Consider the following 236616-nt stretch of genomic DNA (forward strand, 5'->3'; position numbering starts at 1 on the left):
CGTTATCTATTAAGAATGAAAATAGTTTGGAAAAATAACATATTTTTATAGTATTTTTAGTTCAAAGAAGTACTATTAGCTAATGTATACCATAAAATTATATATAATTTCATGAAAATCAAATATAAATATTTAACTCATACTTCATAACTTTTTGGTGATCCACTATAATTGTTTTTAGTTCATTGTAAATTAATTCGTGTTTGTTAGATAACCTTTTTTTTTCAACCACGGTATAATCTGCAAGTAAATAAAGCAATTATTAAGTGTGTGAGTAGAATCGAATTAAAAACTTTGTCAGTTGGTTAAAAAGCACAAGTAACGTACAGTATAGAATATACTGATATATCGAAATCGGTGTTTCTATTTAAAATTGTAAAAATATTTTTCTCAGGAAATATCTTGAACATTAAGTTAGAAAACATTTCTTTTGAAATGTTAATTTCAACATTTAATGTGATAGTCAACTATAAATATTATAAGGAATGTTCATAATTTTACCGTACAGTATAATACTTTTTTTTTAAACAAAGCAATATCCAAACATCAGGGATGAATTTTAATTGTCTTAATTTTTGTTAATCTGACCATAAGTAACGTTATTTTGCGATATTTCAACATGTACTACATCAAAAGATTGTACTCACCAATTGGGGATCGAGGTCCGCGAATCGATTTATGTCCAACTGATTCAAAATCAGATTTAATCATTTCCATCTGACCGCAAATAGCAAAACACAGTGTAACCAAAAGAATATCGAATAAGAGGAAGAACGTTGCTAGAGAGACGGTCAACAACGCTTCGGCAAAGAAAAACGTATTATAATATGTATTGTACGTTTCGTCAGATACAATTATGTAAAAATTCATAATATTCTGTCGGTAATATCCGACCGAACCGTCGCGATTTTTCACCGGTGTTGTATCATTACGGAATATCTGTGTGAGTCCTACGAAAATGGTCAAGCCAAAAAAATACGTGAAGGCAAACAAAGTCGAGAAACTCATCGAACGTTTTCGCCAACGATCCAGTATATGTCTCTTCTGGAAGCTAAATGATGATGTGAAACCGTACCAAGTGATCGACAGACAGTTCCATATGTCGTTCGAGTGATATATAACGATCCACATCTTGTATATTATGAACAACGTGTTTTCCGCTTTCCAAAAATAGTCTATGCTTATGGTCATGTTGTTCGTCCAATAGTGCACGCTACTAACACTGAACACAATCAAAATAACACACCAATATAGTGCAATGAATGCAATAAAAATGTGGTAGACATTTTTTCCGCGATATTTAATAGTTTTAGAATCCAAAATTTGATATAAACCTATACGTCTAGCCAACCGAATGTTGAAAACATAGTTATTTTCGTCTCGAACGTCCATCATAATATCAAGAACAGTTATGTATAATAAATGTCAATATGTATCTTTCGGTCATCTGTTGACAATAAGTAATTATTTTTTCGCATGTGATATCCAAGAAAAACTTAAAAAAATACGGATACTACAGAGCAAAAGACCACTGGAGTCCACGGGTCATGTGAAATAGACTAGGAAAACATATTTATTTATTTTACTAAAAAACTCCTCGATTGAGAAGTTTATTAATTATTATATATTATAATAGTTATAAGTATAAAATAATAATTAGTGTCACGCAAATAAATACCCACCGACTACCATATAATATTTCAGTGCCCTGTACCCTTCTATTTTCAGTGTAATATCATCCATATACAAATCCATATTATTATAACAATTATAAAACTACTATAATTATATACATTAAAAAAAAACTATGGAATTTTAAAATGTTTACTTGTTTTGCATTTCTATTCCTTATATCTAAAATATCATTTAGGTTGAGTAAAATATAATATAATCCATTCAACAGAATTATTTTAAGATTTGACAGATATATACGATTTTTTATCGATTTTGTCAATAAAAGTATTTACCAAAAAGTTCTGGTTTTTCCTCAATTTTTTTAATTTCTTGCCTAAATTATAAAAATAAGTATTTGTAATTTTTAATTTTGACTTCTCCAATGTACAAACTAGATCCAATTTTATATCCAAATCCACTTCCCTTTTTAAAATTGAAGAATGTGATCTTAAATATGGCATGCACTCTTCTGTAGGTACATAAAAAAAAAAAAAAAAAACAAAATTAATTTTGTATAAATTAATATTTTTAATAAAATCAACATATTCAGTGCTGCGTTCAAATTTTAAATTTAGAAACTTATTAATTATCCAGCCATCTCATTGGTAATGTGGATAGTTAATATAATTCAATGTTTTTGTAATTTTCATAAATATTTTTATTTCTATATTTTTTAGAACAACAAGTAATATAATTAATTTATAAATACTTTCTGGTTGTTCTTTGTAAATAAATACTGTACAAATACTTATTTGTTAACAACCATTGGTTGTATTTAAATAAATTATATTTAAATAATAATTATAAAATAGATTTATTAAATTTTTACAAAATAACACAACTAGATACGTACGTTCACAACATCAAAGCGAGTGATGTTATCCACTGAATGCTGTTCACGAGAATTGTTAACTGCAGGAGTGAAAAGTATTACGGAAACATGTAATTTACTTTTATAAGTAAGTACTCGTTTGACTTACCATTTAATGACTATTATAGGTTTAAAATAAAAATCGACAATGAATTAAATATCACTTTTTTAGTACCTAGTTACTTTTTTCTTTTGATGTGATAACTTTATACGTGTATAATTCTATATTTATAAAGCATACGATTTTCTGAGAATATTGATGCCTACGAAGTACGAATCAAATATAAAATAATTTATATCTTTTATCTAGGTAGTAAAATGATTTTGTTTTATTATAAATGAAAATATTGTAATCTTTTTTTATATTTATTTTCATATTTGTAAATTATATCGATAAAAAATTTGACAAGTACAAGATAAATAAACCTAACATCTTCTTACATTGAGGCAAAAAATTTTGATGTGTATATACATTTTTATTCAAAACTAGCTATCCCCCGTGCTGCATGATTCGTGCACTTTGTAGTTCATTAAAAAATGAATAACGTCAACTCTATATTATGTATAATATGTTTTATTTTATACTAACTGAACAACAATTAAATAAAAATAAACACTTATCAAAGACGTTTTTCTGTTCTTTCAGGGGTATCAAACCATAATCATAATTTTTTTCGCACTAATTTTTATTATAACTAATTATTATTATTATTATTATTATTATTATTATTACTATTCAATTTATAAACAAAAATACTATCGTAAATATCAAATTAATGTTTAAGCACCTCTCAAGGCTGAACCAAATTTACCAAATTTAATCGCAATTGTTTGAACAGTTTAAGAATGCATAAAGGACAGACAGACATTTATATTTATTTTTTTGAAATAAATTATGAAAAAATGTTAATAGGGCAGAATTTTAGAGTGAAAGGATAGAATAATATTTTAAAAAAATGTTATGGTAGTGTAATCTTTAAACCGTGGATGATGACACAATTTCTATTTCATTTGTATTAAATAGTTTTTATATTTTTATTTATATTCAACTGTCATAGTTTTGTTATTTCATTTACCTGTTTTGAATGTACTATAAAATATTAAAATGTACACAATTACAATATATGACAATTTATACTAAAATATTCGTCATACTAATCTTTATGTCTAAGCTAAGTTGCATAACTGCTTTAATAGATAAATTATTAAACTAAATGTGTGACAGTTACAAACAATGTATCTTTATAATACACTATAATATATTATATTATATCCTATCCTTAATATGAACTAAACACAGTATCTAATTAAAAAAAAAAATACATAAAGATATCTGAATAACTTATGAGAAATTTAATTTAACATAATATTTTATAAATTTTAGTTTTAAAAAGAAAATGTTTTATGAATATTCTTTTTATCATTTTATTAACTACTTTTGTTGCAACAAAATATATTTATTGTACATAATGTCACCATAATAAAAAAAAATAAATTAAAATACACTTCAATGAAAAATTAATACATTCATCGCTTTGCTCAGGATCTAAAATCATTCATATCTACTTTTCATATAATTAACCAAGACTGATAAAATTGTATAGCAATCACCCATTGTCTGTAAAAAACAAACAATGCAAATTAAGAACTATTTGTGACACAACATTTTAATTCGTAAATGACCGTAAGTACATGATTTTGTACCAAATGTGTATATAATTATTTTTAACATAAATTAGTAATTTTTTTCATAACTTAGGTTTTCAAATGTAATCCTACATTTCCCACCAAATTTTCATATGACAATATTAAATAAACACACTTCCAACATTTATTTTATCAGCATTTGATTTTGGACTGACTTTAAATGCTATAGACATTTAATTATCATACATATTACTATGATGATTTTCTATAGTCGAATTTAATTATCATGTTTTATTCAAAATATATTAATATTATATTATACAATATCATCTGAAACGCCGTACTATATATTACATTTAAATTTTTAAACATAATAAAATTGTTCTATACTTTTCTTGTATTTTTTTTTTTTTTTAAATAATCAAATAATTCATAATTATTTTAATTGCAAAATACTAATTTCATAAATTAATTTTTATATATTTTCAGGAGATTAATCAAGGAAGGGTTTTATGGATACAACCCTCCCTCCTCAATTACGGAGATTCAGGAAAATTATTAAAGATAATTAAAACTCTTTTCAATTATAAAAAGAACAACATTATGTGGTCACCAAAATATAAATTTGAGGGGTCATTGCGATATAGGTTACATTATAAACTACAACACTTCTGTAGTAAATAATAAAGGTAATTTTAAAACTAACAGATGCAAACAAATTTTACATTGAAAAACCATCTATAACATTTGCTACAAGGTATCAAATTATTTTTCGATTGTAGTGGATACAACCCAAAATATTTCCCGATTGAAGCAAATATCGATTTGTATGTGTTATTTGATATATCAACAAATTGTATTAAAAAATTTCTTGAATTTGTGGCAATGGAAAATTTAACTCGTGAGGGTTAATCTAAACTAATAATGCTGTAAATTTAAAAATTTGTTTTAGAAAAACAATAACTTGTTTAACAATGATATGATAGAGCTTCGGCAAGAGTTGTCAGTACAAAAGTGTTCAAAAATATATCTTAGGTGAGATTTAACTTAAAATACTACATAATTAAATGAATTTAAAGAATGTATACTGTTTCAAAAACCATTATTTCCTTATTTTAATACGTTTGGCGATGATGTATAAAATTATGAAGATTTTAATGATAAATAAATAACCCCGTGATTAAATTTCTTTAACTATTTACAACGTTATATGTTAAGTTAGATTATAAAAGTATAGAAATGTATAACTAATCATGCACCCCTTCACAAAAAAAACTTATATATTTTTTTATACTTGACTGATATTAAACAAAATTAATTTTATGATTTATATATAATAATAACAATATTTTCACTTACTTTAAAAAACATTTCCAAGTCTACAATTTTTGTTCTAGTGAATCTTAACTTTTTATAGTGGGCATTATTTACTTTCATTGTTAATAATATCAGTTGTTTACACTTCTTATCCATTTCAGTCCAATTGCTGGTGTACAATGCAAATATTATTGAATCTTTCTTTAACCAATAAAAAGTACAAACACAAATAAAATATTTATTAAGAACCATTAAACTACTGATTAAATAATTTGTCAATGCTAATTATCTTTCTACGTTATGTATAGTGTATACTGTATACTGTATAGGTATTTACAGTTGTTAGTTGTTGTTAAATGTGTAATTACAAAAATTAAATATATTGTTATAATAATTAATACTTAATTTTTTGTACATTAAATAAATGTTTATTAAATATATATTTCAACTAGGCTGTATTCAAAAAAAAAAATTATTTTTATTATGTTAAATTCATTAAATGTACAAATCAGATAGATCAACGAATATATAATCTTAAAACTATTTATGAATTTTAAATTACTTGATTATGTAAATTTCCAAATAAATAACACACCATAAATATCTGAAAGGAGAATGAAAATATTAGGGATAACATTTTTAATGTTGTAACCTCCGAAGCCACAACTATATCCACGCCATATAAAATCTAAAACAAATGTATGTACATATTTAAAATAATTATATCATATTCACACAATCACACTTATGTATAGAGTCATAGCAGGACGGAATCGTTTATATTTTTTAAATGCATTTATCGTTTTAAGTTAAAAAGCAGGTACATGAAATATAACATTTTGAATTTAAGAACAACAAGAATTAAAAAAAGATGAATGACTATACTACTATACAATATTTTGTTTGATATCTTATAAACACATATTAAAGCAGGAATAAATAAATAAAATGTTAAATTTAAAAACAACATTTCAAATTACAATAGATTTATAATAAATTATAAATCTAAGTATAATGAGATTTTCTTACCATTATGAAAATAAACCAAATTAAAATGAGTGATAACGACGAAACAAAAATTTGTAACAACATTACTTTTTCAAATAGAGCTAAAAAATCTTCATACTTCCTAAAAAACAAAAACAGATTTTGTGAATAGTTGTATTATAATTGATATAAAAATATAAATCATTCTTATACACTTCAATTAAAAATGAAAAAAGTTTATAAAAATAACATATTTTTATTTCAAAGAATACTGTTAGCTAATGCATATATTAAAATTATATATTATTTCATAAAAATCAAATATAAAAAATTAACTCATACTTCATAACTTTTTGGTGGTCAATTATAATTGTTTTTAATTCATTGTAAATTAATTCGTGTTCGTTAGATAACCTTTTTTTTTCAACCACGGTATAATCTGCAAGTAAACAAAGCAATTGTTAAGCATGTGAGTAGAATCAAATTAAAAACCTTATCAGTTGGTCAAAAAAACACAAGTAACATACAGTACCTATATTATTATTTTCAAATGGTAAAAACAAGTTTCTCAGGAAATGTCTTAAACATTAAGTTAGAAAGCATTTATTTTAAAATGTAATTTTCAACATTTAATGCGATTATCGACTATAAAATAAATATTATAAGGAATGTTTATAATTGTACCGCATTGTATAATATTTTTTTTTAACCAACGCAATTCCAAAACGTCAAAGATGAGTTTTAATTGTCTTTATTTTTATACAATATAATATGATATATTATTTTGTAATAATTTGACGTGTTTTTCTTTGTACTCACCAATCGGGGAACGAGAATCGCAAATCGATTTATGTCCGACTGATTCGAATGTAGAACAAATCATTTCCATCTGACCGCAAATAGCAAAACACAGTGTAACCAAAAGAATATCGAATACGAGGAATAACATTGCTAGAGAGCTGGTGAACAATGCTTCGGCAAAGCAAAACGTATTATAATATGTATTGTACGTTTCGTCAGATACAATTATGTAAAAATTCATAATATTCTGTCGATAATATCCGACCGAACCGTCGCGATTTTTTACCGGTGTTATATCATTACGGAATGTCTGTGTGAGTCCTGCGAAAATGGCCAGGCAAAACAAATACGTGAAAGCGAACAAAGTCGAGAACCTCATCGAACGTTTTCGCCAACGATCCAGTATATGTCTCTTCTGGAAGCTGAATGATGATGTGAAACCGTACCAAGTGATCGACAGACAGTTCCATATGTCGTTCGAGTGATGGATAACGATCCACATCTTATAGATTATGAACAACGCAGTTTCTAGTTTCCAGAGATCTTCTAGACATATAGACATATTTTCCTTACAATAGTACGAACAGCTAACAGTCAGCATAACCGAAATGGTACATATATACATCAGAATGAATGTTAATGCAGTATGGTAGACGTTTCTACCTAGACATTTAGTGGTTCTGGGATCCAACAGCTGATATAAACCTGCACATTTTGCTAATCTAATATTGAAAACATGATTCTTCTCGTCCTTAATATCCATCATAAATATTTTTATTTCTATAATTTTTAGAACAACAAGTAAGGTAATTACATTTATAAATATCTCCCGATTGTCCTTTGCCAAACATTAAATACTTATTTGTTGACAACCATTAAATGTCTTTAAATACAGGTATTGTATTTAAATAATAATTATATAAAAAAATATATATATTAAATTTTTATAAACTAACACAACTAGGTTCGTACATTCACAACGTGAAAGCTAGTAATGTTGTCAACTGAACGCTGTTCACTTGAATTGTTAACCGCAGGAGTGAAAACTATTACGGAAACATGTAATTTACTTTTATAGGTAACTCCTCGTTTGACTTACTCCTTAATATTAATTATGTGGGACTGATATAGGTTTAGAATAAAAATTGACTATTAATTAAATATCCATCATAAATTTCGTGATCATTTACATTTTTATTTCATAAAATGCATTCAAAGTCCTTCATAATATTCGAAAAAAAATCCTGAAATGTTCAACTGAAACTTTTTTAATTATAGGCATAGTAGTAATAGTTATGTTGCAGTTAACAAATTATGAATTAGATCTACTTTTAAACTTTAGTCATAGTTTCAAAACTCAAAAATTTTAATTGTAGGTAGATACATAAATAAACAGATGAAGTTGATGCATATATATGACGTTCAGTGACGTCGTAAACTTGTATAAAAAAAACGGAAATCAAATTAAAATCTTGTTGAAATTTGGGTAAGTTTGTACTAGATGTCTAGTGTAAGGTTAGCCGTCTTGTGTATTGAGTGAGGTTATTATTCCATTCGATTCAAACAATATTATTAAACGTTCTTTATCTTATGTTACTGACTTATCAGCTATTAACATCGTATATTGCTTCTTATACATAAGTAGAGAATGGCTATTTGCTGAGTGTGAGAAATTGCGATCGGGGCCGTTTGTTGACTTAAGGCAGGGGTCGCCAAGCAGTTGATCTTCCTATTAGTCACTAAGAAAATTAATTTTAACAATATCGGTCGATTGCGTAATAAATGATCAGATAATGTAGAACTTGCAGAAATCCAATGCCACTTATCACATTAATGAATAAAAAAAAAATGTCACTTATTCTCATGTACTATTACTATATTAATGTTTAAATTGTTGTTATTATTATATTATATTATTTTTTATTATTATGAAAACAATAAATGATTATTCTTTACCCGACCTTTTTTTTTTTTTTTTGCTCGTAGTCAATCTGGATGTCGATTACCAGGGACTTAAAATTTCAAATGTAGCTCACTTGCTTGAAACATTTTGCGGCCTCTGACCTAAGGTTTTCCAACAGGCGTCATGGTAAATAGTATATTATTATGATCGATTCATACTTAGCGGGAGTATGCGATATGATTATAATATGAACGAAAATTCAACAATGAAAAAGACTCTGCTACGATCGTCATGGCCTGACGCTGATGCGTCAGTGAACACCCACCTTCACGACACGTCGGCACACCATACTCAGATTGGTAACCCTTGTATTGTGTTCCCTCTTGGCTTAGTCCAATTAAGATTAAAGTCCTTTTGCATAATAAAAACAAATACATTTTGAAATAGTATTCAAAATTTCAAAATGATGCTACATTATAAATATTCATAATATTTTTGAGTTCCAAAAGTATGTAACAAACGATGAGTAAAATGTAAATGAATGTTTAGGTAATATTATAAGTAATAAAAATATAACAAAATATATTTTTTTTTTATTAAAAATAATGAATTATTAATCAAGTGTATATTCAAGTGATATAATACTACATTGCTAGTACAAGAAACCCATACACACATTGTATTGCATTTTATTTTATAATTAAAGTTTTGAAATCCTCTTTATTGAACGATTATACTATAAAAGCCAATTATATATATTAAATTATTTTTTTGGGGGGAAGGGCAGTTTTTAAATAGATTAACTTCAGTATTATATTAACAGAGAGTACTCATATTCTTTGGAATTATCAAATTTTTTATTTTTAAATAATGCGAAGTAATGATAAGACTACATAAATGAAAAATAATACATAATGTTTTAATTATGATCTTCATGATCACTTTTTTAGTCGTTACTTATTTCTTTTGATGTGATAACTTCATACAAAATAATTGTATATTCTAAAGTAAAAGACATTCTGAGAATATTAATGCATAAGAATCAAATATATAATAAGTAATTATGTTTAGCTAAGTCGTAAAATGATGTTGATGAATTATGAATCAAAATATTGCAATCATCCTTTTATTTATATTTATATAAGTAAAATAAACTGATAACGATTTTGACGTATACAAGTTATTAACCTCTTCCCACGTAGAGGCAAAAAATAATGACGTATATATATTTTTATTATAAAGAAGTTAAAACTATAAAAAAAATTTCATAGGGATGTTACAGAATGACTAGAAAGGATAGAATAGTATTTTAAAAAATGGTTTGGAGGTCTTATCTTTAAAACGTGGATGATGACACAATTTCTAGTTCATTGGTGTTAAATAGTTTTCATATTTTTATTCACATTTAACTGTCATAGTTTTGTTGTTTCAATTATCTGGTTTTGAATATACTGTAAAATTAATACAACTAAAATATTACCTAACTAATTTATTTGTCATACTTTTCTTTATATCTAAGCTAAGTTGCATAACTGATTTAATAAATAAATTATTTAACTAAACGTGTAAGAATAAAAAACAATGTATCTATATAATATAAATATATGTATGTATTATATCCAATCCCTCATCCTTAATATGAATCAAACATACTATCTATTTAAAAAAAAAATTACATAAAGATATCAGAACAACTTACGAGAGATTTAATTTAATATAATATTTTATTAATCATTATATCTACTACTCTTCATGTAGTCGTATACATAATAATACAAAAAAAAAAAGAAAATTAAAATTAAATTACACTTCAATGTAAAATTAATACATTCATCCCTCCGCTCAGGAATTAAAATCATTAATATTTTCTTTTCATATAATTTACTAAGACTGATAAAATTGTATAACAATCACCCATTGTCTGTAAAAAAACAAATAACGCAAATTAATAAATATTTTTGACAAACCATTTTTATTTTTAGTTCTTAAAGGACCGTAAGCATGTAAAGCACTTGACATTTAAGCACATGATTTTGTACCAAATGTGTATATTATTATTTTAAACACGCTAAAATAGTATATTGTAAAAATTAAACAAATTAGTATTTTTTTTTTTTTCATATTACAACTTAGGTTTTCAAATTTAATTCTAGGTTTCTCATCAAAGTTTTATACACCAATATTAAATAAAACCAAAAATATAGTACCAACATTTAAAAATAATTAAGCATTTGAAGTTAAAGTGCTAATTTTTTTTAAATGAAATAAACATAAAATTCAAAATTGTTTTAGACGCAGACTAGTTTCATAAATAATTTGACAAGATTTTTCTAATCTTAATTGAATAATAGTTATAATATTAATTGTATTCACTTTAAAAAACATTTCCAAGTTCACAACTTTTGTTCTTGTGAATTTTAACTTCTTATAGTTGGCATTATTCATCCGCATTGTCAACAATATCAATTTTTTACACTTCATATCCATTTTGGTCCAATTACTGCTGTACAACGCAAATATTACTGAATCTTTCTTCAAATAAAAAAATAAAAATATAAAGAATATTAAAAACCTAAAGACATACGACTACGTATATAATTTGTTTGTTTCCATAAATCTCCTAAAGCGTGTATTTAATGTAAAGAATTAACTGAATTTTTTACTTCACAATGTATGCAAACAACATACGTTGTGATAAAAAATAATTTAATATTTAATGTTAAACCTCACTTAAATTCATTTAAATTAAATAATTGTATATTAAATATTATAGAAGCTCCTAAGAATTCAAACTTAAATAACACCTAATACATAATTCTAAAAAAATAACGCAATTTAAATTACTTGCTTGTGTAATTTATCAAATAAATAGCACACCATAAATATTTGAAACATTAATGCTGGAAGTGAGCACATCATTTTTTTTAACACAATATCCGAAGCCTCAAATCTGTCATTATTGTCAAAACTCTGAAATCATTTTTCTCTAGATAAGACCATTATTTCACAAAAACAACGTGAACTTAAATTTCAATGAATTTAATATTATACTTATTTTGTTTGCAAATAGACAACAGACAATTTTTAATGATTATATATAACTATACAAAGTACAACTCAATTTTTTACCATTATGAAAATAGACCAAACTACTATGAGAGAAAATGACGAAAAAAAAATTTGTAACAACATTGCTTTTCCAAATAGAGCTAAAAAGTCTTCATATTTCCTGAAAAATAGATAATAATATAGAGCCTTATTAGGTATGTAATATTCCATTAAGTAAATGTATAAACACATAATATGTTATAAGAGATAAAAATGTAGAAGCGCAACTCAATCCTCCCCATCCCTCTTATTTATTTTATAATATAAATACACCATTAATGCTGAGTATAATCATTTTTCAGCTGAAATGTAATAATGGTTTATGATAATTGATAATTATTTAAAAAAACTATATTTCTTACTTCATAACTGCTTGATGATCAAATATATTTGTTTTTAATTCATCATATATTAAATCGTGTTCATCAGATGTCTTTTTTTTTTCGTCTGAAAAATCTACAAGCAAACAAAAAAAAACATGTGTGCACATTCAAAAATGTCGTGATAACTTTCAATGAGTATGTGTGGTTTGAATCAGTTATCAAATAAGTAATAAATGATGACGGTTATTCACACATATATATCTATTACGGTAAACTTAAAATAATATGTATGCCCATAATTAGAGTATAGATTGTTGTTCAAAAATTCAAAAATAATGTCACCGGTTTTCAAAGGTCAGTACAATCGATAGGTGTTCATCCAAATATAAATCTTTTATACAGCTACTTATTACAACTGGTCTTATTTATTTTTTTATTATACAACAAATTACGTATCAAACTTATTTTCTTTTTCTTTTGAATATCACTTGTGATAAAGCCGAAGTTAAAAATTAAATCATTTTTAACTAAGTTACATTACGCTTTGTTGTTTTAATGTGACTTATAATATGACGAGTTAATTTTTATCATTAAAATATGCATTAATTAAATAACATAAAATAATGTATGTAATAATATATAATATATATACATTTCAATACAAGATTAAAAATAAAATAACTTTTATCTTTAAACTACGCCTAAGACTTTGAAATTTATATGATCGTCTATATTATTATTATTATAATTAATATTATTGCACGTTTATTATTTTCATAATTGCAGACAATAAAAATAAAGAAAAGCTAAAAAAACTTAAGGAATATTGTTAAAAATAAATTTTACGTGTACCTATTATTTTTTTGTTATAATTATAATCATTAACATTATTATTGTTTACAATTTTGAAGTTCCAAGGATTATTATTATTATTTTCACTGTTGGAATTTTTCACGATTTTTAGATAGTATTAATTTGACGATATCCAGAAATAAAAAAATCTAAAATTATAACGAAAAATGTACGTATCATTTTGTACAATACATACTATTCGTGAACCTCAAGTCATAGATATACTCACCAATTGATAAACCTACAGGATCACAAATTGATTCATAACCAACTGATTTGAACGCAGAGAAAATCATTTGCATTTGACCGCAAATCGCAAAGCACAGAGTAATCAGAAGAATATCGAATATCGGGAATAATATTACCAGAAATATTAGAAACACAGATTCGACCAGGTAAAACGTATAATAGTATCTGTTGTACGTTTCGTCAGATACGATTAAATATAAATTCATAACGTTCTGTCGGTAATTGCCGATCGAACCATCGTAATTTTTCATGGAAATTATATCTTCACGAAATACTAGGGTACTGATAGTGTAAATGACCACCGATGACCAATATATTAAGGTTAACACATTCGTGAACCACACCGTACGTTCTCGCCAACGGTCCAGTACACGTTTATTCCGAATGTTGAATGTTGTATAACCATACCATGTAACAGATAAACAGTTCCATAAATCTTTCGAGTGGTGGATTAAAATCCATATCTTGTAAATTACGAACATCGAAGTTTCAGCTTTCCAAAAATAGTCAACACTTATAGGCATGTTGTTCGTCCAATAGTACACACCACTAACGTTCAAAATGATCGAAAAGACAAACAAATACAGTGCGATTGATGCAGCGACAATATGGTAGACGTTTTTTCCGTGATATTTTATAGTTTCAGGATCCAACATTTGATATAAACCTATACGTTTAGCCAACCGAATGTTGAAAACATAGTTATTTTCATCTCGAACGTCCATCATAATATCAAGTACACTTATGTATAATAAATATCAATATGTATCCTTCGGTCGTCTGTTGATAGTTAGCAATTATTTTTTCGCATGTGATACCAAGAAAAACTTAAAAAATATGGGTACTATGAAGCACAAGACCACTGAAATGGGTCATGTGAAATATACTAGGAAAACATATTTAATTATTTTACTAAAAAACTCCTCGATTGAGAAGTTTATTAATTATTATATATTATAATAATTATAAGTATAAAATAATAATTAGTGTCACGCAAATAAATACCCACCGACTACCATATAATATTTCAGTGCCCTTTACCCTTCTATTTTCAGTGTAATATAATCCATATACAAATCCATATTATTATAAAAATTATGAAACTACTATAATTATATACATTAGAAAAAACTATGGAATGTTAAAATGTTTACTTATTTTGCATTTCTATACATTATATCTAAAATATCATTTAGGTTGAATAAAATATAATATAATCCATTCAACAGAACTATTTTAAGATTTGACAGATATATACGTTTTTTTATTGATTTTGTCAATAAAAGTATTTACGAAAAAGCTCCGGTTTTCGCTAATTTTTTTTTATTTCTTGCCTAAATTATGAAAATTAGTATTTGAAATTTTTAATTTTGACTTCTCCAATGTACTAACTAGACCCAATTTTATATCCAAATTCACATCCCTTTTTAAACTTGAAGAATGTTATCGTCATTATAGCATGTACTCTTACGTACATAAAAAAAAAAACAAATTAATTTTGTATAAATTAATGTTTTTAATAAAATTAACACATTCATTGATCCGTCCAAAATTTAAAATGAGAAATTTATTATAATTATCCAGCCAACATTATATCTCATTGGTAAAGTGGATAGTGGATATAATTAAATATTTTTATTATTTATTTGATTATTTGATAGTAGTTTTTATTATTTATTCAACGACGAAAACTAAATTAACTTAACCCTAATAAAGAGGTTACAAATCAAATAAAATATAAAGTCATAATATTTGGTTTACCAGCGTATGAGGACGTATCTTTAATTACTAGTAGTCGAATTTTAAAGCATAATAAGCAACTAAAAAAAAAAAGTGGGCAAGTGGATACCGTTCTTCTGTACATTAGGGGATGGGGTTGACCTCGGACTAGGGTAGGTTAAATTTGAATGCAATGATAGGTATCATTGTATACGAAAAACGATTCTGAACGAAGATGATTTGTCAGCCTAGGATATAATTTCCAGTGGTTGGTGAAAAAGGTGGTTTATGTTTTAATGGCCTGAATACACCAAAATTTAAGTTCTTTTATAATAATTATTGTAAGCTAAACTTATGAAAAATCTTGTATTAAATTTTCAACTCTTAGCTACCAATACAAACATTTTTATGAATTATACCTACAAAATTATTTGTAAATATTCATAATTTTGACAAATTTTCGTCAAAATTTGAACTTCAAATGCTAAAAAAAAAATTGTGCCTATGTATTCTTATAATTTTTTAATCACTATATAAGAATAACATATGAGGAACTTTGTATAAAATTGTCAAGTATTTTGATAGGGCCAAAAAAATTTTATCGACACTTCAAAAATATTTTTTCAGAAAAATTGAAAATTTCAGTTGTCTATAAATAGCTCAAAAAAAGTCAAAATATTTTGAAATTTAGATCACGTAAAGAAAACGCGAATCTTAATAACTGGTAAAATTTTCAAGTATCTACGACTTATACTTTTTGAATAATAACAAATATTTAAAATCGTTATCGTTACGCAATTTCATAAAAATTTAAAACTAAAACGCTCAAAACTTTTTTCCTATAATGACGCTTCAAATTTTATCTATAGCTTTTTGAAGCAAAACATATGGAAAACTTAGTGTTGAATTTTTTAACGTTAGATATAAATACGAACAATTTTATGAATTTTGAACTACAAAATAATTTGCAAATATTCATGATTTTGACGAATTTTTGTCAAAATTTGAACTTCAAATGCTAATAAAAAAAAAAATTGTGCCTATGTATTCTTATAATTTTTTAATCACTATAAGAATAAGAACTTTATATGAAATTTTCAAGTATTTTGATAGGGCCAAAAAAATTTTATCGACACTTCAAAAAAAAATTTTCAGAAAAATTGAAAATTTCAGTTGTCTATAAATAGCTCAAAAAAAGTCAAAATATTTTGAAAATTAAATCATGTAAAGAAAATGCCAATCTAAATTACTGGTAAAATTTTCAAGTATCTACGACTTATACTTTTTGAATAATAATAAATATCAAAAATCGTTTGAGGCTAAACCGTTATTTAACGCGGTTTTGTAAAAATTTAAATTTCAAACACTCATAAAATTGTTTTGTCTAAATCCGGTAGAGTTTTTTTTACAGATATTTGAAGCAACATTTATGGAGAACCTTGTACCAAATTTTCAAAACTCAGTTATAAAAGAAAAAAATTTTACGATTTTCCAACCACAAAATTACTTGCAACTTTTCGCAATTTTGACATATTTCGTATAAATTCGGAAAATGTTTATTTTCTATCTCTATAATGCACCAAGGATATTCACTTTTCCATCGGAAACCACCCCCGAAGTTTGAAATTGAAGCATTATTTCGACTAGTTATGCTGTACACAGATACAAAAACAAAACAAAAAAAAAAAAAACATACATCATTGTAAAATCAATACATTCATCACTCCGTTCAGAATCTAAAAGCACCCGATTGTTTTAAAACATCAAAAAGAAGCGTATTTATTTTTAAAAAAACCAAAACCAAAAATTAACATGAACTAATAGAGAAGTAGTATAAATAAGGAGAAAATAAACTAAACTAAAATCCTATTAAAGTTTGAGAGTAAAAATGTTAAACTAAAATCTTAATAATAATAATATTTATAATATATACCTTATACCTACCATTAATTATTTTATAACTTATTAGTATTTATAATGAATGCTAATACCTAGTGGTGTTTAATACATACAAACGCTCAAATCCCTCAGCCTAATACCTCAAAAGTGAAATTTTGTAATTTTATTTTTAATAACTTTCAACCATAAATTAAAATTTGTAACTTCTAAGTCTTAAGCCCCAAATAAATATTTTTCTATAATACGTACTCAAAGAAGTCATAATTAAATTTTGCAAAACCTTATTATTTAGTCACTTCCAAGCTTTTGATAATGCAAATTATTATGAGTAATTTTTAAGCACAAATTTAAATTTTGTAAGTTACCCCCTTTTAAAAATTATAGAATTTTTGTTTGATACTCGAGAATAGAATATAAAATTGAATTTTGTATTTAATATATTTTTATATTATATTAAGATCTGTAATTCACTAAATACCAAGATTAGGTACTTTATTAATAGTAACAGTATACTTAATACAATGCTCTGTGGACTGAGATCTATCAGTAATTAAGTCAGTAATAAGACCCTGACGGTCAGTGGTGTATTTACTGGTAATTATCTTGGGAGTTAACCCTCTCGTAGTTCTTTTTCTAGTTCTATTTATAACTAAAGTATTGCAAAATATTATTGACAAAAAACTTAGTATTATAAAATTGCTTTAAAAATTAAATAATGTATTATTTTCTTTAGAAAAATGTAATCTAATGAATTAGCCATGTCAACTATTAATCGCAAGGATCACAATTAAAATAATTGTCAAGTATTGGACGATTTGGCAGTAAAAAACATCATTTGCTTTTGATATTACGAGATTAAGGTTTTTAAATGTAAATGCTTTTTTTAATAAATCTATAATAATATACGAGGATATACAATTAATTAAACTGATATGAGAAATTACTCAGTACCCCTAAGTTTTAAATTATTAAATTTAATAAATTATTATTATTAAAATATTTTTTATACGAATAAAAGTGATTAGAGAACAATAGAATATTCTAATGCTCGTAAGTAATAATTATACAATTTTGATAATTTATAAAATCTACGAAGGTAACTTCGTAGACTATATTGTTCTAATATTTTAACATAAATAACTATTTTAATGAAAACCATATTACCTAGTTAAAATATCATAAGTAATGACTAATGACTTATGTCTTCATAAAAAGGACCTTGGTTGAATTAGAGTAATTTCTTTAGATTCCTTTATATGACTATCAAATAACTATAATTTTATCAAACAAGGTAAAACTTAACTTACTTGAAAAACAATATTCACGAACAACATTTATTCGAAATTTGGTTTTAAATAATTTACAACTGATACAACTGTGTATCAATTTCCCATTGTTTGTAACAAAAAAGATTTTTTAATATTTACAAATATATCTCTGTATTATAGACTTTGAGCAAAGTGATTTTTTTCTGTTACTATTTTTGAAACGATTAAAATTTTTTACAGGTAATATAATATCTTTACTGAATGCCAGGGACATACACAAAAAAATACTAGCGATGTAACTGACAATATATTCGTAAACCACACCGAACGTTCTCGCCAACGACCCAGTATAGTATACTCGTACGTCTGTCCCGGTTGCTAAATGATGAAAAATCGTACCGGATGATCGACAGTTCCAAATGGCACTCGAGCAGTAGATGGTGATCCACGTCTTGTATAAAACCAGCAACCAGGTTTCCGCCATCCAAAAATGATTTAATCTTATAGACACGTTGTCCGTCCAATAGAACACACCACTGAAGTTCAACGCCACCGAAATGATTCACAAGTACACATAGGCACCCGAAGAAATTTTTCTAGGAAGGGGCAATAATAGGATTTGTTATATAATAAATAGTAATTTATGTTTAAACATTAAATGCAAAACATATTCTTGAAAAGCCAGGGGGGCAAATTCCCCAGCTTGCCCCCTTTCCGGGCGCCTATGCAAGTACAGCATAATTATTGACATGAAAATGCGGTAGATGTTATGACCGTCACATTGTATGCTTCCGGGATCTAACATTTGATATAGGCCCGTAAGTTTTGCTAAAATATCCATCACAATATAATATTATATTGTTATATTATTGATGATAGAACATGTAATAGTAATATATTTATATATCTTTCAGTAATCTAATTTGTTCACAAATATACCCGTGACGTGGCTTTACTTTTATTGATTGAGCTATCCTAAATACTATATTATAGTGTGTAATTAAATTTTTTTAAATTTTTTAAATTTTATTTTTTAAAACTATATCATGGAATACGTACTCAAAATACTCAAAATCGGTGTGTGTAATAGTGTCCAATGTTCACCCATTACTGTTCATTTGAGAAGTAAATACATAGGTACCCATTTTGTGTGAAAAGGACTAGGGTATCCATTTTTATTGGTAGCTATAATATCATATTAATGTAGTGGAACCTCGATAACTCAAATCTGTTGGGGGTGAAAAAAAAACCGAGTTATCGAAAATTCGACTTATAGAAGTTCCACTGTATTATATACACAAAACGATTAAAAGTTTAAAATATTTATTGTCGTGTAATTAAACATGTATAATATTCTCTGTCTTCCTTAAACACTTTAATTTTCATTAATAGCAATATCATTATTGAGTACTTATATTATATGCATATATACGAAACCATCATTATAAATACAATGTTAAATTTTATATATTTTGTACAGTATGCATTTATTCAAGGCTGAACAAATGTACTAAATTTTAAACTGTTAAGATGTTGTGGATGAATTCCATTAAACTTAAGGTTAAAAGTACATTTTTTTGATTTTAAAATCGTTAAAGTTACAAGTTAAAATTGAAAAAATTATGTAATCGCTCTGTACTTTGCTCTATAGTAGGTCTTGAGTGTAAAACTTTATTAAGTAAGTCATTGTAACCAAATTTATATTTTATTATTTTCTATAAACCAATCTATATTACCACACTACCACATACATTTGTATTGCCAGGTACTAATTAAACTAATCAATCACTATACCTAATCTAACTATGGATTTATAACAAAAATAAATAAATAAATCTTTTAACTACTAGAACTATTATATCACTTATAATGCTATAGGGGGACGATAAACAGTGACCCCAAAATTGAAATTCGACCTATCTGAATTTAGTATTAAAAATACCTTTTGTTGTTTAAAAAATATAAGTTGTGATGCGCGTGTGTATAATAAAAACTAAAAATTTTAAAATCATAAAAAATGTGTATTTCTTAACTTTCCATCTATTTCTGAAAGCATCATATCAATCAAAAATCAAATCCCCCAAATAATTACATTATTGAAGGCCTCGCTACATTTTTTTCTTCTGTGTCCTATTGACCTATTTATGTTTAATAATTCAAGGTTTAAAATAATTATTGTCAATAAACTATACAATTATCAACTATTTTATTATCCTTTTGTCTTGAATTCCCAGTATAATACCTATATCATGTTCGGAACTAGCATAACTATTATTAATATGCAACTGCAACTTAAATAATTATACACAATACCTATGTATTGTGTATTATTAACGACGAAAAACTTTACCTTTTAAACTGTGGACGTAGTTTTTTTTTTTTAAAAAAAAAGGTGCACTTGGACAGGTAAGGAACATATAATATTAATATGCGTCCCGGTCACCAGCTAGTATATTTTTGTGTGTGTGCGGAAGAAACTCGGTTAGTAGTGGTTGAATAACGAGCCACGCAACTTAAGGTATGTTAAATGTGTATATATGTGAAGTCTGTGCTTATAATCTATATAAAAAAAGATGGCAGCAAAGATTGCTTGTTAAAAATGAGTTTATATTTTTGAATTCAATCCAAATAAATAATAATTAATAACCTATAGCGTTGACAATAATTATATGAATAAAATTTAATAATATTACATCCCTTCTGGCCCAACTTCAATATAAAATAAATAATATTAAAGAAAAATATAATGTAGCTATTTGAGTTTGTTTAACGTTAATAACAAAATAATAATAATAATAAATGGCAAATGAATGGTTAAGCATATGCAATAAATTTAATGAAATAAAAAGAAAAGAAAAATAGAATAAACCATAGATCCTCAACCGTATATTTGAAATTTTACTAAACTGCCTTACAAGTGATCATACGTATTATACTCACGGCCGCGGGCCGTCTTATGAAAAAAGCCACCATAAAAATGTCAAGTAGGTATGCGGATATCTTACATCTATCAGACTATCAAATATATATTCAAGAAATGCAGAAATACATAAAAAGCCTGACAAATACACGACATTTTATTCAAACACCTGAATGACTCTAATCTTCATGATGAAAATACTATAAAAAAGTGATATTTTTTACAAAAAATGTTAACACGTACGTAAATTTAATTAGTTATTAACAAAATACATTACAAGTAAAAATTGAAAAAAATTATATTTTTGAAAAACACAAACCAATTGTCCTAATGCTTTACATTAGGTTTCGAGTAGGTCAATTTGAATTTAATATTTTACTTTTGGTATTACATTAGGTAAGTAGATAATATAATTGGTTCCATTGTTTCCAAAAATATTGTATTTTCCCATCAATAACTACTTATTAGGAGCATTGCATTACATTTTCATATTAAAGCTATACGTAAATATTGAATATTTTATACAATTTTTACTAAAAAATATTTGTCATTTATATATTTTCACATGATTGAAGTTGAAGCCGTGAAGTTGGCCCTTACACTTTTTTTAAATAAGTTTTGTAAAATACTATAATTTTGCAAGTAACTAACAAGAATTTGCAACTCAAAACTTTAGTCCTTATGATTTTTCAGTTTTAACCCAATCCTTACTTGTTGTCCATTTTAATTTAGATGAATCATAGTGATAAAAAGTACGTGCAAAATAATTTTAAACCAAACAATTATACATTGTATAATAATTAGGAAATTATTATTGATAAACAGCTATGCTATACTCTATACATAATAAAATAATAAAAAGTATATTTTTACAGTAATACTTTACACTCTTTAGCTTATTTCTGAAATAATTTAATATATTAGATGAAATTACTTATAAGTTTTGGATTATTTAAAGTAAATTTAACAATATTTTGGAAATTGAGTAAATAAATTAAACTTTAATTCTACTAAATATTACACAAAAAAGTGAACAGATATATACATTGTTTTTTAATTATCATATAATTTAATAAAATTAAAGTTGGTTTGGGTTAAAACTTTGAAAAATCATAAGGTTGTGGGTTTTGACTTGAAAATATTGGGATTGGACTTGAAAATTCTTCCTAATTACTATTGGCTTCTTGATATTATTATAAATTACTGGTGACATGCAAATTATTATTATTATGTGGCACAAACAATACCTAACTTCGTGTCAACGTTCACGCGTATAATAATAAAAACCATAAATAATCATATTTTTATCAAGGTTACCAATAACCAAACTTTGAAAATCAGCAGACGTTGTTTAGTAACATGTTAGTAAAACTTTCATTATGTTTTAAGAGAAGTTCATAAATTATTAATGGATTTTATGTAGGTTATTATAATGAAAATAAAAAACCACTCCTAATGTTTGAGTTTCATTTAAATGCACATAATATACAACACCCCCAGACATCTTTGGTACAATATATTTTTTGCTTTACCATAATAATATAGTCATGCATATCTCACTTTAAATAAAAAATAAATTACTAAAATATAATATTATACAGTATTATTATGTATTTTACTATTGTGTAATATACGAGAATAATGAAAATATCATTGTGGATGATACCTATAATTTAAAAATAAAGAGTTTCATCAACTCATAAATGGTGTTCTCGTCATTATACGATATTATTACTATTATTTTGATCAGTACGAGAGCAAAAAAAAAACGTTACGCGCACCTAGTTAACAAACGCTTCGTGCACATGCCCAATACTTGTTTATAAACACATTTATAAATATCCAATGAACTACTGACCACTCTTTATTGTGTAATGGTGTATAAAAGATGTATACTAGAATATGTAATTGAAATACTGGTGACCTTTGAAGTGAATACTCGTCGCTAAAAAGAATGATAATGCAATATGATGGAACAAAGAGTTGTAATTTATAAAATTATAGCTTACTAATATTATAATATTAATATAAATTCAAATATTTCCCAGCAATACAAAAAACGGTAACATTCACGTTTTACAATAATAGCAGTGAAGCACCGCATATGACTAGCCAGCTGTGATATACCAATATTAAAATTAAAATAATTGTATTCACACTACACACAATAAAAAAAGTGCATGCATTTTACATTAAAAAGACAGCAATTATTATCACACACATAACTAAGGCTATCGAAACGAATTAAATTTAAGAAATTTATAGTTACTTTAAGCGGGCTTTCGAAAAAATACAAAAAAATAAAACCAAACAATTTTTACGATTAAAAATTATTTAACAGGAAAATAATCATGTCTGTAGTTTTGTCAGATTTTGATCATTTTTTATGATTATTCAAAAAGAAAACTCAACAACGTCTTTCTATGTTATCATAATATGCTATATTATAATAAAATTGGATCGGTAAAAATACGTCAATAAAGCAATTCATGCACTTAATAAAAATTAAAAATCGCTGCTATTCACCCACAGTCAACACAGTATCCACACGATACTATGTTGTTAATAGTAGCTTAACCATTATGATGTCGAAACAATACATAAAAACGTTGACTACAAAACCTAACGAACGTGCTCACAATTTATTGAAAACTAAACTAGATAATAATAATTAATTACGTTTTTCAAGTGCAATATCGGTGGTAATGATGGCTGCTGCGTTAATAACATTTGACAATACAATCTAATTTAAGTGTTCATAATAATTAATAATTTCAACATTGATTTAATATTACTATACTTACCAAACAATACTAAACAGCACTTTTTAAATGGGAAAATCTATACCCACTGTTACCCACTGTGGTTTACGAATCGTTTAATTCGTTTTTTTTTAAATTTCTGAAATCATAAAATACTTTGTAACTAGAAATTTTAATTTTCATATCAAGAAATTATGCCAGTAATGCTTTTACAAAATTAATATTATTATTTATATTTTTATACGTTAAAAATGTTATGGATTTTAATCGCAGTATATTTTGTGTTCAGATATTAGTAAGGATAGCCCTATGAAGAAATAGTTTTTAGATTTTATCTTAATATACCAACGACTATTAAAATTATTTCATAAAATTTAAACTATAACAGTCGTAAATAAATATCTACAAAAGTGGTTTATACCAGCTACTCTTAAATGATTTTATTGATTGCAGTAGATAACCATAGGTTTTAAATTTTAATATTGAGAAAACACTATTAACTTGTTGAAGTAAAGCGAAAAAATTCTCATTTTTATTTTAAGAAGTCTTTGTTTTGTTTCTTCGTTATTATTTCAATGATTGATTCTCATTTATGATTTATTATACTTTATTATTTTGTTAATGTTATACAACTGTATTTTACAATTTATCGATATTAAAACAATGCAATAAATATAGATTAATATATATTTAAATGTAGATAAAACTTAGTCTACTGTTTAATTGACAATAAGCAATCATACAATATATCAAATGTCAGTTGCTATTAATTTATTATTGTTATAAGAACCTACTTTAAGACTCAACTTAAGCCAAATAATAAGAGAAAATAAAGGGTTAAAATCCATATTTAAAATGTAACTAGGAAACGTAAATATGTTTTAACAATGTCTATCAAAAATATAGATCAAGAGTAGGAATTAGGTATCTGTAGTAAAAGTGATCTTTTAGGAGTTGTAATATGAAGTTTGTGGTTTTTTTTTTTTTAATTTAAGTTTGAGATATGGTCATTACAGGTTGGACGTTTGTCTAAGATGAGTCCAAGATATTTTACTTAATTTATTTTCTTTTTAACTTCTACAAACATTTTTAATTACCTATTATATAAATATAATGCATTGGTATAATTAACATTAAATAGACATAAAGTGCTGTGTAGAATTAAGTAAAATGTTTTTTATTTTTTTTTTTTTTAAATATTAAATTTTAAAATAGATTTGAAATTGGTATTGCAAATAGTGAATATTAAATATAAAATACAATATAAATTTAGGTATAATAAATTATTTATTATTAACTATTGGCAATAAAACTTAGCTCATATAATATAATATGACCATTGATGTAGATACAAAACACATGAAACATGAAACATCATAATAATAAAAAATAAAAATTGTGCTATTCATTATAAAATTGAAACCTTTATAGGTTGTTAAGAAATTAGGGAAATTATTTTCAATAAATATAGACTACTATAAGATTTTTATTTATAACTAAATTATTAAATTTAAAGATTATTATAATAATATTGGTAAGCAGGAAGTTACTTTGTAGCTATAATCAATACCTAAATTGTATACTTAGAAATATTTTAATTAGTAATTATGGTCAATAATAAATGTAATATGATATAATATAATAGTCTTTCGAATAAAAAAAGGGGTATAAAATCATTATGCTAGTTGGTTGATAAGAATAATGAACGTACCTACTCGTTGGCTACTCGTAATAAATGATTTTCTTTCTTCTTTTTTTGTGACTAAGAGCTGACTGTAGATGCTTGATGAAATTACAGCTGACTGCCGTCAGGAATGGGTATTATCTTCGATACAGTTATCTTAAATACATATTATAGATACAACTGTATCTTTCATCTCGATACAGTCATAGAATGTATCAAGTATTTTTATCACGATATGCATTTAATATTTTTCTAAAAATGATCATCTTGTACTCATAATAATAGTAACATTTATGTAATTTATACATACATTTTTGTCTTCATAATTGTAATATAATTAATAATTATATTAATGATATGTTAAGCAGGCTTGCCCGAATACAGAATTAGTATTTTACATTGATATTTGGAAAACATTCGTCAATCGTCATTTCTTATAAGTCTTTAATAGTTCCATTTCGACAGTATGAAAATCAAAACGTAAAAATTGAATGGTAATTTATTATATGTTACTATTCATATATCTATATTATATATTTCATGTATATATTATACATATTACATATACGATATACCATATTATCACTCTTATATGTACCTACAGTTTAATAGTTAATTTTTAAAGCATAATAAGCAACTAAAAAAGCACACGATTGTTTGAAAAAAAAAAACAAAAAAAACATGACCAACAATTAATATGAACTAGTAATAAAAAATAAAAATAAAATATTTTTTTAAATATTAATTTAAATTAAAAAAATAATTAATCACCATGTATTTTCCTAGATTTTCAGTAGTGAAACTAACTATTATCCGATGAAATATTAATTGTACCTATACGTAGAAAACGAACTTTCTACATCTATTGAAGTGATCGGTGTATACTTCATACAAGAGGTTTCAAATTACAACATTAAATTTTAAATTTTGAAATGGTCGATATCGATGTTATAAGCATACTGGTCGTATAGGTACTGCAGGCTATATTATGTAGATAGATAATCTATATGTTTAATATATATTTAACAAACAAGCCGATAATGAAAACAATAATAATACAATATTCGCATTTTGGGTTTTTACACTTCTTCTTCTTCTTATCTTTTTTTTTATTAAAATAGCGTAATAAACATATAAAAAAATACAGTTGGAATGATTGAAAATAAAATTATTTAAATAAAAAAAAGCAAAAATAAATTGGTTTATATTTTGGAATTAGCATGACGTGAAACGAATTTATATATAAAAATTAGATTTCTATCTCCTATATAAAAAAAGAAGCATATATGCTTTAAAATCCGATTTCTAATAATTACCTATCTTATATATAATTAAATAATTTGTTTAATTGTGTTTTGAACATAAAAATATATACATTAATTATAAACTAATGCTTACATTTTTTTTTTGGCCATACAAATATTTTTTCAAATTATTTAGATCACCAAAAAAATTGATTACCGACCCCTGATCTTCGGAGTACGATATTGACTTATAAGTTAATAATAGGTAGTGAGTTATAATACAATATTACTATATTATAATTGATGTAACTGATTACTAATATTATAGTACTATACACCAAACAACAGTATTACACTTATATTCAGGACAGAACATATCTCATGAGTGCTAAAAAAAATTGCAATATTGTCCTGTCCTTGCGTATACTTAAAAATGAGTAAATGATTAATCATGGTTATTATCATGCTTATTTTGCAATGAAGAAAGTAGGTATAAACAATTTTACGGCTTAATGAAAAATAAGCAACTTTGAATTTTGATGATCGTGATTTTTTGATACATTGAAGACAGAATAATAGTTGTATATATAAAAACATTGTTATTGTCATGATAAACATATTCCAAGTCAAATCCTCGGTGAACAATAAAATGAAATAATAAATTCAAAAACGATTTGGTTGTGTTAAATTCTCAAGAGTTTTTGCAGTATAAATTTAAATGCGCTAGTTTTATTTGCTTTCCTTTAACGAGTGGCTATGTAAATGATGATTTAAAAATCACATATATTATGAGGACAGTAGAACAAACAACAGGGTTTTTTTAAACAAAAAATGATCAGGTTTGATGCTATATATTATGTATTATTGTCAAATCAGACTATGCTATTATATTATAGTGTGTTCATTAAGAACACGCCTATATCTTGTACTTTAAGCAATCTATAACTTAACAAAAAAATCAATCAGTTAAAGATAAATATTATTAAAAAACAAATTGTTTGAATGTATCAAAACGTAATATAAATTAGTAAAGTGGAGTATATTAAATTTTCAACTTTTAGCTACTTATACAACATTTTTTTTATACATTTTTAGCTACAAAATAATTTGCAAATATTCATGATTTTGACAAATTTTGTCAATATTTGAACTTCAAACAGTAATAAAAAAATAATAAATAAATATAAGACTAACTTGTGATGAACTTTGTATAAAATTTTCAAGTATTTTGGCTTAGCTAGAAAAATTTTATCAACGTTTATAAAAGAAAACTAAACAAATTAAATGTTTCAAATGGCTGTGTTGCTCCAATGTTAAAAGTTAAATCATGTAAAGAAAATGACAATAATCTAAATAACTAGTGAAATTTTCAAGTATCTACGACTTATACTTTTTGAATAATAACAAGTATTTAAAATCATTTGAGGATAAATAATTATAGTTACGCAATTTCAAAAAATTTAAAATTCAAACGCTCACAATATTTTTCCTTTACCTAATGAAGCTTCGAGTTTTCTCTATAACTATTTTGAAGGAAAACTTATGAAAAACTTAGTGTTGAATTTTTTAACCTTAGATATAAATACAAAACATTTATGAATTTTCAACTATAAAATAATTAGTAAATTTCACGATTATGATATATATTGTAAAAATTTGAACTTTAAACGCTTATAAAATTTTTTTTTTTTTAACTACAATAAGAAATACTTATAAGAAACCTTATAGGTACTAAATTTTCAAGTTTTTTTTGGCTACCAACATTTTTTTATCGACACTTTATTTTTCAAAAAAAAAAAAAAAATACTTGGAAAATTTCAGCTGTCTATAAAAAAACTCAAAATATTTATTAAATTTAACCGTGTAGGTATAGATAACGCTAGCATAAACATTTAGTGAACATTTCAAGTATCTACAGTGATTTTTTTTTAGGTTACGACCATATAAAAAGTTTTTTTGAAAACTGTTGGAAAATTCTTACTTTTGATATTCACTTTGCCATCGGAAACTACCCCCGAAGTTTGAAATTTAAGCATATTTTCAACAAGTTATGCTAGCTGTACACAGACAAAATAAACACATCATTGTAAAATCAATATATTCATTACTTCGTTCAGATTTTAAAACTGTTAAATAATTAAATTAATTTAAATTATAGCTGTGCAAAATGTAAAAAGAAAAAGTAAACACTGAAATTAAAAGTTAAAATAATTACTTATAAATCTAATTGTATAAAAAAATCACTCATATTTTACAATAATATAATATATTACAACTAGGGAATTATACACTATACTATATAGAATCACAAAGATACCTATTATGAATCAAAAATAATTAGTTACAAATATAATATGTGTTCAATTTCCATTAGATAGTTAGGTATAGCCGTATAGGTACCTATATAATTTAATTATGTATGTATAATACATACATTTAATGAAATAAATAGATACAAATAGAGATTTATACAATCAATGGAGTATTTAGCTAGGTCTTTCTATAAGTACAAGACTATAAATTATACATAAAAAATATGTACCTACCTTTATTAAATAATAAATATTAAAAATATCACATTTCATTCTGCATTATCTACAACCAATAAATTTCTGTAATCACCCAGAATTTAATACAGAAAGTTGTTATTTATAGCAGCAAAAGAGGGGAAATATAATAAATTGAAAAAGTACAACCTTTAGTTAAAAATAGTTTAAAAATCCACAAAAGTTTAGTTCTAAATGTTAAATTGTATGACGTTTCATTGAACAAAGCTAACGATATAACTGCAATAGCTAGTATAGTGATATATATTTTGTAATATAGAAAGTAGTCTATCTTACTTTTTGGAGAGTGAAAAATACTACAAACTGATGTCCGGTCAATTATAAATAATTTGCAACTGATAGAATATTGCCAAGCACAGTAACATCGAAAAACTATTCATAAATATTCATACAAAATTTAAAACTATAATCAAGTAGGTACGAAAATAGTTAATATATTATTATTTATTATTATTTGAAATAAGAGTTTATGCGTTTTATATTTCTCCAGACACGAATAAATACAGATAAACAACGATCGGGAAGTGCTAATTGCAGTAGAATGCTGAATGACGTCTAATAGTGATTTTTCATCGGAAACCAATGTGGCAATGTCAACACCTAAACTCGATTCTAACGTGGTGTTTTCTATTCCAGTTACAGAAAATAACGATTTAGTTGTAATTAAAAATAATAAATTTTACATAAATACATTCTATGCTCTATTGTGTATATGAATTATAAATAGGTAGTAAAGTGTGTTTACATTATACCTATATTATATTTTACACAATAACAATTTTTTTGGAAGTCAATGAAGCATTCCTATTATTCATCCGACTATCCGAGAACAAATTAGAATATTTTTTCTTTGTTAAAACTGTAATACTATAAATATATTATTAAGTTCCAATAGAGTACTTAAATATTAATTATCAAATCGTTAGGCGAATTTTTCGTCTATTATATGTGTATAGTATACCTAAAATTAAATTTTTATAAAATTGATGTAAATGTATGTGTAGGTACCGTATAAGTTATAATAATTTATAATAGTATAATAATTATACTTTAATTTAGAATATAGATGGTTATTATACTATAATTATTGATTACTCGTCTTAGAAAACAGTGATTTATCAATGTTGATAATTCTATAATGATGTGAAACACTATTACAGTATTTAAATTTTACTACTTGTATTTATTAAATACAAATATGTACATATAATGTAAATATATCCTAAATGGCTAGACGCATGAGTCATAGTCATTTATTTTGTATTATTACGGAGTCCCGCCCGCGCCATACGGTTTAATATTATATTTTGTTTACTTATTGAAATGTATAGGTAATAATTATAATAAGAACTATGTGCAGAATTATTCCCGTCGACCACGACGTGTTCTTTCGCTGAATAATGTAAAATATTCAAACTTATTGTATTATAAAATTATGTTAACGGTTCGAGTACCTACATTGTTTATTAAATAATTTATACTTCAATTATTTTCTATATAATTATTAATTTAGGCTTTATTGGGGGAAAAAATAACATAGGTATAATATCTCATGTTAATAATTAAAAGTGGGAAATTTGGAATTTTACCTCGCTCGTTTCCGAACTTCTGGATTCGTAGGTATATTATGATGTAATTATTATAATAAAGGAACCAATAGTTTCTAATATTTTACAGGATTTTTCACGATATCTAAGAAGCTGAAGTGTAATTACCAGGTAAGATATTGCGCAACACTTAAATGATAAGGCGAAATATTTTAAATATATAGCTTCATATAGCAATTTTCATACCTACTAGGTACCATTTTTTTTAAGAAAATTATGAATTATTTTGAAAAAATAGAAAAAATAATATTATATATTGGTACCTCACGTAGCCCGTCATCAAAACTCATGAATACGGACAATTTAAAAATATATATAATATGAATAAATACCAATAACATTTTTATTTTTAAAGAAGTTGAAAACTGCTGTTGACAATGTCTTTAACAGGCGCGTGACACGGTTCGAATGGTATTCGTGGATTTAATTTAGAAAAATAAAATAATAATATATTTTGGATAACATTATATTGCATAATAGATACATCCCAAACACACGTCATGTCACTAGGAAATTGGTATTGTAATACGATAATAATCATACAAATGCATAAGTTTTTGACAGATTTATCTCAACAGGACGTACCTACCTGTAAAAACGTGAATTGAAGGTCAAACAATGAGTAGTGCTAAGATATTAGTAGTTTTAGGTTAAGATTTGTACTTTGTTCATCAATAATCATGGTTATAAAAAACACTTTTTAGAAGCATGAATTTTATTATAATTTTGGTTAACTTTAAAAAATGCGCTGAAGGTACAACTTATACTAAATCAGGAGCGGATCCAGAAATATTTTATGGAGGGGTCGTAAAATGACTAAGCTGCCAAATTAATTAATTGTAATTAAATACGTAAAAGCAACAATAAGATGTTTGCCCTTGGCCTCCAGGAATAAATAAAGGAAAAAATTGAAACACGGTAACACACTTACACACTATTGTTACTATACCTATACAATAAATATAAAATTATATTATTTTATTTTTCATAATTTTATAATTCTCTAGTCCAGCGGTTCTAAAACATTTTTTTTTGCGTATACCACTAATGAAAATAGAACGATCCAAATTGCACAATTAAATACTTTATCTACTCTTTAGTTGAATACCTACATTTATTTTAAATGATAAGGCAGTAAAATACTACAATATAATTGTTTTTATTTATTAGTTTTATAAAATAACATATGAATTAAATAACAAATTTTCAATGAGATTAGAATCGAATATTTATTTTTAATTTTCCGTTCTACCACATGCGGCCTTCCGCGGACCACCATGTAGTATTGTAGTGTTTCGCGTACCACAGTTTGAGAACTGTCAGTAGTTGTAATGAACTTCGAAAATAATCCAAAAACTCAATATATTATTATGTATACAGTATACATAACACAACCCTATTTTTAGGATTTTTTTCTGGGGAGGGGGCGTGAACCCCATTGGATTAGCGCATCCTGATTGATTCCTGAGTAGTAAGGGACGACACACGATTCCGCATATTTTAGTAAAACAAAAGATTTTTTTTATCTGACTAGAATGTAACATAATAAATTCCGCATAAAAATGATTGCCAGTTTTGATAAAATATATATATATAATAGTGATATTAATTTTTATATAATAAAAAAAGTCAGTACAAATTACCTAGTTAAATGACCTAATAATGATAAAACAAATAATTAAAAATTAGGGCAAATACGTGTTTGCCTTATAATTACTTAGGTATGTCTTATAAGTTCAGCGAATGTCAAATTTAATTCGTACGATTCATGTAAGGAGAGGTAAAGCGAACAACTGCTTCAACCACTAACCAAGTTTATAATTTACATCCATGTATGCTTCTCTTGAACTAGATTTCAAACCTTTCGATGTCTCAAATTATTCGGCAACTTCACAAATTAATTTAGTGCGGAATCGCGCGAATTAAAATGTATAATATGCAGAATCGTGAATCAGTGGTTGAAAGGATACAACTAGTCTGAAAAATAATATAGTAGTGCTAAATATAGCGTTCTACCTAATATATGTTTTTAACACTTTCAAATTGAATATCTATCTATATTACAATATACTTTTTTTAAAGAGTTAATATATGTAGGTACTTCAACATTACTTTTTGTACCTAGGCATTTTATGTTATTAAAATGTGTATTAATATTTTAGAAGATATCTACACTTTAAACTTTAATTAATACAATATGGATAGGTATCTAGGTCAGATAAGACTATAACTTAATAATATAATATATTTTCATTTATTTTAAAATCCTACAAATACACTATTTACTGTTTAGATGATGTAGGCATAGATTTATTATTGGTAGATTATTTGAGAGATAGAAGGATGTCACTTACAGGTCTACTATATTTTTACATTCAATAGGTAAAATGTTTTATTATATATCACCCATCATCCCGTTTAAAAAAAAAAAACTCCACTGTCAGTTATTGTAGTAGATAATAATATAGGTAGCTGTTGAGCTGCAGCTATGTATTATGCAATGATTTCGTATTTTATTTTTATTTATTCTTTAAAAAGATATAGATATACAGACATGAACATGCTCATGATGACCGTGTAGCACGGAGAATTATACAAAGTACAAACTTACCTTTTTAATATTTATCTGTAATTCTAATGGTGATTTGTGAATATTGTGATGTGAGTTCATTACTGTCACATTAATTTGTAGATGTAACCACTTACCTGCATAGGGCATAACATTAAAGACAATTTTTAGATTTAATTGTGTTCAGTAATAGATATTTTATTTTTAACTTAATTTATGTATCATACTAATTTTAAATAGCTAAACATTAAAAGATAATTATTTAACAAAGAAAAATATTGACGAATGTTTCACAAGCAACACATTACGATAGAAGTAGAGAAAAAATGGCAAAACACCACCACCATCACTCGCCAAATGATGCCACTAACAAGACTAGTAACATCAATGATCAACCTAGGTATGTAGTGGTAGTATAGTACCAACATTATCATTAATTTACCATTGAAAAAAAAAAAAAAAAACTAATTATTTATCTACAAAATAATTATGAATAATGCATTATAGTAAAATTCAGTTAAAAACATACTACGGAGCGTTTGAAAAAATTGGCCCTAGACAATAATAATTGTCTAATTCAAACTATAATACAGATATTGTACACAGTCCAGTTTTTAAATGTTGTAACTTATAACCAATAGCACCCCTCTCACAATGATCTAGAATAAAAACGACAAAACCACATAATTTTTAAGATTTTTTTTAAAAATTCAAAAATATAAATTTTTTAGAGTACTTAATTTATTTGAAATATGGAGAATAAAGCACATTTGAAGTCTATTAAATTTTGAAACAACACAAAAGAAACTTCTGTTTCAAAAAAAAAAAAAAACATAATAATATTATTGTAATAAAATTGTATGGTTTTAACATTTTGATAATTTACCAATTCTATAAATTATAAGTTATAACGAACACACAACTCGTTGATATTTTATGCAAGATTTATAATTTTTCAAAATGTCTAAAATTTACTCCTATGCACAAATCAATTTTAAAGCCCAATGAATTTAGTATTTAGTTACGAAATCAACGTATCACCGAAAATATTTCACACATTGTTTTACCTCACCGTAGTAAAAGCGAGACTTATACAGTCATATTATGTATAGTGTGAGACACTGAAACGGCCGATTTTAAAAATAGACTTTCTCAGTAGTAATTAAGATAAGAATTATTCTCATATAATATAATTAGTTCAAAGACAACATTTCATCGCCCATTTACTATTTAGTAAACTAGTAAACACTAAACATGGAACAGTAGAGTGGTGAGCATTGAGACATTGAGCAACGTGCTGATATCTAACTGCCGATGCGATAAAATTTTTTTTTTTTCAAAAATAACGAGTTACGTAATCGCAATGCCCTAGTGTTCAATACGTTTTAATTTTAAACGTCACGATTCGGTACCAAAGTAAAGGCTATCAAAATATGGACAACCAACTTTGAAAAACGAATTCTGTACTAAAAAAGAAGCCTGTACCAAAAAAAAAACATTCGTACACCTGAAAATGTCGCTGCTGTCGGTGTCGAGTCCAAGACGTTCTACACGAAAAAATGTGTTATCTACCTATCGTTAAATTTATCCATCATCTCGAAAATATAATTTTTAAAAAAATAATTGGCTAGTTTTAAGTTATGTACTTACTTCATTGTAATTCATTTCTATTCGTTTTTAATTATTTTATAATTTATCTTTGAAAATCGGCCGTTTTAGTGCCCCACCTTGTATTATATTAAAAAAAACTGCATTACATTTCGAATTACAACTAGTGACTTTCAAATTAATTTATAAACCGTATATGAATATAACATGACCATTGGTTTTAAGAGTCTTCAAGTGTACCATATAAATTATATTTACACTTGGATTAAGACTTAATATATTCTGATCTGCTCCCACAATATTGATGATCATTAAAAGTCAAATACCTGGTTACTGAGCCTAATGGTTTCATATGATCACTTTTATTCTATGGCAATGCACAATGGATAAATGTCTATTAATAAAATATACATTGTGAATCGTCTGTTGTTATTTAATGCACTGTTGAATTTTTCAATTACAATTTTTTACAAACACTTTTTATATAAGTCCATAGGTAATATTCTAATCATAAAAAATACAAAACCAATAACACAACCTTTTCGTTTATTAGAGTAAAAATGTGATGTTAAGTCTGTTAAGCACAAAAAACAAAATAAAGTTTTATTTTCATTAAAAATCTTGTAAAAAAAAAAAAAAACAATTAGGTAGATAGGTACAATATTCTTTGGATTGAAATGTACTTGTAAATATCCATAATTAAAAATCAAAATTAGTTTGGCTGATTTAAAATAAAGAAGAATAAAAATAAAACAGTAAAATTATTTTTAAGGAGGCATTCAAAATAATAAATTGAACACATTTTTTTATCAGACTCCAATTTGTATAAATTCGAATTGTAACAAATTATAAAATTAAAGTTAATTAATTGTTACAAGATAAAATGGTGTTTAATAATGAATATACATGCTAAATAGGGCAGAAAACCCTGCTAACAATGGCAGTCAGTTATCAATGGCCACATAAGTACCTCATCAAGAAAATATAATTCTTTTTTTTATTTCTTTTCTTTTTTTTTTTAACAATATTAATTGGATTTTGTACAACCACTTGGTAACATAATTTTTAGGCTAATTTTATATAATATTATAACACCTAAAGTTACTAGTCTTTTTGCATTCGTGCGTTATTCAACGAGTATTTAGAGTATTTGCTAAAAATTAAACTTTGTAAATTGATGGCATTATCAGCTTAAATTAAAATACTTAAATAAAAAAAATAATTATGTTATATTAGCATTAAATTAAAACTGTAAATAATGAAATGTATTTCACTTTATAGTAATATAGTAGGTATATTGTTGTATTGTATGGCCGAAGTGCAAGCACAACGACTAATATAGTGTGGCACATAATAATTCAAATACTATGTATACATTTATTGTCATGAGTCAATACGCTTCTTGATTTGTGAATCATTTCTATGCAATTGATGGTCTGGAGTAGCTTTTAATATGTCAGGCTGCATATTACGACTCAGTGTACCGCTAAGTGATGCACTGTTCTGAGATAATGCATTCATGTAGTCAGCAATCAACAATGTTATTTCAAGGATCTATCAATTATTTATAAAGCAATTATTAAACAGAAATTTACATTTAAAGACTTTAAATTTACCTTTGGTTTGCTCAGAGAAAACAAAAGTTTATGGGATTCTATGATAGCAGAGTCAGATGCTATAACTAACATAAAATCATCCTGACAACCACCAAATGTCAGAACTTGTCCAAACATATATGTTTCAATGAGTTGCATTGAACGTAATTCCAACAGACTGATACTGTCTTCAGAAACAGCTAACCATACAATAGTACCTGGCAGTACAGTATTTTCTCCATGTTTCATCTGTTAGAAAAAATTTTAAACATGAATAATAATAAAACAATAAAAATGTATTCTGTAATAATATATCATTCAACACTCACTTTGGCTTGGAAAAGAGTGCATCCAAAATATGGCCACTTTCTAGTACAAGTCAAGTATATCCTAACGCAATCAACTAAATTCCGTCCTTTTAAAGACATCCATTTCTCTTGAAGACCAGTTTGAAGATGTCTAAAATGTATAACAATAATAATCACAATTTATTTGAGTACAAAAAATTATTATTCAACTATTTCAACATGTATAGTTGTAAAGTAATAGCTATTTTGCATACTTTATTGCTTCTTGAGAAGCCCCGTCACGGTATCGGAATGGATAAAATTTATCAAGTGCTTGAAGTACTTGTAATTCTTTAGTAGTACCACCACTACCACGATTTTTATCACAATAAAATTCACCAAAATCGATCTACATTGAAAGTAATAAATTACATTATTGTTTAAGAAAAACCATATATAATTAAAATATGTACTAAGCTATTGTGCCATACCTGTGCCATTAAAGCAGCTAATTCCAGTGCAAGCTCTTTGGTAAGAGGGAATCGGCCTTGAACCACTTGTTGATTTACTTGATAACAAAGTAACAACCTCTCGCGATCAGACTCCTTCTTCACAAATGATTTGAAATACAGCCTATTTTTGAAAATCAGTCGTATGACCCTAGTATTCTCAAATTTTCCAGAACCCTTTTCACGTAGTGCTGTTTCCCATTTAGATATTACATCACACAACTATAAAATTATAATTAATTGTATATTTATTACTTCACCAAACTAATTTTATCTAACCTTTGCTTGCGATTCAATATAATGTTCCAAATCTTTTTCAATGGGATCGTCGCTAAACAAAGTGAAACCTGATTGATGACTATCTCGGCATCCAGTTTCTTGATTAAGCGTGCATAAAAACTCTTCAATAGTTGTTGATCCATCAAAACCAACAACCTTCAAAATCAAAATAATAATAAACAATAATGTCATATTGAGGCAATAAAAATTGCATCATTGTTTTATCATAACCAATTTTTCTGTACCTGGTAGGTTCCATTAAGCATATGGACGGGTATAGAGTGTGGCAATGAATGGTGATAGGGATTTTTTAATAAAATTGACAGTACTTCCATTCTGGACGGTTTCACTTCTCGTGTTCCATTCAATATTGTTCGTTCAAGCGCGCGTTCACAGTATGCAGCATACTTTCCACACTCAGTCCTAAAAAAAAAATAGTCATAACCATTCCACCTCACTATTATCAAATTATTACGTACTTGTTATCAATATTGCGTTTTAAATGCAGTTTGAGGAACCAAAGGAGTTTGGTGTTTTTTGGTATATAGAGTGATACAGCGAGTGCCAACAACTGCCAACCCTGGACAAATACGTAAGTGGGAGGATTGGCTTTGCAGTGGTCTAGTAATGATGATGTAGCTGGGCTTGATGGTGCTGTCATGCTGTGGTTTGGTGATCCTGGTACCACTGACTGGGTCGTGCTGATGGTTGGTGATGAAGCCAGGGCGGCATCACAGGTGAACAGCGACTGTGTGGCGCACAATAAAAGTTGCTGAAAAAACAGTGGACACGCGGTGCCTAAATGCCTAAACCTCTTAACTAATGTATGTTTGCCATAATAATATAGCCCCCCTCCACAATTTAAGAAATAACCCACAAACTGCAGCTTTCGTTTGAGTTAGTTATTTTTGGTCACATTACATATTAAACAATATTTATTTTGAAATCATGCTATTACATGCACAATATTAATACCAAAAAAAAAAAAAAAAAAATTGGATATTGCAAAAAAACTGTTAAATCGAGCAAAATAAAAATGCAAAATACAAATTACATTTTAAGATTTAAATTAATATTCAAATGCTTTATTTTCAGAGAAAAAATAATAAGGGTTTGAAACGGGTTAAGAATCGTATGACAAGAGGTATAAATTAACTGTATTAATATATTCTGTCATTAAATAATAAATTTGTTAAAATAAAATATGATATATACAACTATTGTTTCAAGTTAATCTTGCTATAACTACTCAAACTGGATAATCGTGAATTGTGATATAAACTATATAGGATAATAACAGTTTAAATAAATTTGCAACATCACATTAAAAATAAAATATTGATTAATTGCATGGCACATAGCTAATTCATACAATAGTTTTTATTATTAAATACCTACCAACTAATTTAATGTTAATGTTTCCCCTTTATGTTTAAAAAACATCTTATAATCATGGGTAGAGAAATAGTAACTTTATAAGTTATAATCAAACCAGTTTCAAAACCTTATGATAGGAATATCAGAACAAGTATAGGCATTTTATGAGTGGACACCACGTATGCAATGTTTTTTGTTTAATTATAATGATGGCAACTAAAATTGTAAATATTTAATTTAAAAATTGTGTAATTAATTATTAGATCATGATTCATGATATTTTAAAATTATAGAAAATAATGTTATTACATTATTAGAAATTATTATAAGTTAGGTCTTATTTTTAGTCTTGGGGTAAGACTGTGATCTATAGTAGCCACCATTAAAAAATACATAGCAAATAAACATACACATAATAGTTAATAATAAGTAAATAATAATCACAATAAAAGCTAGAAAAAAAACAGCCAATGAATATAATGTATTTAATGTTTATTGTATATATTTCTGTAAGTAAAGAGGACATACCATCCACATGTGTTGTCTCTATCTATTATCTAACAAGCATATAACAAGGTAAATTTTACATTCACAAAAAGCTATTTTATTTTGTTGTTTTTAAAAATAGAATTAACCTATTATCAAATGTAAAGGCAAGATTATTATCTAGGGTTTCTTAGAAAATTACAAAGCAAATAATGAGCATTTTAAAACAATACATCCATCTTTTGAACATTTTATAATTATTATAACTTACTTTAAAATTAAATTATCAATACAATTCTTTGGAGTACACTAGATAATTTTGGTTTTGAATTTTAAAAGTAAAATAGTAAAATAGATAACTGTGATAATAAAATGTTATAATATATTGAACTTTTGCAAAAAGGAGAAAATACATGTGGTTATGGCTACAGCTACAATAAATTTGCTTAATATTTTAATTAAAATAATTGTCTACTTGAAATGTTTAAATAATAATATGTGATCATAAGGCTGTTTTTTTTTTAAATTAAAAAAAAGCAATGGGAAGGGGAACTTACACGATGCCGCAGTTTGGAGAATACCTGGACTCCATGTTTGTGGGACGCATGTCTAGATGTCTGTTTAACTAGAGCACATAATAACTCAGCCTGCAGTTCCCAGTTGTCCAAGCACAATTGTAATGCATTCTGTGCTAATACTACATGATAATCAATACCAGCATTTTCGATGGCTACTGACATGAATAACTGACAACTCTAAAAAAAAAAAAAAAAAAAAACGAAAATTATAAAATAATGTTAAAACAATGGCATGGATATGATATTAGATTATTTGTTTGAACTAACTTTGAATAATTTAATGGCTTCATATTGTAAAGATTCAATTGATAGAGTAGTCAATGGTGAACTAATTGCTTCCTTGGAATGCAAAAGAGTCGGATGTTTCCATAACACACAATCTAAAAGAAATGATATATTATAAATGATAAATGATAAACTTTTGTTCTAGACAAAGTTAATAACAATTCATTTACTTGGATCTCCCGATGCTTCCATTAGTTTTTGAATAAGCTGTTCAAACTGTGATCCAGATTGTGATCCACTTCCCGAAACTACAGTAAGATGGTATAACCAAGAATCCTGTAATCAGAACATTCATAGATACATATTAATAATTAATAACTCAATTACTGGACACATAAAAATTAAATACAACATATTATACATGATTATTTTTAATCAAACCTTTTCTTGCTTAGAAGACATTAGTAAATAAGTTGGAGGACCTTGATGCGATGGGTGTAAAGCTATTGTAGGCGGCTGATTGGAATCTCGTTCTTCACTATCAGAGTCTGAAACATGATCAACAGTTTCTACACGGCAATCACGCATGTTTATTTGTCCAAATGCACTCTAAAATATTTTAAAAACAGTGTAAAATAATTAAACAATGAAACAAAACTATTAATAGTATTGAGTAAATACTATTTACCGTATCTGTTGACGATTTGAAATATAAAAATGTTTTTCCTACGAGTACACACCAGCACCGTTTGGCATGTCCATTTCTCACTTTAGTTAACCACCCTTGAATAGTCGGTTTATTATTTTCGTTGTTCAGTAGCAACTTGGTAGCGTTGTGTCTTTGAACGTTCTACATAAAATGCAACAAACACAGATTAATAATCATTATGAGAACTGGGGTAAAAACAAAAAATAAAATTACTTGTAAGACTTTAACCCAATCTTCCATGGCAGCGATTGAATCTGCTGTTAGGTAAAATGTCTTTTTGGTCGTTGATATTTCGAATGTAGCAGCACCATCAGCTCGGGTTATTCGACATAGATCGTCGATTGTGATTTCACGTTGTGGTTTGCGCGCTATATCATTCTGTAACGGCAAATTTAATTCACAAGCTTTAAATCAAATTCCACTTAAGGTTATACGGATAAAAATAATTTAAACAACAAGATGGATCAAATACACAACTTAAAGCAATACTACACTGCGATTTAATCGAAACACACGGAATAGACATATAATTGAGTTGTATAAATGACATAGTCATTGGGTATCATTATTTACCTGTGTTTTCCAATAACGCAGTTTCCCGTTGCTCAACACGAAGAATCGTCGTCTCCAAGTTTTCAACTTCCCACCAAGCTTGGCTAAATGTCCTGATTTGTCGAGTACACCAGTCTTAGCACATCTGCTCGGACTATCTGCGACAACTGCAGCACCGTTCAAGTTCAACCTAAGCACCAACGACGACCATTCCGTTGAATCTTCGCCACATGACATCGCATCAGGTGGGATCGCATAATCGTCCGATATGCCTGACTCCATCGAAGTATCTGTGGAAAACATGAAATCATTATTAATTATTAACCATAAGTACCCTTCTCTAAGATTTTATATCTAGGCATTAAACATAGAACCAAATTCGTACTTTTCGATGGTGACCCAGAGGAGTTGTGTTTAACCGGCGAGAACGTTGACGCAGTCTTGTGACTCTTGCTGGGACTGGAACTGGACAGAGAGGTGTCAGTATTGTCGGTGCTACTGCTGTTTGTGATTCTAGTAGCCATACTGTGTGTGTTCGCCGTGTTAGTGTGCTCTCCTTCGCCGTCACTCGAATCGTCCGACGAGTCACCAGTGAATGGACTGGACCTGATCTGACTGGCTCTCTGCACACGTATCGGAAAACCATAAAATAAAGTAAACGATTTAAAAGAAAGCTTACATAATATTCGTAAATAAATATGAATTTTACTTATATATATGTTACGATTGTTACCCCGTCCACACTCCACTAACCCATACAAAAATTGGCATAAAAAAATACTTGGTCTGAGTCAATAATAATTTCAGATTGTGAAAAAGTTATGATATTAATAAAAATTGTAGATCTTTCACATATTTTCAAGTTAATCACAAATACATTTTTATTGACCATAGACTAGTTATCACAAACAGACCGTCGAGGAGTTGTGGAAGTCAGCGAAAATGAGAAACGAAAGACACTCCAGAGCTCATAGGTGAATACTCATCACCTATCTTTTCCAATTTATATGGATGCATCAAGATCCAAAAAAACAACTTGTATATTTGATAAAATATTAAAAGATCTCACAATTCGCTATTAGCTGGTAACACCATATCGTTGAAGAGCAATATGTTTATTAATTTTGGCTACCTATATTTATTTTAAATTTAAATTTTACGTTGTTTATATAAATATAAAAATAACGATGAATCATTTAAACACGATACTTCCTAATTTTTTTTTTTTTGTGTAGTGATTACGATAACATTAATTCTCTATGGATTTATACTCACGCCTTTGACAGTAGCATACACCGGAACACTTATATCACAATACCCTTGCGACGTTACTACTCGGGTTGGAGGCACAACAGCAGCAGTGGTCAAGGTAGGTTCCGTTGGCGCTGCTGAAAGGCCTTCGTTAGCCACTTGGTAGATTCGAGATTCCCAGGATGGGAACCTATGCAAAGGTGGGGTTGGGGGCTTGTTACATGTCTTATCCCATGGTAGTTTTTCTCGGCTTGGCGTATAAATCTCCGCGTAGTCGTGGGCGATATCTGACTCGATACATACGGATTTTGCTGTAAACATTAATTTTTCAAAACTGTCATTACTTGCTACTTTGATTAAAGTGATGCATCGTCATTTAGTATTACATATAATTATGGTCGCAGAGACGCCAATAGTGGCGCAAAACGAGTCTAATTCATAAAAACAAAAGTATCCATACATCAACTATACATCAAAACAATTTTAACATATAACGTTGATCGTTAATGGAGCTCACATACAATCAACTTAAGTTACACCTACGAAAATTAACTGACTCCAGTGTCATGGTTTATATGAAAAATTCATGATCCACTACTACACCAAATAGATACTTAGGTATAAGCATTTTAAATAACTTGGAAATTGATCATATTTAAAATTTTGACAGTTATTTAGTAATTACTATTATCTACCAATTAAAGCATAATGTGTTTAAATATTATCCTATTGTATTTTTGTTTCATTAGTATAATGCATAATAACGGAAATTAATTTAAAACATTTGAACATCACCGTCGTCGGTAATAATATGTACATATTTACCGCCGACAGTGACAAATATGACAATATTCGTTGTGTGAACGTAAAATATATCAATCAAATCGTATTTTGTGGACTCACGTCTGATTGCGGCGTTGAGGTTTAGTGAGTCAGCGGCGGTGGTTAGATCGTTGACCAACTGTTCGTGAATAGGCATGTCCGGTTCATCAGCAGACTCGGTAGTCGGCACTTGGACGCAAGCGGACATATGTCGCCGGTGCGTTCGCTGCGACCGTTCGGGAGTCCGATTTTTATGGTGCCGGTCCACTTGGGCGTAAACCGGTTCGTTGTCGGACAGTGCGCTATATATGTGGAAAACAGTTAGTATTATAACATTATTGTACAACAACAATATATAGCACAGGGATCATCAATTAATATTTTTGAAGGGTCACTTAAGAAATTCGAGAAGTTTTTTGAGGGTTATTAAAATGTAATGGACATATCATCCAAAGAAAAAGTATAGGCAAAATATAAAAACAAAAATAAAAATGAATAAAAACCTTGTTCTTGTATAAAACCTTTTTAAAAGAAATAAATTAAAAATACATTTTTTCTCTGCCGGCTAAATAAAATTCGTCCATAGGCCGTTATTTGGTGAACTCTGATATGGCAATATGGCATATTATATTATGTTTCTATTTAGTAGCAGACGTTTTTCACTCACTGCGTGGAACCTGTGCTGTTTGCCCTGTGTAAAGATGATGTACTGGTGCGCGGCGACGATGACCCGGCGCAAGCACTCACAGCCATTTTGTCGGCGCTCAGCTGAGCCATATGACGCCTGAGCAATTCCAGTTGCTGGTTGCACTTGTGGTTCTGCTCTCTGAGGTGCTGGTTCTGAGCCTCTAAGTCTCTTAGTTTGTTGGTCACCCATTCCTTGATGCGCGCTGCTTTTGCTTCAACCATTTTAGCATCTTGAAGCCTCAGCTGACGCTATATAAACATACATCATCATCAGCATACGTCATTAATCATAATAATATTATTTATTTTTGGTCTAGTCATACCTGTTCCTCAACCTGGGTCGCCAGCTTGCTAATTGCTTGTTCTTTCTCCGCTTGATCAGGTTGATGAGTACTCCATTCGGCTTGTAGCCGTTCCTCCATAACACGCACCTGCAAGTAAAAAAACAAAAAAATCGAATAGTAATAATTATTATACATATATATATATATATGAGAAATATTATCACGAAATTAAACGTCATCCCTTCCATTGAAAACTTTGATAACAGAATGTAGTGTATAATATGTATTAATATTAGGTACCTGCACCAGTAGTAGAGTTCATTGGCTATATGACGATGGTGACTACATTATAAACATATGCGGCGAGAGGTCAGACCGAAATGACGAATATTGTGTATAATAAAAATATTAGGTATTAAAAACGATGACGAAGCTGACTCATGTATTCGTAGCGGCGGCGACACAATGCACTGTACAGACTAGCCGTCTGGCGTGCGTTTAACCCTCCTCACCGTAGCCGCAGTTCCCATGCACACTTCACACACCCTAACCAGGTCAATACAAATAGGGGGGTACACTGCACACACACACATACAATGTCACAATAGATCAGGGTCATACACCCCTCGCGTCCACTAAACACGATATCTAGTATATATTATACGAGTATCGATTTGTTGAATAATGAAATGATAATGTATACAATATACTTGTATATACGAATATAGTATAGTATAGTATGTATATATATGTTCACCCAAGGTTTACGATTTCGTTGTTTTTTATGAACTTTCCCATCAAAAATCACAAGATTTCATACCTACAATAATATGCATAGTGACGTCTAAAGTAAATAATACAATAGTAATATACCTAACCTTGCAGCAGTAAACCTTTGGAGACAGAAGAATAATACTACAAGATACTTTAAACGTTTCATGACTAATAAGATGGAAAAGTATTACAACAACTAATAACTACTAATATATGCAGTATATGTCGTACGTAGTAGGTATGAATATACATATAAAGTCGTATCGTGTACGCGTTTATTCGTTGAAGATTAGCCACATGCATGATGACTTAGCGACTGTTATTTGTTCAAAGTATTCACTCGTTTATGTACATAAAATATACATACAATAGATAGTAAAACCCGATATTGCATAACATAATCGATTTTACCATATATATTTATATATATTATACAAACACATATTAAAATATAGAACGTTTTGATGCCGTAATATGATCCGTGTAAAAAATATAAGCACCGACTCCGCTGTTGCAGCTGCAGCTGTAGAGTGCATAAAACGGACACTGGTGAAGCGGAAGACTCGTGTAAAAGTGTATAATATATACCTGCTACAATACTACGCCGAATGCGTCCAACTCGCAGAAGATCCGTTCGCAATGAAAATATATAATATTGTGTACGGTAGCTGAGTGTACAAAAAAACTTATAAACACCACCACCCATATTTGGACGTATGCCAGTGCATTTTTTTTTTTCATTACGACGACGCCGAACTATACGGACCACGCGTTCGCAGTTCGTATTACATTTTCCGTTGAGGATGTAAAATCGTATCGTTGTTCGATAGAAACGAGTGTTTTACGCGAGTATACACAGTGCATTAGTAACTATATATAATATTATGGTATTTTCTGTTATACTTGACGATTTTTCACGCGTTTCCCGGTCTTAATGTGTTTAACAATATTTCATAAAGACCGCAGTCGTATCGTGCTATCATATTATAAAAATAAAATAAAAAATAAAAAAATGATATGATAACGACGAAAATCGATGATGGACCACCACTATTATAACGATCGATTGCCGAGTTCCCCAAACGGACGGACGGCCCCACGAATCGCGGGTATTTTGAATTACAATGCGTTGTGTACACTAAACACTACGAATAGGTCACATAATATAGCACACGAGGTAAATAATTATGTTATCGCAATTACGATTACGTTTCGAAACGTAAATATTATACTTTATATCTAGGTAGAGCAGTGTGTGCAGTATATTATTATAGTGTATACCCGCTGCTAAAGTCGTACCTGTCGTCATCGCGGCGCGTGTAGGTAAGTCACAAAAAATTCGCCTACCTTATCCTTTCGTGCGGTGGTGGTGGCAGCGGCGATGACGTATTGTTGTCGGTAACCGGACGACGTCGGAGCGGGACGAGGCTGACGACCGCGGCCGGCGAACGGACATGGGAAAAAATCGAGCGCTGTCGTCGGGGGCGGCACACACGACGCGAAAAAAATAGGAAAAATGTCGAAAAAAAAATTACACAAACAGTACGCGCGCGATAAGAGAGACACCGACGGAGATATCACATGGACGTGTACGCCGTATCAATATATATATATAATACGTTTTCGGGGGAGGTGTTCGGTGCGCAGGCGCGAGCGACGGAGCGGCACATATCGCGTGCTGTGCGGAAGTGGGGCGGCGGTGCGGCGGTCGTACGAAAAACATGTGACCGGACGCGGAAAGGGGTGGCCGCCCCTCGTGCGTACGGCGCGCTAGCACGCGGGGCGATGGACGAGAGGTGAGCGAGAGGAATTAAAAAATCAATGCCCCCCTCGAAAACCCGCAACGTTGCCAACGGCAACACGCGCGCCGTCTGTGCCAAAACCATACGTAACATCATATATTGGGCTATTATTACTATTACTATTGTTATTAATTATTATTATTATTGTTGTTATTATCGTTTTACAATTTATAAGAGATAATAATAAAAAAAATAATATAGCATTGCACTTACAAAATTTAAAACGTATAACGCACACGCACGCCTTACTTGTGCATATTATATAGGTCTTCGCGTTCGTACCTATATATCAACACTTCCGCACGTGTTTGCATTATTGGGTAATATAATACGACATAATATCCGTTTAGCAACAATAAAACTACTAGTTGTGTCCGGTAATTTTTTTGGGTGTATGCGAGTTGCGCCGTGTATTCATTTCTAGGATTAGGCACACGATGAGACTCGTGTCCAGAAGTATTTTTTGGACGTGTCTTTTTTTCGTCGAAACCCTCTATAATATTGTGATAATATTTTTTATTTATATTATTATAAAATATACAGATGTAAGTCAGCGGGGAATGAATAAAATAAAATTGTAAGTAATAATATTATGATGTTATAATTGACAACACGAATTTTAACATTGACGATTAAACAATAGAAAAAAAAATATTTTATCTATCATAAAAAATCAGGCATTTTGTTTCGAGAGCCAAGGTTTTTTCGGGGAAATCGGTTCGTAGAATACAAGAATCGGTCTTCCGAAATGAAAAACTGCAATTGCATTGTGCAAGGTACATCCACTTTTGGTATGCTAATTTTCAAACCAAGTGTTGCGAATACATTTAATTATGAATATTTCGTGATGTATAAATAATACAGAAATCTTAAAATTTGCAGTTTATTTGATGGTTAATTCATGTTAAATAGAAACTATATGTGTTTTCGTCAGGACACAATTCGTGACTTCATATTTTTTCACTAGGATATCACAACTCGTGAACTGTGGTAAATACGAAAAGCTATAATGTTCGCACCCTCTGCTCATCTAATTTTCGGCATCGTTACCATTATCGCACATAATCGCTACCCCTTCATGCAGATGTGCTATAAATTATAATAAGCAACAGTATTACTTTAAATACCAAATAGTGGTTTAAAATCGTCTCCTCGACTTATAATGTCATGTATTGTAAATAATTTATAATTTACGGGACAAAATACATATACCTAATGTCGTCGCGTAAAACAACCGATCGTATAGGCAAACCGGCTACAGGGGCCTATAAACAATATACGGTCTATTTATCTTCACGTATTATACATTTCTACAACGACGTGGACATCGAGTTTCTGAGTAGAAATCAGAATAGTCACGACATCCCAGTTATATATGGGAAAACAGGAATATTACATTGTTATTTTGTTCATAATATCGTTATATAATCAGACATTTATACAAAAACACGGATAAGGAATAGCCTATTTTTCATCCGATTCGGTTACACAAGAAAAGTCGCGAATCACGACCCCTGTAACGATGATCGACGGGGTGCAATTGCGGTGGAATAATACTGTATAATATACAATTACACGCAGCGAATCAGTGCTTTTCTCTTCCTTTACAACAATCAAAAGTCGATAAACCACCATAAATCATTTTATCGTCGGAACAGATTTCTGTAGATATATGTATACTGCGAACAACCAACGCGCGACTAGGCGTCTACGAGTTTCATACAATCGGGGTGAAAGCACTGAAGTTTGCGTGTAGAGGTCGCTGCAGTGTTGGTTAAAAGTCGGTCTTCGTATATCCGCAGTAGGTATACGTTATATTGCATACAAAAGATCTTCTAATAGTGATAGGTCGTGATCGTGATATTATTGTCGAAAACCTGTGCACACGGCGTGTGAGTGTGTATATATGGCTTGAGAAGGAGTGTGATGGGGTTTAATACGTTTATCGAGATAATGACAAATCGCAGTTGTATGTGTAGTGTTATGTCTATTTTTTAACAAAATTTTTTTTTTTTTAACTTGTCAATTAGTTTATTCGACAGGAATATCTCGAGAGACATCGGATTACCAGTAAACCGATAACGAAGAGATGATGACCCATATAAATTACACAGGTGGCCATATATATATATATATACATACTATATTTGTGTACAATACACCTAATACACGCAGCTACATGTAATTCGTTTTTCATCGGGTGACAGCCGCTGTCGTCAAAACTGCGCGAATCGATTAATGATGGAAGAACAAAATGTAAATGCGATTTTATTACATAAAAAAAAACCCAGTAAACCCCTTTTCATCCCAACCGCTGTCAAGTATATATATATTTGCATATAATTATTTATGGATTTCACACAATAAAGTGTTAAGACTCTTTTTAATACTATACGTAGATATAGGTATACAACAGTGTTTACGTTTTTTTTTTTGAATTTCAACAAACAAAAGGATCCGATGCAATGCATCCCATTTCAGAAAATCAAAAGGTTGAGTGAATAGTACACCGCGGCATATATAACCGGCGCTAATTGCCAATTATATCACTAAATAACTTATAATCGTGATTACGCATTCATATCAGAAACATTTTTAGAAAGGCTAGGTGTTTGCCCCGTTTAGTACTGTCTTATATATACAAAATAATTGAGTTTATATATTTTATTAGAAATATAAAATGTTAATATAATAGGTATACTTAGGTGACAATTACTTAATCGTTGATTTGATTTGAGAATATTTTCTAATAATTTAAAATTAATATTTAATACAATTAGGTACATCAACATATTATTGAAAGTATATTTTAAATTTAAAATAATATTTTGTTTATAAACTTCTAAATTACGTATTAGTCATTGAAATTTGGCAAATAAACAGTTATAACTCTTTGTTGTCGAGTCTGTATTTAATATTAAATTATTTAGCACGAAATAAAATTTATATTTATTTATATTGCCAGCACAAACGTTCATTTATTACACGGATATATTAAACATTAACACGCGTGGAAAAATGCATAGAATAAGCACCGGGTTTCGAAAATTCGCAATAACGCGAAGTCAATAACGGTCGTAGAATTGCACGTTTAATATTTCATATTTCTAAAAAAATCTACATATTATATTTTTGTAAATAACATATACGCGCATAACACGAGATATTTATTTTATTTTGTGCGTTTTATACTTGCTAGTTGCTTAACTTGCCACTATCGGGGCTTCCACGGTACCGTAATTGTCAGAAAACGGGCGATGCAAAAACGTCAGACCGAAAATTCTGAACCTTATATCGTGCAAAATAAATATATACATCGCATATGGACACGATAAAATTGCACAGCACTGAACATCATTAGATGTAATATATCAAATACGCACTCGCGGGTAATGAATTATGACGTGAAAACGCGGTTTGGTCATCGAAACGCAAATTGGCCGATGACAGGAAACATTACGGCCGTCCTATTGCGGCGGGAGTATTACCCCCGTTTATAATGTGGACGGGCACGTGGTCATCGAATTCATACCACGGTCGAGGTTAAAACCGAACCATGTGATTTACGATATTCGCGAACGGGAAACCACGACATTTTCCGTTTGTCAGTTTGAATGAAAAACGTTCGGCCGCCGACCGTTAACTCCACGTCGGACGTATCGATCAATCTGTTTTAGCGACGACATTCCGGCGAGTCTCGTTTATACTGCTATTTGCGAGCCTCATTACATCCGGTCCAAAGAAACACGTCGCACGTTTCCTAATGATTACGAACCACAGAGCTGTGCGTCGAGATAAGACGCGTAGCTACTTAGTACATCACTCATCTAAATATATATATATTGTTCACAGGTTTCTCGTCGTGACGATAGGACGATGCCTCAACGGTCGTTGTTTTAAATTTATTAACAGTTACGTATAATGCGATATTGCAATGTATAATGTATTATTATGCGAAGATTCGTAAAATCTAAACGAAACTGTGATTGAAATTTGAAATATTTGTGTACAGTTGCAACATTTTTGAATAAGTGTCTGTAATTCGTATGCTACCAATAACGTTGAGATTAAAAACACATTTATACGTCATACATAGGTTACCTTTAATAATAATTTAAATAGATTTATTCGTTTAGTTTAAAAACGACGTTAATGTATAAACACCGTAGCAAAATTATTGTTTTATATTGATTTGAATTTTCAGTACACGGTATTTGTTAATATATAATATTATAGTGTCATCTATATACTGTAATATGCATATCCTTCGACATTCCACTAGGTATATAAAATGTCAAATACTCGACATTTCCGTACAATGCAAATTCATCCACACAAATATACAATACATTGATAATGTATGAATAATGTCATCCATATTATGTATGTTTGGATAACTACTTCTGTGTAATTGTGTGAATGCAAATGTCGATTGAAATTGTAGTGACATTTAGATTGAGAATTTATACGTAACTAACATAAACGGTGACTATGTATTGCATAACAATATTATATAGGTACAAGAAGTACTTAATTATGAAATAATTTTAAAAGCTAGCATGTTCGTATTCTCAACTATCATGAGTTAGTAGTTATTTATTTTATATTTATATATCAAAAAAAGTAAGACAAATTATAGAACTCGTGACTACAAGAAATTAATATGTTTCATTAATATCTGCAGGATTTTGTTGTAATTATATAATATTTTAGATGCTACAGTTGAAAAAAAATGGTATTATGTTATCATTATACTTGAATAGCAATTAGAAACGAACATCAAAGATTGTTCACACTACAAACGCCGACAAATAGCTTTGAACTGAGAAATTAAAATGTTTTAGAATACCGACTTAATACTTTATCTTACAACATTATTTGTAGTCTGTACAAAACAAAATGAACCATATAAATTTTATATTTTCATCGTAGCCCAAATTATTGATAATTATTATAAACTATAATATATTATATTCCTATTAAGTCCATATAGTTTAAAATATATAACTACAGATAACAATATACAAATAAACAATAGTTTTTAAAAATATAGTATAATATTATCATTATGAAATATCCCTAAAGAGTTTGTTTTAGTATTTGCATTTTCCTATAAGGGAAAAAAAGACTCAGATTTAGAAAGGGGTTATTTTCAGGTCAACAGTCTGTAATCGAAATAACTTAAATTTAATACCCTTCGTTATTTTCAGCTAATTTACAATTCCCTCTATACATTTAGAATCCCACTCAGTGTTCAGTGTATAATTTAACAACCTTTCACAACTGTAATAAAAGCTTTAGCCAATTTAATTAACAATTAAATCTTTAAAGAATGAATTTCAGTTTGTATGCTATAGTGAAACAAGAATCAAATGTAAAATGTAATTAATTTATTATACTTTGCACAATTAATAATTTTTTTTTCAAAAATATTCTATTTAATATTGTAGAGAAGCTCAGTGGTAGAACACTATGATTTATGAAATATAACATTTTAAAAATTCATAAAGAAATAAAATACCATATTTACTTACACTTATTGTACAATAAGGAGGAACCACGGAAATATGACACCATAGTGTTTCTTCAATTGTATAAAAAAAAAAACTAATTCAACCCTTATTTGGTTTTAGGTTTCGATAAAATAGTAATAGTACACGATATTTTATTTATAACAACATATTATCTAATAATGCACGAGGAACTATTAATACAACATAAACATATAATTTAATACAAATACAAAAAGGTTTTAGGTTTTAGGATCAAACGATAAAAAAAAAATATATATATATTGAATTTTTATAAGTTATCAGATCATAAATACAATTATATCAATATATATATATATAAAACCGAATAAATCAATACATTAATAAGAATTAGGTAAAAGAACCGAGAGATAATTTCACACGATACTGCAAAAAATAATCAGCGTATACAATTTGTGCCAAAATAATGAGTATAATATTACTCGTAGGTGAACCATGTAAAACGTAAATTATAAGTGTTGTAACTGACTATAAATAAATTCATACAAAATACATTATGTACATTATATATAATAATATGAAAATAAAATAACGTTTACAATTCCCCGTTACAATTTTTCCCCATTTTTGCAACATTTTTCACTGATGCTTCGCTCCTATTGGTCGCATCGTAATGTTATATAGCTTAAAGCCTTCCTCGACAAATGGACTATCCAACACAAATATAGTTTTTCAATTCGAAAAATAGTTCTTGTGATTAGTGTGTTCAAACAAACAAACAAACTCTTCAGCTTTATAATATTATATGTGTATATTTTTAAATCAACCACGAATATAAATCAAAATTTACGATTTAATTATAGTTGAAAAAATACGTTTTAATTATTCGTTGTAAAAAATTATTAAATTATAACAACACGTGATCCAGTAACAGAATGTTGTATGAGGTACATATAGCGATGTTTTACTGTATAGATTATAGATACTATATTCTATATGTATATAGTATCTATAAGAATTGACAACTTATATGTCACTTTTCTCATTTCAATGGCAGTCAGTGTTACATTATATAATATAATACGAATAAAATACAATACACTGATTGATATTACTCCATTCTCTATAATTTTTTTTTATATAATATGTTAAATAATACAATTTAATTAATAACCAGTGAAAACTTCTAATTTAGAATCGTTGTTAATGAAATGGTTGCTTTTTATATCCCAATAAGTGTTTAAATTGATTGAGTTTACTGTTAAGGCGTTTGTTTTTGAACTACCTTTTTTAGAAAATTACAAACAAAATATCGTAATATTTAATATAAAAGATTGTTGATTCAAATAAAAAATCAATTGTTTGATTTTATTTGAGAATTTAATATGGTAAATTTTCACTTGATAAAAATCTTTACGAACGATTAAAGCTTTTATGCCATCAACACCGAATAGAATCCAAAAACTATAATTTATACTAATGTATTCTTAGTGAATTGGTTTTAATAAAATATTTAAGTAAATATCGCTAAAGAGTAGGCATGTGCACCTATACACAATCTATCTATCTGTCTGTATAATATAAAAACATATTGTGTTCAGAGTAGGTCAAGGTATCATATATGCATGTAATATAAGTGCTAATCCAGCTAATATATAGGGAAAATAAGAAAATAACGCGACAGTCTCTCTACGTATATAGTATGGGAGTCGTTTTAATCAAGAGTGTCCCAATTTAACAAGTAAGTTCCGTAGTTACTCAAACTCTATTATTTAATTATTAAAAAAGTTAAGAAACTATTATGAAACTAAGCGTATACTTTACATATACTTATTACATAATATGGTGCTATAAAGTTTAATAGCTGTTTTTTTTTTAATTTAACTATAATGACAAATTGATTAAGCTGAAAAATAATTACAAGTATAGCACAATTAGCACATAGTTTATAACTGAACATATAAAATAAACATTAATATAACATATACGCATATACTTGTATCCGTTCGTTTTGCAATAATAATAATAATGAATAAATGATGGACAGAAAATGATTTATTTATATGGCCAATTACTGAAACATGAAGATAAAATGGTATTTTAAAATCCGATTAGGTACTATATGTTAGTACGGAATTTGTTATAGTATTGCGTTCAGACTGTCTTATAATGAGCCAATCAATGAAATGTCATCAAACTGTAATTACAGCAGAATATGGTCAGACTTCAGGGTTTATTACCCGAGGGGATCGAGGGTAGGAGCAGAGCTTTATATAGAATTTATAGAATTATGCACAGGATAGAGCTTATATTTATATTAAATACAAAAACGGTAAAATGCAACATATATAAAAGTTTATACAGAGGCATTATTATTACAAGTATGAACGAGAGAAGCGAAATAGAATATGATAACAAATTGTTTGACAAAAGTTTTTTTTTTTTTTTGTAAAGCATTCAAATGTCTTTTCCCCTTAAACTAAGTATTGTTTACTTAAGTTCGTATATTTCATATTCTCGGGTAACAAGCACAATATTTTTTATCCCCACTATGAATGCAATTTTAAAATGCGTACGGTGGCAAGTATATGGTATATAATTATAATTTTATATAATACCAGCAAACTATAAACAGAAAAAGAAGAATAATATTATTACAATATAGTAAAAGAAAAATATTTAATAATATTCAGACATTTTTTTCTTCGTGGATAATTTCCAACGGACATCCGAGATAAATAAATATGTCTTAACCGTCAACACAATGAGAAACCGTATAATATTATAATCGCCGTATGACCTAGATCGAAAAATATTATTTATTTTTAATAATGTAGGTATAATCTTATGGTCGATATGCTGTGAGTGGCACGTGACAAGCATCTCACACTATTATGGTATCCTACCAATTAATGACGACATCGTACTATTATGTTAAGCTGTCACACGTCGAGGTATTGCGATTATATTGAATGCAGTAAATATTATAAGTTGAAAATTACCAATTAAGGGTAGGTAACTATGCAACACTGATAGATGTAAGTTTTATAATATTGTTCTACCAGCAGTCCACGCGAAAATTTTGTTTATACCTACTATTGCACGATACATAAAAATCCTTAATGAAAACCCATACCTCTGGCTCTCTCTAAATAATGGACAAAATTCCTAAAACCGACAATGCTCAGTATTTAGTGGTTTCACTGTATCATATATACATTAAAATATTTCACACATACCTGTAAGTTTAAATATATGTGTAATATATATATATACTGCTATTAAATATTAAATATTAAGTGTTTGCATTCATTATTTAAAAAAATTATTAACTTTTTTAAACAAATATACTACATTCTGTAACTTTTTTTAGCTTAATAACTATTTATTTAATTTTTACTTTTTCGATATTAAAACATATACATTTTCAATTTCATACTTCGAAATAAATTATATTTCCGAGAATTTCGATGTCATCAATACAATTTTGAACCATTCGTTAATTACAGTTATATATTATAAATTTAAATAATAAGTAACATATAACTAATACATTTAATTATCTGCAAATATTTCAATAAGGAAAATAATATCAAAATATCATATTATATTATAATAATATATAAGAGGTCATATATCAGAATAAATAATATTTATCAATAGTCTTAATAATAATTTTGAGTTACACATAATATCTTTCACTATCTACCAAATCATTAATTTTTAAAAATCCATTAAATTAAATTACTGATGGAAATTATTTTGATAGGTATCTGGATGTTGATTTGAAGCGTTTTATTTTTAGATTATTTAATAAAAATCTTTATAATTTTTATATTTTAACAAACTAAACATCATATTATATTTACGAGTCTTATTATGATGTTACTAAGTGTAACAAAGTAATTTGATTATATCGATTTAAAAAAAAAAAAGGAAGTAATCTTATATAATAAAGCGTGAACAATAGTTCGTTTCACTATGAAAAGAGTGCGCCTCGGTCGTCGTTTTTTCTTCCATGGCCCGCCGCCGTCGTTATCGCGAAAACAGGCGGTTCTCCAACGCCGCCGTCTCGATAACGCGTTTTTCTTAGGTTAGGTTCGATTATTACGCGGGTTTTCGACGATTTTATTATTTTTTCGATTTTTTTTTTTTATTTTTTTTTTTTATCGGCTGTTTGTTATATTAAAATATGTTGTTGTATTTTCAAGTGTACGTTGCTTTGGGAAACGTTATATTAAATAGACAATTAATATTAATATAAGCTTTATTACACACGAACTATATGGAATTATTATACAGGTATATATGATGGCATACTCTTCATTTACATATAAAATTGATATGTCTCATAATATAAAAGCCCCTGAAAGAGTTGAGTACAGGTATAGTTAGGTAAGTCAAAGTTGTAATTGCAAATATTCTTAATCATACCTAAGAGTTTCTGTAGGAAATGTTTATGACACTTTTGTTATAGTATTTTATACGTATTTAACGCGTTTTCGATTTTCGCTCGATTATTATGCGGTTTTTCGAAAAATGTTCGCTTTTTTTACGATTTTCATACTTTTCCGAACGTTTTCCGTTCCGTTCCGTGCGTTTTGGGTTCTTCCGAGTACGACGACGTTTTCCTTCGATTTTTTGTTTTTATTCGACTGTTTTTTCCGATCTGTCTGATAATTTGTATATTATAATACAAAATGATGTTGTTTTATATTCAACCGTTGGTTGTTTTTTTTGCTGTGTGTTTCTAGACGACATTTCACCAAACAATACAATGTTCGTGTAGGTACATGATTATAATATGTTATAAAAATACCTATAGATATGAGTATTTCAACTGTACGTTGCTTTGAGAAACGTTAACGGCTTATTTTGTAGATTTATTATTAATACTTTAAATAGATGTATGATTAAGGTATTTAAGTAGGTAGTGTTACAGATATACATAAATAGATAATTAATAAGAATAATTAAGCTTTATTACACACGAATTATACGAATTAAAACTGAGCTGAACGAAAAATTCGTCGCAACACAGAAGAAACGGTTTAAGTGCTCGAGATTCGGCATCAGTATCCAGCTTAAACTGTAGTCGATAGGATAAGGCGTAAGTTCCCCGTGGTAGGTAATAGGAGGTAGAGCGGGTTCGATTCCCTCTCTGGCTGTGCCTTTGGCGCATTTTTACGGCGACGCTCTAATTAACGTCTCTTCCGCCCGTATCCAACAATTTTGCATTTTTTTTCGAGTTAGTTTTTGATTTTTTAATTTGAATTTTGAAAATTAAAGCTATTGCTTTCTCTATACGATAAATACATACGTCTACGATTTTTTTCAATACCATATTATTACGATTATTATAAGTATATATACATATAAAGTGTAGACGTGTAGTACGCTACAACGCGTTTAAGGAGTACGTAATTTTGAATTGATATGTTTTATAAATTAAAAATATTTATCTTTTACTTAATACTTAAAAAAATAATATATGTTTTATAGTTTCTTACACTTACATATCAAAAACAATATCTGAACTTTGACATTAGGAGGTATGAAAATTATGGATTTAACTTTCGGACATTGATTTACATCATATTATGATGACTGATAGCTAGACATTCAATTACCATTTTCACTAAATAAATTTTATAATATAAAAAAAAAGAACCAGGCATGCGACGGGACACGGTATGAGATTGTTCATATTATACTATATTGGTATCATAACCTACTATTTACACATTGTCCGCGATCCGGCGCAGTCGGATTGCCTACGTGGTGGGTTTAATGCCGTTTAATTCGATTTTTCCCAATGATAACTGACAACTCGACTTGAATGCTCGCATGTAATTCGACTTTATACTTATTATCCTACAATACAACATTAGACTTTCGACGTCGGAAGCGCAGGCGGATTGCATTGTCAGACATAGATTTAGGTACGTGATGACGTGATGATTGATAGTTAGACACTCGACTATCATTTTCGCTAAATACATTTTTTTATATACAAAAAGAACAGGGCATGCAATGGGAAACGGTATTACACCAGTTTAGGACTGATAACTAGACACTCAATTACCATTTTTCGTATTTATTTACTCCACTTCAGTACTTTTCTTACTTTTTTAGTGTATGATTTCTTTCTAGACACCCGATTACAATTTTCCATCAAATTCCTGATAACACGATGTTTACACAACCCCCTCGAAGGCGCCGAAGGCGGCTTCCACCAGCCCAGAAATCGAGGCACACCGACCCCCTCGAAGGTTAAGTTAGGACCCCCTCGGCTTCTTCCAAACCACCGGAGGTTAGATTAACTAAAATTGTGACTACTATACTTTTTACGATATTTTCTTTACAGTCCCGACTCCGACCTAGGGTATTCACTTAGACCGAATTTCACAGCAGAGCGAGGCACACCGGCCGCTATTATTATAAGTATATATATATACATATTATTAAGTGTATTACTATAACGCGTTAAGGGAGTACATTTTGAATTGTTATGTTTTCAATTTTTATGACATCTGATATGTTTTATAGTTTCTTTTATATCAAAAATAACATCTGAACTTTGACATTAGGAAGTATAACAATTATGGATTTAACTTTCGGACATCGATTTACATCATATTATGATGACTGATAGCTAGACATTCAATTACCATTTTCACTAAATACATTTTATAATATAAAAAAAAAGAACCAGGCATGCGACGGGACACGGTATGAGATTGTTCATATACATATATATTAATATATTGGTATCATAACCTACTATTCACACATTGTCCGCGATCCGACGCAGTAGGATTGCCTACGTGGTGGGTGGGTTTAATGGCGTTTAATTCGATTTTTCCCAATGATAACTGACAACTCGACTCGAATGCTCAAAATATGTTATTCGACTTTATACTTTTTATCCTATAATACAACATTAGACTTTCGACGTCGGAGGCGCAGGTGGATTGTATTGTCAGATATAGATTTAGTTACGTGATGTGATGATTAATAATAGCTAGACACTCAACTACCATTTTCGCTAAATACATTTTTTTATATACAAAAAGACAGGGCATGCAATGGGAAACAGTATTACGCCAGTTTAGGACTGATAGCTAGACACTTAATTCTTTTCTAGACACCCGATTACAATTTTCCATCGAATTCCTGATAACACGATTTTCACCCGACCCCCTCGAAGGCGCCAAAGGCGGCTTCCACCAGCCCAGAAATCGAGGCACACCGACCCCCCTCGAAGGTTAGGTTAGGACCCCATCGGCTCCTCCCAAACCACCGGAGGTTAGGTTAACTAAAATTGTGACTACTAGACTTTTTACGATATTCTTTACAGTCCCGTCTCCGACTAGGGTACTCACTTAGAGCGAATATCACTTAGACCGAATATCATTTAGATCGAATTTCACTTAGACCGAATCACAGCAGAGCGAGGCACATCTAGTCTTATATAATAAAGCGTGAACAATAGTTCGTTTCACTATGAAAAGAGTGCGCCTCGGTCGCCGTTTTTTCTTCCATGGCCCGCCGCCGTCGTTATCGCGAAAACAGGCGGTTCTCCAACGCCGCCGTCTCGATAACGCGTTTTTCTTAGGTTAGGTTCGATTATTACGCGGGTTTTCGACGATTTTATTATTTTTTCGATTTTTTTTTTTATTTTTTTTTTTTTATCGGCTGTTTGTTATATTAAAATATGTTGTTGTATTTTCAAGTGTACGTTGCTTTGGGAAACGTTATATTAAATAGACAATTAATATTAATATAAGCTTTATTACACACGAACTATATGGAATTATTATACAGGTATATATGATGGCATACTCTTCATTTACATATAAAATTGATATGTCTCATAATATAAAAGCCCCTGAAAGAGTTGAGTACAGGTATAGTTAGGTAAGTCAAAGTTGTAATTGCAAATATTCTTAATCATACCTAAGAGTTTCTGTAGGAAATGTTTATGACACTTTTGTTATAGTATTTTATACGTATTTAACGCGTTTTCGATTTTCGCTCGATTATTATGCGGTTTTTCGAAAAATGTTCGCTTTTTTTACGATTTTCATACTTTTCCGAACGTTTTCCGTTCCGTTCCGTGCGTTTTGGGTTCTTCCGAGTACGACGACGTTTTCCTTCGATTTTTTGTTTTTATTCGACTGTTTTTTCCGATCTGTCTGATAATTTGTATATTATAATACAAAATGATGTTGTTTTATATTCAACCGTTGGTTGTTTTTTTTGCTGTGTGTTTCTAGACGACATTTCACCAAACAATACAATGTTCGTGTAGGTACATGATTATAATATGTTATAAAAATACCTATAGATATGAGTATTTCAACTGTACGTTGCTTTGAGAAACGTTAACGGCTTATTTTGTAGATTTATTATTAAATACGTTAAATAGATGTATGATTAAGGTATTTAAGTAGGTAGTGTTACAGATATACATTAAATAGATAATTAATAAGAATAATTAAGCTTTATTACACACGAATTATACGAATTAAAACTGAGCTGAACGAAAAATTCGTCGCAACACAGAAACGGTTTAAGTGCTCGAGATTCGGCATCAGTATCCAGCTTAAACTGTAGTCGATAGGATAAGGCGTAAGTTCCCCGTGGTAGGTAATAGGAGGTAGAGCGGGTTCGATTCCCTCTCTGGCTGTGCCTTTGGCGCATTTTTACGGCGACGCTCTAATTAACGTCTCTTCCGCCCGTATCCAACAATTTTTTGCATTTTTTTTCGAGTTAGTTTTGTTTTTTTTTTAATTTGAATTTTGAAAATTAAAGCTATTGCTTTCTCTTATACGATAAATACATACGTCTACGATTTTTTTCAATACCATATTATTACGATTATTATAAGTATATATACATATAAAGTGTAGACGTGTAGTACGCTACAACGCGTTTAAGGAGTACGTAATTTTGAATTGATATGTTTTATAAATTAAAAATATTTATCTTTTACTTAATACTTAAAAAAATAATATATGTTTTATAGTTTCTTACACTTACATATCAAAAACAATATCTGAACTTTGACATTAGGAGGTATGAAAATTATGGATTTAACTTTCGGACATTGATTTACATCATATTATGATGACTGATAGCTAGACATTCAATTACCATTTTCACTAAATAAATTTTATAATATAAAAAAAAAGAACCAGGCATGCGACGGGACACGGTATGAGATTGTTCATATTATACTATATTGGTATCATAACCTACTATTTACACATTGTCCGCGATCCGGCGCAGTCGATTGCCTACGTGGTGGGTTTAATGCCGTTTAATTCGATTTTTCCCAATGATAACTGACAACTCGACTTGAATGCTCGCATGTAATTCGACTTTATACTTATTATCCTACAATACAACATTAGACTTTCGACGTCGGAAGCGCAGGCGGATTGCATTGTCAGACATAGATTTAGGTACGTGATGACGTGATGATTGATAGTTAGACACTCGACTATCATTTTCGCTAAATACATTTTTTTATATACAAAAAGAACAGGGCATGCAATGGGAAACGGTATTACACCAGTTTAGGACTGATAACTAGACACTCAATTACCATTTTTCGTATTTATTTACTCCACTTCAGTACTTTTCTTACTTTTTTAGTGTATGATTTCTTTCTAGACACCCGATTACAATTTTCCATCAAATTCCTGATAACACGATGTTTACACAACCCCCTCGAAGGCGCCGAAGGCGGCTTCCACCAGCCCAGAAATCGAGGCACACCGACCCCCTCGAAGGTTAAGTTAGGACCCCCTCGGCTTCTTCAAACCACCGGAGGTTAGATTAACTAAAATTGTGACTACTATACTTTTTACGATTTTTTTTTTACAGTCCCGACTCCGACCTAGGGTATTCACTTAGACCGAATTTCACAGCAGAGCGAGGCACACCGGCCGCTATTATTATAAGTATATATATATACATATTATTAAGTGTATTACTATAACGCGTTAAGGGAGTACATTTTGAATTGTTATGTTTTCAATTTTTATGACATCTGATATGTTTTATAGTTTCTTTTATATCAAAAATAACATCTGAACTTTGACATTAGGAAGTATGACAATTATGGATTTAACTTTCGGACATCGATTTACATCATATTATGATGACTGATAGCTAGACATTCAATTACCATTTTCACTAAATACATTTTATAATATAAAAAAAAAGAACCAGGCATGCGACGGGACACGGTATGAGATTGTTCATATACATATATATTATATATATTGGTATCATAACCTACTATTCACACATTGTCCGCGATCCGACGCAGTAGGATTGCCTACGTGGTGGGTGGGTTTAATGGCGTTTAATTCGATTTTTCCCAATGATAACTGACAACTCGACTCGAATGCTCAAAATATGTTATTCGACTTTATACTTTTTATCCTATAATACAACATTAGACTTTCGACGTCGGAGGCGCAGGTGGATTGTATTGTCAGATATAGATTTAGTTAGTGATGTGATGTGATGATAATAATAGCTAGACACTCAACTACCATTTTCGCTAAATACATTTTTTTATATACAAAAAGACAGGGCATGCAATGGGGGAAACAGTATTACGCCAGTTTAGGACTGATAGCTAGACACTTAATTCTTTTCTAGACACCCGATTACAATTTTCCATCGAATTCCTGATAACACGATTTTCACCCGACCCCCTCGAAGGCGCCAAAGGCGGCTTCCACCAGCCCAGAAATCGAGGCACACCGACCCCCCTCGAAGGTTAGGTTAGGACCCCATCGGCTCCTCCCAAACCACCGGAGGTTAGGTTAACTAAAATTGTGACTACTAGACTTTTTACGATATTTTCTTTACAGTCCCGTCTCCGACCTAGGGTACTCACTTAGAGCGAATATCACTTAGACCGAATATCATTTAGATCGAATTTCACTTAGACCGAATTTCACAGCAGAGCGAGGCACATCTAGTAAATACTTATAAATCTAGAAAGGCATACGAAATTTTAAAGTCATGATAGTCAATTTAAGTATATCTTTGCAGCTATAAATAATGTACTTACAACGTTCGTTTACATGGTATTTATATCCACTATGGCTTCATAACGCTTTTATAACAATTACTATTAATTGTGTAATGCATTTGTTTACAATTTATTAATCATCAGTAATTTTTTTTAAATTATATGTGAGATATAGGAAATTGAACAATTTTATGCATTAATACAATATGCGCATGTTAAAATATGTGCGTAGGTATTGATATAAAATATTAAATTTTAAATACACTGTGTACCTACTGTACCTTTCATAATAAATAGTATATGAGTAAGGGTTACATATCCATTCACTCAACGACTCGTAAACAATTAATGAATCATGTTAGTTAAACATAGACTTTGAGTTACATAGCATAATTAATCACATTAAAAAAAAATCTGGAAAAGAATTAATTAGTCCTGTGTACACGCATTGTATAAAGACATTTTTTTTTTAAAACAATCCAGTTTGTAGATCATGAATTGAATTATCGCATAATGTGCACTTTACTCACAACCTCTTATTGAAAAACTATCTTATCCTATTTCGTAATTAATATACGAACCGATAATACGATTCGTATATAAGATAAACTGATGAACACTTTTTATCTTTGGACTGAAACCGGGTCGAGATCGCTAAACGATACGTGATCGTAATAAATATCATATACGGTATTACGTCGTGTCAATAGAATCGGTTCTTATATATTTATGTGAAGGTATTTATATATAACTCTGTTTAATGACGACCTAGTAACCTGAAAATGAGAGTTGAGTAGAAGATAATAATATAATGTTACAACTTTGGCTATGTCGTATATAATACAAAATAAAGTGTGATATGACTATACTCGTCGTCAATCGCCCATAAAACGTAGTGCTTACGAGTGATGGAAAACTATGATATTATAGGTAACTGCGACGGCGTCCATCATCAATTATATGTATATATATATACCATGGTCTGCTACGGCTCACCATGTGAAAACGATAGTTTTGTAACTAATAATAATATATATATAATAATGTTGTACAACTATATATATATTCAGAGAGAGAAAGAGAGAGATAGAGAGGGGATGCAGTATTGATTTTATAATAAACTTATATTGTGACCAATCCAGATAACATTTTTTTCTTTCAGAGTTCCGTATAATAATAAATTGTTGAGGTCGCCGTATAATATATTAACATTATTATACACATTTTTGTATAATTTTTTTTTTTTTACCAATGAGTTGCAAAAACATTGGCCTACAAACCATTATAGAAAACCACATTTTAAAATACAATTAATTTTAAAAAATAACAGTAATAATAATATAGTCGTAATTTTTGTTTTGTTTGACTCGAATGTTTTTTTTTTTTTTTTTTTTTTGTTGACTTGTTTGTTCTAGTTTATTATACCTATTGGAAATTGCAGCACACAGTAATAATATAGTAATACGAACATTCTAATATTAAACTTTATCCTACACAGTACGCTGTTATTTTAACGAGTAGAAATAATATTTGGTTTGTATATTTGACATGTGAAAACGTCGAGGGACGATATATATAATATTATTTCGGGAATGTCGAACTAACTATATATAACATATGTACCGACGACTCACGTCGCCGTATATTACGGAATTAAATAAATATCATATGTACTCCAGGCTATATAGTTGCACGAATCGAACGTAATATAATTAATAACTACAGGTACATATTGGATGTTTTCGACATCAATCGTACACCCGCCGAATATAATACCGTCGGTAAAACATAATAAATCGCTGTCTCGCAAACCTACCCGAAGATAATATATATATTTATTTGGTCTACTCGTTACATATTATAATTATATAAACGAAAGCCGGACACATAAATGACGTAAACGTAAAATTATAAAACTATATCACCGATATAAATTACATTCGATATAATGATACACGATAAACATAGGGATTAATATTTAATATATAGGTATTTGGCCGTAGAAAACTGTGGATTCCTACACAAATTTCCGACAAAATATTTAAATCCAACAACGGGTGAACAGTTTGTGCGTTTACTTTTAAATCGAATTCGTTTGATAATGAAACACATTATAATATAAACAAGTTAAGTTAGGTATACATCGATAATAGAGTTTAACACTTTGTCTGTTTATTAGAGTAATCAAGTTTGACTGCGTTACTCACTTTTCCTTCCGCTTCCACGGCTCTCGTTTCCGCTTCCAGCACACGTTTTTCCAACTCCGACAACTGAAAACAAAAATAATACATTATATTTTTTATTATAAAAACCACATCGATAGATATGTACCATATTAATTATATAATGTCTACCAAATTATATTATGTTCGTTATGTGTACCTACACGAAACACAATGAAAAGTTGAATTTATTTTATTTTCAGAATCCCTAATACTTTATACCGTAGTTCACACATTTCTATTCTATGATAGATAATATCCAATAAATTACAAGTAAAAGTTTAAACCTTTAGGTTTATGTTAGGTTTTGAGTATAAAGAAAAAAAATTACTAGTCACCAACAATATAATATATTATATTATATAGGTACGAACAAAACACGAAAACCCATTAATACGATTCCTTAAAATCTGGAACACTGGTAAATGGCAAGTGTCACACGTCAAACAAACATTAACCAGGAAAATACATTTAAAGAAAATTACGCCCATAGCGATGACAAAGCGTCAAAGCATGACTATGCAAAGTATATACTCGTAAGTTTGTTTATTATTCATAAAAAATAAATAAATAAATAAAAAGTACAAACATTTCCATCGTTAAAAATATTGGTTTGTAGATTGCACATAAATAATAAATATTTATAATGTGTTAGTGTAATAAAATAGGAAACAATCAATTGTTTAAAATATTTGATAAATAATCATTTTTATAAAACTGTGTATTAATAAGTCAGTAATAAAATTAAAATAAAGTGAATAAAAAAAAGATAGGAAAAATCAAGAGAGCTTAATTAATTAATACATTGCTGTATATAATTATATTTTAATTAGAAGGCATGTTAATAGAATTTAAAAATTGCTGCAAATTAAGTATTTTTAATGACATATAGTATTATATAAATTTATATTGCTGTCAAAGAGAAATATCTATTTTTAAATGACAATTGTTTAGAATTGGCAACGGATGTAATTGTTTTAAGTAGTTTACCGCAAAAAGACTTTAAAAACTTTGGGAAAATTAAAATGCCTTTTTAATGGAATAAATAAACGTTGTAATACACACAATAATATCTTGAAAATAACTCGACTGAAAACTTTCATTATAAAATAACTCTACTCGAACAAAAGCATTATATATATATATATATAAAAAAGTTTTTAAAATAACGCCTCTTCTTCTTCCCTAAAAGATTGAAGCATGTAAATTAAACTTTTTCTCGATAAAGATCTACTTATTCGAGGTAAATAAAGTAAAAAGTCGTCTACTAAGATGAATACAATTATGTTAATGATATAAATATACATATTTACAGATGCAGAATAATAAAATACAAAAAAAGTGTAAATCTTGAATAACTTAAATATAAATAGTAGAGGTACGTAAACGTTTCGAATTTGTTATGAGATTACAGATAAAAACTGCGGCGGGATAACACAGTTTAAAATTGATGTTTCGATGCGAGTTTCAAAAAAAAAAAAAAACTTTTTCCAGTCCTGCATCCCGTGTAGACCATATAAACTACTGGTACACAAACCACTCGGAGTTCTTCAATATTGATTATTATTTTTAACACTATAGTATATTATAGCTCGCAGGGAGGGTTTCTCATTAATAACGCGCTTAATGAACAAAGTAAAGGTTTAGGTAGAAAAAAAAAAATTAAATCAACCATAAATATATTATAATACGTCGTAACAAACGCAAGGGAGACATTTAGTTATAACGTGTAATATTATGTTAATAATTACCGACTGTAAAGAGTGATGCAAATTATTATTATACTATATATTATTGATTCGAGTGAATCCTATATGTACTTGAAAAATTATTTACGAAATAATAAATGGTAGTACAATATTATAACGCAAGTATCTCTCAAAATGATAACAAAAAAAAAAAAAAAGGGTTTCTGTTAAGTGTGCTCAAACAATATACATTAATAATGTATATCTACCGTCAAAAGTATATGTAATACAATATTGTTTTGTGTCGGTTGAAAAGGGGTGGGGGCGAATTTTGTAAGAACTCTATGTAATATTGTGTTTGTAGTTTTGCCGCGGACGCGTTTACACCATCAGACAACATATAATAACAAATGCGTATAGCGTCGTTTCTACACACATCATTTAACCGGAAGATGGGGTTGGTGTATTGCATACAAATCTTATAAGAAAAAAATAATAAATCCTATTTTTATTTGTTTTTAAAATTTACTTTTAGTTTTCGTCCGACTACTTTAGAATATACTAGACGAATTGAGACACTATTCTATCGTATAATATCCTACAATTACAATATTATAATTACCATGTGTAATATTCGGTAAATTAAACCCTAAATTAAAACCCTCTATATACGATACATCTCAAGTCTTTGTACAATCCAGCATAAAATAGTGTATATATGATGAATGTACAAACACATATTGTGAGTGGAGTTTCTATATATAGTTTTGATAGTCTTGAAATCAATTTTTTTAACCGATGAAACACTGAACTTGGGATTGGTTGTATTTTGGATACACACGTATAACGACGACCGGAAAATAAACAGTCTATATTATAATAATGCGTATTTGTTTTGTTAATTTGCGTTCCTATTATTATTATTTTTTTTTGTTTCTGGTTTTTTATACTCTTCCGAAACAGATGCAATACACAAAAAATAAACATTCACTCGGTTTCATTCGGCGTTGCTAATTGGACCGCCGAAAATAAAATATTACCCTTCGCGTCGCGAGCTACAGCTCATATATATAAATATATAGGAAGTTTTAAAAAACCCGAGTGGTTCTATATAATTTAATTGCCAGTTTTTCGTCGCTTTTCGTCCGTGTTTTCTATCTACCGCGTGGTGACGGAATTAAAAAACGAAAAATACAAAAAAAAAAATAATAATAATAATAAACTACACGCGGATAACAGGAACGTCTAAATGATGCTGTACTTGCTAAATTTCCGGCACACCGGACGACGGCATCCGTTTTCTTTTTAATATACAAATTAACAGTAAAAAATCACGTCCAAACGAGTCACGCGCGCGCGTTGCTCGACACAACCGACGTATGTCCGGACGATGAGGAAAGTAAGGTGTGTTATATTATACGATTTATACGTAAACAAGCACGTGTGTCAAAAATAAGAAATTAGTACGGGGCCGTATATTATATATATATATATATATAAATATATAGGTGGCAATGATGTAGCAACGGGCTAGGAAGATAGATGTAGGTAGACACATCGTATATATATATATATGTTTATGGGGATGGGACGCTTCGAGGAGAACGAAAAAATACACACACAAAATGATAAATTACTAGGCGATTTTGGGCTATTTGCCAGGGGTTTTTCACTGCCGTCTGCGAGATAGACGGTCGGTCTATAATCACATTGTTATTTTTAGTTTATACCTGCAGCACGTGCACAATACATTAATAGTATGTTTTTATTTTTTGAGAATCTGTTCTGCAGTATCGTCTTGCGAAAACGGCGGCGTATGCGTGAAAATGATTGAAAAATCGTCAAAAACGTACATATAATATAATAACACGAGTATGTAGACATAATATACACTGCGCCGATAAACTATGTAGGTATTATTATACATCGCGAGTTGTGCAAGGAAACGGATTTCCTTAAAACAGGTCGTCGTCGTCGTCGTCGTACAACCGACTCGACGTTTTGATTTCCCCTCGACTTCCGCCGTCGGCGGATCGATTGCCATATCGTGCACAGCCGCGGCATACCATTATAATATAATTATGCTCAGGTATAGTGCACGCGTGTGGTGCGCAAACCGTTCTCATACACATCGCACTCATCGTACATGATTGTTGTGTCGTCGACACGGAGGCCACGGAAAAACGTTCTTTGTTGTTCGATGGGAACGGCAGCGTGTGGGAAACCGACTCTATATATATTATATTATGATACGTATTATTAAATTATTTTTGCACGAGCTCGAAGCCGGTATCACGACCCGATCGCGAATTAATATATAATAATAATATTATACAGAGTGATTTCCTGATCTCGTATAACGGCCCACCCTGCCCTTTTTATAATTATATAACATAATTGTACTCGGCTACGTGTAAACGGACGGTTGAAAAAAAAATCTGGGATATACTCGGGGGAGGAGCTAACGAATTCGAACTCTGAGACACCATAAAAAATTCTATCTATAAAGCGTGCGATCAACGGGTAAAACGATCGTTTATCAAATAAGATCGCTATATGCAGGTAAACCCGATCGTTACACGTAAACTGCAGTGATTAGTTATATTATAACGTGTTAATTTCGTTACGATTTTAGATTTATCGTTACAACCGCGCGTAACAACTACGAAAATTCGTTAAGCCCGCAACGGCGAGTAATAGCTGGTAATCGGGGTTAGGTCAAAACGCGTCGTAATTCAACCACCATCGGGTTACCTAATTACACCGCGTCAGTGGTACGGTTTTAAATACGTACATACAAAAATAATAATCGGCGAAAACGCAATTAAAAACGCACTTAACCCGACACGTGCAGTGTCGCGCGACCTCGGCGCCGACGACGAAAATAAACCCGACGAGGGGCCCCCGGCGGGGGGGGTCGAGAAAATCGACGCTTACAATGAGAGTTCACACGATCGGCGGCAGAGTGAGCATATATAAGAGCGAAAAACCGGGTGGACGGCACACAGCCGACTGCAGCGACCGGTCGCACACGATGGACGCCGTAAACGCCATGTTCGTGGCCATGACGTTCGCGTTCGTGGCCGTACCGCTGCTGCTCAAGTCGTTGGACCCCAACCGGTTGCCGGCCGCCGTGGCCCGGTTGTACGCGTACGGCAAGATAACGGGCGGCGCGCGGCCGTCGGGCGTGCTGAGCGTGCCCAAACGGTGGTACAGACACTTTTACGCGTTCTCGCTGGCCCTGGCCGTGGCCGCGGCCCTGGCGCTGTCGGACGCGTACGCGGCCGGCGCCCCGTGGCCCGCGGCCGCGTCGCTGTGCCGCCGGTGGCTGTGGGACCCGGTCCGGCGGCCGGAACCGTCGTACAGCGCGGCCGCCGCGTCCGTGGCCGTCGGCATGTTCGTGGTGCAGTGCGCCAGGCGGACGTACGAGACTTACCGGGTGAACGTGTTCTCCGACACGGCGGTCGGCCTGTGGTACTACGCGTCCGGTTATATGCACTACGCGGGCGCCGTCGTCACGGTGCTGGCCGAGGCGCCTGTCGCCGTCGGACAGGCGGCACCGTCGTCCGGCCCGTGGGAGCCCGTCCGGCTGGCCGGGGCCCTGCTTGTGTTCGGCTGGGCGTACCGCCAACAGTGGCGGGCCAACGTGGCGCTGGCCGGGGCCCGGAAGCGCGGCGGCCGGGTGGTCACGCACGAGCACGTCCTGCTCACCGGCGGCCTGTTCGACCTGGTGTCCAGCCCGCAGATGCTCGCCGAGGTGGTCATCTACGGCGCCTGGTACGCCGTCCTGTGGGGAGGATCGGGTTGGAAGTACGTGATCGCGTTCGTCTGGGGCAATCAGTTCGAGATAGCGCTCATCAGCCACCAGTGGTACAAGGACAAGTTCAAGGACTATCCGCGACAGAGGAAAGCCATCATACCGTACGTGCTGTGATTTCAGTCGATAAACATAATAATAATAATATAACGATACTATTATAATATAATACGCGTAAAGGCGATGTCTGTATAATATTGTATAATAAATAATATACGTTTCGTTGGTTTTTAAGTTAACATTTTTTTTTTTTTTTTGTTTTTTACCACCTACTGCTGAGCTAAGCCAAGCCGTATAAACTATAACGACTTTTTAAACGTAATATACTAGAATTATAATATATTATGCGTTCACATAAAATCAGAAACAATGATCCGACGACAGTATGAGGTTTATATTAAATAGAAATAAAGACAAATGGAGAATTAGACAGACGGTTAAAGGAAAACCGCGGTGGAAATAAGGGAATTATGTTTCTAGTAGAGCGTGTGATTACAGGAATTCTGATTAAGTATAACACGCGTATCGCTATTTGTAATAATAATAAGATATAGAAAATCTATAGCCGTTCGTCTGGGGCAATCAGTAGCTCGTCAGCCACCCTGGTACCAGGAGGACAAGGTCTTTTCACGAGAAAGGAAAATCATCATACCGTACGTGCTGTGATTGCAGTTGCACGCACACCACACTCCGTATATGTTTGCCTGTAAAGGTACACCTATTCCTATTATATTTATTATAAATACGTTTCGTTGGTTTTGACGTATATTTTATTTTATTATATTACCCATTGTAATAATACGATATATTATAACGCACATCGTGGTTCGGATAGAAAGGCATTAGATAGGTATTTTTCATTTCCATAAATTTTCATTTTCTTAGTACAACAGTAAGTATGAAACGCGCATTCCAAGGTACACCCTAAATATTATTATTATGTACAGCGAAACGAATAAAAAATGAATTTATCATTTTCAATATTATATAATATTTATAACGTATTATTGTTGACAGCGTGATAGGCGACGTTTAGTTTATTTCGCACGAGAACAAAACGCTTTTTTGGAATATAATAGTTTATTCTCGACAAAGGTAAGAAAGAACCTCTCACTTGAGGTTAACGTTCGAATATACACACTCGTAATGAAATTACGCATCCGAATGCGATTTTTATGAACGGACAATATACTGACGAGTGACGGCACGCAATTAAGAGATAAGTAATAATTATATACTCATTACAAATACAAATACACTGCAAACTGCCGATAAACTACGTCATATCGTTTAACAATTAAATCCGTCGACTACCCAAAAACAAACACAATCGCCCCCCTCCCACCATCGATCCACGCGGAAAATATTAATATTACAATGGCGTTTGCACAGAGCACACCGCTGCTGCCGTCGGCGACAGCTTTTTGGAATTCCATTACGCGTTCATAACGAATAGCTTTTTGCGTTTTAATAAATTACGTTTTAATCATTTTTCCTGTTATATTTACCCGTTTGGTTATTTTTTTGCGCGGGTATATTGTTACAGAGTTTTGTTAGTTTTTCGTGGCGTCGTTCAATTTTATACGAATATATATATATATAGTATACGCATGCATATTATAGCGATAGCGAACTGAACATAATATTCAAACCGCTGCAAACAGGATATAATAATAATATCTATACTGTTTTAGCCCAGTCTGTCGTATCTGTCTGGCGCTACTTTTATACTCTAAATTGATATATGCAAAGCCATTTTTTTCCTAAATAAGACTACATTCATATTTTCTGGGTAAATTTATTATATAAATATATATATATATATTATATATTAAGAGAGAAAATGTTTTAAAATAATTTGAAATATGCGCTATTACCTATTCATAATTGCAACACAGGTTTTTTTTGCAAAATTGTTTGATACGGTACTTTTAAACATAATAGGTACATTCTTAGGTTTCATAAATGTTTTTAACGGTTACTCAAATCTAATTTAAATATCAATAAATTCAATATTAATATTTAATATTATTGAATAAATATAAGTAGTTTATTTAGGAATTGATAAACGGATCGTGATAGCAACGAGCAAGGTACCAATACGGCAATACTACTTTGATAATCTATTTCTATAAACTTAATTTATAAAATAAGTCGGCAATTCTCAATATTTTTTAACTCGTGGAGTAAAACTAAAGTTTCTCCATTTCACCCTTTTCAAAGTAAATCATGACTAAATATATGAAGCTACCATACTATTTTGGGTTACCAACCAATTTATTTTTAGAATAAATAATATTCTAAATGGCATCATTATAAAGATTTCACTTTTACCCGGGGTGGTCCTGAAGCACATTTTGAGATCCACTATATATTATGTTACATTAATATTTTCAGGGAAATATATATCGTTTTCGAATAACAAATTAAAAAATATTTTGTACCTATTGTCGTGGAAAGTAAAAGAAAATATAGGATTCTATTTAAAATTGTTAATAAAAAATAAAAACAATCCTTAAATACTAACATTGACTAAGAAAACAAACGATGTTATTGAGTTAAAAAAGTATCTAACGTTTTAAATATATAAAATATTTATTTTTTTCCCAAAAAAGTCTCATTTTGTTATTAAACTTCAATGACGTGTCGTTGGATACGTGAATTGACAATTCGCGATGTTGTCAAATATTACAAACCGTCGTCATACCCATCACTGCTGTACAACAAAATATAATATAATATAAACATAAAAAAAAGGTTCACACATGACAGCGGCTGCGTCGAAGTGTATTTTGAAAACGTGTAAAAAAAAATAATAAAAATAAAGCTTCTATACGCTAACCTACCACTATTGGATTTTGAAATCAACAAAACTTTATATACCTACTTAAAAATGTGGATTTTGAAAAATCCGATGATAAAAAATAATATGAAACCGTTTATTTTTTTAGATAAACACACGAGTATAATATATGAACACAATATTTAAAAATTGACAGTATTTTTTATTAACACAAATTCTGATATTAAAAAAAAAAAAACATTTTATTAACTTTTCTTTTTTGTTTTTGGGTCCAATAATAAATTACCATATTATCGTATAAAAAGGTTTAAACAAATTAATCAAGTGTGCATGAATAATTAAGTTTTAAAAAGATTTTAGCTCATTTTCGTCTAGAATATAATTAATAATTAATTGCGATACTCGTAAAGTATTTTCTAAACTGATAAAAAAAAAAAATAAACGCATAGTATATAATATATGTGTATAAGTATTATAGTAATGAAGCTCATCACTGTTACAGCTAATTAAAATAATAGCACAAAAACTCAATGTAATATTTCTCATATACAAACATAATTTATTTATATTCCATACTTAAGTAAAAATCGCACCTAATTAAACCAAGGGTGGTCAAACGCTAGATCCTTGAATAGATATTTATTGTAAATCATATTTTCGTACAGAATATGATGGCATATTGATATATTATACATTTATACATATTATATAATAAATATAATATATATACAATATACATACTTTATTATATTAATGTTTCTATTGCAAAACATTATTATACCATTCGTCTATCATTTTTAAAGTAAAGTAGCATTGGACGTATATTTTAAAAAGATTTTTTCTAAGTCGTCTTTTTGAATAAAATATTTACTACCGGTCGATCACTACCAAAAAAATCATACAACCCCTGCTATAAACGATAAAATATTTATATAGGTATATAAGCACAAAACCATATTCTAACGTTATTTATTCTTATCTACTTCTCAGAGAATGCGGACCGACTTCCAGATATGTATATATGCAGTACGGTAATCGAATAGTCAACACCGATTTGTTGATACGCTTCTATAAAGAAATTGTCATCGCAGTATAACGGTAACGATAAAAAAAAAGACAATCTACATTACACCTTCTAAATTCGTGTGTTTTTCTGAAGAGAAAAATAAGGACTACTATTATGGGTGAATGGTTTTTTCTTTTCCTTTGCGTTTAGCCGGCATGTCTCGAGAGGCCCATTGGTATTTACGAGAATGGGGAGGATTTGAATACGCATTCCAGAAAACATAACTTATTATTACTGTTACTGGAAAAAAAATCGGTTGTGCGACCGAAAAAAACTTTGTCACCGAATATTTCGATTATAAACGCTATACCATTTAATATACACTCACATACGTATGCGTAAAAAGCACGAGCAAATAAAATAATAAAAATATTCATTTTCTTTTCTTTATGGGGGAAAACCGTCAACTGCAGAGTTATACTCGGTAGATGGATTGATACTTACACAACATATACTATGTATATAATATACATTATATACTTCAGATTTGTCTACCAATCATGTTCAACACTATTTTTCTTTTAATAATTTATTGATTTATTCAAACTCTAATTTATGAAATATTATTAAAGGACCGAAGAAGTACAAACTTTCAAATATTTTTAAACATTGTTACACCGTTATTAAGGAGTGTTTTGTGCCGTGAAACAAATTTTTTTTTTCAAATAAGAATCAATCTGTTTCTAGTAAATTATGAAAATAATGATTTTATTGAACTAAATATTCATGCTTATCTAAGTCAAAATTCGAAGTATTTATTTCTGAGATATTAAAATTAGTAATTATACTAAGGAAAATAGGTCTTAAAAAAGGTTTTATAAAAATTTAAAAATGTATGTATAATGTAATTATTATATGTCAAACCTAGTATAATTATATTTAGATTATATTTTTAAAATGCTATTAGATTTGTAATTTTAAATTGTTAATAATATTGTCCAAACCTACCTTTATTGTAATGGACATATTACCCCTAGAAACTTAAAAAAAATAGTTTGATCATACATGTATAGGACAAAAGGATGATTTTAAAATTCAAAAAATAAAATAAGTATTTAAAATATGGTCCTTTTTTACAGTTACCTACTTAAAAATTCAAAAAATAGGAATGTGAATAGGAACTAATTAAATAAAAAAAAAAAAAAATGGAGATTGGCATATTCTTGGTCAATTATCCTGTATATAACATACTAAAATACCAATATAGGTACTAAAAACAACAACATGATTATCGTATGCTGCATAAATATTAAGTGAACCAGATCGAAAATAAATGCTTCTACAATTAAAATAATGTTTAGGTATTTTCTCAATGGTAACGTTAGTCTCGGATAAACCTGTCCAAGAACAACTTTCCAACTAAACGTCTATCTGTATAAGTTTTCCATTCTATCTAAAGTTTAGATCGATTTTAACACTATATATAACATTAGTGTATAAGTGCGTTTCCAATATTTATTCATTCATATACTTCAATCAATGTCAAAATAAATTAATTTTCAAAACTCCAATATCATCAAATATACATTTTCATTTTTTATACATAAAAATCATAGAGGGTGAGCGAAAAAAAATACTGGAGTCATTACAGCTTATGCTAGTACCACGAGCACAAAACGAGTGAATACAAATTAGTAAATTTGTGTAATCGCCTGAAAATTTAATCAAGCACCTAAGTAAAATATAATTAAAACACAGGTACCAGTTATACAGTTTAAAAAACAAAAAAAAAAAAAAATAAGAACGCATAAAACGTATTTTAATTACAGTTTATGTAGGTGCACGTTTCACGATAAACTTTTATGAAGATTACTACATTTAGAAATTAAACGTTGTAGATAGAGTGTAATGGGTTATTTTATAACGGTTTTTTTTTATGGTTTTTATTATTTTTGTAACGATACACAGAGTTCACTTCTGTTATTTGGAAATTATTTTCTATGAATATTACTCATTACCATAATAATGCGATTGCATTGTGCATAAGTGACAATTGAAAGACCTGTATTTGAAAACGAATACAAACCATAAAGGTACTAAATCTATTATATAGTCGTAACTTTGACTCTTCTAAACTAAAATAGTTCAACAAAAGTATAATACGTACATCGTACTGTATGTTTGCATAACATTATATTTACAATATGTATATTCAATAGTAAATACCTATATAGATACGATTTCTAGTATTAATAGAATATTTATAAATTATTATTATAAAACCTACTCAAATAAGTGAGACTGAAGCAAATAATAGAAAACGTTATACTTTCAATTGCAATAAAACAAGTTTAAATAAATTAATTTTTGTTTTGTTAAAAAATTTTTAGTCTCATTTTATCATGTATACGAGAAGAACGATGTATGTAATACTAGATTAAGCAAAGAACTGCAGTACTTAAAAAACTGCAAGTCACTATATATACTATAATAAAGTAAACACCTTTAGAGTGTCATTAATTAAAAATACTTCTCAGAATATTCCTCTGTAAAAGTTAAAACGAAAAACAGACATATCTTGCAATAAGTATTTTAAAAACTTAAACCTAAGAGACATTTTTTTTGAAACATAAAATAACGATGATTAAAAGCGATATTTACTACAATAAACAATATTCGATCATTTCATGCTTCTTTCAAATTGCAGCTAAATCGCCCGCGGTCTGTTGCTGACCGTAATATTATTCCAAATAACCGTTTTCGTCCAAACAAAATGTTTCATTCGCACGCATGCACTACCTCTCTCACTCTTTCTTCCATCTTTAAACGAAAAACAAACACGTCTTATAATAATATTTACAAGACCTTTGCCGCACCTATATCACAGCACCGTTGCTGACGGTTAACAAATGCTGTGTGTTTATGATACATTTCGATTGTTGTATTTTTCTTCTCACCGAGCTTTCGTCTATGTAATAAAAAAATAAAATAAAAATAATAATAATATATCATCGCGTCTTTCGGTATATATATATATATAAACGAAGTCCCATTATAGAACGCGACGCGCTCGCAATAATATCATCAGCTCAGGTGTTTTATTTTGAAAAGCCGCAAAATAATAATAAGAAGATGAAAAAAAAAAGCGACAAAAAGACAAAATATTATATTATATAATAACACGACTGCACCACAATTCCGATGACGTATATCGCCATGACCGTATAATAATATTACGGGCGCGGACTGCTGTCGCATCCGAACACACATATTGTATATTATTATATATGTGTATATGTGTATAAAAGATTTTGTCACACGCGCACGCTACAGCCGGTACGGCGTTGACGCCATTCCGGTATTTATAGATCCGGACGACACGCGCGAGCATAAAGCGATATATATATAAGTATTATATCTACTTCCGGCTAAGTCTAAAACCGACATCACAAATTATTATTCTGGGCGTTAAGTCGTGCTGTATACCAGACTACAGAGAGTAACCGTAATATAAGTACTATAAGTATATGTATAAAATATATTATGTTATTATATATGATAAAAAAGTGTGTTTTGTCCAAAAATGCAATATAATTGCTACGGCTATAGCAGAGACAAATCTTAAATATTTCACTGTACAAAGGTAACTTATAGTACTTATATAAGACCAAGTATGAACAATGTTAATGAAAAAAATATATACATACATAGATTATGAATGGATGTTAAAAAGATAAAACAATAAAATGAAAAATCATATAGAGCTTATGATGAAAAAAAAAATCTCCTAAAAAATTGTTGAACGTTATGGATAAACGTATTAAGAATTGATGGCTATTATTAACGAAAAAGAATTCGCATTAATATTGGGAATCGTAACGATTGTTGATTGATTACTTACGTTATTGGAATAGTAACTTTTCTTTCTTATCTTTCGTTATAATGTATTAAGAAATAATATATAAACTTACACAATTGTAATTTTCTGTAGTCACCACAAACAATGTTTAAATAAGAAGGTATATATTATTTTAAATTGTTAAGATAAGGAAATTTTTGATTAAAAAAAAATATATATAGGTTATGAAAAATAAAATCCACCGACTCTAGACACTGTCGTTAAAGTGTCATCACCAACGGTTGAAAGAAAAAATATATACAATGCATAAATGTACATACGCGTGTAAACAAAATACCATTTATTAAAATGCAATTGTTTTCCCTCGCTCTTCTCACGTGTACGATAATACCTATATTATATAGGTATATTATACGTATTGTTTATTTGTATGTATATGAATCACCAATTAACCGCATAAAACAAATTCAGTGGTGTAAATGGAAGTTTTTTTCAAGAGAAGGCGCATTATCTAGAAATCTATTATCACCATAATATAGAAAATAACATATTTAAGTATATTATCTATTTATTTAATTTGCAATGACACTCAAATAAAGGCAATATAGTGTAAAAAGAGATATTTACCACATAAATTATTGAATTTAAAATTAAATAATATAATAACACTAATAATAATAATAATATAATAATAATAATAATAATAATAATAAAAATAATACCAAATATATTTCTGGGTATAATGAAGTTAATTAACACCTTTAAATATGAATATAATAACTTAAAACCCATATGTTATACATTTTTTCAATTTACTACTCGAATTTTAACATAAATGTTTAAGTTTAGATTCACAATTTAAGTTGGAGTCAATATCATCAAAGTTGTAACAAACCTGAAGTATAGGTACGAATTATACTGTAAATTTACAACTATTATAATTTTAATGTTTAATTATATTGATATTTGACGTACTTTAGAGAAGAGGGTCTGATCTGTAGTCCACCATACCAACATTTTTTATCGAACTAGTTTTCCGATTGCAAATTTCAAATGAATTAGAGGTTTTATTCCATATATGCTTATTTTTATTATTTTTGGCAGAATCAGACTATATAATTTTACCCAGATGTATAATTATAATTAAATGATAGTTGACATTATCTGTGTTAAGCCTACACGGTCTTTGAAGTTATTTAATTGTTCGTTACTTATAGACGAAATAAAACTGTAGGAACTGCATTAGAGAAAAATGCGTATACTTATACCAGTAAAAAATGCTGTTTTGTTTTTTTTTTTTTTTTTGGCTTAAAACTTGTGTACGAGCTATTTTATGCATACGTGTTAACATACATTTACGATTTACATAAACTATTATTAAGTAACTATTATTACTGTTTACAATTATAGTAATATTATTATATATACCTATACTTATATTTATGAAATCTTTATAAAAATATGTAAAACTATCGGAGTGATAAATATTACATGCAATTTATAATATTCAGTTTATTTTATGAAACAAAAATAATTGAAAAAAACATTGTACATATTTTGAATCGAAGCACGATGAATAAGATAAGTAACTATAAAATGTTTTATGTGAATTTGTCATTTTATTAATTTTACTCAATGATAGATACGATCTGTAGTTGACATGCACATTTCGTGGAATAATAAAAATAAAAAAAGGAAAAAGGAAAAAGAGAGAGAAATTATAGCAAACGACCGCGATTATAATACGGTATATTATATTATACATACATACATATATATATATCGACTAAATATTGTTTTAAGTATAAATATTTTTCGACATGAACGCTGTCGGCACCATTACGGCATTGTAATGCGTTTATAAAAAGTTTTGCAAATTCTAACGTCGAAATGCTGCAGAACCAACACGCACACACGCGTAATGTAGACCAGCTCAGTTATGGCTGTGATATAATATACGATGTATTATACGAACAGCGTTCGACAGTTGTTCGAAATGTCAAAAGTATACTGCACCTATATGGTAGCAACGAAATAAATATGACAAACGGCAGCTGTTACGAATGAGGATTAGAGGTTAATTTTGCTAATGGCATTGTGTACGCTCTATAAATCCCGTTGCACGTGGGCTGAGTTGACGCGATTGAAATCCAAAAAGAAGTAAGTAAGTTCTGGCTGGGTGTGTATGTAAGCGAACAAATGTGCGGTTGCTATGGAAATTGCGAAGATCCGGAAAGGTCGGATCAACGCGGATGTATAAAAGGGTGTTGCGGAAAGGATGGTATATAACTATATATTATTATTATTATTATTATTATAACACTGTGTGCGCTGATGACGGACTCAGGACCTATATAATCATATGTAATAACACGTAGACGTGCGGTGTTCTATGTTCAACAGGTAAGTTATTTCCAGAATATTCTGAAACGTTCCTTACATAATATGTCCTGTCGGAGACCGTTGCCAAAATCTATAAGAAAATTGTTGTTGTAATAACATAAAAAAAAAAAAATTGGTTCAGTAGAGGCACATGATATATTTATAATAATAATATATACTGTTCGTTTTGGTTTGGCCAGAGTTCAAATGTTAACAACTAAAACGAATTGTGAACTTTCTTAAGGAATAGTATGACGTCGAAAGTGTAATTTATATAATTTTATGTTCAAACATTTCCCAAGCAAATAGGACACGTATAAACGCATAAGAGACGACTATTTAAACAACCAAATAAACTATGTATAATTAATTAAACAAGACGTGATTAAAATAAATATAAAAACACAATACACTTCAAAAATCAATAAAAAAAAAAAAATAGAAAAATATGTTCATAAATTATATAACAATACATAATAATTAAATAACAGAAATAGAAATAGAAAAACTTTTAGGTGAATTTACAGAAATATATTGGTAATAACCGAATATTAGTACTGTATCAGAGTAGTTGTTATAAGTAATATAAAAAAACCTTGAAAGTTGATAAACATTATTTTAGAGATTTAAAACAGTTATAAATATATACACTGAGAAAATAATTTTATATTCTTACCGGTATATGGCATTTGTATACAGAAGTTAATTAAAAAAGAACTTGGCGTAGTTTGTGTTTATCGATACAACAGGACCGTAAATAAATGCGTTGAACGTATTTTTTGTTAAATTTTGTCGCCAGACATAAAAGCTTTTGCAAAACATCCGAGGGCATCTACCCTCCTCTATTGATTCAGAGCCTTTTGTAGATGGGAGAAGCAGATGGGTAGAGGTAGGTTGAAAAAACATACACACACACACCAATGTATACCAAGGACAATCTTCTTTTAATCAAGTTTTCACCCCAATTCAAGCTTTCAATTTCTGGACGGGTGTTTAACAAACGAAAACGTTTACTATATATTACTTATATAAACGCAGAAATAATAATAAATTAATAAAATGCTTATAATAAATGAGCTTAAAAAAAAATGTACAGCGATGTACAATGTACTTTTTATAATGAATAAGCCACTATTGCCAATATAAAAATTAATAAAGAAAAAGTATATGAGAAATTCGTATACAGTATAATAAATAGACATTACGAATAAGACAGTAGTCCAACCACCCCACCAAAATAAAAAAAACTAATTAGTCCTAGTTGTACCAATGATGATAATGGGAGGAGGGAGGATCATATGTATTGCAATGCACCTGATCGGAGTCATCATGCGTGCTTGGAAAACATTAATTTGTCAAAACTGAGTCCGACTACCTATAACCGATATTTTATTTGCGTTGTATCGAATACGCGAAGGACGATAAAACAACAAATAATAATTTTACAGTTCAAAACAACAGTTTTGACAGTTGTTATCCCATAAATCGTGCACAGTAGTGTCATCGATACTAGATAAAGCGATCGTTAAGAGATAAAAGTGATAAAATTTACGTAAGATATACAAACACAAACGACGGAATATTTTAAGCAAAATACGCCTGTAATCCTATACCTATACGTTTTTAACTTAGCTACATTATTATAGCGAATGGTAACTAGTTTTTTTTTTATCATTCTACTTAAGACGTATTATAATTAAAATGACATAAATTGTGTAGTAAATAAATGTTTATTATACATCGTACTTTGTACAATACGATGACAATAGAATAATATAATAATCAATAATCATTAAATCCTAAAAATGTTACTGATAACAAAAACAAATACATATTGAGTATAATAATAATGATTGTTTAATCATCATTAATCATCAAAAACGTAAAAAATAAAATACAAATTTAAAACAATATATTACAAGACCATTTTTTTTTTTAATTTCTCTAAACGAAACATTTTCATCCAATGTATTACACATTTATTAAGGTATACTAACTAAGAACAAATAAATAGGTACTATTGCTTTAACGCACGGCGGCTATAATGGATAAAAATATAAAATACAAACACTGTTATAGATTATACGAGTAAACACATATATAATGTAGGTATAAATAAATAATAAATATATCATAAATAAATACAATTTAAAATATATTTCTTTTGATTTGGACATCGGCAAACATTATGAACAATGAGTTGTATAGCATAAAACGCATTTATAAAAATTACATTATTGCTTATCAACTATTTTCGACACAAGCAACCACGATGATATATTAAATTAAATTATATATCGATCATTCTGCGCGTTAATTCAATCACCCTCACACACCCACACACGTACGCCTATCCGAATCAGTCATAATAAAATATAACTAGTGTACAAATAGTCCGAAATACCACCCCCCAGAGTGAGTTGTGAGGGATGTCACTGTTCTGGGATTGGGAACTGCGCCGAAGTGGAAAAACAACACTCAAATTATATACAAATATATTATATACATGTTTATCACCCGTCCCCATAGAGACGATCGGTCATAACGACCATTGCTAAACAATGGCAAATTTAACGACTATATATATATTTGTATAATACACAAACGTTGTATTATGCCCTGCCAAATTCGTATCGTTTCTCTAAAACAGTATTGAATTGAGAAAACTTGTAAACTGGAAATTATATATTGGAAATTATTCTAACAGCGATTGTAACGTAGAGAATGGTTAAACTACCATAAGTTTTAATGTATATTGTAACGTTATATACATATTATCATATAAAATTGTAAACGCGGCAATACAGCCCAGATTACTCCTGAGTTTTTAATAGTGTTCTCGATAGGTCCAAAACAAACTTTGAAACATAAACTCACGAACGAGTAATTAAATTTATTCTTTTGTGCGAAAACCATCGACAACGAATTGATACTATCCACCTATCGACGTGTAACGACTTCACAAAATTATGATTCCTTTTGTCTACCGCCCCAAGAGAGGGATGATAGCTTTCACGATGTGTATGTATTTTTATATATATATGGTAGTGTAACACGGAAATCCGAAATTCACTCGGCACATCCAATATAATATCAGCTCCTCTCTGTCTATCCCTTCTCTTCTCTCCCTGTTTATACCCTTACGTCTTCCCACTCCTTCCTCCATAAAAGCTCTACGTTTATTGTGCGCGTGTGGAAAACAAAAGCTATCGTACGAGTGCCACTACCTACCGTCCTCCCTATGTCAATACGCAATGCGATGGGGATTATTTATATCCCGTGTAAAACACGACTTTCCTTCTAAGGGATTATTGCTATTGTGGCAAAGCAATACGACGAACAGAAAAAAAATAATAACAAGTATATATATTTATATATATAGGTATAAGTATGAATGTAAGTATAAATCATGCAGTGACGATTTCAGTGTGTAAATCAAGTGGCGTGCAATTGTAGTTAAGGGTCTCTCGTATTCGCATTAATGTACGAAATCCACGGAAGAAATGCTTGCATGCAGAAACAACTATTACAAATACGCCACTTTTAAGAGAAATACATTTAAATGCGTACATTAAAATATACAGATATAAATATTAATTAAGTATACATAATATGCAATAGATTTAAGTCCATTAGTTTATTATTGTAAAATTATTATTAACAATAATAATAATAATAAACCTATAACTATTCCAATTTTAAATAAAATTCAATACAAATATCTACTAACAGTAATTTTAAGTATATAAAATAACTATCTTGTACAGTAATTAATTTATTAGCAGTCATTTTACACAATTTCAGCCGGTATAAGTATAATAAAAATAATTAAATAAGATATTTTTAAATTTAAAATATCAAATGTATATTATATAAATAATGATTTCAATATTAAAAAATAACAGTAAATGATTAATAAATCATACTGTTGTTTATTCTATTATTTTGCGCCTGTATTTTGAAGATAAGTATAATAATTATTTAAGACTTACGAGAGCACTAATATACTAGCTTACTCTTATAATTTTTTTTAAGAGTAACTGCATACCGAAAAACAAACGAAAATAATGACTTGGTGACACGAATACTAAGACGTGACAGAATATACGAGTATTATACACGGTAGTTTTGCATTTTATTTTTTTCAATATACATTTTAATATTATATACGTAATATAAATTGTAAATTTGATCATTTTTTGATTATTCACAAAATTTTTTATGAAAGTACCATTATTATTTAAGATTTGCATGTTTATTTTTTTTACGCCTAAACTTTGTGTTGTAATTTTCGATTATCGCTGTTCAAAATAAATACAAACAAAAAACAAATTACACGAAGTTTATTGGTATAATACCATAGCGGGATTAAGAATAAAACGATGCCACAAGATTTGATGATTAAAAATATGGCGTCGTATCTACCGTAAAAACTTTACGACAAAATAGTGGGTTATAATAATACTCATAATATGGTCGCAGTTTGGTTTTGAAGTATCCATCACCCAAAACACGCGCGGGGGGTCGATGCTTCATTTTTTTTGTTCTTCCTGTTGAAAACTTTTGCAAAAGTTTATCGTTCGAAAAGTTTTACAAACGCACACACCTTTATGTAGAGACGCGATGTCGACAGACGGCAAGACGCGATACATGGCTTTTGAGTAAATATAATTTAATATACCTACTATCGTGAGTGGTGTTCAAAATTGACATGTATAGATATTATAATATTAGGTGATATATATATTACAGTCGACGCCGGTAGAGATATTTGAAGTGTTTGACGTGTACGTAAAACTTTAAGCGATCCCGGTAAGCAAAGGATAATGTATAATATACATTGTATATCATACAGGGTGGGCTAGTGAAAAACACGATTTTAAATTTAAGTTTTTTAAATAATAATTTAAAAATAATAAATCAGTTACTACCTACATATTTAGTAATTATGGAACAAAAGAGTAGTAAACACGCATACTTTTTCAATAAACTAAAAGAAAAAAATTCAGAAAAAATGGCACAAGCAATTATTTACAGAAAGTGATATACCGTGTAGTAGAAAATGTACGAGAAAGATTAGATAAAAAAAAGATTTTAAGCACTCTTATGTACTTAAGTAGAAATTAATCAATTGGAGCCATTTCTTGGGAAAATCGTTTTTTAAATATAAACAGCACGTTATATAGTATTTAATACTTCATTCTAATAATTTCCATTAGTTTTTTTCATTTTATAATTAAACTTTGAAATTTTAATGTACAGCTATATATATATACATATTACATATATATTTACACAAACTAACGAAACGTTCGGTGTATATACTTTTTCGTCGTTCGAAAGCTGTGCAAAACTATTGTTGTTACTCTGGCACTCGAAAAACGACGCTGTTATAGTCCCTACCGGGAGAGTGTATGCGACGAATACGGTAGTTTTTGTTTGCTTACACTCTCTGCAGCTGGTTTTCAATTCATGTACAATAACAACAACGATGTATGTTTGTGAAAGGATGGGGGTGCGCAGCCAGGGAGGAAACCGCAAAAACCCGCGACGGTTTCGAAAAGTCAACGACAACACGTCCGCCGCAGCGTCTCTTCTTACCTTAAGAAACAGCAGCTGATCTTCTGCAGACGACTCATCGTGTTCGGCAGCTGCAGCGACTATTGACACGGCTACTGTGCCACTGCAGCTTTCACTATCGTCATCCGTGAGATTTGTGTTCGACATCGCACTAATAATCGTCACTACCGCCAACACCACAACGAGGCCACGCAATCCGTCATCGATGATTCGGTGGCGGAGTTTACAGCGCAACAGTTCTTTCAAACGCACGTACAATTCGACAACATAATATCATAATATTAGTTTTCATCAACCAAAAGGAACTATATTTTATAAGTTATTATTAAAATGTTTATACACTATCAGACGAACGACCTTGGCCAAGATGCTTCATACCATTATTATTTTTATTTTACAGAGAAACGGCTTGGATATAAATATATATAAACGCGATTATATTATGGTAAACATTATGCGTCACGATTAATTATTAAACAAAAACGCAAAGTTGCAACAAAAAGATAAAAAATAAAAAAAGCAAAGTACGTATGCGCTGCTGAAGCGCAGCTGGTAGAATAATAAATTTTGCAAAATTAGTTTAAATTATTCATTTATAAGTATATAAAGTTTCTATTGAATGACCACAAATTACTTTTTTTTTCTTTTTAAATATTAGAACTAAAGAAATAAATCTACGTGCAGTTCATGCTTGGTGTACATATAGTTTAAAAATAACACTAACACAACATCAACATTCTATTATGTCGAAATATTTTAAATTCCCATCGTTATTAACAAATAAAAATATAACAGTATTATTAGAATCCAGATTGCTAAAATTTTGAAACTATAAAATATGCATGTCTACAAACACTATACATCATAGATATATACATAGTAGGTAAAGTTATTTATACAAAGAATATATAAAAGAAATAACACAATAAAAAATGGACACATAGACTGTACCAATATTTATTTTCTATTTATTCCACATAAAACAATACATACAATGAATTTAAAAAAGTTTTTTAGTATCATAAAAAACACACACAACAAACCGTGTCATAAAACATTTCGCAAGATAAATAATCTAAAGATTTACGCATTTGAGAAACGATTCAGAGAGAAAAATTACAAAGAGACGTGCCCGAAAGATAATACACATACCTATCTCGAGTTTATTTCAACCTTTTTTCCCAGGTTTAAAAAGTATACCATGCACTCAATAATACAAGAAAAATAAATAACGTCAACAATCAACATTGATAATCGATTGTGAGTTGCAATTTAAAGAAAAAAAAATATCTATATAATATACTGGTATTGGACCATTTTTAAACAAATTTTAAACTTTTACATCTGATAAATTTTATTAATGTTATTTTGACATTTAAATGAAAATCAAAAATTTTACCATGAACTTTAAAAATAAATTATAAAAATTATAAAGTTTCTATATTAATTCAAATCATTATTCAAAAAGAGTGTACAAAAATAATGTGAACACACAACACATTTTAAATAATATCATGACGTGCGTATAATTGATCAACTCGATTTTATATAAAGCATCAATTCGTCTGGACGAATTTCATTATAGAACTGATGTCATACTACTGAGTTTCTGACAGGTATAAAACAATTTAATACACTCCTATCAGAATAAACAATTAATATTTTAATAACGATTAAAAACGTTCAATAATGTTTATCCTACATATAAAACATATATTTGATGAAATATTATCATTAATATTTTTGACAAAGGTCTTAACAAAATATATGAACAGGAATTTTATATTTATATTTGAACCATAAAAACAAACAAATAGATTTTTCAACAATATATATATACGATATACCTACGTCATAAAACGAACTGTCCGCGTGTTACATGTGCGTGTACAAAAATTTAAGTTTGGCATTTAACATTATATTTTAATTGACATTTCCGTAGTAAAGAAACAATAGTCAAACACGTATAGGACAATAAAAAAATAACACTAAATAATTAGCAGAGTTTAATTCATAAAAAATATTCATAACAAATTATCGTTATTTGCGTTGAATTTTAAATTAGATAGATACTATAATTATACGAACGAGATGATGATTAGAGAACACGATGGACGGATTTAACAATACGTTCGGTAATTGTGTTTTGAAAAAAAAAAAATGAGAAAAAGCAGGGAGCGGAAAATCTTGTTTAAGAGACATTAGTCCAAGGTGTCACCCTCACCGATCCACCACAACCAACACCGTAATTTATATATAGATATAAACAGAGAGAGAAAGAAAAGAAAAGAGGAAAATGTTCGGTTCGTTTCTCCGATTGTTTTTCACGTCACGACCGGCGAAAGGGAAGAGTAGACACGAAGGCGAAATATGGTGTCCGTTCAAAGTGGATTACTGCACCGCATCGACCAATTTCGCTGTCTATTTATCAAACAGCTGGTCTTTCTGTATATATATATATATATATATATATATATATATATATATATATATAATACACACTCACTGTGCACAGGACGTCGATGCGACGGTAGAATACTATAATGAAACGAGGGGTAGTTTTCCGGTGGTTTTTTAATCCTCACGCAGATACGTGCGTGTATCTTTCTATATACAGTACACATCACAAACAAATATATTGAGTTTGTAAGCGTAAATACACACGTATAGGTATAAATGGACGAATACGGTGCGTACGGACATATACCCTTTCAGAAATGCAATCGTCGCACACACACACACACACACACACACATACACACACACACACATATATTTAATATAAAATACGTATATACATACACAATACAATATTTCGAGAGTTGTACACGCGGAGCACGCGGGACATGGAATCCTCTTTCGCGGCTTAGCGCCTTTTATTAAGTAAACTTCCTTCCCCCCACTCGTCAATAGATGCGGCAGTCCTGCTTCTGCAGGGTGGAAAAAACATGGACTCGAGCGGTGCGCGAAACAGCTAACGGATGGATATATATACAGAAAGGTCGCAACGTGTTGTTTGCCAAACGCCAAGTGTTCGCACGTGGACCGCATACAAATTAGGACTTTTGCAACAGTCCCGCGCTGCCGACGTCCCGACCTCGACGCAAAGGTGCACAGGACGGGATTGAGAGTAGGCGTGGCGGATGAATAAGGGATGAAATGACCGTCGCGTGTTGGACGTGCGTTAAGCTCATTGAAAACGGACTGACCGCCGCCAGATCATCAGCGTGCGGGCGAACTGCAACGCGTCTTAAATGAAACTCGCGGTAAACACGGTGATAATGATATTACCCACCGAAATTGAACGACCGTTACCAGCAGCAATGACGATAAGCGCGGATCGTATACTGTTCCAATTAAAAGAAGGTCGTAACCTACCTCGTACTACACGCCTGCAACTATATATACCTTATATACAATATTATGCTACTATATATATATATATATATATACTATATAATATAATACATACTACACAATTCAAGTAGGTAAGGTTCCCTTTACTACAACTACTGTACAATGTTTGCTAAAGGTACTCCAAAAACAGCGCGTTATGTTTGAACATTTTAATAGTAAGGTATACACAACACTCGTTTCAGGTTTGCAATACACGTCTTTCTTTGTTTTTCACTTAATTATATACGAATTGCTAGATAGTCATATTGCTAAAACTTCACTTGCAGAACTCTTCATCGTAAACAGGTAAGCCACTAGCTATATCTTGTAGTCATAATTATTATATGTATAATACATTGTTTTTCATTTCATTAACTATGTACTTGATGAATCAGCGGTGCACGCAATATCCTAGTTATACAAATTTAAGTGTTTAAATATTAACAAAAGAGAATTTAGTATAGAAAAGAGAATAAACTATGGCGTACCGGAACAAAATAAATCTGAGATCGTTTCATTTTGAAATATATAGGTATTGTAATATTACATATCATTACTATTATTTATTGTATAATAATATTAAAAATAAGTTTGACATATAAATATATATAAACTCATAGACGAACAGAAAAGTACTAATAAAAGAATAAAAAATAAGCATAGATGTATTTAAAAAACGTATAATAATTATCAATAGATACATAAAGATATGTAAAGGTATGATATGATCACTTATAAATCAATTTCAAAGCTTTTAAATATATTTTTAGCAATTATAGGTTAGAGTGAAACTTTGAAAGTAAGTTTTTTTGACATTATGATAAATTAAAAACAGAAGAAACTACCATCATCGATCAATATAAAACGTAAGCTTCAAACAAAACCAAATAAAAGATAATAAAATTGTTAAAAAAAAATAAGTAAAATAATATTTTAATAATTTTTTTTTTACTTTAAAATATCACCACATTAATAATGTTGCTTTTATGATACCAATATTTTACGTATACAATAGCTTTGGATATAATTCGTAGTCATTAATGTTATTATTATTATTATTATTGTCGTAATAATAGTTAATTACATTTTCGTACGAAAAACACACGGGAGCAGGTGAATTGCCTATATGAGACGCCGTGGTATAATAGCTAACCCACAATATCAACGGTTACATTATTCCAAATTCATATAATATTTCTAACACTGTACCATCTAATACACACCACTAGGTACAATTCTAAAACTACTGATTTTATAAAACCACTAAGAATAATATAATATAAAAAAAAAATAATATTGATGGTTTTGATAATAATGAAATATTTTAAATATTGATTAAGATCAAGTATAAAAAATAAAAAATAAAAACTTATTATATAAAATAATTACGCAAAAAATTAAGAGCCATAAACATTAACAAATTATAAATTACCGAAAATTAACGTGAAATTGAAATTAAATTTTGTTAACAAATCTAAAAAAAAACATAAAATATAGACTATCACAAACAAAAACCGTTTATAGACTTTCAATGTTGATTTATTAATTTCAAATAACATCTGTGTTAAAAGAAAAAAATGGATGAATTATTTATCCATGAAACCCAGTTACTTATTATGGTTAAACACAGCTATATTAAATATTAATTTTTAATACCTTCTGAGAAATATACACAATACATATATAAAATACATACATACATATAAATATTTTTCCACGTTGACCGTTATTACGTATTTCTCTTTCAACCATTTACGATTTTACAGATTTAGAGTTTTAGTATCAAATGTGTGTATTCAACTCACTTCTATCACACGTCACACTAGGGTTATTTACATTACGTACAGTCGTAGTAGAAAATTCAATACATCCGACAACGTTAATTAAACTCGGAAAATCGTAAAAAAATTTTACAGCGCAAAACTTTTACCAGTGTAGAAAAACCCTTTGGTTCTTTGGGTAATAAACCCCCATACGACAGTCTAACCATAAATCAATGCATCCCCCAGAAACCCGTATAAAGACCCTAAGGCGAGCCCAGTGAAAGGATACTTTTATCATCCTATTATCTCAGAAGTTCTTTTGGTTATTTACCAAAAAAAATATAAAAAAAATTATAAAATAAAATAAAAAACTAAACACGAAACACTTCATCTTTTCGTTTTACCAAATAAGTTCCTATATACCTAAAATGTACAGACTTACCTAAAATAATTATTTACTATAAACCATGAACTTATTTATTCTAATTGGTATTTGTGTATATGAATAAATAAAAATAAATGTATAGAATGCATATAATATACAATATTAATTTCTATCTAGTTTTCGGTATAATACTTGAGAAGTTACCTCATATCTACTCACTATAAAAGAATTTGTGTTATTCGACTAAAAAAATTGTATAATAAATAGAAACAATAGGTATATTCTCCAATTCGTTTTATCACTTTATTACATTTTCATTTTATATTTTAACTTAAACTATATTAATTGTAACAATCTATAAACAAAACAATAAAACTATGATTAATTAACTACACTAGTATTATAAATCAACATATGAAAAATTATGAAATTTGTTTTTTAAAAATTAGCATATTATTGCATATAATTATACTTAATATTTTTTTTTTTTAAATAAGTTAAAAATATAAAGTAAAAAGATTAACCAGAATAATAATTAAGTTTATTCTTACTGATAAATTTAAATTTCGGATGACCTAGTTAATTTTCTGAAGCATGTAAACATAATAACTAAAAATAACTGAAGTACCCCATATTATATAAACTTCAATATTTTAATAAATATATTTATAATATACCTATATATTATGTTTTCAATTTATATGGAAAATATATATGACATACATAGTATCGTTGTTGTTGGGATAAAATACAAAATATTCTTTTTTAGTTCAATTTATTTTTTATAAAAACAATGAGTTAATATGTTATTAAAAACGAGAGTCGTCTTTTTAAAATAATATTGATTTTTTTCGAGAAAATTAATTTTAGATCCTAATTAAAGCTACAGGAATAATTAATGTCTATATTAATGGATAGGATAAGAATTTTTTTTGTTTTACAGGATTTGTTTTAAAAATGTTATACAGCATCGCTAATATTAAAAGACAAAGGTACAATTTATCATTCATTACATTATATTATTTCAAATTATATTACTTGTTATGCTTTAGAAAAATAAATGCGCTGTATGCCTGTATCCATCATATCTCTCACAAATATAAATCATTCACATTTGTTCTATAATCGATGTACTAATGCCCAATTATTGTTTGAAAATTTTGTTAACATTTGAAAATCATATGATTGAAAGTATTTCATTTGTATAAATATATCAAGAATCTATTGTATGCTATGCAGAGTATATTTTTACATTTTAACATGTAAAAGAAAAACACATTCTAAAATGTCTGGCAGTAATACATTTTTTGGCATAAAACGGTTCTATACCGAGTGTATAAGGGATGGAAAATAGGAAAGTTGAACATTAATTTTTCAATTTGAAGTTAACATCGGAGCTAAAAATACACGATTTCTGTACACAAGCTTTTTATAAGATTGGATATTTATCACCTTTTCGAGTACATACAAAAAGCGAATAAAAAATTGAGGAAAACGTTTGAAGCCATGGTGTATAATACATGCCACCCATTTACAGCGATGTTAATGTTAAATAAAATGATACTACAATATATCATAATTCACAATAGGTTTATACTTGTAACCTAAATTATAATATAGTATATGTATACATTTCAATGAAACATCAACAGAAAAAAAAAATGTATTCACACATGACGTTATAGTTGTGAAGTCATAGTTGGATAATAAATGACATACATACACGTCACACCTATACGTAAACATAATGATATATGTTATACATTATTGATACACACAACATGATACAATACGTCAATTTTTAACAAAATCACTACGAGAAATCGTTTTTAGTCAGGTTTAAGTCCAAAGAGAAAAGATAAATAACAAAAAAAAAAAACAATAGTGTAATTTATTTCTCCTTAGGGCCAAATAACCCAAGTGGAAAACAACACGAAAACAGTAATAAACGTAAGTCTTTTGGAAAGGAAACGTTTGTCACTTTTTAAAAGCTCTCTTAATGATATTGTTAATGGAACCATAAGTGCACTATTAAGTCATTATAATAAATAGTTACCACTATTGATATCAACTTCGTATTAATTATGGTAATTAATATTCGTTAGGATCATTTAGGAATGACTTTTAGATATTCAACTATAGATAAGTTCTATAGTGAGAAATATATATAATATCATACACGCGTTATGTGATATCAGTTGAAGACTAGATATTTTTATAAAATATTATCCGTTCACAAAATATTAAACAAACATGATAAAAAAAAATCTATACACAATAAAAACAATAAATATATCAGTAAACAGAAATGAGATCTGGAAGGTATTGAATACAAAGAGGAAATTATTTTCCCGAAAAGATTTTGTTGTTTTAAACATATATCGTAGACACGCATGTTTTTTTTATTACATAATAGGTATTGAAATGCATACATACATATTTTACAGTTCTATGTCATATTTTTAAAATAGAAAGTAGAAGCATAATACTATTTTATCCATTTCTTTGAAGATTATTATGAGTAATCTAGTCGCAAGAAATATTTTTTATGTTTTGATGAAAGTTTCAAAAATAACCGGAAACTCATCGTTAACAGGGGTCGTGGATACAATTCAAGTCGTTTATACAGACTAAAAGTTTTTTGGGCACGTGTTAAATTAATTAACTTCCGTTTTTAGCCTTCAGGCATTTGAAAGCAAAGGAAAAGTTCGTTCAATCATAGTTCTTGTTTTCGCTCATAGCATTTTTATATACTTACACCGTCGTCAAATATCAACTCACACACCAACGTATAACTTGTTTGCGAACATTTGCGGGTTTGATATTCTGATGAAAATGTGTACGGCCTACTGAGTGATGACCGACGGCTTAACTGGAATGGACTACCGTTGTATTCACTCAACCGTGTCTGTATTCGCAATAGGCTTTTAGAAATGACCGAAGGCGACTATTTTACAGAAAATGTATTTACACGCTACATTCTAAAATTGGATTTAGGTGAGTAATATTACTTTTGATTATATCCTTTACAAATTTTTCTTAAGTATGATGTTTTAAATAACTGGTCAATTGAATACGAAAAATGTCCACTTACAAAACATTTAAAATTATTCATTAATAACTATTTTATATTGTAAAACATGAAATATTATTCGATAACATAATATGAAATAGACACTACAAATGTAAATGCACACTTTAATGTTCTAAACATAATTTATTTTACAACAAACAGAAAAAGAATCGATTTAAAATATAGGTAGAATAATAATTACTCATTGAAATTATGTTAACTAAACCTAACTATATCTGTCAAAGCGATAATAAGACTTTTATAAAATAATTCAAAAAGAAAACAATATGTGTATAAAATTCATTCAGAGATAGAAATCCAAACGTACATTAAATTATGCAAACGCATGCGCGTATATGCTACGACCTAAAAACATAACGTCTTACGCGGATCTTTTGAAACGTTAAACCACAGCCAAGAAAACCGTATACAACTTACCATGAGGTTTACAAACATTTATATTTTCAGCTAAGATCACGTAGACAAGTCAGTGAGTTAATTTCTCCCGAGACTGATTCCGGTCGAAGACCTGACGGATTCAATTTCCCACAAATCTCAGACTTTTAATGAAAAATACTGTATGATTTTTATTTCAAAAATAATTTATCTTTAAAAATAATTAAAATAGGTATATACTGATTAATAAATAAAAAAATTATATTAATACCTATTGGTCAGAAATTATGTACTAAAAATATGAAAATTATTTCAATATATATTGGTGAAAATAAATTGATTTATGTAGTATAACATTTTTTTTACAGTATGCGCCTTTTTTTTTTTTTTAATTCAAACAAGAAAAGACATTATACAATTAAACTAAAGAATCGATATTATTTTCATAGGTACTATAATATCAATTTATAATTTAATTTCTAAATTGTTATTCGTCATAAGTTTACAAATTTAAACATAGCCTAGCATATGTACATATATGCAATGTATACATTCATAAATAAATTAATTAATAAAACTGAATAGTTAAATATTATATATATATATATATATATATATATATATATATATATATTATATAGCGTACACTGTGTATTGTGCATATATAAAGTAAAAACCAAATTATTTATTAAAAAGAAAATATATATAATATTAAATTACTTCAACACAATAAACTATTGTTCAAAATAGAATACAAAACTTTTAATTTTAATTACTAAAAATTAATATTTACTTTATGCAAACTATTTGTTAATAATGTAGTAAGTAAAAAACCAAAAACCATTGTTATTTCTCAAAAAGCATAAAATGAAGTTAAATATTTAAAAGTCTATAAAAAAAAAACTGATTTTAGATTTCAATATGATTTTTAAATATTATAAATAACATATTTATAAGGATTTTATTAGCGAAGTATTATATGTATATAAATATATCGGCATAGGAAAAGCATCTTGACAAAGGTAATATAAATGTCAGTCTAAAAAATGAAAAAATAACTATTTGTTAATTTTACCAGATATTCATGTTTGGAAGATAGTGGTTGCCCCATGATGATGTAGTTGTAATGTCAAATAGTGATTAAATGGATTTTATTATTACAAATCATTATTTAACAAACAATTAAACTGCGATTTCATTTATGAATAATCATAATAGTAAAAACTAAAAAATACGAGAATTTACGTTGTACGACGGCACCACACGCTTAAGTACGGGCGAACGACTGCGGCCGTTTCGGGACGGTGACGTTTTAGCGGTTGCCTGTCTGTCTGCGTGGACGGCGCAAAATCCGCGCCGCTCAGTTTCCGCCCACTATACCTCTTTTTCCTCTCCTCTCTCCCAGAAACCTCCCAGTGTACATATAAATAAATGTTTAGAACGAAAACCTTCACAGTTATTACTATCATTTAAATATCATCACAGACTGATTTTATTAGTATAATATAAAAAATAAAAATGTTTCTATAATTGGCATGTATTATAATATTATAATGTCAAATATGATCCCACATGTTCAACTATATATAATATAATAAATTAATATTTAAAGATAGGTTTCACAAAAAAAACTATGATTGTATTTAAAAAACAATAATAATTTACAAACTACATTCAACAGACAATTATTCATAAAGACTATAGTCAGTTATAAAGATATATAATTATATATTATATATTATATATTTTAAATACTTCATCTTATAGATATTATAATAACAAATACAAACACATTTTATTCTCAAATCCAATTTTACTATCACTAATTAAATTCATTAACAGCTATTTAGAACTAGTATAATTGTATAACATAATTTTTAAATCAGACCATACTTAATCGAATATATTATATATATGATATACAATCCTCACTAATTATTAGGTACAGAAATAAATACTACACATTTTAGTTGGACAATTTAAAATTTAAAAACTAAACACACATTTTTTTTAAATCAATGCTATAATTTTTAGATAATACTAGTCATATATTCTCGAATCCAGACATTTTAAGATAAAGAAAAATGTAAAATTCAATACATAAGTCGTTTCAAATCAATTTACAACAATTTTGAAATAAACTATTTAAAATAAATACGAGCCGTGGGGTGCCATGATAGCCAACAAAAGATATGGTTAAGTTATTTTTTCAGATATATATGACAAATTTTAAGATTCAAACAATAATTTTAGTGTTGTTATTGTTACTTCAGCCGTAACAATGGAATATAATTTAATTATTTAATGAAATAAAGATTTTCTATAAATAAAATACAAGTAGTCATAACAATTAAATTTAAAATATGTATGAGTATAGAAATAATTAAGTTTATAATTATTTATTGATTTACTATTTGTATGAAAAATAAATAAATAAATAAATACTAAATGTGTGGATAAATTATATTTAATTATTATTTTTTTATATATACATAATACTAAAAAAAATATTTATTGAAAAATCATAATGCCTATCTTAATTGACCTACAAACTAAATATAACTAAGTTTATTTTCAACAGTTATATATATTATATAATAGATATAATAGTATATGTATTAAGGTTTATTAAAGAGCTTTTACAAAATAAATTATTTTAAAAAAACCTTATGTTACATATTATTTAAAATATTAAAATTCGATTCATGACAGTATATTGTTAACAGTATTCAGAAGTTAAAAGTAAAATGAGAACTTGGAAAAATTAAAATTAATTATTTATTATGATAAATAAAAAAAACATTATTGAATATGAAATTTTAATACGGTTCAGTAACCAAATTATATTTTAAACAAATAATTTGATTATGATTAGAAATTATACATATGATAAAGAAATAAACGACTACTTTTAATCGATTAATGTTGATAATTATTAGTTAACCAAAAATCATATATAATAATAACCTCAGTAAGAATATATACATATTAGAATTTACATTATGTAGGTATTTAAGATAATGTATTTCAACCTAAGTTTCTGTTATCTCTTTCTGTAACATAGCTAATTTGAATTTAACAGAACCCATCTTGTGTTGTTAACTTTAATGTTATAGTGTAGTATAACTATATTACTATAATATAATATTATAACTTTTTATCACTTACATTTTTACAACACTTCGATTTTTCTGAGATACATAAACATTTTTAAATTATAATATTTTACATACTTATTACCTCTTTAAAAATTGAATTATTATAAAAACCAATGTACAAGCACAGATAATATTTTGACTTCAATAATGAGGTTAATTATAATAATTCAACTTAAAAATAATAGGTAAATTCACAAGCTACCGAAAAAAGATTGGTTTTACTGAACGACAATTTAGTATATGCAAATGGGTATAAGAGAGGAAAAATAAATGCACCGACGTCTTTTTAAGTTAACTTTAAAACAATTAGCTGCCACAATATGCACGTATACGGAACAATCAAAATGAACAACGCACTTAATAAATTAGATAAGCCATAATATATAAAATCATTTAAATAGTTCTACATTTTTTTTTTTTAATTTTCAGCATACAACTCAATATCTAGGCAGTTTAATTCTATAAATTCATAGGTTAGTTAATGAATTAATGAAAACATCAATGCGTGTCAAAGAATAATCCTAGTGAATAGTAGGAAGATACTTGTACTAAGTGTCGTTACTGTGTTAAAGATCCATTAATAGATATAATATTACATAAACAAAAACCAACATTTCGTTTACCCAGATTGCAAAAAAAAACATGTAAACATGTATGTTCGTCTTTTATGATAATTTATGAAAAATCACAACCTTTCAACAAACACGTTAAAACGTGTACACGCAAAGAATATTTATGTTTACAAAACGTTACCAGAAAACTAATATTGATGCAATGCAAAAGAACCATATAATATCATGTAATGCAGTAGCCAATTCAGTTTGGAACAAAGACCCGTATAGAAGTTTTACAAGCACGCAATGTGTCTGGCCTCACGATTTGCGGAAGCTTGGCATTCAATTAAAAGTAATTATTATAATTTTACGTAGGTCTACTGGTAACTATCGTTTCATTTGCACTAGTTAAGCCCAATAAAATCGACTAGGTTAAAAATACAATTTTACAAAATTGGCTTAGTGCGTCAACTTAGAAGCAATTTATTTTGTTTACTAATACATAATATTTAATAAGGTAATATTGTAGGTATACGTATGTTCGTGCTGAATAAAACGAATTCATTTTAGAACATTCAATCGAAACTAATCATAGACAGATTAAGAAAAAGTAGAACAAACTTTCAGCCAAAAAGTTATTAAGGCATTAAACTTTTTTTTAATTATAGTGTTTCCGTGATTTGATCAATTTAATTAACTTTTATTTATTTGATACTTGAGCGATAATAAGCCCTCTCTTTAAATGGCAGAAATTAACACAACATATCAACAACAAATATTAATTTAATAGTTACAATATTATTCAGTACTTTGAAAATATCGTCTTTTTTAAATTAAAATGTTACACTGAAAATCATTGGTGCGCTCCAAAATTTATAATATTTAGACCGTCCATCAGAATGGACCGCAATAAACTTTCTATACATTACATAGCGCTTTATATGTATGTGCTGCAACAGCATAATGTCACTGCCACGGAATACCATGGGAGTTGAGGTATTATCAAAATGATTTATTAAAGGCACTACTAGTAGTAACTTTTGGTAGGTCTTGGTTATAGTTTTTTTTTCTTTTCCCCTCTATTATGTTTTATAGCTCCATATAAATCAACCAATCATATACACATTACTCCGATGGTGGCCCAAGAATAGGGTTTTATCAATAAAAATTTTTTAACATGATAGTATTTTAATTAGTTATTTTAAACAAGTCATTATTAGTTGTTAGTTATTATTAGTTTATAATTCTTATAAATATCATAAATATCAATCAAAAATTGATATTAAACGTTTACTAACAATTTAAAGCTATTAGTATTTTAGAGAAATATGTTCTTATTTTTAAAATGTACAAAAGAAAAATAATTCTTTGATACAAAAGCGATATGAAAAAAATACTCTACGTTTATACCAAAATAAATTAGCATCATTCTAAACATATTAACAAAATAACGATTATTCATCTTGCCGAATATATTATCGATCAACAATGAAGTAGTAACATTAAATTACATTAAACTAATAAATATACAATTCAGTATGCAATCATTTGTGCGTTGAATTTCATTTTTATTATTATTACGATAAGCTCTAAAGTGTTCTGTTGTTGTATAACACCGTTTGTATATTATGTGCACACACTTTTTCACAATTAAGATGAAATACCCGTCAGTCTATTGACAGATGATTGCGAGCGTGGCTTTTTGTTCGAGGGGACGAATTGGTAATGAGAAATAATGAAGACGGATTCCTAGTGGAAAATCGGTAGTAGTTAATCCATTAGGCCGACTATGGTTTTTCCTGAAGTAACGATGTTTAAATTCAATCTTCAGCGTGTATCTTTTAAAACATTCAGTCACATCAATCTTCTGAATGACGCGGCTTTCTAACAAAAGTCTCAAATCCTATCAACAATCAAGCAAAGCATGATGTTGGGCGATGAGTTGTAACAATCGAATGATTTTAATAGTTAAATTATAATATTATATTGTTTATATTACAATACATACGATATAGTTATTGTGAACGAAAATCCCTATAATTCACATCTGACAATAGTATGATGGGATATAACTATCATTAAACAGTATAAATCAGGGTAATCGATTGAAATTAAAACTGTATAAGAAGTAGTAGGAAAATTAGCATTGAAGCGTAATCTTCAAACGAATAAATGACAATATTTTATCGATTCATACCACAAAGCACTCGCCTCAAAACATGAATATAGAATTCAAAACAAGAAAAAAGAAAATTACATATTATATAATATAAATATGACAAGAGACTATGCAAAACAACGTCAAAAATATGAAATTATTAATTTACTACCTCGTTTACCACAATATTTTAGACGTATTTTTAATAACTTGAATTGAACATATTGAAACACCATACACAACTATATTGAAATCCAAAACAAACATGCAAAATAAAATATTCATCTTTCAATGATACCACAATAAATTGTTTATTTTTCAAAAAATAATTTTAAAACGATACTTTTCTATAAGCATATAAAATACTATCGACAATAAAAAAACAAATATCTATAAATATAATATAATATTACGTGGCTGGCATCTAAGAGATATTGACAACCTGAACGAATTTAATATTTTTGAAATTTCAAAAGACGAAAAAATTCTTATCTAAGCTAATCATGTTATAACAAAATCTAAACATACCAAAAAACTAACAATACCATTATTGTCACATTTTATTGTGCAATATAAACAATCTTAAAAATATTATAGCAGCTATAATAAAATTACATATTTTATATAAGCTCCTATGTTTACTTTAATTATTATCTGGTAATTTGAGACTACTATTATTTCCTTTTACACATTAAAATGCTGTTACTTAATCTAAAAAACATGCATTAAGCCAGACTAATAGTGTATAAACATGAAATAAATCTTGAATGTGCATCTGAACTAATGACATAGTCTGGAATTAAATTTGAGATTTCTAACAGATGTTCCTTCAATTTTAAGGTCCCCACTTTGTTGATACAATAATGAGAAAATTATTAAAATACGTCTTGCATTTCTAAAAATGTGATACACTCGTTAGATTTACAAAGAAAAAAAAAAGAAAACGATTTAAAAAATAAAATTAAAAATAAATATAAACTATTTGTTACAAAGTAATATAAAAAAGCGTGGTCAAGTGGTACGGCTCTGCTATACATTAGGTGCCATGTGGATCACTATTATATATAGGACTGTTAAATTTGAATTCAATGATAAGTATCATTGTAAACGAAAAACAATACTGAACGGAGACGATTTGTCAGCCTAGGATATAATATATAAAATATATTATATTTTAAATTGGATGGAAAAAAGGTGGGTTTATGTTTTAATGACTAGAATACCCAAAAATTAAATCATGTACAGAAAATACCAATTCAAACAACTGGTGAATGTTACAAATTTCTACGACTAGTAATTTTTAATTAAAACAAAAATTCTAAATAATTTGAAAGTAAAGCGTTGTTTTTCGAGTAAATTTAAATTGAGGATAAATTTTTTTTGATTGGCCAACATTCAAATTTTTTTATAATTATACAAAGCCAAACTTATGGAAAATCTTGTATTAAATTTTCATCTCTAAGCTACTTATACAAACATTTTTATAAATTATAACTTTAAAATAACTTGAAAATATTCATGATTTTGACAAATTGTTGTTAATATTTGAACTTCAAACGCTAATAAAAAAAAATTGTGCTGATGTATTCTTATAATTTTTAAATCACTATAAGACTAACTTATGCAGAACTTTGTATTAAATTTTAAAGTATTTTGGCTCAACCAAAAAAATGTTATCGATATTTATGAAAAAAAAACGAATGTTTCAAATGCCTATAAAAAGAGAAATATTTTGAAAATTAAATTATGTAAAGAAAATACCAATCTATAAAGGTAACTGGTGAAATTTTCAAGTATCTACAACATATACTTTCTATAAAATAACAAATATTGAAAAACGTTTGAGGATAATTCGTTATCGCTACGCGACTTTGTAAAAATTTAAAACTCAGACACTCATTTCTATCGTATTTTAACATTTAGCTGTATATGTACTACATTATTGTAAATACTCATCAAAAGAAACTAAAAAATTTGATACACTTTATTACTAAGATACTTATTAGACATTTTGGAGCGAATCCAAGTTATTGAACTCGGGTATTTTATAAAAAAAAAAAAATAATCTTAAATGAAATTTCAACATAAATTCTCTACACGTATTACGTGTCACAAAAAATAATTAATATGTTGACCATGTATACAAGCAGTTAGTTTCCTGAATAACGTTGATGTTATTTAAATTTAAGAATAAACACTTCTATGGAGAGCTTTGGGAATATTTAAAATATTTAATTTTATTAATTAAATGCTAATAGTATTATACTATATTTAAAATTAAACTGTTGATATTGCATATTGTTAAATAATAAAATTAATGACTAATAATTATAAGATTTAATATTAAAAAAACATAAAATAAAACTGGACATTTAATTAATTTTTTTGATTAAACTGTTGTTTTTTAAGTTCAATACCAATAAATAAACAAAAACAGATACATAAAAAAAATTTTAAATTATAATATATGATTCATGCAAGACAACAATAAATTACATTTACAATAGTATAATGGTTTTTAGTAGGAGCATAATTTTAGTTCATGAATAAAAAATTGTCGTATATTTTTTTGTGTCAATAAACATTACACAATACTAAATTTTTTTCATAGTTTGAGCTCTGATTATATCAAGTTAGAAAAAATGTATCAACAACTTTTATGAAACTTAAGCAAACTATTTTGTGGAAAATATGATATATATTCTTTTTACAGTTATATTTTCATAATTCGAGTTTTTCAACTCATCGCAAACAATAGCACACAAAAAACTATAAATTTTCAAAAACAAAGGGTAAGCAATAATTTCTGTACACTTTTACACTTCTATAAATCGACGCTTAAAGCCAATAAGTCCGTCAATAGCCATAAATATCACCATTTCGTGGTACTCAGAAAATGAATATATATATATATAGATATATATATATACAATATATATTATACGCGATATCAAAGCACACGCAGTGTTCGTATACTTTCGTTTTGAAAACACTTAGCAAGAAAACTTCTCAAAACGTGGGGAAGAACCAGATGGGTTTTATCGACTTGGACTAACGTACGAGGAAAATGTATGTGAATTTATAATAACTGATAGAAGTTATTCACCTACAAGAAATAAAACATAAAAAAAACAAAGATGAGAGAACAGTTGGGCTGTCACCGAGTGTGGAATATATTGTAATATTATGTGCATTTTTGGAAGGCTTCCAAGTAACTGAAAGAATACACATCATCCATATGCCAGTAGTTATGCGTATATCTGACAGGATGCAAGAGAATCATACAAAGTATAGCAACCGACAAGTATGATATATTTTATGATTAAACAAATACACGATATACTAATGATGTTGATTTTCACAACACTTAAGACAAAAAAAAATTGAATTATACTTTAACAGTTGCTTAAAATCCAATGATAGTAAACTAAGGAAAATCTCATTTAGTCTTTATTCTTAATCTAATACAAACACCAAATAATTTAAACTCTAGCTATTTCTAATATAAAACATTATAATTACCTACTTACATTAAAAGCCATTAGTTACTGGAAAACTTGGTAGAAAAGTATCATTCAATAATTTATATATTTATAAATAAATAATGCAGTAATAACAATCAATTAAAACAATTAATGAGGTACTATAACTACACAAGTTTTTTTTAATTTGTCTGTGAACATATGAAAAATAATGAAAAATTAGTTCCTAAAAAATATAAAAAAATATTCAAAATCATATTTTAATACTTAGAACATACAGCTAAATAACTAATGAAAACAATTGTTGATTTAATGTTATCATTTACTTATAATATTATTATATTAGGTATACAATTTTTTTTTTAAATTATTGTAATAATTATTTGTATTCATACTTCAACTGTAAAATAGTATTCAAATATATATATTATGTTTGCTTAAGAATATATTATTTATTGAATGTTAAAAATATACTTTATTCACTGCTATATTCTAAAGAAAAAAGGAAGCTATTGATTTTACAATAATGGGTTTTTGCGCTGAACACTTTGGAGCGGTAAAAATCCCAAAAATTCCATTAGTCAACCAGAAAATGAATACTCTATATAGAAAAAAAGGTAACTTTTCACTTTTTCAGATGCAAAAAGTTTTTGAAAAAATAAAGAAAAGAACAAAAAATAAAAAAATAAAATAAAATAAACTATAAAAATTCAATAAAATCTCGACCTATTAACCCATATATTAAGTGGTAGTAAAAGATAAAATTTAAATTAAATTACTTTTGAATTTTTTAAATCATGTATAATTGAAGTGCTTAGAATATTTTCATTTCCATAATTATTTTTTACGATCGTTTATTAATGTGATTTATTAATTTATATTAAAACATAAAAATGTTTACAAGTCCATTTCATTAAATCATAAGGGTGAATATATTTTGAAAGTAATTTCATATTATGGTATCCGATCCCTATGACTACGTGTGTTCAACCGAGTTTTGGGCACCATAAACTTTCACCCCTTTAATCCTATGACTGCACCCAAGGTTTGTTGCCATTACACGATCTCCATGCAGGCTAGTAATTAATAGACGACATTTCGGACTCTGAGATAAAGTCCCTTTGGTACGCATTGCAGGCGTCGTTCATGTTTTTCCTCCTTTAGTCTTTATCCCAAAGGACTTACAAATACAAGACCAAAGTTTAACACACATAATCGAAACTAACCATAGTTATGAAATCTTACACAAAACATTTACATACAAAAGGTTAGTAATCATTGTTTATTTACATTATTTCTAAATAGTAACTATTTAACTCTTTTCGTAGTAAATAGATTAATGATCACAACAAAATTATGCTATTATAATATATAAGAAAAGGAATAATTATTATTTTTGTAATTTAATAAATTATCACATTACATAATAAATTAATTTTAAATTAAAATTATAGTATGGATGATTTTATGAACACCTCGAAGAACATTATTTTTTATAACACATTAGATATAGATGGAATAAACCTAGTATGGAAACATCATGGCAATAATAGTAGCATAATTAATACCATCATATCATATAAATTTCATTCAGACAATATTTTCATCTCCTTTGCAATTGTATATCATTAACTCTGATAAACATGCTTTTTGTTTACATTTTGGTATTAACCTTATCTTTCTGAGCGTACCAATATCATAAAATTAAAATAAACTCATTATATTCCCGTAATTTCTAATAAATCTCAACAACTATGGAAAACAAAGGTAAACAGATTCCCCAATATAAAAATAATAAAATAATATTAATTTATATCAACAAACAATATTTTCTATGCAATGACATCGAATTTAATAAAGAATCACAACAGTTAAACGTAATATAAATTATAGTATAAAAATCTATTATTCGATTTCGCATTGATTTCAATTAAATAAACTGGAATAGGTACTCAAATTATGTATTTTAGATTATTGAAAAAAAATTGTTTACTGCATATCGAAGTATAGTAAGGTATTATATGATATATATATATATTAGCTCTGTATACAAATAAACTTAATTTAAAATAAATTAACTAGGTACCTATTTGTTTTATTTAAGTATAATGTTTTTAATAATAATCACATAAACACTATATTAACTTCTTTACAAAAATAAACATAATATGCATTATTGAATTTATCATAGTATATTAATTATGCAGTTGAGTGATAGGTACTGAATAATAAAATGAATAAATTAAAAACATATGATAATTGAATTGTTTACCATATATATTTTAAACGACAAACATAAATTTCAACATAAAATCTCGATCTAGTTGTTTTGTTCTATTATACTTAGGATCTTGCTCAGGGTCTCACCCATCGGGATAAATGTCAATTCATATTAGGTATCTTATTTGTTCACGTTGTTCGGTGTAACTTAAATGAATAAGCCAATAAGTGTATAACATTTTAACGGAATGATAGAAATTGACCTAACAAGGTAAATCGCATTACTGTTATTGAAAATCGTTCCCTAGTGGTTAGCAATCAAAACTGAATTGAAACAAACGTGTTTAAGATAAAAAAAGACATATCACATAGACGCTACATCGTATAGGCTACCAGTCTTGAACTATGCGTTTTTTCCTGGAAACATTTTATCTAAATTAGTCAAGAGTATAAAATAAAAAATAAATATAGTACGCATTACTACTCTTATATTATTTCTTTCTTTACGCTGCGATTTGTCTAACCACAAAACCCTAAAAAAAAACATACACACGCGCGCGTACGCTAAGCACCACCTTCATCTACAGGATCGAAGCCAGTCATTTGTTCTTCCGTTTTTTATGAGGTCTTGTAGGGGCTTTACGTATGCCCCTAGGGATTCAAGAACTGTCACGTTTATGCAACAAGACAAGTCCTAAATCTAACTTGATGCTACCTAGGTATATACACACTTTTGGGTTACGTTGTGTTCTAAAAATTATTTTACCAAAAACTTATAAAAAAAATATTTTATCCATTAAGAACCTATACACAAGACAAATTTAAAACCAAATAAAAATATATTACTTTCAATTCAATGTAATATTAGTTCAAAATAATTGTACCTATACTTTCATATACATATACATATTATGTGGATAATTATACAAACAAATAATTTATGCCAACATTATCTAATATAAAAACACGATAGACCCATCAGATATAACTATATCATAGTTGAATAGTTTCAAAACTAGACTAGAAATAAACAAAATTAGTTATACAAAATCGTAAAGAGTATAAAATAAAAAGACGCCAGACGTTAATAAAAGCGAACAGTATATATACTTTGGCAACATTCCAAACTGTTTGAGGAGATAGTTAATCCCCCAGGTGCACAGTATACAGATGATGTCTAAATCCGTACATAAGTCGAGTTTTCCAGGACATATTTACTTACTAAAATATCCATTTTTATTAAAATGTTTAAAACGCTTTAAAAATATATTTTTATGTAAAATAACATATACATTTTATCCATGAAAAAAAAAATGATAGCTTTAAATGACACTAAAGGAAACATATATTATAGTATTTATATATTATTTAGTTACTGATTTAAATTATCTGCTTAACAATATTATTTAGGTGGGTATATAATACATATAAATTATGATAATTAATGCCTAATAAAATTATCGTTTAATCAAATCAACGACAACATACGACTTCACAACATTTTAATCAAATTTTTAAAGAATTAAATAGTTGTTATTTCTCTAGTTTTATAGCCAAAAAAAAAAAACAAAATAAATTACACAAACTTGAAAATAAATGAGTAATTTAATGACAAACAACGTAATTCTGTTTAAAGTATAAATTCTTAAATAAAAAAAATAGGAATGCGTATACTGAAATTCAGACGCAATCATTTTTATAATCATAAATGTATTAAAAGAAACCTAAGTGAGAATATGCATAAAAGTTAAAAGGATACTAAAGTCAACGAAAACGGTTAAAAGCACTACTGAATGGGAAGTGCAAGAAGCCAAATCGAGATAAATGGTTCCCAAGAGACGAATTGTACAACAAAGTAGAGACACCAGGTATGATGCGAAATTAAATAAAAAATAAGTCCCAAGTGGTGTTTTCTTATCGCCAGCTACGAAAGTTGTTTTTGCATAATGTGCGAGGCTATTCATACATATTTTTGTATTCGAATCTATACCCATGAAAAAAGATGTGTTTTTATTCATAAAACGACAATGTTCCACCTTAAAATAAATTGTGCTAGAATATAAGATGTATCAAAAACATCATATTATCCACACAAAAAGTTTAAAAATATAGGTATATAAAATAAAAACACAAAAATAAATTTCAAATATATTATACCTGATACAAAATATTTTTTTAAATAACTATGGCTTTTAGATAAATAAATTACACTAAGTATAAATTTATTGGAAAAATTCTAAAATTTATATTAACTATAGTAATTATAAGTATAATTCTTTTTATAATATGATAAAACGCTATATATTCAAAAACAAAATGTGTATTATAATATGACTGATAACATATTATAACATATTAAATACTAGAAACATAATTATTTTTCTCTCGATGTTAGTTAAAAAGTTTAACTTTTATCTAGACTGATAATATAATAAATAACTGTAATCATTATTTACAAAACAATGACTAATAAAGTAAATATACCATGGCACTTACACGAACTACAAAATAACTCTATATAAACTTTAAGAGCGCGGATATGTTTAATTAACATGGACGGGTAAGTTATCGTTTTAGTTAAAAGTAAAATTTATTCTGTTAAAACTTATTTTTGGTTAATGGAATAGCTGTTTACAAAAAAATACTGAATAATAAGATAGCAAAGTAAAAAATTTTAAATAATTATATCTGAAAAAATAATAACAATACTCAAAGATGATTTTTATGAAACGTCTATATATTGTACATATAAGACATGAAACTAAATCAAAATATTTTTCAAATATTTATATAATGTATTAATTAATAGTCTATAGGAAGTACAGGATAATAAAATCTCCAATATTATTAAAAAATTAACAAGAAATATCAATTAAATTAATTGTATAAATAAAACTTGGGGTTTCGATAACTCTTAGATTTATTAAAAACAAATACTTGAGAGTATATCCTATAGATTATTAACTATAAGCATATAAATGTTAAACAATGCAATATTAATGCTCTATCGTCGGCCATTCCTAGTAAATTGTAAATCCTTAACACAGCATGCCGTAGAGTTGTAAACATAATGAAATAAACACGCACAAACAAGTATATAAAGAAAATCATAATTTAACCAGAGGCACTTGGCTCAGCACCCTTAACCTAAGTCTATTGTCCAACAGAACCACAACTACCATACAGTACTACACACTATAGTAGTGTTCACTTTCTTTACTGATTTCTAGCAATAATTCAAAAAAAAGAATCCATTGGTCGTAATGAATTTCCCATTTTCTACTGCAACAACCAATGGTCCCCTTCATAAGAGCACGAACATAATAATGTCCACGAGAAATTGTTGCTCATCATTGCGGTGACATGTAATAAGCGCAACGCGTACAACTAGTCGCCTCGGGGAAAGTTTTGTAGCTCTCTGTTTTAATAGCTATCTAAGGATACATACCTACCGTAGCTGGGACAAATATCCCGCTGTAAACGACCCTCGGGATATTTACTGTTATCGTTTAAGTCCAATACATTACATCAAAACTAATCAACAGCTCGGGGAGACCAACGATGACTGTAACTATTATTACATGACCATCTATTACATATTTCGCGGTAAAACATTAGTAGTATAATAGAGAAAATTTAAACACAAAAATAGTTTTAAATTTTAAATTAACAACGCATTTACAATAAATATATGCTTTTATTTTATTTTTTATACGAAACATAAACTATAGTGCCTATTATATAGTCAGTTTTTTAAAAAATATAAAAGTGTGAAATATAATTCTCTTAATAGGTATATTTTATTTTTACTCTTAACACAACACGAAATTTTAAATTGCATTATCTAAACAATATTACTCAGTTTTTAGCAATCAACGTATCAATCTATTTATCAAACTTTATTTATTACAGATTACAATTAATAAACTATTAAAAACTAATAAAATTGAAGTACCGATTTTGATATAAAATAAAACTGTATAAATATAGCATGTCTTATATTTGTATATTGATAAATACAATTTTATTTTTTAAATGCATTGTATAAGTGTTAGTGACCAACCTAAAACATTCAATAGAATTATACAAGAAGAAAACGTAGACCCTATCATCAAATACGTGATAAAACGGAAGTTGGAGAGTAATAAAATTCAAACTTAAATGAAATACCATTTAATATACCATATTATTATCATACACCCTAAGGGTATCTGGATCACCCTCACAATTCAACCCCCAATGCATTTATTTTTTTTAACGTGACAAAATTAAAACTATTTATATTTTACCAGTTGTTTATACTATGATGTTTTTTACATAGATGAAACAAAAAATATATATAAGTACCTACCATTAACAGATCTAAAATATAATTTATTAATTACTAGGCATATTCATTAGTAAATAAGTTTAAAAACTATAATTTGTGAAAACATTTCTTGAAAAAAATATAACACTAACTTTTCAAATATTACGAGCTAGAAAAATATTAAATTTACTTTATTTGACTATCAAAATATTTATAATTGGTTAATAATTACCTCGTGTGTATAAAAGTAATTTTGACATCAAATTGATAGTATTTTTAAGTCTGAAATAGTCTATTTTAAAATTGTTTTACTAATACGTAGTTGCCATAGGTGTTATAAAAAAATGTATTTATACTCTTTTAAATTTCACAAAAATAGATTTAAATATAATTTTAATGTATAATACATAGACATAACTCGATAATTTTATTTCTAAGTGAGATGTGATAAGTGAAGAAATAGTACCAATGTAACAATTCTACAGTTTTAAAATGAGAAGTCTCAGATACGTCACTAAATGAAGTCATTAATAGATATATTTATTATTTCAAATATAGATTACAAATTTCGAATCTGTGACTTATACTTATCATTATTTTTATACATGCTTCATTAAGTTATTTAAGTTGTACGAACGTCAACTATTATAATTAAATAATTTATCAATAAAATATAAAGACGATTAAGCATCTACATTTTTCTAAGTTAAAAATTACTTAACTTTAAATTGCAAATGAAGTGAGAAAGTTGTTTAACTTGTTTTACTGCAACTATACAATGGCAATAGTATTAAAAACTTTGTATACGACAATTCCATTACATACAATATATACCTACTACTGGACAATTCGTTTATCAAATAACTTATCCGTTACACAACAGTGAAGTTTTGAACTACATTTAGCAAAAAGTCGTACAAGGTAAATAAGAGTTACTACTTTAGTACTATGATGATAAGCTACGCATATTTGAATAATATTTATAAAAGTTTTGAATGTTCAAGAAACCATTAATAATGTCAAATGGCAAGTAAATAAACTCTTAGTTAAATTTGTTTGCAAACTTTATTGATTATTTTATGTTTTACACATTTATTTCTTACTAGATTTTTAACACATAATATATTCGCCTAATTAGAATCATAAAACTATAACTCATATAATATATTATTACATAGCCATATAGGTGTCTATAAATGTAGAATATCTTACTATGATAATACTTGTAAAATGAAAAATTAACATTTAAGTAAATGAAAAATGTTTTTAAAAGTTTAAATTCTGTTCGTACCAAACTTTTACTAAAAATATTATCATTGTATTTTTTTAAATGACGTCCAAAATATTTAGAAGTTTTCTAACCTTGATCGCGACAAGAATAGCTTGACGTTTTAATCCATCAAAAAATAAATAAATAAATAAATAAAAAACTGACTAAAACCTATACAACATGAGAATTACATAGCATGATTGATGTTGTACCCCTCAAAGGTAAAAAAAAATCGTCCATTATTATTAAGAAATAAAACGATATCTTCATTTATCCGCGACAAAATATAAACCGGCAAGACCAATAAAAATTTCAAAATAAATTAGATTAAATTGTATTTATAGCAAATACTTTGATAAGAGTGTAATACATATAATAGGTAAGTGGGAAATCGTTATTTGTTTGTTTTAGTTGTTATGCTTTACAAACTTTTCTTTGTTCTTGGTAGCCCTAACAAAATCGAAGAAGGTCCCTTAACCACGCGAAGGTCTCTAGAGAATATCGAAATGGTTAAAACCGTCTACATACATTTTACGTCTTTTCGATATAAAACATGGAGAAAATCCTCTTAACAGAAGATGAATACAAAAATAAATTATAGCCAAAGACTTTTTATGATTTAAATCATCAATTTGTCAATTTGTTCTATACGACTATATGTTAACGCTTTCGTTTTCAATTATCTTTCTCTCTATATTAGTTTAACTAACCTCGTATTTACTGATGTGTTTGACAGTATCGCCATTCTGCATCAATGACGGATCGATGTACCACCGCAACTCATCCACCTGATGCCGCCATTCGTCTTCGCTGTTCTCTGCTGCTGAACTACTCCACGATGAACGAACTGACGTAGACGAACAGTCGGACAATCCACACAATGGATCAGCCTCCATCTTTAAGTTTTAACTGCCACAGTCAGATATAATAATTTTGAACATCTATAATAACAAATTATATTTCAAATTATATTTATTGAGAATAAGAAGAAAATATTAAAAAAAAAACGGGTAACTTGCTCTAGATACTGTATATCAAAATAATAGTTACGAGTGTAACTCGACATTTAAAAGGTTACTTTATTAAATGTGTTAAATCTGAACTCATTGGCAAATCATTGGATAAAAAATGATTCTTAGCAAATAGTATTTATATTAAAGGATATTTTACAATTGTATCTATGAGTATTTTTTTATTTTTTTAGTAGCACAGTAGGTTGAATTAATTTTGACAATAAACTCACATATTTAATTATATTATATATTGTTATTAAATTTTAAGTCAATACCACAGAATAGCATACCTAAACAAAATTTTGGAATAAATAGTTTAAAATTATTGTAGTTTTTTTAACAAATACAAAAAATAATTAAATATGCTAACTTCCTAGTTTCTTAACATTATTTATGAACCATAAAATAAATTATAAAAGATAATAACAATATCAATGACACTTCTAAAATAACAAACAAAATTTAGATCTTTACAACGCAGTGTAAATGTGTAATAGGTAAATTACTATAAGCTATAATTTGTATTTATCTTTATTTACCAAAAATACAACTTCCATATTATATCTTCCATAGGTCATAAGTTTTTTAAAAATTGTACCTATTTATTCGACTATAATATTATATATTTATATAGTATAGTATAAAATATAAAATACAAATAAAAAATAATAGTATAAAAGTAGACATATAATGTATTATATTATTATATGTGTCTACTTTTATATTAAATATAATACTAATAAAACAATATATTAAATAATAAATACAATATAAATAGAATCTTTTAAAAATCTAATTTGGAAAAAATATTGTCAAATATAACATTATATTATAAAATCATTAATGGTATTACCAAGTATATCCATCTAACACTATGGCAATGCAAGTTGAGAACTCACATAAATAACTGAATAATAGATTATTCAATATATAATTAATACAGTTTAAACAAACAAAACATACTTTTAAAGCTACACATTTATTATTAGGCATGTATGATTTAATAAATAATTTATAATATACAATTATTAATTTTTAAAATGTTAAGATACGTTAGTATTGATATACGTTACCTAATAACAAAATATGATACATTGTGTATAATATTATAATAATATACTTTTTTTAAACAATACCATATTTAATACCAAATTATATTAAGTATATTCCATTTATCTGCATAATGCAGTTAAATATTATGACTAACTGTACTAAAATAAATCATGTAAAATGAATTTCGAATCCCCTCTATCATATACAGGACGAAATTGCAAACAGAGGGTCTTGAATTCGAGAGACGAAAAGAGGGAACGACATTAGGGTAGTTTGACAATGAAAAATGTCGTGGTTTCTGTGAAAATTAACCAACTTTACCAATAACCAAAGTACACCAAAGTAAGCCATAGATCAATGGACATTGATTGGGGAATGACAAATGTGTTCTTCTATATATTTGGTTAATTCTCAACGTTAATTATAATAACATTGAAAAGGTTGATACACTAACATTTAGACAAAAACAGAATTAAATAGTAATGAGGTGACGAATATATAATATGTGAACGTATAAGTAGACACAACAATTATGTGAAGATAATTGTTATTTAAATTCGTATCTAACATTTATTTTTTTTAAGTACATATTTAATCTAATTGTACTTCGTTATATATATATATCAAACTTAACAATTTAAAAACATAAATAAACGGAAATGATATAATTATAAATAATTACAAACTATTTTTTTGTTTTATGTGATATATACCAATGTGTAGTTAACAATATGTTATATAATTAATGTACACGATTAAATTTGTATTTAGGTAGGTTATCATTTTCTTATTTACTATAATTATATGTTAAAATTAATTTCTAGTTATTATATAATGTACTTAATAAACTATAGAAATAAATAAATTTGAAGTGATCTGAAACCTGAATTTGATAAATAAATAAGCAATATAAATAATATTAGAAATAATTTTAAATCATATACGAGTTCATCTAATATTAAATTATTATTTTTTTAAATAACTATTAACTATATATACAAAAAAAAATAAATAACAATAGTTAATAAAGAATATGATGTGCAAAGATTTAATAATTATTTTTTCTCCCAATATGGTTAATAAGTAGGAAACCGTAATAGCATTATTTTTCTTAGCTAATTTAATATATTAATCAGATTATAAAACTAATAAATTAAGTAACTCAACAATTTGAACTAATAATTATTTGAAAGTAATATAGATTTTATTAGGTTACAAATATTTTTATTTTAATATAGTACAAATTTTTACAGCTTTAAATAAATACATTTTAAATGCATACAAGCTGAAGTTATAAAGTATAGATAGTTACATTTTGTGATGTCATACATCATATTACATATTATATAAAATATAGTGTATACAAATCTCTTAAATCCAGTAATTAACTATAATTCATTTGCATATGTTAGATATTTCTACACGAAAAACAGCAACAGTAAACATTATTCTGCGAAAATCACAAAAAAAAAAAACAAAAATTGTGATTGAACTGGAACTAACTCTCTATATATCTTATTGGTAATGGCTACTATTAGATAAGGAGGCCATAAAAATACACCGTGATAATGAACAATTATTATTTAATAGTCCTTCTCTCTTTCTCTCAATTTCAACCTCTCTCTTTCTAAATACTATTTTATTACTTATTTTATAATTTTAATTTAGGTAATAAATTTAATTTTAACATACATTTATAAAAAATAAAAGAAAAATATACAATAGAAAATAAAAATATGATTAATATTCAAAATATTTATTGGTATAGTTCAACTATAGAAATAAAATATAAAACTCTCGATAAAAATGGTTTTATTGGAATTAAAATTATACTACGTTGTAAAAATAATTACTGATGATTAAATAAACTAAAAATTAGACACAGAATTCGAACTCCGATCAGTTACTTACAAACCGTCACTCACTCGTGGTTTGTTTATCAGAAGTATTGTACTCGTATTATCTAAATACTAAATACTTATATTATAATATAATGATAATAAAAATGTATTAAATAATAAATTCTAAAACATGTTTAAAATCTCACGATTTTTCATAATCATAAGGTACGGGAAAAAAATGTTCAATGTATATTTAATTTAATATTAAGTACTTAGTTATAAGTTTGTACCTTCTAATAATACAACACAACTCACAAGTTAACTTGAATTACAAGATAACATTACATTTTAAACGTAGATAAATCTAAAAAAACATACAAAATATTACAAAACTATTAAACACGTTGTGAAATAAAAATATAATACTTTGCAAAAATGATACATTTTGTCCCAATGCAATTTTTAAATATCTATCACAAAAAAATTGTCAAAATGGAATTTTTTGATTTTTTAATTTATGTGTAAACAACAATTTATATCGTAAAAATAACATTATTGTGATAGATACATTTTTAGTCGATTCTACAAAAAATATAAATTGTTTTGAGTTTAAAAGTATTGTTAAAAGCTATTTCAGAAATTGAAAGTTGAAATCATACAAGTATTTCACATACGTATACTCGTATATGCATGTAATGAGTGTGCCCAAAACCCAATCTTTTTTTATAACCATGATTATTGTTTTGATATCAACTTGAAAATAATTTTAAAATAAATAAATGACTTTTCCACGATAGAAGAAAAACTCAACTATTTGGCTAAACAAGAACTTATAAAAATAGAATAATAGCAGATACCTATCTCAATGATTTTCAAAATATTTAAATTAAATAACACATGTAATTAACTTTGAACATTATTAGTATGTTCCTACTAGTGACTTATGTTATTATTAACATACTATAAACAAAATGCAATGTACCTACTGATAAAATGTTATGTTTAATATATATAGATGTCATAACCCGATCAAGAAAATCGTTAAATTAACAATACATCACACAGTACAAAATTGTTTATAAACTAATTATCTTGTCACCAGTCGATAAAATGCTACCATAAATTAATTTAGACAAACCCGTGGCGACGAGGAGATAAGCAAAAGAGAACGTGCATTCAGTGCGCCAGCGGCTTTATAGTAATGAGAAAAGGTAAAGCTACACGAACCGTTGTGCTTTTCAAGCTAAAGAGTCTATATGTAGGGGTCGTAGGGTTATAACTGCCGAAATATCCGGAATCTCGACCCGAGCGACGGAGACGGCAGCGGTGGTCACATAAAAGATATGAGAAGGAGGGCGTCACGTCCGTATCGTCCTCGCCGGTTTAATATTCATGAGAGTTTTCTGCCGTTTTATCGCCCTCTTAGTGCAAATATTCGTCGCCTAAACACACACGTAATAATAATAATAATAATACAGCACAACCGTCATAAAAAGCTCTAACCACCTGGAACGATATTGCACGTTTGCGTTTGACGTATATAATATTATATACAAATGTACATTCGTATACATTTAGTCACTATACATATTTTATGAATAAAAAAAAAAAGATACAGAAGGCTGTACGGAAGCTTGACGCTTTCGAAAAAAATCTTAACTTTGTTCGTGTATTCGTTAATCTTACAACTGACATCTGACAGAAATAATAAAATTCAATCTACTACTGCATCTACAAATCAGAAAACGATATTTAAATATTTAAATTGTAAAAACTAATTCAGAAATAAATGTATTAGTAAAAGCTAAAAATATTGTTATAACTATTTTAATAATGATTAAAAAATCCAAACTTAGAAAACATTTAATAGCAATATAATACATTATAATTATCAAACAATGCAAGATTTTAAATAATTTTAAATCTATAGTTTTATGGTCATAAAATGTTGTCAAGAAATTTGAAATGTCTTCAATATAGTTAAAAATAATTACTAGGTACTAATTTATTCTCAACAAAAAATACTGGCCAAAAGTCAAAATGTACTCGGTCGTCTCATTTGTCCTTCACTAATTTATTTGAATATTTTTTATGGTCGGTAGTTACTAGTAAACAACTATATGTAATGTAAACAGATAAACGTATTTAAAATTTAATTATGATAAAAATACCAGGCACTTTAAATTAAAACTGTAGAGTAAGCTTAAAGCTCTGCCTAAAACCAACAATATTTCAATATCTAAAATTGTAACTAATCAATTATTTTGAAATTCATTAATTGGTAAATGAACAACTTATAAGGAAACTTACATTAAATATTTAAGCTTTTTACCCAACGAATATTATAAATCGAAGTTTATAAAAAAAAAACTGAAAAAATTCATAATTTAAGTCCATAAGAAAATAGCTCAAAAAAATATCAAAATATTTTTCATTCATTGAACATAATATGATAACATTTGAAATTTCTACGGTATAATTCGGTTTGAGTTTAAAAAAAAAAATCGATTTTGTATAATACTGGTTTTACGTAAGAATTTGTTATTCCTTATTTCCCCCCACCCCCCCCCCCCCCGATTATTTTGAAAAGTACTAAGAATTTTTTTTTACTTTTGGCACTCCTAACGCCCCAAATTACAAGCTAGATCCAATTTTCAACCAGAAACCGCTCTTCCCCCTCTAACGTAAAAAATAATTGCACTTTTACTCCCCTAAAGATACAAAAAGTTATAATAACAGCTAGATACAAAAATTAAGAAAATTAAAGACATATCATTGCATGTAATCAATACATTCCTCGCTCTGCTCAGAATCTAAAATAGTATTCTACTTTAAATTACAACATTTTAAAAATATTAAAACTGTAACTACTTTAAGAAGAAACTAGATACATACATAATTTATATATGTAAATAGTGTTATTAGAAACAAAAAATAAGGATAATATAACAAAGAATTGTAAATATTATATAAAAAAACTAGTAATATTCCAAACAATAAATTATAAATGTATCTTATTAAAATAACCATCATTATACACTAATATAGATAATATGCATAATAAACCTATGTAGATATTGATAGGAAATATTAATATTAATTATATTACCAAAGTCAAAACATTGATTGAATCTAATAATATAATCTAACTATACTGAGTCTAATATTGTACTCAAATATTATTAAACTTGATATTCACATACATCTTTAATTTATATTGTTTTACCATAGGTCAAAATTGGAATATGACAAATAACAATTTGTCCTTAGTAAGTGTAATTTACCCCATAACAGAACAACGAAATCAAGCCAAAAACATTATAAATGCGCACTACATTGCCAGATATAAACATATATAATATATAACCTTTAACCCATTGGCCATTACGAATAAGCTCATTTAACCAGGATTTCCGAATTACCAAAACTAAGACAAAATTATACACACATAACTAAGGATTTAAGTAAATCCAAACCACGGATTCGGCATTAAAATAAATCACCCAAAGCTTAATAGGTAATTGTAATGCTAATAGAGGGTATTTGTGTATATTCTCCTACGTGAAATAGTAGGACAACGGCCTCAATTTTATACAATAAGAAAATACCAAATTTAATTAAATCATGTTATACGTAACGAATTATATTAAGTTATTTATAAAGTAAAAAATTCAAAGGAAAAAATTATTAACAAGTTTTACACTAATTTAAAAAAGTAATTATTTATTATATTCGATAATACCTACATTTAATATAATATTAAAAATTGCATTCATTGACAAACTAAATGATTTTTATACAACATTTAAACAGTAAAAATATATAATATGATGTGTTATTAAGAAACGAGTACACATTTATTACACAGCCTACTAGTATGTCACACTTATACACTTATTACGACTTGCCATAGTTATACTGCATAAATATTTGTTTTAGATGGTAAAATTACAACTAAATGTTGAACAAGAAATATAGTGAACATAATCATTATTTATTTCATTAAGTCATTATATTTTACTCGCATAGAATTCGTGATAATAATTTGTTTGCCTTGCCCATTAGCTTTAAAATATCTCAAGAGCATTATTAATTACAATTCATGTTACTGTGGGTAGTCAATAAAAAAACGAATTCGTGACAAAACAAAATTGAACGTAGGCCGATTGAATATATAGAGTTACTCTTATTACTTACTCATCTTCATATACATCAATATAGTTGCATTTAAATACAAATTATAGATATTTTATAATAACTGTTATTTATAATATTATTCTCGTTAAAACAAAATAATGGACAGAATTAAAACTGTATATCTATTTTATTGTAAAATTTCTAAAAATCCGAATCTTAAATCTATAATAAATGACGAATAAATAATAATATTATAGGTAGTATTTACTTAAATTATTTAAGTAGATTTTATTGGACTATAAGAATATAAAATGTAATATAAGAATATGTTATAGATTGCAGCATATTTAAAGATAAACAAAGGAAACAATTACACTAGTTACTAAAATAACTAGTTTTAACAACAACATTTAGAATATTATTTATTATGTAATGACATATCATATTTTTATAATAATAGGAGTAGACATTTTTCAGCGAAGTTCTAATAACTTTTAAATACATCACTAATTAATGATACATTAAATATAAACACAAAATATATGAGTAGATATTTAATTTATGTTAACCTAGTAAAAACTAAAATGTATTACGGAAAAATTTGCCACGAGAATTAAATTAACTTTTAAAATAAGAACAGATTATAAATAATTGAAATTAAAATATAGTCAAGATAATAAGCTCATAGTCTATTACTTAAAAAGAAACAATTATTTACAATAATATTTTAAATAGTTACAAAATAAAGTGGTAAAATAAGTATCCACTTTGATTTACTGTAGTTAGCGTATCTTGTCACTATGAGTAGGCCAATGAAATAGAAATGTTAAGAATTAGGTAGGTAAATACAAAAAACGATTCAAAGCAAAAATTGTTAGCCTATATAATTTGTATTAATATAATATATTGAGATTAGAGAAATTTATTTTACTAATATTAATATGGTACAAATAAGATAAAATTAATCTAAATATATCGCAATTGCCACTCCGTATAATAAATTAAAATAATGTGTGCAAAAATGATATATTTCATCATGAACATATTTGAATTAAATATCAAAATGTATTATTTATTTGGCAATAACAACTTAAGTGGTTAATTTTTATTTGAAATATCAAACATTTTTTAAATTATCAACTATAAAAAAAAAAAAAAAAATATCATTAAAATTATACAAAGTAAAAACAATTCTAAAACAAACATTTAGTGATAATTTCAAATATCTACTATTATTTGTTTTTAACTAAAGTACGACAAAACTACAAAATCGATTTTCTAAAACTGATTTTACATAAAAAATTCTCGTTTTCATTTTTTTATTTTTCGTTTTTACCAATTATTAAGAAAAATATTGGGATTTTTCAACCCCCTTAAGTATTAACTTAAATCGCTTCCCAATCAAACATTATATTGACATATTGATATGAAGTATTTTTAATTATTAAATAATCCAAAAGGGGATGGCATACACAAAAAAATCTTCTCATTTCGATCTGAAGGTCTGAAATATATTTTAGTGATGATGTTATTTTCTATATTTCTTATAATATACCTACATCTAATCAATTATAAAATAAAACATATTACTTATTTTGTTATTAACTCATACATGGTACCTAACTATAGATTTAAAATAATAAAGTACCTACTGCACTTACTATAGTAACAATAAAAATAATGATAAAACTTAGAATTATTCTACACGAGGACCGAGGCTTTACCAATAAGTAAAATTTCTCAAATAAAACGCTAATTATTTATTACCTAATTTAACTTAGCATAACTAGCATGTACAATGAACATGTGCATTTATAATGCAATAACTATTAGGTAAAGCTTAATAAATCGAATTTATTTAAAACTCGTTTTTTTACTATTCATATTTTTTCTAAAGATAATATTAAAAATTAGAAATTAAGTACTATCTTTAATTACAAAGCCCAGAAAATATGATTACATTAATGTATTTAAAAGCTAATCGATTATTAAAAATTATTATCTACCACAAACACATTCTAAGGCTTAGAATTAATTTGTTTTTTTTTTCAATAATACTTTTTTCATGCACCTATATAATATTCCAATAATTTTATGCGGCCTTATTTATAAACTAAAATTTAATCCAAATAGTATTTTACTAATGAAGTCATTTTGTTATATACTTACTCTTAAAAGTTTATTCAAGTATAAACGAAATTACCGAAAAATGTTGAAACAAAATTTGGACAACAAAATATATTATGCTATCAGAATCGATCACAATTTAGAAATAGTTTTAGGTTACTTTATCATAGGTATTCTAATAAATAATATTACTTGATAAGACAAATACAAAATTATACAATTATACATCAAATATTTTTTCCTCGAGGCGATCAACGAAAAACGAGTGACCGACATCTAATGTTTATGAATCCTATATCATGGCACAGCTTTTTTTTAATTAACCGTAAACAAAAATTAATAAAAAAAAAAAGACATTTTTCTTTATGTAAGTATAACAGAATATTTTACAAACTTATAAAAAAATAGTTTAAAGAAGTTTTATTTATTCTTTAATTTAATAAAAACAGTCACGCACTCAGAATAAATTAAAACAATAAACAAATCAGAAAATATATCTTTGTTTTAGTATAAATAGGTACTATTTTTACCGTAAACAATATTCTAAGAAATGCCACAAAAACTTCGATAAATATTTTATTAAAAACAATGATTAATAACTCAATCAGTGTTAAACACTAGACTTTCTTAATTGTATACTACATCGGTTGCCAATATTTAAAACTGTTTTCAAACTAAGTACAACTTTCCAAAGTGAATAACTCAAAATTAATTAGTAAAAAGTAGAGAAAAACTCATATCAATTTTAATATCTTACGTAAAAAGTTACAAATTATACATATGTATGTACTATGTTGTGTTTTACTTATTATTGTCTAAGATGCTGAGAATAAGAAAAAAACAATAAAAACGTATAACACTGAACAAAAATATGAAACTACATAATCAAGATAAAAAAAATTAGTTAATAGAATACGTAAAGTTATGATCTGATTGGATTTACAAACTACGTATAAAATATGTATATTGTATACCATAAAAAATGCATAACATTTTTTGAGATTTGATTCTTTATGGCAGGTTTTTGTTTAATATTCAAACGTTTTTACTCTTTTAGAACTATAGCTTTTAACGAACAGCATAAAACATTTATACATAGACTGAAGGGTTCATGAAAGCGATTGGCCTGGGGCCAAAATAAGGAAATAGTTCCATCTTTAAGCTTCTAGAATAAGGGTTATACTAGGTGAATTATTTATATGAAATCGTCAGTGAGTTCAAACGATAGTGGTGTTGCACGAAAAAACATTTAGGAAAAGAGCATTATTTAATGACATTTTAACGGTCGTAATGTCAAAATCTAAAAAAAATCGAGGCAACTTTGTGATCATGATATTTTGATTTGAATCGTATAAATATCTCTCGGTATCTACTTCCATCTTAATATGTACTAGCATAGTCAAATATAGTAAAGGAGTAGTAATGAAGTTTATTCGTCTTTTATGTAACTATTACTTTTTAGTTTTGGTGTACGTACTTAGTCTTTGATATTTACACACATAAGTATAAGAAATCAATTAACTAAATAGAAAATAAAAACCTACGACTTAGTTTTCAAATTATACAACAAATCTAATAAATTGGGGATTAACTTCTACGATACTTATCGTGAAATTTATAATTCAGGTAATATCGTCATAAGTGAATCACTGGATACATCCAATTGGATGTATTAAATTTTAATTCTGTATAACATACCTATTATTGTAAAAAAAAAAAACAATTTTAAATACCGGACCAAAAATACAAAATACAAACAAACAATTTTAAATAGTTGTCAAAAAAAGTTTTGCCTATATATTTTACTCTACTAAATAAACTAATAAAAAAACCTAGTACTGCATTTTCAAACTCAGGATTTTAAATGTTATCAAGCCTAAACTAAAAATAAAGTTGTACAAATTTAAAAATTATAAAATATATCTTTTATGAATCTGAATTTATTTTACAAAGAGTGTCGTGTACAAAAAAATATAATATAAGTGAGTAAGAAAATATTAAGTCTAATAGATTAAGAAGACGCGATACCCGCATGTGTTGTCTCTGTCTTATACATGCGTAACATTGTTAAATAAGTGTTTTGCGCGGGACAACTTTACTCCCTCGATATTTATATCAAAATTACCAAAATTTTAAATCGCATTAAGAAGAATTTTACCTGTGATGTAGTGTTTTTATTTTTTTGATAGTGGTAACGAATAATTTTTAATAATTAAATGAAAAAGTTATCGGTTTGAAAACTTTAGATTTTTTCTAAAACCTATCTAGTGTAACGTCCCCCTTACCACGATGTCAATAGACGATGACAATCGTTACACTAATAATATCCCAAAGCTTATATAATTAAATAATGTTTTCAAATGTAAATCATTTTAAATCAAAATAATTTAAACTGCATACCTAATTTTCACAAAAATAAAAAAAATACAAATCAAAGAAAAATTCAAATAAATCATAACAATAAGACCATAATTGAATGAATTTAAAATAGTCCATTTATGTGGTCTTCACACAAAAAATCTACTAAGTACTAATATAATAGGTATTAAAAATACAGTATTATATTAATTGGATTAGAGAGTGTCTATACTAGACATCAAAATATTTTATTCGACAATAGGTAAAAGCAAAACTTAATAATCCGATAAATTCGAAAAATAAGATTATTATTTTTAGGTAGGTACCTATATCAAGCTACATTGTCATAAAGAGTAATGAAACGGCAAACGGAAAAAATTAACAACCCTATCAGTATCAACTGATACACTTTTTATAAACATATATTATAGTACCTACCTACACTGACATAAGAAAAACTAAATAAAGTATTCTGTTATTACCTATAGCGATAAATTTGGAACAATTATACTATAAATTAAACCAAATAATACAGTCAATTATAAGATGAAATAAATAGAAAATCAAATTAGCTTTATCTAACATATCAAATAAAAAAATATATAATTGGATTATAATTGGGCAATATAAACTACATAATGTCATGGCTTTTTATGATAAAAAGTGACCCTAAAAATCATACTGGCAGCACTAACCTGACAATCATTCATATATTTTCTGATAATTCAAACACGAATAGTAATCCAAAATAAGCTATGCCACAGCAGAAAGTCTAGGTTCCAATCCCATGAACGGATATAATACAATCTAGTTTTTTAATAGAGATCTAAATAATACATAAACCAGCTCTAGAAACCTCTAGAACTTCCTTGATAAACTATGGAACACAAATAATATTACAACCTAAATGTATTACAACAGATTAATCTATAATATACTATTAAAAATATTAGATATTGTTGATATAATTATTCATTAAATTAATAAATATTAATAGGATAGATAATACAAATAACCACCTACTATTATTATTATTAACTCGATTATTCATTATTTCTAGTTATTTCTTATTATTATCACTCCGTGTAAACATATGTATATAAAATAATAAGTACGATACATAAACATATACAATATTATATTCGTAATTTTGTTCACAGACGCACAGTATTAAGGTTGTTGTACCTATATATTTTCATTTATATATACATAAACATAATTTAAAAATAAAAGCATGTACTTAATTACAATAATATAGCGCTAATGGTATATTTATTGAAATGAATTAACGATTAAATTTACATGTTTAGGTTTTAATAGATATAAAAAGATCCGAAATATTTTGAAAATTTTACTAGTTATATTTAAAAAATGCTATTATAAGTATTTGGTACAAATTTAATACTTATAATTTTTTTATAGGTATTATTTTGTTAGAAATTAAAACAATAATGTCAAGTGATTTTTTGGTTAAAACGAGGTTAAAAATTATGTCACGTAAATATTCCAGTTACCCCTTTAATTTTTGTTACTTTTTCCTAATTATTAAAAAAAAGTACAAGGAATTACCTATTTTTAACCATGTATTAATAGTATAAAACCATGTAGACCAAAGATTTAAAATTCAACTAAAAACCTCGCTAAAAACCATCCTCAATGTTAGATAAGTGCAAATCATTTACTCCTTATTATATATCCCGTATAGGAACCTATATCTTATAAAAAACAAAACAAAAATAACTTAATTATCCTTATAAAACCAATACATTTATCACTTCATTCAGAATCTACTTGTATAACTATATTTTGAATACTCAAGCATATGAATATCTGACTTAGGTACACATTTCTTGCTTTACATACATCTACATAGGTGTTTTAAATTTAAAAGTAGACAATAATTAATCATCAAATTAAACAAGATATACAATTAAGTTAGCCCAAACTTGTCTACAAGAATATTTAGTTAAGTTTTTCTGTAGATTATAGTAGCTTATACAATGTAGGTATTAAAATGTATAATTCAAAAATGAAGTACAATAATGTAACTATATAATGTGATTACCTAGCACACAATTTATTAATATGATATTATAAAGAATCTGGAAACTTGAAGCCTTAAATAATGAAATATTCTAAAATTATTGAAGCATTAAAGATTTCAACAAAGGTAAAGAATTGATATTACTAAAGCCAAATAAAGCAATAAATACATAAAAAATTCTAAACAATGTTATAAACACTGGGTGCTTAGTAAAAATATAAAGCAGATACGAAAATACTATTAATCATTATAAAAAAACCAATAATTAGCTTTCTCATTTTACACATACATTTTAAAATATGAAAAGTAATTAAATACTAAATTGGAACCCATTTAAAAGTAAAACTGACGGTTTATGTATTTCTCTGTTATTGATTATTTATTTATAATCAATAGCAATTGAATACGTATTATCATGCCTATATATTTCAACTTTAAAAACTAAATGAAGTATGCTAATAATAAACTTAAGATAATGCTTATATTAAGGAATAGTTTAGTATTTCAGTGGTAATATAAATTATTAAATACCAAAGTTTATAATAATTATCTTTCACAAATGAATCGCATAATACTGTGATATTTGTTAATAGGTACTCTAAGTATAAAGACAATAATTCCATTTATGCTCATAAATGATAAGTTATACGAGGTCATAGATTTAGAATTAAAGAGGTAGGTAAGTAAGGTATTAAATTTGATAAAATATTTTTTTTATAGTATTGTTGTTTTACATATTACTATAAAATATATTATATACCAATATGGGAAGAAAATTAAAACGATACTTCCTAGTCTATGGAGACAACAAACCTTTTTTAGTACCTAACCTAAGGTTTAATCAAGTAAAATATGAAGTAACCAGCAGAAATGCAGGATACGGTAAGTTTGACTCGAGGTTTGACTTAATTTAACCATACATATTATGGGAGTGTTAATGAACCAGGAAAAGACCAAATATGATTAGAGATGCATGGGATGGTAAAGATGAATGGACCGAGGATATCCTTTTAAGGACTTTTCTCTTTTCAGCCAAAACTTACAGCTGCCTTGTTGGCCAGTACAGCTTTCTTTAAAATACACAATTATAACAACTGAACTTGACAATGCATATATTTCATTTTTAATTATCAACATTTTACATATTATAATTGTGTGAAAAAATATGTCTTCTTTATGAATTTATCAATAATTAATATTAAGTTAAGAATTGTTATGGTCTTTAATGCAATTTTAATGTTGTTTATAGTTGATATTTTGGAAGAAAAAATAAACCAGTTATTGCTTGTTTAATATACCTAGTATTAATTTAATACTAAACATATTTATTTTCAAGTTCAGTTGTTGTAATTGTAAATTTTAAAGAACTGTACAGACCGAAAAAAAACAGTGGCCAAAAAGGGTGATGCCTCTTTGAAGCAAGTACTTACATAATTAAAATTACCTTGGATCCAACATAAATAATAAGAGCTGTATAGGTATATAACAAAATTTGGATTTAGGTATCTGCAAGTTGAAAATACATTTATGTTATTTTGCTAAATCACATATTTTTAACAAAGAAATTACTGCTTAAAAACACTACAAGAAAAACCAAAAATAAGCTATATAAACAATAATAACAAACAACATACCTATGCACATTAAACTATTTACTATATGGAAGTGAAAACTTTCAATCTAAAAGACAACTGTTAGTGTTTCTAACAATCTAAACAAATGTAGGTAGTAGGTATAAATGCGTATAATAATAATAACAATATTGTGAATTATCACTTAACTGTTGGTAAATATTGTTCCAATTATTGTAGAATGTAGGTATACCTACTAATGTCTAGACTAATATAGTCATGTCTAATACACCCAACTACCTATCATTGAGATTCATAATTTACAAACAAAAACGTGCCCATTAAAAGTGAAAGACTAAGAAAGGTATCAAAATGAGTTCTTCCCTATATAAATTAATACTTGTATATAATGCAATTTGTCAATGGTACATACTAATATCAAATGACAAGTGAAAGTCTCAAAACCACCTAATTAGATATCTATTGTGCATAAAGCCTATAAGTGGTTGTTATCAATACATATCTAACTAAATTTAATGTAAATCGATATTTTCTACAGGTAGGTACCTAGGTAATCAGTATGCACGGATTACCCATCTACAAATCACAGATACACGATAACTACTCGTGTATACCTAATATAGAAGGCTTATAAAATATCACATACCTATTATTACATATTATAATGATGTGCGGCGTAGGTAAAACAATACTCAATAAATGAAAACGTAAATATTACAAGTCTCAGACGTGGCTTTGGAAGTAGGTTTCGAGCACCGAAATAATGTTTTACAATAATACAGTATAAACGGCGAAAAGTGAATTGTGTTTCTATAGTATAATATATTATTGTTATTTTTACTCACCACGAGCGGTATCCGGGTACACTCGGACCCCTTGCAGAGCCGACCGGTCGTCCAAATCCAAAATCTCGACGAGCGGCGCGAAAACGCGCAGGGTCATCGTCGGAAACGAGAGCTGTTAAAACGACACGAACACGACCGAAAGAGTATAATATAGTAATATTATGTATAATTCGTGTTCGAACGAACTACGGCATCGACGACGTTAAAACACGACGAACGTTTTTTCGGGTCGACCGATTTGAAAAGAAAACGACAGGAGAAGAGTGAAGAAAAAAAAATGAAAGAAAGAGAGATCGACGAGAAGAGAAGACGACGACGACGACGGGGACGCCACGGCGGACTGATCGCGCGCGGTGCACGGACGGGTCGAAACGGTTGCGGGAACCGGACCGGACCGAACGCGTACGATGGGTACTGTTTGGCGTGCCGCGAACCCGTTACGTTTCGTACGGCGGCTGTGCGTGTGTTTACAACGTTCGTTCGGCGGTGCGTTGGGTGAGCCGCCAGAGCGGAGCGCAGCGCCACCAGTACGGGCCGGAGCAGCTGTGAAACAGGTTACGACGGGCAAACAAGTGGTTATCAAAGAGTGGACGACGCGATGACGTCAACTTCGCCGCCGCATCGGTTGAGGAGACGGACGGACGGGACCCACGCCGCAGCTGCCGTCGTCCACAGTGCAGCCACTTGGTGCCTCCGCCGCCGCTGGCGGTCGGGGGGACTCGCACGTGTACGTCATAATAATAATAATAATATTAGAATACGAATTTTCATTCTTCTACGCTCGCTTTTTATATTTTTTAACCACTCTCGTATTTTTAAATTACAACACTTTGAGCGGTGGTTAGTTGTTGGTATTCGCACGGGGTGGTGTGCGAGGCATGCGAGATTGTAATATGTTATTATCCCGTCAGTCATCGCGGATCCGAGGAGCCATAGCCCCACCCGTAGACTGGTCAATTTTCTGGTATGCCCATTTTCGGCAGCCGATAAAATGCATTGTTTTGCCGATAGCGTTTTTAGCAGCGAAATTGTATTCGAGACGCCCGCCCCCCTTAAATGCGTTCTGTATCCCGACAATCCCGTGGGCCGAGAACAGTTTCATTTATTTTTTTTTTTTTTTTGATGACATGCGAACAAGTCCCAAAATAACATTTTTGAGAAAGATAAAATTTCAAAATGTGTAGATGGGATATCTATGATCAAGGCTAAATTTATTATGAGACAAGAAATAAGAATTATTATGTTATTATGAAACTATAATATTATTATCCTTTTTAAATAACGCGTCTTTTTTAAAATTGTTTTTGTTTTCTATACAGGTATTGTGCACTAGAAAGTAGTGAGAATAAAAAAAATATATCGTAATTAATATTTTTACATTTTTAAAGCAATAATTTTGATAATTTATTTAGGCACTTTTTGTTTTTTTTTTTTTTTGAAGAACACACTTTGTCAGCAGCATACCCTACGCGGGCTGCGACCAAGGCCTGCGCACGCTTATGAATGTTTCTTAGTATATAGTTGGGTATAACAAATAAATAATTAGTATGCGTACACGTGATTGCGGATATTGTCTTTATTGTAATATATTGTCGTTTATCTCCAACAGTGTTATTTGATTGGTTCTTTTATTCACGGTAAAACATTGGTGAAAACTTAAGAATTTATTATAATCTAATGTAAACGGCTTCTATTCTTTCGAAAAATTTCCTTTGTCGTACCCTATAAAATTATGTAGTCAATTCCGTTAACGAGCCATTTATCATATTGTATTTTATTGTTGTAGCTGATAGACAGGCATTGTCGTTTTTTGCTTGTATTCCACAAATTGTATAATAAATAATAGTATATAATGTCTAAATGAAATAAAAATGCCAATTTTTTTTATATACTCTATTGTTTACGTACCTATAAAATATGGTAGCCTTAGGCGCCCGGAAGGAGGAGCAAGCTGGGACATTTACCCCCCTGACTTTTCAAAAATATGTTTTAAATTGAATGTTTTAAGATAAATTATTATTTATTATATAACAAATCCTAACATTGCCCCTCTTAGAAAAATTTCCGCGGGGGCCTATAATGGTAGCCCCCATTAATAAAACTAATTATTAGTTATTACTTATAATTTCATATAAGAATAATACAATCCAATCATGTAATATCTTATCACAAGTAGGACCTATATGTGATGTGACATGTGACATGTATTACTACTACCTACTTACTACATAGTACATACTAATTACTAGCCGATGTGTAATGTGTCTTTGTATGTGTTTCCTTGATTATATATATGGATATAAAATATATAATATTATGTAATTAATGGTAAATAATAATTTATATTTGTACATCGATAATAATTGCAATATAACGTATTGGCCGGTAGAAAGCTATATAATCTACAATTCTACATTTTGTTGAATCAATATTATTATGGAGTACTCGACACTCGTACTCAAATGTTAAAATAAAAATGGTCAATTTGTTCCTAGATGGATATTGGCTAGATAGTAAATTTATTGATAAAAGCACAGTTGTTCATCTTCATCAAAAAATTGAGTTTAAGTAAATACCAAGGGACAAGGGTGCGAAAATCAACAAAATACTTTATTTCATAAAATTGTTGATATATAATATATAATAATAAAAAATTGAATCACCCTCTGCAAATGTTTACCACTATTTGTGAGTCATGCTATATAGTTAGGTATATTTAAATATTAATAATAAAAAAGAAACGGTCCGCTGCAAAAGTCCCATAATATAGTCGATCGTAGATCTTATATTATACTTCTCAAAAGAGAAGGGCTGAAGCAATATTGCCTCAGTCAACCATTTCAATAAACAAAATCCGTCACTAGGACCCCTGGCCGTTAAATTCTAAAACGTGACACTGAATACGAATAACACTAATGTCCGCACCACATGTGCATTACGCAGGACAACTAAATGATAAATGAAGTTAGATAAAAAATTTACATTTATATCTTACCAGACACGGATCTTTTGTCATCTGTTGTTTGTCTTTGTTGATGGTGTATATATATTTATTATAATTATATATTTTATTTAAAATACTTAGACAAATACAATTATTATGATTTGCGTGTAAAGGTACCTACTCAATTGTATGTAGTAAATAAAATACTATATTATATATAGTAGGAAATATTAAAATTTAAAATGCATATAATTTCATTGAAAACTGTAGGAATAAAATGCAAACTAAAAACAAAAGCTGTATTAAAATTAATTATAAAAATAATTGAAGGTACCTATAGGTATTTCTGGTATTGAAAATAGAAGTTATTTAATCAGTAGTAGTATGAGTATCAAGTATATATTAAGTTTACATATTATAAAAAATACAAGAAAAAAAAGTTAGGTTTAGGTAAGTAAGGTTTTATATTATGTGTATTAAATTTTAATTCAATGATTTATCATTATATACGAAAAACGATTCTGATGAGCGGAAACGGTATATCAACTATATCACTAAGTGGTCTAGGTACTTATGAGTTATGACTTATGAGGAATCTTGTACCTATTCATTTTTTAAAACTTGAATACAAAAAGAAAAGTTTTTATACATTTTTAACATCCAAATAATTTACTAATTTTTGTGATTTTTATGAATTTTTTTAAAATTCTAACACTAAGTGTCGGATCACACTATGATTACTATGCATTTTGACAGTTGCCAATAATACGAAAAAACAAACGTAAAATATTAACAATTTCTTATGTCTATAAATAGCACAAAAATCATTGAAATTTTTTTAAGATTTTATTGTAAATAAAAAACAATAATTTAAACAGCTAGTGAAAATTTCAAATTGTCTACAGTTATTTTTATTTGTTTTCGAATTAGATACTTCGTCAATAAAACAACATTGATTTTGTCGAAAATTGTACTTGCATAAAAATTCCTGTTTTCCTCAATTTTTTGTTTGTTTTTTCCAATTATAAAAATAAGTGCTGGACATTTTTATATTTGACCTCTTCAAAGTACCAACTAGATCTAATTTTATATCCAAAATAAACTATAACTAAAATAACCATTTTTGCAAATCAAAGCATATTTTATTGACAACTTGTCGAGTACCTACTCAAAAAAAAAAAAAAACATTTGGATAAAATCAATACATTCATTGCTCAACTCTGAATCTAAAAATAGGGAAGTCACTCTACTGTGTATAAAAATTTGCAAGTGTATATTGAGTATCTATTCATTCAATGGTAAGCAGTTGAACTTATTGTTTCCAAAAACATAAAATATTGTATTTTTTTTTAAATATACCTACTGTAATTATTATAATAATATAGTATCTAATAATATATATATTAATAATTTATACTTATTTTTGGTCAATAACCTACATGGCGATGCCAGTGAAAAATTAAATCATGCTAGCGGATTTACCCTTTCTTATCTCTGTTAAATCTAAACTTCGTATATTTTTACACGTTTATTTTGATGGTTGTTATCAAGTATAAATTACAGGTCTATATAGAATTAAATCCATTGGAGATACCTATCTATATATATATATATATATATTATCCACAACAATAATTTAATTTTCCGAAACCTTATAATATATATTATGTATACATAAACAAAAAAATATTTGTTTTTCGTAAGCTAACAAATCCCAGTGTGAGTATCTCAGTAAAATGTTAATTTTTTTTTTGAGATGCTCAGATGCTTTAAGTATATTAGGTATAATCAATTATTTTTTATGTACTACAACCTACCTACCTCTACAATTGCAGAAGCACGAGTGCAATAGACTTGACTGTAGAATGCTTACACACATATTATACACACGAACATTGCCTTTTATTCATATAAAAGATTAGTATACCTAATTAATATAGTAGGTACTCTCTTTTATCTAATACTTCTAAAAATACAACTATATTTTATTGTTATTTTTAGTATTTTTGATTAAGCAATTTTAAACCAGTGAACTTCCATTAATTCGGCGCTTTCGTTAATCCGACAGTTTTCTGGTTTGATATCAGCTGCCGGATTACCGCGGACAGTCTACCGTAGTATAGGTATATTTATTAAATTATATATATATTTTATAAAAAACAAAAATATTATTTCGGAATAAATGACACGACAAGGTGATTTTGAAGCCCCCTTTAAGTTTGAATAAACCAACTAGATCAATGTGTGGTTATATACTTATATATATATAGTTATATCGTGCATGGTGCATGCATCATGATTCATGATACATGGTGCACCCCACGTAAGACAACTGCTGTGACCAACATCATATCAAACATAATATATCAAACCACGAAAACGTCTTACTCGGCATATAGTGATAAGATGCAAAAAATAAAAATAAAAATAAAAGAAACCATTGCTATAGCCCATTATATTATTGCCCATAGTCGGAATTCGGAGGAGGGGTTGGCCAGAGGGTGTAATTTTCCCCACCCAATGGAATTGTTTGAGAGGTAAAAATCATAGACATATTTATATGGATTGCGCGTTCTCCATAAATACACTCCCTGGTAGGTATATATGTTGTCAAGAATCAACATTGTTAGAGATAGTCATCAATACCTGTACAATGTACATATTATTATTATGGGACCTAAAGTGCAAGTGTGCGACGCTATCGTTTCCTCAGACTGTGGTTATCTTTATTGTTGGACTTTTCTCTTTCTCTCGCTATTAACGGGCATAGCCGATGCCCGATATATAGATGGCCTTAAACTGTAAGGTATTATTTTCTATTAATGTTGGCCCCCGGACAGCTATCTCTGTCATCAGTCCATTTCTTCGTGGGTCATGGGAAAAACGATATGTTTACCCGGTCACCCAACACCAGAAAACAAAACTGACTCGAGTGATGTATAGTAAAAGAAAATCTAATGGTTCACGAGTATACCTCGTGGAATTTCATTTTCTCAATCATATTTTTTTTGAAATATTCAAGTTATTCAGCACATTTTTTACTTTTGTACGCCAAGTGTTACCTATTTTTCTATGCTATATTGCTACGAACGTCTATTATAACATTCAGTTATGCAAGTTGATACGGTTAACGCGTTTTGGACGATAACAGCAGTGCCATCTACTGCTGATGTATTGGACTTTGACGTATGCGAATCGAATATCAGCGACTGTCACTGGATGACGCTGCATTGCATAGTTTTGTACATTATTTTTCAGATTTACGATTTGGAATTGTAACTTGTAAGCCAATCAATTAACAATATTACCTACATAAATATATTTTAATTATCATATTATAAACTACAAAGTTAAAATAAGAGTTTTTATCAATCACTAATAAGCTTAATATTCTGCATTTCTTTTTACACGAATACACGATGACTTTGTGAAACAATAGGTGACCGTCTTAGTAGAACAGATTGATAGATGACAATATACATAAGCCTCATAATTTGTCCCATCGGCGTACTTTTACACCATGTACAAATTTCTTTTTCTATTGTAAGTAATCTTTACAAGTTACACCATAATGTAAGTAGTGTAATGCTAGAAATCCATTAATACAATCTGGTATGAAAATAAAATAGACAGGAATCTTTGCACCATATCAATGTTGAAATATTTTTTGCGGTAACCAATAATTAATTTTTAAAACAACGTAATTAGTATTTGTAATATTTATTGGACGGTTTTAATTTATTAGTTTTATTAAGGGTTTGTTTATGAGTTTGCTGGTCATTGAATAAACATTTTTAGAGTAAGTTATGAAATCTCCAATCGTTTTCAAATGTAGAATTGTTGACTTATCATCAAAGTCAGTTGTCCATTCTTCAATTATCCATTCTTGTAGATGTTTACTCATTTCCAAATTAATTGAATGAGGGTTGTTATTTGTTAAATAAGTTATTATTTTAAGTGCAATAGCTTTTCGAATTGAATGTTCCTTAAATTCACTAGTGTCTCCACCATCAAACACTTGTCCCTGTTGAAGAAAAAAAAACAATTATAATACAAAATAATTTTTTAGAAATAATAACATATGTACTTCTGGACGATCTTGAAGTAACTCTACATCTAAATAAGACCAATATATTAAAGCTATAAGAACAGCAGATGGAAATTGCTTAAAGTGTTCTGTAAACTTGTCAAATAATAATTCAAATGATTTGGTGCAGTTTGTGTCTTTATTCACCAAACGCCACACATGATTTCTTACTTCTTCATTATTATCTTCAGAATAATGTATCATTATATTCCATAGTTTGAGAACTATGGACAAAAATAATTAAAATAATTATACACAACTCTATTAATATTGAATAACTTAAATAAGTTCACTTACAAACAATCATGTCAGAATTGTTTCTAATAAGTAAATTATAATGATCAATAATTATGTCAAGGCAAGCATTTTTGCACTCATCAGATCGTTGGTCGTAGTATATATTGTCAAATAAATGTGTTAATTTTTCTATCACAAATTTATCTAAAGATTTCTGAAAATAATTTTTGTTACATCATGTAAATAGTAAAAATAGTAATAACTTTTATATTGCTCACTTGTGTATACAAATATCCATTTATACATAATAGTGCTTGGGCAATTTCAAAATCTCTTCTAATATTAAACAATTTTGAAATAAAATTGTCAATTGAATCATACTTATTAAAATACATGTGCAAAACTGAAGGAAATTTTGACAAAACCAAATATTTCATATCAATTGACGAGTCTATCAAAGTGCACTGTTGACAGACTAAATTCATAAGACTTTTGTTTGCCATTAGTTGGTCTGCTAAAACTTTGCGATCCCAATATAGATTTTTAAAATTATCCAAGTCATCACAAATCTTATCAGGGTTTTCAGATAAAATAATACCTATAATTTTAAATATTGTTTCACAGTGCACTGTATTATTCATAATATTGTATACAACTATTGAAAAATCAGTTTGAGCTTTTAGGCTGATTGCAAATAACAATAATGTAGCACTTTCCAAATATTTTGATTGTCCAATGGCTTTAATCTGAACTAATTTTTTAACTGATTCCAAGACAAGTGTACAAAATTGTTCAACTGAATCATTATACTGTACATTATCAAGTTGAAGCCATAAACATGTAATACATCTTAAGAAAACTTCTTGAACGATAAAAGAACAATTAGTAAATTGATCATAGTTTGTTATAAGATCTTCAGTTAATGAAACTAATTTATCAAGATCATCTGATTCAAGTTTTGGTAGATTTTTAACCAAGCTAAATATCTAAAATTAAATTAATTTTATTGTCAAAAAATGTAAATACATTATCCATATTTATTAAAATTTGTTACTTAGTATAAATAAATACTTTAAATTACCTGTAATAGAAGTCCGTGTATTGTGTTTTCTTTTAAATGTTCCATGATTAATGCATTGTATGTTATGTAAAGATGTTCAACTAATTTATTTTGTGTAACTTGAGGTGCAATTGATGTTGCAGCTAACATTCTAGTTTTCATAACTGGACTTTGAGCGCATTTAAATATATACGGAATGTAACTGGCCAACTTAAAAATAATTAATTTAAATTTTTTAATTAATCAACAGTATAATGTACAATTACAATGATTTGTAAATATAATGTTTGTATTATTTTAATACAACGAATAACTTATAATTAAAATTAAAATTTACTTGGAAAATACAATCAGTAGCTTCATTAAGTGTTGGATATAGTCTTGCAAGTATTAATAATGTTGGATACAATGAAGGTCTCATGTCCATTGGTGAAAATTTTTTGAATTCATTTAAAAATGTATCATATAACTCTGGATACCTTTGGAAAAATTCTCGACCGGTCATACGATTTTTCCAAGATATTTCAGTAGACGATCGCGGAACACCAAATACGCGATTAACTAATGCACTAAGTAATAATGTAGAAGAATTACGAATCTATAAAAATGTAAATATTTAAAAAAATTAAAATTAGGATAAATAAATAAATAAGTTCCAGAAACCTAACGAATTGAGTAGGCTAGATTACTCAATAAAGAGGTTATAAGATATTATACTTACTGGCCACGATGATGAGTTAAATAAAACTATAGATATGTTAATTGCTCTAGACACAAAAGGACCAACTAGATCTCCTAATTGTGAACATCGAAATAATGCTCTTAAAACATTCAATGCATGAACCACTCCAACTTTTAAATCTTCATTAATATTCTTATTCTCACAAATACCTAACAATGTTTCCATTGTATAGTTAACGTTTTTTCGTGTATCATGGTTTGTACAGATTAGAGCCTAGAAAAATATGAATATAATATCATATCATAATGTATTAAAACTATTAATTTACAAAAATACTTACTTGAATGATAAATGGCATTCCAGCACTCCTTCTTGTAACACAAAATGATTCATCCAATCCAGTTTTAATCTCAGTTAATACATTTTCAAGATATTTCAGAGGAATTTTGTGTAATGTAGGAGACCTAAACAAATTGACAAAAATATAAATCTCGTATGTTAATTATGTGAATAATAGTTTTAATAATGTGTATATTGCATACAGTGAGTTCATTTTAATGTAATACATTGATGTTGGTTATTTTGATTTCATAAAATATAATTTATTGATGTACTTAAAATAAAATATAACAATAATTTTTCAACCTCTAATTGTTTAATAAAAATGTTTTTCTCTTTTATCCTACTAAATAGTGGATTTAATTTAGTGGTTTGACTGTAAAACTTATTATAATACATATAATATAAATAACGATTCATCAAGCAAGTTCACCCCTATTTCTTTTTTTTTTTAATAACGAGTTTATTCAAATTCTGATGTTGGAAATTTTTAAAGACCATATTTTCAAATACTTTTATTTTTTAAACCATTGAAAAATCAGTGCTTTGTTACAACACCAACAATTACATTTTTCAAATGACATAAAATCACTTTTTCATTCTGTATATTTTTAAGCAGATGATTTTTGGAAAATATTTATGTATCTAAATTGAAATTCAAACAAGTAGTTTTTAATGGTAAAAGAGTCTAGTTCTCATTTGAAAATAACTTGAATTAGAATAAATTTGTTATAAAGGAAAACATTGTGGGGTGAGCATACTTGATGAATTATTGGTGTATATTTATAATATATTAGAAAATGACTATTTCCCAATGAGTGGTCTACAATTGAACGTGATCTACTATGGTATAAGTTACAATATAGTATGCGGCCTACCTACATTTTATGAAAAAAAAAATAGTATAAATAAAGTTTATTAACTATAAATTATAATCTATTAAACTATTCAGTTCTAGGCACCATAATTGACGCTAAACCATTTAAATTATATTTAAGCTGACAGTAAACTTTCACCTCGATGATATGCATTAGGAAGTACAAATATAATACGTATAAAATGGTATAAAATACTAGAATGAAAATTTTTTTATAAATGGTAGAGCACAAAACATAAGTTTTACTTAACTATAGTTAGGTAATACACAGAACAACATATTATAAGATCACATTTGGGAAGATAGCCAGCAGGCAAATGGTAATGAGTTAAAAATTATTTTAAATTGTAGTAATAAGGTAGATTAATGTTTAGCATTTATTGTTTTAAACAATATAACTATAATATTTTAGTATAATTATACTAAATACATACTTCCACATAATAGAGCAAACTTTTAAGTATGCAACATATATTTGTTCAAATGCACCTCGGTGTTTAGTTTCAGAAAGTAATAAAGTTAAGCACGAACATATTTGTGTTATCAAAGTATTACTAAAGTCCGAATCTTGTGTTTCAATAATGCTGACAATATCTGCCAACAATAATGATGATTCTTTTGTCGTACGCCAGCAGCAAAGTAGAACCATTTGAGAAGTTACTTGACAATCATTTTGATATAAATCTATTTTTTTTTTTTTAAATAATTATTTATTAACTTTTATATTTTACATTTTGTAATATTAGGTTTGATAGATAAAAATATGTGAAACTATACTTTACCATCCATTGGAATAATACCCTCAGGAGATGAATCATTTACAACAATAGATACAAGTTTTTGACATTTTAAACAAGTTGTTGATAAGTTTTCTATGAAAGTGGCCCAACTATCTTTTAAACAATGATTCCTACAAAAATATTTATTATAGTAACTTCATTGGAATATACTTATATAAATATACAATATAATAAAACAATGATTTTTATTTTTTATAGCAGTTTTAGAAGCAAAAGAAAACTTACAGCCAATTAAGAGTGTTTAGTAAATGCCGTATAGTGTGAATTAATCCATACATTGGGCCTTTTGCTGATGCCAAAGTAAGATTTTCTTCAGCTAGCTCAACTTCTTTTTTAAGGTCATCCAGTAAATCCAATATAATGGAGTATGCACATTCTTCATAACTAGAATATTATGAAATATCATTGAATTCAAATTTAATACACCCATAGGCCATAATAGTGACAAACTTTATATCTTATGTACAGCAAAGAGGTACCCACTTGTCTACCCTTTACTTATTATTTATGCATATTTAATCATATTTCAACAATAATATTTATTTTATACATTTTTATATTTAATATTAGAATATTTAAGATGCTACGGTGTTATCCAAATAAGATTGGACACAACTAGAATAATTAAGACGAAAGCTGTAATATGACATTAAAATTCAAAGTATTCTGGACAATTGGAGTTTTGCAAGATCATTTTTGAGGCTTGCCCGTAACATATAGATGATGCAGAATAAATATTTTTACAAAATATATCAAAATAATTCAACAATCCAAAAAAAAAAAAAAAATGAAGAAACAACACAGTAAAATCAGTGAGGCCACTGCAAACTTTTCATTTTGTACGACATATTATAATGCTAGTCCCTCATTAAAAGTAAAATTTCTATACAGTAAAAATATAATAAAAGATGGTTATTAATTTAATAATTTTAAACTCACTTTGTATTTTGTTTCAGAAATATAACTACTTCTAATAAATATCCTGCTGTAATAGAATCAGGTGGACTGGTACTAGATGCTAATATTTTAGATGTTTTCAACATATCTTCAATTATTATATTATCCTAAACAAAAAAAAAACAATATATTTCATTAATCATAAATATATTTTTTTTAATATGAGTTACAACTAAGTAATTACCAATTTGATCAATTCTTGGTTGTTGTGAGTTAATATATCTTTTGCTAATATTTTATTTTGCTCATATGTATCCCATATACAATTTAAAATTGCAGAGAAATTATTTGATTCATTTAGTCCTATAATACCAGTTGGTAGAAAATATGTTTGAATAAGACGTAATGATTCAAGAGAAAAATTGCGTCTGACAAAATTAGCATCAGGAAAAAGGTTTTGAAAACAAAAATTTTGAGAACCAATTTTGAAATTCTGTGTAGTATTTTAGTAATTTTGAATTTAATGATGAATCATTTTTAACTGTAACAGAAAATTGACTTTCATTCATTCTTATAAGTGTCTGAAATCAAAACAAAATTTATTAAATATTATATTTTCGTTTTAAATTTTTATATTTTACTAACTTTTTTAACAAAGCTCAAATTTGTTTGTCTAACTGACGCCTTTTCATTATTTATGTTATAAATAATAAAGTATTTCATTAGTTCTAACTCTTTATCTGTGAATGGTTGAGTTTTTTTTTGGCATTCCAAAATAAGATTTACAGCAATAAAACGGATCTAAATAAAATAATATTATAATCATCAATAAAAATTATTAAATGACTAATAGACAAAATAATTATAAAGTATTAGGTATATTGATTATATTTTAAAAATAATTTCTTATGTACATTTTCATCATTGTTGTGTAGAGCTTTTTTTAATGTTTCAATATTGGTCTGACTCATCCAATTTCTGTCTTTATTATTAGATAAATAATTTTTTTTTTCTATGTTGAAACAAATTAAATGTATTTTTAATGGTAACTCATTTTTATTACTTAAGCTGAAACATACAACACAACAAAATATTAATAGCTATCAAACTATATGTAGAAAGTACATTTTTTATACATTTATAAAATCTATACAATTTATCTATAAAAACAAATTAATTTATAAAAGTAATGAACTTACTCATAGATGTATTTTGAAACATTTGGAGTTAGTTCAACAGCTTTCGTAATAATTTGTTCAAAATATTTTATATCTAACTTATCTGTCTTCTTGAATAATGGATGCAACCAATACTCAAACCAAAGTTTACTTTCAGTAATTGTATAATGGTTCAACATCAAATTTATAAAAACTGTTACGGCCTTTAAATAATTAATTTATATTTTGAATAACTTAATCACTTTATTTTTTACAGTAAATCACTGCTCAATATTTATGATTAAACATATTTATTGGAGAAAATTTTAATAATAGGTTTTAATTAATAAACTATTTTATAGTTTGAAAAACAATAATCTAAAAATATACTTACTGAATTGTTAGAAGTCATTAAATCTATTAAAGTTTCACAAATACTAGGTAAATATTTAATAATTGATCTAGAATCAACTTTATCTGATATTATTGATAAAACAACAAAAAATGCTTTAGAATTTTTATCACATGTAGATAAACGATGTAATACATAATCTAATATATGTTCATCTAAAAGTAAAATAAAATAAAAATAAAACATTATATACATTTATAATTTAAAAACTATGTAATCTACATATTTTAAATACTCAGAAATACCTTTCATTTTAATTATATTTATCATAGCGTCTCTTGTAGAATGCCTTACACCATCTATAAAATGATCAAGTCGTAACCAAAGAAAAGTGATTAATCTTTCAATTTGATCTTTTTCTAAATTAACTTCACTCTTGGTACATACTCGTTTTAAAAATATAACCAACACTCTACTTGAAGATATTATAATACTGCTATCATTTAAATTGCTTGAAAAATTAAACAATTAAATTTATAGGAAACAAAATATTATGTATAGATAATATTTTAAATGATCACTTAATACCTGTTACTGACTTCCATTATAATATTATATAAATTAATACAAATTGATTTATCACTGCCTGGTTCAATCATTCTTAATTCTTCACCAGTAAAAGTATTTAATATTGCCACACAAAATCCTAATTTGATCAAATCCGATCGTGTTGAAAGTTTATCCAAACACATCTATAACATAAGATCTTATTATTATATTTCTTTTGTAAATTAACTATTTTACCTTCCAGCATTCGAGAGAAGACATATTTTTGATTTGTGAATATACTATTGAAAGGCAGCAGTTGAAAAGAGTTTCCATAGGTAAATGATCACTATCTAACAAATCCATAAAGCATGCATTCAAATACATAGTCTCAGGTAATACATTTTTTTTATAAGCTGTTAGAAAAAAACGAAAACTTTCATGGATGCATCTGATAGCTGATATTTTTTGTGTAGGACAGCTTTCACAACTAAAAAAAAAAATAAATATAATTATAAATATTGTTTAGTTAAACATAAATCTTAAATTGACAATTAACATTACATTTTTACTTATTTTTAATTAATGGTTATTACAATGTATAAATTAAAAACCAATATGGACGATCAAAATGTTTTATTATTAATTAGTGTAATATTAAATATTATATTTTTTTTATGAAATCAATAATATTATTCTTAATCAAACTTATGTATTAATATAATATATTAATTTTATTAATATATTTATTATAAAAGAATAAAATGTATTTATTTGTATAATTAATAGGTTAGTAAATATATATATATATATATTTACAGTTAAGTAACAATAACATAAAGTTAGTCTAAACAATTTTAGTTGGTAGAAAATAAAGATAATTTTTTTTTTTGTCGTTATAAATTTAAATTTTCAAAACTGTTTTATAATTTTAAATAGAATAATTATTTTTTACTAACACTAATATTTCATATGATTGACGTAGATTAAGTTCAAAAAATATCATGACTTGATCAATGCAATTTAAAATAAAATCAGGAAATTTTTCACAACATTCATTCAATGTTTTTAAGAAATATTCTGTTTCAGATAAATTCTGTTTATTCTCCATTTTTGAAATAAACTGACATGAAATAGCAATAGATAATTCTGATTTCCATATAACTGGACATGATTTTAAGCATCTGAAAAAATTAAATAATAAATATTTATAATACTTAAAATCAACACAATTGAAAATTAATTCAGGGTACGGCAGTCAAATCCGATGATTTTAACAAGAACTGGTGGACAGGGCTAAAGTGGTAGAGATTTCGGGAATGTTCTTATCGCTTTTAAATACTCAGAATTTATTAATCATGGAGCATTGGTCAAATGAACAGCGTGCGTTTGCAGTAAAGTGTACTACAAAAATAATGATATATGTGTAATATATGTGTGGCTAATCAAGAAAGGCATTTGCGTGACATAATCTTTAAAAAATGAAGTTTTTAAATATACAACATAAAATTCCACTTGTGTAGTTTTTATTTATTTGGCAAAAAATTAATAAATAATTTTTTTTTCATTTGTTTAAACCGAAGGATTTGACTGCCCTGTATATTATTTACTTTGTAACAGTATTTTTCACTGCATCATCAATACAATGTTCAGTATATATTTTGGCTAGAAATTTTAAGAAGTTGATAACCATTTCTTTGTTACATGTATCTGAATAACATATTTTGCATACCTAAGGTTACAAAAAGAAAAAAAATTGTTTATTGTCCTCAAAAATAAATTTCATGAACAACAATTATATTGTTTGGTAATAATTACACTTTGAATGATGTTGATGAGTGAATGAGAATTGATATTACTTATAGCAGTATCGTATTCTTGTTGAAGCCCTGAAAAATATTATTACCCGATTGATTGTGTATATTTATTTTTACTATTTATAATATGTTATGCTGATTTGTTAATTTATTCTACCTGTGGCTTCTAAAATATTCTTCAACTCATTGATTAGACTTGGATGACAGACATCTGGTCGGAAATTGAGTTGTGAAAAATCTCGTTTTACACTCTTTAGGTTTAACGCACTCATAGCTTTGTTTAATTTTTAAAATTATTGATTGTTAAATTTCAAGGTGTACGGATTCAAATTCAAATAATACTAAAAATTGCCGGTGTAGTATAATATATTGTGTACAGTGTACCTATCATTGTACCACGATGTAGATACACCTTATCTTATTATTATTATTATTTTTAATCACTTGATATCACATTATCACTTAAACGGTTATATAATATGATAATAAAACTATGTTTTTAAACACATTCTTACCTTACACTCAAAAAGTCAGAAATTCAGAATGCACCATGTATTATGTGGATTTATAGTTTTTATTCAATGCTAATGCATGGTACAATGTAGGTATCTACCAGACTGAGTGGTGGAAAATGTTTAGTTCTTATACATTAAAATGGGCCAATAAAATAATTACTCATGAGTAAGTCAATATTTTTGTTCTTTTAATTTATTAATATTTTAAGTTAAATTACCCTTATAATTATAATTACAAATTTAAACTACATAACATCGAATTAGGTGCCTGGGTAACATATAAAAACTTGAAGTGTTAAACTCTGGAATTTAATATCTGGAAAGTAGAAATCTGGACTGGACAAATCTAGACAGTAAAAATTAACTTTTAAGGGGTATGAGTAGATTATAAATATTGTTATAATTATTTCGGGGGGTGTTTTGGGCGTTCAAAACACCCCTCCACCCTGTGTACGTTCCTGATTACTACACATATCGACGATTTCATATAATTTTTGGCTTAATAGGTAAAAGCAGGCGTTTCGCAAAGAATAAGGTGAACAAAAACGCTCTACGCTCGTAAAACCGTACGAAATTTAATTTGGAAACCGTTTGTCCGTCTTTAGAAAATGCATTGCGTAGAATTGTTTTGAGTGAATAAAATATTATTACATGATTAATCATTCATATAAGAATTTTAAATAGAGTCGTGTGTATATATTTGTGTATTAAATAATAATTTTGACAATTAATTTAAAATATTAAAACAAATAGAATAGTTGTATGATAATTTTATTTATTTAATATTATGTGTTGAGCGGTATACAAGATTTCATATAAAATTTTCTTATACTAAAATGAATATATTTTTGTGTATTTTGTTTCTCAAATTTTTACAAAACCATAAAAATTACAAATTACAAATGTTTTGTAGTAATTTGTTATATAGTTTAATTTTTATAGCTAAGATTTAAAATGTTATTACAATGTTCCTCATAAGAAGTTCTTACCACATAACTTAAATACCTAAAAAATATACAAAATTACAAACACAATTGTTTTTTTATAAACATCTAAAGAAGTTCAACATTAGGCGAAATCACATATTTTAATGATGAATTATAATATTAATTATTTTATAATATTAATCAAAAACGTTATTCACAAAGACTCAATAATCAATATCGTCTCTTCAACGTATTCAATAAATAGTGCATAATACTATATTGAGTAGGAAACATTTGAATACATTTAATTTGAAAAATTGCCTACTTCCCAGCTATAATCAAGCAACCGAAGATCAAATTCTGGCTGTGGGACAACATTATGTATATTGTGTCTGATAGAGTACCCATAAACATTTGCAGAACATTTACACTTACATTTCCAAATTAAATTTCGTACGGTTTTACGAGCGTAAAGCGTTTTTGTTTACCTTATCCTTTGCAAAACACCTACCTTTATCTACCAAAAATTATATGAAATCGTCGATATGTGTAGTAAACAGGGACATACACAGGTGGGTGTATTGAGTGTTTAAACACCCCTCAAAATAATTATAACAATATGTATGACCTATTCGTACTCCTAAAAGTTAATATTTACTGTCCAGATTTTTCCGGACCAGATTATTATGGTCCAATATTGTCCGGTCTAGATTTTTACCGTCCAGTTTTGTCCGGTCCAGATTATTACGGATTTCAAAATTTTAAATTCCAATTTTTTACCTTCCAGGGTTTTACTGTCCAGATTTCTACTTTCCAGGTATTAAATTCCAGAGTTTAACATTCCAGGTTTTTACAAGTAAAGTGTACCTACTTGCATTTTAAATTGTACATCGAAATTAGAACCAACTAGTTCTATTTTAAATAAAATATTCATTTTGAAAGAGAACTTTAAAAAACATAGATCCAACGATTCATCTCTCTCAACCATCTAATTGAGAGTGTTTTGATCCCTAAAAATCAATACAATTCTCAATATACCTAATTATACTTAACTGTAAGTTGTTAGTGACTAATTTTTTTTAACGAAATAACTTAACCAAGAATTATCGTAAATAATTTAATCAATTTAAAAAATAAAATATTTTTTGGTGATAATGGGATAGGTAACCTAATAATTGTCACATCATCATGGTTGTGTTCTTTGTCCTTTAGTTTAAGTTAATGTTAAAAGTATATACAAATATAAAATAAATAAATAATTTGGAATTCGAATAAAATAAGTGTTACAAATTATTAAACGTGTATAGTTAAAAAAAAAATGGTGACAGATATATCAACATTTTTTTCTTACTTTTTAGTAAGGTCACCCGCAGACATTTTCACCATGTAGAGGGGAGGTCGATTTATAGATAAACTTATTTATGCTTTTAAAAGTATATTCTACATCTACACATATATTATTAAAAAAAAAAGTAGGTAGCAATTCTTTAGGTATTAAGAATTAAGATTGACATACGTGGATATTGTTAAAACAATTAACTGTCCTTATATTATAGAATAATAGTTTTACATTGGATTTTTAGTTAAAATATTTCGTTTTTACTTCATAACAATACATAACTAACATGAATTAAAAAAAAAAAAAATGTTTTAATTGATGTGTTACATTTTTACGTGAAATGTTTTAATAATATAATAAGAGTTAAAAGTAAAATAACAGTAGTAGTTTTGGAATCGGCAGAGTTGTTAATAATTGGGAGTGTATTGTTTACATACGTTTGTAAATGCTGAAGTGCGAAGGCTGTTGTACCACAAAATCTTTTAAATATTTTAATATTCATTCTTTTTGAACTTGATCCATCTAGGAAATCTTTGAAAGCCGAAGTAGTGATCCACAAATATCCGTTTGAATCAAATGCAAAACTGGAAATCCAATCGAATCTCACTTCTTGTATGTACAATTCTTTGATGTCGAAACTGTTTTTCAAAGTGTTCCAGGCGATTACTTTCCTGTTTAAACCTAGATACAAGTTCCCTGTTGTATCCATGATCATAGCAGTCGATGTGTCTGCTTTCAGTCCTTGGTTGTTAGCATAATGACTTATGTCGTTGATGAAAGGCGCATCGAATACACTCAACGGAATTGTAAATAAACTGTCCATTTCTACGGTTGTGAAGTATAACATATTATCAATTGGAGATATAGTTAAAAGTGCTTCGTTATAGTCTTTAACGCTGGACAATATTTTACATTGAAATTTTTCAAAAAATCCTTGTTGATACTTATAAACAATAAACCCAGAATTGGGACCTATATCAGCTATTATAGCAGTGAGTGATTTCAAGTCGATTGAAATACCACTAAGTACACTTTGAGTAGTGTACATGCTTCTCGGTATCACCGCTGATCGTAACATTTTGCCCGTGTTTATGTCCAGTATAAGCAATTTCGGATCGCAGGTGTAATCGGGTACTTCTAGATCGTAAACTTTACCCACGTCCAACACCCACAAGTGACCTAAATGATCAATTTCAATTTCCTTGGTGTTTTGAATCCCAATACAACTACCTACTGTTTGAAGGCTTAAAGACGGAAATGGTTGTATAGTACCTCTGTTACTTTTGCACAATGTAGCCACAACTCCTTCCTTAAATCTGGGTATGGCCATGTACAATGTGTTGTTCCAAATTTTCATTCTGTGTACAAGATTGTTTTCTGGAATATATGAATGTTCCGTTTCATGAATCGACAAATCTATTTTGTCCCACTGATATACCACGTTTAGCTCACATAGACAAACGCTTAAATAAATATTGAATACTAGATATATTATCATCTTGGCTGAAAAGTGATCGCGCGACTGAGAAACTTATAATACCTAACCAAATGTATACGAGCGTTAGGAGTTTTAACAAAATGTTGTAATTACATTCATATAATATATTATTTAATATTCTTCTATAACATATTCAACGGTTATCTGCATATTTAGCTTCGAAAATTCAGAACACAATCACTTCAAATAATGGTTAAGTAAATTATTCAATGCCACATTATCGAGTGCCATGTACAAAACTACTATTGTCGGTAGATACATGAGTATTTGCACAATAATACTTTAATGATTTAACGACCATAATGGACGTAGACCACTATACTATATAATTAGTAGGTCAAAAATTTTTCATAGTATTGATACTGGGATTTAAATATTACGATATTGATATATACCTATAGTTACTTCTAATTACTGTATTGATGTCAAATCAAAATTAATAATAATAATTTAAAAATGAAAGTATGAAACTTAATTGTAAATATTCAATACAAAATAACTTCTGAAAACTAAAATTTATCGAATTTATCGAAATATAAATATTATAATGCCATAACAAGTTATTTAATGAATTCAAATAATAATAAAAAAAAAAATTTATAGCATCATCAATAAAAAATTAACTCTTAAAAATAATTTCTGCAAAAATACATAATTTTTAAAAAACAAAAAATGAAATAAAATAGGATAAATGGAGTTTAAAAAATTTTCGTAAATTATACAAAAACATAAAAATTATTTAATAATGTTCATAATTGTTCCTAAAATAATCATATTTAAAAACTGGTTCTCTGGAAAACAAGAATTATACCTTTTAGTTTGATAACAGATTGATTCACTTTAACATTAAAGTTAACCAAAACCAACGTAAACTGCTTAACGTACATTTTAGATGTTACGCACTTGTAAGGACGAAGACGTCAATTCTACTGACTCACAATACCTCTTGAATGCTTGAGCTTAGTTGACTATATAGATAAATTATCTGAAAAATTGATTGTGTACACACAGGCGCACTGGGTATATGTTTATGATATGTAGTTTAGTTACACAAGATTACAAGAAAGAGTAAAATTAATAAGTTCTTATAGATTATTTATATTCAAAAAGTTTTAATAAAACGCTGCTGCATCTAAACAAATTTATTTTTAATAATGTAAAAAGAATAATTTTAAATTTAGTTAAAAAAACTATTGTAAACTGGATGTTACTTGAGCTTTATTAGTATATTATAAAAGGAAATAAATATCTTAAACATTTTAAATTGCTATAAATTGGTTGTAGGTATTGAATACTGATAAGTAGGTGATAACAATTCATTTTTTTTAGCCACAAGCTCTCTTAATGAGGATAAATTAAATAATAATACAATGTAATAAAGCCAATAAAGATAATGATAATATATTGATTATTTTCAATTAAATAAAAATAAAAAAATCGGCAGTTTACCTAAAATATAATTAAATAATTGAAAAGTTATATTTAATTTATTTAAAATCTATAAAGTACATATTAAATGTCACTCAAATGAAGTTCAATTATATATACATTTATGCTGATGCATTTGCTATTTAAAACTAAATTGTTTATACAATTTCTTTCATATTTTATAAGGAAAATTATGTATATAATATGTATTACATAAAAAATAAACATAATTCAATTGTGTTAAGTTATTGGTGATTTAAATAAGAGTGTATATTATGTATGGAATGTATGCATTAAACATACAATAGTATATTGTCAAACATTGAAAGTAACCTGTTAACCCATACTATAACATATTATTATAATAGATGATTTATACCTAAATTAGTTATATTGTTTTGGGCGGCATTGCCAATAAAGCGTATATAATATTATGCCGTACAAGCAAATGACATGCTCTGCAATAGTGTAATAAGGCTTAAGATAATATGTGGGACTGTGGGAGAGTAATAGCCGATAGTTTTACAAAATAATTGGAGTTCGAAACACAAACAAATTATATTGTGTTATCGTAATGTATTATTATACAATAATATAGTATTTACTTAAAATGTATATTTTATATTATACGATATGATGCTCGTATTTTATATCGTTGATGCTGTTATTTCGGACACTTTTCTTAGTAGTACACGGTAAATTTAATTATAAAAAAGGTAGTCAAGTGGGTGCCGCCAGGACCGAACTAGGCAGAGTCCGGCTCATTATCCCAGATATAACAGTGGTCTATATTCATGTACCACTACAAGGCACAGACCCAAAATTCAGCCAAAGACAGTGGCCCACTGTTCTTTACGACAATAGGCTTATTTATGTTTATAAAAACAAAAAAGTAAAAGGATTGAAAATTTCTTAATTTATATAATAATTAATAACCTTCCCATAATGAGAAAAAAATATGGTCGAAATATTTTGAAATTTTTATCGTAAATAGAGAATGATAATTTAAACGTTTTATGAAAATGTCATGTATTTACTGTTATTCGATTTAGTTACACCAAAAAAACAAAACTAATTATGTCGAAAATTGGAAGTGCAAAAATTCCAATTTTCCTGATTTTTTTTTTATTTCTTTTTCGCAACTATCAAAAAGAGGTGCAGTGAAATATTTACTTTTGATTCCTCAAAGTACTAATTAAATCTAATTTAATACTAGAAAAATTGTCAATCAATGTAAAATTAACGAATGTCTGCAAATGTCCCTCAAAAAAAAAAAAAAAAAAAAAACAACAACACACACACACACATTGTAAAGTTAATATACGAGTATTTATTAATCCGCTCAGATGAATCTAAAAATCAAAATATTATGTTCCTTGGTCTTAAATGTGTTGATTTTATAACGATATGGGCGCATGTATATTGTATAAGTGTCTTTATATTCTTATGTTTGTTATCACTATTTAGAAGAGTAAAACTGTTTCAATACCTTAAAATTTATTTCTATTTTAAAATTAAATCTATAAAGTTGGACTTAAGTAGAATTAAAAAATAGAAAAATCACAGTATACTTTTTAAAATAATAAGACAAAATTAACAAAAAAAATTGCTGTAAGAGTGCAAAACGGAGTATCTATTTAACACCAGTTTTTGACTAAAAACTAAAATAGTAATTTTATTGCAATTCAAAAATTTTTAAACACAGCTGGGACTTAAAACTATTCATTATTAATAAATGTTATTATTATTTTCTATGCACAATATAATTTCATAAATATTTACATTTATTTTAAAATATTTTTACCTCGAATATTTTATTCACATTAATATCTACAATAATATGTTTGTATTGACTTATACATACGTTTATAACAGTATTTTAAGATATTGTATTATAATACTTATTAATTATTATAAAATGCATATGTTTTTTTTATTGAAAAAAGTTGATTCATCCTATACCTATACATAGTATTACTATAATAGCTATATAAATAAATTATATAATATCTTTAGAAATAGAGGTTGACAAAAAAGTGATATACTGTTTCTTTTATAGTTGAATTAAAATTTAACACATTTAATATAGTTATAGAGTATACACTATAATTATTTACACAATGATGGGAGGTACAGTCAAAATAATAAAATATTATTACAACAGAGCGAGTCCACAGATTTATTTTTTCATTTGCGAGTTTTTCACAGTCTATAATTTTGTCAGTAAAATAATAATATAATAATTTATTATGATCTGTACGAAATGCTCACTTTTTATTCTTTAATACATGGTCTGTATTATTTTTTAACAGACTTGATCATCTGACATAGACAGACTTAAGCCTGCGTATTTTACATTTCAAATGTCTGTTCAGGTTCTTATATTGTTATTTAGATATTTTTTTAAAGATAAATAATCAATATTCTATTTCCATGAATTGGCCAAATTGTCGGAGATATGTCCTTGTGTATTATCTTTAATTTATTATTGTTTATAGAAACTCCCTACCTCACCTATTCACTTTTAAACAGAGTTACCTGCCTATATTGTTTTTAATTTCAATGTTGAAAGACGATGGTTATTCAATTTAACACAAAATATTATAATTTTATGAATGTTAACCTATTCAAACATCGTTTAATGATTTTATGTGTTCATATAGGCAGGTACACACAATGATTAATTTATCACACGTATTTAAGTATTTATTTTGTAAAATACTACGTGTAGGTATAATAATATTTCACGTACAATTCGATATTAGGTGTGAATTATTTCATGGTTCAATATTCACTAAATATGGATTATACATTATGGGTTACAAACCTACAATTATTCTTAGTATATGTTGATAATAGTGTATGAATTTTGATAATACATTATACCGTATTAGAATTTTATAGTAAAGATATAAATAATAATAGTTTAGTATAAAAAAATAAAAGTAATCAATTCTCGTATGATAATGGTTGAAGAAATCATAAATTTTAATACTTTAATTCTGAATTTCTTATAAGTTATACATCAAGTATAATAAAAATGTAAAGTAATATTTTCCGGAAGCGTTTGTTTATCAGTTGACGAATAGTCAATAAATTAATTAACGTTATTTTTTGTTTTAAATCATTAATATGTACCTATAGAAGTAAAAATGAATTATGATTAAAGTAAGGGATTTTACATTAATCGTTATATCGTTTGCATATAATATATATATTAATGATACCTTATTACACATATTTATACATATTGAAATGATGAAATTATTACTTTTATCTATATTTACTTTTATAATAAATCAGTAAGTTGTTTTAAACAATCACTTAGCATAGAAAGTAAATAATATAAACTATTTCTTCCATTTTACCACATGTTAAGGGCGACAGCATGGAGACCAGCGCTCCACGGACTTTGCAAAAATCAATACCAAAGTCCTTACCCCGGTAAAATCCACTGACACAGAGTGGGACATCTGACCGAACTCGACGTTATGGCTTGTACATTTTAATATAATACCGTTATGTAGACAAATAGGTTTTTTATTTGTTTACCCGTCGGCTAAATGATTCGATTTGCGGTAGTCGTAATTGTGCTGTTAACCGATGTTCCGTTTTCATTAGAAGAGGACGACAATGTATTACACATCGGCGGCATATTCCCGATCCGCGGCAAAGGTGGATGGCAAGGAGGTCAAGCTTGTGAGCCTGCAGTTCGGCTAGCTTTGGAAGATGTGAACAAGAATAGCATTCTATCCGGATATCAATTGAAATTGCATTGGAATGATAGCGAGGTAAGTTATTACCAAATATTTTATATTAGGAATATTCACTCATACAGTTATCAAAACAATTTTATTTATGATGTCACTAGTATTCATATTCAATAAGAATAAATATTTTGCGTTGAAAAATCATATATTTATTATTAAATTATTTATTGATTAATGACTGAAGTTTGTAATTTTTATTCATATCTTAAGTCACCGATTTTAATATTAATAAGTATTACATTTTTAAAATAAATATGAAAATATGAAAAGTCAACATATAGAATTATAAAAACAATTCATTTTTTGACAACTATTATAATTAATATATTCTAAAAGTATTAATAAATAAATTACACGCCTAATACAATACTCATTATCTTATATTTAAGAAGATTTTAAGTTTTACTTTTAATTAGTTCTTACTTTATACCAATGTATGTTTTGTTTACATATTATTTTTACAAATACTGTACATTTTTTTTCTATATTATATTAAAATAGTATTTTAAGTGAACGTTTTATTTCTTTTATTGTTAATTTTAATTTTATTATTCTCAATTTTACTTTGGATTTATCGACCGAAAGTAATGTTACATTAATTAATGTATTATATTAATTGTATATGTGTACCTAATAGTTTAATAAAAAAAAAAATAACAGTAATTTGTTTATTTTGTATAGTGTGATCCTGGACTTGGTGCATCAGTTATGTATGATCTACTATATAACAAACCTCAAAAACTAATGTTATTAGCAGGATGCAGTACTGTATGCACAACTGTTGCCGAAGCCGCAAAAATGTGGAATTTAGTTGTTGTAAGTAATAAAAGCAAATGAATAATTTTTCTTTTATTTCAGTGAATTTAATTGACATTTTTTATAGTAATAAAACGATAAATTTAGTTATTCTATCTTCAACTTCTACAATTTATATAAATACGTGTTAATCATATTTATCTTAAGTAAAATATATATATAATTATGTCTAACTTGTAAGTTTTGAAATGAAAACAAAATATAGATCTAATATGATTTATTTACACATTAACACAGAGGACATTAGCAGGATTAAAAAAAAATACGGATAAAAAACATAAATTATTATTATTTTATTTCTAGAAAAATATTTTCCAAAAGTTTACTTAATATAGTATAAGCCTATTGAACTTAGTATATTTATACTCGAGAATTCATAATCAAATTTAATATCAATAATACAGCAATAATACATTTAATTTATTGGTCAAGTATAAACAATATTTTACAAATAATAAATTAAATGTAAAAATGGTTTTTAAATACTTTTTTTTTGTGAAACATATTTTATATAATTGGCGTAATGCCATTATTTTTTTTAGATTTAGAGTTTTGTTTTTGAAATAATAAATTAAGAAAATTATATTTTTTATTAGGTATACAGATATATTATTGCAGTAAAATTATAATTTAAATGATATAAAACCATATAAAAAAAAAAAAATAAAAATAAAAAATCTATAATAGTTTCATTTAATCTTATTCAAATAATTCTAAAAGATATATAATATGTTCTTAAATAATTTATTTATTATATTCTACACCTAAAATAAACTAAGTGGTGATGTAAATCATAATAATTATATGGTATATGGTTTAAATTAGAATTGCTCGTAATAATTTACGTAGTGTATTTAAGTTTTCGTTATAATTAATTGTTTATTGTAATATAGGTAATAGGTCTATGTTATACAATTAGAAAATAAAAATCAACATTTCTCTATGTCCGTAACTATTTAACTATTTTTGAAAAACCCTACCTATTTAAATTTTCTTTCTTAAATTATTTTCAATTTTTTTTTATCTTATTACATATTTATTTTGTACATATATATTCATCATTATATATTTTTTTTCAGTTATGTTACGGTGCCAGTTCGCCAGCATTGTCAGATAGAAATCGCTTTCCCACACTGTTTAGAACACATCCTTCAGCTACTGTCCATAGTCCAACTAGAATAACATTAATGAAAAAATTTGAATGGTATAGAATAGCGATTCTTCAGCAAACTGAAGAAGTGTTTATTTCTGTATGTATTAAAAATATACTTGTAGTGTATTTGAATATTTAAATGAAAATTGTATTTACAGACAGTGGAGGATATAGAGACTAGATGCAAACAAAACGGCATTGAAATAATTACCAGGCAAAGTTTTGTGAGTGATCCAGCTGATGCTGTTAAAAACTTGCGTAGACAAGACGCCAGGATAATTGTTGGCTTATTTTACGTCGTTGCTGCTAGAAAAGTATTATGTGAGATGTATAAACAGCAGTTATATGGAAAAGCCTATGTGTGGTTTTTTATTGGTAAGCATTTTTAATTATTTTGAATTACTTTATTCATTAAATATGGTATTTAAATATATGTTTGTAAATAATATTTAGGTTGGTACAAAGACAACTGGTTTGAAGTTAACTTAAAAGAAGAAGGAATAAAATGTACAAAAAAAGAAATGAGAATTGCAGCTGAAGGTCACATTACCACTGAAGCTCTTATGTGGAATCAAAATGTTAACCAAAAGACTATTTCTGGCCAGGTAATATAGATTTTTTTTAAATAACGATCATTCCAATATATTTAAAATATTTTTGTTCATTTAGTTAAAATTAAAAAAAATAATAATAAAAATACAAATGTAAATTGTTTAAAAATATTCTAAAAATGAAGATATAAGAGTGATAAGTTATGTTATGAAACAAATTAGTAATATTATTTTATTAAGTTAGGTATTAAAATTTTTATAAATTGATTAATTGAAATTGAGCAGTATTGAATAAAAGTGAATGATAATTTATTATAGTTTGTTGATGAAAATTGACTAATATAAAGTTAAAGTTTATTAAGTATTATGTCTTTAGGATTTTGGACATGAGTTAAATATTTGGATAATGTGTATTTACATAAGTAAAAATTGATTTTAGATTTAATTTATTTAATCTACTTACTTGAAGTTTAAGCAAATATAAAAAACATTAAACTAACTACCATATAAAACTAAGCACGACATTATTATTTATTATAATTTATAACACAACGAAACAAACAGCTCAAAATTCTAAATATCAGGGGTCAGCAATTAGTTTCTAAAAAGGTCCGGAATTTCGGATGATTTTAAAAAAATATTTTGAAATTCAGAGAAACTTTTTTGTTTATCAAGTTGTTTTGAGCCTATACAGAGAAAAATAATGAAAATAATATCAACATTAAAGTAAAATAGTTTTGATTGTTTATTTATTTTTTCACTGTGGTCCAAAATCGAACCACGGGCCACCTATATTGTTAACCACTGCTATTTACTATACATATTGAAAATAATTAACATATTATTTTTCATCATTATTTTAGACTTCTGAAGACTTTCGAAAAAGGCTAGAAAATGTTTTAAGATTAGAAGGTTATGCAATTGATCGACATCGTTATCCTGAAGGTTATCAAGAAGCGCCGTTAGCATACGATGCAGTTTGGGCTGTAGCGTTGGGTATTGAATAAAATTATAAATTATTATTCTAGTTTAATTACTGAGCTATTTATTTTGAAAAATTAGCTTTCAACAAAACTATGACTATCCTGGAAAAACAAGGAAAATCAATTACCAGCTTTAATTACAACAACAAAGAAATTGCTGATCATATATATTCAGCTATAAATTCGACTCAGTTTCTCGGGATATCAGTGAGTTTTCAAATAGAAATGATTTTTTTAAAAATGTATAATATTAAAAAACAATTTAGGGTTGGGTAGCTTTTAGTTCACAAGGTGACCGTATAGCATTAACGCAGATTGAACAAGTTATTAATGGAAAATACGTTAAGCTCGGTTACTATGACACACAGGATGATAATTTAACATGGTTCGATAAAGAGAAATGGATAGGTGAGTATTATAATAAATGTATTCTGTATGTATTTAAGAAAATATGTTTTCACGTTAATCAGCTTAAAAATCATGAAATTTTAAATAAACATATAAGTACATGTTATTGTTACATGATGTATGTAACAATAATATTAAGTTAAATAATTCAGTTTGACTTTTAACATTTGAACACTTCACGTATCACGTTAATGCATTTTTTCTTTATGGGATTATGAATATATATTATATTATATATTTAGTTACTCATACATGTAAAACTGTACAGTATACATCTATATTATATATTTTAAATAGGTGGAAAAGTTCCGCAAGACAGAACTGTAATTCGACGTGTACTGCGCACGTTATCGATACCATTATTGATTTGTATGTGGGTAATCACAACTATCGGGATACTTGGAGCAGTTAGCCTTATTGTATTTAATGTTCTAAATCATCATAGAAGGTACTATTTTCCAAATGAAAATCAATTTTTTAATTTTTGCGTGTTTAATATTGATTAATATTATTTATTATTTTTATTAACATAATTCCAGGGTTATTGCTCAATCATATCCGGCTTGCAATACAATAATGTTGTCAGGCTGTGTATTGAGCTTGAGCAGTATTTATTTATTTGGCTTAGATGGTCAAATTATATCACCGTCGGTTTTTCCAAACATATGCCAAATAAAAACTTGGGTGTTGTCAATTGGATTTACTCTGGGTTATGGAGCTATGTATAGTAAGGTGTGGAGAGTACACAGACTACACACTAGTCAAAAGAAAAGCGCAATTAGGGTAATATTGGTATTGAGATTTTGTAGTTACCCTTATTTATTTAAAAATTTACTATTCTAGAAAGCTTTGCAGCCCTGGAAAATGTATTCGATCGTAATATTTTTACTGGCTGTTGATGTTGCAATTCTTTTCTTATGGCAATGTATGGATCCTCTGAAGCGTGATATACAAGTATTTCCTATGGAAAATCCTTTAAATAGCAACGATGACATAAAAATAAGACCAGAATTAGAGCACTGTAAGAGTGAAAATCACAACTTTTGGCTAAGTAAGTTTTAAATCTACATTGTATTTAAAATTATATGATTTAAAACAACATAGTTTAAGAAAGCGATAAGTAAATATGATAATAATTCTTACCTATTTGTTCAAATAGTTTTGTGTATCATAATGTGTTTGTGATGGATGATATAACATTGACGTTTCCACGTAAAATATTAAATAACGCGGGAAGGAGGTTAGAATTAAATGGAATATTTTAAAATAACTTTATTAGTACTTAATCTTAGGAGAATAGAGATCAAAAAGATTTTAAACCTTTTTCATTAAGGAAAGACAAGTTTGAGTTTTTTTTCTGTGTTTATAATCACTGGTTTTATTAATTTGTGGAGTAGTTTTAGTCCTTTTAGATTAGGTACCTTTACTAATAAGTAAAAAGAGTACAATATTCATGTGTGAAATTTTAAATTAAACGTATTTATTATTATTGCGGTTTACTAAACTCATGTAGTCATGTGTATATAATATTAATATTAATATTTTGATTAAAAATTAAAATGTTTTCTTAAAATACCAATTGGTTGCTTTTATTGCGTTATTTAATGATTTCGCCAAACCTGTTCCATTAATTTTGATCATTGTTTTTTTTAAGCAATATTATTTACAAAAATACATATTTTATATGATAAATATTATATAAAATACTAATATTTAACTTCATCATTTTTAGGTTTAACATTAAGCTATAAAGGGTTGCTTTTGCTCTTTGGACTTTTCGTCTCATACGAAACCAGAAGTGTCAAACTGAGACAAATAAATGATTCACGGTACGTCGGAATGTCAATTTACAATGTGGTTGTTACGTGCTTGATAACTACGCCGGTGATAATGGTGACGGCATCACAGCAAGATGCTAGTTTTGCTTTTGTAGCGTTATCTGTTATTTTCTGTTGCTTCCTTTCCATGGCCCTAATATTCGTACCCAAAGTAAGAAATAATACAAATTAAACTGTGACAGATGAATAACAGTACATTTTAGGTGATCGAAGTAATTCGGGATCCTCATGATAAACCGGAATCTAAATATAACCCCGATGCTGGAATGTCAAAAGAAGACGAAGATAAGTATAAGAGACTTATTGAAGAAAATAAACAACTTGCTGCTAAAATAAAAGAGGTATATTGATAATATTAACGTAATATTATAAACAAAATAAACATTTTAAAACTAAGGCCAAAGTGATAAAACTATTAAATTGAGTACTTTTTTTTTTTAATATATATATTATATTAAATGTTAATGAACGAATATAGTTTCAGAAAATATTTAAAATTAAAATGTTATACACCGATATAATTTATGTCATAACTAATAATTAATCTATGATTTAATTAAGATATTTTTAGCTAAATAAATAAATAAATATAAATCACAATTAACTTAAATAAATAATTTAGATGGGTTTTAAAGAAAAACTTAAAAATTCCAATTTCTAAAACGTAAAAAGTTACCTATTAAGTTCAATTGTGTTAAAAAAAAAAATAATAAATAATCAAGTAAAGAAAATACACACATTGCACACAGTAATATTAATTACACAATATAATATAAAAATTCAATACACCTACTTGTGTTATTATGTCTTAGTGATGTATATATAATATATTTTGCACAAGGAATAAACAAAGAAATACGCATTCTAAAATTATTTTAATAAACGAATTTTGATTTGTTTTTTGAATATAGAATATTTTTGGATTGTTGTATTTTTTTTCTAATTGTATTAGATATACCTCTTCAACCTAATTAAATTGGTTCGCCATTTAACTGCCGTAATTACTTTTAATTATTATTATGAACTTTTTTTTTTTTTTTAGAAAGAGGAGCGATTAAAACAACTTAAGTCTGACCTATTCAGTTTGAGGGGCGATACTGATAAGACTGAACTAAAATGGAACGATGAGTCGCAGTTAACCGAACACTCGTTCTTATCGCAGTCGGTAAATAAAGATACTTTAATTGTAGCTGATTTCATAACTGGCGAAGGTACATCGGACTCAGCGTTCATTGCTGGTACGGCCACTTCTTATTCTAGAGCTAGTGCTTCAGATATGGAATTCTCTGAGTCTTACTTGTGAATTCTTAGACGATATATTTACTATAATATGCTTTAAAACAATCGACCAACAAACAATTTAATCATTTTACTTCATACAGGGTGACTAAAAAACTTGTTTCTTCAAAAAATAATATTTAAAATCTTTAAACAAAAGATACAAAAACGATACAATCAACACAATTAACAAAATGGTACTTAATATACTATATTATAATAATATATGCATATTATAGCAGTAGGTATGAGGGAAATAATTTTCAAATATTTATCAATATTCTTTATGTTTTACATTCAAAGCAGCGAATATTAAAATACAAATTAAATACACTTACCGAACTGTCATAATACTTTTATTCGTCAAAATTTTAATTCCCGTACACTAAGGTCAGCGAAATTCATTCAAAAACAAAATTTGACGAAATTAATATTTGCAGATTAACAATTCGACATAAAATAGTTTTTGAAGATTTTAAAATTGAATTCAACTAGAATCTTTTTAACGAAATTTTATTTCAGCATCATTGATGATTAATATTTGATATTATAATAAATTATCAATTCTGGTATACGATTTCCACTGTTTACAGCGTAAGTTGTATTTCAGAATATCAAAATACAAATTAATTGTTACACTTATTTTATCACATTATTTATGAGATTTAACAACTGTTATCTGGGGTTTTTTTTTCATTCGAACTATTATACTTATTTTACTTATTTATAAATCGTATAAAATTTAAATATTTTTTACGATTCAATAATGTCTTTTAATTACTTACTGATCTATAACTAAATATTTTAGGTATAGATATATTCATTTTTAATTGAAAACTAAAGAAAAATCGTCATAAAATTAATTTTGAATGTGCGAATCACTATAATACAAAAAATTTTCAGGTTTCTACATTACTTAAATATTTGAAGTGGTTGTACTAGGTTTTCTTTGAGCGCCAGTATAATATTCATTCTTAACTTAGCAAATTTTCCATACACATTATACATACGAACGCATTATACCCAATATTAAAATTAAATCATAAATAATTTACTTTATCATTGTAAAAATAAAATATAAATCAGCTTACAAATATTTAAATCATTAAAATTATTTTTGTTCAGTTTATGAACAGTATATACTATATATATATGTATACAGAATACATATTACTTTTATTATAATTGAGTTGTACCTGTGTTTAAATTTAAAAAAAAAACTAATATTGATGAATTGTTGTGCATTTATATAATTATTTCATTCAATTTCACCATAAATCATTCAGCATTGAATTTTTACTGATATAAATTAAATCATATTATCACATTGTGTGTTAATTTTGCAAAACATATCTGATTACTTTCATAAAATGTTACCATGTTAAAATTAAACGGTTTGTTGTCCACTAGATATTATAACCATATATGAATAATAATCATTTTTTCTGTAAAAAAAATACTTTGTTATAAATTACAAATATTAATCAACTGTAGTATTGAAATGTGATTATTAAAAACAAAATCAAATCCTACAAAAACTACGGGTTTATTATTTTGTTTTTAAAACTACTGTTTTGCGTAGCTATCAAGAATTGACGAGAACAGTCAAATGTAACCTACAGGATGAGGAGCAGGACACCATCGTTAACGCATTATTTGACTCTACAATTAGACGAAAACGAATTTTACGTAATTTAAATTAACACCATCTGCTGTAAAAGTTAATACATGTTGGTTCATGATATTTTGTTTTCATTTAAATTTTTTTTCTTGATTATTAAATGGATAACATTCTACCTGTATTTAGAGGGATAATGTATTAAGTGTTATTCATTAGATGTTTTGTTTTTTGATAAATGAGAAATTTCTAATCGGGTGGTGTGATTTATTTTAACAGAATGGATGTACTTTTTTTGACAATGTATGCATATTGAGTAAGTCTCAGTGATGTAGAAATGGTAGAATAAGGTAAACAGCTGTTTTGGGTGATATTATCACCACTTATTAATTATTTTAATTTAAACGTAAGTATGGTATTAATTATATAATACAAGCTCTACGTTGAAGCATTCCTATTAATTATTTATAGTATAACGTATGATATGTTAAGTTTTCTCTTATCATAATAAAGCTATCTTTATTTTTTTCTTTAAAAATCGTATTTGATAATTTTTTCAATTTTTGAAAATACATTTCGTTATTTAAACCATAGGCCACTTGATGTTTGAAAACGATTGTAACAAATGTATTACACAAACTGGTTTATTTATCACAGTACATTAATAATTATCCTATCATTTCCTATATCATTCAAACGTAATGTGTTTGTATTATTATTATTTAAATCATTTGTGGTTGGACATCAATGAACGTGTTGAACGTGTCGATCAAATTTCAGCATTTGAAAAGTAAGTATTCTATACTAAAAAACATACTCGTTTATAAGAATCATATGTTTTATAACGGCATATACCTAATTGAGATACATCGTATATCAAACTATTAAACAATCTATTCATATGAAAATAACTGTAATATTTATAGAGTAATATATAAATAATGTAGAATTTCTTAATATATTAAATAATGTCATGTCAGCAGTCCTTATTCCTTATTTAATGTTAAATTTAGATATCTAAGAAGTAGGTACATAGGTATATAGTTACTCGTTATAAATACCTATATATTATATTTTTGAATATTTTAGTTTCAATCAAAAATTGTATATTAAGTTTTCAGTTTTCACTATTCTTCAATCTTTTATTACGTACTGTTTCAAACAGTTAATAGTTTTTTTCAATAAAATTTAAGTATAAAAAATGCTATTGAACAAAAAAGTACCTACGTAGGTAAATAAGGTATAATAACTTGTAGGTGTATAAAATGTAAATAATGTGAAAATCCGAATTCTCCGTAAAACAGAAGTTGTAAACTTATCAATAATATGTTAAAACCATTAATATATTGTAAATTTAACTTTGAATATTTTTACAAAAACGAAAAAATATATCAATTGAACTATTTGACGATTGTATAAAAAAGAATAGAAATCAATTATAGATCAATTATCGAACATATTATAGGTACCTACTGTGTAAAGATATTATTATTTACTAGGTACTCATTATAGAAGTGGAAAATAGTTAGTTCTAAATAAAATAGTTATTAATTGTATATTTTGTTTTGGTAAAAGAAAATGTTATGGCATAATTAAATTATATATAATATATTAATACTTATCATTTATAATTATTGACATAGTTTTCTGAATATCTTCGGGTTCTATAATTGTTTATGTTTAAAGTTTAAATAATCATACCATATAACACATCAGTGGTCTCAAACTCAATTTACCAAACGACCCAAATATATTTACATCAAAGATTAGCCGGCAAAATAATTTTTTTTTAATCCTATTAATACTAAATATAAAATAAACAACATCAACATTTTTGACGAAATCCATGGCAGATTGCACAGAAAAGGCTCGCGGGCCGTGAATTTGAGACCTCTGATATAACGTATAAGGTAATTTTTGTATTTGCCATTATTATCACTATTTTATTTTTAATTCAAATCAACTATTATTAATTTTATTTATGTCATGACGAATTTGAGAATACATTTAAAAGATTTTTGAATTATATAAAGAAATGTCTTAACAAATAATAAATTGTCTAGAAATTCAAGTAATTATTATGCTGCAAGAATTTTGCAAGTATAAATAAATTCATGAATAATAACAATAATAATATTAATAATAATTGTTTTCTTAGAATTGTTTTGGACAAACTTTATACATCATCTGTCGTAAGAAAGTAAAAATAATGACGCTATTCGTTTTTAATGAACAAAATACAAAACATTTTGGTTTGGAATGAGATTAGAACGTTGGTAATATCATGCATAATATTGTTAAAATATTCAAGTCTAAAATAAGAATGTTTTCCTGAAGCAACATGTTTGCATATTATTATATTATTTTAAAATGTGTGCCTGCTATGACTAGCAGATGTCACGAGGAATTGGAATATCATTATAATTATTATGAGACCTAAGTCGGTGTTATAAACTTGGTCAGAATAATTGTATATGAATTCATTAAATTCTGAATAAATCATCGTATCAAACACCTACCCTCCACTACTTGACTGTAACATAACTTATCTTTATACCCACCAACAACAAAACATGTAGATTGTTGGTAAACTATAGTCTAAAAGTATAGATCGTTATGTATTTATGCTTAAATTGGTGTCGTGTCCGTAATAGTAAATTACTATAATAAACTAATAATTAATAAATGGATTATGTGTTCATAAGAAGAAAATATAATTTAATCGTACATATTGATTATTTTTTTATAGTATTAAAAAGCCACATTCTCATGACTGGAGTACTTGCCAAATACGCCAATAATTGTACATTTGACCAGTTCACGATTACGGTGTTCACACCACTGGTGTACTTGACAAGTTATATTAACCGTTTTTTGGACTTGTGTTACATTTACCGATAATCCTTGGAAACGACGCCAGAGATAAATAATTGTACAAGTAGTATGTCGATCCGACGGCATGGTAAGTCAGTAGTCACCACCAATACCAAATATTGACCAAGTATACACCAGTCGTCAGAATGCGGCTTTACAGTCAAAGTGGAGTAATGGTCACTTAATAGATTTAATTAAAATATTGTTACGTGATCATAGGGTGAACAGTTAAATATATAAGATATCTTGAGTGAGTTGAAAAATAGTTCCACTATTCTGTAGTTTTTATTACTTGTTGTTTTAAATAATAACGTTTTTTTTTCAATAAAATTAGTCTAAAACAAAAATGCGATTGAATAAAAAAGTGAATAGGTAAATAAGATAATAATAATATGTAGGTGTATAAAATGTAAATAATGTAAAAATCCTAATTCTCCGTAAAACTGAAGTTGTAAATTTATCAATAATATATATTATAGTCATTCATATTACAAACTTAATTTTAAATGTTCTTTCAAAAGCAACAAAATACATCAATTTAAATATTTGACGATTGTATACGTAAATAGCCAAATAGGAATAGAAATTAACTATAGACAAATTATCAGACATATTATAAACAGCGTCAAGTTATTACTATTTTCTAGATAAGTATTATACAAATTTAAAATGTAAAATAGTTCTGAATAATATAGTGATTAATTGTATTTGTATTTATTTATTGTATTTTAGCGTATGAAAAGTTTATAATGATTTTATTGTTTTTCTTAATTTTATATTGTATTATCACGCGTAATCGGGGATAGATCATACGTAGGTATAAGGTTAGTTAATAAGACATTAACTAACATACTTAACTTACTCACAACGTCTGTTATGGTATAAAATTAATTTCAAACATAATATAATCCTATTGATGGTTGTTAATTTACAAAAAGACCATACATAACATACATAATAATATCATCATCGGCATCATATATATATATAAATAATTATTATTAACGTATTTACTTATAACTGGATATTATATTTTTATGTATTTAAAGATATTTGGTAAGACTGACATAAATAAATAATCTATTGTTATGGTCATTATTTTTATTTTTTCATAATGTTTATATTAAAACTGTTAATGTTAATAAAGTTGAATATCAAGTTGACTGTTTAACTTAAGCAGATGTTACTCGTTCTTGTATAAAATTTATACCGATCCTACAAAAACATCCAGCATACTATAAATTAAAATTTAACATTTTGTTTTTATTAATTTTAATTCTTGACTTGATTTTGTAGATAATTTATAATATTATTACAAGAGAAATCATGAAAACGATGAGTTGTTTACTAGGTGTAGTTTAAATGAAATACATTTGATATTAAGTAGTTTTAGGTTATTTAGGTACTAAGAATGTTTCATTTTGTATTTCGGGACCGCTCAGTCGTTTTAAAATACGATCGAAATCGTAGTGGATATTACTTCGAATAACGCCGCTTCTACAAATCGCCTTTTATAAAATATAAAAATTACTATATTAACCGAGATAATAATATAACCGCATCCCACCACGGGAGAGAGAGAGAGAGAGAGAGCTGGTTTCAGCCGACGGTGGGTTCGGTAAATCTAACTTTTGTCGGTGACCCGTTATTATGTTGTACATCAGTATATATATGTACACTATGTACAATGCACACGCACACACTCGTCCGCCAAGCCATACAAACACCGTTCTCGAAACAAAACGTCACCGTCATTATAATGTATAATAATATTAGTATTATAATAATGTTTAACGAATCGCCCGGCGATTTATTGTACGTATTATATTGTATTAACCGCGCGTGCCGGGCAGAACGTCGTCCGCAGAAACGCGCGTACACAGAAATCCGCCCGGCGTCCGAAACGAGCGCGCCAGTTGTTTATCATGCAAATTGTGAGACCAGTAAACAATGGCCTCTCACAATATCGGTTTGGCGAAATTACTACTACCACTACATATATAGCTACTTGTACTCTGATGGCGAGGCCGATGCTGCGAACAGTGCAGGGTGGACCACAGAGTACGGTATAACGCCGCACGTTGCCGTCGTCTGTCCCGCAGGACGAGAGAGGGTGGAGCCGGAGGCATAGAGAGCGAGAGGAGAGATGTGCCGCTGCTGCTACAGTCTTCACGTAATATCATTATAATTATTGTTATATTCATATATACATATTTCGGCATGTAAATTTTCGTCGTTGAAGCTTCGGAAACCGTTCCAAATACGACCCGGTCGGGGTTTATCACCTTAAAATTTAATACCCTTTCTTCTCTCTTGTGCGCGCCTTTTCACGTCGTCCTCGTCGCCGTCGCGCGCTCATAAAATCGTCTAGTGATTTATATGCACCGCCGCGGCCGCGCGTAGTTCATGCGAGCCGTTGTGTGCGCATAGATATAGAGATGCAATCCCGGAAGGACGGAAGTCACGAACTCGGACTCTGTACAGCGCACAAACACACATACAAACAAACACGCGCACAAAGTGGCTTTCGAGAAAATTAATAATTAACAGCGTTCCGTCGTTAGCAGTGTACAACCACCGCGAATATAGAAAATAATGAAATTTATCGTATTTTCCCACCTAAAAAAAAAAAAAAAAAATAAATATATAATTTAGTATAATAGGTAGGTTAGGTTAGGTTATATGATAAAATCCATCGAGTTATTTTAATAGTTTTTAATGTAAACATTTAACAGAAAAGTAAACATATTCTACTTTTTTCATTATAACAAACACATAAATACACAATAGGTATATGTGTACATTAAAAAAATATACATTATATAGGTAAGCCGTGTATAAATAATTGTTTAGAATTTAAATTAAAACGTGTACTTATACAACAACGTTGTGTACATACTAAATAGGAGATAGGTATACGATTTGTTCGGGGCGAGACATATTTTTGCAATGTTTACCACGAAAAACATCATTTAATCGCTATAAATTTAATAACCAAATACACTATTCACTTATAGTTTTAATAACGAAATACACAATTCGCTTATAGTTTTAATTGTATTCTGCAGCCCTGTTAACACATTATATAATAGTAATATAAATTTAAATTAAAACGAGAGAATAAGTTGGATCTGGCGAACAGCGAGTGTCTGATATTATAGATGACGCGGCGATGCGCATTATAAATTATAATATAATAGTCGTGAGCAATTTATCAAAACTAAATAATTTATAATATTTACGATCATTGCCATTTAAATAATTCACGACCATGAAATAAACTAATATTGCTGTGATTTTCTATTTTATTTTATGTTGTTGTACTCAAATTTGTTTTAATAGTACGTCGGGGAACGAAAAATGTAAATTTCAACAATATAAATAAACATTTTTTTTCTTTATTACAGACGATCTATTTTTATAATGTAAATTTTAGCTCTTAACAACGCTGAAAATAAATACTTACTTTTAAATCAGCTCAGAAATACAATTTTATCATAATTATTAAAACTGATGTTTGTTTATGTTTTACTATACGTCTATACGTTTTTTCACCTGGTGATTTTGTTGGTCGAATATATATTAGATATTGCTTATTTCTACTTCATTAATTACAGTTGTTCAAATGTTATTAAATATAATTAATAGTTCTAATATTATAAGATAATAATGGTTTAAATTCATTTACAGAAGTCGTAAATCCAATGATATACCCACAATAACATTTTTGTAATTGTTAAAACAAACAATATAATTTTATATTATGGAAATTATTAATTATAAAATATACCATGTAAGTAATGTTTAAAATACAATTAACGGGGACAATTATTGTTGTGAATAATAAAACTGTTTTTAAGACCATTATGATGATTTAATATAAATCACAAGTGAAACAGTTTTCAAAACTATAAAAAACTATTAATATTTTTCATGTTTTCATGTACCTAACTAACTTATAAATTTAAAAACGAGTAAAACCTCATCCTGTTATTTTAAATACTTTTATAATACACTGACTTTCGTTCAGATAACTGTTTTCAAATGTAATGTATGATAGTTAAATTGATTAAAAACCTCTAATTTGGCTCTATTTGCTGGACAGTTAATTGATCTAAAACGAGTTTTCAATTGCCGGTGGATTTCTTGATATTTTTGGTTTACAATATTTATCAAACGGCGTAATGTATAGGCAATATAGGTACATTATTGCATAGAATAGTATTTTAAAACGTCTGGAATAAGATGATTTTAATAGCGTCTAAAAACATAACACTAAATGATTCTTTGTACAATACATATTAAAGTATGTTTTAAAAACTTTAATCTACGACGCTCTTGTTCAATAGTCTATATACTTAACCAATTTTAAGTAATTCTAAAAAAAAAAAAAAATCAAGTTATCTGGTATATCGTATTATTATAATAATATAATAATCCTAGCCATGATTTAGTTTTTGACTGAAATAGGAGAAGTAACCATCTTGTAAATAATTCATCAACAATAATATGCTTGAACTTTATGCGGTTAATTTTTTCCATTTATCATAGGTTCAAAATCATAATATTAAACAAAGAAATTGTAATATTATAAGATAGTTAATAGTTTGACAGTTATTCACTAAAATAAACGTTAAATATATTATATAATTTGAATACTATATTATAATATTTACTATTTACTTATAAAAATGTACTTATATGTAATATATATTTAAGTATTTAATTTAACTGGTCGATTAAAATTTTTTTTTTAGTAAATGTTTAACCTAACTTAATAAGAACATATATTTAAATAGATATTAGAATCTGATAACTTATAAGATAACAACAAAGTTTATGAAACAAATATTTTTAAAAGTAGGTGGTGTTCGAGTAAACATATAATAAAGTATTCAATATGTAAATTCTTTTTAGTTCGTTATTATCTTCGAAAATATTCATCACAATGGGCTGATAAATATTGTAAGAGTTTTTAGAGACATTTTGTGTTTGTGTTTTATGTTCTACAATATTAACGGGTTTTTCCTAAAATACTGAGTCTCTCTGGTAGTTTATTGTTCATAAAAAGCATGGCAACACTATTTGTCGTGACGCCAGCAGCATAACTTTTACATTTTTCTCATAACGAATACATAACTTTTATGTGAATGAAAAAAATAAAATATAAATATAAGCAATTCGAGTTCTATTACGTTCCATACATTATTCGAGCACAGTATGTACAGAAGTATAGGTACTATGGTGCAATATCGTTACTTAAAATTTAGGTAGTAATAATTTATCGTCAACACATGTTCGGAGCGTTGAAAAGTAATATCGTTGAGAAATTCGTTAAGATTGGTTGGTTTTTTATTAGCTTGTTAATATCATAATATATATATATATAATACATAGATGTATAGGATTACATACCCGCCCTGTGTAATACCATGGTATTTTTTTTCTGTGGACGGTAAGCGAAAGGTCGGAAGAGAAACAAATGATAATAAGGGAACGGGGGACGTTGTTTTTGGTCAGGAGGAGGAGACCGGAAGAGGATATGGGTTGTGTTTTATAACCTCCTTTTATTATCGCTAAATTCTCATGTGGTAATCTTCGGTGTTTCGTTTCTTTGTTTTCTACAGGTAATACACGCTAGCAACATAATGTTGTTGTTGAAATACGATAAAAACGGTTGGTTCAATTAAATAGAATATGGGAGGTAGGTGGCTATCTAGTAAATATATACGACAGATTACACGCCGAAGTGGTCGAACGAATAAAAAGTTCTACGACATACTTCATTGTTCGTAGATAATTTTAATCGAGTATATGGTCGTGTAGGACGTATACTTACCTCCCTCATGATCGAGTCCCGGAGAAAGGATGGCGATCACGTGTATATATTACATAACGATGAAATGATTTTCCTTGTAATCCTTGAATCGTAGTATATCTTCAAACAGAACGTCAATGATAGGAGTGTCATTGTCTTCGCAATGTCGGCTAGGGTAAAGCAGTATAGAGCGTAAACGTAAATAGGTTTAAACTCACGGCTACAAATCCTCTAAGGCCGATTTGCTCAAATGGATTTCGTTAGTTTATTTCGGTCAGTCACTGTGACGTGTACAACGGCCGACATCGTCATTCACTGTACATGCCTCGTGGTACGTGGGATGGGACTGTAATAATGTTATTATTACTATACATTTATACAATTTTCACGCACATTTGCACCGGTACCATAGCTGGAGACTGCAATATTGGCGACATTTTAGTTGTCAATAGAAGGCGCAAAAATTACGACCAGTACCGATTAAATCGAGCTATTTTCACTTATCTTATTTTAATAATTAATTCCCAGCGTACATATATTAACATGGGCATATGAATTAATATAGTAATTATATCTATCTCGCAAGAGTTATTTTAGATTTTTCTGTATAGACATTTCACCAAAAAGTGAAAAGTATAAAATATTGTATACTTTCAGTGAATTTTTGAAGGTGCGTATACGTTTTAGAAAGATTGTTTTGTTTTTAAAATTTTTACATACTACATACTAGTGCTGGAATAAAAAAAAAGTAATTTTATAAATAACTTATACGATACTAATATCGGTACATCACACGTCTTTCTGTTTGATAGTAAAAGAATAATAAACAATACAGTTCGCATAAAAATATATAATACAGCCAACTAGTGATATAATATTATATTCCTTTTCGCAAAAAACACACACTCACACACACACACACACACACACATCACTTCCACACCAATACGTCTATCAAAAAAACTATAAAAATGAATAATTATCGTTACAATAATATTTAAACATTTATTCTTCCTTTAAATTATAAAAATAACTATGTTTTTTTTCACAAACAATCGGTCAATTGTGATGTCTTTAAAATCTGACACCATCGATGATACGTAGAAAATCCAAAATCCCCATACCGGCATACGTACGCGGAATAAACTTCCGAAGTGGGAATGAAGGTATTTTTAAAACGAAATACTGAAAACATACAATAACTTTTTTTTATCATTAAACATAATAATGCTTCAACGTTTCATCGAAAAATGAACAATATTTATAACACTTTTTTATCTCCATATTATGGGACTTGGATACTTAGGTATGACAAAAAAAAAAAAAAAAAAAATCAAAAAATTAAATCCACAATGACTGTGTACCTCTTGTGTTCGTAATAATTTGTAACCATAAAAAACCGTAAACGTTATTTCTGGGTAGTCGTGATGGTGGTGGGAGGGGGTTCTGAGAACACCCAAAACTCCACCTCGCGTACGTGTGTGCCTGTCACCCCCGACAATGTTAAACACTCGAATAATCTGCCCCTTTCTCCCGCGTAGGTAACAGCAACCCTTGTCACCGTTCCACCGCGACACGGTCGACTTGCACAGAGGTGTTTGTGTTATTAATCTACTTTGTTCACGCGGTCGTCCATTATATTATAAATATAATATGTAACTCGCACGCACACGCGCCCGACGCTTACTCATTCACAGTTTAATGTTTCTCTTGTTAAAACAAACTGCGGACGCCAAAGTGTTTTAATTGGCCGCGTTAATTATTACGACACTGTTTCTTATGCGATCTCTCCGGGACATTCGAAGGCCGGGACCGGGCGTGCTCTGCCGTGGCTGTACGCGGCGAAAAGGAGGACCGGGGGCGCTCGTCGTCGTGCGTGTGGCATTCGTGCCCGGTTAATGATCACCGCCTCGCGCTTTTTGAGTATAAATTATAATACATATATTGTACACAAGTATATATATACACATAACGTTTATGCGTATATGTATATAATACGTCACGGGCGGTGGCTTTTTGCGATTGCTTCACCCACCGCCGGCAACTGCACCTGTGTATCGTTTTTGACGTTATTTGAATAATGCGGTAATTATTACGGCCTCAGCGCCAAAAGTGTTCATAAGAAAATTTAATTTTACGGTCGCCGGTAAAATAGATAGGTATATCCGAAGTCAGTACACGATATAATATTGTGTGGACAATAAAATATATTATATACATAATATTATTGTAACTGTAATATCCATTGTATACACGTACACATAAAGTCGTTATTGCTCGTACGCATACATACATACATACACTGAAACACTGTATATGTGCGTAAATAGATTCTTTTTTATTATTCTTTTTACTAATGCATACAGTATATACAATTTTAGTATAATAAAAGTATAAGTGATGGTACAGAATTAGGTTTACAAGACGGACAATTTGGGTGGAGAAGCCGCCCACTGGCGTCGCTCCGACGGTTGTATTATTTTAGAGGTAAGCCAATGAGTACCTAAGTCACGACACTATTTTCTTTTTGATCTAATTTGGGGGATTTCTGGCAATTGGTTAGAAAATTTTTTCACTAGTAAGATCGGACGACCAGGAAGAGAGTTGTGGTAGCGTTTGTAGGATTTAGAGCTGGTTATTTCATGAACTGAACACTACACTGTTTTTTTGACTCCGAGGCCTACTCGGTTTTACACAACTAGTCGAAGTATATTTTTGATTATTTGCCCGAGCATAGCGCAGCGAACGAGTGACAACGTTTACATCACTTCTCAACAATTCTTATTCCTTTAAGTTATGTTACACTTTACTTATTTAAGTATTTAATTTATATTTTTATTACGTATAATGGAAAAGATCCAATTTTTTTAGGTGAAAATTAAAATTGTTGAAAAGTACCTAATGCACGTCATGATGCTACTCGCTCGCTGCGCTGTACTCGGGAAAAATATCGAAAATATCCCTCTACTATCTTGGATAGCTTTCAGAATCAAAAGAAAGTGCAACCATTGCAAAAATTGCAAAAAACGATCAACTTCAAAAGTTCAAATGGCTATAAATTTAGGGTGTAAAGTATGATAACGGAATCGGTATTTCCCGGCCATCGCCACCGGCTGTTTGAGTACGATAACCGAAATGTACCAAAAATTGTTATATTGGTATCAAAATATGCGAAAATAAAATAATGGATATTTTCCAAAAATTCTAAATAATAATATGATATAATGAGATCTTAAACATATTAATTTCTTATAAATATGGATTCTATTAAGTTATGAGCCCTGCTTACACACACACATAATATATTGTATACGCCGTGAGTTGAACTTTGTGAACTTTGACTATCTGATATTATATTATTATTATTAACTTAAGTTAATACCGATGTAAAATTAGTAGAGGAAAAATTATTTTGGTTTAAATTATTTTTACTGGATACTATGAGTGTGTGTATGTAATACGATTATAACTATAATCATACTTTTTTGTTTATACTACTCTGTAAGTAAAATTCAAATGCATAGATTACAGAAAAATAATTATGTTGAAATAAACTAATCAAATAAGATATTTTTACATTTCAAAATATCTATAAGTATTTAATTATTTGTATTACATTTATGGCTTATTCAAAGTCTTGAAGTATTTATAATGACGTATTTAGTGGTAGGTAGAAAACCAAATAATCCCGGATGTCATTTTTTTTTTTTTAATATTGGTGCTATATTATTTTAAATTTAAGCTGTTAAGATATCGATTTAGTATCTAAAAACCATGTTGTGCACTATGGGCACCTGCTAATACAGACGTTGCATACGAAATACGCCATGAACGGATTCGTATTTTATGATTAATATTATTTATTAATAATAAGTAACGAAGAGCATTAAATAAAAATAATGGTTATTAGTTTATTATAGTTTATTACGATAAAGCAATAATATGCACGGCGTTAACCAGGCACGTAGCTAATGAGTAGCTCGAGGTGGCCCAGCCGCCCAAAATATTTAGGAGCCATATCATTATATTGTTAAAAGGCTCAAATAATTGAGTAAAAAAAAAAAAAATATTAATAATAATAACAAACCATATATTAATATTTTTTATTATTACTATTAATTATAGAATAGATATTAAACCTATCTCTAAATTTTAGTAGTCTATTCTACAATCAATGTTACTATATAATTATCTTCAAAGTTGTACTATGTTAACCATGTAAACACGACAAATACAAATATGAACTTAACAGTTTGTAATTCATCGCATCGGACACAATTCGGTTTTCAAATAGCATGGTCAGATTATCAGTATGGAAATTTGAATAGAAATCGTTTCTAAATACTGGTGTTGATCGTGTTGATGTGGAACACAATGCATTTATATTAATTATTATAAAGTTATATGGACGGCCGTTCCTATTTTGGTAATTGAACATTTCCCATCAAGGAATCATTGCTACACGTGAGTATCACGAATTATTATGAGTAGGTATGATAGACTTGGTCAGTGGCATACGCAGGATTTTTCAATGGGGGTTAGGTTAGGAAACGATTTTCTATTATAATCATTAATGACAAAATATTATGTTATGAAATATAGTGTATAATTTTATTACGACTACAAAAGCGTGCGAGGGGCTTCATATAATATTATTATCAATTGTTGTTGTTTACTTTTAATTTAATATTTAACTTTGAAAAGTGACAATATTGTGTCTGTTTCTGTATTATTTTCTTTTTTACCAATCAATAAATCCAACTCAGTAGTCAGTACTCAGTTGACGGTTGTGGTTATCGAAAATTATGATCCGTGTATGTATAGTGTAATATAACTATATAAGTGTTTATTATAAATATAATATATGTATATTTTATACCTACTTAAAATTATTAATTGTACGTAATTTTTACATTTTTTATTATGAAAAGACAAATAATAAAGCAAATTATTTTTGGCAATTTTTAATTGGCTCACAATTCAAGGTATTTTAAATTTGAATTCATCGATACATTACTATACGAATACGAAAAATGTTTCTAAGCGGAAATATTTTATCAGCCTTTTTCACCAAATGATAATTGGTAAATTTATTTTATATAAGTATAAAAGTCATTTATTTTACTTTTAGTACCTATTATGTTAGGATGATAATATAATATTTTTCGAAAAATTATTTTATTATGTTTTTAGTATTTAATTATAAAAAAAAAATATGTATGTATTCATTATATCGTATTTTATCAACTTATTCAACTCAAAATACAATAACATCTTTCTGTAAATACCGTAAAACAGTAAAAATAGCTTTATAGTACTTATAAATAGATAATATTTTAAGATAAATCAAAACTTTCATAGCCTATAACTAAAATTCATGATATATTATAATATACATTAAAGTTTCTACTAATAATATTTTTAAAATTATTAAAATAATTAAGTTACATATTATCAATATTTATCGTCCAAATTGGAGTTTAAAATATCTGTAAAAATAATTTTGTTTATTCATTTTTTTAGATTTTATGGTTTTAATGTAAACTACTTAATATGAAAAATTTTTTATGAAATTTTCAAAACTTAGATACAAAAAAAAAAAGTTTTTTTTAAATACAAAATAGTTTGTAATTTTATGCGATTTTTGATGAATTTCATCAAAATTTCTAACTTCAAATATGCGTTAAAAATTGTACCTATATATTTTTTTTTCTTTTTACAAATATAAGAATAACTTTTGTGGGATCTTGTATTCGATTTTCAAGAATTTTGACCCAATGAAATAATTTTTTATCGATATTAATAGAAAAAAAAATTGAAACTGAAAATTTCTTTTGCTTATAACAAGAGTAGTCGAAATATTTTGAAAATTTAACTATCAATATTATAATACTATTATATAAATATTTCGAGAAAATTTTAAATATTTATATTGTTATTGATTTCGAGTTACAATCAATTTTGTCAAATATTGAATTTGTGTAAAAATTGTCGTTATAACTATAGGCAGATACTTACCAATAAATCAGTGTATTTATGCTGTTTATTAAGTGACTATTATAGTTCTCTTATTTTTGATAGTTGAATGAATATCAACAGAATTTATAACGTAGGTGTCAAATTATTATTATACTATTAATTTGTGTCTAACTTTTAATATATCGTTTTAATAATATTCTTTTAATATTTTCAGAGAATTTGTAGAGAATTGATCAAAACTTTTCGTGACCAAAATTGTCGAAAAAAAAATGGTACCCTTTATTTTTACGAAAGTTGATCAAACGAACGTGACTAACCCAAGGGTCAACAAGTCATAATTGAAAATTGTGCGACTAATGCTTTACTGGCCGTACACGGGTTTTACAATAATATGTTCCGTTATCATATTGCCTTTTTTATCTTGTACAAACATTTTGGCAAACGTGTCGTATTAAAAAATAAAAAGTTTTTTGTATCTAAACAACTATTAGTTATTTATTATTATTTTTAATTTGGTTATTAAACTACAAAATGTATGAAAACTAACCCATATTGTTTATTACAGGTCCATATGCAAGATTTTTTCATGGAGAGATTTATGAAGAAAAAAATGTATATTAAAAAAAAGTATTATAATATTATTTATATTAATTTTTTAAATACATGAAAAGTATTTATTAATTATGGTTTTTCAATCGTACATTATACTTTGTCAAGAGTCTTGCAGAAGTAAACTTCCTTTTAATTCGATAAATTGATAAAATCAATATTTTCTAATGACCTAAGAGGCTAAGTAGCAAAAAAAAGGTAATAGAGGGGGTAGTTAACTCTTGAGCAAGGGCCTAGTTTATTCATCTATTATTTAATATTATAAAATAACTTTTGAATTTAAATAATGTTAAAGTGCTGTATTGTATTTTTCATTTTTTTGTAATCTATTGCTTAAGCATGATGCATTTTTATGCAGGTTTAAAATGTATTAGTACTTGGTGAAAATATATCTAACAGCAACTGTTTATGCTTTAACTTTTATGAAATTATGCTTAACACGTTCTCAGTGCTCGAGATAGTTTTAACTTCATTCGTCGTTTTTTTTTATTGTTATTACACAATGTCTTAATTCTTAGACGTCAACGTAAAAAAATGAAATAATAATATCTTATATACTTTTTAAACTATTTAAATTAAAACTATCGTTGATGATAATATCAATTTAACCAAACGAAGTTGTTTGTAATTTAATTAAAAATACGAGCAGAATAAAATATATTCAACTTAAATGTTGTTGCTTGCGTTCACGTTTTAAGTATCGCGTAGATCACGATAGAAAGAATGTGCACTGTTTGTTATTATATAATAATATATTGTAGTTATTAGAGCATATAATATTAAAATATTAAAACACATCATCCACGCTCGACATGATTGTACAATAATATTATATTATCTACATACATATATATTTTTATTTTTTTGTTTGTTGTTGTTTGTCCGTAACGTTTGAATTAATAATAGTATCATATAAATGGAAAATCCGTTTGCATGGCTGAAGAAAAAAAACAGCGTACGCCGTGATTATGATAATATTATATACGACGGTAAATATTACACTACTCCCTCAACCAGCTAAACTATAAATAAAATAGTGTAAAATATGGACTGGCAGTGAAGTAGGCAAAAACTCTGTACGTCGCGATTTTACCAGTTCATTGGTGAACGAGATTAGGCGATATCTGCAGCTGCCCAGGGTTTCAGTGCATTTTTAAATAATAATCCACATTGTATAAGGTGTTTGGTACATAACTTCGAATTAGTAAACGCAATATAACACATGCGTTGTTTTCAAAAAAAAAAAATTTTTGTATTATATTCAGTGATATCACCGTTTTATGTATGAAAAACAACATTGATTACCATACCTTGGTATGAAATATATTTTCATTGAGACTTCTGTCACTTTGAACGGTTATGGTTACAAAACTTGCTTTCTGAATGACTTTGGCCTATTATATAAGGTTTATAGTATGGACGGTATGAGGATATTGATAATTTTTAGTTCCTACAGAATGGGGAAATTTCGAATGTATGACATTTTTTTTTGTGGTGTGGGGATTTTTAAAGTCAAAAAAGTACGTAAATAAATCCCGAATGACTCCGGAATTAAATTGAGAAATCGAAAGAGTCGTTAATGATAGGCATTTGAACGTTTATGAGAGTGAGTCATCGGGAACTTCAATGCCTGAACGCCACGCTTTCCTAGATAGTCATATACCAGGAGTTATTTTTCACATTTAAATGAAGCTGTCAAGGAAAAATTGGAAAATATAGTTCCAAAAAAAAAAAAATAAATAAAATTATGTGTTTTATTAAATTGTATAATTTGCCACTAGGTATATACCGTATATTATATTATAAAGGCACAATATGTACTATAATGAATTTCAAAATTTTTTTGAGACAGGAATGCTTTTATCACCCAAAAAGCAGAATGTCTGCCTCATATAAGGTTGTCCAACTATGTGGTTATGAGAGTCATCGCTGCGGTGACTCAATGTGACGATGTTGACGAGTGTTTAATTTTGCAGAAGATACACATAACGCAAGATCGATTCGGAACACTTGAATTGTTTTCCACATTATAAGTACAGGATGATTTATTTATGAAAACAATACAATCTTTTCTATTTTTTGTAGTTTATACAGAAAATTGTTTTTTTTGCCATTTTAATACCTGTATAGTATAAAGTATTTATAATACTTACATCACGTTTCAAACAAGATATTTATTAATTTTACTATTTTTAATCATTTCGATAATCCAACTTTTTTTAGACAGCAACGCATAATTTTTTAGATTCAATATGTATTTGTCGTTTATGTAAATAAATAATAATATTATATTTGCAATTATTGGTTCATAATTTATCGTTTAAAATACACAACGAAGAGGGTAATTATCTATTTTGTAGTGTAGCCAGAAAAATAACCATTTGTTAAATATTATTTATTAAATTTATCAATTTTTGTTTTTGAAAACTCATCAATTCTTTTATAGTATTGAAGTCAAAAAGCAAAAAAAAAAATAACTCCAAGAACGTAAACAAATAATTTAACAGGATTATTATTGTTAAAACCTCGGCGCAACAAACTGTATGCCTATTGTACCTAACATATTATTGTTTTAAAAAATCATGAAGATTTAATAAGTAATTTTATGTAAAAGATTCAATAGTGTGTTTTTAAAATTTTAAAAATCGTTTTATAATATATATATATTTTTTTTTATTGTATTTGTTCTTATTAAGTAATTAGTTAAATAAATAATGAAACTGTTTATACTTTTGAACCATTTAGTTTCTACAAAAACTTGGACAGTTATGTTTGTTTTTGGAAGTTGTATAATCCAATGTCATTAATCATCTAATCTATTGTGTCAACAGCATCCTTAGTGCAACTCTAAAGTGACACTCGTTCAAGTTTTTGTATTTAACTATCTTAATATCTTTCATGTTTAGTTTTCCACGTAAGTGTACATTGGAATTTTGAAATGTACCCACTAAAGTTCATAACAATTAATATGTGGTTTATGACGTACCATTAACTAAACGTATTATATATTTTTTTTTTCAATCCTTTTAATACTAAACATTATTTTAAATTTTTATTATCAGAAAGTACTGTATGAAAGTTTAATTCTATACATATGTTTCAAAAATGTTAAATTTAAAAATTAAAATAATATGACGAATAATTAATTAATATTATGAATTATAATAATAAAGACTATTGATTACTTGTCTATAAATCAAATATATGTACCTTTTGAGGTAATTCACCAAGCATGCTCATTCCTATTTTCCTTTAATAATAAATTTCAAAATTGTCCAAATTTTTAAGTATAGCTACTACACAGCTAAGATGTTCGTAGAGATTCGTAAGATTTTTTTGAGGTACTATCTATTTTTCAAATGAAAATTCTTTTTTACCGTAAACCAATGCATTTAATTTTAATAAATTATAAATGTTAATAGATTAATATTAATTATTACAATTTTCAGATCACCATAACTCTTCATATCTTTCAAGCTCATTATTATGGATCCATTATTCTCAGTGCATAAAGTTAAATAACTCTAAAATTACTCCTCAAGATTTTGATTTTGATTTTGGTCCATATACATTTTTACATTATCCGCTAAATAATTTAAAATAAAAAGTGAAGTATTTGAAAATAGAAGTTAGATCTTAACACTTTGCTTTAAATAATATAAAAAATCTCAACAATTTGAAAATATTATTTTTAAAAATTCCAAAAATAAAATTTTGAATAAAATAGTGTGTCAGCATATTTGGTGAATCATTTCAACTATATATTATGTTTTTAAAAATTTTCGTTATCTGGAATAGCTGGTTGTTAATTACTGATGCTCGTATTTTAAAGTATAGAAGCTTCTATTTTATATATGATATTAAAATCTAATTTTTAAATATAAATTCGTTTCACGTCATTTTGATTCTAAACAAACCAATTGATATTATATATATATATTATATATAAGTGCTTTTATTGCTTTTTTCAGTTATTTCAGCTGTAGATTTTTTATATGTTTATTATGTTACTATAGTAATAATAAAAAATTGAATTAATAAGAAACGTAAAAACCCAGAATGCGGACTAAATGTTTATATTGGATTATTATTGTTTTCGTTATCGGCTTGTTTATTAAATTTATTATCGATCTACATATTATTATAGCAAGTAGTACTTAAACGGTCATTATGCTTTTAACATCGATATTGACCACTTCAAAATTTAAGATTTAGTGTTGTAATTTGAAACCTCTTGTACGAAATATGCACCGATCGATTCAGTGGACGTAGAGAGTCGTTTTATATGTATAAAAATATTCCATCGGACAATATAGAGTCAGCTTCGCTACTACAAATCTAGAGAAATACATGGTAATTAATTCTTTTTTACATTTAAATTAATTTTTCAAATTATTTTATTAAAATTTTTATAACTAATTTGTGTTAATTTTTGGTCATGTTCTATTTTTGTTTTTTTTTTTTAAAAAAAAAAATAAATACACTTTTTTTTGCCTTTTTATAACAATCTGCTTATTTAGTTGCATAGCTTCTTATGCTTTAAAACCCGAACCCTATTAATTAGTATTTGTAATTAAATAACAAGAACTTTATAAGAAGTTTAACTATAATTATTACAGAAGTAATAATAGTAATACATTTAATAATACCATAATGCAATTCATAATAAATATAAATTCATGTCTATGTTTTGTGTTTATATATTACATTATTTATGCTATGCTATGCTGTGCTTTTATTTTTATTTATAATACTTTCAATATTACATTTTTATCATATTACTATGCCCTAATAATATTCATGTATCCACTATAGGTATATGAAAGTATTATATAGAAAATTCCTAAAAAAAAAAAAAAAATGTCAGCACATGATAAAATATTAATAATAGAGACATTTATTTTAATACATTTCGATGTGGCTCTACGCTATATTCAAAAACCGTTTATCATAAAAGATAATGTCCGCGGGGCTAATAAATTTAACTACCTATGACATAACAGAACGTATGATTCCAACCTGACTGGTTGTATATCCAACGATAACGTGCTCAGTCAATATCATTTCTTCACTTTGGTTGAGGTTATTGATCGACAAGATTATTTTTTTTTAAATTAAAACGAATTTATATTTATTTTTATTATTTAATTAAGAACGCTGGTCTGTATAATATTATATTATTATATGTATAAATTTTGTTATTCAATGTACCACGCACAATGCACATCCATCTTTATATTTTTTTTCTTATCAAGTAAATTGAAGGCACCGAATTTGTTGGTTTTATATTATGCTAAATAATCATCTACTTTAAATAAATAAAATGACGTTTCGGGATTTGAATACTTTCAAATATTATTTGGACACGCTAATCCATTTATCGAAGCGTGGCGGGTATATCTGAACCATGCAAATCACAGAGAAACTCTTCAGGTTACAGAGTTAAGATGGTGACCGAATAACATTAAAAGAATATGTTTTCCACCATTACAATTGTATTACATTATTATGTATAAAAGTACAATTCGTTAATATTATCAAACGTATTAGTAGAAATGGTATAAATATATTATAAGATACTGAACATGCAATATCATGAGTTATTATAGTACACTATAATGTTTTTATAGTATATATAAGTAATAAAGTATATACATTTAAAATGTATCATTGTCTTTAAGAAAAATAAAATATAATTCATTACCAATAACAAGGGTGCATAATTATGATTCAAAATCCAACGATACTAAAATGTAAAGCATGAAGTGCTGTAAACATTTCAGATATTTGCTCACACCACCTAAAAAGATATTCAATAAAATAATAGAGTACAATAGAGCTTGATTTTATATAAATTTTAATAAAATTCGTAATAACTAAACAAATTAATATTTTTTCATTTTCTAATTTATATTTGTATAGGACAATATTTTATTGTTCATTGATCGTGATAAAATAACGGAAACATTTATATAAAAATAATATAATTATCTCAATCGCTTATTGTTTTTATAACGTCCTTATTTTTCTTCATTTTATCGGCAATTTTAAAATTTAAAGGTTTTAAAATACAAACAATCAAGTCAGTTCCCCATAAATACATTAAAAATGCTTATCAATATTTAAATAATATTACTTTATAGGTTTAATTTGGATTTAAATCTTTATGAATTCAATTACAGTTAAACACGATCATATCATAAGCGTGATTGTGCTATGAAAATTAACTAAATGCCTAAATTTGTCATTTAGTTATAAAAGTATTATTTGCTTATTTTTTCTAGTCCATTTAACATTTGAAAATTTACAACAATATAGTTTTACAAAATCTCTTATTTTCATAGCGTTTTTCTTGAATTTCAAAGTACCTACGCAATATATTCATAATATGCATAATATCTGTTAATTTATTTAGACAATGATGAATATAACTGCAGTGAAATATTATTCGATTTTAAAATAGCTGAAATAATAATTTTTAACAGGAAAAATTTTCAAAGTTGACGAAGAAATGCAACTTATTATAGGTAAAAGATTTGGGTTCAGAAAAAATATTTCCGGCGAAAACATGTCATTGATCTACCACAAACTATTATTTGATGTAACATAAAAAATCCGAAACAACATCATCCTGTACGGTTATATTTTGTGTGATGTAAACATTTTATTCTTATTTTGTTGTCAAAATTATGTAACCATATGGTACTGATGTCGATTCAAACAACAAACAATCTATGGAATTTTCCATTGCCACTACTTTTATATTAACGGACTTGCTTCAAAAATATTTGGTGAAGGCTGTGAAAATGTTGTCCTCAATAAAATGTCAATTTTCTGTTTTTGTACGACACATTTTAAATACTGATTGTTGTGCATTTGCGAGAATATAAGTCATTTGTAACGAACGGTAAACAAATACTATTTGTAATTGATTTTATCAAAACGCTGCGCTGTACAACCGTTTCTATGTAAAAGGAACAAAAACACTACGACACTTCCGAACGTTTATGCTGATCGGGGATTAGTATTATGTTGAAATAACGGAGTTTTGTGGTGGTATGCACCATTTGAGGTATATTATTATTATATTATTATTATTTTTAATCCTAAATCGATTTATTATTGCTACGCGTCCTAAAAACGATTTTAAACTCGTTGTTTCAAAAGGTCGCACAAAAAATAAACACGATAATATGTTTTCTGTTTCATTTACAGAACCAAAGAGTTGGTAAATAGAAAAAATGGGAACATATTTCCCGAATTCTAAACACACGACCTACGTAAAAGGTTGTCTAACTAATGTTTTGTGTATCGAGCGTATCATCACGTCATTGGCACATGGGTTTCATATAATAGCGACAATTTCGTTTGAAATACATATTATTATGTTAGCATATAAACAACAGACGGACTTGCATACGAGTAGGAAATGGTCGTTTTTATTCATAATGTGCTATTTTATTTATATAGCTATTACATAGACCGAATTTTATGTTATAGCCCCGCGAGAGTCTAGACGATCTTTTGTTGGTATTTTATATACTAAAGTAATGGAATTACTTAGAGCTACTAATATAAATACAATGGGTTAGTTAATAAACAAAATTGTATCATTCATTTTATTTAACGTTGGTGGACCACATATAGGCGGTCAGCTACTACGTTTTAATCAACTCTCTAAAGTCAACATTAATTTGATTCTAAATAACAGGCTAAGACCGTTACCGACCGAAATTGCGTTTGTAATCACAATCAAATAGGTGAAATCAAATCGATTTCACTGCATGTGCCATGACTTATTGGTTGCCAATTCCGGAAATTTTCAAAGTTAAAATTTAGCAAAGACAAAAGTTTACGGCTTTTATTTATTATTATTATTATTTTTTTGATAACATTTTAAAGTATTAGATACTGAAATTTGTGAATTGTATAATTGTTTATTTACATATACTACTTTAAAATGTTGTGGGCATGAAAATTTAATAAAATAAATCTTTGTATGAAACGGAATGTTAAGTATTGTCAAGAAAATAACTTTCTGCAAGCATAACTTTAAATCCGCTATAATGCCTTAAAGAAGGAAAAAAACTTAAACCAAGTTATATTTTTGTTTTATTATTATTTTATTTTTTGAAGATATATCTTAATGCTTCGGGAAAACAATTTTCATTTTGCCGCGAGCTACGAGCGAACCGTTCATGCGAAATTAAATCTGCTTAAAGAAATGACGAAGAACAGTTCGTTTAGATGAAACCTTACACAATTTTTTAATTCTTAAAAGTTCAGTGGTTTTTTATAACATTGTTTTTGTCATCACCCTCTTCTTAAAACAAAACTAAATTGACCGCTGATATTTATATTGCATGCTAAATGTAAGCGTATAAACAAATATTTTTAATAGTCAAAGTTCATTAGTTCATTAGATATAAATACACATAACTTCTAAATAGTTTATTTTTATAGGAGCTTATATTAAAACACATATGGTGGTCATAAAGCTCGTATAAAAAGAAGTAACTATTTAAAAGTGCGTATCACTTTAACTTATACTTTTAGTACAATAAAATTAAAAAGTTCTACTTAAATAACTTAAATATTATGATAATTAACTAACAACTTAAAAGCTGTTGTTTAAATTACTTTCCATAAAAATATTTGTTTTAACTTTTAAATGTTGTCAACTCCGACTTAAATAAAAAAATAATAGTTTTATTCGTTCTGTTTGAATTTCGTCAGTATCAATTCAGTGTTTAAATAATCTGTACACTCGTCATTTTTACAATTCATAAATGATTTTTTTTTCTTAAAACACTTATTTAAGTATAATCTTACAATTAATAAATTAACTAAGGTTAATATTATTGAAAATAGTGTTATTTAAAATGACTGAGATTTTAAATTTTAAATAGGTCTCCATTTATTTTTAAAAATAATTTTGCTCTGGTTATGATTGTTATTGATTATACTTTCTATATTTTATGGGTATTTATTACAATAAATTAGTAAATACTTTTGAGAGTTAAAATTTCAAATTAATTGTTTTTATCCGATAATGTAATAGTAGGTACTTATCTATTGAGATGTATTTCAAATATTTTCCAACACTTATAACAAATAAATTAAAAATAAATAAATAAATCATCCAAGTAAATTGGATAACCACATACAACCTGAATTCCGATATTATAATATTACCACAAATATAATATACGATACCACCACTAAACCAGGAACAGCAACTAGTAGGATCTTTACTATATTACTGTCGTGTATCCATACAATAACTAAGTATCACCGTCGTTGTGCTGCGTCAACGCGCAATGTTGGCTTGAAGAAAAATTCTCTAGAAACACGATCGTCCGAGCAAAGTGACCAGCGCGACGTCACGTAATCATAGACATGATTTTGGGGCGTGGGGTGGAAGTTGCGCACCCACATAATTATATACTTTTGCACTCGTCTGCGGTTGTGCAGGCGACGACAATTCAGGTCCACGCAATATATATTATACACATACACGCATATGCAATATTTCAATATTATAATATATAAATATACGGACACGGGCAGTCATAAAATATTATGTTAAACGTCGATGGGAGTACGGTGCGGGAGAGACGTGACGGCAACGACGGTCTTTTGCCGAGCGCGTCCGTGGAAAAATATGCGCGTGACCCGACTACGATGAAGCGGGCGACGTTATTTATTTTGCGAAGAATTCGCGTCGAGGTCGTCGTCGTTGAGCGTACATAGTAGATGGCGACAAGACGAGGTGAAACGGTTTTAATGGATGGATGGTGAATATAAAGCAGCAGCGGCAGAACCTTCGGACTTGGCGGCGCACGGGGGTGGTAGTCTCGGGTGGAGGCAAAACGGCGAAAATAAAGAAAAGCCGCTCGTCCGCGTCCGCTCGCACGCATTGTTCTATATATACCACGTGCATATATATATATATATATATAAAGGCAGATGGCACCTACCCTGCTGCACTATGACAACACGTTCGCGCCGCGGTGGTTTGATCCGGGATGACGAGGGCCAATCTATCCCTCTGTCCCTCTCACTCGATCTCACCCGTTTGTTCCCTCCTTCTCGCCGCCACCAAAGGTCGGATGAGCTTTTAGTTGGGTGTGGTTAGGTGTGGTAAGTATATATATATATATATACACATATAATTTAGGTACCGGTCGGTGGTACACGAGTATATAATCGCTGCCGGTACGTAGCTATACTACGTGATGACCAGGATTTCTCTTTGGGTCCGTCATCGTCGTCACTGCGTGAATTCGAAGTCAACTCGACCAACCCCACCTCTAACCCGAGCACCAGAGAGTTTTTCTCTCGTATGTTCGACGATTCCGTCGCTACCGCCACCACCGATAACAATATAATTTATTGCCGATATTATTCACTCTATGCGTATGCATAGTACAACTCGGTTATTTAACACATAAATGTATATAGTATGACGGTGTTGGTTTGTGTTTAGATTAGGTATCTATTTATATTATATATAACACCAGAGACGAAGGGTTGAAAAACGATTCGATAACTAAAATAAAGTGGCGACTACTGCGATTGTGATGTGATGATCATCGTAAATATATAAATTACGACATCGTGGGGCTATTGCTTTATACACATCACTATTTTTCTTCTCTCTCTCTCCCTCTATTTCTCTTTCTTTATTCTTGGAATTGTCTGTTTGTCTGTCTACCTGATTCTAATAGAGTCTAAAGTATTGAGAGGGTTAATACTTTAAAGGGTTAACTTCTAACGCTTCAAAGAATACGTATATATATATTGTTACTGCTGAAACGTATTAATATTATAAATTATAGTTATTTAACAAGTATCATCGATATCTAAAGATATAGTACAGACATATATATAATATATACTGTATGATCATAGTATATTTGTTATTATTAAATAGCCAACTTCGATGAACACACGTTGTTGAAAGCTGATAGACTTAGCTATAACTTATGAGTCATCATTTATTATACAACAAAATGGTTGAACTAATCGATTTTTAATAATAAGGCTGATGAGGTTACAAATTTCATTTTGGCGTGAAACTTTTATAAAATTGATAAACATTTCAATAATAATATTTTATTTTATTAAAAAAATTGTAGTTATATTTTATCTCGTAAATAAGTTTATTAGTATTTTGATCTTTTGCAGATTAAAGAGAAATATATCTTACACAATATTTAAAAAATCTTTAATCTATAATATGATGTACAGTTACTGTAATATAAAAAAGAAACACTAAAAATAATAGTTGTTTATAATTTATTATAATATATCTTATAACTATAATCATAAATTGTTGATAACATATTTATCTTTGCTCTGTAAGTATTTTATTTTATTACCTATCATAACATTTTAAAATGGTCGGCTAAACGTTATTTTAGATTTTGAGTGGAGCGATTTTACAGTGATCTGAGTTTTATTTTTTAAATCTGTCATCATTTTTGGTATATAGAAATAAATTGATTTTTAATTTTTGGTGTGGTTTATGATAGCAAATTGATCTAGTTAGCATTTTAGATTGTTAAAAATATTCAAAATAACTGAGGAAAAAATAAAGAAAAACAGGAAGTGTTACTCAAAACCAGTTTTCAACAAATTTGATTTCGTTATTTTGTTATAATTCAAAAACAAAATACAGTATTCATATTATAATTTTCAATAATTCTTAATAAATTGCAAATGTTTTTAAGCTTAGGTAACTTGAACAAATCCATTAAAAAAATATATAAGCATTTGAAGTTAAAAATTTAACAAAGTTTGCCAAAATATCCAAAATCAGTAAATTATTTTGTTGTTAAAAATACATTAAATATTAATTTAATATTTAATATTTCTATTTAAGATTTTAAAATTGAATACAAGGTTTTTTTATAAATTTTCTACCAACATTTAAAATAAAATTTTTACCAGAAATTCATATACGTTTTTTATGAGCGTTTGAAGTTTACATTTTTATGACATTGTATATTCACCCGTAAAATAACTATTTCTCTTCAAACGATTTTTATTATTTAATTATTTTATTGTAATTCAAAAACGAATAATCGTAGATACTTGAAATTATCATCAAATGATTATAATATGTTCTATGTACAATTTTAAGTATATTTGACTTTCTGAACAATCGATAATTTATTTTTGACTTATTTTAGTGTTAATTTTTAAATATTAATTAAACAATTTTTATTGGGTCAAAATTCTTGTATAAACTTAATACAAGATTTTACATATATTCTTATTGTATCTGTATAAAAATATTAAAAATACCTAGTCACATTTTTTTTTTCATATACATATAATATATATAGTATTTTAATTTCAAATTTGGACAAAATTAATATTTTGTATTTTAACAATATCTTACGGTGATGATTATCTTGTTAAAGTTCATTGATATTACTAGTAGACGTTTTTACATATATTATGAATTTTACTAAACACTGATATTTTAAAAATAATAATTGTGTAGATTAATTTTAGATCCTACTTATTTAAATTTTGAACAGATTCATATTATTCTACAATAATGTGGTACACTGGTACCTATTGACTAAAAGTTATTAACAATAATATAATAATTATGACATGAAAAAACACTATGATAATTAAGTATATAAATGCAATGATAACGTTAAAAATAAAATCAATCTATTGTAATGATGATAGTGAAATAAATTATTTTAATAACAATTTAAAAAAAAAAAACTTAACATGAAGTATATTTATAGTGATATAGGATGACAAGCCGTCTCCTCACAGAATCGTTTTTCGTATACAATGATATATTATTGAATTCAAATTTAATATATCCATTATAGTGACCCACTGACATCCACTGTATAACCTACTCATTTTTTTTTAGTTATTTATTGATAATTTTTTAATGGAAGATTTCAGATTATGATTTTATGATTTTTTTTTTAACATTTATTTGTTTTTGACTGCACCTAATGAGGTAATGTAATTTTAAAGTTTTAAATATGTATATTGTAATTCTTATTTGATTAGCTGTCAATATTGCTTATAAGTAACTTTCTTTGTTCCTAATTAGTGTTGTAACTAACCACCTTACTTGTAAAGCTTTTAGTTTACTAAGAACGACCGTGAACTTCAAGAAAGTTCTATTCATCAATTCCAAGTAATATGGTAAAATTCTACAAAACAAAGTAATCATGTCGTATTACAAAAACCAGCTATGCGTGATAAAACTGAAGTTGATTTATCTCAACGATTGAATGAAAATAGACAATTATGACAGCCATGCATACATTTCTATCAGTATATTGTAAAAAAAGAATTAACTCGGATGACTTGTTTTCAACTGAAAATGGTTTTATAAAATAGCGTGCAGTGAATAATGAACTGTATCTACATATATAACAAAAACTGCAATAAAAATATAAAACAATATGAATAGGGTCATAGGGATTGGAAACTATGGACAATATTATTTTCCTTGAAATATTATAATAGTATAAATAATTTAAAAAAAAAAAAATACGAACGTGATTGCAAGTATAATATCATAATCATATTACACGGAAGTACGAAATACTATAAACCAAAACCGTAAAATGTATAAATTACTTAATATACGAAACAGGTAGGTATATACAATTTTTTAAATTATACATCAGATTCGACAGAATTATTTTTAACCTATTCTTCAAAGTTGCATCGGTCGGGAAGAGTAGTGTTATTGCTTAGCCATCGTCACGTGACGATAGAGTGTAAAACATCATTTTTCACAGACTATAACAAGAAGTTTGTACATTAAAGTTTATAACCACTCGCACACATTTTTATAAACTATAGCACAGATCGTTAAAACTTTTCCAAACAATTCAGACATAGGCTCTAAAATTTGTTTGAATTTGTTCGTCATAGATGCTTATATATTATATCTATTAAACTTATACGAATTCAATTTGCAATTTAATCGAGGTCTAGTTCAGTTCGTACCTGCTTGGGTGTTTCCTATACAACTTTTGTTCGATTGACAACCTCGTTTACACAAATTATCTCACCCACAAACACGAGCCGTAAAAATAACATTTATTATTTTAAATACATTTATGATTCCACGTCACAATGCAAGAATATATGTATACATTTTTTTTTATCGCGATAATATTAAATCATATTTTTTATCTTCACAAACTAACTGAATAAAACTTTTAACTAAATAAAATGCAATTAACTTAGTACATTTTCGTTTTAAACAAATTATTATCATTAACGCGCTTATATACAAAACTTTTGTACGAGGCTTACTTTAAATGTAAGCATTAAATTACGAGCTGATAAAAAATTTTCATGGAATTCTCAAATATCCAATGAAATTATTTTTACAATTTTCACTGAAAATTATACTCGTAAAACAAGACATTTTTCTATAGTTGTTTTTATTTAATGTACAAGTATATATGGTAAACAATAATACTTTTGAATTATATTTAATCATTGAATAATTCGTAATTTTGGACTGATATTGAACTGTAAAATATAATACAATTTATGGTTTATTCCAAGCATTTAAAGTTAAGTACCTATAGTTTATTTATACTATGTAAAGTTGAAAGTACTAGTTCTTGATGTCGTAACCCTATTCACACGGCCATTGATTTCAAATGGACAATCTATCCAGTCGAAAAGTAGAAAAGGTACTTGAACAGTGTTATAAAACATTTTGAAACAAATAGGTAGAAAAAAAAGTAAAAGTATAAAAGAAATCACTAAAAAAACTTTGCTGTATATAGATCTTATTTTTTTCCGGGTCATTTGTCTGAAGAACAGTCGGAGAGTCTTCCCCACATGGCAAAGTTGTTTTTCAACTTGCATGAACTTGTCGTTAAGCACTGTCATGGCAGAAAATCTACTGATGTCGTTAACGGTCAAAACTTTGGTCATCTTCTCAATAAGATTTACATAGTATGTGGGCAGTAACCAACATTATTTTATTGTATTTAATATTTATTTTTACGATTATAGTTCTTACAGGCATAAGTAATAACATTTAAATTTAAATAGTTATCTAATAAAACAAGTTTTTTTATAGCCATATGTTTTTTTTAAAACATTAATTTTCAAATAATTTAAAATCTAAAAATATATAATAATAGCATTTTTAAAACTTGCATACAATTATTGTACTGTTAATTGTTATACAAGTGTGTTCTTGTAGGTACTATAAGTAATTAATTTAATGTCTACACGCATTATTTAAGAGTTTAACATTTTTTTTTAAATGTTTACATAGGTACCTATTTATATTGTAAAATAAGATATCAACAATATTTCTCATAGTCTTAATTTTAAATTTTTTTAGTGACTATACGATTTTATTATACCTACTACTCAGTTAAATGTTTTTCTGGGTATGTATGGCGTATGTGTATATAAAATTTGAAGTTCGAATAAGTATAGTAAATTCGTTATCAAAGTTTAGATGAGCGAAATAGAGTGGTAAAGTAGGAGTACTCTGCAAATGTTGGTCTACTACTCACTCGCAGTAACTTTAAACACCATGGTGTTTACTGTTCAAATAATCACACTGTATAGTCTGATTGTAAATATAATACTGTTCTTATTTGTTTGCTGTGTAGTATCGATGATGATAAAAATAAAAATAATAGCTTAAAGCCTAAATCGTTGTACAATAAAACCTCGATTAATCGTCTTAAGCGGGACCAAAAGAGTGATAGATAAAAGAAAAAAAAATATTTTTATATTGATAATTATTATACCTATTAATATATATTATTATGATAGTTTGAAAATATTACTTAGGTATTATATTTTGCTTAAATGACTCCCGAGCTTTTTTCATAGATAAGTTTTCTATTTTTTTACAAATACGCGTATACCTACCTATAACACAGTCATACAATATTCTATACTTTATAATTCACAAATCATTATGACGGTGGGTGACGTATAGCAGAAGTTGACAGATGAAAAAGTGATGGATAATCGAGATTTTTCTATATTTACAATGTATAATATATAATAGTGGATGTGACGATAGATCCTTTGTATAGGTACCCATAGGGTTAGATTAGGTTACCAAGTACTCATAACAATTCTTTCGTTCATACTTTTATATTTTTAATTTTATCTTCCGAAATAGGATATTTTTTTGAGTATTTCAGGATACAAAAATTGAAGTTGAAACTCGTATCTAGTTAATTATTCATAAATATTCAAAGTTATATAATAAACGAGTAGTGAACCAAAATTTGTGTGAAGTACCCCAGAGGTACTTAATTCTGTTCATCTAAACTTTAAATACTCTTTCGAAATTTGATTGTTATGTATTTGAATATTTCAAATAATATTTTGTTTTGAATTATGAAATAAAATAATTATTGTTTCATTCAAATTAATAATCTCTATTACTTAGGTGAAAAATACGCTTGTTAAGTGTGAAAATAGTCAACATATACTAAACGAGTGAATGTACCCTACTTTTACTACACAACGAAAATAATAACTGAATGTGTATAATTTATACCAGTAGAATTAAACATACTTTGAGTAAGATTGTCTTTCCAAATGTACAAAAAAGAAGTAGTGACAATGGTAGAAAGAAAAAAAGTAAACAAGTTACTACAGTCAACCTATGCTTGGAGAAAAACCAATTGATAATTGACTAAAATTTAAAAACCATTATAGAACTTTTAGGACAAACAATATTAAAAAAAGTAGAAAGGACGAATTACTAGGAGATAAAAATACAATATGCTAAAATTTACCCGGGAATACACGAAAGATAATTATCAAAATACAAACGAAGGTGTAGTAAAATAAAGAAACATGTTTAAATGAATACCTCTACTAGACATGGTTCAAGAGAACGAAAAAGTACAAAAAAAAAGTATCCAATGCTACTTAATAAGATAGATATTTGTATAATGTATGTATGTATTATAATATATATTATATTTTATCATTTATATCTAATTATTGCATAACATAATATGTGCAAATTATAGAACTACGTTGTGAAATATATATTATTTAAAATAAAATAAATATAGCTGTGATATTGAATAAAATATTGATAAATTCAAAATCAACGTTATATTATAATTTTTTAGGTGTGTAGTTTTTAATTTGTTGTATAAAATATTTTTTTAGCGAAATGTTAAGTTTTAAGTAATAATTATTAAGCTTGAAAATATATTACATTGCATAACTAGTATATGTAAACTTTATACAAATATTTAAGCAAAGTTTAAAACTAAATATTTGAAACAAATCAATTTCGTTTGAAAAAAAGTACTGCATTGTCCATGAATAATAAATATTATTAAGATAGCAGTATGAAAATTGAGAGTTTCTGATTATTATTTTTTCAATCTATTAAAACAATTACGTTTTTATTAAAATTATAATTATTTTAATAACTCGTCCCCTCGAGATTTTTTTTAGGACTTCCAACTTTCTAAAAGATATTGAAATTCTTTTGTATCATATTATACTTTTTAAAAGCCCCCGGGGACCAAAATAAGAATCGAACTGGAGCTCGTTATAAAACGTTTTTAAACGATAATGTAACAATGGGAGCGACGTCGGCGGCATTTCACTGGCAGGAAATTTTATTGTGCTATAATAAAATACAAATATATCCTTTTTTATGACATTTATGGCGTTTTGCGATCAGTTTTTGTCAAAACAATAGTCTCGCGTGTCAAAATAGTATGTGAGATAATCGAGTCGGCGGACAAACGTTAAGAGAGCCGGCTCCACTAACGGTGGGTAGGCAAAGGGGCGGAAGTAACATTTATTATTCACAAGCCATGAATTTTCAATTATGTCGTCAGTGCTACAAGGGAAAGTTTATTTCCAGGTCCAAAAACTCTGATATAGAAGTCAAGGAAACAAAATCATTTTATTATTTCCAGTACTAACTGAATGAATAATGTCATTCGAGTAAAACGATTTGAAAAAACTTTTGCCGTGTTATTCATATAAATGAGAAATACCGTAAATATATTGATTTATTATTGTATCCCATTACTATGTAATCGCATAGATGAAACTACGAATCAAGCCAGTCAGGACATAGCTTAACCTAATGACGACAGGTTATCGGACTCAGAAATACAGACGAGGGCATACATTATATAAAAAAAGTTTTATTTAAAAAAAAAAAATTAAAGTGCTAGTTGTGTTTGATAAATACATAATTAGTGACGGAACTAGCAAATATTTATTTTTATCAATGTTTAAAATAATAATATTATATTGGTAATATGACATGGATAATATTAGTTTCTAATATCTGGCGAAATTATTAATAAATTATAAGACAACTTAAAAATAGATTTTTAAAATCAACTAATGAAAATTTTTTATCGGTATTTTTATTTAAATTTAATTAAATTATTTATATTTATTTCAATATGATGTATTATCACTATTATCCACCTCTCAAAATATAACAGTTTTTCAGTTTGCAGATGACAAGGTTATTATTCCTATTTATAAAGATTCTCATACGGCCTCCTTTAATCTTCAAAACCACCTTGATCTCAGGGTTGCTTGGTATAAAAATTGTCGTTTCAAAAACAACTAATCCAAATTACAACACATTATGTTCAACCTTCGTATTCTTTCATGTCCTGTGATGTTTTTAGATAATATTTAAATTCTTATTTCTCAATCGACTAAATACTTAGATCTTATTATTGACCACTGGTTTACTTGATTACACCATATCGAAACCAAAAAGATTGCCTTAAATGCTTCCCCTCACTCAAAACTCCAATGACAAACAACAAACAAACTTCATTAAATACAAAATTCCTAATATACTTGTATAAATACTTGTTTAAGACAATGTGGAATTTCCAACTTTGGGCAATGATAAAAAATCAAATTCTCACGAAATTTATTACTTTTAAATATCCTTCATAAAATCACCAATCCACCATATGAAATATCTCAAACCTAACATTACATACCGATCTAAAATTGTTCACGAGGAAGCAGTAACCTCTTATAATATATTTCACTTCAGATTCTCGTTATATATCAACCCTTTCATATATAACCTGGCTACTTTCAAAATTTCTGGGGATCCCCCAAGAAGGCTCAAAAGAAACTGGAATCGCAACCTTTTTAATGTTTAACGATTAAAAATTAAAATAAAAAAAAAAAAATAAATAATAATAACAAGATAAAGTTTGTTATAACTACACAAGGATAATTCCTTCTACTGTATTACTCATGTAAAAAAAATTAATTCTTTTATTATATAAGTATTCGTATTGTTCCTTAGGTAACAGATTTTATATTATATCTTTAAAAAAATTTAAAAAAAAAATAATAATATGATATACCTTCTATGGCTTCCAATTAGACAAAAATGTGTACAATGTGTTTTCGTCAAATACACGCTATTTTTAGAAACAAATAATACCAAGAGCGGTGATCTCAGTGGTCGATGTCGATAAGCTGTATTTTCGTTGTGACGAATAAGGTTATATAATATCTGCACTTGGTATTTAATTATTATCACTATATTTTCTTTGACTTTAATGTATGTTTAAATATATTGTAACAATATAATAATTATAAACAAAAAAAATACAGTGATATTCAAGTATTTTAAACACCAATACAAAAAACAATGCTCAGTGGATAAATTGTTTAATCATAGGTAAGTTCACCTATATTTCTATAATATAGTATACACATTCGAATTGCTAATATATTATTTTGAAGAGGGAAAGGGTAATTTTAAATTATGTTGATCTGATCTTATAAACATGTCTGGTTTTGCTTATGTGTACAATGTACATGTAAAATAAATAGAAATTGAGTAAAAATGTATAATATTAATTGTCATCAATCTTAATCTAACATGATAAAAACTGTTATTTTCTTGTTTATTTATTAAAATATCAACTAATCTATTATTTATCTCTAAAATTTCAAAAATTATTATTGATTAGTTACATATTACTATTTTTTTTATATGTATACGATCATTAGGTATTTTTATACCTTGTACAGAGTTTTTGTGAGCTACTCCACTCCAATCGTCTAAATTTTAAATAATTATAAGTTAAAACTAATTGAAAGCTAATCAACTTATAACTTATAATTATTTAAAATTTAGACGATTGGAGTGGAGTAGCTCACAAAAACTCTGTACAATGATTGTATACTTCTTCTAACGTTAAACATTTATAAATTATTATTATAATTAATTTTAACATATTAAAATAAATAAATATCATTATACCTAATATTGAAATGAAAAGTTAAAACTAATTGAAAGCTAATCAACTTATAACTTATTTATTTATAATTAAGTGTTCTTTAATGAAAGAAAATAACTCACTTTATATTTTATGGTGTAATTAAGAGGGTAAATCAAAATATCTATGTTATTACGGCTAGGTTAAAACTGTTGTTTACAATTTATGATAAAACTTGAAAAATATAATTTATAATCAAGTTTTGCCCTAAATTATATTAATATTATTATATAATACAATTTCTAGAATTTCTAAACTTATACATTGGTAAATTATTAAAAAGATGAACTTAATAATTAAAAAGAATTTTCTATATTCTTTTTTTCTGTTATTTTGATAATAATTATAGTAATATACACTAAGCAATTTAGGATTTTAATTTTTTTTAGATTAGACTGCATTTTTGATAGTTAAAAAATATGTATGAATTTTATCAACTTGTATGCAGTAAAAAATATTGTTAATTTACGTGTATTAGATTTCATTCAACTTGTATTATAATCAAAGTAGGATTCAAAATCAATAAAAAAAACAACCTTTTAATTATGTATTTAAGTTTGACTATAAAATAACAATTTGTTTAAACATGGGTAATGTTAGGATTATAGGGTGGTAATATCATAAACTATTATAGCTTACTACAATGACTTAAAAGTCAGTGAAATTAAATATGACAGAATGAATCGAAGTATTTTTTTTTGTTACATTATTAAACTTTGATTTATATCAATTGTCTCTTGCTGAATAGCCACTGATTTCTCACGATTTGCTAATCTGGTTACATAACGATATTATATAATCAAATGTTTACCCATGTCATATAATAATAATATAAAGGTCTTATAATAGATAAGTCTTTATCATAAATTACATTCAGCTAATTTCGTGAAGTAATGGTGTATGAATTAAACTTTAACATTAAATACATACTATCTATGTAAAATTAGTACATTTAAAATTTGATATTTTTTTTTTATAAATATAGAATACTAAGAATTTTTATTTCATGGTATACATAGAAGTTAACTATTAACTTGTGTTCATACAAAAATATTTACTAAACACACGTTATTAATAAAAAAATAAGATATAGTTAATTTATATTCCTTTATTCTTTATCAAAGTTAAAAGTTAGAACATTTATTCAGTAACCTACTATAATGAATCGTTGTTATGAACCAAGTTTAGTTCTACTCTTTCAATTTCATGTTTTTTTTTTTTTTAATTGAAATAAAAATAAATTTTTATGAAGATGTTGGAAAAATTAAAAATATATACATGATTATAATATTTTGTATTTAATTATATATCATGTGCGATAATATATAGGTATTAATATTGTTATACAAGTAAAAATATTACGATCTTAAATGACTGTACAATCGACCTATATTTTATAAGTTGTAAAATAATTAAGATTTTTGAACTGAATATTTCCCTCTTAATATAAAGAAATTACCAAAGAAAAATGTAAATACCCACTGAAAAAAAAAATGATATTATGTACTACTCATATCGATTATAGTAATTTTAATAATATTTTAATTTAAAATTAAAATAACGAGATTTTTGTGTACGTATTTAGATGTGTAAATACGTTATATATTTTTGTTTTATAATTAAGAGTAAGTACATGTTATTTTAATTAATAGCAATAAATATTTAATAAATAAACCTGGAAATTAAGGCATACCTTATAAAAATTAAAAATATAACGGTAATGATGAAGTAAATTTAATTTTCTTTCTGCAGCGTTAATTCTGCCGTCATAAACTCATAATTTATAAACTACTATACAGTAACTCAACTTTCGTCAAAATAGTTTTGTTTTTGTTTATTAGTAGATGACAATAAAGTTAATTTAATATTCAAATGTACATGCTATTACAAATTTTTTTAATGTCTAAAATTCTAAGATGCATATTCAACACATTGATATAACGATATGTTAATGGTATTAAAAAGCATTTTGCAGTATCTTCAAGTAGAAGTACACTAACTACTTATTGTCCTCTTTGTATATAAGCCAATAGGAGGTAAGTCTATTAGAACTCTTAAAAAGTTATAAAAAAACTTTTTTTATGTTCAATAGTTTACTTCTTGTAAATAATTTAATAACATTATATCATAATTTAATCTTTAAACATTTATTAATTTATACAATTGACTAATTTAATGTTAAAACTGTTTTCTTGTTTAGAATTTTTCTAAATATAAAATCATGAAAAATATAGATTGAATCAATTCCCTAACGTTAATTACTTTGTTGAAACTTGGAGTATTATTGCATTTTAACTGAAATTAAAAACAATAATTAATTTAAAATTAACAAAACATCTTAGTATACTTTTAGTTCGTTAGGTTACCATGTTTTTTTTTACTTAATAATTAGTATATGTATATACAATAAAATAAAGTAAAATAAATTTATAATATAATTTATTGTTAACACCGTGAAAAATGGTTTGGATTTTTGAAAAAAAAATTAGACAAGCCGACACATCTTAATCTTGTGGTGATTATAGCAATTAAATAATACATAATAGTATACACCATAATTGCTAGTTCAATTACTTATTACTTATTGATTATTATATTTAAAATTATTAACGAGCTTGAGAGTTTAAGTTTAAGTTATCTTAGAAATTGTTTTTATAGTTAATTATTTTATTTTTATTGATAGTTATTTTTAAAGTTTATGAAGCACACTTCTGTTGGTTGTGGCAAACGTAAATAATAATATTTTCATCTTTTGGGTAAGCTGTTGTTTGTTTCTCTCACTCAGTGATAAAACTCATATTCTCTCTTTACGCGCAGTCCATACTTTTAAATATCTCCAACTACAACTTTTTTGTTATAAAAAGGTTAATTCCGCAAACATATTTCCTGTTGAAACTGACCGAGTGGCAGTCTAGTTACTTCTGTGATATGTATACTGTATAGGTTAGGTAGGTTTCCGCATACAAATTATGATACTCTCGACTTCTCTAAAACTTAGAAATTTAGAAATACGACAAAAAACGATTTATTTACCTTACGTGAACTGTCATGAACGTGGAATATTGCCAAATGCCCATATAATTATTTACTTTTGAAAATATACTCTGTAAAAATAAAAATCTCTTTTTCCTAGCTATTCTTAAGTATGCATGTAGTATGTACTAAAATATAACGTTGAATCCGTCAGTGAATGGTTAATGTATGCGATTCCAACGTGTCTTGATTGATGATCAGGTGAACTATTTAAAGTAAGATACTTTTATTGTTATTATTATTTTATAGAACATAAACGTTTTTGAAAATTATTAACATTTTTTTTTTTTTAGTCAAATTCAAGTCATTAGAAAATAACATTTTCAAAAGAATATATATAATAAAATAAATATATTCTTTATATATATTATGTATCGTTAATATTTTATAAATTTTCTATGACAACTTGCATTTTTCTAACTTTATTCTAAAGAAAAATATTTTTTGGAGGTTTTTAATACATACAAATTGAATTTCGGACGAATAATACATGAGTTATAACTTATAAGTATTTAAAGTTTAGAAGAGTGGAATTAAGTAGTATGAGCTAGGACATCATAAAATGTTGGACCATTACTTCGCTAGTCTAAACTTAAAATAATATCATAACTAATAAACTATCTGTCGAAAATTTAATTTTTATAAATAAAAATAACCCGAAGAATATTATGTTTCGGAATATTAAATTAAAAATGTGTATTTTCATTTAAAAGAATAATAACTTAAGCAATTATAGCAATAAAAATAAAATAGATATTTTTTATATTAACTTAAAATTACCTACATAAAAGAAATATTTTCAAAAATGTTATTATCTTTTAAAACCTTTAGTGTTTTAAGTTAAATGTATCATTCCATACAATTTACTTATACGTGGTAATTTAGCAATAACTCTCAGTTATCACTCACACCACATTTTATTTTAATGAATTAATACGTTTAAGTCTTATTTTAGGTATTTATAAGTATGTTTTTGATCATTTTCAATTTTTTTTATATCATTTAGAAATGGAAAACTTTATTTTTAAATAAAAACTAACAGTGATATTATTGGAAATGCTGATACTTAAATAATAATTGTAAGTAATTGTTTTTTATTTTATTAATATGTATATACTAAGAAAAATAACAATTCAAAAATGTTTTTAACGATCAAATACATTTTATATAATATTCGGGTTAGTATCGGTTATACAGACATTTTTATAAACTATAAAATGTTAATTGTGTAATATAAATCACCAATATTTAAGTTTTAAAAACTGCCATATCTTTAAAATCCATTATTAAAATTGATCTATTTTTTTTATTCTTATATTTTAAAACATAAGGTTAAAAAACTCTAAAATTACATGTACTTATTTCAATTTAAATACATCGAAATTTAGAAGAAAAAATCACTTAGTTTTAGAAAATTTATATGCAAAAAAGAAAGAAAATTATTTGAAAAAAAAACAGTCTATGCTTTTGTATTCCTTGAATGGTATACAAAATCTAAGTATTTGAAAATACTTAATATTTAAATATTCTACAAATTAAATATTAAATACATTTATTATTAAAATAAAAAATGGATGAATCACCTATAAATAAATATGTATATTATTTATTATAAACTAAGGTTCAATCTTTTAAGGTTTTTTTACATTGCAAATAATATTATTTACTGTTGAAAAATAATTGTTTACATAGTTAGTGGCATGTCATTGATACAATGGATGGGAAGTATTATCAATTGGTTTATATACAATAAACATACCTATTCAAACGGATAAATTTTTCGCGTGGCTTAATTTTGACTCAAATAGTTATAAAGTTCTAAACAAAAAAAGTTTCTGAACAGAGTGTACAATGTATTTTGAGTTTTTAATAAAGTTGCCAAAATTTTGTTTACCGTGTAAAAACTTTTATAAACTTTTCTACATTGTTCTTTCAGGAAAAGTAAATTGTCTAGCTTTATTTTTATGACCTATGCCCTACATAATATTCTTGCAGTATACTTAAATATATACAACTACTGAACTACTATTAGTATTCTATGTTAGAAAAATTAATACTGTCTTAAATTCTGTAATTAAAGCCGCATTCATAGAAAATATGAGAAAAAGATCATTATTATTATTTATTATGAACATTTACATGTACCGAGTACTTATTTAGTTTGATTAGCAATTCTAAACTTAATATCAAAGTTCATAAAAATGTGTATTATGTATGATATCTCTCAGATATTTGTATTTCAAGTATTTAGTACAATCATTAGGAATTGGATTTTATTATTTTAAAGTATAAGCTTCTTTTTATGTATGAGATGAAAATCTAATTTTTATATATAAATTCGTTTCACGTCATTCTAATTCTAAATAAACCTATTTATTTTTACTTTTTTTATATATAAATTCTTTTATTGCTTTTTTCAGTTATTTCAGCTGTAGAATTTTTATATGTTTATTATGCTACCATAGTAATAATAAAAAATTGAATTAATAAGAAACGTAAAAACCCAGAATGCGGACTAAATGTTTATGTTGGATTATTATTGTTTTCGTTATCGGCTTGTTTATTAAATGTATTATAGATCTACATTATTACAGCAAGCAGTATCTAAACAGCCAGTACACCTACAACATCATCGATATTGACTACTCTAAAATTTAAGATTTAGTTTTGTGATTTGAAATCTCTAAAATAATCTTGTATAAAGTATACACCGATCAATTCAATGGATGTAGAGTAATTTTCTATATATTAAAATATTCCGTCGGACAATAAAAAGTCAGTTTCGCTAGGTATAGAAAATCTTGAGAAATACATGGTAATTAATTTTTTTTTTACATATAAATTAATTTTTCAATTTTTTTAATTTTTTTTTTTTTTTTACTAGTTTGTGTTAATTATTGATTATATTCTTTTTTTTGCTTTTTTTTAAAAAATAAATATACTTTTATTTTGATTTTTTAAAACAATCGTGTGCTTTTTTACCCTCTTATTATGATTTCAAAATGTGAGCCCTAATGATCAATAATGTTTGTGTGTTTTTATAAGACATAATTTTGATAAAACATAAAATAGTATTAATAGATAGCTTAAAATAATAAATGTTGATAGTTGAACCTTAGGCGTTGAGAACAATAATGTATAAAATATCTAGTAAGTCTTGTTTGTTCAAAAAATCCTATAAATATTATATCATGGCTAACTGTACACTGCTTTAAATTTATGTTAAACATATGATTCTCTACTATCGTTTTAAAATATATAACAATTAATAATAATGTACAACAAAAGCATTCTCAAAATCTATTTAACTCTTTCGCGCTTTGTACCTTTTTTACATTTTTAACTGGATTTTTTAATTTTATGACAGAAAGTTTCAAAATTATTCAAAACTATTTCATAAAAATGAAACAAATATAATTTTTATCCTTCGTCATTTTCATTGAGTTCTGTGCTTGAAAAATATCTTGATGAAAATTATATCTAATAATAAATTGCATTTGTTAATGTCCATAAATACATTTAATTAATTCTCTAAATATATTAAAATATTATTTTGGTCACCGTATTTACATTTATGAATATAATATTATATTTAATAGTAAGTTATAAATAATCATAACTTATTTGATATTTACAAACCCCTTACATTGGATTGAAATATATTACATGAAAAAACTAATGTCTAATAGTATTTGATATAATTGTTTTTAAAGGCATCGGTTAAATATTAATTGTTAGAGTTTATCTATTAGGAAATTGTTTTTATTTAAATCTACATTCAATATAGCAACACAAAAATAGCGAACTAATCATATACATTTGTGATACAGACTATGTATTATATCCTCATGATGTAAGTATAAAACAACACATTTCTTTTATGTTTCTAAGCGATGCTAAGAAGAATGTTGTTCAATGAATTTGAAATCCTTACTATAACTGTATACAATTGTATACAATATACATAATATATATGTTTATATATACTATATAGTACTTACTATCCATGTGTAGTGCTCAGGTTATAGCTTGGGTTATGCTTTTGTGGTTGTGGCGAGGGGAGATGGTGAGCTGATTATTGGTTATATAACAAAGGCTTAACTAGGAACCTTTACAATTTATAGAAGTTTGGTATACAATAGTTTAGACTTCTACCACATTTTTCATAAAAATTACAATTTAAAATTTAAATACTTGCCTATATCTTACATAATACATTTTTAGAACACTATAAACATTTTTTATATTTTCTTGGGAAGTTACAGCCATTTAAATCCCCACTCTGGTTATGCTATATCTATCAGAGTTCCTAGACATAACAGAAACTAGAATATTATAATAAACTATCTTGAGTACGGAAGCTTAATTTTAGATATTAAATTTTTTTTAAATATATTTTCTGAACATGTTGTTATTAAAATATGTAAACCTGCAGGTACCATTTAATAACGATAAATTCTAACTTATATAACATACTTATAAATATTCCAGATTTCACCCTTGTTACTTTGTTTACTGCAATATAGACTATTAATTATTACTTATTTAATGAACTTTTGAGATATCTTATGACAAATGAGATGCGACTGAGGGTTCTTATTTTTTATTTCAATATTGTAAATTATATATATTTCACTATTTTTGTCTATTGTTTTCTTTTAAATAGCTTTGACCATTTGCCTTTTTGTGAAGTGGAAGAAGAATTTTTCTGTATAACAATATTTAAATTGTAAACTAATAAGTAATAACTATAGATTAGTTTAATATTGAAGCTACATTTTTAAAAATTGAATTGTATTCTTGTAAGGGTTAAGCCCTAGAAAATAATAAATCAACAAAATCGATATTTTATTATTAGAAGAATACTAACTAACAGTAACTACTAACTAGATACTTAATACAATATATCAGTTGCTATTCGATATCCGAATAATAAATTAAAGAGTTATATAATTGATTAATACTATAATAGTAAATATACATGTTATATACATGTTTATATTTTTCGTTGTTAATTTATGTACTAAAATGTCATTTTGATAGGATTTGATTGAATGTTAGCTGTTTGATTAATACAATTGTTATAACTATTACGTATTGTATATTTGTATTTAATACTTAAAATAACTATAACCAAGTGAGAATCATATAATGGAAATTATTGTAAATTCCTGTCGGTTATTCAACCGACAAACATCAATATGAGAAACATCACAAAAAGATTCAACATGTTAAATTTATAGCGTTTGACTTTGAATAAGGAAATAAATATGAAATAACTTTATATTACATTTACATTTTCGTAAAATATTCCGCCTGTATTATATAGACTTGACAATTTGAGTGTTGATGATGGGGTAAGTGTCGGTCCCGAATCCTACCTCTATAAATACTGACCGTCTAATACTTATGCGGCTTCTGAGTTGCTGTTGTTTTTGGCTTTGACGTTCAATAATAGCGTGTCTACCCTAGAGCCTCTTTTCATTCATGTGGTTTTCTATAGTTGTAATAAACATGTCACAGTCATATGTCATAGTCGATCGACGTCCAATTCTCACCTATTGGCTATTACCACCGTTTTGTCCCGATATAAGATTCTGACGAATATATAATATTTTGATTTTTATGTTTACGACCATACACGTATGGTATTATTGATAAAGTATAAATAGTTAAAACTAATTCAAAAATATTGTCTAACCTATAAAAAATGTGTAATAAAATCTACTATTGTTTCGTATTTTAAGTAAAAATACATTAAATTGTATTATTGTGGTAATAACTGGATTATTAAATCGATAAATAACTGCACCTACCTTTTATTTTATTAATGTGTGTTTTTATGTTGAAAACATTTAATATAGTAAAATACCATTTTTTTAAATAAACGATAATTATGAGTATATGTACGATGTCTAAAGATATTGACTGGCTACGTGTATTGAGATTTGCAAAGACGGCGCAGCATCCATGATAAGGATTCGTTCAGGTTTATTATTTCGCGTTAACAGGTGAATTCAACATTTGGTAATTTAAGACATCTATTGTGTCGGAGTAAATTAGCGGTTTACAGTAAGTTAATAAAGTAGGTGTATATATCTTTAAATTGAATTAACTAAAACTAACTTGCGATATTATGGATTTATATTTTATTTTTTTTTTTATTTATTTATATTTATAGAACAATACAAACCTTAGTTTAACAAATTATTAATTCTGTCATCGTATTTTAGTTTAACATAGCTGCAGTAGACATCTGCAATGTAATAATAATGAACGACTTTCAAAAAAATAATGTTATATGCATCCTATTGTGTTTATTATTTTATTTTCCACAAATGACATCGTTATAGACACGCGGTGGCAAATAATACAAATACTGATTTGTTTGCTCAAAATTCACATCATCAGAAATACCCATTGTAGGTAGTAATATAATCTGATGAAGACTCGACGACCTTATATTATACGTATATATAGGTACTTGTCAGATGTCACAACGACGTACACATTTGCATGCAGCGGCTTGATGCATCCATAAACTCTGAAGTAGCCGAGCCAAGTGAGTGCAGATACGTAAGAACTTCGTCCATCAGAATTTAATAAATTCAAATTCCGGTGAGCGGTGAGCAATATGCTAATAATATTTTAGACTGAGTAGGAAGAGGGTTTTATAATGCATTCGACAAACTCTGCGCTTGGCGGCAACAGGTGCAGGACGGGACGGGAGCTAAGATATGGAATTGCAATCGTTGTGCCGACACGTAGTTCGCATAGCGAATATTATAACAACACGCGTATACCATCATAACCACATAATACGTACAACATCTCGTCGAATATTTTAGGTTAATCTGAGATGCGTATAGTCGTGCGGATATCATCATATTCAATATTATAGATCGGATATGGTTGGCGTTCGAGAGAAAAAAATCCCTCATATGCTTATTGAACTGTTAACGATAAACTCGTACACCTACGAATAATATTATATATTTTTTTTGTATTCCCCCGGCATCGTCGGTTGATTGGAAATGCGAGTTGTAGGTAGTAGGTACCTATTATACTCGTAGATTATAGAGCGGACCACGCGGTGACATTAAATTGTCGTTCTTGGATCGGAAGTCGATTGTCGGTCAGACATGGATTCGTTGATCCACTAGACCTTTATCGGAAGTCGGAAAACGGATGACGTATCGTTCGGTAGATTTAACGACAGGCGAAGAGACCAGTCGGAGACAGCGGTAATAAGAAAATCGTAACGGAAATTAAATGGCGAATTGCGGTTAGCTGTTCAAAGATTAAGGTAAGACTTCAGTTTTTTCCTCGTTCTATATTAAACGATATTACAACGATACAGTTTAATCTACATAATGGATGGTACCCGCGGAAGGATTAATCTGATTTTTTATTGTCTCCGAACGGGTGATTTAAAAAACACAAATCTGCATATACATTTTGATATTATTATACGTATACAGGAAACCGAAAAGTCTATTACTACGATTACTATTATGATTTTTATCACTTGCAGTACACTGTACAATTCGCAGTAAACAGTGAGTTACGACCTATTGTACGTTCATTGTAAACAAAAAACGAATTAACAGTCTAACGTTAATTTCAACTTTTTTACGGTCTAGATAACTGTTCACGTGTTTATTGCACATATACAAATACAAAACGGTGCTTATCGCCTACAAAAAATTCACCATCGCTCAATATTATATGCATACGGGCGGGCGTGTGTGCGGGCCTATGAGAGATAATATAACGAGATGGAATCGTCGTCGTATTACGGTCGTTTTCAGATGTCACATTTCGTAAGACGACAGAGACGACGTTATTGTACATTTGCCATCATATTACTGGTGAGAAATAATAATACTAATAATAACAACGACTTAATTATTACGAGCTGAACTAAATCATTTAAATATGCGACTTAGCATTTACCTATCTACAGGAATACAATTGCTTTGTGTGGATTACGATTAAATATTCTCCTTCCCGTTCACTCGTTAGAGGGCCATATTACTGAGAAAGTTCTACAGAAATTACATTTTTCTGGTTGGATGAGCCACAAATCACTTACCGGCTACCATTCCAACAGCCCGAGATTTCTGCCAAATTTCACAAAGTTATAAACATTGAAGTGAGACTTTTATTTAGCTGATTTTTTTAGCAAATATTTTTATTCCCTACTATAACTACAATAATGATCAATTACAAATTCAAAATTAAAATTAATATAACCAAAACTTAATCGATTATTTATGAAAAGGGTTTAGTCCAAAAAGTAAAACTTCCAAAAAAATTAAAATTAACTCTTTTTCTCATACAAAACGATTCGGAAAAAATTGTAAAAAATATTTTTATTCTTATAAACTATACTTATTTAAATTTTTGAATGTTAATTATTTAACCAACAGTAGGAGGTTCGATTTAACGAATTTAACCCTTTTTAGTCAACAAATGGCTTACTTAAAACTCTTTTCATAAATAAAATTATACTAACTTATAAATGGTATATTTTATGAAATAACGCGATGTAAACCAAGAATACTTCATCAATATATTTCATTGTGGCTCTTAAAATATATAAATCATAAATAGTAACTTTTTTATGGCATACATTTAATTTAATTTATTGTATAACATTTTAACAACAATTTAAATAATTGTAATAAAGTAACTACGTATTGACTCCTTTCTAAAGTAAAATCCATCTTTAGCCACGGAACACGTTTATTTAAAAAAATGATTTTGACTTATTACCTTTCGTAAATAAACGATTCAACTATAACGTTGTTCATATTGTGATGTTTTATGTTATGAGAATTGTTTTTTTAAAAACGATATTATGTTACATCGATATTTTTATGGGATGACCATGCCATTAGTAACCATCAGATAATAATGATTATTATTATTGATGGTAGTGTTGCCACGGCTGATAAACATGAACGAGACAACTACACTGTTTGTTTAGGCTCGTCAATCGTCACTATCCGCCTGCTGATGGCATGTGTTGATTGGTCCGTCGACCGTCATACTCGTGATTAGTTATAACTCATCATCACTGAATAGACAATAGTCCATATCGATTAATATATTATAGATTTGAAATCGTAAATTAGGATAGTGATGTGCATTATCTATAATGAAGTTTGGACTTCTAAGTATATTTTACACAAATAACTTTGTATGTCATAAAAAACCAACAACTATAATTGACTTGAACATGAAATTTGTCGCAGCTTCGTATTACATATTTTTAGTTGTGATATCAACAGATGATTGTTTTTTGTCTATTTTTTTATTTAATCAATGAATGGAGTAGACAATAATTCTTCCGTTTGGAAAGATATATAATCATGTCCACACACATACAAACACACATATATGTATCATAACGTGCATAATATGTTGTCGTGCTTTGTGTTACAAATTTTGTAACAGTGGGTACCTATAAGAAAAAATTACCTAACAAATCGTTTACAATCGAAGTCATTTTTGATATTGTGTTACAAATGTAATATAAAAGTATAATTCCATACGTGATCAACTCAGACTGTCGAGAAAAATAGGTACGGTAAATAATATATAATATATAATATAATAATATCACGGTCCGTTTATATTTTCACACACGATTCTGCAGTTATCTTGTACAGGATGATCCATAGGACAGTAAAATTTAGAAAAAAAGAAGATATTTTAAATTTCTTTTACATAATTTTTAAGTTACTCGACATTACAAATAACATTTTTGTATATAACACGCTATATTTCTAAAATTTCTAAATTTCTAAAAGTGTTTTACATATTTTAACTTAAAATTCCAAAAGCAGAATATGACTCGGGGTATTTCCATTTAAAAAAATCAAATTTTAATTTGTAGTTTAAGAATCATATATAAGTTCAAAGGTTAGAGTAATGGACCAACTATTATAACTGAATAAGCAAGTTATTGATCTACCAAGTTTTAGGATTTATAATGTTTGATTACAGCTACAACTACTGTATGGTTAAATGATTTCAGTCAATTATATTTTCTATTAATAGTATTCGTGTTAATTAATCATAATCATAGATGAATTAAATTACGAACAAACACTTATAACCAGTCTATAGAATATAGATAAATATTATATTTGAACAGTACACTAAGATTTTCTCAATAGCTTTTAGCTCCAATCCGGGCTTGCAACCGAAATTTTGTGGGATACCATGTACCACTTTACTTCGTTCACCTAAAAATTAAACACTTACCAAGTTATAACTCATAAGCTACTCGTCAAAAATTCATTTTTATTATAGGTAACTAATATATTGAAACACTACAAAAAATATTCTGCTTTAGAAATAAAAAATCATACTGCAGTTAATAAAAGTAAAAAAAAATTTTAAGAATTAAAATAATGTAAGTCTTACATTAAATGGAACACCCGATATACAGAATACACCAATATAATAGAGAAATATACATTATGGTGGGTGGGTGGCGGCAGTACACAATAATATTCATTTGGAAGCTGGTATGACACAATATTCTCCCGCTATTTTATATTGACTCTACAGTGTAAAAGTAAAAATACACAAAATTGTACACACACTACACAAGTACAATATAAAACATTCTAAGTAAAGCGGTTTAGAATATTACTTATAAATTATTATTACTATTTTGTTCATTGTCGGTACTACACACTTCACTAATAAGAATAGACAATAGTATTATATTTATACTACATTAGACACTGTACAACGTGATTATTTTAACAGTAAACATTATGGTATAAAGTTTAGATGAAGTAGAAGTAACACTTTCTAGGTAGTCCTGCTGTAGCACTCAATATTGCTATCTAAACTTCAAGAACAAATTCATTATATTTGTTCAGAGTTAAAATAATATGCATAGAAATTTTCAAAAAGATATTCTGATTAATAATAGATATAAAATTTTAAATTGATATTATCCTTCAAAAAAGTAAAAACTTAGAATAAGATAACGATAAGAAAATGGGAAAAATATTTTTTTTTTCAAAAATGTCATTTTGTAAAGGCTATAAATTATATAGAAATAAAATATTTGAGATAAAAAAGTTTTTACTGTTAAAAGTTTCACTCTGTACCTATTTAGTCCAGTTTAAATTCATTAGTTTTTGTTAATTTTTCACTATTAGCAATAACATATATATTATATGATCCTATAATAATTGTGAATAAACTATAAAGAATAATTTAAATTTCTGATATTTCTGATCAAAATAATTAAACGTTTACACGACTATCATTAACTTAACGAACTGCTGTACATAAAATTACATAAATTATATTTTTTGTTGGAAATATATCTTTAAAAAGTTACTTAACATAGTTTACCTATGTATATTAATGGCTAATGCTGCACTATTTTAAAACAATAGTATTGTTTGAGAGAAAACTTATAAACCGATCATTTTATAATATTCCGAAAAGGTGTGTAAAAAAAACAATTTATACTAAATCTATAGCCATAAAAAAATAGAAGATTAATTTAAAAACTGTAAAAGTAATTAGGATTTTTAAAAAATATTATAGAACTTTACAGCAACGACTATAAGGCCCAAGGCTATTATCAAAATTTAACTGCAGACGATGCACCACTTCAATAATCACATTAATAAAGTAATAACTAAATAATTATATAGTTCGATAAATTTAATTGGAATTCATTCAAACTTTCATTGTTTATCGTTCTATTCCAAAGTTTGAAAACAACATTTAATTACCTATACAACGTCCATTGACTTTCGGTCGAAAGTTTACTCGAACATTTTCTCAATTTTACTTATTTAATTTTCACTTGCATACCGTTTCGGGTATGCGGACACATTTAAAAATCTCTCCTGTAATTTGGAGAGAAAATAATAATAATTGGTCCTAGAGTAAATGCAATACATATATACAGATATATATATACACACATACCGATAACACAACAGCTGGCATAAAAGTTCTTTGTCATTTAACCTTTAAAACTTTGCCACAATAATCACATTGTTAAAATGTACAAAACATGTGTATAGGAAACTAAATAAAAATACTTGCCATTTTGTTTTGTATGCGGACAGCCATGAGGCAGAGGAAAAAGTTTTTACATAATTTAGAGAGAGGACAAAGTAACGGGAGCCCGAGAGACCGTGACGTTTGAATTATGCTCCGGGAGACCCCTACAATAATAATTCGCAGAAAAAAAATCAGTGTTGTTCGTTACACTCAGCTGGGTTATTTTTATCATAAAATACTGTCAACTTATGAGAGAAACCGAGTGAGATAAATATGTTATCAAAATTATTATGGGCAATGTCTTGAATATAATAATAATCATATAGTAATAATATATGTAGAAAAAAAAACCATTTGTGCCGAATATTCTGTAAGAAGAACGCTGTAAAATTCTACACACGGACGGATACTAAAACACTATTCGTATTACCGCTAAGGGCGTGAGTATTAAGGGCATTTCAAGGACAGTCTTATCTGAAAATATCTATACCAACGTAGATCAAATTCCGTTAAAAACATAACAATTATTCAAATTGTTCGTGTATTATATTATGGATTATGTTAATCGGAATATAATACATAACACAATATAATCGTGGTTATTACGCTAAAATTAATTATAAACTTACAAGTAACATATATATTTTATGTGTAAGATGGTGTCTATAAAATAATATTGTATAGTATGTATGGTAGTATCTTGAATAAACTGAAGGGTGCTTCTAGTCGATTTTACAGTTCAAATAACGAATTAATAAATGAGTAATATCCCAATCCCTTATACTTACCACTAATATATTATAATATAGAGTGATTGGCCAAACATGATAAATCCCATTTTTTCTTATTGATAATGAATTGATTCAAATTATAATGTTTATAATTTTAAGTACACTTAACTACTTTAGGATAGCGTTTTTAATTATTTACATTTTTTTGTAGCATTTAGTAAGTACCATGTGATGATAACAAACTTTTTTTTCAAGTGAGATCAACCTTTTTTTACTATAAATTACCAAGCAGATTATTTTGTGAAAATGTTAACATATTTAAATCAGAATTTTAATGAGTATTTTTTATGAGTTGTTAATATGTACCAAAATAAAAGCCTTAAAATGGCTTTAAAACAAAATTAAATATAGTATGTAATGCCTATTAATTATTCTAGTAGGTATTTATTAATTATAATACTCAAATATTTTTACAAATCATGAATTTTATTATTGATATGAGATTAATATTATATACTAGTTTTCAAAACATTATGGTCATTTTATTATTTTTCAAACCCATTATCATAGATCGATTAATCTTAGAGTATAGCATTAAGAAATCTCAAAACTACTTTTTTGAATTTCGATTAGTTAAAAAAATATTAGTATTTAAGATTACGAGTACATCAAATATTTTTATTGTGTGGTTCTGTTTGGAGCATTTTGGCATACTACTATAATATTCTATACTGAAAGTCACCCAACAATACTATAATACAGATTTACTGATATTCTATTGGACTGACCAGAACTTAGAACATCCCCAAACGTAATTTTTCTTCTTGGTATAAAGATCTAATATAAATTTGTGGTTCAAATCTTGTTAGACGTCATTTTATATCGATAATGTCTATAAACTGATAATAAAAATCTTGTTACATTCTATATATGGTGTCTTTATGTACTATACTTATATACGAAGTGATTTAAAAAAAAATAAAATATATTACTCATAGGCTTATTCAATTTTAATGTTTTCTAACAATATAAACTATGACGTTTTAGATAGATACTTATAATCAACTTTTCTTATAAAAATATAAAATTTGTATTATGAGCATTGAGCAGGGAGAAAAATGTATTGCATTTATAATAATATTTTTTCTATCTGCCATCACCTTTTAAAACAGAAAAATGCTTCTATTTTAAGCTGTAAGGGTGGTTTCTGGTTGTAAATTGGATCTAGTTAGTTCTTAGAAGGGTCATATTAAACATATAACTACGAAAAGAAAGATCCAAGTACTTTTTAAAATAACTGAAAAAAAAAACGAGAAATTTTATGCACAACTAATATTCAACAAAATAAATTTGGTTATTTTATTGTAATTTAAAAATGAATGGTTCTAGATAATTGAAATATTTAGCAAATATCTATATTATTATTTTCTATACATTTTAAGTCTTAGTGTATCTTAAAGATATTTTAAACTGTTTATAGAAATTTTAAATCTTATTTTTTTCGTCTAATGACGATAAAAAATTATTCACAGGATCAAAATTCTTGAAAATGTAGTATATATTTGCACAATTTTTTGTATGCATTTGAAGTTATAAAATTTCTCAAAATGACGACAATTTACAACTTATGATTATTTCGTAGTGCAAAATTTTATAAAAATCAATTGAGTACAAGTTATCTTATAAGTTATAATAATATATTAACTATTATTGAATCCAAAAAATTTAAAAAATGTATAATCATGATTATTTTTTTTTATAAAATTTAAGTTCAAATTTAAGCAAAATTACATATTTTAAATTTTAATGATGAATTGTGATATTTATTTTATTATTTTATTACAATTATTCAAAAACCTGATTTTTTAAAACTTAAAACTTTTACGTTTATTAATATAATAATATATATTTTACAGTGACCCACTCGACACCTAATGTATTATGTACAGCTAACTGAGTGATACACATTTGCCCACCTTTATAGTATTATTTTTGTTTTATTTTTAAATTATAATCGTGTGTTTTTTTTTTTTTTTTCATTAATCCATTTTTTGTTTTCTACTTTAATACCAATGAATAATGAAGTATACTATTTTGTTTAAAATTCGAAAATTCTAAGCTACACACGAATAATTAAAATGGAAATAAATTATTCAAATTCTAATCTTTAAGAAGAAATAAAAATTAAGATTATAAATCTTAAGTGGGCTGACTATCTTATTGTTTTAGCTAACATGAAAAACATAAATATTTTACTTAAGTAAGAATATTTTAATTAATTGTTATATTTTCTACTTTTATTATCATATAATATTATTATGTATATATTTGTACGTAAATCTATTTTGTTTACAATTAATATTTACAAGTATTATAAAGTAAATTGTGCAAAGTTCTTAGCAATTATATAAAATAGTTATCATTTGTAAATCATGGAAACATTCACTTTGATAAATTGTGACATATTATCTTGTAAAATATAGAGGTGACGATTGACGAACAGTGAATTCTATTTCACTAATATACATTAACTGAACATTATATAGACACCATCCATTAATGTGTTAAATATCTGTAGTGATTACAATATTATTATACATTATGTAATTCTATAACTAATATTGTATACTTTGAATTAGGTTTCTCTCTTGAAATACTTAGTATACAGATGTAATTTAAATAAAATTGATTACCCTTTCAAATACGTTTGTAGTTTACCTACCATTACCTTGTAACGACAATAGTTAAGGGAATGGCTATTTTCAACAAGCACACTATTTTCTGAAATAATTATATCGATGATTTATGTACCTATATTTAATATTTATTATCAGAATTAAAGACGACAGATTTATTTAGTTAGATATTTCTTCTTTGTTGGATTGATAATATAATACCTAGAAAAAATGTTTTTGATTAATATAATGTTAAGTAGAATTAATGAGTGACAACAGACTACATTAAAATAATGATAAACGTCTCTTGAATAATATTTTTATTGATTAGACATAATATTATGTACCTTCTGTTTATTTTTACATAATTCGACATTTTTTATAAAAAAAAATCTAATTATTACATTTTTATAAATGTTTTATTTTTATAGATTATACAAAATACATTTAAAAAATATCTCAAATCAAGTACATTATTCATATATTTGGAAATATTTAACTTCATTTTACTCATGTACTAAATATATATACTTATTTATAAATGTATTATAAATATTATTATCATTATTTTTTTTTCATAAAATATTTTTATTAATTAAAATTGAGCATAACCAACACTAATACTTTTATTATTTTAGTGATATTTTTATAAATCCAATGTAAGCAAATATTTTTGTTTCATTATAAATATTGTGTAGTCTACACAATGATGTGTATACTGTTACGAGCAATTAACATCGGGACAGATTTAAATTCGTCTTTTTTGTACAGTGATAAATTATGTCTGGAGTTTCATTTCCATTGCATTGTCGTTAATCCTTTGTGTTTTTGTTTTAAATACCTACCTTACTACATAACTCCTAATTTTAATTTTTTGTTTTAAATATTTCTTTGTGTAACAATGTCCTTTTAGTTAGAGTACAATTTATAACTCATATAACTCAAAACAAATTACTGTAATACTTGAAATAATTTTCAATAAATATTTTTACTAGAATTTTATACACATTATACACATGATACAATTTAAAAAAATATTTTAAGCTTTTTATAGACTTTTTAAAATGTTTTTTCTATAATACTTTTCGTTAAAAAAAATGTATTTGGTCAACAATAGTATCATAATACAAAATTTAATAAATCCATATTAAAGTTTTATTTATCAAAAAAGAAAAATAATTTATTTAAGATTAATTTTCAAGAGGTTTTTCATATATTATTTTAATAGTATTTTAATTTGTACCTATATTTATTTATACATATCGTTTTTTTTTTTTAAGGCTTTTATAACAATAATAGTTATTAGTTTAGGATTATATTTACATACTATTATGATTTTTTACAACACTAAGAATAACATATAATATTTAGTAAGTCTATTTGTTTGAAAATAAAATTAAAAATATTGGTGGTATTGTTTTGATTGAGGGCTTCTCTGAGTGATAAATAATTGTTGAGGAAAAGCCGCAAAGTTGAGTATTTGGAGCAGTGAATAATAATTATGTATGCAATTGTAAGGGAAGTTTTGCATATATCGTACGATTGACCGGGTTCCTTAGTTATTAAATAGGAGTGTGTAAGACGGAAATGGCCTATTCTGGCTCTGTTTATAACTATTTGTTCCCTTCTAGACTATCGTATTTAATACTATATTATTTTGATACTAGTGCCGCACCAAAAACGTAAATTAAATCACCCATAAATTTAGTCAAACTATTGTTGCTATAACCTTTTTTTATACTTTATCTAATTAATAACAGACTTAATGCCAGCGCTTTAATTTCTTTTACATATACAGGTTTATGAAATTCAATAACGACGTGTTTGATAAGATGATTCGATTTTATCTAGTTTAAACTTTTAAGGTAACTGTATCATTATAAATATTTTTCTTTGATGTATTTATAATACAATATTATGCACCATCATAACAAATCCGCAGTATAAAATGTGTTGTTTTCTCTAACTAAATACATTTTATTCTATACCTTATATTACATTTTGTTTGTATCATCTGATTATTGATTAATTACTAATATGAATTACTCTTTGCGTTTATTTAAAATTCTTATTAATGTCAGTTCTTGTTGTAATTTTAAATATAAATAAATAATTATATATATTATATTTGAATACATTTTTTCTGGTGGCAACTGCAGTAATCATGTTTAGTTCTTATTAAATTTATATTGTTTTTAGCGTTGTACAAACTATTATAAGGTATTTTATAGCTATTTTAACCTTTAATATGTTTTCACGGAAATTGAATTAATCAAAAGTTCTTAATGGATTTTACAAAATTTTGAAATAGTTACAACTCAAGAACGGAAATAAGGCAATTGAGTTATATTATCTACGTGTAGGTACAATCTGTACGTGTATATGCACAGTGTGGGTACATGATTATTCGTTGAAAGACATTTATTTTGTAATTGCTGAAAAACTCTTGAGTTTTTTTTTTTTTTTTTGGAGGAGAGAAAAGCTCAACGCACCTGTGGCTAAAAGTTAACAATTCTCCACATTCAATTATTAGGTGGTAATGATAAGTCCTAAAAATGTTATTAACAGTTTTATTTTATTTCGTTCAGTTGAGCTTCTGCCTTCTTGCCATTATTGCTTTATATAAATATATGGTAATTTGAGCTACATATTATTGTACTTAAAAATATGGACTGGAAGACCCCGAGGACTCAATAAAAAAGTAGCATCGGTTTAAAATATTATTATTTTAAATGAACGATAAACATAGAACATATAGGTAGTAGTGTAAACAATACCCGAATAAATTAAATTCCAATGTTCAAGATTGGTCTAAAATTAATTTGAAACCCCTCTGGGCTTTTCTGTTTTATATATTTTTTATTATGTAATCAGAAACTCTCTTCTAGTTTGTAATTAAATCAAATTTATTATGGGCATTCCATGTTTTTGACATGCATACGTTATAATAAACACAAATATTTTACTTTTATTGGCAATATTTGAAGTTGATGGATTCAAATTATTTATAAACCACAAATACTCATTTATGTGTGTCAATTTATACCACGGAATTAAAACTCATTACTTATGGAATATTATTATATTTAACAATACCAATTTTTGTTTTGTTTTGTTTTGTTTTTTTTTTTAAGTTTTACAAATGATTTATGCATACTTATATTTAATAATCGAAAAAAGTGCGATAATCTAACAGTTAAACAGTGTGATACATGGTATAAAATATAAATACGTAATTGGTAAAGTGGTAATATCTTAAAATTAATCTACATATCTTACATAATATTTAGAACATTGCGTTACATAATAATATAGTAAAATTCATAGTATACTTAAAAGACTGAAGTTCCTAAGAATCATGTTTTTGGATTATCACAAAATAATTAATATTAGATCGTATATCGTTAATTATTGTTTAAATATGTAATTTTATCAAAACTCTAAAATGTCTAAAAAAAAAAATTGTCTTTATATATTATTTAGATTTTATGGTTCCTGTATTAAATATACGTCTTATAAGAAATCTTGTATTAAGTTTTCAAAACTTGGAAATAAAAAGAGAAGTTTTTATGAATTTCTAAAATAGTTTGTAATATTTTGCGATTTTTATTTCTTCAATGTCCTAACATCAAATACAATATATATAAAATAATATGCCCATGTATTTTATACATATAAGAACAACTTATGTAGTTTTTTGGAATATTTTATTAAATTTTCAAGAACTATGAGCTAATGAATACATTTTTATCTACATTTTAAGAAAAAAACCTAAAAACAAATTTAATATATATATCATGTCTATAGATAGATAAACAGATCTCAAACATTTTGAAAATGTTAAGTATCTACTGTTATTTTTTTTTGGTAGCACAACAAAATAACAAAAATTGCTTGAAAATAAATAATTATTTTGTGGATTATAATTTTAATAATCAATTTTATAAATGTTTATACGTAGAAAATAAATTTGGATTTTCAATAGAATTTTTTTTGTGTATATACATTGAAAAACTTATACAATACCTTATATTAAGTTTTCAAATTGTAGGAATAAAAACAAGATTCTTATGAATGTTTAAATACAAAAACATTTGTTTATTTTTGAAATTTATATCCAAACAATTTGGATCTAATAAATTTAGAATAATTTTAGAAAGATAATAAATGCCTCATCCTTTACATCCAATTACACATCAAATACATACAAATGACAGATCTTTCGATGGAAATGGTGTTAGAAGAAGCTACATGATTTTATACAATATACTTTTACAATCGCCTTTAAATCTACCATAACTTACTCATCATGAACATCTCTATCCATATCACACCTGACATTTTCAGGCGTCGTCTAAAAAGAGATTTAAGCTGATTAAAAAAAATATATATATATAGAAAATAGGTAAGTAAAAAACTCCCAGTCAAGTATCACTAATGGCTGACTTCTTACTCAAATAATGCACATGTACATTTTCTTCTACCATCATATAATAAATTTATTGTACTAAAAAGTGCACAATATGTGTACTTGTGTATTATACTCATACTTTGATATAAAATAAGTTATTATAAACGTTTGAATATCAAATGTTGATATAATTGGATATTTATAAGGAAATTCATTAAAATATTTTAGTTATTTTGACTTAACTCCAAAAATAATAATCATAGAATTTTGAAACATTCCATTGTTATACAAATTATCACTTACTATATTCAATACAGTTTTTAAAATAAATATACTAATAAATTTAAGTTGAGCATTTGAAATATTCGACATCTTTTAGTATATATTTTATATTAGTATTGATAAAAATATTTATGCTTGGCCAAAAATCTTGAAAATGTAATACAATAGATTCCGTATAAGTATTGTTCTTATAAATATAAATATGCAATAAATAATTGCTATAAATATATACGCATTTTTTTTAAATTTTAAGTAAACATGTTGACGAAACTAAATTAACCTGATGAAATTGGATAATTTTTAAACGAAAAATAACGTTTTTAGATCGAAATTTTTTATTTTATTTTTTGGCTCATAAATTACGCATAAAAGCCACGTAAACATTAAGTTTTCCTGTAGTTTATTACAATATTATTATACATAAATAAACAAATAAAAATGTTTAACATAGACGATATTATCAATCAAAAATGATAATTAGATAATACTATCTTAAAAAATCATATATTGAAATCAAGGAATAAGATATCTTTGAATATAATAAAATAATATATCTTAGATATTTTATTCCATGATTGAAATCAAGTTAACAGAATATCATGTGTTTTATTCTATAAAATATTTGTTAACGTTAATATCTATTAAACCAACTTACGAACATTGTCGTGAAAATGCATAACATTAAACGTCCTATACAAGTAAATAAGTGGTTAGGACTTAGACGTATAACAAAATATAAACAAGTTTGATCACGATTCGCGTATTATTACTATACTCATAACCTCGTAGCAATATATTATATCACTGTTCATCTGTATAATATGCGTAGAGTTTGCTATCTCGCATAGTAATTGGTTTTGTTCACGGTGCACAAAGTTGAGCAAGTACGAAAATTATTCATTTCTGTCTATCCATTTTATTAGAGTATAGGTGAATGTACAATGTACGATGTTCATGTGGGTATATTAATTTCTTGAAAATCATTATGGATCTGTTCAAAATTATACTCTGAATGGATCAATAAATGTATTGAATTTGCTACGGTGGTTTGGTTTTTTTAGTTATTTATGTGATACACTATACTTTTGAGGTTAAAGAAATATGCTCCAAAAGTTTCATGTAGCAACTATTTTATCGGAAATTTTATCTAGATGGCACTTTAAACATGTTATTTTTTATTATTATTATTTTTTATTTTTATTTCTCTAAACCTATAAGGTACTATACTATAATAATTGTTAAATCTATCGCGTTATTCAATATTCATTTAAAACTTAATGTTATAGTTGATAATTTATAATTAAATAAGACTATAAAATATTTTCATTAGCCATTTAAAAAAGAAATAATTTTTGGGCGGTGGTAAACTCTCCCGATTTTATGGTAAACTATCCCGATTTTTAAAAATAGTAAACTCTCCCGGTTCAAAATTATGTTTACCTGAAGTAAATGTGTAAACTCTCCCGGGTCAACTTTATAGTTACCTGTAGGAAGTATGTAAGCTCTCCCGAGTTGTTTTAAATGTTATTGCTACACTACGAGTTGGAAATTTTTACGTATATTTTGTATTTGTAACTTATATTATTATTATTGAATATTTTTAAAAGAAACTTAAATTTATATTGGATTTTTTGAAATTTTATTTTTTATTGTATTTTGACTATAATATCATGTTCATAGCAGCTAAAGACATTAATTTATATTGTAATTATTATTATATATGATTGACTATTTTTAAACGCAACTTAAATGTATATTAAATTTATTTTATGATTTTTACTAGATCCGGGAGAGTTTACACGTTTCTGTCAGGTAGTACTGGAGTAGACCCGGGAGAGTGTACCATCGGTAGAGTTTACCATCGGGAGAGTTTACAATCGCCCTAATTTTTAAACAGTTTTAGTATTTTTAGAGTTTCTACTAATTTTTTTCAGCAATTTGAACTAATTGTATTTTTAATTTTGTACCTGCACTTTTTCAGATACCCGAAATTTTTGTTTCAATTTCTGATATTATTTTAATCGCTGTAACTTGGTTCGCATAGAAATAGAAACGTATTGCAGTTATGTGTTGACCTCTCAAATATCAACTAGATCCAAATCACTATTAAAAACCACTCTCAAAGTTAAAAATTGAAGTTGTTTTTTTACTGCTCTAAAAGGTGACAATATATACAAAAAAAAAGAAAAAAAACAACAGATCGTCGTATAATATATATACATTTATCGCCTTCGTTTAGAACCTAAAATAGGCTTACAGATTTGAAATCAATAATTTCAGACTGTAATCGTATCGTACAGAGTTTATATTTTCACCCAGATCTGTGCTGATGATCACGTATATGCGGAGCTTATGTGTGGTAGGCTAGGCAATGAACTGTTGTAAGTACCTACGTAACTGCATCGATAAAATATATTAAGTGATATACTATTATACAGACGAACACGATTAGAGATGCCCTCGTTGTTTTCTGTTCACAGAGGCAAATGTGCCCGTCATAGTAACTATATTACGTACATGTAACCATCCATGTATCGACTATTTGAATATTGGATGTTATTAGTTATTACTTATTAGTTTATTACAAAATAACTCCCCATAGCCTGCTCACCTCCACTCTATCGCACTGTCTCATAATATGGTTCGTAGTATTAAGACAGGTGCATTAAATCCCTATATGGTACCTAGTAACATATTGTTCAATATCGGATTTCTTCTTATAACATATTATTAAATTATTATATCGTATTCACGACGATTAGACGGCTGGTAAGTATAGACATACTGGAGCGATTAATAGAATCGTATTATAAACCACATCACATTAGATAATAATAATAATAATAACAATAGAGCACGGTTAATTCATCAACGAATATTTACTGTATATATATAGAGATCAACAAATCCTTCACTCCGTTTAACACATCACCGCATTGCTACAGTATATGCATATAGGTACCTGATATTACAATAATAATTTATAACAATAATAACATACTATCGACACATATATTGTATATAATATAATATTAAATATTTTATGTATTATTATAAATGTACGAGTATAGTAATATCAGATCCAACACAAATCGTGTGAATGTGGTGTGTGTTTCTGTGTAATGGTGGGGAGGGGTGGGGGCGAGCGAAAACGGTTTCTAAATTATGACATTTCAGTATTCCTATTCGAATTAGTGATCCGCTTGAATTAATTTCACATTTTCGTACGCCTAATAGAAAATATCGATCTGGACATGTCTGTTGTTCGCACCTCTGCGTCTCGGGAAATCGTCAATTCGAGTAATACGTGCAGATGCCAAATGCAAATGACGGGTTTATATGCATGGAAGCCACTGAGTGGATGTAATCTGCAGGATTGCAGGAAATGCGTGTGTAGTATGTGAACCACAGAACAATATTACTTTGTAAATTATTTTACTTTTGAAGTATTAAATACTTTTTAGTTTTAATTACAGATCGGTTTTTGTAGCGATAATAATATGCGTATGTTGGTAAATATTTTATCAATTTAAATTCGACCATTCTACCGTTTTTGTTAAGTTTTTCATTAATTTAATTATTTCTTTATATATATATATATATTTTTTTTTTTATTAGTATCTGTAATCAATCAATACAATCATTGTTACGTGATTTCTTTAAATTTTAAATATAAAACAGTACTGTTTCATGATAGATCTACATTTAGAAAAAAAACTTCATTCTAAACGTTTATTTGCAATAAAAAATAAAAATATTACATATTGTATACACAAATCTGAAAACAAAATAATGAAATCCATTGACTACAATTTGTTTGATATCAGTACGAAATTATTAAAGATCAAGTTTTTCTAATTTAATCTTATATACGTATACATTTACTGGCATGATTGAAATGTTATACGATGTATACAATTAAAGTTACCTACATGGTTACAACATTTGTATTATTATAGTTTTTTTTTTTCTGAAATATTAACTCGTTTTAATGATTAATAGGTATTTTAATTCATGTACAATGTTCACTTAAATGTTATTTATTTATTTATTCAGTCATTATTAACACGTAAATACATTTATAAAGTATAACAAATTCAATTTCCATTTCTGTATAATATATATAAATATGATATAGTTACAATAAAAATATAATAGGCACATAATAATTAATAATAATAATTTATTGATATCAATTAAAATAAACAACAGGCTTAAAATACTGACGTTAAAATATACCGCGATTGGAAATAAGTTGAATACTTCTAGTCACTCTTATACCAATGGACACATATTTTAATTAAAAGCGATTTATTACTAATAAAACCTCAATAATTTTTTACTGTAATATAATAAAACATTTGTTTTAGGTTTTTTTTATTATTATTATTAATGGATACACGATTTACTAAATTAGGAACCTAAACAAGACCAATTGTGTAATAAATTACAAACATAATATATATGGTATATATATATCTCAGTCTATATACATTCGAAATAAATCAACAAAAATAAAATAAACTATAATAGATATAGAATAAAAAATAGAATTTCATAAATAATATTCTAGCATTTTTCACTATTCAAACTTTGATAAAATGGTTTTTAAACACATCTATAGATCAATGAAATTAGGGAAGGTACTTATTATATTTTAATAACAAATAACAAACGAGTAGTTAAATAATTTCATGTTTTGTGAAGCAGTAGTAAGTCAATTTAAATATAATAAAACTATTATTATGTTTATGAATAAGAACATGATAGGTTCGAATGTAATAGTTATTAATAGGGCTCAGATTTTAAAGCATATTATGCTCGTTTTTTTATATGAAATAGAAATCTAATTTTTATACATAAATTCATTTCTCGTCATTCTAATTCCAAATAAATCAATTTATTTTTGCTTTTATTGTTTTTTTAAAATTATTTCAGTTGTAGAATTATTATATGTTTATTATGTTACTATGATAATAATAAAAAATTGAATTAATAAGAAACGTAAAACCCAGAATTTGTTATAAATATTGGATTATTATTGTTTTCGTCATTGACTTGTTTTATTAAATTTATTAAACGTATAGATTATCGATCTACATATTATAGCATGCAATACCTATACTGTCAGTATGCCTACAACATCGATATCGACCACTTCAAAATTTAAGATTTAGTGTTGTTATTTGAAACCTCTTGTATGAAGTATGTACCGATCAATTTAATGAATGTAGAGAGTCAGTTTTATTTACTGAAAATCAAGAATAGGTACATGATAATTAATTTTTTTTTCAATTTTTTTATTCATTTCTATAACTAGTTCGTGTTAATTTTTGGACATATTTTTTTATTATTTTTTAAAAATAAATATACTTCTTTTTTGCTTTTTTTAAAACAATCGCGTGCTTTTTAGTTGTTTATTATGCTTTTAAATCCGAGCTCTAGTTATCAATATACTACTTATCTAAATCGAGTTGCTATACTGATGTACTTCAGAAAAGATTAGGTATTGGTTTTCAGTTTTAATCATTTAGTCTATTGAAATAAAAATTTAATTTTGGTGGTTTAAACCAGGTCAATGGAACTAAACTAAATAGCTCTTTTGGGTATGTATTTCACAACCATCATTATTTGTTGGGGATGTAACCCTACTCTTATCTATCATATTAATGTTATATTGTCTAAAATATTATCAAAATTAATATCTCTTAAACTATGTATTATATAATTATTTATAATAATTTTATATTATTGTATACAAATTAAATCCTATTTACTGACACAATATGTTATAACTACTGTATAATATCACAGTATAATATTGAAAACAGAGAAGACATTTAATAATTTAACTTAAATATTATAAAACATACGTTTTCAAATTTAATTTTATACACAATTACGCTGATATCAGTGTACGTTAAATAATAGAGTAAAATTAATAATTTAGTAGACAGAAACTAACATTTAAATACATATTTTATTATTTATAAGGTATTGTTTATTTATAGCTATTTGATATTTCAATACACCAAGCGATTTTAATAATATGTTTTTCATAGTAAATATTAATTTGAGTTTTTTTTATCTAAAAATTAAATTTTAGCTCTACAGTCTACATTTAAACATTTTTAAGGTTATTCAATGTTGCAAACATCGATACTCAACCGTTATGTATGGTGGTGTGAAACATGAAAAAAGAAGTCTACCCAGCCGACTAAACCCTTTCATTTTCATCATCAGAGATTTTCATTCGACAGGCGTGTGCACAATTCAAAAGCAATCGGGAAATTCCGCTTGAGTAACCTCTCTTGTTTGTTTTGCTTACTGTGGAAAACTAGCTTATAACTTATATAATATAAAGGTTAGAACTTTTTGGAGGAGGAAAAAAATTTCAGTCCTCTTGTTTTTCAAATAATATTTTTTATATATGTTGAAAATAAAACATAATATAAAAAATAAAATAAAAAAATGAAAGTTGCTAAAAAAAAAAATTAGAACATGTCATTTATAACAATTCATTACTATTTACACTATATGATAGAATAGCAAAAAATTGTTGAACTCCGTATTATATTTAGTATACCTACTTATATTTGTTTTGTGCTTTTATTTTTTTATATTTTTTCAATAATAAAGAAAATGCTTAGGTTAATCTTATAGATGAGACATAATTGATTAACTTCTAATTGACCTGATAAATATAAATAATTACGTTTGAATTTTTCAAATACTTACTTTCAATTGTTAGTAATTTTATTTTGTAAATTAATAAACATAACAAAACAAACAAATAGTGATATTATTATTTAATATATATTCGACATTTCGACATAATGTAATTTTAAAATCTACAAACAACTTTTACCATTAAAAAGCAAATAATAAATAATTACAACACTTAAGGTAAATTTACTTTAATAGTATGGATAATATCATTCGAACTTTTTAAATAAACAATTGTATAATGCTCTTTAACTGTAAATTGGTCATATTTAGGGTATTTGTATCATGAAATATAATATTATTTGATATGCTATACTGTTATAATCGTAATTTTTTTTCAGAAATTATGAAACCAAAAATATATTTAATTTTAGAATAAAATGTTTACTTCTGTTAACAACGATTACACATTATACACTTTCTGAGATGATTCAATGCAGATAATAAACAGATGATTAAATACCTAATATTTTATATATTGCATTATTATTATAAGTATCTCAAATGCATAAACTTTTATTCGTTTTCGATAAAGAAAAAATACATTGTTTATTATTAAAATACTATTATTACTATTTTTTTACTATTATTTTATATTGAATTCTACAAAATAGCATTTAAAATACTACATTACGATTAATGATCGATGGTAATTTTAATTTTAAAAGATATCATGTTTAATAATTCCCTTAACCTACTAAAAAATAAAAATCTACCAAATTTAGATTCCCACGAGACTAATTTCAGTAAATTAGATCCATTCGACCCTGACAGAATTTTATTTATGATACGATTTAAAAATGTTTAAATATTATTTAGTCTCGATTAGTGTTTAGTTGATTTGTGATTTTTTTTTTTATTTTGTTTGTCATTTTATTTAGGACAAAAAAAATATAATGGATCAATATTATATTATATTATAGTATATCCTATTGGGTAAGAAAATATTTAAAATGGCAAATTAAAGAGAAAAAAATGAGAATCTTTAACGTCAATACCGTATGTTTAATATGTATGAACGCAAGTACAAGCACAATTTGCATTATGTATTTTCAATTTCACGGTTCCATACATATTGAACAGCCTATATAGAACCTACACTGTGTTTTGGTATTTAAGATTTAAATGCATATGAGCCGTATGTGTGCAAAATAAAACAATAGCTCGCTCTTGCTGACAATACGAGAGTATTACATAGGTACAAAAAAAAAAAAAAATGATAAAATAAATCTTCTATACTTAATATTAATTTTTATAGACATAAGTTAATTACTATTAAATATAAATTAAAGACTCGAAATAGTAGTCGCTTATTAACATTTAATTTACAATTCTCGAGAATTTCAATAACACTTTAAAATAATAATTTCACATTTTCCCATTCATTATCATAATATTTAATATAAATAAACGCATACTTGTCTTATTATTAATTAATATATTTATTTTCCATAGCACGAAAATGGTCATAATTAATATTAATGACGTGTACCCTTTCAAACGCACACCGTCTTTTTATTTTAAGATCTATTTCAATGTGTTTTAATATTGTCGTCGATAATAACATTAATAGCTATATCGTTTTTTTTCACTCAATATCGAATCGGTTACAATCAGTTAAATAATTTCATGTTTTATGTTTTGTTTTTATTCACATATACAACGTTTATTAAAAAAATTATGACACAGCACTTATATTACTGGATTTTACAATTTATAAATGTGGTTACATAAGGAAGCCAAATCACGTTGTTATTTTAACGAATCCATTTGTTACTGCAATAGGTAAACTTGTTAAAATGTGTTAGCTATAAATTGCACAATGGAAACAAGAGCTAACAATTTCCCGTGTCTACGTTAGATAGACCTTTCAACTAACAGCTTCCGTTTTATTCGGATCTATATATTATATTATAATATCATTTGATTTCCGTTAAGTAGGTATGTGATACACCCGAGTCAGAAAGCAGAATTTAACATAGGTATTATAGACACATACATTATAATTTATAAATATAATAATTAGAAAAAATAGTTATATCCACTATTGGTAAAAGTTGACTGGATTGTATGTGTGAAATGAAATGATAGTTGATTTTGAGTTATAAAATAATGTATTCAAATTTTTGTATTGTGAGATTTGTATATTTCAAAATAAATATAATAACAATTAATATATAGGTACAGACTACAGGTTAGTTACTTAATAGACATGAACACAAATAAATGAGAGGTTTACATAAGTAATAATTTTACTTGAAATAATAATAAAAAAAAAAACAGCAGTAAGTAATATATTATATTAATCATAATTAGAAAATTTTTATCTTAACGGACGGTGATGGCTTCAATGTAGATCCAAAAATACGGTAAAAAATAATGCAAAAAACACGGTAAATTCGGGTATCGCGTGATAAAAATGATAACTTTTATTGAAGTTTGAACTTACACGCTGTTAAAACGCGTTTACGATCACTTTCAGTGTTATACATGAAGCGTGGAAATAAAATACTTAAATGTCGGTGACGGTCAGTTGATAGTTAGTACACAACGACGACAGTTTTACTGTCAACAGCGCGTACGATCATGCCTGGTAAAGGCCTCTGAGCGGAAGAATCGGTTTGAGTTGGATTTATTTTCTTGTTATAGACTAAATTATGTTGAACAACATTATTATAATGTAAATTTTAATTTGGCCGTAATTACAGTATGTTACAGTTTCATCTGACATTCAAACTGAGTGTATTTAGTATTTTATGCGCGTGTATGTAAATGCAATTATTTCCATTTTAGGATAGGGACTAATATTGCCAGTCTCTGCTGCACAACCATTATTGATAAGTTGTGAATACTTATCGATAATTTTTAATTTTTTTTTTTCGAATTATTTGATTTGTTACATTTGTTCGTATTTGTTAATCCAAAAAAGTTGTGTACCTATACAATATCATATTTAATTTATATGTTTTGTTAGTTAAATAAAACGTCAATACTAGAATTATTGAATTAATATTCTATTTTTTAATGTACACACACACACACACACACACACACATAGATATCGTTACACTCAACTACCTCATCAGTCATTAGTAACTACTACTCTTTACATTTGCTCGGAAATCTCGTTCAATTCTAATATACATTTACAATCCTATACGACGAAGGGCATATTATTATACATACCGGGAAGTAATAGTGTACGTAAATTATTAAGGATAGGTACCTAATTGAAATTACGGGCAATTATGGATATCTGCGCAGACTGAAGCTATTCGTGCTCATCAGCTCATCAAGCACACACACACACATGATACTAATTTTGTATTAAATAGGTCATATTTTATAGGTGCCTTGGCCATATAAACAATGATTTTAAAATTAATTAAAAAAAGGTTTGTCTCTGGTTTAACTCTAATGGCCAAATTGTAGTACTTTGAACTATTGGTGTTATCTAAATCATTCATAGAAAATACATGGATAATAATATAACTTATTTCTATTGGAGAGGAATATTCATCTTCTGTACTTTCAATTATATTATGCAAAATATCTAAAATGTAATAATTAACATAGTGTTCAAGTAAATACTACTCTGTTATAAAGTAGATGTCGAATGGGTGAATCACTGTTTGAGAGTGTTACATTTTGATTTAATAATGATTAACATTAAATTAATGTTCAAGCGATTTGTTTACTAACTTTTTAACCAACAAAAAAATTTAAATATATACAGTCACATAATATTTATATATGTATATTATGCATTATATATTAAGGGCATAAAAAGTGTGTAGGTATCTACTGAAATATATGTTGTGCATCATGGTCGATATAGGTTTATCACACCACTGGGCATTCCATATAACTGAATGCACATTGATATATTATGATAAAAATAGCTATATCTATATCGTACGATGTATAACACCACAGACGCCATCATTATCTCATCAGATCCATTATTACGTAAATAATATAGTAGCAGTCCATAATAGTTATTACCAAATTTTCACACAACTTGAATCAATTCCTGGTTTTCAATTGTTTAGTTTACTTTAGACCAACTTATAATGAAATAAATCTATAAAGTATATTAAAATCATCAATTCCAATAAGATTTTTCAAAACCCTAACGCAGTGATCATTTTGTTTTAAACTTAATTTATTTAAGGCAATTGATGAATAATGATTTAATGGGTAATGGAAAACACTGATGTATAAAACCAGACAAAAAGGTTTCAAATAGTTTTAAAAGCATTACTCAGAAAAAGTTAAATCCATAGCCACCTTAGTGGCTTAGTACAACATGTATATTAATTGTTTAAAATATTTTAAACTATATACATGATACAGTTTAAGCAAACATTGCTATAGATTAATGATAAAAATATAAATTTTTAGAGCTCTAAAGTGATAAATATTTCACCTATGAACTTTCGAATTTTTGAGAGAACAGTTGACTGAAAATGAAAGACTGATGTCGCTATTTGTTTATTATAATATGATTGTTGATAAACGATTTGATTTTATGAACTCCAAAAACCGTCATCTGGGGAAATAATAAAATAAAAAACAAAACCATTGTCTGCTATATGGTCGCCCTCGTTGTATTATATAAAACACGTCTATTATTAACATTATTAAAAATAAAAGCGACCGTCGTCGCCAGTCGCATTATTTCTATTTTAGCGGAACCGACAGAATCCCGGGCACCGGCCAGTCGTTTTTGTCACAGACTTTGGGCACACGATAATAATAATAATAATAGGTATAAGATATTGTTGTAGTACTCGGCGGTCGTTATCCGTCACCGGACGACAGCAATAACCTACGCCCGAAAATAACAAGTCCTACTCGAAATTATTTTAAACGATGCGTTTTGTTGAAACAAAAGAACAAAACGATACCACTGAACTGAACTCTGCAGTCGTATGTGTGTTGCAGGCACGTGTCGGCTAAAAGTTAAATGTAAAATGTATATGCCATAAGATATACTATAATATGATATAATATGCTTGTTTCCACTCATTTAAGTCGATAGGTAACTGCAGATAACTTTGTAAGCCAGCAATTCGGGCTGAAGACTTTTTTGTGATTTTAAGAATATAAAGATCACTCTGGAAACACTTTGAGCCCTAGCAGATTCATTTCCATATATTATATGGAAACTTAAGACAATATTAAATGCCGATGTTTTTTATTTTGTGTTTGTAATAATCCTTTTCTAAAAATTATGCTCGTTTTTCAACATTTAAAAACAAAATCAAAAACTTTCTTAAGTCTAGGAGTTATGAAAATCAAAATATATGATTGAATCCTTCAAATTCTATGGAACTCGTATTCTTTAATTTTTCGTCATCATCGTTAATTTTTTTTTTTTTAGTTTTATTTTTATTGTTATTGAATTGTTGATTTATTTTTTTAATATCAAAGTTAAAACAACAAATGTCATGTTCAGTTAAAATGTGAGGTATTTCAATCAATAAATTATTATTTGTTTTTAATTAATATTTACACTTTAATAAATCTATAAGTATTTACAGTGATCACATGTTCATAAAGTACGGTATTTTAAGAGTTCAAAAGTTGTTTTGGTGTTTATATATTTTTTTCCCCAAACAGCTTGTTCAGTGAGTAAATACAGTACTGGAAGATCGATAGCGTCGAAAAAGAAGTAGTAAAAAAATGAGAAATCATTAAGGGTGATCGTAGCCGGAAATTTTGCACCATTTAGTGCGCGGAGCAACCAGCAGCTGATCTATCATTTTCCCCGTGACAGAAGAGATGCGATAATACTGTAATGGACTTTGCAAACTTTCCCTCGTTGCGCGTATGCTACGTATATATAGTGTATGAAAAAGACCGATGGTAAAAATATTAGCGTCGTTAAATTATCGATAAATGAACAAAAGAAAGAAAGTCCAGAAATTTTCTAGCATATTATTAAATTACTTAAGATACTAACTTTTTGTGGGATCAATGGGTGATGCTTATACATATATTTGTTTTTTCTTTACCGACTAGTTTTTCTGCCACGGTAGTTTGACACAAGGGCTATACTTGTATAATAGGGACATCATGGTTACAGGTCAGATCCCACTTGGCCTTTTTTTATTTTTTATTTTTAATGACATAATTCTATGGAATAATACACTTTAGAAAAAGTTTAAAAATATAATATTTTTCATCTTCGTAAGTTAATTCATTATAATAATACATCGTTCATATTATGTTGTAATACAAGGGTACTTACATAATGGAAATGTATTGATTTAATATAGTACAATATTATATTCCATTATAATATAAATA

At 27.3% G+C, this 236616-nt stretch overlaps 6 protein-coding genes and 1 long non-coding RNA gene across 13 annotated transcripts in view; 2 read left to right on the top strand and 5 right to left on the bottom strand.

The window, feature by feature from the left end:
- LOC126550395 (odorant receptor 46a-like) overlaps positions 1 to 2211 on the bottom strand; it is a 4015-nt gene extending 1804 nt beyond the window's left edge. Inside the window, exons 1-2 of one of the 2 annotated variants that reach the window (XM_050201829.1) lie at positions 648 to 2211; positions 144 to 240 (exon numbers count right to left, since the gene is read on the bottom strand). In XM_050201829.1, coding sequence (XP_050057786.1) covers positions 144 to 240; positions 648 to 1395 — 845 coding nt within the window. In that variant the 5' untranslated portion in view covers positions 1396 to 2211. The remainder of the gene's footprint in view (positions 1 to 143; positions 241 to 647) is intronic. The other variant, XM_050201830.1, reaches the window with a different exon arrangement.
- A 235-nt stretch (positions 2212 to 2446) lies between these two features.
- LOC126550396 (uncharacterized) lies at positions 2447 to 5509 on the top strand. 2 transcript variants are annotated; one of them, XR_007604478.1, is made up of 3 exons: positions 2447 to 2633; positions 4682 to 5019; positions 5145 to 5509. It is a non-coding gene; the product is annotated as an uncharacterized LOC126550396 (long non-coding RNA). The 2 variants fall into 2 exon arrangements; XR_007604477.1 differs by having other exon boundaries at positions 4682 to 4881; positions 5145 to 5503.
- A 5567-nt stretch (positions 5510 to 11076) lies between these two features.
- Positions 11077 to 14484, bottom strand: LOC126550288 (odorant receptor 94b-like; the record flags this gene model as incomplete). Its single annotated transcript, XM_050201505.1, has 6 exons — positions 13713 to 14484; positions 12671 to 12755; positions 12330 to 12429; positions 12045 to 12170; positions 11574 to 11732; positions 11077 to 11121 (listed from the first exon to the last, which is right to left on the bottom strand). Coding segments are annotated over exons 1-6 (1263 nt in total), but the record flags the coding sequence as incomplete, so codon positions are not given.
- A 21624-nt stretch (positions 14485 to 36108) lies between these two features.
- LOC114127512 (uncharacterized protein CG43867) lies at positions 36109 to 131339 on the bottom strand. 5 transcript variants are annotated; one of them, XM_050202052.1, is made up of 23 exons: positions 130879 to 131339; positions 114579 to 114809; positions 66555 to 66617; positions 45260 to 45367; positions 44917 to 45185; positions 44331 to 44551; positions 43452 to 43738; positions 42562 to 42799; positions 42198 to 42466; positions 41838 to 42002; positions 41604 to 41765; positions 41357 to 41524; positions 41146 to 41251; positions 40958 to 41070; positions 40694 to 40867; positions 38729 to 39021; positions 38495 to 38672; positions 38250 to 38405; positions 37953 to 38192; positions 37737 to 37870; positions 37504 to 37633; positions 37196 to 37423; positions 36109 to 37133 (listed from the first exon to the last, which is right to left on the bottom strand). In XM_050202052.1, the coding sequence occupies exons 2-23, from the start codon at positions 114762 to 114764 to the stop codon at positions 36963 to 36965; spliced, it is 4059 nt and encodes a 1352-aa protein (XP_050058009.1). In that variant the 5' UTR covers positions 114765 to 114809; positions 130879 to 131339; the 3' UTR covers positions 36109 to 36962. The 5 variants fall into 5 exon arrangements, with proteins under 5 accessions (XP_050058009.1, XP_050058008.1, XP_027847570.1 ...); XM_050202051.1 differs by having other exon boundaries at positions 38729 to 38997; positions 40670 to 40867; XM_027991769.2 differs by lacking the exons at positions 114579 to 114809; positions 130879 to 131339 and adding exons at positions 87726 to 87943; positions 97793 to 98016 and having other exon boundaries at positions 38729 to 38997; positions 40670 to 40867.
- Positions 131340 to 137526: 6187 nt separating this feature from the next.
- LOC114130601 (thyroid adenoma-associated protein homolog) lies at positions 137527 to 147224 on the bottom strand. Its single transcript, XM_050200787.1, is given in 25 exon segments — positions 137527 to 137846; positions 137910 to 138133; positions 138207 to 138360; positions 138425 to 139132; positions 139228 to 139416; positions 139544 to 139804; positions 139928 to 140161; positions 140229 to 140352; positions 141539 to 141788; positions 141887 to 142014; positions 142130 to 142288; positions 142844 to 142968; positions 143046 to 143273; positions 143275 to 143382; positions 143447 to 143602; positions 143716 to 143869; positions 144001 to 144182; positions 144353 to 144525; positions 144616 to 144821; positions 144899 to 145062; positions 145115 to 145346; positions 145816 to 146040; positions 146467 to 146588; positions 146675 to 146745; positions 146831 to 147224. Coding segments are annotated over 25 exon segments (4983 nt in total). The 5' UTR covers positions 146946 to 147224; the 3' UTR covers positions 137527 to 137555.
- Positions 147225 to 147996: 772 nt separating this feature from the next.
- LOC114130617 (major royal jelly protein 5-like) lies at positions 147997 to 151368 on the bottom strand. The gene has a single exon (XM_027995624.2). The coding sequence runs from the start codon at positions 150949 to 150951 to the stop codon at positions 149785 to 149787; it is 1167 nt and encodes a 388-aa protein (XP_027851425.2). The 5' UTR covers positions 150952 to 151368; the 3' UTR covers positions 147997 to 149784.
- Positions 151369 to 155816: 4448 nt separating this feature from the next.
- Positions 155817 to 164361, top strand: LOC114130602 (gamma-aminobutyric acid type B receptor subunit 1). The gene is made up of 14 exons (XM_050200848.1): positions 155817 to 156170; positions 156831 to 156965; positions 158045 to 158215; positions 158277 to 158493; positions 158572 to 158723; positions 159533 to 159665; positions 159732 to 159859; positions 159919 to 160060; positions 160358 to 160508; positions 160600 to 160843; positions 160904 to 161111; positions 161793 to 162049; positions 162102 to 162239; positions 162941 to 164361. The coding sequence occupies exons 1-14, from the start codon at positions 155943 to 155945 to the stop codon at positions 163199 to 163201; spliced, it is 2565 nt and encodes an 854-aa protein (XP_050056805.1). The 5' UTR covers positions 155817 to 155942; the 3' UTR covers positions 163202 to 164361.
- The last annotated feature ends 72255 nt before the right edge of the window (positions 164362 to 236616 follow it).

The sequence above is a fragment of the Aphis gossypii genome, chromosome 2, assembly GCF_020184175.1.
Source record: "Aphis gossypii isolate Hap1 chromosome 2, ASM2018417v2, whole genome shotgun sequence".
NCBI lineage: Eukaryota > Metazoa > Arthropoda > Insecta > Hemiptera > Aphididae > Aphis > Aphis gossypii.

What these genes read in the sequence shown, in the direction of transcription:
- LOC114127512 (XM_050202052.1), bottom strand. Translation starts at nt 114,764, where the DNA reads ATGGAGGCTGATCCATTGTGTGGATTGTCCGACTGTTCGTCTACGTCA. An exon ending in CCGTGGAAGCGGAAGGAAAA is followed by an intron (nt 45,368 to 66,554) that starts GTGAGTAACGCA and finishes TTTTACTTGCAG; the next exon opens with GTGCGTGTTATGGAGGAACG. An exon ending in CGACCCAGGTTGAGGAACAG is followed by an intron (nt 45,186 to 45,259) that starts GTATGACTAGAC and finishes ATGTTTATATAG; the next exon opens with CGTCAGCTGAGGCTTCAAGA.
- LOC114130602 (XM_050200848.1), top strand. Translation starts at nt 155,943, where the DNA reads ATGATTCGATTTGCGGTAGTCGTAATTGTGCTGTTAACCGATGTTCCG. An exon ending in CTGAAGAAGTGTTTATTTCT is followed by an intron (nt 158,216 to 158,276) that starts GTATGTATTAAA and finishes TTGTATTTACAG; the next exon opens with ACAGTGGAGGATATAGAGAC. An exon ending in AGTTTGGGCTGTAGCGTTGG is followed by an intron (nt 159,666 to 159,731) that starts GTATTGAATAAA and finishes TTGAAAAATTAG; the next exon opens with CTTTCAACAAAACTATGACT.
- LOC114130617 (XM_027995624.2), bottom strand. Translation starts at nt 150,951, where the DNA reads ATGATAATATATCTAGTATTCAATATTTATTTAAGCGTTTGTCTATGT.